Source organism: Sphaeramia orbicularis, chromosome 13, assembly GCF_902148855.1.
Source record: "Sphaeramia orbicularis chromosome 13, fSphaOr1.1, whole genome shotgun sequence".
Taxonomy (NCBI): domain Eukaryota; kingdom Metazoa; phylum Chordata; class Actinopteri; order Kurtiformes; family Apogonidae; genus Sphaeramia; species Sphaeramia orbicularis.
The window spans coordinates 3,875,585-4,128,062 of NC_043969.1; the positions used below are offsets into that span (position 1 = coordinate 3,875,585).

At 38.5% G+C, this 252,478-nt stretch overlaps 2 protein-coding genes across 3 annotated transcripts; both read right to left on the reverse strand.

Annotated features, from left to right (window-relative positions):
• Positions 1–37,759: 37,759 nt before the first annotated feature.
• Positions 37,760–208,759, reverse strand: sorl1 (sortilin-related receptor, L(DLR class) A repeats containing). Of its 2 annotated transcripts, none has more exons than XM_030151836.1 (48): positions 208,410–208,759; positions 172,663–172,779; positions 170,975–171,109; positions 155,738–155,899; positions 153,340–153,407; positions 134,272–134,452; positions 110,027–110,128; positions 104,289–104,458; positions 99,358–99,550; positions 95,793–95,910; positions 89,343–89,416; positions 87,706–87,794; positions 86,112–86,290; positions 82,176–82,362; positions 79,536–79,664; positions 78,940–79,025; positions 77,580–77,752; positions 77,225–77,356; positions 75,590–75,681; positions 73,990–74,236; positions 73,712–73,850; positions 70,898–71,071; positions 69,453–69,566; positions 69,237–69,359; positions 68,432–68,551; positions 68,135–68,260; positions 66,013–66,123; positions 65,787–65,918; positions 63,984–64,115; positions 63,216–63,350; positions 62,958–63,110; positions 61,156–61,326; positions 58,661–58,789; positions 58,410–58,536; positions 55,766–55,935; positions 53,998–54,110; positions 53,719–53,823; positions 53,562–53,628; positions 51,039–51,121; positions 50,860–50,950; positions 47,883–48,076; positions 46,854–46,973; positions 45,841–46,005; positions 44,913–45,087; positions 44,714–44,820; positions 43,309–43,501; positions 41,693–41,902; positions 37,760–38,344 (listed from the first exon to the last, which is right to left on the reverse strand). In XM_030151836.1, exons 1-48 carry the CDS (start codon positions 208,722–208,724, stop codon positions 38,277–38,279), a joined length of 6,696 nt encoding a protein of 2,231 aa, XP_030007696.1. In that variant the 5' UTR covers positions 208,725–208,759; the 3' UTR covers positions 37,760–38,276. The 2 variants fall into 2 exon arrangements, with proteins under 2 accessions (XP_030007696.1, XP_030007695.1); XM_030151835.1 differs by having other exon boundaries at positions 41,693–41,905.
• Positions 208,760–228,731: 19,972 nt separating this feature from the next.
• Positions 228,732–238,388, reverse strand: bco2b (beta-carotene oxygenase 2b). The gene is made up of 12 exons (XM_030151257.1): positions 238,318–238,388; positions 237,781–237,979; positions 236,968–237,179; positions 236,175–236,290; positions 235,825–235,927; positions 234,801–234,929; positions 233,753–233,913; positions 233,504–233,671; positions 233,279–233,416; positions 230,600–230,782; positions 230,404–230,514; positions 228,732–229,090 (listed from the first exon to the last, which is right to left on the reverse strand). The coding sequence occupies exons 1-12, from the start codon at positions 238,352–238,354 to the stop codon at positions 228,974–228,976; spliced, it is 1,674 nt and encodes a 557-aa protein (XP_030007117.1). The 5' UTR covers positions 238,355–238,388; the 3' UTR covers positions 228,732–228,973.
• Positions 238,389–252,478: the final 14,090 nt, after the last annotated feature.

The following is a 252,478-nucleotide window of genomic DNA, read 5'->3' on the forward strand; positions in this document are numbered from 1 at the left end:
ATGTTTTTCAATGCCTGTATTGTAACTCTCTTTTATATCTTTCTTTTGTTTGTTTTGCACTGTAGGCATTTGTTGCTGAACTAGCAGCAATTCCTGTAGGATATTCCAGCATCTGAAGGAATGTGCTGAGACATTTGCATTTGTAGAACAGTCAATAGGAACAACATTGGTCTGAAAAGATTTGTAACCAAACAAAGTCTCCCATCTGACCTAGATTTTCTAAGGGCTGACCGCCGTGTTTGGAGGAGGCACAGAAATCTAGTTTTCTCATGGAATAAAACAAAAAACAAAAAACTGCCTACCCCAGCTTTAACCAAATGAAAAATTTGACTGTTTTCTTCTCATCTTATGCTATTACATAAACTGCTCAACATGACACCATAGATGCATCTCGTTTGATTGGCGTCCACTATCTGGACTTTGTTTTTAAGTTATTTTAGTCCACAGATCTTACATTGTCTACACTAACTTTAATATTCATTGTTATCATCTATTTATCATCCAAAATAGGTGGAATGAGCTGTGCATGCATTTTACATATTTTCAATCTATGCCTTTTTTGATTATTTGATTTGACAATTTTAACAGTTATATATTTTATTATTATATTTTAGATATGTGTGAAATTAAAAAAAAAAAAAAAAAAAAAAAATTTAAAAAAAGGATGTACAGCAGTAAAAAGAAAAAAAGTGTAATTTTAGCTGGACTACTTCACTGTTATTATGAGCAGGCAGTGGCACACACAGCCTTTACACATTATGTTACACTTCACATTGAAGATGAAAGGAAGTATGCTTTTGAGAGAGCAAGAGAGAGATTCTGTGACATGAAGAAAATGAGATGTGAATTTTTTTTAATATACAAAAAAGCCATCATGATGATTGCACAGAGGAAAAAACACAGTTTGAAAATGTTTCTCTGATGATATATTTGACAAATAAAATCTCCTCATCGTGCTCTTGCTGCTGATGAGAGTAACATTACTACTGTCACAATGAGTCTAATGTCATAACACTGACAACAAAAAATAGCTCTTAAATGGTCTCTCCTCAGGGTGTCAGTTTGCTTGTGGCAATCCAGCCAGCCAGTGAATCCTGTTGCTAGGAGAGATGTAACCACAATCTTTTCTATTGGCCAGGATGTTCATCCAATAAAAGCTCCATAGTAGCAGGACAGTGATCTATCCACACATAATTACTATGGAGGGTTTGACTGCCACTGGAATGGACTGAAAACTATATGATGGAAAGGTCAGTGAATAAGATCCAGGAGCATTCTGGCATGAGCCTCCTTTAGGACAGCCCTGGTCTATGGGTAAAGAAAAGGGGGGGGGGGGGGAATTATCAGTTGTCTTTTGTGTCCATTTATCCACTCTTACTGTGGAGTTTATCTTACCACTTTATTAAATTGTGTAAACAGAGACAGTCAGAAATAGGTGCAGTCATCCACAGATCCACCTTTCACTAAGCCCTCCATAACCAGACCCCTTCCTACATCACTCACCTTCTCCACAACCACAACCCACTGTGTTGCCCAGTGGTGGGCCGTCAGGGCCTGCAAGGCCTTCTCTGCTGGCCTAAAAAAATATCTGAATCACAGACTGATGTTAATTATATTTTGTCCATAAATACTTAAATAATTCCAAAGGGTTTGTCCGCTTCCTTTCATAGCTTCTCCTTTGGTTGTGCTGCTTCCACACATGTATTTTCATATTAAAGCATTTAACCAATCACATTTCAGCCATCATTTGTTACCAGGCAGGGTTAAAGTCAAAGAAATCTGCCTGGGGGATTTCACAATCAGTTCTGCAGGCCCTCTAACAAAGCATAACTCTCAATGAAACTGTTGCTTCAACCAATCAGATTTTGAGTTGGCGACACCAAGGCCCTCTAGCAGGCGTTCGGTAACATCAGCGTATTCACACCCTTTGATTGGATAGTCAGAGAGTGTACTAGCCAAAGCTAGCAAACTGCACCTGTAACAAGCTGCATGAATAGAAATATAGTTGTGTTGGTTTAATAGCTGTTTAGTCAAAACACAACGGCTGAAGGAGGAGAAGACATGGATTTGGTTGCAGATTTATTGTCAAAGCCATTTTCAAGATGGACTTTTCAAGAAAAGCTGGACATCGTTAAGAAAGGTCAGACAATTCTGAAGCTAGCAAGCCGGTCACAACCAGGAAAAGGATTTGTCTGTCACTTTCACCCCACTAACTACGACCGGTACCACCAGTACCCACACAGATAATCTGTACAACAGAGGAGTTGAACTCCTTTTGAGGAAAGAGAGGAGGATGGATTTTGTGTTCAAAATAATCAGAATTTTTGGTGGGTAAAATGTTGCTATTTTCTTAAATAATATGCAAGTTTAGGAGGTTATTATTGATGCTTTTTTCTGTGTGTCGCAGCTGTAGCTGCAGTAGAAGTAGACTAGTGCACTCCGGGTTTGTTTATTCAGTAAAGGCATTTATTGTGGCTACACCAGTTATCTATCTGCGATGCAACAGGTTTTTATACTGCATTTCTGCATAATAAGATGGTTTTTATAATAAAATAGTTATTGAGAGGTGGATTGATTCAGACAGAGCACTACTGAAGGCCTAGGTGTGAAATGTACGGTCCGCCACTGGCGTTGCCTAATGCTGTGTTTCCACTACATGGTACGAGTTGAGTCAAGTTGAGCCGGTATCACGTAGTGGAAATGCGGCTTTAGTCAAACTTCCTTTATCCACCTGACAAGACCCGACTCTGAACCTGGGCTGACCGAGCCTCCGCCATTGCTGCTCCCTCTCTCTGGAACCAATTCCCTCAACACATCAGTGACTGCACATCATTGATAGATGTTATTCAGATCTCCACATAAAACTCACCTTTTTAGAATTGCATATAACTTGTCCTGATGATGTGTGTACTTCCTGTTGTATTGTACGATGAGATGATTTCATGATGCTGTTTTCTTAGTTTTCTTTTTTGTCTTCTTATCATTACATAATTATTTGAAATTAATAAATAGCATGCGTCATCATCAGTAGGTCTCCCTCTCAGCCATTTTTTCTACTGCTTTTATAAAAACCAAACCAGACAATGATAGTAAGTGTCATCAGCAAATCAGATTGTCAAAGTGTTCATTGTGCAATAAAATGGTCCTTGTCAGTGCTGTACTATTATCTCTGATGTTTTAAGATTAATTTTACCGCTGCATTAATGCTCACCTCATTTTATTGCTGTAGAAGGTTGAGCTAATCTGAAGTACTTTTTGCTATATGGAAATTTAATCCTCTGGACGGACCCAGCGGTGCCTAAGGTGGGGTACCTCCTGGATGTGAAACCAGTTCACCACAGGACTAACATATACAAACAACCAGTGGTGGCTGATGAAATTCTTTTTTGGTGGGGCGCAGTATGCAAGTCGGTTTTCGCATGCACAATAACCACATATCACCATTAGATAATGCCAAATCACCACTTTTTTGAAATATTAATTTAAATTAAAATAAAAATACACAGTTTGTGTTTTCAGTCATTTAATTTTATATGTAAATATCCCCCGTCTATCCTTCAAACATGCAAATTTTTCTATGACTCTATTGTTAAAGTCAAGCATGTCCCTAACAACTGTCTATTCCACTGATAGAATGGCCATTGTATTTAGACCAGTGGTGAAGGTACTGCAGGTAGATCACATGATATAAAAAAAAAATAGAAGATCAACGTAAGGGCTAAAACATATTATTGTTACCACTTTTAATGATCTCAGACCGACAGGTTTTCAGTTTTGCGAGGAGAGTTTTTAAAGAGTTTATTCGACTTGAGAAGCAGGAGAATTTTAGTCTCACTCCATAAAAGAAACACATTTTCACTGAAAGATTGTAATGTCAAACAAATGTAGTGGAGTAAAAAGTGCAATATTTGGCTCTGAGATGTCATGAAATCTAACGGCGGTCTCTACTTCAGAACTATCTGAGGATGATCACAGTCACATATAAATGTTTAATGGTTCCCATTGTGTTATTTCATGTCACCTGGTTCCTGTGGTGACCTGGAAATCATTTTGGCACACCACTGTCAAAGGTGTCCAGATTTCCTCATAGTGAGGAAGTTCCCTGGAGTGAGGATGCACAAGGCTATCCTTTACAGAAGTATAGATTCTCAGTCCTGTCATCATTATCTCATTGTCATCATTCTGCTGTTTGGTCAAAGCCCTTGGCGACCGTTTTCAACCCACTCTCTATTCCCTATAGTCCCAAAGTCATCGCAAGTCCTTAGGTGTTGGAAAACGTCAACATGAGCCACTTGACACCATTAAGTATCTCAAACCTTTGTAGGACGTGGGGTTGGTTATCATACACTTGTGGACAAGGGGTCACACTGTCACCTATTGAGGACCCAGCCAAACAACGCTGTCTGTCTAGAGCTAAAAGCATCATTAAGGACTCCTCTCACCCTTTCCACAGCCTGTTCTCCCTCTTGCCCTCTGGTAAAAGGTACCGCAGCCTGAGGTCCAGGACTGCGCAGTTCTGTCAGAGCTTCTTCCCAACTGCCATCAGACTGTTAAATGCATCTCTGTAATAAGGCAACACAGTTCCTCCTCTGGTGAGTAATCTTTTAGTACAATTATGGTTTTATGTGCAATTATTTTAACATTTCTCTATTTATTACTTGTTATATTTATATTGTGGTTTTAATCTATTGCCATTTTATGCTTTATTGTCTTATCTACTGTTTCTGTAAGCTGTTGCGACATGGTTTTTGGCTGCTAAGGTGTTTTTATATTTCTTATGTCTATGATAAAAGTCAATGGAACGTAATTTTGTTCTGCACTGTATCCGTGTTGGTATTGTGTTTGAATGACAATAAAATGAATCTTGAATCTTGAAGGGTTCGATTTCACGCTGTTTTAATTGTTGTGTGTTCTTTGTTTTTCTTGTTTTTATCTCTTTCTCCGACCCCCTTTTTTTAAAAACTCTATTGTAGTTTTGTTCATGCCAGACCAAACTGTGAGCATGTCATTGTGTAGATGTCTTTCAGGCTAACCCACGCTTTGAAAAATGCTGCTCTAGGGGTACCCTATTGAAATGTGGTGCTCTGGCCAGGCATCGGTATGTGTCACGATGGGTGTGAGAATGTGTAGGGGCAACACACCTCTTCATTGGAAATCTGACATTGTACTGAAATGAAAGACAAAGAACAAAGCTAAGTCAAGAATCCAAATTTTTATTGTGTACTTTCTAGAAAGCTTTAATTCTCTGTCATAGGTGAGGAAAAGACCTGTTATGTAGATTCAGTACCTAAAGCCTTTTTGTAGACGCCATATTTCATCACTATCTTGTGAATAAGACATTTTTACATTAATATCCATCCATTTCCTCTTTTTGTCTCCTTCAGTGTGTCCGATTCTTTTGGAAATTTTACAGAGACACTCAATACAACACAAGTTTTCATACCTCAGAGTGCTCTGTCAGAATCTAACTTTTTAGTATGCGTAAATAGGTTGTATAATGTCAAATCTGTGGTAATTATAAAAGAACCACTGTCTCTCCTCTCCAGCAGACAGCTCTTCCTGCAGGTTGTCTAACTCTTTCTGTTAGGTGTATCTTGTTGCTCTATTAAATTGATTCATCCACAGATATCCAATTTTCTTCTGAAATAAATGTTCAACATCAAGAATCGTATGAGTAGGAATGTATGTGGATAGATGTTTGTTTGGGTTCCACTTTTCCATATGTATGTACATGTACAAATACATACATACATGTATGTAAGAATCAAACTTAGGTCACTGCCAAAACACTGTAGGGTCTATCTATTATTGTAGTGGATGTTTTTCCTTGCGAGGGGAACTTCAACACTTAGATTTCAAACCATTTCTGCAGAACATTAAGACATTGTAATCTTAATAACTGAATAAAAAATGAATGTGACAGCAAAAGTACATTGTAGAAATCAAAATGGTTAGTGTGCATTTGTTAACTAAGCAGTGAAGCATATGTACACACTGTGATGTCAGAGATTTTATAACTGTTTTTCCTAATTAATTCATATGGGTATTTGCATTATTTGTCAACAAATAATTTGTCAGAAATAATGAAAGATGCACTGAAGCTAAATGTGCTTACATGTGCAAACCAAGTCCAAACCATTAAACATCTGTAGAACAGTTCAACTACTTTTGATTAAAAGACATCATAGTTCTCTAAAAGCATCTTACCTTCTCTCTCTTAACCTTACAACACCTTGCTGTACATAGACTGCATAAACCAAGGTGTGAGGTGAAGGTGTAAGTCTGGGAACCAAAATAACATTTAAGGCTAATGTGAAGCAGCTTCTTTCCTGAGAAAAATAAATGTACACTCTGAAAGTCTTTGAGTTCATTTGTTTTGTGTTTAATATATCTGGCAAATAGATGGATGCAGAATTAAGTCTGCCTTCGTCCAGTTGTCTTGGACACTTAAGTGCTGGTGCACTGGATATATGTTATCTGCAATATACAAGTGCATCTAAACAACTGCAATGATATGAAAAGGTAAAAATGTAGGTGGTTCAGTGTATTATACAATCCAAGTGATGCACAAATGCTTTACCTCACTCTGTAAACATATTCACTCATTTACATATTGTAAACAACATTAATCTGTGGGATTACAAATAATATGTGCAACATTTTCTTAAAATATTACAAGACAGGGCTTGTGTGGATAATTGCTTCTGGACCCAAGTAAATTTTGTTGCTCCAGTCATAGGTTGTAATTCTGATTGAATATTTGTCCAAAAGTAACACAGTAGCTCTCTGTGATTTTTCCTTCTGTTGTAGTGGGAAGATTGGTGTTATTATTTGTCAAAAAAGGCAAACAAAACACTGAATGTGAGTACACTATGGAAATTTCATTTTGGTAACTAAATGTAAATGATAGAAACATCCCTGATTTGGTGTCTCTGTAATCTGATTTGCTAATCTGATTTGAAAACTACAAGGTGAGGTGAGTGCAGCCACAGTAGGAAAATTTGGTGCTATTTCCAGAGTTATTCACCAGTTGCAAAAACAACTGTTTGATGTTTCAAAGTTTCCCTGAAAAACTGAAACCCCAATGGTGCTTTTCCTGTCGATTCATTATCTAAAACCCTCTTATAGATGATTTTTCATCACTATCTTTTGAACAAAATATTTATGCATCAATATTCATCCATGGCCACTTTATGTCTAATTCTTGAATTGAGAAATTTTGCATGAACACTAAATACAATACAAAAAAGTTTTCATACCCCAGAGCACTTCATCACAGTGTAACTTTTTTGGCATGCACAAAGTGGTTACATAATGTCTACACTGTAGCAGATATTGAAGAAGAAGAAGAAGAAGAAGAAGAAGAAGAAGTTATCTTTCGGATTTTATTTAGAGTTCAATTTGTGCAGTTGAAGAATATGACCAACATCTCAGTGATGCTTCAATGGAGATATTGTGATAAGATATCAATGTTGCTATGGCTGATAACAGACCGGTGTTGAGATGTGACCTGAATTTATAGAGAAGAGATGAAGATACATGAGCATTTTAAATAAAAGTAAAGAAATACAGTGAGGTCAAATAAAAACCTGACATCTAAAAATAACCTCAGTTTGCTTTGCTTTCTGTGTCTCTCTAGGAGTACATCTCTACTGCATCAAACTCCACAAACTTTTAAGCCTTCAAAATCTTTCTAAAGGGCAAAAAGGCAAACACACAGATCCCTGAGGGGCTCAAGGGAGGAAGAAATAATCATTTCTCTCACTTCCTCTTGCTTCTGTCTGTGTGTCTGACAAGGTCAGAGCAGTGATTCCTCAAGCAGACAACTCAGCCCAGAGCACCACAGCAGCTGTAATCCTGTCACAGACATATAATTCCAATATTAAACAGTACCAATACCCCCAATGGTACTGCTGCCAACATTATAGGGAATACAAAAATAAGAATAAACCACCAAAACATTCAACATGCTCTTTATTCCAAATTACTTAACAATTGTATTTCCTTCACATTTTTTGCCATGTGTCTCTTCAAAAGGAGAAGAAAGTGACTTAACACCTACACTAGCACCATATCTTTCATAAATGTCATTTTCTTGCAAACACATTTGACCACAGATCCATGATGAACACACCTGAAGAAAATTATGTTCAGTGAAACACAGCAAAGCAAGCTTAAAGATTATTCAACGTTGACATATACACCTTATGGCAGGGGTCACCAACCCTGGTCCTCGAAAGCTACTATCCTGCATGTTTTAGATGCTTCCCTCTTCCAGCACACCTGACGGGTTGTTATCAGGCTTCAGAAGAGTTTGATGAAAAGCTTATCATTTGAATCAGATGTGTTGGAAGAGGAATACATTTAAAACATGCAGGAGAGTAGCTCTTGAGGATGACCCCTGCTTTATGGCATCAATAGTTTTCAATTAAATAACACTCTATAGCTTCGTGTTGGATCATTTCTAATGGCAGCACAATACATTTAACATGTGAAGATGGCATTTTGAATATCAGTGTTACACAGTGTTGTGCAGTAGCGTCACTACTTGTAGCGAAGCTAGTAACTTACTACAATTTTCAGTAGCTTGGCAGTAACGTCACTATTTCCTGAATCAAGTAACGTTTCAGTAGCTTAACTCTTTTATTGATCAAATAGCGTGGTAACGACCACAGAAGCTATTTTATATACAGTGGAGAAGCAGTTTGTAGTCTAGAAAAATTCAATTATATCACGCACAACACAAGCATACAAGATTGTTCGGAACAGGGCCACACACTCTGTCTGCACGTGACTCACTATAAACCAGGCGTTTAACCCGGAGTGGGCGTGGTTTACTGGAACGTCGTCATGCACATTCTTGGAAGCGCCGTGCCTGCGCTTAAGGACCGCGGAGCAGAATCCGGGCAGTGGTGGAGCTTTCCTCCACTTCCATACTGATGTTCCCCTACCTTCCTCCGTTGTTGCTGTCAGTACCAGTGAGCGGACAGTGGATACAGGATGGAACGGACCAGGTGTGTCATGTGGGGCTGAGTTTCCATGGAGGAGTTGGAAATGAGACCTGCACCACACACCTGGTTTCACCTGGAGCACCTGTCAGATGACAGCATTCACTTCAGTGCAGAAGGAAACGGTGTTCTGCTGAACATCGGATGGCTGTTGGCTGAGGTGTGTGGACGGTGAACACCACAGGTTCTTTTCAGAGCCGCCAAACCCACAGTAAAGAGCACTACGGCCGGTTCCCCTCTGTTTCTGTGGTTAATGGCTGTGACATAAGCACCAAAGGAACCAGTTTGTCAGTGGTGTAGTGGTCCCTGGAGAAGGGGGTAGACTCTCAATTTTTGCATTTTGTTTAAGTAGTCCAGAAAAACACCCTGTTTTTGAAACAGTGACATGTAAGACTATTTAGTTTACCCAAAAATCTGTCAGTAGTATTTGGTCACTATTATAAAATTATCATGACTTGATTAGGAGCAGGTTGTAGGTAATAGGGGAGAGTGGGGTGATTTGTGCCAGGGTGGAAGTAGTGCCACCCCTTGTTTGTAGAAAACCATAAAAGAAATTGGTCATGTGACCAAGAACCATCCATTTTACTCATCCTTCAAAGAAGAGAGACACATGGGATGAGAGGTAAGCACATTTTAGCTCAAAAAACTGTTTTTTGCCTTTCAAAGTAAAATTTCTATGATCAAGGTTTTTTGATTCTTGTGTGTGAACAATTATAGACAAGTTTAAAAACATTTCACATTTGTTTTAATGCTTTAGTAGGCTGCACAATGAGTCTATGTGATACACGCGATGTTCGCTCTAAACTGCTGGATCATGCTAGTTTTTCAAAATGGTGGGGCTGGGGTGATTTGTGCCAAAGGGCCTGGGTTCAGTTGTGCCAGTGGCACAAGTTACCACTTATGATTATTTTCAACATATTATTTTATAGTAGTTGTATACTGAATGGTGAACGGTGGTGCAGTGGATAGCTCTTGTGTGTCACAGCAAGAAGGTCCTGGGTTCAATTCCAGCACCATTCGATGTGTGGAGTTTGCGTGTTCTCCCCGTGTCTGTGTGGGTTCTCTCCAGGTACTCCGCCTTCCTCCCACCATCCAAACACAAGGACTGAAAGGTTAATGGGTTAATCTAAACTGTCCATAGGTGTGAATGTGAGTGTGATTGGTTGTTTGTTGTTTGTCTCTATATGTCAGCCCTGCAATGATATGGTGACATGTCCAGGGTGTACCCCGCCTTCACCCATAGGTAGCTGGGATAGGCTCCAGTGACCCCTGTGACCCTAGTGAGGATGAAGCGGGTTCAGATAATGATTGAATGTATATTGTACGCTTACATTTTATCACTAAAACTATATGACATTCTTAATTTTAGACCAAAACCCATCATGCCATGCACTTATAAACAGAAGACATACAGGGCTGCAGCATCGACAAGTGGGATTTTAAGTAGTAGATCTAGACCGATCAGTTAGGGCCTTTATGTTCACAGGACATTATTATTGCCCTTTGTGAAAAAATGTGGACCCCCATAACGTATACAATTTGCTTGACATAGGCATTGAATTATGTGGTCACATAATGCTGGGGAGTGATTTTTTTAATCATGGCTCCAAAAGGTCATGAACATTCATGGCTTTCAGAAGTGTTAAAAGTAAATAAATTACTGTTTCACAGACGTTTGCTTAGAACAGGCTTTTACATCCTTTAAGATCATAGATCATTATTATCACTGCAGGTGATATCCATTCCAATGCCCAAATGTTTCACGCTGGCAAAATGATTGCGTTGATTTTCTTTAATGCACCAACATATGCTGAATGGAGTTCGGGGGCGATTCTAGGATCAGAGGTTTAGGGGTGCTGAGCACCCAGAGTGCTGGCTGGCCAGGCAAGAGAAATTTCACTGTTTAGTACATTTTAACGCAATTTCAGACCATTGTTCCCATATTTGTGAAAGGAAAGCGTAACATTTTTTGGGTATGAGAAACTCTGTGACTAAACCATCAAATCTGATAGAAGTCATTTAAATGCTGAGCCACAGTAAAAGAGGAATGGATTGGAATCATAAAAGAAATATACCCTAACCCTGATTTCTGGTGGAAGACAATCCCCCATTTTGATTCAGCAGCTCCTCTACATATACATATACATATACATATGCGCAAGAATGGGTTTAACTCCAGAGGAATATTAGTGTCAGATCTACTTCAAAACACTGTCTGCACATGACAATACTTTCACTTTACAGGTTCTATCAGTGGAACATTTTTAAATCTGTTGTATAAATGGACAGAAACCTACATATATGTGGCAGAACACACTATACTGTTAAAACATCAGCAAACCAGCACTTTTGTCATTTGTTTTCTGATTAATCTGATTAAAATACATAACATTTAGCACATTTAATCTCTGAGGCAGATAATTTCTAAAAAAAAAAAAAATTGTAAACCAGTGTATATGTTAAGTATCTCTCTGCTCTCCTCTCTCTCTTTGTGCTTTAACCAAAAGGCAAATGACCAAACAATGCGTTTTATATCTAATAAGAAATGTACACAGGTACATTTATTCAACTCATAACATCATTGTAATAGAATATTTGGTTGCTGTGGAAAATGAAGTTACATGAGTTGATCTTAAACTCTTACCTGAATCTGGCTCTTTTTATTTTTAGAAAAAAAACCCAACAAAAAACAATTGTATGTTCCTGTCTACACACACACACACACTAGGAGTTATTGGTCATCCAGTCAGTTATCCAGTCAGATAAAGTCAGCGTCACCTTGTCTTTAATCTGAACACATGCACAACAGCAGCTTCTGTCAGTCCAGTTCAGAGGACAGAGGTGGACTGAACCACATGGAACATTTCCTAGGCAGAAAAAACATCAGCTAACTCCCACCTAACAGCATAAACAGTGATCTACATTTCAATGCAGCTAAAATTGGGACTGGTGATGATAATAATGTGTTGGTATTAAGTGGTAGAAGTAAACAAATGTCCTGGTTTACACCAGGTACTTCCACCACTACTGTACCCAACTCCAGAAGGCAGCGCCTGCACACTGCTCTGTACAGGTAGAGCCCAGAGTCCAAGTCAGGGAAAGGGAGGAGGGACGGAGTGGATCAAACCATTCGAGACTAGATGGGTGAGGGGTGCTGTATTTTTGTTGTTAAAATATTGCGTTTCAGCCATGTACTGTATATGGTTTTGACATTTTTCTAGCATGTTAAGTATTGACATAAAGTAAAAAAGAAAAAAGAACAATTTCAGCAACCTTAAAATATTTTAGGGGTGCTGGGAATCAATTTAGGGGTGCTTCAGCACCCCCCAAAATGGACTAAAAACTCCCATGAGGGAGTTTAAAATACTATGTTGTGAAAGGCTAAGTACAAAGGCTGAACCCAAAAGCAAGACCACAAGTAAATAAGGTTTAGTGTTTTTATTAAACACTTTCACAGAGAACAAGGTACAACACAGAGATAATTTCTGTGGAGCCTCTGGTTCCGGGGATAAACGTCTGGGCTGCGGGTGGATACGGCAGACGACCAGCTTGGCCGAGCCGGGAAAACCCCAACGGAATCCCCACTAGGGACAGACAGAGGGTGGTCAAAAAACAAGCCAGGTCATACACGGAAAGACAGTTTAACAAGCAACGGTACATGGGGGACAGGCTGACTCACGGTAGTAATACAGGCGAGGGTCGAAGCACAGGTGATCGTTGGAGGCTGAGGTATTAAAGGGAGAAGGCAGATACAGAGTCGGGAAAACGAACCAGGTCGGGAACAGGCAGGCAGGATAGGAACAGGCTGAATCGGTGGTCGAGGGACGAAAACAGGTCAAACATGGCAGACAAACGAACAGGATCCAAGAAACGCTGGTTAGTGAACACAAACTGGCAAACAAACAGGGGAAGACTGAGGGTTTAAATACACAGGAGGGCGGGAAGACAATTGGACACAGGTGGAGATAATCAGGGAGGAGTCAGGTAATCAGGGAAAAGGTGAACACGATCAGGGAGAGGAAGTAAAGACAACAGACAAGACACATGAGGGAAACTTAACAAAATAAAACAGGAAATGACAAACAAAACAGACAAGACAAAGTCCAATAGCCGACATGACATATGTAGCCATTAGTACGCTTGATTATGCATTGAATTACATGATCGCACAGTCACATTATTCTGAAGGGGACCAAGTTTTATTCAGTTTTTAAGTGGCCTCTTATATGTTACATATGACAGACAGTGTTCTATGTATGTCAGCGGTCATCTATTGCCAAAGCCTTTTTGCCTGAAATGATTCACAAGTACCATATATTGTGTATTTAAGTTTTTTGTGTTTTCCCAAAAACTAGAAAATATGACTTATGTCAATAGTTTAATAGGGTGACGATATTTAAATAAACCTTAAATGAATAATTTTTGTATTGAATTTGTCTTGCTTTTATATAGCAATACAGTTTATGAGATTAAAATGTTCTGTTTTACTTCAATAATTACTGGCACAATTTACCCCAATGTATTCTCCCCAAAGGCACAACTTAAAGGAGCTTCACATGTAGTGAGCTACTTCTGTGGTGTTTGTGTAACTTAGCTTGCTACATTTGACTGGGTGGTAGCTTCTGTGTAGTGAAGCTTCTTTCATGGCAGAGGAACTGGTAGCTTAGCACACTACATTTTCCAAGTAGCTTGCCCAACACTGCTTAAATAGAATGTCTTAAAAAAGAATAGATTAATAAAAAAAAAAAAAAAAAAAAAAAAAAAATATATATATATATATATATATATATATATATATATATATATATAAAAAGATTCTCATTGTTTTTTGACTTTAAACCCAGTGCAACACTTTCCACATAGTTTTCACTGCATAGATACATAACACAGTACCTTCAAGCATTCACAAAGTCTACAGCAAATAACTGCAAAAATTGTTTACCAGTAAATAACAAAGGACAAATGAGCAGCAACAACACAACAAATAAAAATCCTTACAGCAACCTATACTGTAATAAAGGCTGGTAACTTAATACCTGCCAATGACATAATAATTTTAGTCATTTTAAATTAATAGAGCCAATAATGTAGTACAATCTTCGGGTCAATAACATAATAACATTTTGGGAGGAATGTTAAGATAAGTTATCTACATTTTCAAAGGATATTTTAATCAGTGGTGGCTTATCAATAGAGGGTGCTAGGGTGCCACCCCACCTGTCTGACATGAAGAAGAAGATGATAGGAATGATATAAAATAATTCTATAAAAACATGAATATTTAAATAAACTAGCTATACACGATACAGCCTGTGAGTACCATGTATAATCTGCATTCAAGTGGAGTTTTAAAATGTTTTCGGTTGTTTAGTGAGCAGTCAAGTGATGTGTTTAGGGTGCAAAAATCTGTACCCACAGCTCTCTGTTTACCATATAGATTCTTGTTATAAATGGCGAGTGTGCAGTAGACCCCCCCTCCAATACAACAGATAGGAGAGCCTTGGGGCACAAAAAATTTGTGTCCAAGCACCACCCACAGAAGTAAATGTTACATCCCAAAAAGAATCAAGACCTTCCTCAAAAATGCACTGTCACACAAGATCATCTAAACCGGGGGTGCCCACACTCTTTTGGCTTGTGAGCTACTTTTAATATGACCAAGACAAAATGATGTATGTCCACTAGGCTATATTTTAATATATATCAGCGGATAGCTTAGTAGAAAACATAGTCAGTACGGGAAACCGGGGTTTGAACCCTGGCAGGAGTGGTAACAACAACATCATTTAGTCCATAGGCTAACTTCCACCTTTTTAATCATCTATGATCTTTGATCTGTCCACACTACCTTCACCGCTGGTCTAAATAGACTGGCCGTACTATCAGTGGAACAGACACTTATCAGGGACATGCCTGACTTTATTTTACTAATAATTTACAATATGTAGTCTGTTTTTTGCTATTCACCCTGTGTCCTTTGGGAACTGAGGTGACTCATCTGTGCCCTGTCCTGACCTGTGACCCCAGACCTCCTCCTGTACCCTCACCTGTCCTACTGCATCCTTACAGACTGGAACTGCATCAGCAAATGGATGTCCATCAGTCCTGGACACATCTACTGCCTGTCCGTCCATGGGAGAGCATCTCTCCTTCACTGCGGTTCTCCCCGAGGTTTCTCTTTGTCCCCACTGGGTTTTTTTTGGAGTTTTTCCTTGCTGAGAAGGAGGGTCTAAGGACAGAGAATACCCAGAACATTAATCCATTTCCTTCATTGACAGTTTAACTAATTAATTCACTGTTTGCTTATTTTCATTGTGTATTTTTTTTTTTTTTTTTTTTTTAATCAATTCAACAAATTCTGTAAAGCCCTGTGAGGTGACCTTGTTGTGATATTGGGCTCTACAAATAAAACTGAATTGAATTGAATTGAACAGTAGAGTCATACAAAAATTTGCATGTTTGAAGGATAGACGGGTGAAATTTACATATAAAAAATAAATGATGGAAAACATACTGTGTATTTTTATTTTAATTTAAATTAATATTTTAAAATAGTAAAGCATATGCTTCGGCATATCCTAGTGGTGATGTGTGGTTATAATGCATCCGAAAACTGATTTGCATACTGCACCCCACCAAAAAATAATTTTACCAGCCGCCATTGATTTTAATGCTAGGCCAATAACATAATAAATTATTACATTATTGGCAAAATGTTATTTGTAATTGGCTTAAAAACATTGAGATTTCATTGTAGATTGAGATGTGTGTGAGACAAGGAAATTATGTGAATGAAAATGCAACAAACATAGGAGAACCTCTAAAACACTTAATGCTTAAAACAGACCATTATTTAAAAACTAAGAAAGACTAGGAATTAAACAAGCTAAAACCAACAAAAAATATAAAAGAAATAAAAATATAAATGAATGCTAAAGACAAAATGGCAAGAACAAAAAAGCACAGCTAAAAAGGAATGTTTTCAGTTTCATTTTCTGAGCTGGTAGCGTGGGAGCACTTTTAATCTGAATGCATATGACGTCCCAGTGGCCTGTTTAGGAGCCAAATATGAAGAATTCAACACTAAAATAAAATGACTCATCATTGTATTACACTGTTGCATGATGGAAAAAGAGGAAATCAACCACGTTTACCACTCCACATGGGTTCTATATCAGATGAGTGTAGAAAAAAACGAAACCCCGGCTGAGCTTTTGTCCAAACCTGGGTAATCCTCCTTTACTGTGATGTCAATTGTCCTTCAGTGGAGCATGATGGTCTCTGAGGACGGTCCGCCTTTGTCGGCCTGAGCACTCTCCACTTTGTTCAACTCTGCTATAACTCTGTCTGTTGTTCTTCTTTTTTTCTTCTTTTTTCTTACCAGGAACCATCACTTGCTCTTGACCTTGCACTGTCTGCCTGCAGTCTGTTGGCCTTTGAACCCGACCAATCAGAAACAGTCAGGAACCTCTTGACCACCTCTTGACCTGCAGAGATTGAGAGGAGTGGTTTGTTGTGTGTGTGTGTATATGCGTGTGTGTATGTGTGTGTGTGTGCGTGTGTGTGTGTGTGTGTGTGTGTTGGTGCTCCAGTCTGCCCTTTCCTGACCTCTGAGCGGTGGCTGCATTTAAACAGCAACAGCAGCTCCTGGGGCCGCGACAGGACCAGCCCGAGGTTACTGCCGGTGTCTCCTACTGTGTTTGCCGCATCATAAACAGGTTCTTTTACTGCAGGGACCACATTCTTACTGTTTGCCTTTGGTTGGACTTTTTAAGGATAAACAAAAAATCAGAAATGAGGCAGGACAAGAGAAAAAAACAAACGTTAAGTTTTTTCATTTATAGATGCAGTCTTGCTATAATATTTATTAACTATAATATCTACACTCAAATTAACTCACAAAGACCCAGGGTTAGTTTTGTGGTAGTTCCCAAATGAATTTTTCTCTCTATTTAAGTCATTCGTAAAACAAATATTATCCTTTGTATTTTGTGTTTTTTTCTGTGAAAATCAGGTATTTTCCTAAATTTAACTCACTGTTATGTAGATGTTGATGAAAGTTGAAGGTTATTATATTAGAATCAGAGAAAATTAAAGAAAAAGTTACTTTCTCAGCAAAGATATCAATAACTGAATGTAAAAACAAGTGCCTCTAACCACTCTCATAAATCAAACTACATAGGTATTAGGCAAGGCAAGGCAAATTTGTTTGTACAGCACCATTCAAACACAAGGCAATTCAAAGTGCTTTACGAAGGCATAGAAACACATAAAATTACATAGGACAATAGCAGAATAAAACATTAAACAAAAGGAAAGTGCAGAAAAGATGCTCCACTCTAGTGGAAACCATCGCCCCTTGGGTTACCTGCCTCATCATGAGTGCAATTCACTACTTCAGTGTTTTCCAACCTTGAGGTCAGGACCCCACGTGGGGTCGCCTGGAATTCAAATGGGGTCGCCTGGAATTTCTAGTAATTGATTAAAAAAAAAAAAAAAACAACTTGCTAATAAAAAAAAATATGTTGAGTTGACAGAGACAATCTCAATCCATAAAAGACATGACAAACTGTGAAGCTGAAACTGAAGCACTGTGGTTCTGTTCATCTGTGTGTGTGTGTGTATCTGTGTTCTGTTCATTGTGGTCAGTTTCAGATGCTGCAGCTCTTTCATAATTAATAGTTTCAGTTTTTGTTTGTTCAGTATTAATTGTCAGCCTTGTAAATCACAGCTGGACTGACTGTACATATCCTGACCAAGGAAAATAAAATTCTCACTTTGTGCAGTAATCTACACCTGGATTTACTGCCTCCGTCCACAGTAATATACATTATATAGACTAAATGTCGTCTAAAATTAACGTTGATTTGCAACTTAGTATAGCAAACTATTACATGATCAAAAACAAATTAATGTTAGCAAAAAAAAAAAGTCTGCTTTTTGAAGGTCTGGGGTCGCCAGAAATGTGTGATGTTAAAATGGGGTCACGAGCCGAAAAAGGTTGGAACCCACTGCACTACTTCCACCCCCAGGGACTCAAAGAATCCCAGAAGCTCAACTAGCTGTTAACAGCTTCTCTGTGAACAGCAGATTAACCCTGCTGTCTCGGGTCTGAAAAATCTTGAAGCTCACTGCTTAATCAATGTTATAGAAGTTGTAGATGACCATGAAAAGTTGACAAACTGCATTTTACCAGAATTATTTGCTTGGATTGATAGGATTCAACAGGTATTATCCATTTTAGATCAGTAGAGGCTTTTGATCGCCAGTGGCTGTTTGGGTCTTTGATAGTTAAGTAGAAGTCTTCATCATCTTCTTGGCACAAGTTTTTTTGCATGTAACAGTGTCTCAGAAGTGTCTGTTCAGATACAAGTCCGATCTCTTGCAAAGTGAGTCTGAATAGTCGAACAAGACTTCATGTTACTTTTATGTTATTACAGGTTCAAGCTGGAAAAAGTCTCTAAAATACAATAAAATGCTTCAAATTACTGCATCTATAAACATGTGAAGCAGTGAAATGAATCACAAACATACATAATTGTGGCACTGACAGGGACTTTAACTGCACATTGACAACTTGATATTACGTGCATGTTTTTTGTTAAACGTAAGGTCAGGTTTAGCTTTGTTTTTACAGGAGTATTTTCACTGTGTCTATTAGTACATTTACTGATGGAAACAGTCTTCTACCTTTTGTTCATGTGGTTCAGTCCAGGGTTATGATCAGTTTACACTGCCATCTGATGCTGGCCGGTATAAAATGAAAAGAAATTAAGCTATTAAGGCACAGCCTACTCCTTTCACATTAAAATACAACACAGCCCAAATGTAGCAGGAAACTTAAGTCCCTGATTCACAGAAGGGAGCATTCGATTATGCATATTCAGAGACTAAATATAAGAACAAACTGCAGGTGATGTGAAATAATAAATGTTGTTAAATTATGTTTGATGTTCATGACACAATTATATATACAGTGTGAACGTCTTTGACTTCAGAGTACCTGAAGGATGCTTTTAACACACTGCAGCTGTCATTAAAATTACAATTGGCTCTAAATTAAATAAGAAAAGAAAAGAAAAGAAAAGAAAAGAAAAGAAAAGAAAAGAAAAGAAAAGAAAAGAAAAGAAAAGAAAAAAAATTACATGAACTTTTCTCACTCCCTTTCTAAGGGGGTTGATTTGACTGTTTCAGGTTTGGATGCTACATGTATAGAAAGAGCCACATGGGCTTGAATATGCCCAATGACCAGCTGTTGTAAATGCTGAGGCCTTGTTTAAAAGACGTTTTCCAACTGACATGAGAAAGAGAATTGTTCAGTGTTTATTTGTCTCTGTGCTTGACCATGGTGATGTGATTTATGTGAATGTAGCTTCATCTTTACTTCACCCAAAAAGACCCAAACAGCCACCAGCAACCAAAAGCATACTGATCTAAAATAACTGTTGATCCACTTTTCCTATTAATACATGTAAATAATTGGAGTATAAAACATTTTTTGGCATCTTTTCATGGTCATCAGATATGACCCACTGGATGTTCAGAGTCTCCGTAGTGAACGTGGAAACACCATCATCTCCTACAACACTGATTCAGCAGTAAAACCCATGGAGTTGGATCAATGACAGTGGATGGAGACCCTTGTTTTGACATTCAGTTGTTGATATCTTTGTGGAAAAAGTGATTTTTTTCTTCAGTTTTCTCTATTTCTGATATAATAACCTTTGAATTTACTCTGAGTTTTCATGAACATCAGTATCAGTGAGAAGTAACTTCAATATAGTAAAGTACACGATTTACACTGGAAAATGCCAAATATAGAGGATAATATTACAATAAATGGTGATAAATCACTTAAAAAAAGGTTAAATATAGAGAAAGATTTGTCTGGAAACTGCCACAAAAGTAGCACTGGGTCTTTGTGGGTTAAGAAACTGGAAGCGGCTCCTCACTTAAGGTCACACATTCTCCACTGTATTTTATCTGGATCTGTAGGATAGTAGTCTGTAAATCAGAAGAGAAAAATACATGTGTCACTTTTTACTGCTAAGGCATTGTTAGGTATAAACTTCCTCCCTCTACCTCCAGCTTCTTCTCCTATCACAGTAATAACTACAACACAAGACTTACTCTTCAAATTCTTCTTAATGTTCTCAGGGCGAAGTCGGAGCTCAGTAAAACTACTATTTCTATTTATGCACCATGGGCATGGAATGAATGTGAAAACAGCACTCCACTTGAAGCACTGCCTTCCTTAAATACCTTTAGAGATTTTACAGACTGTTATGAAAGAAACACATCACATGCTTTATATAAACCTCTGTAGACACTCTAGTGAGTTACAGATGTCACTGGTATGGCCTATTTCTTTCCCTTTCTTTGATTCATCCTTTATATATTTTTTATGTTGCTTTTTTTTTTTATTTAGTGTGTATTAATTGTGAAACTGTTGCTCCATTTTGTTTTACAGTGGACCCTTGCTGGATAAAACAATAGTTGGAACTAATTAAATCTATTCCTCTAAACTCAGTGTGTAGGACTAAAACTAGTACACCTCAGACCAGAGCTACAAACGCTGCACTACATGTGCAAATACCTGTTCCTCAATCTGAAATAACTATGGTCCACACTCAGCAGAACTGCGTTCATTTCCAGTATCCTGCGTCAGTAAAGTAGCTACAAGTTTGTTATATACTTACATACATACATATAGATAGATAGATAGATAGATAGATAGATAGATAGATAGATAGATAGATAGATAGATAGATAGATACATACATACACACACACACACACACACACACATATATATATATATATATATATATATATATATATATATATATATATATATATATATATATATATATATATAATACAAATACTGGTGTTATGGTGCAACAGACTTCTGCAACACAATCAAGATGTTAAATGTTTTTAAATGTGTTAATTTTATATTTTTGTGACTTTACAAGCCCTTCAAAAAGCTATCAAATGTAAGGCGCATTAGTTTGATGAAGTAATTAATATGTTACATTACTTTTTGCATTTTAGTTTGATAAATAGTAATGTGTATTTTTCTCAAATTACCATTGCACACTGTCAAAAAGTGGCATGATGTGTTGTCGTAGCTCTCTCAAACATTCAGATCCCTGCTGTACTGATGCTATAACGGGGGGGAAAACATTTCTTTCAAAAAACTATTTTCACAGACATAAATTTATTCTGACAATGTCATGTAATACTGATACTAATTTAGACTTTGAAACACACAAATGGTTTCAAAACAGTAGATGTGTTGCTATCATATGACACTCTGTATTGCTTTCCATTCTGCTCCATAGATCATACATAAGATGACATAACAATACCTTTTGCAGGTCAATTAAGTCCAAATGCTTCATGTGTTTTCTCCTGCAGAGCTTCTGTTCATGTTTTATGATCAAGTGCCTGCTTAAACCACAGATGATAGACTATCTGAGACATTGTCTTACAAAAGCCTCTTAGTATAAATATTAGACAAATGACACTAGTAAAATGACGCAGCTCCAGAAGTCTGAATGAAATTCATGTTTAATGGAACCAGATATGACAGAGCTGCTGCAGACCATATCCTGCCCCCTGGTGGCAGTCTGCAACACCAACAGGATCATGTAGGTGCTGACGCTTTGCTTTGTCAGTTCTGTTGACCAAAGTGGATCCTTGTTCCTCGGCAACCTGAGGCCCATCTGAGGGGCCCGACGAGCCCAACACAGGCGGGTTTCAGCTTCGACAATGCCACGCAGTTATACACTGCTCACCCATGACTTCCCTCTCACTCGAGTAGAGTGTGTTTTTTTTTTTTTAGTTTAGCTAGTTTTATCAAATGCTGACTTCTGTGTGGATCCTCCTGTACAGAACAGCCAGAACAGACCAGGACAGAACTGTTTATCTACAACCCCTGACCTTCACCTCCAAACTCAGATTCAGTTTTCAACAAATACTCACTGACACACATTCCCCATTTCTGCTCATCAATAAGCAGCACTCTATCACAACGATAAGATGATGTCAAAAGGCACAAATATGGGTTTTATCTTTTTTCACATTGACAAACAATTATTGAAATCCATATAAACTCAACAAAATTCAGATCTTTTACTTCAGCAAAAGTACTAAAACCACACTGAAAATACTTCACTTATCTGATGCATTGAAGTCATTTTTCTGTAGTGTATGTGTGTTGTATTTCATTGCTGTATATGTTTAATGTTGAGTGCATTTGAGTTACTTCATACACAGTTAGTTTAATTTACAACAATGCAACATATTCAATAAGATCATTATATGTTTGCAGTGTCTCTGTCCATGCATCTCTAAAAATTTTAGCTTTGTAACAATGCCTTTTAAATAAAGGTTTATTTTGGATACGAAGGTGGAAAATGGTCTCAACCTATTAAAAAAAATAACCCTTCAGTCAATAGGTATTAAAAAACTGTCAACTGAAAAGGAACTAAACACTTCAGATTAATTTTGTGAAGTGAAAAGGGTAATATTTGCCTCTATTTGGAGTAAAAGCATAAAGTTCCTTAAAATGGGAATACTCAACTTAAGTACTTCCACTAATGTTACCAAGGAGATAAAATTTAGTGAACCTGACTTAGTTGTATAATAGGGAATGTCAACTTAGGATATTTAAGTCCTTATAGATTTGGGGCATTTTTAAAAACATTCTCTGGCAATTTTGTGGCATAAAATCTTTTTTTCTTCCAGTATAAGAGATGTCCTATCCTCTGATCTGGAGACTCACTCAGCTTAAGCATTATGTAGCATCTCTGCAGAGAAAATGCCCTCAATTACTACAGATATCCTCCTCCTCGATGCCTTAAACTAATACATTTTAAAACAGCCCATTAAGATAAAGACATCCTGGTGAACAGTGTGCTCACAGCCCCCTGACCTCTGTGCAGTGACTAAGACATTTGCCCATTCCATGTGATAGGCTTGTCAGATGTGAATGTCCCGGACAGTGATGTAGTCTTGTACGACTATTATCAAAGACAAGGAAAAACAGTCAGCTCTTTGTCCTAAAACACAGCATGGATTAGAAAGATAGTTTTGTGAGTCATAAACCATCCAAGCCATCACTGAGTCATTACCACTGTTCAATAACCCACTCAATAATCAATGGGTATCTTCAATCTGTGACCTAGAAAACACTCATGTCTAATGTGACTCATAGTAGAGCAGTAAAGAGCACTGTCCTCAAATATCATCATCAGACGTGTTTTGTGTTGTTTCCAGTCTCTTGTCCAATATCTGGTGAATGACAGAGACTCAAAAATGCACAAAAACCTTTATGTAAAAAAATGTGAAAGCTGTAAATCAATGTTTGTACCGATATACAGGTAAACATGTCAACACTAACATAACATGGTCGATAGTGACTTTATTTATAAGCACAATTCTGGAACTGAAAACAACAGGACAGATAACCCTACACTGAGGCATCTGATACAAATTTGGTGTGAGGTTCACAAAAGTCTTGGATTGAAGGTGGAACTGTCACCTAAAACACCTTTAAAACAAAATGAACTTATACCCATGACTCTTGATAATAAGATTCTGGACATGTGGCATCATAAAGGAATCCAACACTTGGAGGACTGCTTTGATAAAGGACTTTCCATGTATTTTGAGCACCTGAAAAGGAAATATAACTTGTTCAATCAAACCTTTTTCTGTTATGTCCAACTAAGATCCTTTCTTAGAGCTAATTTGGGTCCTGAAATGACTGCCGGTCATGAATGATGTTGAAAGATTTTTTTATGAAGGGAACACAAATACATTTATTTCTAAAATGTGTCTCTTGTTGTTGAATGAGGGCCCAAAGCCAGGTTTGCATAAGTCTAGAATGAAATGGGAGTCAGACCTTAATGTTACAATGGATGAACAGTTTTGAACAACTTTATGTCAAAACAGTTTGTCAACTATTATCAATGCCCGGGATAGATTGATCAACTATAATATTCTACATCAGTTACACCTTACCCCAGAAAAATTACCTTCATTCAAATCTAACCTGTCCCAAATGTGCTTCAGATGTGATACTGAAGTTGGTTCTTCTTTGCACTGTACTTGGCTGTGTACAAAAATTAAGCCTTTCTGGCATGATTTCTGCTCCACTTTAACCAGAATCACAGGGGTTAATGTTCCAGTGGGCCCTGAACTTTGTTTATTTGGGAACTTGACAAGTATTCACAGTTCTCTAAAGACAACGCACAACTCTAATTTATGGAAGTTGCTCTATGCGTGTGGCCAAGGGAGTAGGTTTGATTCTGACATTGGTGGGGACACAAAAGTGCTCCAAAGCAGCACTCCGGAAAGTTAATATTTTTTTGCATTTGCAATCATAATTTCACATCATGTCAAGCTGATCAAACAAGCAAACAATCATAGTCAGAAAAAAAATTCAGTACTGACATGTTTATAAAGTATATCTGAATATCTGAAGATAATACAAGAATTTAATGCATTCTGCAAAGTTATTCTCATGATTAACATATCCATTATTATTTAACCTCACCTGTGAATTTCCAGTCTCTCCTCTACCTTTCCCTGCCTCTCTACTGTCTGCTACCTGACAAAAATATGCTGATCCATGACATATGAACAGATTAGGGATACAGTGATCATAGAGTTTGATGGTACAGTTACTGCCTGAGCAGAAAAGGCTTTTAGTTTCCATTATTACATGTCATTTATTCCCCAAAAATATGGATAAAATCACATCTAGAATCACATTTAGAATCTGAGGTTTTATTGTATTTTCCCCACAAATTTCCTTTATGTGTGTTTTTTTAAACAGTTGCTCTTCCATAGAAATACATTAAAATAATAAGTAAAATAACTTTTAAAAAGTGTTTCTGTTTGGCATTAAATAGTCCCTTTTATTCAGTGTCTTTGTTGAGCCTCTACAGTTCTAGACCCTTGAACTAACTTACACTTTGACTCCTAAAGAAGAGTCATCTGTCCAGTTTTCTTTTCTCTGACATCCTTTACATCCTAATTACAGACCACACATGCATGCACGCAAACAAACACATGTACAAGTAAATGACACCACTGATATTCAAATCTGTCTAGCTGATGGGACCCAGGCAGAACAAATACAAACATATTGAAAACTTACGTCAGGGGTCCAACTAGCAGGTTCCTTTTACAAGTAGAAGGAGTGACAGCGGGGCCGGCCAATCACATGTATGGTAGAGAAACCAAAGAGCCAGTCGGAGAGCAACATTTACAATTGAGGCGGGACTTCTAGCAGAGACCAACTGTTAACCCTTTGTGTGCCATAATCACTGACTAAACACTATAGACAGTGGTTGTACTGACAGTGACTACACAGTAGTGGCTGGATATTGGTAGGGACGTGTCCCTCGTGTCCCTACGCAACTCTGCGCCCCTGTGTGTGGCCATTGTGGTGTCGTGGAAATCTCTTCTAATTGACAGGTGGTCTTTTGAGATGAATAGTTGCATCCCCCCGGGAAAGATGTCACATATGTTCTCAGAAAATTATATAACACCTTTTTGAAAATTTGGCAGCCATATTTAGACCATATCGGTACATCTGTTACACCAAGTACTTCATGTAGTTGTTCGTGTTGACCTTGCACACCGACTGACTCCTTTCTTGGGGGGTAAGAAGGTTATCCTTCTTGCCTTGTCTTTTGTTATGTCTCTATACTGCTGGTATGTTGATATGTTTGTATACATTTCATATGTAAAGCTGAAAATAAAATATCTAAAAAAAAATACAAAACAAAAAAAAACACAAATACAAAGTCATAAGGTGTTAACTTTAGACCACTCAACTTGTTTTGACCCCTTTTTTTATATGAATAATGCTTAGTTTTGAGAAAAAAAAGTTTACATTTTAGTAACTTCTTATCACTAATACAGAGATTGAATTTATGCATATGAAAGGATAGCTCTCAGTCTCACCTTTCAGTGGAGTCCAAGATAATGAATATATTTTGAAGTGTTCCAAAATAGCAGCTCTTTTTTCATGATAAGTGACCTTGGTTTCAAAGTCTGCCATTTGGCACATTTTGGCACCTTCGTGAAAACACCTAGTATTATCCCAAGATGAATGCATGTAAAACTTAGTAATACTTTTTTCTATATATTTTTTTACAAGTCCTTATCTACAACTTACAGTTCACAGCAGGTATTGAAAAAAAATCTAGAAAAAAAAAAAAAAAAAAGAAGAAGACGGTAAGAACAAAATTCTTCATTTTTAGTGTTGTTTAAGCGTCTATTACTCAGTACTCACAGCAGTTACAGTGATGCTGATTGCGGGTGACAATTCAAACTCTTATTTTTCAAAAGAGCCCTAGAGCATGTCAGTATTATAAATGGTTCAGAAAATCTCCGGATTTAATTTTATGTATTTTTTTCAGCCTTTTAGGCAAAAATGTCTGGAATTTTAAAAGGTTAATATGATAGTAGTGTTTTCAACTTGCAATGATGCCCCCAAGTGGTCACCCCTCAAAAAACAATAACAAAGATCATGAAAAGGTTGTAAGTGTTTGACCAATAATGTAAAATTTCAATTTTCTGCGTTGGTGCAACTTTTTATTGGATGATATTTTATTTTAATTGTTTGCCAACAAGAAATAACATAATTAATAGCTCATGAAAATAATTAGAGTTCTTTCATAGCACTATAGCAAAGGCAGATCTCCGGACACCATATGCAGTACATGTGGTTATAAAAAGGCTCTGTGTTGTTAATGAACTTCAGTATTTTCTTGTAAGCAAAAAGCAGCTACATTATAAGCAATGTGTAAAGTCAGCTGATGCACACATACAGGTGATGTCGGAGGTCTACACACACCTTTACTAAATAAAATCAAACTCAGTGTTTCACAATTACAAACATGTTCAATATACAGTATATTTTATCTGTTACACTGTGTTTACAACTTGTAATAATGGTACTACAAAAGTAAAAATAATTACAATGCAGCATTCATGTATCTGGACACTAACCGTACCTTTTTGGAATCATTTTTTTCTCTACTCAAATGACTGACTGAGATAAACACCATTCTTCTCATACACTACCCTGACCAAAACAAAACTTTTATTTTAAATAATTTGAGTGACCATCCTTGGTTTTGATAATAGGATACATCCACAGTGGCATTGTCTATGCAACACAATGTTTATGACATGTCACAATAAATGTCACATTTATTGTCATCTATTACCACATGAATTTTTGGCCAAGATCTGTATAAAGTCTTGTCCATCACATCCCAAACATTCTCAGTGATCAGACCACCTTTTTCCACTGAAAAACAGTATGATCTTTATGCTCTCTATTAAACTGGTGGTTGTTTAAGAAATGGGAGTTACCTGACTGCATCAGGTAAAGGGTTAAAGAACTGAAACATATTAATCACTGCAATAATTATCAAGTGGAAGGCTACTACCTGTTTACTTTGAGCTTTTTTTTTTTGGGGGGGGGGGGGGGGGGGGGGGGGGGGCTGGTCTATGTATTTCCTCATTTGTTTTTGTTTTGTTTTGTTTTGTTTTTTATGGAGATGGAGAGTGCTCTGTAACACATTAATCCAAAATCAACCCATAGATTTTCAGTCAAAATCTGGTGACTGTGATGGCAAATCCCATGGGTGTCTATCAAATCCCGATGGGAGTGATAGACATTGACCCTTCCATCTAAAGGGACAAGTAGACCCAAGCAGATCCCAAAGATATATATTTGCGATATAGTTGTACTGATGTTGATACTGATACATGGTATGATATATGATATGATATGATATGATATGATATGATATGATATATGATATGATATATGTAAGATTACTGTGATTACTATGCACTTCTGCTCTGATACAATATCAAACTGTCATTCTCATTCACCAGAGGAAGAGATGCTCACACTAATGCACAAAGCATCACTCATCAAATGCGTTCTGTCCTTTTCAATCACCAACCCTTTTTACCAATGTCTCTTGCATAGATCAATAAATGCAGATAACACTGTGGTCACCATTTCTACTAAAGCACTTGTGAGTTGTTTTTATGACAGAATCTCCTGCCCCAACAGTGAACCCTCATTTCTAGTCACATGAATCCAGTGGCGGCTGCTCGTCTTTCAGACAGGGGAAGCTCATTGTCGGCTTACATCAAAAAAATTGTCAAGTTATTACCTCTGCCAAGGAGGTTATGTTTTTGCCAGGGTTTGTTTGTCTGTCTGTCTGTCTGTCTGTCTGTCTGTTTGTTTGTCTGTCTGTCTGTCTGTCTGTTTGTTTGTCTGTCCGTTAGTGTGCAACATAACTCAAAAAGTTATGGACAGATTTTGATGAAATTTTCAGGGTTTGTTGGAAATGGGATAAGGAAGAAATGATTAAATTTTGGTGGTGATCGGGGGTGGGGGGGGGGCCATGGGGGGGGCCACTGATCAGCCTTGGCGGAGGTCTGCGCTCTCCGAGTGCTTCTAGTTTAAACATAAATTTGGCCCTCCGTTCCTTTTTAAGAAAATGCTCAGTGACCTTACTGTACCAAGTAGGCATCTTTTCCAGGGACTGGACCAGTGTCCTCTCAATGGCCAGCAGAGCTGGGCTGCTTAGACAGCCTTGGCCCATTGTGTTGTGAGTGTAGGACTTGAGCCTTTTTAAACAAGAAGAGCTCCTTTCGACACCTGCCCATGGAGCTCCAGTTGTTGCCACCAGTGACAACAGTTAACGATATTAAACTTGAACAAGAAATGATTAAATTATGTAACTGAAACAAGAAAATTTTGAAATTCTGTTAAATTGAAACGAGGAAGTGCAATGAATGTGTTTTATTTGCAGTGCAAGAAATGAACAAGTAATTTGGTAGTGGTTTCTCTCTCAATTTCACAGCAGAATGCGTGACAGTATTAAACTGACCTCTGTCAAATGAAGGAGTGGATCTCAAAATAGCTGTCAATCAAACGGGATTCAGCCTTTCGACTGATCCTCCAATCAGCATGTGGAGGCTCAGCGTCCAGCCCGGTCGAGGTCCGCCCACAGCTCCATTCACCCCCAGAGATGCTGAGCATCCAGGGACGGGACAACATCGTGGCATTTATCCAATTACCATCCAGTTTTGAGGCAATGAAAAAAACTGTTCCACTCAGTCCCATTGAAGTCCATGGACGCTGAGCATCTACGGGGAAATGCATTGACCATAGATCATATGAGAAAACAGTGCAACGGGAAGTGAACGACATCGAGTCCGTTGATTTGTGATAAAGCTGATTCTGAACGAACTCGTCTGTGAGATGAACGTGTTCTAACACATTTGTAGTCAATGAAATGTCAACACAACCATACATATTTGATCATTTAATTTTCGTAGTTTTAGGGGAAGCTGAGTTTCACTTGCAGTCTATGAGAAATCGCCACTGCATGAATCTTTTCCTGCTGCCATTGTGATCTAAAGTCTGAATCTCCTGGACCTGCTTTGCATCTTTATACAGTATATGCCACGGAACATGGCTGGATACTCAATTGTACCACACATGCATGTTTTATTCAGGTTTTTCCTTTAAATTGTCACATGTATGTGTGGGTTTTATTGGGTCTATTTTATATTTTAATGTTTCAGCACTAGGCTAAATAATTCGTATCTAATGAAAATAATTTGTCCTTGAACTGGCCTGTAGCAGATGTAGACCTCTATGTGTCATGCACATATGGACATAAACATGCTCTGTGGCGTCAGTGGCTTCTTGCAATCCCAAAATATTTTCAAGACGTACGCTACATGCTAAAATTCATGCACAAATAGAGAAGCAAACTGCCAAAGCATAACAGCTAGGCAATCAGAGCTCCATCTGCTGATCTAGGGGTCAGCACACTGCTTACATGTCTTTAAATCAGAGAGAGGCAGGTGGTTTTTAATTAAATCTAGCATAATATAGAAAATAAAGGTTGATGTGATATGTCAGTTAGACAGATGATTGAAAAAACAGGAACTTTAAGCCTGTCAGTTCATTTTAAAGGTGTCCTGCCACACAAATCGTTTTTACTTGTATTTTTTGAAATATGTTCGGTCCATAGGTGTTTGTGTTATGTAGTGAATGTGAAAATGAACTGCTTCCTCTGTCTGCTATTGCCACTGAAAAGAAATAAGCAGAGAAATCAGGCCAATTAGAAAAGCTGGTCAGTGTGATGTGTTTTTGCTTGAGCTCTTTAGTATTCATGAGCTTGCCCAGGTGAGACCACGCCCACAGAATTCATCTAGCTCAGTCACAGTTTTCGTATACAGCAAGGATGGCTGAACGTCAGCGTTCTTGCGCGCTATGCTCAAACAGAACTTTAACAATGCACATGTTGCCCAAGAACCCAGAGCTGAGGATCAAATGGCTTCAGTTTATTTTTGGAACAATACCACAACAATTCGAAATTAACTCTCCTCCTCACATTTTGAAGAGAGCAATTTAATCAGCTTTGGCGAGTTCAGCAGAGGCTTCGCAGTAAGGTTGTTCTTGAAGCCTGGATTAGCACCATCGCAGCAGTCTACTGAAAAGCCAGTCTCTCATTGGCCACCTGTTAACCAATCAGAGTCAAGTGGATTAGCATGTTGAATATTTATGAGGACTGGTGTAAATCGAGCTGAGTCTTCCAGCAGGCTTTCTATACCTTATTAGAATGGCTTGAAACTTGGTAACCAAGGCATTTTTTCCACAAAAAAATGTTACAGAGTCCATGGTAGAACTTCAGATATTACCACAAAAGTAATGAAATACATGTGGCAGGGCACCTTTAAGATAAATATTTAAAGGTGAACTGCTCATTTTTTCATTGAAAGGCAGAATAAGGAGCCATTAACTGGTGAATCTAATAATTTAAAGATTTAGTTGAAAATTCCCATCAAATGCCTCAATCCATTTTAATAAATGTTTAATTGGTCAATAACTCTGAGTAAAAGTCTCTGTTATAGATGTTATTACAGAGACTAATTTGAGATTCAGAATCAAAGCCCCCTCTTTCCTTCATGGGTCATTCTGAGGTCAAGTTCGTAAAGGCTCCTAAAGGTGGTGAATCTTTATTCACAGCTGGACATGTCATCTATCAACTGTCTTGATCTTTGCACCTACATGATGATAGACCTGAAATGATTAATCCAGTCGTGTAGTGGTCCCTGGAAAAGTGGGTTTCTCAATACTCAATACTCTCAATTTTTGCCCCAGTAGTCCAGAAAAATGCCATTTTAGAAACAGTGACAAGTCAGACTACTCTATTTAGTTTACCCAAAAATCCATCAGTAGTATTTGCTCACTATTATAGAATTGTTGGGTACGGTTATGTGACGTTTTTTAAATCCAATGTATTTTTCCAGAAGAAATTGATTCGGAACAAAAGTATTTTCTCTTCGGTTTACATGGAAATGTTAAACCCAAATAAAGGTTTACATGAGAAACGTTTATTTGGTTCTCGCAGCCCTTCTGTTTGCTAAGCTTAGCATAGTCACTGCATTCCCATGGTCATATGTGGCCAGTTTTTTAAAGGTGATTTGTCGTCTTTTGTAAATGATTTTGTGAAATCTGACTCTCCCTAAATATTTCTTTAGATCTGCAACTTACTGCACTCATACAATCTTGGGACTGTTGTGTTGACGGAAGTTGGAAAATCTTTTTGTTGGAAAGGATGCATGCACTAAATTAGCTTTGCTTTACCGTTTTAGCTTTGCATTAGGTTTTATTTCTCAAGATTTTATCACTGCAGTAAGTCACATGGCCATGATTTGAGCCTCAATTTGTGATCATATTGACCCCAGCGGACTAAAGCAATGATTAGGGAGAACTGAATTTCACAAAATCAGTCATAAAATACTACGGATCAACCATAAAAGTCTGGCTACGTCTGACCATAGGAATGAAGCGATTATGCTAAACTAGGCTAAGCTAAGCTAATGGGCTGCGAGAACAAGGCAATCGGTGCACTGCAGTGCAAACTGATTTGCCCACTTATCAAAGTCATTAGTGCATGACAAATGAATTAATAAAAAACAAGTGTTGAACTATTCCTTCAGGGTTTTAGAGGCTGGTAGAGCCCATCAGAATAGTCCACTGGAGTGGTTTGGTAAGACTAGACTGCAATGCACATTCTTTTGCCAGCGCAGAATATGTGCGTCATCGCCACAGGACAAGACAAAGAGCATGTGCAGAATGGAAGGAATAAAGTCCAAACGGAGTAAAGGGTTTACATGTCCGAGGAATAATTTAGTACGGAATTAAAAGGGGATTAAACCAGTGACTTTATTCAGATTTAAATTTATTCCGAACTATTCTTTTTCAACTGGAATAAGGTGTTTACATGGTCATCTTAAATAGGATCTAACGTTTATTCAGATTAAACCAGGAATAAAAGTTGTCATGTAAACGCAGATTGTGGCTTGATCAGGAGCAGTTTGTAGGTATTACTGGTCACACAAGCAGCTACATGAATGTCAAATGGATTCTACATGAGGCAAACATAGGATAACATTTGCCTACTCACATAGTTGAACTACTGACGACAAAATCTCTTCTCCTCTAAATGTGCAGTCACATGGCCAGTAGTATAAAACAGTGACTCATTCTGAAACCACCTTAAAACTTACCTCAGAATTATGTATTCCATGAAAGTAGGTTCCCTCGATATGTGTCACTCATTTGAAATATGTTTTTTCTGCCTTTCTTGATCTCATTTCCAATAACTGTGCATCTTTCAATGAAACGTGCATTGACCTGTCAATCAACTGGGGCGGCACTGGCACCTGAGGTGTCCAATCAGGTTCCAGAGCTGGCCAGCGCTAAGCAGAGCCCTGGCTCTGGCACTAAGTTAGCAATATTTTCCTCGGCATGACCCGCCCTACTCTGCCTCTGATTGGCTCATCAGTCCTCATGCCCAAAGTTAACCAATCTAATCAAAGTACCAAGTACTAGCCAGTTAGAGGCAGAGTAGGGTGGGTCATGGCTTCACCATCTTAGGGGAAAACATGGGCAATTTGGCTCAGATATGAATGAATAGTGCACATCAGGGGGATTTAGAAGTGGGTATACCCAATGCTAACTGAAAAATTAGTAGGTATACTCCATATACCCTGGACTAAACCACTGGATTAATCGATTAATCAACTAGTATAAATAAAAAATAAATAAATAAATAGATAATTTTCCTGAATTGAAGCCGTTTCCTTAATTCCGCTGCTGGTAAAAACTGGCTCTGCTCTTGTGTTTCATGTGATACACATAACATCAGGATCAACACAAAGTTGCATGTTAATCCCATCTGAACTTGTTAGTAAATTTGAATACAAGTGGCTTGTTTACATCTATATCCTTTTACTTTCATACTTTTTGTGGTTGTTGTTTCAGCTAGTTCTGGAATATAGGACAGGTTGTCATTTTCAGACGTCTTTTTCACATTTTTAATATATATTTTTTTGCCTATTCAATTAATAATTTAATCGTTCATCTTCTAAACCCGCTTTATCCTCACTAGGGTCGTGGGGGGTGCTGGAGCCTATCCCAGCTACCCATGGGCGAAGGCAGGGTACATCCTGGACAAGTCACCAGTTCATTGCAGGGCTGACATATATAAAGACTAACAACCAATCACTCACATTCACATCTGTGTGTAATTTAGATGAACCAATTAACCTATAAGTGTATGTCTTTGGATGGTGGGAGGGAGCTGGTGTACCTGGAGAGAACCCATGCAGACACAGGGAGAACCTACAAACCCCACACAGACAGGTCCCTGGTTGATCAATACATTAATCGATTACAAATAAGTGGTAGCTGCAGCTCTACATGATAATATACCAGCTCTTTAAACAGTGCATGGCACATGAAGCAGAAAAAGCATGACTCCATATGTCTTATACATGCGAAAGAAAAATCACACCAAGGTTTTGATTTTTCAGCAAGTTTATTTCAGTATAAGTGGTTTTTAAAACACCTCACACTGTACCTCCACACTCATTTTCTTGCAATCTCAGAGATAAGCAAGCAAGACATTAATATCTTCAGACACGGCCCGAGTCCAACACGATCAAACTCTGTGCCAAACAACATTTTGAAGCAAACCATTTGACAAGAGTTGACATTAAGACAAGTGGGGAGCAAAAGGTCACATAATAACCAATAATTATACTTTGTACATGTGTAAAACCTGACTAAAAAGAGACAAAGTGGCTGGCTCACACACCGGTACGTGGCTACAGCAGCCGACACAGAAAGGAGCAGTGATCTGACAAAAAGAACCAAATGCCCAAACAGTAGCTTCCTCCTCAGCTTCCATAGTCTTGAGTATGAGCGTGTCCGCGTACGACTGTGTATGCATGCGTGTGCACTTGTGTTTTATTATACAAACAGTAGATTACATAGAAACCCAATGTGTTCTAATAAGGCATTATGTGGCAAAATAAATTAAAAACAAACAGAAAACAGAGGCTGAAAATACTCCACATACTCCACAGAGTGAAAACAGCTTCAATGCCAGAAAATTCTGTTTTAAGGCCAAGAAAACAGAAGAAAAGAAGTACCTCGTGAATGGAGTGAGGAGCTGTGTTAAATCAAAAAGTTGTGAATGTCAGTATAGACACCATTTAACAACCGGGGGGAGGGGGGTAGATGATGAGACAACATATTTGGGCTCAAAATGACAAAGAAATGAATTAGTCTGCTGCACGGGGTTAGTAAATTGGGCTCTGAAGACTGTAACAGCTTTGATTCGTCTGCAGAAGCCAGTCTGACAGAGTGACAAAGAAAAGTGACTGTCTACAGTGGAACAGATGATTTACAAATCAACTGTAGTGAGGGCAAAGCCGAAGAGCATGCATTAACTTCACAGGCGATACCTTAAAAAGTACAGATATAAAATACATTCATGAAGACATTTTTACAAACAAAACATAAACACGGTCAATAGAAAGCAGAACACCATCAATTCAACTGGCTGAAACCCAGAGGCAAAACACTAATTTCTGTTCACAGACTAAAGTACAGAGTCAGGTGGAGGGGACAGGGGCAGAACAAAGACACGGATTCCCCAAGATATTTATCGTCTTCTGTTGACGCATTTATGGAGTGCAGTGGGGAGATATCGTGTATACTGGATAAGAAATAATCCTCACAGGCTGTAGATCTGCCCTGTCAGCTGGGGGAAACATTACATTACAAAAAAAAATGCCATGTCTAACTTATGTAGTGTTACGCAGCCATACAGATAGTTACATATGCTTTTTTTGACAAGGTCTGAAGATATGTCTTTTCTCTCCAGTCTAGTAAAATGGAAATAAGCCAGTAACAGACTGATGTCATGTTAAAAAATCAATTTATAAAGACCAACATTTCTCTGAAATAAAACATTGACCCAAATCCTAATTTCCAACTAAAATCAGTTCTCTTTAAATATAACAGCGCTGATAAGTAGATTTGTTGGTAAAAGGGAAATACACAGGTGCTAATTCTCCAATATGCTAAATATTCATTTGGTTTGTTTGGTTGATCAAATTAATAATTTCAGAGGAAATCCAGATCAATTGAGACTACTTTCATCTTTCTTTTTTGTTGTAGGTTAAGTATCTTTGTGTTCTGGACAATTGACTGCCCACTACATCTTTTTAGTACTATATAAGTAAAATTATCAAGACAAAAAAAAGAATATCTATGAAACAAATATATTATAGCATCTTTTTCAATTTTCACATTTATCTTACAGGCTAATTGCAAAGCATTTAGACAGCACTGACCCTTGAGAATTGTCATTAGGGCAAAAGAGTTTTTGGATTAAATTGTGCTGAAGACTGTACTGCATGGTTGCATGAGTTGAAATATATTTATAGTTATTTATTAATTCATTTAATTTATCTATTTTTTTCTTGTGTTTGTTCCTGTAGAAACCAATTTTGAGTAACCTGCATCATTTACATGTAGATGATATGTAACTACTGCTGAGTTTTTGTGTTCTTGAAGTGGTGAAGAATATTTCTGGTGTGTGCTTTACTGAAAAAATGTTTTTGTAACTACAGCCTCTTGAACCTCCTAAGACTCAGGGGATGTCAGTAAAGTACAAGCTTTTTTATTATTATTATTATTATTATTATTATCATTATTATTATTATTATTATCATTATTATTATTATTATTAAATAAGTGCCTATATTGGAAACGTCATGATGCAACAGTTTTTCCAGATACAATTTTTAAAATTTTTATGAAATGTCCTGTGTGGTGGACAGTTTTTTTTTTTGTGTGTGTGTTAAGTTGTGAAAGTCTTGCCCACAAATGTGGACATTGGGTCTTAGGAGGTTAATGTCGATTACTAGTTTCCTCCTAGCTTGTTGGCCAAGTCTGTTCAGTTTAGCCTAGGATCCAAACTAGCATGACAAGGTTACAGCATGTTCTTACAAAACAATGGAAATTGTTGTTTTAGTCTGACTCCTAAAAACCAAAGTAAAGTGTCAGAAAACTTAAGAGTATTAAAACCAAAGTATTTGCATTTCTACCTTATGACTAGTAATGGAGTGGATCATGTTGTACTGGGAGGCTAATGTGCTATTAACTAGTTTAGCGTACTGGTCAGATTAGTGTGTCATGTAGTCATGTAGTCAAGCACACAGTATCAATTAACTTACAAAAACATGAAGGTTTCTCCTCTACACTGAGTCATTATATGTTTTAGATGGCAAAAAAAAAAACGTTAATTATAAACATAACCTGTCAATACCTGTATGTCTAATGTGTATTCATAGTGATGTTTGTTGAATATCCCATGGAACAACGACATATTTCTGCAGAAAGCTGCTGTTTTTATCCCAAAGACCAATTTAAAAAAACACAATGATAAATTATCTGCATGGCTGGTTAGCACATAATAGAAAAAGGGGAAACATAAATAATTTTGTGTAATTTTGGTTGAAGTAACCCTTTAAATCTTCATTGTCTGATTGCCTAAAACTGACTTGTGAATCACATCTACTGACATTAAATGTTCATTCATTCCACCTATAGCTGATCTAGTACCTCCTCTTCCGTACTTCTTCGGTGGTGGATCGACAGTGCTGCCTAAGCCATGATGGTGATGGTGGTGCTGCGCTGGTGTCCGCTCCAACACAGTTCCCTGAGAACCCCAAACACACTTCCTCTACGACTACAGTTATGGCAAAATGCTGGGGGGCATTAATTTGTGGTCCTGAATGATTAAAAAAAATTACACATTATACAGAATGATATGGTGCAGCATTACAAGGAGAGGACACATTAAAAGCCAATATTTACAAATAGTTCAGACAATCTCGGCGATGCAGTGAGAGAATCTTTGTGTCCTCAAAGCCAGAATATTCTGATATCTTGATACATGTGTCACCTACATACAGACATACAACCATGTGCTGGTGGTAGAAAATAAAAGTGTGTCTATGAGGACACTACGCGACGCCACGGTGAATCCAACCACTGATCAGATCACTGTTTGGTTGCACTGAGACTTTTACTTTAAAATAACCAAGTTTTTAGACTGGTGATCAATCATTCAAAAAGACGCTGTGAATGATGAGACATGATCCACAGTTAACTCTTTCAGCTCGTCTCACAATGGGCACCAATATTACATACACTGCTATAGTACGCACTGTACTATTACCCAAATATGTAACTATTACTGCTCCAGTATTTTCTATTTGTACATCTTGTATACAGCATATGTCTAGTTTATTTCTCTGTGTTTATGTGTGTTTTTTTTTTTTTTTTTTTTTTTTTTTTGCATTCTATACTCCAGTCTGTGGATGCTTATTTTGGCTTTAAGCGATGTACCGCTCCTATGGATAGTGAGTTTGCATTACAAATAGGGTCTCTCTTTCCCTGGTGCGCTCAACAAACTCAAATCCTTCACAGTTTGCTTCAGTGTCCACCTCTTCCTTTCAGTCCTTTTTTTGACCCCATATATATATTTAATATTATAAAAAATAAGTTATTGCGCATCCAAAAAAGTGCATCATATATTTGAAAAATATCTCTTTCTCTCTTTACTCTTTTCCATTTTTCTTCAGGTTTCGCTGCTTATCAGGTGGTTTTCCATCTACAAATCTGGGATATCGACGGCAAAGTTTGCACCTGCATTCTCCTCAGTCTGTCCTTCTGCGCCATTGATGGGGAGTGACAGGGATAGAAGGTAAGTGGAAGAAGAAGAGGAGGGAAGGAGGGAAGAAAGAAACAGACGATGGAGGGATGTCTTGCTACGCGATGACCATAGGTACATCATCTGAGAAGCCACTGATCATAGGAGCATCTTCATCATCATCACCTTCAGAGAAAAGGAGAGGGAAGACAATGTTAGAGGTGCAGCTATCCATTGTTTTTGTAATTGATTATTTTCTTCCATTCAATTCAATTAAGCAATTATTTGAATAGGCGAAAATAACTAGTAAGGGACAAGCAACATTCCTTTTATTCCAGCTGAACCAACTACCACAAAAAGTATAGAAGTAAAAGGATATATAAAAACTATCTATACAGAAATAACAGCAATAACACCAGTATAGAAGTACATATAAAAATATGTATAAATATATAGAAATAACCATAATAACATAAAAGGAAATATAAAAATCTGTATATATTGGTATTGGAATTGTAGAGAATAAATAATTCTATTCAAATAATCTATTGATTATTTTTTTTGATTGGATTTGATTAAACGATTATTTGAGCAGGTGGAAAAAAACAGTAAAATTTGTGAAACAGACATGTCTGAAAATGACAAACAACTTGTCCCTTATTCCAAAACCAGCTGAAACAACAATCACAAGAAGTATAAAAGCAAAAAGTTTAATCAAAAATGTCTATATAGAAACAGCAACGACAATAAAACAGTATAAAATTAGTTGGACATACTGATGTCAGATTTGTGTCACAATAAACGTCCATGTGAAACACAACAGCAGAACTATTGTTTAGCGGCAGTGAAATTAAGGAAAAAAACCTTTGATTCAGGAAAATTGCAATCGAATAATTTTCGATTCAAATCCACTAGCTGATTAATCATTTCAGCTCTAGACAATATTAACAAAAAGCTGCATTAGTTAGTATTTATTATAGAAAAAAATAATTGTTTAGGATGTAAAATATGCCTGCATAAATAGATTACTGGGACTTTTTTAATAACATAACTTCTTGGCTTGGCATTTAATTCAGGTACCTTGATGTGCCATAGTTCCATGTTATTCATCAAATTGCAAACTTTCCTTATCTTTTGCATTTATTTATTTTATTTACTCCAGGGATGCAGCGATGTGAAATTCTCCTCTGCTACTGACACCAATATTATTGGCTGATTGTTTATTTTTATTTTATTATTTGCCTCCCCCTTTTGTGCCAAGGAGACAAAGAAATCTTCAGCTGTACAGTTAAAAATTTCTAGGCCCACATCAGATTATCACTGAATGAGAAAAAATTAAATCAGACAAGTGTATGGAACAAACTGATATGAAACAGATAAACATCCACCACAGTCCACAGTGAAATTTGGGGTGGGTGATATGGCAAAACTACCATATCGCAATTTTAAAAAAATAAAATCTCAATCTCGATTTTATCATGATTCTTTACACTGATATTTGAGACTAATTTGCAAGTTTCTGAACAGTACAACCAAACAATTCCCCTATGTAAAACACAGCCCTAAAAGAAAAATATTATTTAGCCCAAAGAACCTTCCAGAACCGTTTTTTATTTAGTTTGTGCAATTTTGCAAACATGTGCCAAGAACATAAACATACTAAAATGTAAACAACACTCTGATTAAGTCCACTCTTGAAGATAAAAACTAAACTGCACTTGGTTTTTGAGGTAGCTTTCAATAAACATGAAAAGTAAAAAAAAAAAAAAAAAAAAAAAAAATTAACAAAATATCAATGAAGAAATGCCTGTTTCTAATAATCCTCCAGGCTTACAGAACAGGTGGCAAGTAGCTCTGGTTTTTCAACTGGTAATCAGCATTTTGGCTGGTCTTGGATTGAGGAAGAAGTCCAAAATGAGAAGAAGAATAATCCAGGCACTTGAAAAAGGGATCAATGTGGACTGTACTTCCTCCTCTTCTCATAGAGTGCCTTTACTAAATGCTTGCATTACAGATGTTTGCTTTTGTTTAATTCAACTCGTGTCCTCTGCCTGTGGTGTGGCTGGTCTTCTAGTTCAGTTTGACTCATACCGTTTGAATGCTGTTTCATCAGCTGATTGAACAGGTTCGTAGTGTTGACATATGTTATACAAGTGTGTACTGTGTGTTATACTGTGTGCGTACTGTGAGCGGCACAGACTCCATGCGCACTGTCTGCGGACGTTTGAGGTTTCATAGTCGAGCGTACCAATTTCACATTCAAAAACAGGCTGATGTGCGTGGACAACAACGGAGTCAAGTACGCCCAACTCTGTGGGGCCAAGACTTACGTTACGATAGACTTGCCCTGCCATTTTAAGTTTCACTGCGTGTACTCATTGTGGGGTACGTGGGGCACAGAACGCACCCCTGTGTAACCTCCCCAGTTCCACGATCTCTCTGCTTTATCGGAGCGCTGATACGTTTTAATCCTTCACGATCTAATGTTGTCATATTGCACACCCCTAAGTGAAATGTTAGCAAAAACATTATTTGATGATCATCAAAGCCAATATTTATGCGTAATTTATGCATTAATGTATTGATGCATTAAATAGTTTAAATAGTGTTGTTTTGTTTTTTTGCTTGTTGTTTTTTAAGTCATGTGGAATTATGATTACTAGCAGCATTGTACCCGTGGTGCCATTGTATAATAGCATGATAAGTAGAACTTGTCTGCCACCACTATCCATTTGTAAACTACCATTTAATCATGTATTGTGCAGGTAATACTTTGAGCCAACATGCGAGGCATGAAGGAAAGAGCTTGCATTTGTTTGGCTTGTCAAGCATGATTAAATTCATACAGCGGTAGTGAACTGCAGCCTTCACATTGTAGCATCGTCTGCTAGCAGTAGAAATGTCATGAACGGCAGCATAACCACTTCCGAAAATGGAGTATGGCAGCAGGGATGAAGAATTCAAAGGAGAGAGAGGCTAAAATCGCCCAGCAGACCTCACAACATTTGAATACTGACATAAAATTGCTCCTAGTAGATAGTCAGGTAATGTTTCTATTCATTTGGCGGCGATCGGGCCTGTGAAGGCTGAGGAAAATCCGTACAAACGTCATCCTGTGCTGCAACATCGATGGGACACAGAATGTGTACTATAGTAGGATTATGATTGTTCCATCTCTATGAAATTCTTTGGGCTACATCTTTTATATGAAAAATGTTATAGTAATAAATGAATGTGTTCTCAAACCTAAAATAACAGAATGGAAACAGCTGACATTCTGAGACTGTTTGCTCTCAAACATGATGTTAAGAGTTGTTTTCCCATCTTCAATTGGTGCAACAAAAACTCTGGTACTGACAGATTTAAAAGGGTGAACACACCAATGGTTATTTTTTTATTCAACACAGCATCTTTTTATGTGTGATTTGAGCCCACTGTCTCTGTGTGGAAACTAATAGAATGAAATAACGCTGTAACAGAACCTGGATGGACCTACGGTGTCACACATTTAACACATATTTCCATCTGTCTCACCCAGTTCATCCCCAGAGGAGAAGATGGCCGAGCCCAGGCGGGAGTTGTAATGCGAGTTGGCGAAGGCGGTGAAGTTGTTCTGGAGGCGGCGGTGTCGGAGGTAGAGCACCATCAGGCCACCGCAGACTCCGAGCAGGAGCAGGAAGAGGACAGGGACGACCACGGCGGCCATGTCCCCTGAGTGGCCCTCGCCATGAGATGCATCACTGGCTGCTGGTAAACATCAAACATCAAAACTCTTTTCATGTTGTCTTTAGAGCTGCAGCACAGATTATTTTTGTAATCGATTAATCTATCAATTATTTTCTTTGATTCAATAGGTGAAAAAAATAGTATAAATGTGATGAAGAGAAACCACTTGTCCTTTATTCCAGAACCAGCTGAAATAACAACCACAAAAAGCATAAGTAAAAATATACATATATAAAAATACCTATATATAATAGAGCTGAAACAATTAATTGATTAATTGACTCAAAATATTTTTTTTAAAAGAAGTGATTGCAATTTCCAGAATCAAAGCTTTGTTTTCACAGCTTTTATTTATGAAGATATTTTTATATATACATTTATACTGTTGGTATTGTTGCTGTTATTTCTATATAGATATTTTTTATACACGACCAGTCAAAAGTTTGGACTCATCTTCTCATTTAAATGACATGAGATGGACCCCAGATGGCCAACAAGTGCTCAGCATCACTGGAAGGACTGTTGGAAAACATGTCAGGTGACTGCATCATGAAGCTCATCAAGAGAATGCCAAGAATGAGCAAAGCAGCAATCAAAGCAAAGGGTGGCTATTTTGAAGAATCTAAAATATAAAACATGTTTTGAGTTATGTCACACTTTTTTTAACTACATAATTCCATATGTGTTCATTCATAGTTTTGATGCCAGCGAGAATCTACAATGTAAATAGTCACGAAAATAAAGAAAAACCAGGTGTGTCCAAACTTTTGACTGGTAGTGTACATCCTTTTATATTTTTGTAGTTTTTGTTTCGCCTGGTTCTAGGATAAAGAACAAGTTGGGTATTTTTCAACATCGAACAAAAATAATCTATAGCTGCAAATCTAATATATATAAAAAAATAACCAACAAGCCCAATGACATCTATAAACAGTATGTCTTTTTCCCATTTGCATCCAACTTACTAACTTACTACAGTTTAGAAAAAATAAAGACAAATATGTTTAATATTTGCCTGAAAGCTTAAAAGTTTAAAGGAGTACGCGATGGTTCCAATGTAGAAAAGTGAGCATTTAGATTTTCGGCCTTTATGTCCTTGTCTCTACTGAGCTATGCTCCATGTTGCTTGTGTTGATCCTGGCGTCATGTGCATCACAATAAGCACACAACAGTGGAACCAATGTTTTGCTGCAGCAAAATTAAGAAAGCAAAGCTTTATTTCATGAAAATTGTAATTGAATATTTTTTTTAAATCAGTTTGAGTTGATTTAATCGATTAATCATTTTAGCTCTAGTTGTCTTTTTTGAGATGGACAAAAAAATACATGACTCTATAATGAAATAAAAATCCCCATTATTCCCTCCAGTATACACATATACATGGATGTTAAATCCACTTTTGAAGCTCCTCTGACGGGCTTTACCTTTTCCTAGCTGGTTATAGAGCAGCAGTGCAGGCTCTCCACACAGCTGACCGTTGAAAAGGCAGCGAGCCTGCACAGAGAACGTGTAGTTGTGTCCCATCAGTAGGCTGCTAATGCGGAAGTAGGTCTCCGTGGTGTTTCCCAGGTAGGACGTCTTGTTGGTAATGCTATCGTACACATGCACTTCATAACCCTGGAGAAGACAAACAGCAAGAGGGGCAAAATGTTGAAGTGGAATTACAAAAAGGGCTCTTTACTGGACTGTAGTCCCTGACTAGGTTTCAACTAGTGGTTGTTCTGTACAAATTAAAAGAAAAAAAAATTATCAGCTTTGTGCAAAACTAGACTGTGAAGGGGAAGAACTCAAATGGAGGCACCTTCTAGAGGTGACAAACTGAATGAGAATATGCCTTTTCTACCAGTGGGAATCTGGCTCAGAGTTACAACAGGTTACAGAGCTACCACGGAGTCCTGTCATTATGTTACTGTATATGGTTGTATATGTATTTTTTTTATTTCATCTACATTATTTATCCTAAACCTTCCGATGGTCATGCCCACAGCTCCTGATGTACACAGTTCTGGTTCTGGACCTTTGTGTCACTGGTGCAGCTTTATGGCCCATTTATGCTCAACATTGAATACACATACGTATACGGACGGAGTGTTCTGTCCATCACCTGTGTTCATTACGTCTGTACTTCTGTACATCCGCTTGTGCATATGTGCGCAAATGGAGGAAATGGAACAGTACCACTGGAAATCGAGGGAGCAGTGTTGAGATTTGAAGAGAATAATTTCCAGAAATGACAGAACTTTTCAAAAAGAGACTGTGTGAGATGGTGAAAAACTACCGACATAGTATTTATAACGACTAACATTCTCAATATCTACATTAGTGATACCTCCTCTGTCATCCCCATGTTTGTCGCTATTGACTTTCTTCTTCTTCTCTACTCTTCTTCTTGGTGTTTGACCAATATATTAATTCAAAGTGATGCCCTCTGGTGGACTGACTGTTAAATGCTCATTCCAACACAATGGATGTATTAAGGCAGTGACAATGCCTGAAACTGACGTATCTATTTACATACCGTCAGCCTTATAGCATAATTGTCATGCGGGTAACGGTATATGGTCATGTTTTTTTCAGGTCATAGCCAATGATGCAAATTGAAGCAGGAGTGTTAGGAGAGTAAAGTTACGCAGATATCACAATTTGGCCAAAAGTATGACCTAGGCAATTATGCTATGAGGTTAAAAATATGTAAAGTATGAATGGGCCTTCAAACTTGTTTTCCTGGCCAAGAGCCAGTTTGTCTAAATGTAAAGAACTGGTCTGAGCACAGTTCAGAACCAGCCTCAGTGGATGAGGGATAGATGATAAGTGTCAGTGGTGTCTCACCCTGCTCTCATTGAAGCCTTTCTCTCTGACAGCCAGACTCTTCCAGAAGAGGAAAACATGGTCTTTCTCTGTCAATATCTTCAGGGCTTCTGGAGCTGGAAGGGGAACTGCAGCAGAGGAGTAATTTACCTTTTAGCACCAATCACCACATGTTTTGTTGGGGAATTAAATCCTTCACAAAGTGCAGGGCTGCATGTACCTGTGCTCAGAGTGAAGCTGGCCTCCTTGCTCATGTTGCGGAGGCGGACGGAGATGCTGTAACGTCCTCCAGGCTCCAGACCTTTCAGCAGGTACTCTACTGTGTTGTTCTTGGTGATCACCTTGTAGTCCTTCTCCTCCTTTCGAATCACATCCCGCACATGGATCGCATATGTCTACAGAAGTATAGAAAAGAGGTTACACAACACAAAGAAACACATTTGTTATTTCTCTGGTCACATTACCACGGGTTTATTCCAAACCAACTCATGTCAAGGATTTTCCTAAAACAAAATGAACAACTTCTCTTCAGTTCAGGGGAGTTTGCAAAAGTTCTACTCCAAACAGTTTTTTAGTCTGGATCTTCTGAAGTTTTTCATCATTAGTGTGTGTATTCTGACTCTTGCCAGTCACTTGTTTTTCACTGTATTTGGTAGAAATCAGCACTGGCCATCCAAAAAAGTCTAGGGACAACTTGCAGCATGTATTCATGCAAAGAGTTGATGCTGAAAACATTAAAAAAAACCTAAATAATGAGCCATCAAAATGAAATTTAATTTCCAAAAATTAAAAAGAAATTTGTCACTTTCTTTCAACCGAATTTGGAGTCTGTGTAGTATTAATATGAATCTATCAAATGTACCTGTTATTAGTTATTCTGTCCTGCATATCAAATTACCCAGAGCCACAAAGCTGATAATTACAGCTTCAGAACTGAAAAAAAAGCCAGTATTTTCCCCAAGAAGACACATTATTTAAAGTTTCATGAAACTTTTTATGGGAAAGTATATATTACTATATATAGAAAACAGAGCTAAATTATTTGTTGTATTTTCCCCCCAATCCTACAGCCTTGATAGTGACACATTCTGCTGACGCTCATCACCACATATGTGTCATCATCACAGTAAACTGAGCCTGTGTCGCACCAGATCCGTGTTGGGGGAGTCGTACGGCGGCTGCCACTTCAGCGTGGCCTGCGTCTTGTCTACTCGTACGCGGTGGAGGTTTCTGGGTGGCAGCCTCTCATTGGGAATCATTTTCACCACGCTGTTTTCAGAGGGAGGACCGATGTAAGGAACAATGGCACGCACCTGAGGATGACGAACAATGATTAAAATCAGGATACATGTCAGAGTGTGGAAAATCCTGACTCCTGTCCCAAATGCATTGTCTGAATGAACATATTTACTTTGTCTAACGCTTTAGTGAATGTAATGCAAGTGTTCACCGTCATGGTATGTTGCAGTTTTGATCCTTTCACTAAAAATATAAAGTATAGGACATTTATAAATTAAGTTTTTTTTCTTCTGAATGTGAAAATGATTTCATTCATTAAATCAAAATAAAACTTATTATTTGAATCCATAATATTCAGTGCAATCAATGTTAACACATTGTACATAGCTGATAGATTGTTCAGAGAACTACAGTTTTCAATGCAACAATTACATTTAATCAGTCAGAATCTATTCAAACTAAACAAACTTTGTGATTAATTTTAACATTAAATGTGTTTTTGTCAAAAAAATCTATTTGCTTTAAATTCTTTCCCTGCCCCCAGTCCCCAACCCACCCCACTCACTGCTGATGGAGAAGCTGAGGAGCAGATCATGGCTCCCATTTGCACATGAATTTGTCAAACCTGACACTGAATAATTTCCAGTTTTTCTGAATTCAGTCTAGGAGTAGAGATTGGAAAAAATGTAGCCCATGTGATATCTTAAAGCACATTTTACACCTGGGATAAATTTGGATTTGTGCCACTGGCACTTTCAGTGTGAAACCTCTGCAGGGTTGACTGAAAAATGCAAACAGTTGCATTTGAGGCATGTGAGACTTCACACATCTGCCCAGATTTCTCTACTGACTTAACTTTAGGCTGGTTTGTGCTCTACTACACAAAATGAAAACCTAAGACAGTGTTTGGTATAACACTCACCAGGAACAGGTACTGCTCATCACTTTCTACTGTGACTATAATGTTGAGGGAGGTGGTGCGGACCATACGAGGATTGCGGTACAGATCCAGGAAGGAAGTGGCATAAAACACACCAAACACCTGCACACAAACACACAGTACAGGCAAACTAGGTGTTGACTCTTCTGTGTAGTGTTGTCTGACAAAAAACCACATCAGTCAAGATACTCTTTCGCTTCTTTATGTTAGGTAGGTTAGAACAGTTCTTTGATTCATCATGCTGCAGAAAAATGGAAATAACCACTTCAGTCTGTGTAGCATCTAATTACATATGATCCCTTTGGCAGCTAGACTCATGTTTGAGTTGAAAGTATTAAAATCAAATAAAATCTACATTTATATGTACTGTATACATTTGAGAAGTGTCCCTGTTTCACATTTTATCACCTTGCACAAGTGTATCTACAATGGAAATTAGCTGAAATCTGCCTGAAAAGTCACTGGATGTCACCAGATTACATCAAGAGCTAATTTGCATTAATTTGTTGATGGTGTAATTGTGAAACTTTTTACATATTTGAAACTTTGTATTTTGTGTAAAAGAGCCATTTTTATTTAGTAATATTTATTATGTAACTTAGACCAAAATTAGAGCAAAAATAAAATAAAACCAGATTAAAAGCCTGTATGTAAACTGGTCCAAGGAATCAGAGTTTATCAGAATTAAAATCTAAACTACAGAGTTCATTTTTTTAGTTAGCCGTTCTTTACCTGTGGGCTACAATCCAAATGATGACTGTTCCAAATTTTAGGGCCATAAAACAAAAAGCAGCATCACCAGTCTTTTTGTGGCACATTTTTAGAACATCTAAAACACTTTAAGACAGATAGTTACTTTTGACAAATATGTGGAGCCTTAAATATTTAAAACCACACAACAGTCAGAGTTTCTACCAACATAGCACAAATACATTTTTATTCTGCTCATAATGTGACCTTTGACATTTATCAAACGGCCTCATAGTTTCTTACACCTGGTGTGCTTCGTACCTGTGCAGGGTGGCGGCTGTTGATGGTCCAGCTGCAGTCCACAGCTGTCTGGTTGAGGGCCCGGGTTTTGATTAAGGGTCTGTCTGGCTGGCTGCCGGTGGTCTGATGATGGGACAGTGCAGTAGGACTGTCTCCTATACTGGTCTGAGCCCACACCGCCACCTCATACACTGTCCCTGCTGTCAAGTTGGTAGCTGGAAAGGACGACACACATCATATTTTATATTGCCCTTTAATGTTCACTGTTTATGTCTGGTCTGTAATACACTATTTATTTTTATTTAACTTTTATTTAACCAGGTTGGTCCCATTGAGATGGGGGATCTCTTTTTCAAGAGACCTGGCTAAGACAGCATCAATACAGTCACATCATTACAATAAAAGCATTTGCAATTACTCACACATTTAAAAAATCAATTTTTGACCAACAGCCTTGATTCCAAGAATTTCACTCAGTTTTTAAACTAGGGCTGTGAATCTTAGTTGTAAGGCTGATACAATACGCATCTCGATACATCATCTCCGATCTGATATGTTAAAGATACATGTGTGGCATCTCATGATGTGATACAATGCACACCCAAATCACGATACAGAGTGATTAAGCACATTCTGATTCAACACATTCATTCTGGTAAAAAAAACAGGCAGTGTGATTCAATGAACTCGATTATTTATTTATCAAATAAGACCACGACTTTTCACAAAGTTGCTTTGTGCAATTCAAGAACATGTGCCTCACATACAGTCACATGAAAAAGTTAGAAATCTTTGTTTCCAAAGTTGTTTCTCTGCATGTTTCTCATGTTCAACTTCTTGCTCCCCCACTGAATCATTTGAAATAGACCTTTTTCACAACTTCCATGTTTTTGATCGGAAATATGCAATTCTACTTCCTCACCTATCAGGGCAACTGTGGTGAAGAACAAGGTGTTTTTTTTTTAGTGTTCCAGGTTGCTCTTGTTACGCTCAAAAGCAGCTGTATCTGTCTTTTCATTATTTTCCTGTGGACAGTGAGGTTAAGCAGAAATGGATTCAGGTGATCTGATGCGATGAGGGACCAAAGTCTGTGATTAAAAAGGGTAGTACGCATAATTCCCTCCAACCACAGGCAGACATAAGTGGCTTTCTTGTAACGGGTTCATTCGAGGTTTGTCCTCCAAATCCACCATGAAAACTAAACAATATAAAGATTTGACAAAATAAGGTAAACCCACACAATAAGCAAACGTAAAATGATAACGTCACAATATATTAAAAATTTTAAATTCTCTGTACAAACATAAAACAGATATAAAACATAAATTAACCCATTGGCTGCATGCAACTTAAGAAGGAATTAAAAGTTTGTAACTCCCATCAGTGCCGAGTTACATGAGAGCAGCCCAAGGGAACTTAAAATTGCTTCAAATTAAAATATTTCAAAATACAACTTAAAACACTGTTTCTAAATCAGACATGGTTATGTCTGCAGCAGACATTACATGTCCAAAGATTATGTGCTGGGAATCACTGTTTGCCACCTGAAACTCAGGGCTTTTCTAATGCCTTTTCTCATGGAACACCTTCATTTCTGTTCAGAAACACAACACAACAACATAAACACAAATATTACCCAACAAAAACAAAAAGGTTAACTGAGGATGGCATTCGGCTAACATTACTGTTGCTACATAGAAGACGACCACTTGGACAACCCTAAACAGAACAAATTGACACCATAATGCTTCATTCAAAGCAGACTATGATGCTTTCGTAAGGTCGACTGCACATTAGACATGAATTATGTCTACGTAAACATGCTAATAACTTCTTGTCATTGTAGCCAGCAGTTCAGTAACAGCCTGATTGCTCTCTACTTACCATGATATTTTTGGACAAATTCCTTGTGGAAAAAACTGTACCCTTTATTGATTTTGTTCTTTTTGCTTAAGGAGTTTTCTTCAATGAACTTTGCAACATCGGCAAATGTAATATTTGGCAAATCGGTCAGGGAGGTTGTGTACACTCTCTTATCCATTTTGTCTCACTGTGTTGACGCTTGGCAGGAAGTCCTTTTCTGCAATGATTATGTATGACTGGTAAGTGTGAAAAAGGTCTATGTAATGTATTTGTAATGTAGGTAATACAGAAAAAGGTTCTATCACTTTAAGAGACACCTGCACAAGGTATTCTGGGATGCGCTGTTCGATATGTACATCACTGTTTAAGGAAGCAGCTCTGGCAGTATTAATTATTATTTATGGTATTATGGCAGTATTCAAAGCAGCTGATATAGTAAAAAGTACACGTTAAGAAACCACATGTCGTCCCCTCCCTTCTATGTCTTGTAAGAATAAGATACAGATATTACAGTATTCACCCCCGGCGCTCGCGCCACAGTGTACCCACAGAACTCATATTGTAGTGTGCATTGTACACATCCATGAATCCGTGGCGCACATTAACGTGCGTTTTCAGAAAAGAAAAACTTTACCCAAATAAAAAGTAACACCTTTAAATGCAAGTAAAAATATATTCTATTGAACAGATAGAATTTTATCTATACAAACATTCAATAACCGATGCATTGCAATATCATACCAAACTTTTCATTCACTTGCAGCTTCTCTACCGGCGCACTCGGATCATGCATGCACGTGTCAGTGTCTTGGTATGTATCGCATAATCTTCCCATCCCAACTTTAAACCCACTGAAAAGAATCAGTGTTTGTAGATGGAGCTCAGGCTGATGCTTGTTCCAGACATCAGGAGCTGAAAACCTAAAAGATTTCTTCCCTAATGCAGTCCTTATCTTTGTAACAAACAGTGTCAGAGTATCTATTGAGCAGAAATTGAAACATCCATGATTCCAGGTTAATAGTGAACATAAATAAAAGGAGGTCTCCCCAAAATTGCTATGTAAATCAAAACACACCAGTGAGTGAGGCAACAAGCAGATAATGATACTGAGTAGTATGTGACAGACTGACAGTACCTTTGAGAACCTTCTCCTTTACTGTGTAGTTCTTCCTCTCCTGCACATGTGTGTCAAACTGCCAGGACAGAACCACTGCGTACTGTTTCACCTACAAAAAACAAACACACAAGATGCATCAGAGAGGTTTATAGAGACACAGAAAGCTTTGTGGCTGTAACCAACTGAGAGCGTCTTACTTCATACTGGGAGTTAAAGCTGAATGAAAGGCTCATGGAGTCGTCACCAATGCTGTCGGCAATCACAGAAGGAGGAGGAAGAGCTGCGATAGAGAAGCAGGATTTGAGAGCAGGATCCCTAAATTCAACTTGTGAATTTATCCTACTTATATTATATTTAGCTTTATTTTAAATGGCTGGTAATGTAAACAGTTTCAGTGAAATATGCTTGTAGGTTTTACAGTCAAACTTCATGTTCTCTGAACATTTCAATATACCTTAAGCTGCCACTACGGGTCTCACACTGTTGCCCATAAAGCTGGGATAAAATACTTTTACCTCTTCTCATGAATTAATGTGATTTATTCTTGATAGATAAAGTTGTGTTAGTTTATGGGGCCTTAGTGTATAAATAATACAAGATGAAGTAAATGATAATAGGAAGTAATGCGGCATTATGGAGTTATTTTCACCACTAGATACATATATTAAGGGAAAATGTTTGTGTCTGATGTATTGACATATAATGTCAGATCACTGTAATATAACAAAAACAGGTTTTTATCACCTTAAGAACATAGCCAGAGTCCGCCCGTTTCTCTCTCAGGCCAGTACGGAGGTGCTAATGCATGCTTTTATTTCTTGTCGCTTAGATTACTGTAATGCCCTGCTCTCTGGTCTTCCCAAAAAGAGTACTTTAAATCTCCAATTATTACAAAACTCAGCCGCACGTGTGCTGACACGGACCAGAGGGCGGGAGCACATTACACCGGTTTTAGAGTCGCTGCATTGGCTCCCCGTACGCTTCAGGATCGATTTTAAGGTTCTCTTGCTGGTTTTTAAATGTCTTAACGGCCTTGCGCCCTCCTATTTATCTGATCTGCTTTTACCATATCAACCCTCGCGGACCCTGAGGTCCTCCGGCACTGGCCTTTTAACCATACCAAAACCCAGAACAAAAACCCACGGTGAGGCAGCATTTAGCCACTATGGCCCCCGACCTGTGGAACAGCCTGCCGGAGAGCCTCAGGACTGCAGAGACTGTTGTTATTTTTAAAAGAAGATTAAAGACACACCTTTTTAATCAGGCTTTTAATTAATTTTTTAAACTCTTCTTGTTCTTATTTTGTTTTATTTATCACTGATACTTTATCTATTCTATTTTATTTATAATCTTACGTATTTTACTCTTGGTACTGTATTTATTTTATTTTATTTATTCTCTTAGTCCTATGTTATGCTTTTAGTCTTTAGCTTTTAACACCAGTGTTTCCTCAGGGGGGTCCTCCACACTGGGAGCTGTGTCTGGTCTGCTAGTGGGGGTACTGTCCTTGGGTCCCTTTGGCCCGGCTGGCTGGGGGTCCTCCCTTCGATGTGGGGGTCCACCTGTCTGTCGGAGTCGGGGGGCCTGGGTGCTGGTCCCCCCGATGGCACGGCCTGCGGCTCCTCCCAGTGTGGACAGCCCCAGAGGTGGCGTTTCCTTGATCCTCAGTGCCATGCCATGTCTCCCTGTTGTGTGCGTGTGTGTGCGTGTGTAAGTGTGTTGGCGTGTGTGTGTGTGTGTGTGTGTGTGTGTGTGTGTGCGTGTCTAGTATGGAGGGTGGGAGGGAGGGGTTTTCTTTGTAAATGTTTTTCTGTTTTTATTGTGTAATTGTTTTTAATTCTGTAAAGCACTTTGTGTTGCATCTGTGCATGAAAAGCGCTTTATAAATAAAGGTTGATTGATTGATTGATTGATAATGAAACAGCCGCCTGCAGAATTAGCAAAGAGGATATGACACTACTGACAGGCAACCAAATGTAAGGGGTTGCCACAGTCAATAAAGAGGCAGATTTCTCTGAACTTGAACATTGGTGAAGCATTTGATATGAAGTTGTATACAGGTCAATAAAATATATAGTGTAGGCCTCGTTGATTTTAGATGTTTGAGTGTTGAAATGTTAGATATTAGTATTTTGGATTGTAACACAAGAAAAAAAAATCTGCATTTTGTGCAATTGTTTCACATTAAAAGCTTTTGTTTCTATAAAATATCTGGAGGAAACCTTGTGTTTTAGCCTCTTAGATTTGTGAAAATTCATCGATGTGAAAGCATGAAGTTAACCCTCTAAGACCTAAACTGAACTAGACCTGAACTTCTACATGGTGAGTAAATTAAATATATCTGAAAATATCTGCTTTGTAAGATAATTTTATGGTAAACAGTGAGAAATACTAAAATAAACACTAATTACTTAGGAAATCTTAGGTGTACAAAAAAAAATCTTTTTGAAGTTACCACAAAAACAGCTCTAGATTTGTAGGGGGTTAGAAGGCAGATTCTAAATGGTAATTTATTATGTCCATTTGTGTTTTGACATATTTAACATATCTGTTCTATAGTGGACTAGCTATTTGTGGTTTGTGTTTTCATCTGAACATTTATTATTATCATACCAAGCATAGTAGGTGTCCACATGTTGAATTTGCTAATACACACCAGCAGGTGGCAGTACAGGGCAGACAAACTGTCCTGAGTGAGACACTGGAGAAGAACAACCGACCTTTTTTGGGCGTGATGGATTTAATCTCGGTCCAGTTCCCCAGGCCTCGACTTGTGACGGCTGCCACCTGGAAAACATCACCATTGTAACATAAAACTCTGTCATAGCTGGAATAAACACCATATGACTGACATTTCCCACTGTGTGTGCACCTTACCCTGAAACTGTACATGGTGTCAGGCCGTAGCTCCTTCACCTCAGTGCTGGTTGTGATGCATCTTTGTGACATCCAGTCCAGACCGCCTTTCTCACTGTATTCAACCTGATATGGAATACACTTGTGAAGAATTGTATGTAAAATTATCAATGACCAGGTATATAACATGCAGGTCTATCCAACACTATGTCTAAGAGGATTCAGACGACTGAGATTAGACATTCAGTTCCCTCTTCGTCACAACAGATTCATTTATTTTTGCAGATTTAACAGACTTACAATGTACTCTCTGATGAGGCCGTGTCCTTTGTCAGGAGGACTCCAAGACACCTGCACTGTTCCTTCTTCTTCATTATCACAACATAGCTGCAGGTTCCTGGGGGGGTCAGGAACTGCAAAACATCCACAGACACCAAACAAACACTTTAATAAGACCTGAAACTTGTACCTAATTTTCCTTGTGCTTGGCCACCACAACCTGAAGAAGCCTTCTGAAAACCAATACAGTGAGATGAAACAGAGGAACGTTTCCATGGCAATGACTCCTGTCTTACTCCTCCCTTTTAAGGATTTTTTTGGTGGTAGGTAATCATTTCCAGTATCTCTAGTATATGTACACTTTTTGTGAGGTATTTAGTACAGTCGCATTTCTGGTATTGATACAATGGTGAAAACTATATCCTGAGATCCAGGAAAGTATAAGTTTGGACTTTTTTGCGTCAATTGTCTTGATTGCAAACAGCATAATGCACCAGTTTTTTAAGATATTTTTTTTATGGAATGTCCTTTCCAGTGGACAATGTGGTTTTTCCTTTTTTCCCCTTTTTCTTGTAAAGTAAAGCTGTGAAACTCTCAAGGACAAAAATGCATTGCTGGGTCTCAGAAGGTTAAAAAAGAGAGGATTGAGATTTTGGAAGCACACTCTCTCCTGTTGCTTCTTGGTTTGAGCTTTTTAGTTAAGAGGATGTTAACTCTGGTCCACATCAAGATACAGTGGGTGGTGGCACAACAATGCTGCAATGAAACAACAAAAAACAAGAAGCGTTCTCAGCTACTCTGTGGAAATGCAATGGACACCACCCTCTCCATTTGTAGATAAAAACAGATCATTCTAAAGTACAAAAACACAACATCTTCAATGTGATAATGTATACTATATGCACATTATGCATATTATATTCTGTTTTTATATGCTCTAAAATCCCCTTAAGGGAGACATATGTAGCATTTAGACTTTTTCATGTTAAAAAAAAAAATTGTAAATTAGTGTTTAGAATAAAGAGCAGTGCCAAACATGTCATTGTTTTGGATTGTAGAGGTATGAACTGAATCTATTCATTGTCATAGTCCGACAGATTTGCGTGACCACTAGAGGGAGAAATGAGTCACTCTGCGGTCTCCCATTGTGAGGAAAACGCTACTGGGCCTTTGACCAAAATGTCAAAAAGTGACTAGATGGCATAAGAACCACTAAGAAACAACTTTTAGAGTTAGAGCTAAAAATATTAGTGCAGTTATTGACAAACTGTACAGAAAACAAAGGCGTTTTGTGGTTTTACTGTAGCTGTTTTCTGTTTAGAAGCAGACCTATGTTAACAGAGCTATACCGTAAACTATCAGCTGACGTAACATGTGAATATCAGTTTGACCCAAGATAATCAGTTATGATACTATAATGCAGATGTGTGTAAACAATGAGCTTTCTATTTTATTCAGTGAGTGATACGGTCTGTGGACACATAGCATTAGTCGCTGGTGGTTTTGGTCCCGAGTGTGTTCTGGGGCACATGACTTCACCCTGCTGTTGAGCTTAGAATATCAGTACCACATAAACCCTTTAAATTACACACTGGACCTTTTCCCGTTTAAATTACATAGAAGTTAAATGTATATTGTAATTTAAATTCTACAGAACTGTATTAATCTAGCCATCAGGCACTACTGCAGCATGTCCCAGAGGATACTCTTATCAAATATGACATGACATTGAGTTAAATTACTGGAAAAGATAAACCCGCCTCCTGTAAACTCCTGGTATAATACTCACGTCCCTCTGGTGTCCTGACTGTGATCATCTCATTGGTCTTGTGCAGCTTACTGAGGCACTGAGTGAGCACCTTGACTTGGTAGGTGGTGTCTGGTTTCAGCACAGTCAGCTTGTAGCTGGTTTTGTTGCTGTGAGTGTCCATGACGGTCCACTGCTGGGCACCCACCAGCCTGAAGACAAAACACATGATGCTTTAGATTAGAGACATCAGGGCTGTCACGGTTCTGAGAGGCTGTGTGTGTTTTTCACCCATATTAGTTTAAGTGTACAAATGCTACATACTTCTTATTGATAGTAAAAATTTGGTAGCATTCTACCAATTAAAACAACTCTATAAAAATGATTAAAGCCTTATAATTCAGGTATTGATAGGGTTATTTTATTATCATGAATAAGGTTTAACAGTATGTTAGGAGAAAACAGAATAGAATAGAATAGAATAGAACTTTATTACAATGAAAATCAGTTTAGCAGCTCTGTATCTGTTTAGCAGCAGATTAAAGTGCAAAAACAAAGACTGTATATAAAACTATCACACAAGAATTATACTGGAAATATGTACTCAGTGACTACTTGCAAAATAGTGAGTCTACATTTATCTTTCCTTCTAAGCGTCAGATCTCACTGATTGCTTAACTTTTATCTTCTCCTAAAGGCAGCATGTAAACACATCAGCTTCATCTGATATTTATCACCGAGTTGCTAACATTTAACCATCATGAGCATAGATTAATACTCAAAGTTTCAACTGGCACATCAAATCAACAGAATCAATAAAGCTTCAGCTATATTGTGTTTGATGATACAATAAAGGTTCTTTTTGAGGGCTATGCACAGTAGTATTTCAGTACTACATGGTTTAACATGCTAACTAGTAAAATAAGCTAAGAAAGTAGCAGGATCTGACATTTAAAAGGATGATAATAGTGAAAGTTCAACAGGAACTTGATCCTAAATAGTGAGCCTGAAACAACGAATTGAAACATTACTATGACTTATTTACAACTGATTTTAATGACCTAAGTTTTTCCAACCAAATTAATACCTGCATTATAATAATAATTCAGTATTGCTATCTGATTTTTAATAAATGGCTTCTGTTGTGCCCATGTATTATTAAATATTAGGGATGTAAACAATTAATCGACTCACGATTAATTGTCGATAAGAATTTGCTCAATTACATTATTAATTGTCGGTTAATTGCCCTTTTCTGCCCATCCACACCTGTTCGAAGGCTGCCGGTTTGTCCGTGCTGCGACGCTGCAGGTGGGATAGCCGCTCATTGAACCGGATCATGGTGTTGATGAGTTAGAATGTCTTTATGGACATGGTGGAGCCAAACACAGACCGGCCCGTCTGTTTGTGGGAGCGGTGCACCCCCGAATAAATACACGCACAAACACGGGGTCGGTATCGGAGCGTTTTTCGGAGGTTGGTGTAGTTTACAGTCAGTGAAAAGTTTCACTTCACTTCTGCGGGGGCATGGACTGCACTGTACCCCATAGTATTAGAAGTAGGACAGAAAGTGACGCACACACATATGCGGTTACCAACCAACACGCACACATCCCCTGGGCATACTGCACCCCCCCATTACACACCGCCACATCAACAGATGAATTCCACAGGAAACACAGACTGTATCCAATGGTTCAATAAATCAATCATTAAGGAATATGACATGCTTTTTTCATGAAGTACATAAAGAATATTTAGTTTTTATTCTTATAGACCGTATTGAAAAAGAAATTCAGGTTCTCAGGAAAATCATCGCTTATCAATTAATCGTTAATCAATCGATAAGGGCAACCAACTAACAATTAATGAATTAATCGATAATTTGCATCCCTATTAAATATGAAGACAGACTAAGAGTCATCTAATTATCAACCTGGCCAAGTATCAGATCCAATATATGTGAAATCTGACTGATGAAATCAAAGATAACATGGTAGATGTTTGTGTAAATATCACAGCCCTCAAAAACAACACAGATTCTTTATCTCCCGTCGTCTGAGCGAGCATGTCTTCAGTGAAGAGGAACAATACAGAGCGCCTGCTTTCTACAACAGTCTGATGCTGTTATGTGGGACGACTGAGACTCATATTTCAGAACACATTTTATGGTTTACCAGTTTTAGTTATTTTAATTTAACTCTGTGATATCGATGAAGTAAATATTTTGCTTATTTACTTTATCTTTTAACCTCATGAGAACTGCTGCTGGGAGCTCCCTGGACTTTTTAAAGTGATGAGAAAAATTTTGCCTTTAATTAAACATGAGCTTGAATGAATTTTAACAGTGTTTTGTGCAGGAGTTAATTTTTTTTCATGGTCATGGAAAATCTACATCAGTTCATTCCATCCCTTCATTGTACTTCAGTCATTTTTTGTATTATATAATTTAATTATGCCTTATCTACCCTGTGCAGTTTAGTGTTTACTATGCAGAAAAGAACTGAATTTTGTATTCATTTATTCAAGTGTTTAATGCCAACAAGCAGCTTATCTTCTCCCTTAGATGTAGTATCTATGCATAAATTAATACAAATGATTAAATATAAATATAAATGTTCTTCATCAAAATGACAGTTCTACTAGAAACATATTCTGCAGATGCTGGTCATTCATGTCTGTCTACCTGTAGGAGATAAGGAAGTAACAGGAGTCCAGAGGAAGGTTCTTTGGGCGAGACCAAGTCAGGGTGATGGCACCGGAGAAGTCAGGAGTCCACTGGAGATTCTGGACTTTGTAGACCAGAGTGTCCGCTTGGAGAAAGAGTGAAATGAAGAGACACAAAGATTGGCAACTGATTCACTTTATATACGATATACAGCCAGCAGGTGGCAGCACTGCACTGTTTTTAAACAGGAACATAGTTGAGGGACTTACAGGTGCAGTTGTCTTCATCACTGTGGTCGGAGCAGTCCAGGAAGGTGTCGCACCTCTCACTGTCCAACACACAGGCCTCACCATCTGCACACCGAGTCCCATTTACACAGAACAGAGGCCCACGAGTAGCTGGAGATGACACAGTTTCATATTATAGGAGTTAACTTGGTTTTTTTTCCACTTCTAATGCTGAAATGTCACTTTTCTTGTCATTTGCATTGACAAAAGATTTCAGTGAACATTAAAATAACAAAAAAAAAAAAAGTTTAAAGGAAGCTGTAGGCTGCCATGATGGCTGAGGTGTTTTATAAATATGTAACTGGATCCTGGCAAAGTCCTGGCTTTGTGTCTTTTTTTGGACTTGGGATAAGTTCTGCTGGTGAAAAGACCATTTGTTTTTTTAGAAGAAAAAAGAAACCAGCATGATTAAGTTCAAACTTAGTTGCATCATTAGATGAAAAACTATCCAAATAAGTTATATCATAATCTTTTGCATCACACTCTATATGTGTTGAGTCAAAATTGTGCTGTTTTGTGCTGCATGAAAAAAAGAGGTAACTCACTGAATCATGTTTGTAGTACACACTACATGTATCTTTCCAACCTCAAATTACTGCCATTACATGAAGCTGTATTAGTAAATCCTTGGTAGAGATCGACCGATATGGGTTTTTCAGGGCCGATACCGATTATTAGTAGTTAGAGGAGGCCGATAACCGATATTTGGAGCCGATATTCATTTGCAGTAAAAGTGTAAAAATCGGCATGAAAAATTTTGAATAACGCAAACACTAAACTTTGTTTAAATGCCTAAAACATGTTTATTTAATCAAATAAATAGACAATAATAGCTCCAGAAGTGCATGGATTTCCTAGACTCAGAAGCATCTCTTATAAAGTTGAATAAAAGCTTAAATAAATAGCTCCCTTAAATTTTTCCACAGTAAATAAAGTAAAATTTAAATATAACTATAATGACTTATCTTTGTTTTAAGTTCAAACACAACAAAAATACAGGGAGACTCTTGTAAACTCTTGGGCCACATGCTGACATATGCTCAACTCATCATGCTTCATTTATTACAGCATTTGGGAAGCCTTAAGTTGATTTCATTATTAAATTTTATATTTTACCATGTGATAGCAGGGACCCTGTCATTCAAAACTATGTTGCTACATTATTAATAATTAATATGACAAAAGCTATATAAAAAGTATAATAGTTGCTATGAGTGCAGTTAAACTCCTGACAGAACACAAACAGCCTTTAGGGCTTTAATGAGCACACACTGGATTTAAAATGTTCCACCATGTTCAGATAAATCACTTCTGAATTTGACTCCCTCATCTTCACTTTAATTTTCAGATCATAGGACTAGAACACTCACAGCAACATTAGTCGTTGTGAGTTGTAGAGTTCTTCATGTGACTTTAACACAAACACACACTATTACATTACATACCAACACAGTCTCACCCCAAATAGTCAGAAATCGACGCATATGGTCAGAGCCCCAGAGCGGCACTATTTGACGCAGAGGGTACCCTTTCCGCGTCGGATTTCGACGCGGAAGGGTACACACCGCAGAGAGGCGAAGTCTTCTGGTGTGAGAAGCTCCGGAGAGAAAACACGTGTCAAAGGTAAAGGCAGAAAACTCTTCTGAAACTGTACTAAACATCCCTGTGCTCTACATCTCACAACTACTACTAATGTTTCAGAAGAACGTCAGAGCAGAGTAAACATTAGCGGCAGCTCTGCTAACACATATTACCTCCTGACATGTGTGTGAATTAGACTGCTGATAATACGGAGATGGAAACAGTCTGTGATAGAAAAGCATGTGTGTGGGATTAAGAGGGAGTGCCTAAAAAACTCAGTTCACTTGTTTTAGGGAAGCACGCTAAGGTGGAGTGTGATGAGCTTTTACCAGAACATTAGTTCATCAGTCTGGCTCTAAACGCTCTGCACACTATGTATTAGTAATGGAGAAAATGTATGTAGAACACAGTCTCATCCCAAGTCAGTCTCAGTCTGTGTGTGTGTGTGTGTGTGTGTGTGTGTGTGAGGACAGCTTCTGCGTCAACCAGTCAGAGAGAGAGAGAGAGAGAGAGAGAGAGAGGGGCAGCTGCATCTGAGCCGAAATAACCCAGTTTTAAATTGATTTCTTAATATCGGCCCGTCGGATTAAAAAAAGGCTGATACCAATATATGTCAAATTTCCAAATATCAGTGCCGATAATCGGTCGATCTCTAATCCTTGGGATTTACAATATTTGCACTAAATTTAGTATCTGGTGAAGATATTTCATTTCCAGGTATATGAATCAATGCGATGTCATTTGATTTTGTTTTGTTCTGTTTTGTTGAGACAATGAAAGAACAAACCAGAGCCCAGTGGAAACTGACTGGTTGTCCTAATGCAGGAGAACTTAGAATTTCTCATCACCCATGATTCGTTTTCACTGTCTGTTCTGTATGATGTGCAGAAACTCACGGCAGTGGGCTTCATCTGACCCATCCTGGCAGTTGACCTGGCCGTCACAGCGCTGCCAGTCTGGGATGCAGTGTGCAGGTCGACGACAAAGGAACTGGCCCCGAGTGCAACGGCCCGGAGATGGAGGAGGCAGTGGGGCGAGGGTGGGTGCTGGTGCCGCTGTTGTATTAACTGTTGGAGAATTACAGAATGTTAGTGTGAAGATGATCAATTGGATTTGCGCCTATATTTTTTCTGCTTTTGTTCTTTTTGCCGCCTACAAGTAATAGCGTTCATACTGAGTTGAGTCTTCATAATTTTTTCTTACCAGTATGGTCCTTCTCTAAATCTGTTATAAATGCAAATATAATATGAACTGTTACAAACCTGTGTCGTGTTATTATTATGAACCGCGATATGCTAAATAGCTGGATGACAATGATGAAATGACAAAACTTCCGCAAATGTAAAACCTCAACATTAGCCACTAAAAGGAAATTATCATAAAACATCAGTTAACAGTAAGATCTGTAGCCTGTATATAGAGCCTAGGCTTACATAGCATCAAACGTAGTCTTGTGGGCTACCAGGTTACATTTCATTTTCTGCTTTACTTCATTTTGGTACTATCAAGTACTACAGAAACCCACTGTCTATTTGCAGCTTGCAGTGTGCATTAGCTGCATCACTCCCTCTCCAAACAACTATCTTTATTCAGTTCTGCAAACAGAAGCCTTCTCTTGCTTAAAACTATACCACTTTACTCTTGCAAAACATAAATAGTGTAGCCCAGGTGAGGCTGACTACTTCAATTCCAACAGTAGGATTCATTCTTATGGGAATGTGATGGGAAAAGACTTTTTTAAATGCTGACTTGGAATTGAGACAGAACAGTGCTACTGCATTTTACTGTATACATCAATGAGAAGTTCAGTTGCTGCTTTAGTTACCACTTCATGGCTCAAGTGAGCAGGGAGTATTATTATGGCAGCTTTTCCAGTGATCTGTGTTTTATAAATTTTGTCAGAAAAAACAGGCACTACGGGTAAACAGAAACCTAGTGGAGAGGACTCCAACAGAGATTATGCCAGTGGTTTCCAAACTTTGTTGGCTCATGACCCCATTTTAACATCACAAATTTCTGGCGACCTCAGACATTCAAAACGGAGACTTGTTTTTGGCTAAAATTAATTTGTGTTTGATCATGTAATAGTTTGCTATACTATGTTACAAATAAACATTAATTTTAGTTGACATTTAGTCTATATAATGTATATTATTGTGGATGGAGGCAGAAAAGCCAGGTGTAGATTACTGCACAAAGTGAGAATTGGATTTTCCCTTGTCAGGATATGTACAGTCAGTCCAGCTTGGATTTACAAGGCTGACAATTAATACTGAACAAACAAGAACTCCAACTATGAATTATGAAAGAGCTGCAGCATCTGAAACTGACCACAATGAACATTTGACAGATAAACAGAACCACAGTGCTGCAGTTTCAGCTTCACAGTTTGTCATGTCTTTTATGGATTGGGATTGTCTCTCTCAACTCATCATATATTTTTTATTAGTAAGTTTTTATTTTATTTTTATCAATTAGCTACTAGAAATTTCAAGCGACCCCATTTGAATTCCTGGCAACCCCACGTGGGGTCCCAACCCCAAGGTTGAAAAACACTGGATTATGCTGTTCGAAGCTGGCCAATACCACTGTGAGGCAACATTATGAGTTTAATCTAATTGTCTCATCTTTCATTTAACTGCAGATTATATTACAGTAAAGGTTTCATCTGCAGTATAACCGAGAAAAAGGGCTGTACCTGTTGGACATCCAAGCTCATCGCTGCTATCAGGGCAGTCAGCGTAGCCGTCACACACCCAGGTGTTGATGATACAAGCTCCAGAGCCACAGTGAAAGCGGTTGGGGGCACACGTTGAGGGCCCAGGGGCCACAGTGTGAGGAGTGACCCCTCCTTTAAGTGAGATTATTCAAAAAATGTGGTTTTAGCAGATGAATCATGTCAATGGCAACGCCTGCTTAGGAGTCCTTTAGCTTTAAACAAGTGCAGTGTGTTTACCTGTGCACTGGGCCTCATCAGACCAGTCTCCACAGTCGTTCTCTCTGTCACATTTCCACCAAGTGGGAATACAGCGACCGTTCTTACACTCATACTGAAAATACCTGGAACAGCCTGGAACCTCAGTGGGAGCAGCTGTAACACACAGAGGATGAGGTGACATTAGATACAGCTCATATTTCACACCAAGCAGCAGAATCAATTAGCCTGTTTACATGCACGCTAATACTCCAATCATCCAATTTCTGGAGTTGTCAGATTATTAGTGATCATATAAACAGTATAATCTGATAAACTTTATCAGATAACAGCAGTAATCAGATTATGAGAAATCAGATTAATCCACCTGGATTTCTTCTCAATGTTCTGATGTCTTCATGCATGTATACAGGCTAATCAGATTTATTTTGTTCTTTTATATCTGTGCATGTGTAAAAACAATTAAAATAGTAGAAAATGGAAGTTACACGGCGAAAAGTGTGTGGAAGACAATAACAGGATGTGTGAATCTACCATCTGAAGCATCTAAATGGGGATTTTCGATTATCGCATTTCTGAAATGTAAGTAAACACATCAGATCTAATTATTACGATTATCTGATTACTCCCAGGTATCTGATTTTTATGGTCATGTAAATAGGCTCAATGGAACAGTGACTTTGTTTATTTAATACATGTGTATGTGAGTAACACTGTACATCAACACCATACATGGTTTCACTGTTAACACAGGTTTACTGTAAACACGCATTCATTCCTCTCCCTCACCGCAGTTGGCTTCATCAGAGTAATCCCCGCAGTCATCCATGCCATCACATTTCCATTCAAGGCTCACGCATACCCCGTTGGCACACTGGAAGGTGTAGGCATCACATACTTTGCTGAACTCAGATGGTGTGGCTGGGAAAACAACAGAGGGAAAAGGCTAGTGGGTCAAATTAAATCTTAATTGGGATTGGCAGACGAGCACTCAGAAAGAAAGAGGAACAGGACCAGACCCAGTGAATCACTTACTTCCCGATAAAAGAAAACTAATGACATACAATCAGCGCTGCAGTTACTGATTGTTGCTGGGGAAACAGTGTCAACACTGGCTGCTGATAGACAGGAATGCTTTACTGAGTCACCTTTAAAATGGGATTGTGCAAAAGCAGACCAATCAAATCATCCGCAGTATGTTTTGATGACTGAAATTAAGGAAATTCTGGTCTTCACTTGAAACAACATTTGCACTTTCAGGCTTTGAGGTTTGTACTATCAAACCTCTCTATGGATGGATGGGGTCCCACTCTTTTCTAGAGATTACTGTCAGTGATGATAAGCTGCTATAACACACAGGGACAGCACACACTAATATAAATCAATATGTTTCTCCACAGCTGTGGCTTGTCTTTACTTGGAATGACTAATGAGTGACTGAAATATTCTCTTCTATGTGGTTATAATGGTTTTGTTTTTATATTATTGTGTCACTGTATTTGATTTTGCTGCCTTTTTAAAAGACTTTATTGTAAGTGGCCTATTCTTGATAAGTGCTATGTAAATAAAACCATTAATACTATCACCAATTTTAACCTGGCCCCCTTTTGCTTATGAAAATTCTTAAATATGAGACATAAAGTTAGAGTTGACTTTGCTGGGATTATTAATTGTCAATGATGCTTATCAATTTATCACAACATACTTCAGCCTCTACCACAGTAGTCTAATATTTAGTGTAATCTCTACAATGAGGTTTTCATTTCTATGCAATTGAACCAACAAATAAACCCGTACAGATAAAACAGTCAGCAAAGACATCAACTATAAAAACTGGGACAAATATTTGACCATTTCAGCATTAGTCAACTATTTTCCAGAAGGTGTAGGAAGCCTGACAGAACTACCAAGTCCTGTTGCAATAGTGTCTAGATGTGCTTATAAAAATCCTTTTTATGTTTGAATGTTTGGTTTTCAAAGATTACAAGTGTTAGGAAAACGAGATGTACAAGCTGATGCACTCTGACACAAAGGTTCTAGCTGTGGTTGTCGTTTTTTATGATTTTGGGACCCACGTTCTCCAATGGTCATCAGGCAACAACCCATTATAGAATTCGAAGCAAGGAAACATTGCTTCCAAAATACGCTCACAAACATATGTTCAGTGTCATATGAGCTTATCTTAACAAATAAATGTACATATCAGCAGTCAGAGCACATATCTCTTAACAAGAAAGTAAAAATTGCAGCTGCACAACTGCGTTTGTATATAAAGTAAATACAGGTATAACTGGCTGTTTACACTCAATACACATTGTTATGTGAAAACACTGTTTCAGTTCTAAAGAGACTTCTGTCTTGATATTTTAGTTCTGACATCTCAACTTTGAGGTTTGACATAATCACGGCCATATTTGTACGGCATCTTGCCTGTAAGTGACAATAAAATCTAACATCTTTCAATCAAGCAAATAAGAAGCTTTCTTTTCTTTTTACTTAAGTTTAACCACAAACACTGTGACCCATTTGGAACAAGTCTGCCATTCATTTTTGGGTCACAACCCACCAGTTGAGAACATGAGTGCTTCTTACCACATCCTGCATACTCGGTGTCTTCATCGGATCCGTCTTCACAGTGTTTGACTCCATCACAAACCAGTGACTGAAACAGACACTGGGCTCTGTTCTTGCACACAAACTCCATGTAGCGGGTGCACAGGGGATCTATGGGTGACAAGAAGCACACTCACAATCTATTTACATACAAATGATTCACTACCAACCATATATTTAATACTCCTCAGCTGACATCACTCACCACAGTTGTGCTCATCAGCACCATCTGGACACTCTTGGATACCATTGCAGTGGGCTGTGATGGGCAGGCATGTATCATTGGAGCAGAGGAAGCCTTTACACCGAGTTCCCTCTGGAAACACACAGCACAGTATAAATACAAGTATTACTGCACATTTAACCAACATGAAACCAACATTTAACTAGAGAAGCAAGACAGAAGGAAATACATCTGAAACATGATGTGACAATATGACTTGTTAGCACAGACAAAGTCGTAATTCAAAAGTTAAAAGGACTTCAACTATCATGCATTTTTATCAATAGTCACACATGTGTTGGTCATACTGTGATATATTGGTCAAGTACAACCAGTTGAATAATGTTAATCAATGTTCTGGACGTACTTTAGTGTGTACTACCCTGGTACATCTGACCACTGACAAGTAAAGATGACAGTCAAGTTGATCATCGCTATGAAAGTCTACCTGTCAGTGGATGAAATGCATCAGGGTGCAAGTAAACATTTGGTCCTTGGCTGATGTGTTAGAAGAAGGCAAAAATAACACATGTAAAAATGTGACCAAACCCAATAGACTGGGTCAAGTATCTCCAAAACGACAGGTGTTTTTGGGTGTTCCTGGTCTGCAGTAGTTAGTACCCAGTGGACTAAAGAACGACAAACACACCCTGTCAAGTACCTGTGAGAACATAACATTACTATTCCCTGCCTAATATTCTGTAGGTCCCGCTTTTGCTGCCAAAACAGGTCTGACCTGGAATTACAGACTGGATTACCTGGATTTATTCTTTTAAACCAAAATAATGTTAAATGATATCTACAGTATGTTCCTATGTGGTGTCTACTACAATTCTACTTAGAGGTCCACATTCTTCTCCTAGTAGCACCGCAGTGCCTAAATCCATCTCACAGAGAGGTTTTCTTAGCATTAATAACGTTAATCTTTTTGGGAGTTCTGAAGGTATTTTATAATGCCAAATTATATCCTTTTTACAAACAGTTAAAACCAATATTTTAAATCATGTATTGGCTACCAAATACAACCTTACACAGAAAAAAAGAACATTAATAGCCAAAGGGTTGATCTGAACACATGCTTGCTTGATGTAGTTTGATCTATTTGTCATTTACCCATCATATTCCCCCAGTGAATCTTTGAGCACCTTGTAAACAGCATTCACACCACCATGCCCACATATGTAATACAAGACCAAATTATCTTTATACAGCTGCCCTCATATCTGATGAGAAGATAAATCTGCACCAGCACTGGCACTAACATCAACACATCATGGGCTTTATGTGCTGTGATGACTTTTTTGGTTGTTGTTATTTAACTAAAATCTGTGCATTTAAGCATCTATGGACCTAAGTTGTTGTAATTTTTAGGAAACAGGTCAAAAGAAACACTAGCTGAGTCTGCCCACTGATGGAGGCAACACACCATTTACAATTTTGCAATTAATAGACAACTTTTAAGCAGCTTATTTCTTGAGAAAAAAAAAGAAAAAAAAAACATGTCTCTGGGTTTTCTGTTATCTTCTCTCTACAGAATGGCAGAGAAATATTACCAGTTTTCCTATATCTTCAGCTTAGTTGCTGGGACTAAGTCAGAATAATAGGGGGAAAATGCTGCATTCAACAGGGGGTGTTGTGTAGTTATTGCTCCTAGCACCACAAACTCAAACAAGCGGTGCCAGGCACAACAAACCCCGCCCCTCGCACATATTGTTGCTTATTTTGGCATCAAACCAGCTGATGTCATCATGTCTATGAGTGTGCTGATGTCAGCATATCAACTGCCTCTATACATGTGCCAAGTTTGAAGCAAATTGAAACAAAAATGATGTTTTCATAGACGTGAAATTTCACCCATTGTAAGTGAATGGGGAAAAAAAGATTGGAAAATTCATAAAAAATATAAACTTGGACCTACTTTTCCCGAAATGTAAGGACATCTATTCTGGGTCACTGGCAATCTATAAACCCAATTTGGTATGAATTCAACCAACAGTTTTGCTGCTGAAATGTTAAAAACAAACAAAGAAACAAACAAACTGAACCAAAAACAATACCTTGCCTCCCCTTCGGGGGCCAGGGTAAAAATAAAGGATGTGCCTACCACAGTGCTGAGGGTCTTCATCTGAGCCATCCTGACAGTCGTCATCACCATCACACTTCCATCGCTGTGGGATGCAGTGACCAGTGTGACACTGGAAACTGCTGGCTTCACATGTATGATGGCCCACTGGAAATAAACAGAGACCATTTAAAAAGCTGAAGAGGCTGAATAGGGAGAGAAGTGGTGCAAAGGCGTCCAAGGGAAGTGTCAATCATTACCTATGTGACAGCAATTGGCATTTCAGTCGGTAAGTAAATATTTATGTTGGTATGGTGTAGTGATCAACACAGCTGGTACCTGTGCAGTTGGCCTCATCGGACCAGTCTCTGCAGTCATTGTCTCCATCACAGCGCCAGGCCTCACGGATACAAACACCTCTTGCACATGTGAACTCCCCTGGGCCACACTGGTGAGACTCTGCACAACAGAGTCAAAGAGTTTGTAAAAATGTTCTGGTTTTATGTCATTAATGACCTAAATAAGTGCTCTGTCCATGTTTCTAGTTTGATGCCAACAGGTGCTTAAAGCATCATTTCAAGTGTACAAACATGAGAGTCAGATGGATATTTACATATAACTCTCTGTATTATAATTTCAACTATATTGCAAAATATTCAACAATATCATTACAAAGAGATACAAAATAAAAAGAAAATCCCTATAGTTCTGGAAAACAAAATTAAAACACCACACAACATTTTAACACAAGGGGTAACCTAAAAATTAACAGGAATATGAATAGAATAAGAATCACCAAATATTGATTCTGAACTCAAGCTAAAGCATTGGTCTTTTGTTGTGAAAAAAAATAGTAACTTCATCCTCACATTATTCCTCCTCTGGAAAACACTGCATTATTTGTCATTTTCTCTACACAAATGCACAAGACAATTCTTTATTTTATTTATATCTGGAGCACAGTGGTATCTGACTCAAAGGGTCAGGTTCCTAAAGTTCAGCTGAAGGTCTGACTCCTGTACAATTGATTCCAATTCATTTATATCCTTTACTTTACAATGACCATTGTCTTCATTATTTTATCATACACAGAGACATAAATACATACATACAAAGACACACAACAACCAGAGGCCCATCTTACCACAGTGCTCTTCATCGCTGTTGTCCCCACAATCATCTTCATGGTCACATTTAAAGGCCAGTGGAATGCAGGAGCCTGAGGCCACACAGCGGAACTGGTTGGTCGGGTCACAGGTTGTAGTGGCTAGAAGTGGACAGGACACAGATATCACAGTGAACAAACATTTTTTTCTCTCAGTGAAAGCTGATTATTTATAAACAGAGACCAAGTACTTACGACACTCCTGTTCATCGCTCATGTCTCCACAGTCGTTGTCGCTGTCACACTTCCAGATACTACTGATGCACCGTCCGTTGGAACAGCGGTACTGGTTTGGCAAACAGCTGTGCTCTAATTGGTGGAAAAGAGAGACATGACACCACTAATTCATCAGATAGCATTCCAGAGATTAGAGTCCTGTGGTTTTGATGCAGGAGACCAATCTCCCCATAGAAGTGGGTGGTACTTTCACTGGAGGAGAATTCAACTAATTAAATAAAAGTCCATATATGACTTCCTATCAGTGCTCAATAGTAACTATATTGATATTTCTAATCATTTCCACGTAAAAAGTCATCAAAATATGGACCATAATAATAATAACAATACTAATAATAATAATATAAAAATTTAAAAATCTAAATATCTAAAAACTGTGAACAAACTTTGTAGACAAGGAAGCTACATATGAAATAAAATAATATGATGATATAATGTATATAATATGAAATTAATCCAACCAGTAGCTTCGTCAGAGAAGAAATTGCTAACGAAGATGATGACACCGGACACAGCGCATTCACAATAGCTCATGGCCTATCAGCTGGTGAGATAATGCATAATAGCATCAAATCACTTGGAATATGTTTCATATTTTAGTATCAGTAGGAATAATACTGTAGCAAATAAAATCAGTGTTGAAATAAAATCATGCACATGGTTGGGTTGATATAAGCAGAAATCCTGACAGTCATTGGCCGGGTATTCAGTAGTAAAACTGCTTGATTGGGCTCTTTAAAATCCAAACTGAGCCATTTTTCAATATGGGAACCGTGTACTTTGTAAATTTTGATTAATAATGTTTCATTTGCATCTCTTTCTAAGAGCTGCCTTTGTTTTGTCGTCTAATGCTGTAAGTTTTTTTGTTAAATTGAATGCGTTAATGAAACTATTTCACATCCTGACTTGCAGCATTATTATTCATAAATGTCATTATCTTCATTCAAACTTTTTCAGGTATTAGAAACTATTTTCATGGTTAAACTGACATCAAAAAGTAAAAAAAAAAAACAAAAAAACAAAAAAACAAAAAAAACAAAAAAACCAACAACTTTATTTTGACACAAGATTCAAGTTTTTCAAGAGATGCACTATTATGAAAACTTCTGCTTTTTTACCAAAGATGTACCAACTACAGATTTCCGAACTATAAACTAGATCCAACATCCAACATGCATGACAATAAAGTTTATTATAATCTATTCTAACATACAAGAAAGTCCACTTTTTGTGCTTGCAAACATACAGTATTTGTTAGCTTGTCTGAAAAATGGCAGATTTACCAAGCTTCCATTGGGAACCACTGTCCCAACTTCAATGTTTCTGTCACTATTTGTCAGATTTTTATTCAACCTACACAATGAAAAAATTCAAATTCCAAATGACAATGTGCTTTGTCTCACCAGTCTTGACACAAGTATTGTTTTGGAGCTGGTATCCCATGGGACACTGGCACTGCAGGTCTCCGTTGGGCATGGTTACAGTCGGGGCGCCATCTGGACAAACACATGTGTGCCGGTGTCCGGGCTGAGGCAGACAGAGCAGGCTACAGGGCTGGTCCACACAGGCGTTACGCCCTGAAAACATGAGTCCAACATCAACTGTCACAACTTCAGAAAGAGCTGCAGCAAAAAGTCTCAGCTGTAGGGACGGGAGATCATATTTTAATTAAAACTTTCTCATTTCTCATAATGGTGTCTAAAATTCAACCAAGATTAATACAATGTCTAAAAATCAGAAAAAATTTACTCACAATATGGCAATAGGGTGATCACATTTAACATGTAACTGACACCAAGGTATCTAGATATATGCCTGTAAAATATAGGCAATACAAACCAGAACTGAAACAATTAATCGCCTCGAATCGCTTAAAGGAATTACAATTTTCCTGAACTGAAGCTTTGGTTCCTTAAATTTGCTGCTGCTTAACATTGGTTCCACTGTTGTGTTTCACATGGACGCTTATTATGATGCACATGATGCCAGGATCAACACAAACAACATGAAGCGTAGCTCAGAAGAGAAAAGGACGAAAAGGCAGAAAATATCTATATGCTCACTTTTCTTCATTGGAACCATCACTTCTTTAAAGTTTTAAGCTTTCATGCAAACATTAAAAACATTTAGCTTGGTGTTGTATGTTAGTTCCATCTTAAGCTGTTGGTAAGTTAGTAAGTTGGACACGAATGTGTTGAAGAATGCAGTGCACATATCGTTTGTAGATGTCATTTGACTTGTCTGTTGTTGTTTATATGTATAGATATTTTTATAAATACTTTTATACTGCTGTTATTGTTGTTGGTATTTCCATATAGATCTTTTAAATTTTTCCTTTTACTTTTATACTTTTTGAGGTTCTTGTTTTAGCTGGTTCTGGAATAAAGGACAAGGTATTCGTCATTTATTGTTTTTTTCACATTTTTACTATTTTTTGCTTTTTCAAATAATCAGTTATTCAAATCACCGAAAATAATCGATCGATTGGTTAATCGATTACAAAATAATTGATAATCGATTATTTCCAACAGATGCAAAAGAAAATTGATCAGATTCAAAAGGCCAAACTGAGAGGAAACAGAGAGATTCTGTTGCGCATGTTTGGATGGGGAAAACTGAAACTAGTGCTTAATACAGACCTGATCAAAATCTTAAGACCAGTTGAAAAATAGCTAGAATTTACCTTTTGCACATTTGGATCTTAATGAGGTTTTAAGTAGAGCTACAATATACAAAAGCAAGAAGGGAGAGTGAGACAAAAAGCACTTTGAAAAAGTCATTTATTGAAAACAACAAGTAAACTGAAATAGGCTGTTTATCAGCTGATCAAAAGTTTAAGACCGCAGGCAATAAAAGCCAAAATCTGCTCAAAATTCTCATTTTCTGTCGGGCATTCACACGGTCATGCCCTCCTGATGGCTAAAGCTAAGAAGCTTTCTCTTCTTGAACGTGGTCGGATCGTCGAGCTGCATAAGCGAGGCCTCTCGCAGCATGCCATAGCTGCTGAGGTTGGACGCAGTAAGTTTTTGACAGATCCTGAGCATTATGGAACAAAAAAGTCAAGTGGTAGACCCAAAAAAATTACACCTGCGCTGAGCCGGAGGATCCGATTGACTGTCCGTCAAGACACAGGGCGGTCCTCGACCCAAATTAAGGCCCTTACTGGTGCCGACTGCAGAACAATAACCATCAGATGGCATCTGCGGGAAAAGGGTTTCAAAAACAAAAAAACAATTCAAAGACCTCGTCTCCTACAACGCCACAAAACTGCCCGTTTAGACTTTGCCAGGGAGCATCAAACATGGGACACTGAAAGGTGGAAAAAAGTTTATTCTCTGATGAGAAAAAATTTAACCTTGATGGTCCAGATGGCTTCCAACGTTACTGGCATGACAAGGAGGGGGCACAGTGGAGGGGGGTCCATCATGATCTGGGGTGCTTTTTCATTCAGTGGAACACTGGAGCTTCAGGTGGTGCAGGGTCGTCAAACGGCGGCTGGTTACGTGCAGATGTTGCAGCGGGCATCCCTCATGACTGAGGGCCCTCGTCTGTGTGGTAACAGCTGGGTTTAAAAACAGGACAACGCTGCAGTTCACAATGCTCGCTTGATGAAGGACTTCTTCAGGGAGAATAACATCACTCTTTTGGACCATCCTGCATGTTCCCCTGATTTAAATCCCATAGAGAACATTTGGGGATGGATGGCAAGGGAAGTTTATAAAAATGGCCATCAGTTCCACACAGTTGATGCCCTTCGTGAAGCCATCTTCACCACTTGGAGCAATGTTCCCACCAGCCTCCTGGAAACACTCGCATCAAGCATGCCCAAACGAATTTTTGAAGTGATTAACAAGAACGGTGGAGCTACTCGTTACTGAGTCCTACTGAGAAAATTTTTTGTTCTGGTTTGGAGAGTTTTTTGTAATTTTCTGAGCAATGGTCTTAAACTTTTGATCAGCTGATAAACAGCCTATTTCAGTTTACTTGTTGTTTTCAATAAATTACTTTTTCAAAGTGCTTTTTGTCTCACTCCCCCTTCTAGCTTTTGTATATTGTAGCTCTACTTAAAACCTCATTAAGATCCAAATGTGCAAACGGTAAATTCTAGCTATTTTTCAACTGGTCTTAAGATTTTGATCAGGTCTGTATTATGCACATAAGACATTTAGAAGGCAGTTGTGATTTCAGGTTCCTATGTCTTTAAATGTGTTCCTCACCTCTGTTCTTCCCTTTATAAAAGATCTTGAGATCCATGACTCCTGTCAGCCTGCCAACAATCAGCTCATTACTCTGGGAGCCAGCTTTTGGAGCTTTGAAGATGCCCATTCTAGACCAGTCGTCCCAGTACAAATCATTCTGGGAACAAAATATGAGTTAGCTGAGGGGGCTTCTCTTACTGAGGATTGCAGAGGTAAAAGGTTTTATACATTTATTTACCTTCCAGGTTATATATGAGATAAAAAAAACAATACATAGACACTACATTTGGACTCACTTTGAAGACGGCTATGGCGTATGGATGTGGCAGCCCTTCCATGAGAACACTACGCTGGCCTCCGGAGAAGTCAGCCCTCTCGATGCGGTCACTGTAGGCTTCAGTCCAGTAAAGCCAGTTGTCATCAGCTGTGATCCCGTTGGGCCAGCGGACGCCTTCTGACACAATGCAGGACACGTTGGTCCCATCCATGTAGCTGCGGTAAACGCCGGCTGCTCGGTCGCCCCAGTCGGTCCAAAACATCAGACTACAGGACGTTTGTAGAGGGGAAACAGGAGTTTATTTGTCATGTGCGTTCAGGGTACAAGTACCATGGCAATGAAACACAGTGTGCCCTGGCTCTCTCTCCGCCCAATATTGAAAAATAAATAACAAACAAATAACAATAACAATCACAGCAGCAATAAAAAATACTTAACAATAAATAGCTCTAGTCCTCCTATTGTAATATAGAAACACTAAATAAATAAATACAATTATAAAAACTGAAAGTTAGGCTGCAGGTTCCCAGCTACCTCCTTCTGGCTGAGATGCTGTTCAGCAGCTGTATAGTCTGAGTAAAAAAACTGTCTCTGAAGGATCAGTTCAACTCGAATTTAATTGTTGGTATAGGAAACAGTGAGACACGAGGGAGAGTCAAAAAGGTCTCAGACAAATGTAAAAGACAGCTCTAGCCATTCTACAAAGATGGAATCTACCAATGGAAACATATATTGCAAAAGTGTTCAGACTCCAATGGAGCTTATGTAGAAAAATTATTCTGTTATTTTGATAAATAAAGTTTTTTTCTACATTTGTCTGGTACTTTTTTTTTTTTTTTAAGATTGGATTAGATTATATGACACTTTTTTGATCCCACAATAGAGAATTTCACTGGCCACGGCAGCAACAGAATAAAGTGCAAGAAAAAAATGTGCAGCATAAAGAAGTGCAAAAGACAAACAATAATAATAATAATAATAATAATAATAATAACAATAATAACAGTAAGTAATAAAAACTCTATAAATATTTACATAAGAGTAGAATTGCAATACTTGTGTTGTACAGTCTGACAGTGGTGGAGATGACTAGAAACAATGCAGTTTTGACCAGAAAAACAGAAGAATAATTAGATATAATAACAAAAAAAAAAAAAAAAATCTTGAAAAAGAAACCGCCTGTTGTAAAAGTCCTGTTTGGCCTTTATAATAAGACACAGGAGAGAAAGAGCAAGCAAGTGCAGTGAAGCAAACAAAAATTCATTCTCTGACCCAAACAAAAAGGGAATAGCAGAAACACAGCGTCATCAAGGGAACAAATGAACATTGTAGCGTGGTAGGTTTGTTAATAGGATAAGCTTGTTTTGAATAAAAGGAGAAGAAGCTCTACAGAAGTGAAACCAACTATGTTTTACTGCACACAAGCATTGGGCATTAATATCAAATAGAGATCTGAAAAGAGAGAACAGATCTGTCTGGTCCTCACTTCCCCTTCTTGTCAGACAGCATTACTGTACGGTCACAGTCATTAAGCAAGTACATGTGAAGGTTAAAAATCTCAGTCCTTAATTTTCAATGTGGGTCTCTTTAGTGGAAAAAAAGAGGTTTATATGTATTACCTGTCCCCAGGGAGCAGAACCAGGGCTCTGGGATGTTCCAGGATGGAGGAGTTGAGCAGGGTGTGACGGAGGTCCCCGTCAGGATTAGAAACCTTTAGATGAAACAATGATTAGAGGCGTTCATAAGTCTGACTGGTTCATTAAGCAAAGCCAGACAATATTTACAGGAGTTATTTGATGAGAAAGACATTCAGCACTGTTAGAGTTCAATATAAAAGGCCTGAATAAAAATAAAACATAAAAAAGAGGTGGGTGACAAAAAACAAAAAAAAATAAAATCATTTTATTCAAACAGTATTAACGATTAGAGAGTGTAATACTTCTTCATGTCTAATAATGGCTGATATCAATAACAATGTTAGGTGATCTGTTAGACTAGTAGCAATGCAAAAGGAACCAAGATACATGCACGAGGAGGACAGAAATTTAAGGAAAATTAACTATTAGCACCATATTGTCACCTTCATCAAAAAAGTCAACTTTTCACTTATTATTAGGCATGACTTTTTAGCCTACATCATCAGATACTCAATTTCTAGTTAAGTTTTTGTGTTTCCTGAAAATTTTCAAAACAATGACTGATAATGCTGACAATGATATTTAATAGCATGAAATATAAATGAATGAAAAATAAGCACAGAATACATAAGAAACACACAGTCCCACTTTGCAACATTTTAATGACAGATAACGCCATTGTAATATGATAATGTAAACCTCAAAAAATCCCAATGTTCTCAGAGCGTCTGCTGTCTGCTTATACTGATCATTCTCTCTCTCTCTCTTTCTGTGCGTGTGTGTCTATCTATCTATCTATCTATCTATCTATCTATCTATATCTATGTATATATATATGTATATATATATATATATATATATATATATATATATATTTATATATATATAGGGTTACTGTGGATAAATTTTGATTAATTACAATTAAATAGACAACTTGAAACAAAACAACTGCAACCAACTGTTCCATCTTGTTTTTTTGTTGTCCTCATATTTCCATCCAGAGGGCCAACATACTGTTTAGAGTCTTCCATCTTTATGGGTTGGTTCTGCTGCCTGTCAATCCCGGATCAACTGCCCATTTGTTCATGCGTGATGGTAACTTTACTTGGACAAACTGACCCAAATGCATTGGCAGACATGTTCAGAGTCATTCTGTGCTGCAGATGGGTTAATTGCATTAAAATTCTTGATCAAATTAATCATGACAATGTATTAATCCATTTTAATATGTTAATTTTGCGTGTGTGTGTGTGCATATATATATATATATATATATGTGTGTGTGTGTGTGTGTGTGTGTGTGTGTGTGATATTTGTGCAAACTTTTCTTGAGGTTTGTCATTCCAGTGCATTTTCCATTATATTTTGTTCAAAATCTCTACAAGGATCATATCATTTACTATGATTAGCTTTTTTCCAGTCCTAGACTGGACTAATACCATAAGTGAATATGAGATTTGCATTCCCTTACCTCATCCTACACAGCTCCTTCCTTATTCTTTGATTTAGGAGTCTATGACTCCCCAGTGAGAAACACATCTGGATCTTGTAGTAGTAATAATGCCAAATACAAACAGGCATAAACATATACATGCAAATACAGAGCCATCTATATACCTCAATCTTCTGAGCTCCTGCATCAACCCAATACAGCAGTCGACTGATGGGGTCAAAGGTCAGGGCTTCCACATTCTGCAGGTCTTTCCTCACTACGATCTCTTGGCCCGTGCTGCCATTCAGACACAGACGCTGCAGGAAACAAGTAGGACGCAGAGATAGCACAGTGGATCAAATTCTTACAGTTTATCAAATTGGGTTAAACATTTGGCAGTTAACATGTGGACACCAGCCAGTTTATTCAACTAGATCCTGATGGCATATGAATGAGCTCTGACACTGTGACAAACTCTTACTCTGGTCAAAGAAAACTGAGTGCAGGAATAGCTGTGTGCCAGTCGAGTTACTCACTAACCTGTATGGTGTCCAGTGAGATGTCAGCCCAGTACAGGCAGTTCCTGTCATAATCGAAGTCCAGAGCCACCGCCTCCCTGAGGCCGGCCAGAGGCAATGCCTGGTCGTTGCCTGTGGCCAGGTCGTATCGGTGGATGGAGTTCCTCACCGCATACAGGATGAACTCATTACTCTCTGAAAGAGCACGGGAGGAATGACTGGTCTGATTACATGATAATGTTTGTGGGGAAAGTGCTGAAAATATTACTACAAATTTCAGGCCATTTTTTCCCAGATACATTTACAAACCTTTTGTTTGTCAGAAAGCACAGAATACAGTAGAGCATCTTTGTTTCAGATCTTAGTTTCAGACTTTCATCTCAACAACTATTAAATCTCTATGTTTAAAACCACACTGTTAGCAGACATCATCAGTAAAACCTTCACAGTGGTTCAAGGTAATTAAACAAAGTGACATGTATCATCAATGAGAGAGAATGGTAAGTCAAATTTATCAAGCGATAAATAGTAAAAGCATAAAACTGCTCTTAAGTGATCACAGGATTACAAAACATACGTGTTCAGAGATGAAACACCCAATTCTGAATTTCACAGCCTAATATGTTCATAATATATACATTTGGAACCAAAAAACCAAGAGCTACCTAACATAAAAAAGCACTTACGCAGAACACTGAGAGATGTCACATTGTAAAAGACCTTTTGGACATAAAATATCCCCACAACATCATTTTATATTATTATAGAATTGTGTTTCACATTTAGCAATTTGAACAATTTTGAGTCATGGACAAAAACGTATTTTCTTCAAACTGAGTCATAGCTCTTGAAGGCACAGAGGCATAAAACAGGAATTTCCAGGGGCAAGATGATTTGTGAAAACATACAACCATTTTCAGTTTGCTTCTATTCAGCAGTATCTCTGATACAAAGTATGCAATGGTTCATAAATGACTCATCATCATAAAAAAAGCTGAAACTGAAAGCTTAAGCTGAAACAGACTGCTTCAGCAGTTCATTGGATGTATTATTAACCCTGAGTAAGTCAAAACACAGCTTTGGGAACAACAAACTAGGATTTTCTATAAAAATTCAATAAGAGTCCTTAATAAAAATTTTGCAAAGTTTGTTTTTGGAATACTCCTTATTTCCAAACTGCAGATATTAAAAAAAAAAACTTGGATTTTTGCAGTTTATTAAACTTGGGTTTTTGTTGCAGTTTATTATCTCTTTACTACATTTGTAAATCAAGCTACTCATCTGGCTATCGCCATATTTTTGCCCATAATTATTTCAATGTTGGATATAAGCTGAGGCAGACTTAAAGACAAAGGGTCTAATTCTATACTTTTAATGCTAACCTCCAACAGGACAAGGCAGCATCTCTCCATCCAGTCGGGCCTCCACATCTCCTCCACTACAGCTGTCACCGGGCACCTTCCTGTATCTGCAGCATCATCAAAACAGGACAACGTTTCATGGCTTGGTCATTTGGTGGTGCTCTTACTAAACAAATCTATGTGCTAAAACATCAACTCTCTCTCCAGGACAATGAAGCTTGGCAAGTAGTAGGCTATATCAAAACAATTCAGGTTTTAGTGCAGCTCTAGTTAGTGCCACATTGTGAGTAGATAAACTGCCCCTTTTACTTTGATCTTGGGTTCATAATGTGCAGTTTTTACATCAACAGCACATGTTAAAAAACCCTGCCACATACATTCGTAAGGATATGACTTGAATGACTAGAAGTTAATGACATGCCAGTTAAAAGACTCATAACATGGAAATATTTGACAAACCTGACATCCATCTCTGTAAAACTAGCATAACTTGTCTCATGAAAATGTAAATTGGAGTCTGGCAGTGCTGCTGACGCTGACATTATGCAAATGAAGCACACAAAACAATCCCAGGCTGCACATTTCAGCCCTGTAACATCAGGTAATAGCGGTCTTACCCTTTGCTGCGGCGATAGGTGGTACCGACAGGACATGGAACTGGAGGAGCGTAGAGGTCGCCCGAAAACTCAGGGTCGGGCACACACACCTGAAGAGACAAGTCTTCACTCAGCTTGAAGCCATAGTCGCTGTGTCAAAACAGGCAAAGGAGAAGAGGAAGACAATACGGGAGAAAAAGAGAAGAAGAGGAAAAAAACAGCTAGTTAGCTTCTGTCCTCTGATTAATGGTAGCTCCTGATGTGCATTTTAAAATGGACTCATTATGACTTATGATGGGAGATCGAGGAGCAAAAAAAATATGCAGAGTGGGCTATGACTTAAGTATTTGTTTGCTTGAAGTGAAATTTAATTAAGGGTCAGATATCAGCCAGTGGTGGTGATTACATGGACAATTTTTTTCTCAGCATGATTGAAATCATTGTGATTAACAACTGAGCTGAAATCAGAGGGAAAATATGAAAAAATAGTCCTTCCTTCTACAGCTCTCTCCTCTCAGTCCACATCAAAAGACTAAATATTAACACCAATGAACCGATTCTGGAAAAGTAAAGCCAGTAGAGCAGCAGATTTACATCTGAGTAACAGTAATTGGTAATAACAGGGGTCAGTCATGTATTTAGCCCACTACTACTCCGAAAACACCTACTATAAGAAAAAGTCTGTGTCCTTGGGTAGATTTACTTATAATTCACATATCCTCTCAAACCACCTGAATTCTAACATACTGCTAGGTAACTGTGGCTTTTCCAACACTGCAGTTTTAACTGTTCACACTGACACTATATAAAGTCATACTCAATAATGTATATTAATGTGCATTGCAAGGCATTCAACCATTTCATGCATTAATTTCTACGGTGGTATTTTTGACATTAAACATATCCAATTGGATTTCTTGAATAACTTACTTCTTCATCGTATATATATATATATATATATATATATATATATATATATATATATATACACACACACACACACACACACACACACACACACACACACAGGGTGGGGAAGCAAAATTTACAATATTTTGAGGCAGGGATTGAAAGACAGTGTATGACCAATGAGTTTATTGAAAGTCATGAGAATTTATTTGTCACAAGAAAATTGACATAATAGAAAATGTTTTTATTCTATGTGTCCTCCTTCTTTCTCAATAACTGCCTTCACACGCTTCCTGAAACTTGCGCAAGTGTTCCTTAAATATTCAGGTGACAACTTCTCCCATTCTTCTTTAATAGTATCTTCAGGACTTTCTCGTAATAGTTTTGCTCATAGTCATTCTCTTCTTTCCATTATAAACAGTCTTTATGGACACTCCAACTATTTTTGAAATCTCCTTTGGTGTGACAAGTGCATTCAGCAAATCACACACTCTTTGATGTTTGGTTTCCTGATTACTCATATGGGCAAAAGTTTCTGAAAAGGTATGGATAATAGTGTTAGGTATGATTATGACATCAATATATGTTTGGTTTCAAAACAATTGACGTAGTGCCTGCTGAGAAAAAACAACGAAATGTTCATTGTAAATTTTGCTTCCCCACCCTGTATGTATGTGTGTGTATATATATATATATATATATATATATATATATATATATATATATATATATATATATATACACACACATATAATTTCTGTGTAAAATGTAACTGTCCACTGTAGTGAATGTCATGAATCAGTGATTATATTCTTGGAAACTTGGAAACAAAATGACAAAAACCGTAAGTTAGATTTAACTGTGAACAAACTATTACCTATACTGTAGCTTATTAGAGAATTTTTTGTAACCACGTGTTTTGGATTCATTAAACAATATATCAGGATAAGACTTGACTTATCACACAGTGGGAGTATTCAAGTGTCACAGCAGTATTTACAGAAAAGTGAGCAAAACAAATATTGTAAAATGCAACAACTAAAAGTTGGAGTCATTACTGCAAATAATGTAGCTTTAATTAAAAACTGAACAACTGTCCACTGCAGTAATGTCATATATGAAATGACATGCATCAACCAGTTCTACCTGCTAAAAAATCTCTAATCTGCAGAAAAATCACAAAAGAAGAAGAATAGTTCAGTAGATTCTAGCTTGTTCCTCTTCTCCAACTTTTGACCATCAAGCTTTTCAACAATCCGTAAATTGCTCTGATTCAGATTTGTTTTTCTACCGCCATATTTCAGTCCCTCAAGTGACCAGACAATAACCTCACAGGAGCACCATGCACCGAAAGAACACATTTAGTTCTTCTCAACATATTAAGTGTTTACATGGCTATTGGGTGCTTCTTTTTTTCTACTGGATTAATTATGTCATTATCCAAGTCTCGTGGTGGCTGAATGAGGCTTTTTTATTCTGACTAGGTGATTATTATTAGAATATTAAGGCGTAGGTCAAAGCAGCTCATGCTCATAACAGGCATCATCAACACATTAAACCACTGAAATCCATTTTCATTTCTAGCTGCATTCAGGTGAACATATTTTAGATCAAAGGTAATTTTATTGAAAAACAAACGCAATCATGTACTAGTCCCTGCTGAGTTTCTTGGCTCTCCAGGTTTCTATTTCATAACACTAACAACAGACACTGATGAAACACACAATACTGGACCTTGTGTGCAGTGTTTACCATTCATAGTCCTGTCGGGTGCAGGAGCAGTTGGAGATGGTGACGGGTCGGTCGAAGTCCTCTCCATTGAAACATGTAGCGTGTGGAGCCCTCCTCTTAAACGTTATCTCTCTTCCTAACAGACACTCGTTTCCATGTTCATCTGATGGAGACCAGCGCTTGTAGTCAGCCTCAGAACAGGGCACACCTGGAGGACAGAAACCGGAAAAATAAATAACGCATACTTACACTGATATGGGACTCAAAGCTACTTTTTTCTCAATTCATTAGTTTTCCATTCACCATTCACCTTTAGTATTGCAGTGAGCTTACAAATGATAAAACTTTTGCTCTCAGGTAAATTTTTTTTCTTGTTTAGTCTGGTGTGACTGTAACATATACATACACTTAACCTAAATCATACTGCTTGCTCAGGATCCTGACTGTGAAGCAACTAATGTAGCTGTGTTTGTATATTGCATTTATGTCCAACACCATATTTCAGAAATATGTTTTAACACATATTTTTCGGGGACATTCTTTCTATATTTTTTTATGATACTGTGACTCACTGATATACAGGGTGGGGAAGCAAAATTTACAATATTTTGAGGCAGGGATTGAAAGACAGTGTATGACCAATTAGTTTATTGAAAGTCATGAGAATTTATTTGCCACAAGAAAATTGACATAATAGAAAATGTTTTTATTCTATGTGTCCTCCTTCTTTCTCAATAACTGCCTTCACACGCTTCCTGAAACTTGCGCAAGTGTTCCTCAAATATTCGGGTGACAACTTCTCCCATTCTTCTTTAATAGTATCTTCCAGACTTTCTGGTAATAGTTTTGCTCATAGTCATTCTCTTCTTTCCATTATAAACAGTCTTTATGGACACTCCAACTAGTTTTGACATCTCCTTTGGTGTGACGAGTGCATTCAGCAAATCACACTCTTTGACGTTTGCTTTCCTGATTACTCATATGGGCAAAAGTTTCTGAAAAGGTATGGATAATAGTGTTAGGTATGATTATGACATCAATACATGTTTGGTTTCAAAACAATTGACGTAGTGCCTGCTGAGAAAAAACAACTAAATGTTCATTGTGAATTTTGCTTCCCCACCCTGTAGTTTCAACAAAGTAAAATTCAGCTAATTAAAAATGGTCAAATATAGATTTGAGCATTGTTAGCTCATGTTGCTAAATGGTAACCAGCCTGCAAAGTACAATGTTTAACTAGAAACCTTAGGACATTATACATCATAACAACTTGCATGTAATTTACTGCTCACTTACACATCCTTGCATAATTTAGTGAGTAGAATTATGGGTGTGAATCTTCAAATTGACTAAAAAGATTTACTGCACAAACAGGTCATACATTAATTATCAAAAAGGCTTGTTATTATGGAAGTACTAATTTGTAGTCATGTTATGAAATTTAATGAAATGTAATCCGGTAAATATGGTCAGAGAGGAACTTGCAAATTTATGGTACAAACACCCATTTCAGCGAGGAGCCCTTTTGTTTCTAAGTGGTATTTATCAGTGTTGCATCCTATTTTATAAGTAAATCCAACATAAAACTTTGAAACATTACTACAACTGAGAATGAAATAGGACTAGAGAACATAGATTATAAAACAGACACAACTGTAGGAATTCCAAACAACACAACAGTATAGGAATGCTAAAATAATAGCAAAAAAGATCAATAAAACAGATGATAAATATTTTTTTTTAGATGTTTTTGCATAAATGTTTGATTTGACCCCATAAAGAATCCAGTAAGAAGGAACATGACTGCTGTTTATTGTAGTCAGTCATTAACATTAAACTCAGCTCTGTTTCTCATTTGTGTTGCAGTAGCTAACAAAGAGAAATAAATGAATGCTCTTGCATTGATCCCTGTTAAGGCTTTTGATATTGTACATATAATCTATTTAAGTACATCACAGAAATTTACAAAAGGTAAATCATTCACTCCTTGCTGAAAGTGTACTAGTGAGTTCTGACTGGGTGAGATACTGGAGTTCATAAAACTGAGATTTCAAGTAAAACAAATATTAATAACTCATCTGTGAGGGGTTTATGTTTTGAACATATAACCAATTATTAGAGACAGCCAAAACTGGTTGATTAATATATGTATTGTAATTAGCAAATTAAGCTAACAGGCTCCAAACTACTATGAAATTGTTTCCATACAAATTTAACAAGCCAACACAAATTCACTACTACATAAGTGTTGTATTTAACAGCAGTAGAAGAAGGATTCTTCAATTAGCTGATTAGTAAAACTATTAATACTCTAAAAATTCCCAACTACATGTAAATGTTCTGTATCCATACCCAAGTCTGATTAAAAGTACGCATTATCAACTAATAGTTAACAGCAGTAAAAGTCTAAATAGTCATTGTTCAGTAACATGGTGCCTGTCAGTGTTTTATTGTTACATAAACTATAATGTGAAACATCACTAAAGCGGTCTGATAAATGCAGGCAACTAAATGTGTTAATATGTAATGTTAACCATCTACAGCATCGCAACTATTAGACAAGGAACATGAACATACAAATAACCTATTCATTTTCATGTAAAGGTAGCAGTAGGCCTGTAACGGTACACAAAATTTTTGGTTCGGTACGTTTTCGGTTTTCAAAGCCACGGTTTGTTTTCTTTTTCGGTTCAGAACGGGAAGAAAGAAAACCCCTCAAAATGTCTATTAATGCATTTATGAATTTTTTAACATTTTTCCCCCAATTTTTGGAGACAATAGAATATAGACAAACAGGAATAATACAATTCTGCTGCTACAAATCAAATAGAAAATAAAATTAATTATTAATATTACTAAATGTATTTTAAACATTAGTATTGCACTTTTCCCTGAAAGGTAGTTTCGAACAAACAAGAAAAATCTAATCACCGTTCTGTCAGTTCACATTCTGCAGAAAAATAACAAAAAAAATTCCACATGAAGTGCAACATTAACAAGAGGGTAAACTGGTATTCTGTTGAAACAAGCTGAAGAGCAACACTGACAACACAATGAACCAAATTATTTATTTTAGGACAGAGAACAAACTGTTTAGGCCACTGTGTGTATTTGTGTGTGCCTGTGTGCACGGGGTATTTTTTTTTTTTTTTTTTTTTGTCAGAGCCGGGGGGGTAGGGGGGGTGTGCAGTTATATACCTGGGGGTGTGGTCCATAACTAACGTAATGAACGCTGTCGTGAAATGAAAGTGAAACTTTACAAACTTTCAACGTTCTATTTATTCCTCTATTATACAGCGTGCGTGACTGACAGACAGACAGACAGAGACAGACAGAGACAGACAGACAGACAGACAGACAGACAGACAGACAGAGCTAGTGTCAGTGTTTTCGAACTACCGTAGTTCCTAGGGGCCAAACAACGTCCGTCTTATTAACGTCTCTTTCCTCATTGTCTTTCACCTGAACCTGAACTGATCCAAACTGGACTGTACTGATGGTGGAGGGTCTTCAGTCTCTTCCTTCCAGGTTCACATCATATTTGTTGTTTTTTTTTTAACTTATATCAACTGCTATTTCATATTTCGGGTCAATGTGTGCTCCTTTATTAAGTCTGTGTGAAACTTGCGCGGATTTAAAGTTCTGCATCAAACAACGTCTTTCTTTTTTTTTTTTTTCTCATCATACTGTGCTGTTTCGGTGCAGCTGTGTACTGAACCAAACAGGGGCGTACCGAAACGGTTCGGTTCGGTACGTGTACCGTTACAGGCCTAGGTAGCAGTGGTTCAAAATCAGAAACAGCACAGACAGCAAACGTTGTGTTGAAACCTACAGCTGAGCGATGAAATTATAAATAGCTGTGAGTAACTTGCAGTTGCTAGGAGCTGTGGATCTCTAAATATAAAATGCTCACCTTCTTCCCATTCCTCTATACCTCCTTCTTACATTACCACCTACCCAAAACGTCGGAGGTGTTGACCTGCAGAATGAGCCAGCTATGTCTCTGTTCGGCATAAGAGCCGAAGATGGTAAAGATGGTGCTCTTCTCTCCAGGTTCAGTCAGTAGCTGGTAGACGTACACCTCCCGGTCAGAGAACTGGAAGTCAGTCCATGTCTCTCCTTCGTTTGTGCTGAACCTGACAGGGAAAAAAACAGATGCTCAAATCACCTTTGGGAAATTGTGTCTTGGAAATTTTAAGAACTTTCCATATATAATTACTACTGATGCACTGACAGTGTGACCAAAAATCAGTGTCAACCAATATACAACAGGTGTTATTGTCATTCTCAACTCTGACTGGACAATGACATTATACCATTTCTAATTTCTGTGAAACAGACTGTTGTAATGAATCACATACTGCTGCAATGTCATACATCAAATCTGGGGTAGGACAATACAAGCTCAGCTTCTTCCTTCTCCATTTTAGACATAAAAAGAACCACAATAAAATATTTGTACACTTTGCGACATTTTTTTCTTTTTTGGTTAACTTATTGCCTTCAATATTCGAAAGTGTTCAGTTTAAATTAGTAATTTCTCTTTGCCTTTATCATCATCATCATCATAAAATGTTCGAACTACAGAATATAAGAAAAAATTTCCTTTAGCTGAAGAGACAAATTCACATTCAGATCCATCAAGTTATTTTTATAATTTTTTTTTCAGGTAAAATTCCTGCCTTCTTCAGTAAACAGCTTTGTCATAAGCAAAATAATGCACAAGCAGGTCATTAATGAATCACCGTACCTGGGTTTATGTTACACTAGTGAATGGCTTGCTATACAAAAGTAAAGTAAGATTCATTTGTTTCTCAGGCACCAAACAGAATAATAACACAAATGAAAATAAAAAGCCCAACACAAAACACACAATAAAAGAAACCCATCAGCACCTACAAATATTTATTTAAAATATCAGCATAAGTATCAGTAGAGACTCTTTTGTGAATCTGTTACCTGTTCCCTACCCACTCTTTTGTTAAATATAAAACAAGATAAAGCTCTTGTTCAATATTGGAGCACAATGTGGGAATTTAACCCCATTATAATGGCTGTATGCGTCACAGTAAAAGCAGGTTACTGAGTAACCAGGCTACAAGCTCAATCCTCTGTAAATGAGGTCGGCTGTTTTCACATTAACATACTGCACATGGACGCTGCTGCTGTTGGAAAAGAGGTGTTTTATTACAACTCCACTGTCATAAGTTGTAAGTTACAGCCCTTTTGGACCTTGGAGCCTTCTCTCTAGGGGCCTACCTCCCAATCTGGGGACCACTGAACAAATGGAAGGCTGATTTGCTTCTGTTCCCAGAAAGATGCATCACAATCACATAATCTAGTCCTGCTAAGCGTCCTAGCATCTGCTTTGAAAACTGTTGCAAAAGTATTATATTTGTTCAGGGATTTCAGATGGAAACGTGGCTGAGTCTCTCTGGGTTTGTGTTTGAAACTGAATATTCCTTTAAAATATGTTGCTTAGAAACTCTACAGTGCAAGTGTTTCACTTCTCAAAGAAATGCTCAAAAAGTCTCACAGTGTTTGGACTTACTTGAGATGTGTGGTGGCCCCTCCTTGTGCAATAGCCATGAGAATACCACCGTGGTCACCCCATGTATAGAAATGTGGACCTGCCAGCGCCTGGACAACAGGAAGCATCAAAGTTGAATCATGTGGGCATTCATATGGAAACATAAAAATATTTACCTGAGTCATTACAAGAATTTCATTTCGTTAGCCTCATAGCAAAATTACCCAAGTCATTTTTTTTCAGGTCATAGCCAATGATGAAAAATTAATCTGTCGTGTTAGGAAAGTAAAGTTATGCAGATATCACAATTAGGCCAAAACTATGACTCAAGCAATTATCCTATGAGGCCAAATATTTAGCATTGTGGTTAAAAAAACAGAGTTAGCTTTATTCATTTTTGTGCACTGCAGTATTCAACACATTTGTATCCAACTAACAAATTAAGATGGAACTAACATACAACTTCAAAAATGAAGCCAAATATTTCCAATGTTTGTGTGAAAGCTTAGAAGTTTAAAAGAGGAGTAAGTGATGATTCCAATGATGAAAGGTGAGCATATAGACATTTTCTGACTTTTTGTCCTCGTCTCTTCTAAGCTATGCTCCACATCGTTTGTGTTGATTCTGGTGTCATGTGAATCACAGTGAGCATCCGTGTGAAACACAATAGCAGAACAAATGTTTCACGGCAGGGAAATTAAGGAAATGGAGCTTCGATTCAGGAATACTGCAATCGATTAAGTTTTTAATTGATTCAAGGTGATTAACTGATTAATTGTTTCAGCTTTATATCAGATCATACAAGTGTTGAAGGAAGCTCTAAAAATTAAGCTTAATGTGTAGCAGCAATGTCTGGTAGATAAAGGACTGTAAACCAAACTAAAAGTGAACATTCTTGAAACTACAAGTAAAAGAATCAAAGTCCCATCTGATTTAACGAGAATGACTCGTTTATATATCCTCCAGGTTTGACACAGATGACTACATGTAGTGTGAAATTGTTGCTTGTAGCAGAAAATTACTGGGAAATTAACTCTCAGCTCTGCAGTTTTTCTCCACATCTTAGAGCATAGTGTTGCAATGGAATTGCTGAAAAATGCAAAATGCAGAGGAAAATAATTTGGAAGTATAGTGGCCGACACGGTGGTGCAGTGGTTAGTGCTGTCGCCTCACAGCAAGAAGGTCCTGGCTGGACTCCTGGGGGGGGAGTTTGCATGTCCCTGTGTCTGCATGGGTTCTCTCTGGGTACTCTGGGCATCCTCCCACAGTCAGACATGCACTAATATGTCAATGAACTGGTGACACGTCCAGGGTGTACCGCGCCTTCACCCATAGGTAGCTGGGATAGGCTCCAGTACCCCGCAACCCTCTTGAGGACAAAGTGGTTCAGAAAATGGATGGACAAAAATAGTTGTGGGTCTTTAAGGGTAATGTCCCCTGAAACAACTGCTAACATTGAGACTGAAGCTTCATATAATACAGCACTGCCTGTTTTGTGAACAATAATTAACAAAATTAATGAATCATCCATAATTTTTAAATAATTTCAGTCTGAATTATAAGGCATGTTTATGCTCTTAAAACTCCACAGTGCTGTAAATTAACTGTGACATTAAAACTCTCCCTGACAGAAGATCTGTGTCAGATTTTGTACGTACCTCTTTCCACCGAGCTCCTGCGCTGCTGGATACATAAACATTGGGCTTGTTGGCCAAGTTTTTCCCTACAGATCCTGCAAGGAAACACACAGAGGGATTTACACACACCCTGCAGGGGTTTCCCCCAAATGTTGCAGACTTAGAATGGCCACTGTTTTGACGCACACGTGGTAAAATGTACAGCCCATTCTGTATTGCATTCTGCATCTACTCATGTATGTGGCCTTTGTATGGACTTATATGGGCACACTTTTCCCTGACAGTTTCCTGAAGGCCAGTCACAGATAATCAGATGTTAATAAACACACAATGTTCATTTTAAAGTGAAAAAACAGGATAGAAAATGAAGACAAAAGTTGATCTTGCACAAATGTAAAAAAAAATTACCAAAGGTTGGTGTCACAGTAAAGATCTTAGGAAATAGGAAACTAAATTAACATTGTTCGACTGATCTTCTATCCTCAACTCGGCTTTTTCCTAATTGTACATTTATGCTTTAATGAGTAAACAATGAAGACTTAACAGCAAGTTATAATATATTTTTGTACACTTTGATCCCAGAGACATATTAGAGTTCCCTGTTCTTACTGAATCTGTCATATTTTTTACAAGACAAGCGTTAATCCCTTGACATCGACTGTCGAAAATTGGCATCAAACCGTTTCCATTATTCAGTCAGCTCAGATAGCGTATGTATTCCCCCAATGCTGGTTTGGGCATATTCGATATGTACCTCTGACAATTCACCATTATGCCTGTGGTCGCAAATTTGCATCACACCCAAATTATCTATATCATGTCCTATAGTCAAATTAACTATATCCACTTAATTTAGTATCTGTTTGAAAGCAAAAACACAAATAATTTTTTTTAATATACCTGTATATAAATTCAGCTGTTAAAGGCAAAAACTTTGAGTTGCTGGTGGAGCTACAGGAAAAGTCTGGACACAAACATCATTAGGACTCATTTTTTCAGCAGTATATTTACATCATGTTGAAGGACTGCAAGCACTAAAAATACCAGTTAACAGAAATGCAATGACTCTTCTGTTTTGTTTTACTCTTGAGCAAGTAAACACATCAGCCACCTGGGCCCCTCCTCCTCATACACACCACAGACCCACAGAGGCATCCCTCCACTCATCCATCAGAAATATGACAGTTATGGACTGGATGATCAATTCTAAATCTGTCTGTTTTCGACACTTGGAGGCCAACATCAACTGTATTTATCAAATCTCATTTCCGGGTGAACAGGCCTCGTGAAGTGCTGATTAAAATGAGGGGAGCATGGTTGATGTGTCTCTGCTGAGGACTGTAACAATGCCTCTGAAATGAATTACGCTCTGTCACTGTGTAAACCAGGCTAATGATTCTCATTAAACACCATCACACAAGGAGCCGCAGACTGGAAACACTAAACAAATGATCAAAAGACAATTTTACTCATTGTGCTGATTTGAAACTGGCAAGTAGGAACAGGCTGTAACCATGTGTACTACAGTTCTATCACTATCACTGTTTAAATATAGGCTGGTATATTTAGACCGCAAACACTATGTTCTGCCAAAACTCAGTATTTTTGAACTTGTGGAATCTCAGGCCAAAGTGTTAGTGCTTCTTCCAGGGTTTTATTCTTGGGAAGGCAGGTCTGTAATGGAATTAACCATTGTGCTCATAATGTATGACAAATATGACAAAGAAAAATCAAAAGACGACACACAATATTAAAATGTCTAAAAGAAGTCAATAGATATTTATATCAAAACATTCATATTTTCCGTAAAAAATCATTCTTCAAACAACTAGACTCTTTGATAATCCCCTTCCTTTGGGGACATAGAGCCAATAGAAGTGGGAAAAAAGCCCCTCTGTTGGTCAAAGACTGATGGAAGTTTGGCTCTCCCAAATTTTACACTTTAATACTAGGCCTCAGCAGTTAATACATTTATATTTTGGCCTGACTCTTCGACATCATTATCATATAACTGGCTAAAGATGGAGCGGGAAGACTGCTACCCATATTCCATAGGTGTAGTGCATCTCGCTCCAACCCAAAGTAATAGGATGATATATAACAACCAGATTATAGACACTATGATTTGCATCCTATTACAACTTTAAACTTCTATCCTTCTCACTACCCATCGCCACAAACCCTACCTTTGCTCCTTCAACTATGGATGGGGCCATTTCTAACTGGAGTGAGATAGGCATCCACTGTATTGGAGACTTGTATATAGAAGGTGTATTTGCTTCTTTTACACAGTTAAAGAGGAAATAAAAATTGGAAAAGAGCAACTTTTTCCATTACTTACAAATCAGAGACTACACGCGGAAATAGAGCTGCACGATATATCATCATTGCGACGTACGTGTGCACAATAGTCGCATCGCAGGTCCTGCAATGCTGGAGGTAAAAGAACTCAATGTGTTATCTAATTTCAAAGGTACCTGACACTCACTGCGTGTAGCAATCCACCAATCACATTCATTCTTAATTAGTTTGCTGGAAAACAGACCACACCTCTGCATATGGAGGGAGTCGCTGCTAACAACGCAGAGTTTCCGCTAGTAAGGTTTAGCCATGGCACAGCGTCATGTCCTGCCCCCTCAAATGAAAATTTGCAAAGCTTCAGGAGGTAGGGAAAAGATAAATGAGCGTTAACTTTCACTTTCACGGGCAGAAATCTCCCCCACCCCACGACTGAAACACGCTCGCATGTCTATACTGTGACTGTACTGAGTACCAGCTACAGATTGCATCGAGACACACTTCCCTCAAATTGTTACATATTTTAAAAAACAGTAATCTGAAAACTACATAGTTGCTTTAGTTTTAGCAGTGGCGGAAAAAATATTCAGAATTTAGAGCAATGGAATAAATGTCTGGAAAATGGAAGTAGCCACAGTGTAGTTTTATAGTTTCTATTATAAATGATGTTTTTGGATTCCAGTTTAAGCTATGCATCATACTCTGTAACATCAGAATCTATTTGTTGCTTGACTGCTGTGTGAGAACCACATATTTCTAATACGTCAACTTTTCATCTGTTTGGATAATGCACTTTCCATTTAATCAAAGGTTTTTAAGGACTCTGTTGCTTAACACTTTCAGTGCCATGGGCCGATTAAATCGGCTTTACGAAAACAACCTGTAAAGTGCCACGGGCCGATCAGATGGGCTTTGGAGAACACGCCACATTTGTGTACAAACAAACCATCCACCCCCATTTCTTTCTCACATTTCGATGACGTTCTTTCTGTGTCCCCCTTTTGAGACCAATCAGACTGGAATTTGAGGTCACGCGACCGAATAATATTTTTATATCTTTTTAATGTTTCTTATTCTCCAGTGTTTCATCAGAGGGAGCCCTCCATGCCGGGGGGCGGCTGTGGACTCCGGGGGCTGTGGCGCCTTCTCTCACTGGGGTCCGCTCCTTTCTGGTGGGTGGGGGTCCCAGTTGGCCCTCTCCCACTAGTTGGGATGCGGGGCTGTGTTGCTGGTGCCTGGTCGCCGGGGTCGGCGGCTGCATCCTGGTGCGGATGGCTCCCTGAGACAGCGCCTCCTAAATTGATGTTTTACTTTTACTTGTACATTTTTGTTCTGGTCTACCCGTGCTCAGTCAGTCTTCTTAAGTATGTGTGAGCTTGTGGGTTTGCATGTATATGTGTGTGTGTGTGTGTGTGTGTGCGGGTGAGTGGGTGGGTGTGGGTGGGGGGCGGTACTGATTTTTAAACTGATATGTAAAGCACTTTGTGCTACAGTTTTTAATGTATGAAAAGTACTATATAAATAAAGATGATGATGATTATTATTATTATTATTATTATTATAAATTATGCAAATTACGATCAATAATGAATCGGCTGCGTCCGGTGCGTTTTGGATCTAATCAGCAATCGGTCGGATGTTACCGAGCGGTTTCCTGCAGGATTCTTCAAATATTATAAAAACGACGCGAAATACTGAAAAACGGCCAAAATCTGTGGCACTTTTAAGGCTTATTAACCCCTTAACTGTCTGGCACTTAAAGAGTTAAGGATGAGCAAATCAATACAGCTTTTACTGGACAAGGAAGTGATGAAAAGCTTTAAACTTAATGTGTCAGACAAACGTGGAGTAAAAAGTGCATTTATCTCTGAGATGTAGTGGAGTAGTACGAATAAGGATTAGGTCCACACTGAAGTTGAAAAAATAAGGTATTTTAAGAATATTACAAGAATGAAGTCAGAATTCTACACATATTTTAACAAGAAACTTAAGACAACAGTCAAAAGTATCAGCTGAAAGTATCTTTCCAACTATAACTACATCTAACAGACTTTATTCGTGTTTGATTACATGTGAAACCTATACACAAACTTATGGAGGTGCCCAACATTCCTCATTTTAATAGAAGTTACAGACTGTTCTTCTGATTTCCTCTTTTCCATGAATTTATCCTGATAACATTCAACTTTTGCCATGACAAATTATGACATTATTCTGGTAACCTTATGATTGTAATATTAGGACTTTTTCAAAAGATTATGACTTTTTTTTTTTTTTATCCTCAGTGGGGCCTTAATCCTTTTTTGTAGAGTAGAACTTTAGAATGCAATATAAATACTCAAGTAAAGTACAGTTTAAGTACATTCCACTGCTGATTCCATCACAAAATTTTGTCACATATTTTTATATTTTGTTTGCTTTTTAATACATTTTTACTTGAAATATTAAGGACTGGGGTACGGAGATTAGATTAGATGAGATTAGATAGAACTTCATTGATCCTTTGGGTAGAGCCCTCAGGAAATTGAGGAAATACCAGCGTTTTGGGGTTTTCTAATCTTTGGGATATTTTTGAGCCTTTATTTGTCAGATTACGGAGAGGAAATGGGAAACAAAAGCAGAGAGAAAAATCACAGCATGCGCTTTAAATACAACTGTATGCATTTGGACCAATAAAGACATCCAAACAGAAATGAATGAGACACTGCATACAGTTGATGAGTATATTTTCATAACATCTTCACACTAATATCTACACTGATCCAAACACACAAAGCAGTGTATGAGCGGTTGAGTGTGGCTGCTGTAAAGTAAACATGTCTGTGCGGTTTGTGGACGTACGTGCCCGTCTGTGTTCATGAGCGTGTTCGACCCGTGGAGAGCCCGCTGGGCGCTGCAGCAGTAATTAGCCCATCTGTTTGGGAGCGATAACAAAAGGCATGACGCCCACGATTGCCAGACCCTCCTCCCCCCTCTCACTCGCTTTCTCTCTCTCTCTCTTTGTGCCCATTATCTAATAAGAATTTAATTAGAAGGACTGGCTGGGTGCAGGGAAAGCAGTCTCCTCGACACTGAAGAGCATCAGCAAATCAATGCTTTCTGCCAGCAGTGAAGAGCCAAACAGCATCAGACTGCAGACAGGAACTCGCAGCACACAAACTCACTTGCTTCATTTGATTACTTATGTTTCTCCAAGACATTGAAATGTTTATACCAGTATATCTTTGTTTTGAGGAAGCAAAAATACCTTTTAGAACAATAATGCACTAAACCAGAAGTTTCTAGCAGATTCTTTGCAGCATGAAACCACATTTCCTGTGCTTTAAGCAATACAGGATATGGCCATTTCCTTAACAACCTCACCAAAGAGAAAGACTTGCAGGTTTGTATTGCTACTTTCTTGTGTGATTAGAAGAAGATGACGTAAAAGAAAAATAATGTAACTGTTGTGTGTATTCATGGTGAGTACTTTACAGAACATATAAACGTTTTGTTGCACTCTACGGAAATATTTTTGCAATGACAATAAAGCTTATTTTTTGCTATTCTATTCTATTCTAGCTGCAATAGAGATCATGCTTTAAGACTTTTTTCATGCCCTAAGATTCAAAGATTAATTTTATTGTCAATTCAGGACACTGAACACACAGAGAATTGAGATACCATTCCTCTCTCACCTTGTAATTAAATGTCATGAAATTTAAAAAAAGAGGTAAAAATAGAATAGAATAAATAAGTGGTATAAAGAATAAACTATAATAGAATATAAAGTGTATATATCAATCTATTTACAATGGTGGCGGTAGTGCAATATATTAACGGTTATGAGGTGAGGAGATGAATAATACATCAAAGCTGCAGCAGATATGGCAATAATGCCATGTTTGTAATCAAGTAAGCAGCAATGTGAGAATCAGGTAGTGTTTTTAGGACTGATTTAAGACCAAACACATTCAAAGGTAAAAATGGACAAAATAAAACGAACAAAGTTTAAACAGAATTTTTACGGCTAAAACTAAAACTAAACTTTGGCCTCAGATGGAAAGTTTAGATGGGGTAAAAAAGCTGGTGCTTATGTGTAGCTGTTGACCTTGACTGCAGCACATCAACTTATCGATTTTGTTGAAACACTGCTCTGAGTTGTGTTGTTGTTTCCACTGTTGGTCATCTCACCTGTGGCCATGATGAGTCCTGGTGCAGAGTCCTTGGACAAAATGGGCATCCTCCTCAGCTGGATGTTAAATAGCTGACTCCAGCGTTGGGCCAAGTGGAGGGAGCAACCTTTACTGAGCTGAAGAGGAAAGGGAAAAACATAAACTCAACTTTTGGTCTGCCAATGAAAATATATTTTTATATAATGTCAGTGTTTCTTTTTCAATCTTTCAATGGAATTTGTAGCTGCAATATCACGCCAGAGGTACCATAAAAAATACAGACATGCTGAATATGTGCACAACGGGATAATAATTTCCCAGAGGCTTCTATCTTCATCTGATGCATTATAGGTAATGAAAACATGTACAAGTAAGCTTTCAAGAAACATATCATGTCTTAAGGCAGGTCAGGTCAAAAAGTGACTAAGCAACGCTCTAAGTTACAAATAATATACAGAAACACTGCGTGGAATTGTCTGTTACTAGTACGCTTTTTCTCAACACAGACACATCCAAGGGGGCAGGGCCTTTTATATTCTGACCATCAATAATAGGCATTAAAGAATTTATTTCTCAACTCCACAAGCAAACCCACTAAAATTGCTCAAATCAGCCCCTGATGTCAGCACTTGTCAAGAATATGGTGGCCTTCACTGCAAAATCTAAAGGTGTGGGTGAGTTTGTAGAGTTCTCTAGCCTGCACTCATTCTATATAATGTCTCACGAAGAGGTTGACAGATGAAGCACAAGAGCTAATTTTGTAAATATCAGTAGATGTTATGGGACAGTAGATGCAGACCAGTCATCCTTCACAGAAAAGACAATCTGCGACAGATTGAACTGGCATGAAATATATGTGAATATATTTTATAAATATAATATAATCTTCTATATCATAATACTGGAAGGGCTCAGAGCGTCTATGTGTGTGTGTGTGTGTGTGTGTGTGTGTGTGTGTGTGTGTGTGTGTGTGTGTGTGTGTACTAGCACGATTCTGACACATTCTGATGTTTTTACATGGCCAATTTGGTACCTACAGTTGAGGAATAGTTTCGTCTCCACATTCAATATCTCGGAAAGTTGAGAAGACCAGTATTTTGGGAGATATTAGTCATTTTGGAATACAATTGCCTTACAGTCAGTGCAACACTGCATGACATGAAATGAAGTTCAAAACAGGAACACCACATTTACTCCCGGCTTTGTCGTGTAGTGTACTTGGAGTTTCAGTGTTTAATGACCAGGCAGGTTTCTTCTCAAACTGTGCGTTTATTCTAAAACATGCTGCAGCTACAGAACACAAACAGGTAACTGGCACTCCACAACTACAAAGTGTAAAGTTTTTTTCTTGTCAACACAATCAAAAGCTATTTCCTGTTTCGACAGACTTCCAAATAAAAGCACTTCCTGAAATTACTTAAATTAAAGTATTATCCTGACATGAATTGCCTGGTTTTCTTTAAACTCAAATTAGTCACAACAGAGGAATTTCAGCTGAACCACACAGAGTCCGGCTGGGACCCAAGCCTAGCTGCAAACTGGGCCATTAGATAAGGCTACATTACCTTTGTCTGAAATAAATACTTTATTTAAAAAAGTTTTAGGTGGTGATAATGTTTTTTTTGGGGGGGCAGGGGGGCAGAAAGTCCTCTCCCACAGTTTCAAAAATTCCTGGAAGAAAACCTGAGAGACAGAGGTAAGGTACGTCCTGTTATTTACAGAGAACTCCCACCACCCCGGTCTTACAAACAACTCACCCCCCACCCCTGTCCGTGTGTTTCGTGTGTACCTCATACTGCAGGTGCGCCTGAGTATGAATAATTGCCGTTTAAAGAATGACTTGCCAGACAATTTTTATGTCACTACTTATATAGACTAACATCTTTTCCCAAACGTCAACTCTCCCCTGCATAACAACTACCACATCTAGAACCCATGGTTCCCCACGGATCACACACTAGTAATATTATATTCTTATATTATATATCATGCTGTCATGTTGCTTATTCGTGTGTTGTTACGGGTTGCTGATGCAGGACACATCTTAATTTAAGATAACCTGGATAATGACAAATGTCAGTTCAGCTGGTATGAATAAATCAAACCAGTTCACTCTCCCATTCCAAACTAGACCAGCAAAACCAGAAGTCAACCCAAAGTTTTTGGCCAAAAAAAGAGCAAAAAAACTGCAAGTTCAGTCAGATGCATTCACTGTCCTTGCATCACAATCTGTTCAGCAAGTTTTCTCATGTTTGTAAGGTCACAGCAACCTTGACCATTGACCACAATCTAATGAATTCATCTTTGAGCCTAAGTAAATGTTTTTGCCCAAACTTCTAACTTTCTCTCAGGCTGATCTCTTCTTGAGATAATGTGTTATAAAAGTAACAGATGTTGACCACCAAACCTTCGTACAGAGATGGGTGGATGCATCTAAAAAGACAAATTCTGTCTAAGACTCAAAAACTAAATGATATGAAACAGACAGATTCATTTTGTGTGTAAAGTTAGATGTTTGCTGGTTGGGTTTATGAGATTAGTTAATTATATTTTTACAGGTCTTGGCTAAAATAACAAGTCGGTTAGGTGTAGAGATGAAGTCCTGATCTATGCATGCAATAGCAGGATTAACTAACTAACTAACTAACTAACTAACTAACTAACTAGCTGGCGGTCACAGAAGGGTCCAGATCTCAGCTGGTCCTGTATTACTGGATTATTACACAGGATCTGCTCGCTTATACAAGACTGTCGCTGCACTTTCTGGATATTACCACCACAAATGAATACATCTTACACTGTGAGATCAGCTGTGCCAATCAGATGCAGCCCTCTGCGTGCCCCTCAGTGTTGTTGTGAACTGTTTTAGAAAGTGGCATAAGTGATCTGTGTGGCATTTTATGACACCTGATTGCTTGCATAGTTATAATAGTTGTACATAGTTTTCTGAGTTGTAAAAATGGTTCATTGAACATGTTTGTCCATCATATTGTGACATCAGATTGTTTTAGAAATAGTTGTATATGGTTTTCTATTTACGTTCAAATAGTCATATGTAACTTGTTTGCTACATTTGTAATTACTGTTTTGAAGTTTTCTATTTATATGTTCACTCTAACTTATGAAAATGGTTCCTTCAACATGCTTTTGGTGAAAAACAGTAAAAAACTAAATTTTTTCCTACTTGGATTTCATGTTTTTTGTGTAATTAAAGGTTCAGAGTGTTAATGCAGCATGTCAAATGAAAAAAATAAGTGTACAGTCACACAGGTGGGGTTGTGCTGAAAAAAATGAAACTAAAAAAGGCAGGGTAAACTGTTTTTTGATGAGATATGAGGGCAAAATCAAAAGTATTTAAAAATGGCCAAAATACATTTAGACTCCAGAGGGTTAAATGTGATGTTTAACCAGGAGCGTGCATCATGCGTGCACCAGACCTCCCAAGTTGATCAGATAACAAACTCTTCACACATTTGCCATAAACCACAGTACAAAAAGAAGGAGGTGGCAGCATTTGTCTTTCTTACATTTAATTTTAGCTATGAAGGCCTAGCCAAACCAAAATGTTCCATGTGTTTTTGTACCTGGCAGTCCAGGGTTCCTCCCAGGCTGTCGGCAGCAGGCGGCTGAAGCAGCTCCCATGTCCCTCCCTTGTCAAAAGTAATGACGGACCGCATGTTGTCCTCGCTGACTGAGCCGTTGATGAGTGTGGCGATAAAGACGCCCCGCAGCCCCTCCACTCGGTGCAGGTCTGCAAAAGGCTCATTGGCAAAGTACCTAAAAAAGAGCCAAGATATTAGAGAGCCAAGAGGACACTTACAGCTTAAAACATTTTTTGAAGAGAGCACTAATGTTTGGGAATTCAAGCCCCACTGCAGCTGTCATTCCTTGCATAGATTACTTTATGCCTATGTGTGCTGTTTTGATGGTTATAGAATGCAGGACAAACACAGCTAAATTAAATGCATCAGCCTCTTTAAAATTTATAGATGCAATAGGCAACTTCACTCACTGCAGAGAGGTGAAAACAAACAGGAAACTTACACGTAACCACCACCCATAAATGATGCATGTACTGCACATTTACTTAAACTGCATAAGGAACAGAAAGGGCACAGTTTCTAGGATTTTATAAGGAGAAAGCAACATCACATTCATCAGTAGTAGCCAAGCACCTGAGCCTACACTATGAATGATTCTGCAAACACAGGATGTTTCTAATGTGATTATACAGAAGACTGAGCAGATAAACAATGAATACAGACCTCAAGGGCACACAACACAGCGGCGTCAGATCAATAAATATACTTTAATTAGATAACGAACTATTAGGCCTCAATGTCTGCAAGGAGTTTGTATTTTTTTGTCTTTTTGTTACCTCTAAAACTGCAGGTTGAACTTAATTTGTAGTGTAGATGCACACAGGGTCACAGGGGTGATTCATTACTATACGTGAAGAACAAATTTGCTTAATTTCAAAATATAAATAAAAGCAGAAATAATTTAACCATATATTGTACAATTTAGCTAAGCAGTAAAGTTGCAATGAGTTAAGCTGAATAAAGATACAATAGGCAAAAGTGTAATGACTTGGCACACAGGTTATTGCCTCCTGAAGCTTGAATGGCTATTTACAGATGTCCATAATACACAAATTAGCCTTAAAGTGCTAAAAAAAAAAAAAAACATTATATGCAACAACGGATGCTACTGCTACATAAAATAAAATAAAATAAAATAAAATAAAATAAAATAAGATGAGGAAACCAGTGAATGTTGAGTCTAGTTAGCGACAACAACAGTAACTTCACTCATCAAATGATCAAATGTGACAAATGTAACAAGTGTCACAGATCTCCTTCACTCTGTTGGAAGTACAGAGAAAACATTTTTCAGCTTCCAAATAGGCTGCAAAGGTACTGTTTTGATCTATATTTGAGTCAGGTCAAGTAGTGATACGGTTACATGTTTTGTGTTCAATGGGCTCGAACTTCGTACATATATAACCTATGTGTCACTCAATGTGTGTTACATATTTCAATAGGTATGTGTAAGTACTTAAACATAGTAAGGATGATAATTGCATAAAATAACATTTTTGACCAAAAACATTTTAAAAAGTGCTTAGTAACACAATTTCATCAAAATGTCTCTGACTTTGACAAGGTTTATGCTGAAGTGCTTAACATGCAATTCCAACAGGAAAGTCACTTCAATCTGCCTGTGATGTGTTAAATAACATATTAACTACACTGAAAATTTAGGAAAATATATTGGAAACTTTTAGACTTATTGACACAGATTTAAAATAATGCGGTCAAACGGGCATAGTGACACGGTTTCAGTCCTTGATGCTATTATGATGTAAGGACCAATGTGTCTAGAAAACAAGTCAAATATTTTAATACAAGCATTTATTATACATTACAGTAATAAGCTAACAAGTGAGTGCATACAGAATAGGGTAAGAGAAACTTTGATCTTTCTCATAGATAGTTCCCTTGACCTGACCAATTTGTACTTCAAATCAACAACATTTCCAAGTAGCTGTTTTCAATAGCCACTTTTACACAGAGATCCCGGAAAAAAGGCAAGATGGTGATCCCCCCTTTTTACCACCACTAACTGATTTCCACAGCCAAGTCAAAGGTGTAACAGAGGTGAGACAACTGGACTTTTACACAGCGGAGCCTGCATTCCAGAATCAAAGGGGTGGTGACACAGCGCTCATTTTTAAATCCCCTGACTCCAGAGACAGCGGGCGCCTTAAGGAGGCACTGGCATGGATTCTGCGGCCCACCATTGCCAGCTTTGTGCCAGCCCCAATTTGCGCCCACCGCAGCCAGCTTCGTGCCCCAAGTGAAAATGGCACGTAGCCACAAAATCATGCCACTACCTCCATATGCACCTGATGTCTCTCCTGCGCTGGGGGTTGCAGTCATCAAAACGTTACACCTTGGTTGAGAAGTGTTCCTTTTATCATGATCCCACCTTTATCACAGCTCTGTTACTACCTCCAGAGGTGTTACAAAGACGCAATAAAGGTGGGACCAAATGATCCCAACATTTTGTTTACACAGATGCCATTCCAGAATAAAGGTGAAATATTTCTATGACAGAAGTGTTGTGTAAAAGAGGCTAGTGAAAAAGATCCGGTAGTCTCACAGTCCAGTACATTCTCATCACCAAACGTAGAGTATCCATCCATCCATTATCTTCCGCTTATCCGGGGCCGGGTCGCGGGGGTAACAGTCTAAGCAGGGATGCCCAGACTTCCCTCTCCCCAGACACCTCCTCCAGCTCTTCCGGGGGGACCCCGAGGCGTTCCCAGGCCAGCCAAGAGACGTAGTCTCTCCAACGTATCCTGGGTCTTCCCCGAGGTCTCCTCCCGGCAGGACATGCCCGGAACACCTCCCCAGGGAGGCGTCCAGGAGGCATCCGAAACAGATACCCGAGCCACCTCAGCTGGCCCCTCTCAACGCGGAGGAGCAGCGGCTCTACTCCGAGCTCCTCCCTGGTGACTGAGCTCCTCACCCTGTCCCTAAGGGTGCGCCCAGCCACCCGACGGAGGAAACTCATTTCGACCGCTTGTATCTGGGATCTTGTCCTTTCGGTCATGACCCAAAGCTCATGACCATAGGTGAGGGTGGGAACGTAGATTGACCGGTTAATCGAGAGCTTTGCCTCTCGGCTCAGCTCCTTCTTCACCACAACCGACCGGTACAGCGACCACATCACTGCAGACACTGCACTGATCCGTCTGTCAATCTCACGCTCCATCTTTCCCTCACTTGTGAACAAGACCCTGAGATATTTAAACTCCTCCACTTGGGGCAAAGACTCCCCACCGACCCGGAGAGGGCAAACCACCTTTTTCCGGTCGAGAACCATGGCCTCGGATTTGGAGGTGCTGATCCTCATCTCGCTTGCTTCACACTCGGCTGCAAACCGCCCCAGGGCACGCTGAAGGTCCAGGTTCGATGAGGCCAACAGGACAACGTCATCTGCAAAAAGCAGAGACGAAATCCTGTGGTCCCCAAACCGGACCCCCTCTGGCCCCTGGCTGCGCCTAGAAATTCTGTCCATAAAAATTATGAACAGAACCGGTGACAAAGGGCAGCCCTGCCAGAGTCCAACATGCACCTGGAACAGGTCTGACTTACTGCCGGCAATGCGAACCAGGCTCCTGCTTCGGTTATACAAGGACCGGACTGCCCTTAGCAAAGGGCCCCGGACCCCATACTCCCGAAGCACCCCCCACAGGATATCACGAGGGACATGGTCAAATGCCTTCTCCAGATCCACAAAACACATGTGGACTGGTTGGGCAAACTCCCATGAACCCTTGAGCACCCGATGGAGAGTATAGAGCTGGTCCAGCGTTCCGCGACCGGGACAAAAACCGCATTGTTCCTCCTGGATCCGAGGTTCGACTATCGGTCGGATCCTCCTCTCCAGTACCCTGGAATAGACTTTCCCCGGGAGGCTGATGAGTGTGATCCCCCTATAGTTGGAGCACATCCTCCGGTCCCCCTTCTTAAAAAGGGGGACCACCACCCCGGTCTGCCAATCCAGAGGTACTGTCCCCGACTGCCACGCGATGTTACAGAGACGTGTCAACCAAGACAGTCCCTGCACATCCAGAGACTTAAGATACTCAGGGCGAATCTCATCCACCCCCGGTGCCCTGCCACCGAGGAGCTTGCCAACCACCTCAGTGACTTCAGCTTGGGTGATGGACGAGTCCACCTCTGAGACCTCAGTCTCTGCTTCCTCCATGGAAGACGTGACAGTGGGATTGAGTAGATCCTCGAAGTACTCCTTCCACCGTCCGACAACATCCCCAGTCGAGGTCAGCAGCTCCCCACTTCCACTGTAAACAGTGTTGGTGGCGCACTGCTTTCCCCTCCTGAGGCGCCGGATGGTTTGCCAGAATTTCCTCGAGGCCGACCGATAGTCCTCCTCCATGGCCTCCCCAAACTCCACCCAGACCCGAGTTTTTGCCTCCACAACCACTCGGGCTGCGGTGCACTTGTCCTTCCGGTACCCATCAGCTGCCTGGGGAGTCCCACAGGCCAACAAGGCCCGATAAGACTCCTTCTTCAGCTTGACGGCATCCCTTACTTCCGGGGTCCAAACGTAGAGTATCGACAGTTAATGTTTCTATAGTTCACACAGTGGAGGTTTAAGCCACTGAAACCATTCACTAAGAAGCTGGTGGAAACTAAAACAGAGCTAAAAGGAGAGTGAATATTGGACTTACAAACTACAAGTGACTTCTGTGCTGATAGTCAAGTTATTTGTCCAAAGCATAACACCAATAAGCATGTCAATGAGGATAACTTAGTCAACTCTTGTTCGTTATGGAAATCTTTGTGCTGTATGTACGTTCTTATTCAAATTGTTGTTTCAGGAAACTGCCTCTGACATAAGATCATTTTAAAATAAACTTTAGTGCCTAACCAGCCCAACAGGTTTTGATAAAAACAAGATAACATGTGTGAGCTTGCAGTACCTGATGAGTGTATTGCTGCCAGAGCCCTCAGGACTGTAATACAGAACATTTTCCAGAGACAGCGAGAAGGACAGGCCCTGTGTATCTGAGATGTACAAGTGAGTGACGTTGTTCAGGTGGTTCACGCAGACAAACACCTGATCCTCAGATGCATCCGCAATGTAGTACTCCTGTTAGGAGGAAAGACAGACAGGAAGATGTATAACACCTAGAACATGATGAAGGAGAATGGGGTTTAACCCCTTAACGTCAAATGTCTCAAATTTGCATCAAACTATTTCAATTGTGGAATCAGCCGATACAGTGTACATATGTTACCCCAATGGTGGTTCACGCAGATTCAACATGCACCTAGGAGCCTTTGGCAAGCACCTGTTCAGCATAATGCCTATTGCTGCAAATTCCTATCTATTTTATGTACTTAAACTCCACTTAATTTAGCATCTGCCTGAAAGCAGAAGCACAAATAAATGTTTTGTTTATACACACACACACACACACACAGACACACACACACACTACCAGTAAAATGTCTGGACACACCTTCTCATTTAAATGACATGAGATGGACCACAGATGGCCAACAAGTGCTCAGCATCACTGGAAACCCCTTCAAGACTGTTTCAGGTAATTTCAGGGGACTACATGAAGCTCACTGAGAGAATGCCAAGAATGTGCAAAACAGTAATCAAAGCAAAAGGTGGCCATTTTGAAGAATCTAAATTATAAAACATGTTTTGAGATGTCACACTTAAAATAAAGAAAAACCAAGTGTGTCCGAACTTCTGATGGGTAGTGTGTGTGTGTGTGTGTGTGTGTGTGTATGTGTGTGTGTGTGTGTATAGATAGATAAATAGACAGACACCCCGACAGACTTTATTGATCTAAACTGGGAAATTGTAGTGCAGCAGCATACAGACAGACAGCAAAAAATATCAGATAAACAAAGAATACAAGAGCCAACACACTATTCATAATAAATTTGAAGTATAAGAAACAAAAATGGTAGAAAACTGTACTGTAGTACAAAGTAAAATGGTTGTACATATATATATATATATATATATATATATATATATATATATATATATATATATATATATATATATATATACAGGGTGGGGAAGCAAAATTTACAATGAACATTTAGTTGTTTTTTCTCAGCGGGCACTACGTCAATTGTTTTGAAACCAAACATATATTGATGTCATAATCATACCTAACACTATTATCCGTACCTTTTCACAAACTTTTGCCCATATGAGTAATCAGGAAAGCAAACGTCAAAGAGTGTGTGATTTGCTGAATGCACTCGTCACACCAAAGGAGATTTCAAAAATAGTTGGAGTGTCCATAAAGACTGTTTATAATGGAAAGAAGAGAATGACTATGAGCAAAACTATTACTAGAAAGTCTGGAAGATACTATTAAAGAAGAATGGAAGAACTTGTCACCCTAATATTTGAGGAACACTTGCGCAAGTTTCAGGAAGCGTGTGAAGGCAGTTATTGAGAAAGAAGGACGACACATAGAAAAAAACATTTTCTATTATGCAAATTTTCTTGTGGCAAATAAATTCTCATGACTTTCAATAAACTAATTGGTCATACACTGTCTTTCCTCCCCACTGTCCCTGCCTCAAAATATTGTAAATTTTGCTTCCCCACCCTGTACACATATATATATATATATATATATATATATATATATATATATATATATATATATATATATATATATATACACACACACACATATATATGTGTGTGTAATTTCTCTTCTGCCTGCCTGCATTGTTTCAAAGCTCTGCTTCATGTTATCATTGTATTGAGGTCTGTCAATATTGTCATTTTGCTCCATCAAGTTATCGATCATGAGGTTATTTTTTACCCAATGCGAAAATGGACATTTGGTGTAAGAGCTGGTACAGAGAATCTGAGCATCATCAAAGTACAAACAGACCAGTTTCTGTCAGAGTAATAAATGCAGACTCACATAGAGCACCATGGATTCATAACTCATTTGCTGATTACCTGATGTTAGATTTGTCTGTGAAAATAACGTTTACATTTTACAAAAGACGAATGTTATTAATGCTGCTGGGTTTGTTTGCTGGTTGTTGAGGAAATACTCAGGACATTAAAAAAATATAACTATAAAATGTATGATACTGAAAAACAGTAATTTGTTGACAAATAAACAACAAATAACAGTCATGCTGCCCTTAACATTTATACTCAGGTTATGTCACTGAGTTATGACAGCTGCTGGTTCAGGGTCTGGTTCAGTGTGATTTGCATCCAGGCATGCACATACACATGCATATATTCTAAAATGTCGTATGTGGTGTCAGTTTCACTTTTATCACGGTGCAGTGCAATTTTTCCCAGAATTCTCCAAGTTCAACCCAAAATTAATTTACATCTTTAGCAACATGGTAAAGTTGGAGTGACCAGATATCCTCTTTTGGGAGTTTAAAAATTTGAGAAAATGTCCAATTTCCATTGTTTTTCACAGAACCATTACTTAAATTACTTACCATTACTTAAATCTAAGGCATCTTTGAGTAAACTTCGAATATATTTCAAGTATGTTAAGGCAGAGCTGAGTGTCCTCTTTTTTTTGGAACTCAAAATATGGTCACCCTAGGTAAAGTAAGTCTCTGCTTACTGTAATATTCATTCATGATCTAAACCTGCTGTATCCTCACTAGGATCGCTGGAGCCTGTCCCAGGCACTTAAGGGCAAAGGCGGGGTTCACCCTGGACATGTCACCAGTTCATCGCAGGGCTGACATATAGAGACAAACAAGCAATCACTCTCACATTGACGCCTATGGACGATTTAGATTAACCAATTAACCTATCAGTGCATGTGTTTGGATGGTGGGAGGAAGCTGGAGTACCTGGAGAGAACCCACGCAGACACTGAGAAAACATGCAAACTCCACACAGAAAGGTCCCACCCTGAACAATTGGTACTGATATCGCACCCAGGACCTTCTTTCTGTGAGGCACAAGTGCTATCCACTGCACCACTGTGTCGCCCTTACTACAATATTTTCAGTTTATTACCCCACCCCCCGAAGGGGAAGCAAGGGATATTGTTTTTGGTTTGGTTTGGTTTGTTTGTTTGTTAACACTTTAGCAGCAAATCAATCGGTTGAATTCATACCAAATTGAGTTTATACATTGCCAGTGACCCAGAATAAATGTGGTTACATTTTGGGAAAAGTAGGTCAAACTTCAACTTTTTTATGAATTTTTTAAAATCTTTTTTCTTCTCCCATTTACTTATAGTGGGCGAAATTTAAAATGTCTATAAAAACATTCATTTTGTTATCTCCGCCAAGGAGGTTATGTTTTTACCAGCATTGGTTTGTCTGTCTTTGTGCAAGATAACTCAAAAAGTTCTGGATGGATTTGGATGAAAATTTCAGGAAATGTTGATACTGGCACAAGGAACAAATGATTATATTTTGGTGGTGATCGGGGGGGGACTGATCTGCCTTGGTGGAGGTCTGCGCCCTCCGAGTGCTTTTCTAGTTTTTATATTATTGATTTTACACACACGGGCGACACGGTGGTGCAGTGGATTGCACTCGTGCCTCACAGCAAGAAGGTCCTGGGTTCGATTCCAACACCAGTCGACGGGGGGTGGGACCTTTCTGTGTGGAGTTTGCATGTTCTCCCCGTGTCTGCGTGGGTTCTCTCCGGGTACTCCGGCTTCCTCCCACAATCCAAAGACATGCACTAATAGGTTAATTGGTTAATCTAAATTGCCCATAGGTGTGAATGTAAGAGTGATTGTTTGTCTCTATATGTTCAGCCCTGCGATGAACTGGCGACTTGTCCAGGGTGTACCCCGCCTTCGCCCCTATGTAGCTGGGATAGGCTCCAAGCGACCCCCGTGACCCTAGTGAGGATAAAGCGGGTTCAGAAAATGAATGAATGAATGATTTTACACAGATATAATGTTCTTTATGTGTTCATACAGGACGTTGGTTTACCAAGCAGAAGAGTCTTTGCTGTGACTCTTCCTCAAAGAGCAGAGGGTTTTCTGCTGAATATACTGTAATGTTCTGCTCATTTAACACAGATGCTACTTTATGGTCATTTGACCTTTCTCTGTTCTTTTAAGACTCCTCTGTAGTAACTTTCCTGCATTCCCACATTTCTTAAAAGTATCATAATAAGCTGCGTTTCCACATAATTGGCAAGTGAATATGAAACAAAAAGGACAAAGATCAACTACTTTGACACAGATAAACTGTGGTATAGGCTGCATTACATATGACTGCAATAAACTCAGTAGAAAAAATATGAACAGGATGCAAACCAGAACCACGTTTCCTTCATGGATGAGACTGAGGAATAATTTTGTCTCATCACATACCTGTTGCTATACTAACTACAATTCTGCCTAGGGAGGTGCAGTAAACAGCTTCATCTTCTCCTCCCTCTCCTTCTTTTTCTTCTTGTTTCCTCCGCCAAGGAATGGCAGAGGTTATGTTTTCATTGGGGTTTGTCTGTCTGTTTGTTTGTTTGTCTGTCTGTTAGCAAGAAAACTCAAAAAGTTCTGGACAGATTTGAATGCAATTTTCAGGAAATGTTGATACTGGCACAAGGAACAAATGATAAAATTTTGGTGGTGATTGGGGGGAGGGGGACTGATCTGCCTTGGCGGAGGTCTGCGCTCTCTGAGTGCTTTTCTAGTTTCAATTTACTTCAATCTTCGTACATATATAGAGGCAACTGATATCCTGACATCACCACACTCATAGACATGATGGTATCAGCTGGATCCCCCCCAGGGATCACCACCAAAATGTAATCATTCGTTCCTTGTATCAACATTTCCTGAAAATTTCATCCAATTCCGTCCATAAGTTTTTGAGTCATCTTGCTAACAGACAGGCAAACAAAAAGACAAACCCAGATGAAAACTTAACCTCTGCTGTTCCTTGGTGGAGGTAATAAGCTACAATACCTGCGAGGGGTGGGGTTTGCTGTGCCTGGCACCACTTGTTTTAAGATTATGGTGGAACAAAACAGACTACGGCAGTGACCCATAGAAAATTATTATAATTTAGAAACAGTATAGAATAAGAGAAAACTATTGTAACTGTTTTCTGTTACAATGAGATAAAATAACCTGTTCAGTTGAAAGGAAAACAAGCTTTGAGAAAAAAAAAATTAATCCACAATTTTGAGGTAAAAGTATTAAAAACTATTTGTAAGGATGGCCATTCCTAGGCTTTATGACGATTAAATTCTGGTCTACATAAGTCGTTAAACAAACAGAAAAAAAAAGTTGCTACACACAGGAAAAAAAATCAACTACCTTCCCAGTCTATAACTTAATCCAGACTTGTTTTAAATGCTTGTCAGATCTTGCTGAACTGCTCCCCAGAGTCAGTTCTATTACAGCAAATTAGATCCAGGTGCAGTAAGGAAGTAATTCAGTCCAGTGATTGTGTGAAGGCAGCTGGAGAATTCAGATGTCCAACTCCTGAAGTCTTATGCCACTTAGAATTCCAAACACAACCACTTTTTTCATTTAAAAAAGGTACAGTAATAAACTACTTCCTGAGCAGGAAAAGGACCAGTCACATCAACTTTGATCAAAAACATGCCCTGTATTTATTAAAACAAGAGAGAGTGGGCCTTTGTTTGTTTGGTAATTAGCTTTCCATAAACACTCTAATTCATTACTCGGTGCATGTTAAAGAGACTCACTGTGATTGGATGCCGGGTCATAAACTGGGCCGCTTTCATGGGTTGGCGGTTGTAGGACACCCAGAGCTGAACAGACGAAGGTTCGTGGCTGCCATACAGTTTCTGGAGAGGCAGGGGACAGATGAAACAGAGATGTCATTTATATCAAGTCACAGAGCACGCGGAAGACAATGAGTCCAGTGACGCCCTGTGAACTTTTGCCTTCATATTTTTGGAACATGGCAAGACATTGATGAATCAGAGAGAGGGGGGTAGGGGTCATGTGACGCTCTGCTGTCGCATGAGAGCTTGGCGGTAGGAAAACAGATGTGAGTTTAGTTATCTGGACTGTCCCGTCTCGATGATGTTTTTCTGTCTTATAATATTCCTGTGGTACAGAGCTGACAGCTGAGTCAGAAAACAGCCACACTATAAAAGACTCTCAGTGGGCTTCAGAAATATGTGTGTTGCATAGACAGTACTCCAAGGGCACATCCCATTGTCATTACAAATACATTAAGGAGCTTTCGGCTAGAGCTCTGATCTTTTATGAATTACAAGTGTGCAGACCAGTGGAGGACTTCTGCATGTGTGTGTGACTGTATGAGGCTGAGAGAGAACAAAAGCAAGAGGGAGAGACATAGAAACAGTTCTGACTGTGAAGTAATAACCACCCAATGAAGAGATACTGGTGATGCATACTGTACACAGTTATACACACATGACATTTGAGGTTGAGTACTAATTTATTCTCATAACCAGCCTTCAACAGGACCAGGCAATGTAACTAAAAAATGTGAGTGTATCTAATTAATCAAAATTATTTGAAAAGTGACCCAATTTTTTTAATTAAGAGCAAAAGAAAAAAGGTTGAATATAAAAAATATATTGTGAATTAGACCAGTTCATCAAGGCAAACAGATATACGATGCACAACATATTGGATATATGTATTAGAGACAGAGAAATTAAATAGGCATGGAATTGTTAGTATCAGCAGAAAATTGCATTGATAGTGGCTGATGACAAATATTAGGCTTCTAAACTGTAGTTACAGTATTGTTTTAAAGTCTTAACCAGTCTTTAGCTTTGCTATTTTTGCAGCTTTGTAATGGACACATGTATTTATTTCGAAATAGGTATGTGAACAGTATTGAAACACACACACACACACACACAAACAAACAAACAAACAAACAAACAAACAAAATAAATAAAAAATACTAAATCAGAACTAAACAGCTTCTGCAGGTAAAGTCAGGATTTGGTGTGACGTCCATTTGGATTCAGTAAATCTTCAGCTCTCTTAGGTCAACTGTCTGGATGTTTTCTTATACAATCTACTGCTATATTACACACCTTCAGAATGTCCCAGACACTTCATAGTCTTTTATCCTTTCCTCTGTCCAGATGATCCTATACAGCTTCTACAATATTCAGATTTTATTCTGAAAAGCATTTTAATACCATTAACATAACGTGCGCGCACTTGAAAACCCTCAGCCTGACTAATCAGACGCACTACTGCCCCCAGTGGCCTGACTTATCAGTACATGCCAAAGTTTTTGGACAGACAGACGACCAACTGATGACAATACCCTGCGGCCACTGTGGCCAAGGGTAATAAAATGCCGGGTGTTGATGGGAGCCTTTCTGTGTTTACATGTCCTCTCTGTGGTTGTGTGGGTGCTGCAGCTTTCCCCCACCGTCTAAACTACAAATGGACATCCATCAGTCCTGGTGTATCAACAGCCTGTCCATCCACGAGAGTGGATCTCTCCTTCGCTGTGGTTCCCCCCGAGGTTTCTCTTTTCCCACTGGGTTTTTGGTGTGCTGTCTTGCCAAGAAGGAGGGTCTAAGGATGGGGGATGCCTGGCACATTAATCCACTTTCTTCATCCACTATTTATTCGAGTGTTGTTTGTTTTCATATCCAACTAATTCTGTAAAGCCCTGTGAGGCAACCTTGTTGTGATATAGGGCTCTACAAATAAACTTGAGTTGAACTGAATTAAATACATGCACCCAAACAGATTATTGGGTCACCCTAAAATTGTCTGTAGGTGTGAATGTGAGAGTGATTGATTGATGTATTGACTACTATATCAGTCAACCTCCAGAACATAAAGCAAAAGAACAATCACGCCACTAGGGCTGTGCAATTAATCGAAATTCAATTACGATTTCGATTATTACACGCAACGATTACAAAAATTATGTAATCGAGAAAAAAACGATTATTCATTTTGAGTTGTTTAATTCACGCGCACGCAAACTACCATGAGCTGCTCTGCCCCGCCCCCCTCTAAGCTACAGCTGCCTGCTAGCCGGCAGGTCCACCCCAAGAGGAAAGTTGTACCTAGCGGTCTGGAAAAATAGCAGGAGAATCGCAGCAGAAGTGCTTGGTAAACAAAAAAGGCAAGTCAAATTCAATTGTATGGAATCACTTTGGGTTTGATGAATAGCAAAAACCCATTACGTGCAAAAAGTGTTTCGTAGTTGCGTCCGCACCGACCGGTAACACAGCAAACCTTTTTAACCATCTAAAGTTTAACCACCGCGACCTTTATCATAATCTTATGAAAAACTAAAACACATAAAAAAAAACTCCGTCTACAACTTCGTCCACAATGCAATCTTCAGTCTCCAAATCTCTTTACGCTGCAACTCCCGTATTAACCTAACTGAAACCTCACGGCACACCACTGAATTTACTATGTTTCATACTACATTGAACATACTTGAATTTATAATTTGCACTTTACGTGAGTTTTTTTTTCATTGCTCCAGTTCTATGGCAAGTCTAGAGCAGTTTAATTCCAGTGCACTATTTGTTTACTAAAGGAAACATACTTGAATTCACAGTACACTTATTTGCATCCAAAGATTTTTTTGTTTCGTACAAAAGTGAACATACTTTGTTTTAATGGTTAAAAGCTTTATTTATATTTAAAGAGTATATCTTACATTGTTTTGCAAGAAAAAAATAAACAACTTTAAGGTTAACAAATAATCGTTTTTAATAATCGTAATTTCAATTATTGCTAAAATAATCGTGATTTTTTTTTTTATAATCGAGGAGCCCTACACGCCACATTTATATAATTTGACAAATATCCCATCTTCACACTGAGAATACAGCACAGTGTATTCAGGAATGGAATGTTCTCTTTTTTTGTGGGTGGTCTTACAGTCAGCTTTGAGTATAAATACTTACTGTCACATAGTCTCATACAGCTGATAGGATTAGCTATAATATATAAGTGCTGTTGGAATATTCTGCAGATTACATTTACTCCAGCTGTGTGTGTGACTTGTAACTGACTGGTCACTCATTTTTCAGCAGCAGATATTATGTAGCAGTGACACTGTGACTGTTCAACTAAACAACCTTGTTTAATGACTATTTGCACAGCACTGGGAACACATCATTGTCAAACAATAGATTTCAGAGAGGGAGCATCCTGGGGAATGAAACACTGCATATTTTTTTTGTAACATGCTTTCATGTTCTTTCAAACAATTTTAGCAAGCCTATGTCCAAAAGGTCACACCATAAACTTTTTTTCCACCTTGATGAAAGTGAAATGCATCTGTTTTACACCTGCATGTTAAGGTCAAAGTAATGATAATATGTTTAAGTTTCATTCCTTTTTTATTTATTTGTACAGTTGATGCACATGACGACTAAAAACTCATAGATGTCAAAGCGTTAAAAGAATGAAACTGAATAAAACTGAAAAGCAGGGTTTTTTTTGGAAGTTGGATCACTTCTGGTAAAATAAAGCTGTAGACAGACAAGAGGTGCCTTCTTTCACTCAATATTAAGTAAATAAGGAGAAGTAGTTTGGGGAAAAAAATTGTGTTCATCATCAAAATGTCCAGATGTCGGTTTCCTCATTAGCTGTTCTGTCTCTTATCGACAACATTTGGAGTGTCAAAGCAGCACTAAATAACACACAATAAGTGGCTCTAACTGATGTTTAGAAACTGTTTCTTAAAAATGCACAACTGTTTCATAGCATAATAAAGTACTTCCTCCAGACTTGTACTTTTTGATGACTAATGACAGCTAAACATGCTCTAAAAGTCACTGTCCATCTAATGTCTATGTTAACCTACAACCCAGGCTTTTTTGGCTGAGATAATGAAGGACTGTCTGCCTGTATTTACTCAAATCTAGATCTGTAAAATGAGGTGCTGTTTATACTGCCCCTGTATTTTCCTTCTCATCTGCATTCACAGCGGAGAACAAAGGCATTTCCTTTCCTCCTGTTGAATAAAGCAGCCCTCTGTGCTTATTAAGGCTCTACTCTGTATCCCTAATTGCATTGTCTTCACAGTTTACATACTCTCTTATAGCCTTCCCATTTCTGTTTCATCCCAGCTGCTCTCCCAGCTGTAAATTTACTTTGCAAGAGCTGAGTAGCTTCATTATTTTACTTTGGATTAGGTTGGACCACCCTGTGTAGGGCTTTAACAGCCTCTAGAGTGACAATTAAGAAATAGTGAGAAAAATAAGAAGGAGAGAGAGCAAGGCACACAAACAATGAAAACAACAGAAAAATCAGGCAAGAGGAGCTCACAGGAGGCCCAGTGTAGAAAGCCATAAACTGAAGTGGAACACAGAAGTAAGCACATCCACTTTTCATTCTGCCTGGAATGTAATTAATATATTGGTTGAATGAATATAAAGGGCCAGTATTAGACATGTATTTATAATCACACATTAACCGTTCAGTATCATCTGCCTGTGATGTTTTTTTTTCTAATCACATAAGACTAATTTCATTAATTTGATATAATGACAGTGTATAATAACATAATAAAATGTGCCAACTTTCCTTTAAAAGCCCAGCATTAATGTTAAATGATGTTTTGACCTGTCATTAGGCCCTGCAGAGCGGAAAGGGATGTGCTGTCATTTTACTGAGACATCTGACAGACAACACTGCTCATAGTCATATCTTCTTATCTTATCTTATGATCCACTTTAGATCCTATTGGTCTGTATGTTGAAACTAAACTGAGATGGGTTTGACACCTTTGACTGTTAGTACTCATTCATTCATTCATTTTCTGAACCCACTTCAGCCTGTTAAAATCTTCACTGTAATTTTTGCATTTCACAAATTCATCCCACAAGCTGAAAACCTCACAAACAGAATGTCAAACCCACATTATTTTACTAAAACATCACACAGATCCACTTACATTTCATTTCAATTATTTACAGTTTTTATATACAGGAGGAGAAAAAAATCTACATCAACACTATTCTTTCTGCTTCATTTTCTATCAGGCCTAATAACCAGTTCCATCAGTTTATCAACATGTTCATTCAGTGGTTTCCTGAAGGAAATGTAATCTGTGTGCTTGCCTCTTGACGGATTTGTGGACGTGTCTAGGTGTGGTGGAAAAGCAAGGAATAGTACCAAAAAAGGACTGGTTATAAGTAAAGTACTCATATATTTGGATGAAAATTATGTTGTTCTACATTGTGTTTGTATGTACAAGTTATTTATTAAAAAAATGTTACTATAACAATGCAGCAGCACAACAGGAAAGAGAAAAGATAAGGATTAGCTGAATTATTGACAAGGTTTTTCAAAACCTAAATTTACAAATCACATAAGGTTAACAGCAGAATCTGTAAGTTGCATGAACAATTTGGAAAAGGTTAATGTAATGTTACATTTCTCACAAACGCACACACAAAAAAACACAACTAATGGACAGAGGTGGCAAATTGGGAAAGCAACAAAACAAACTGCACAAAACCATGAAAAGGGGTCAAACCAATAAAGGACCCTTTTAGGGGTTCTTAAAAGACACTGAAAATACAATTTACAATCACCCACCAAGGCTATCAAATAGATAAAAAAAGATGGGCCTTAAACAGTATTTAAAATCGGAGTCAGCGGTCAGGATGGAGGGTGGGGCAAACTGAGGTGGGAGGGACAATCTCCTTTTAAAGACTTCAACTGACCAATTACATCCAGGTGAGGAGAAACATGGTAGGTGCACCTGATAACCACTAACAACCTGTGGACAAGATCCAGCCAAGAAAGAAAACAACTGAGGTATCTGTGTCTGAAACAAATGACACTGAAAAGATGGCAATTCACTAAATCCATATGTATCGATAATAATAGTTAACAGTAAGCCTATCTCTTATCCACCCCTCTATCATGTGTCGTTGTGGAATTTTCTGGAAAAGATAAAACACACAGTCAATGAAAACCTGTTTATAAACATTCCTCCTTATGGAGGAGACATGGGTGTCCATGTTAAATTCACGAAGAAACCACCTCTAAAACAAACTGATGTCAATCCATAACCCTATGTCCTATCTCAAAAATTCTTGCAGGTGAGGCTTGTGGTGAGTCTTGTGAACATATTAATGTATAATATGAGAGAAAAAAAGTCAGAACTGAATAAGCAGTGATCTCTGTGGGCTTAGAGGCCTGTAGATCAAAAATGAAATGTTTTAAGATTAAAATGTGAAAAACATTTGAAAGGAAAGAGTTTTTTCCAACAACTTGATATATAATTTGTTGCTTAAACCCAAAAATGTGAGCTACAAATATTCATTTGAAGACTTTCTAACATGGCTCTTTATGGAGGAAGCATAGGTGTCTGTGTTAAATTCACTGAGAAACCACTTGTCAAACAAACTGCTGTCAATCCACAACCATACATCCTATCTCAAAAATTCTTGAAGGTTGAAGGTGAATAGTTATTAATAATAATAATGCAATTTTCCCACAGACGCTTAACAACTTGGACTACTTTTGCTAGGTACTAACCATTGCAGACCCTGAATACCAAACAAGACCTGCAGTTTTCGAGATTCTCGGACCAAGTCATGTGAACATCACAATTTGGCCCTTGTTAAAGTGACTTCCCTAACAACGTATCAACTTCAAGAATTGTTCACTTGCTGTCTAATACATCCCACCTGCTCAAAGATGACGTAAACAGATAATCTACAATCATTTTACGGTAGTCTGTCTCATCTGATTGAGTCAGTCTGACTTAAATGGTCTTGGATACACAGAGGTAATTGAGTTTCAAAGTGATTCCAATTATTTACAAAATTGCCTAAATCTGTCATGTGGTGAAAATTCCAGTGGTTTTTTTTCATATCACAGAAAGAAAATGAGATCACAATGTCAGGTTTTTCAATATCATGTGGTCCTAATATGTTCCAGTCCACGTACAAATACCAAGCAGTATGAGCATATGTAAAATAATTTAATGAATGCACTCCACAAAACCTGAATAAATATTCATATTTGTACAGATTTTTAACTTCAGCTTAACACAACATGTCATTTTCTTTTTCAAAACAGTTTCTGTGTGAAAAAAAAAATAAAGAGAAAAAAGTTTGTGACTGGCATTCATTTACAGACGGTTAAATCTGGCTGCATGGATCAGGTTACATATACGTATGAAATTTTGAGGGCCTTTTCAGGGTCTGAGCCTCACTGAAATCCACAATTGCATTCTGCATTTAGGTGCTGGTGGAAAACTGGGACATCAAGCTGTTTGGTGGATTCATGTATAATTTCAAAGTGGGAAAGATGTTTTCCTCAATACACAGTAATGTAACCACAAACAGTGTTTCTCCGGTGATCAGTGCACACACACATACATTAAAAAAATCTGCAAATAAGAGAACAAATATTTCTGATATCTATAATCACAGGGAGCTTTTTTACACACAAATCAGATCATGCATTTGTAAGCCTTTTTCAGTGGTAGTTCATGTGTTTCACATTTGAGACTTGTGACCATGTTCTCTCCAGACACAGGAGGCTCAAAATGTGTTATGGAACTTGGGTGCAAACTCAAACCAGCCCTCCAGAGCAGGATAAAGTAGACTGGTTTCTGACTACTTTCTCTTGCAAAATGCCTCCCCTTGGCTGTTGTCAAAGGGTTGTTGCCATGAAGGATAGGGTATGGAGCCCACGCCACCCACCATCCAGTGGCAACACTTTACACAACCACGAGCATGTAAATGGCACTGCTTTGGCACAGCCACAAATCGGGCAGCCAAAGCTAACCGGGCCTCTAAGCCTGCTATCAGGTTTCCAAACCGAAGAACATTCCCTCATTTGAATTTCAAGGTGTTTCCATATGCAGAGTGTCACAAAAATGGCTTTTTATCATGGCTTTTTATCATTTTAAGAACATCTCCCAAGTGAGGTTGTTTCTCTCCTCTCCCACAGCATCACAAAGATGTTGCTACAACCTCAGGCAACAATTGAAATGCTCTCCTTTCCGGTCTACTAAAAAATAGAATAAATCAGCTACAATCCATGCAAAATTCTTCAGCACAGGCTCTGAGAAAGATGAGAAATACAACACATATTTCAGTTGTTTGACAGCCTTCACACTGGTTTGGGGATATTTGCAAATAGCCAATGGTAATACCAATGACAGTTCATGTTTCTATATTTTGTTTTGTGTTATTTATCCCTGCCTAAATAAAGACTTTTCATTCAAAATATAAATATAGCGACTATATTTCAATCTTTCAGTACTTTATCACTTCATCATTGACTGATCAAAGATTCAAACAAATAAATGCATGAAAAAAAAAACAACTTTAATATAACACAACTGATAAATAGCTGCCACTGCATTTGGTGAAAAGAACATCTTATGTGCCAGTCAATATTTCAGTGTATGTCTCTGCACTGGTAGTTTTCAAATTGCCACACTTGTGTGGCATCATTTAGTGCTGTTGGAACAAACTTCCAAAGAATGTGAAAGGAAATGAAAATGTGAATTTTTTTCCTTTGACATTCATTTGATGTGTTATAGTTTGCACTTACCTACGTTCATCCTTTCTTTCATCCTATTTTGTTTTCAACATTTTACTGTTTATGGTTACAAACTAATGCTAATTGCTAATGCTGGTGGTAAGTGCTGTGTGAGTATTAGGATGGGTAAAATGCAGAGACTGAACTGACCCCAAGTGAGTTAACCTTTAACCTTTATCATTGTTTAATATATTTTGTATTCTAAAAAAAAAATAGTCATTTAATTCTATATAATGTCTTCATTGTTGCTTGTATCAACCTTTATTCATATGCTGTTAGTCACTTCTAACACACTTTGATTTGCATTGATTTGTTTGAAAGTTGTTACATAAATTAAGTTTGAGTCATTCATTCATTGATCAATTCAACTGATAGCTACATCACCATAGCAAACAAAAAGAATACACTTTTGTCCATAGTATAGCCACAGTGTATCATGCACAGCTGTCAGATACATTTCTAATATAAGCTACATAAAGTAACCACAATTCACCCCATTGGCTCACTGCAAACCTAACTTTAACATATTTGTGTGGGTTTTCATAAGACTTATGTTCTTGAGAATGTGTGTCCATTCCTGAGAGCCCGAACATCCTGAGTCTCCAGCAGAGCATTTTGGCCTTTTCTTTTCAGTCTATTTGATTTATCTACCTTAGTGGTTACATTAGCAGTGTGGTGTGAGGTGAAAGCAAAGCAGAAACAGCATCGAGACAAATGAATGGAACAGAGACGGAGAGAGGAAGATGGGAGGTTGAAAATGGAAAAAGACAACAAGATCCGTAGGGTAGCCAGTCTGATAAAAGGCCACACAGCCAAACTACAGTCATTAAAGCAGAATACCCTTCTGCTTCAACTCCTATCAACATTTAAGTTTTGTAAGTGCACCAATGGTTTTCTTTCAATCTTTTACCTTAAATTCTTCAATTAAAGCTTTCGTGTCAGTTTACTTTGTGAGTCAAAAAGGAAACTTGGAGCATGTCTACTACATATTTTCACATATAAGCAGCATGGTGATGATATATTTTTCCACTGACGCCTCAGATTGCACTGCAGTGGCAACTGTAAGTGAGCCACACATTCCACACTGTGCTCATGTTCTCTCTGAGTGATCTTCTCTACACTCTGATTCAAGATGCAGATCAGCTCAGTCTGGGTGGCAGACACATGCAATTGTACAATTCATTCTCAACACAATATCACACAATCCACAGTGATTAGCATTTCAGACACTCCGACAAAGCCTCTTAAAGGTTTCTAATGTCTCAAAAAGAAGATAAAACTCACTCATTCATTTCAACAAAGGACACTGCTCTGTCACTGCAGTGTCAAATGTAGGCTTCACCATATGCAACCTGTGTTTGCTTCATATGGCATCTACCTGATCTTTTCTGTATATTACACTCAGCTACAAGGACATATCGGTTTCTTTTACGCTCCGTAGAAACAGCACAATATCTGTTTGTTGCACAGTTTGATACGTTTAAAGATGAAAACTTCTGTGCTAGAAATTTAAAGGTTAAAAATGTTAAAGGTGAGCTCACTTTATTAGCCCTGTAGGGAAAGTCATCCTCTGTATTTTACCTATCCTAATACATACAGCCCCTAGCATTAGCATTAGCATTAGCACATAGTAGAGCTGCACAACATATCGTTTGAGCATCGTCATCATGATGTATGTGTGTGCAATAGTCACATCGCGCGTCCTGCGATGTTGGAGGCAAATGAACTTAACGTGTTCTCATCTAATTTCAAGGGTACCTGACCCACTGCGCGCAGCAATCCACCAATCACATTCATTCTTATTCAGTTTGCTGAAGCAGACCACGCCCCCTGTACGGTTCCCACCGCCCCGTACCCCCATAATATTATTCTCTTATCAAATCACAAAAAGACCTTCCCCTCTAATTATTCCCCGTTCACATAAATACCACTACAGGAAGATCAATAGCTTAGGTTTACTGTATACATCCATTAGACAATGTGCACTGGTGCTGTTTGATTCTTGTATCCTTCCATGTGTCATAGCCTGAGATTCAGTTGATTTTATCATCAGTTATCAGACCGAGTAAGACTCTGCTTTCCACTACATTCTTGGTTTGTTGCAAAACTATGGCGAGACAAAATAGACTATGGCAGCTACCACACTTTATACAATTAATGGAAAACACTGGTGTATGTATACCTGCATACTGTATCAACTAAACCACTGTAATAGATCTCTTACATTCAGGTCGGTGCGTGTTCTCTGAAATTCTAAATAAAATGAACTGTCAATATAATTTATGTCCATTAAATATATTCTGCAAAGATTCACTCAGAAAGCTTTGGCAGGACACCAGCTGTCCATGGTCCAAGAGGTGAGACCACATTTATCAGCACTGGAATAGAGGGTCAGACTGCACTCAAAGGTAATCAACAATACTTAACAGAAGTAGATATGCAAACCTATAAATTGGAATCTTCTCTACCATTATACCCATAGCTCCTATGCTAATGAGACACACCCTTTGTTGTGACATTGGACACTCAGGTGGGCACATCCATCACTGCTGATGTGAATCAGTAGTCAAGGAACCATCTAAATTTTGTGCACAACACATTACGTGCACAGAAAATGCTACCCTGGACTGAAACAGATTCCAAAAGAGGAGTCTTCCTCAATGAAGTATCTGTTCCAGAGGCTCTATAGCTGTAAATAATATCTCTAGTACTTTGAGCAGGTTTCATTTTTTTTCTGTTCGCCCAGCTCTTCATTATCTGCATTCTTGTTGATATTTCCTTGTAATGCTGCAGTTTATTGGCGTAGAGCTCCACTCCCAAACCATCAATAGCTGCAAGGTGACATTTGTTAATGAAGGCCTAGAGCAAGAGCATATGTTCAGTGTCTGCTTCTTCTTTTTTAAAGCTGACAGCTCGTTGTAAGCAGAGCTACCTGTACTGACACAAAAGCAAGCTGAGAAATGTCACAAGTCAAAGTCTCTTCTGCTTGTTCCACCCAGACGGCTGTATGGTTGAATCCGATCAGACCTTTACGTGCTTTACACCTCTGCCAATAAGGCTCTCTCTCTCTGTGTTCTATCCAAGTGCATGTTCCAGGGATCTGTTACATATTCATGACCCACTGGTCCAATGCACCTCAGGCAATGCTTGTAACAAAGCAAAAAGGCAACACGTCTTTTCTTTTATATCTGCAATCCCTGTGTTCACATAGATCTTAGGTGCCTATGTAGACTATTTTGTGCTGAGCGTTTCTGTTCTTTATTATGCTAACTCTACGTGCAACACGACATGACTGAAAAACAGTTTCCTGTGTTTTCAGTCTATCAAGGCATCAGACCAGCCTGTTTTCATTGAGAGTAGTTAGAATGTTCTTGGACCTCTTGAAGACTGTTGAATGGTTGTAAATTCAGAGAGAATGGTTGAAAGGTAATGTTTTTTTCTATCCATACCCACACTCAAACTCACTCCTGTTTTCACAGATGCGAAACTCCAGAGACAAAGATGGCTGCCAATGACTGCTGGCAGATGCTTAAAAAAATATGTCTTATCTTAATTCAAGACCCAGACATATCTCCTCAGTATTGTATTTTTGTTTAAAACAGATAATTTAATTTTTTTTTACCTTCATTTAACCAGGAAAAAAGCTCATTGAGATTAAAAATCTCTTTTTCAAGAGTGTCCTGGCCAAGACAGCAACAGCAGAAGTTACACAAAATGGAAATCACAGCCATACAGCCACATTAAAAATATACAAAAAACATAATAAAAGTCACTTCTAAAACAGTACATAAAACACTTAACTGAGAACATACATATAAAACATCATCAACAATTTAAAAAGGTACTAAAAGTATACTACAATGGTCCTTCAAAGCAACTCAAAGCAGAACCTGATTAATCAATTAGGAAAAACATCTACATCCAGAGTTATCCTTTTCCTATTGCTTTAGAATGACTGAATGTATTTAAGTAGATCAGTTCCTCCAGTTTAATCTCCTTCTGTAAATTGTTCCAGGCAGTGAGAGCAGAAAGTTTGAAAGACTTCTTTCCCAGTTCTGTTCTGACTTTTGGAACTCATAGATATAGCAGATCCTGGGACCACAGACTGTAGTTATTTAAGTCATTCCAACAGATGTAGACCCACAAATATGATGGAAGCAGACCTAAAATACATTTATAGATAAAAGAATACCAGTGTTTTAATCTGCGTGTATAAAGATCTGCCCATCCAACTTGAGTGTATAAAAGACAATGATGAGTCCGAGCTCTGAGGTCAGTTATAAAATTCAGAGCATTGTGATGAACAGTATGAAGGGCATGTAAACACTGAAATGATGCATTCATATAAATAATATCCCCATAATCCACCACAGACATAAAAGTGGCAGCAACAAGTCTCTTCTTAGCCTCAAAAGAAAGGCAAGATTTTATCCTGAAAAAAAAATAAAATCAAATACAATTAAAAAAAAAAAAAAAATTTTAGTTTTAGTCTCATTACACGTTGCTGTATGCGAGGGGTGAAAAACAGTGAGTCATCAACTAAAATACCTAGTTATCTGTACTCGGATACACACTCAATTTGATGGCCATGAGAAGTGGTGATTAAAGGAAGGTCCTGTGGCTTTGACTTGGCTTTTAAAAACTAACATAAGCTTTGTTTCTGATTAATTTAAAATCAGTTTTAAATCATAAAATGTGTTTGAACAACATTGAACAATGATATGATGAATTTGTTTTAGTCTCATAAACTCACAACTATACTATCTGATGCTTCATAATATGGACATGTGAATGTGATGGTCAGGTCACTTAAATAAGTCCAGAATTCATTCATTTATAGACATCTATATGGACTTAATAACTATAAATAAAACTTATTTACTTACTTACTTTTTGATGATGTCAAGGACACAATCTCCAGTCAGATATTGAAGGGATCAGGTCAGTGTGTGTGTGTGTGTGTGTGTGTGTTATCTCAGAGTGTCAGGTACTTGTATATAAAAACAGGTATTTCTTCATTAACACTTCACCTTAATATCTCACAACGCCGGGGTGTAACAGCTGCAGAACACACAACATAAATGACCATCATATCCTCGCTGATCTCCTTTTAATGCTGTTGCAGGTGCCTGAAAGCACAGCCTTTTTTGGAGCTCAGTGATACTATGGCACACACACAGCTGTGACACCAAACAACATCAATACTAATGTTTCTACAAAATCCCAGCTATGTTCAGCAACATAATTGTTTGTTATGATTAGGACATCAGAGACATGTTTCAGACCTTGAAACAGAGTAGATTATGGGTGGGGAAGCTTTGCAATCCCCTGCGTAACTAGCAGTCATAATCCATTCTTTGTGGCTTCGGCCCATTGTTTTTCCAAACTGTCAATAAAACCCCAAATGAATTGCCTGGAACAGAACTGACATAGAGTGGACTGGATTGAAATGCAAATAATTTGCTGGGATTTAGAAACCCTATGTTATTTTTGTATTTCTTTCACTAATAGACACGTAAAACCTAATGTTCAGAATCTCACGTAGACATAATTAACATGAACAGAGGTTTTTAAAGTTTTTAAGTTACATGATTAGAATTTAAGGCAACAGACATGAGAAAACATCTGTTTTTTATTCAATGAGACAGTACTATATCTACAGTATATAACAACTCAAATACATGTCGAAACATCAGTGAATGATTAAGGAAACTTTGAAGAAACAAAGAGGTTGTGAGAGCACTAAAAATTATGCTGACTTTAATGAGAAGAGGAATTCTTGCCCTTGCAGTCTCCACTTCCTGTTTTCCTCCCTCACTCTACCCCAGAATTCCCTAGACAATCTACTATCCAAACGAGAAGCAATACAGCTAACAGATAACTGGGGATAGATGGGATGGGCCTTATCGACATCCCCATTACATTTGCTAAGCCAGTTATCTTCCCTGGGTCTCCTCAATGAGACCACAGGCTAGCATCTTTAAGGTCTTATTAGCACTCTATTTCTCAGGATCCCTATTGTTAGATAAAACTCTCCATTTCTGGGTCTTTAATTAGCTTAAGCAGCTTGGCACTGCCAAAAGCACTTGTGATATTCCATTATTCTAATCCTATTAGTGCAACCCAAAGACAGAAGAGGAGAGAAAGTAACAAAGACTGGAATAGAAGATTTATTCTTTTAATAACCAATGACCTGGAAGCTGTCATAGATAACTTGGTGAGGAGCAATAGGTCAGTTTTAAGGCATACCATAGTTTCTTTGCACATTAGTTACGGTGAACCGACTGTGTTTCTTGTTGCATTTCATTGCCATGCAGATAAGACCCAGGCACCATATTTGCCCAAACAGTGACTGGGGCTTTTAATTACCTGAAAGGCAAACAGATTTTATTTTTACAGACACAGGTTTATCTTATGAGGTGAACTTTTACATCTGATGTCTTCTGTGTGAGCAGTATAACTTCATATTTAAGTTGTGTAGTCTTGTGTTAATCTGAACCTGTTTTTCTGGTTGACATTACATTAAACTGCTTATGCAATGTCAACACTTTCCATTTTCGTTTAAAGCTAAAGCACTTACATTTCAGTGGACAGTTACATTTCTTAACAATGCTTTTAGTCTGAAATATCTGTGTATGTCGTACTACAAAATATAGCTTCGCTAAAACATTAACTCATATACACCTGCAGTAACTGAAGTCAGAAAAGTAAGTAAGAACAATAATGTGACGAAACTAACATACTTGGAAATGTACATTATCTATAAGTGGTCATTTATATGACAGGTATCAGGACTTTATAAGTCCCTGATGTTTTTTATTCTTTGCCGCTAAACAGGCCACAGTATGGCATATCTTCCTGTCAAGCCAAACCCTGACTATATGACCATACAAAGTGAAACTTAAGACACTTTACTAATTCCATTATGTCTCCCACTGTTGTGCACCTCATTTTCTTTTCCCCTACCTTCGGAAGCTTTTATTTGAGAGGGCAGGACATTTGTTGCTCCCCTTTAGAACCGGGCCCGGATGAGACACTGGTGTTCACTCTGCCACTAAACTCACATGCGTCACTAAGTAGGGTATCAAATACGTGACATTCCTGCAAATGAACTGCATGCTGTGTGAACAAAAGTTTGAGCATATTGGAGGTATTTCACCCCTTTGAAGAAATGGAAGCTTTGCAAGCATTTCAAGTGGACCTGGTGTCATCTTTTTGCGTGAAATATACCCATACTTTGGAGCGTTTCTGCCTGGACGCCATGCTGGCTACGTTCTAAACCAAAACAATGCAGGGCACTTGTGATGTCATCATGCATGTGCAATGAAGGTGGAATTGATAAGCAGAATCGTTAAACAGGCAGGCAAACGATTCCAAGGAATTGAGCTAGTGGGAACTGGTTCTCAAAAAGAACTGATTCACAATTCCTATTCCTAGTCTGAGCTCCAACAGGCAGTGAGGTCCCAGACGGGTCAACTACGAGCCAAGTCTGGCTCCTCAGACTGAGGCGCTGCCTGCTGTGTGTGATTCACCAACATCCGACTGGAAATGCTTCACCAAAATGTTTAGAACAGGGTACAGCGTGTTCTTCTGTTACTCCTAATCTACACCTTTTTAGAAAATCTCTACAACAATCTCTAAAACTTAGGAATGGAATACATTTGCAGGGCCTGACCTCATACATGCAAAGACTGTCTGCATGAGTCTTGAGGAAACATTAACATAAAGCCCATTCAATGGACAGATGACTGCTAACCTGCTAATTCCTGCATTGTTGGTGTTGACCTCTGGCTTTAGCAAATACAGCAAAAGAACTGTGGTAAAGCAAAGAGGAAATTCACTTCACTTTCAGTCCAATCAGTCTATACAATTAGCTTTTTTCTTGTATAGGTCCTATTTGTGTTTTAATGCAAACTATTGTTCAAAGTTACATTAATTTGTTTTCTGCAAGGTAAGCTTTTTGCTTATTTAGGGTAATACAGAGAAATTACATACAATAAGGATACACCTGCAAAATCATAAATACAATTTTCCACAAATACCAAATGACAAAGAAGTCATGACTCCCTCTCGTGGTTTCTATGTTGATGAGATTGAACAGAAGTACCATTTCAAACATCAGTTATGGTCATCAATAACCATTTCTCATATTTCTATCTCTGAACTTGAAACTCAACATATAAACAATCCCCAGGCTTATCTATAAATCAGTACTCTGTAGTGTTTCCCCTCTGGCTTCCTTCATTACACTCAGCACTGATGAATTGCCGTAGAAATTACAGTCCCGGGGGAAGACTGCAGGAAGATAACCCAAACAAACAGGCCAAATGATGCTAATAGTGTTTCACCCTCAAAGCCTTCCTGTCTTTTTCGTGTCAGGGCATCCCAGATGGAATCAGTATTAGGTCGCAAACTAATTTGAGAATGATTTCTTTTTCAATCTTGAGCATTTGTTATAAGTTAGCATAGTGGTTGTGTGCAGGGAGAAACTGATATGGATTTATCATTTTACCTCAAATAGCAAATAGTGTGAAACTCTGAGACAACACCTATATACTGACCTAATCCCTCCAATATCTGACTAACACCTGCACTGTGTCAAACAGATCTGATCCTCCTCCTCACACAGGGTCCTTCTCATCATTTGAAACTACAATAACTGACTGTGGTTACATCATTTATGGGGAGCTGAAGCTGTTCTTGAGAAAATCCTTGACAGTTGTGATGCCTATTTGCTGTAACTTCCTGCTTCTGAGAGCCAGTGATAATGCACTTGATTTATCACATCCTTTTTTCTCTGCTGTATATAGTGTTTCTGCACTAACTACATCTGATGCGAACCTGCCTTTATCTTGTTGCATATGCTTTTTCCATCACATTTACAGCACTACACAAAACCACAACAGAGCTGTTAGCCTCACAACATTGTAGAGAATTACACAGTGAATCTGAGCTGGGCCACACTGGTGATTGGGAATGAGCTTTACTCCTCATTCTTGACCACATAAACCACTGGGAATGATTAAGACTGCTCTGTTATTTTGACTTCATTAAGCACATGTTAAACACCCGCTGTTTGCTGTGTACACAATGAAGTGCACCATATGCATCATGCAGCTGCATGACAGCACAGCTAAAGAGGATGATACAGCGATAATTACAACCAAATGTATGTGAATATTAAAACAGACATAGATAATGTTACTATCACATTATTAATGGATTTGGATTCTGTTGGGTGTCTCTCAATTGGCTTATTAAGATTCTGGCTTAGACCAGCTCTAAAGGTTATGAAAGTGTCATGAGATTACTTTTGTTATGATGTGGCACTATATAAATAAATAATAATATTTGACTGACTGACTGACTGACTGATTGATTGATTGTTATTCCATTCATTCATTCATTCATTCATTATCCACCGCTTTATCCAGGGCCGGGTCGCGGGGGTAACAGTCTAATCAGGGATGCCCAGACTTCCCTCTCCCCAGACACCTCCTCCAGCTCTTCTGGGGGGACCCCGAGGCGTTCCCAGGCCAGCCGAGAGACATAGTCTCTCCAGTGTGTCCTGGGTCTTCCCCGAGGTCTCCTCCCGGCGGGACATGCCCGGAACACCTCCCCAGGGAGGCATCCAGGAGGCATCCGAAACAGATGCCCGAGCCACCTCAGCTGGCCCCTCTCGACGCGGAGGAGCAGCGGCTCTACTCCAAGCTCCTCCCTGGTGACTGAGCTCCTCACCCTGTCCCTAAGGGTGCGCCCAGCCACCCTGCGGAGGAAACTCATTTCGACTGCTTGTATCCGGGATCTTGTCCTTTCGGTCATGACCCAAAGCTCATGACCATAGATGAGGGTCGGAAGGTAGATTAACCGGTAAATCAAGAGCTTAGCCTCTCGGCTCAGCTCCTTCTTCACCACGACAGACCGGTACAGCGACTGCATCACTGCAGACGCTGCACTGATCCGTCTGTCAATCTCACACTCCATTCTTCCCTCACTCGTGAACAAGACCCCAAGATACTTGAACTCCTCCACTTGGGGCAAAGACTCCCCACCGACCCGGAGAGGGCAAACCACCTTTTTCCGGTCGAGAACCATGGCCTCGGATTTGGAGGTGCTGATCCTCATCCCGCTTGCTTCACACTCGGCTGCAAACTGCCCCAGGGCACGCTGAAGGTCCAGGTTCGATGAGGCCAACAGGACAACGTCATCTGCAAAAAGCAGAGACGAAATCCTGTGGTCCCCAAACCGGACCCCCTCCGGCCCCTGGCTGCGCCTAGAAATTCTATCCATAAAAATTATGAACAGAACCGGTAACAAAGGGCAGCCCTGCCGGAGTCCAACATGCACCTGGAACAGGTCTGACTTACTGCCGGCAATGCGAACCAGGCTCCTGCTTCGGTCATACAAGGACCGGACTGCCCTTAACAGAGGGCCCTGGACCCCATACTCCCGAAACACCCCCCACAGGATATCACAAGGGACACGGTCGAACGCCTTCTCCAAATCCACAAAACACACGTGGACTGGTTGGGCGAACTCCCATGAACCCTTGAGCACCCGATGGAGAGTATAGAGCTGGTCCAGCATTCCGCGACCAGGATGAAAACCGCATTGTCATTCCAATCCCTGCATATTTTATATGACATTATGGTGAGAATTCTTACAAGGTAGATAAATATCAGAAAATTATTTTATTCATAAATGCCAACGGACTCGAGAAATAACAGAAGCCAGTTCTCTTAATTTGGCTGAGGACACAGTGACGATCAATTATATTTCATTACATATAGGTTGTTGTGCTAATATTATTTGTTGTTTTTGTTGCATTTAAAAGGAGAGTTTTATAGTGAGCTGAGGATATCACCCTTAAATTTGTTAAGGTTAAAATGTGTAATTAAAATTTTGGGTGGGTAATATGTGCAATCATTTATTTTATTTGTTTATTCAATGGGAACAGGTAATTCACTATTTAGGGTCTATGTTATCACTGAACACAGACTGACCAAACACCATTACAAGTAACAACTTTAGCACTGTTCCAATAAGGCTATGCACTGTCACAACATTTATTCCCTGAATAAATCCCAGATCATAACACGGCCCCCACAGGCTGGTACTGTAGGCACTAGGCACGATGGGTAATCACTTCATCCACCTCTCTTCTAACCCTGATGCACCCATCACTCTAGAATAGGGTCAATCTGGACTCATCAGATCACATGACCTTTATCCATTGAAAAGCAGTCCAATCCTTATGTTCTCTATCAAACTGTTTAAGAAACCATTTAAGAAATGAGAAACTACTGCATCACTTAAGAGTTAAAATTGCTGCAGCTAAAACACATCAACCTATTTGCTAAGTTAAATACAGGACTTTTTTTTGCCCAGGTTGTGTATACGCCCCTTGTAGTTAAAGGTGTGGGAGACTTTTGTGACCAATTTTTCATCAACTCTGTAAAACCCCAGTCATAGCCGAAGTATCGCAAATCTGTCAGTCTTTCTGTGATTACTCACCTGAATCTCTTCCCTAACGGTGAACAATTTTAAAGTGTACTCCACCAAAAATCAACCATTTGTTTACAAACAGAGCCGGTATTTCATTCGGGCAACTTCAGAATTTTGTCGCGACGTGCATTGTGAGAAGCGGAAGTTTCGTGCTGCCACCTGGCAGCGGCACTGAAACCATATGATATCATATTGCTACAACAAACACAACGTGGAAACAGCTGAAACGTGGAAACAGCTGGAGGGATATGCATAGAGGGAAGCGGAGCTCCTGCCATTTCCGCGTCATGTTTGTTGCTGCTGCCACTGCCAGGCGGCTGCGCGAACCTCCGCTTCCCACAATGCACGTCGCGACAAAATTCCGAAGATACCCGAGTTACTTACCGGCTCTGTTTGTAAACAAATGGTTTGTTTATGGTGGAGTACACTTCGAAGTTGTTCACCATGATGCAAGAGATTCAGGTGAGTAATCACAGAAAGACTTGTGGATTCATGATACTTAAGCTATGACTGGGGTTTCACAGATTTGATGAAAAATTGGTCACGAAAGTCTCCCGCAGCTTTAATATCCACACACCAATACCGATTTATTTTCCTTAAGTTACATCATCATAAGATTGTACAATGCTATTGCACATTACAGATTGTCCCCATCTCGTACAGTATCAATGTCAACTAAAAAAAATATTTGAATGAGGTGGAAAATATCTAAAATGAGAAGCTGGTGAGTTAATAATGGCAGGGACAGCTTCCCTGCTGATTTGAAGCATTAACTTAGATGAACCATCTGATATCAATTATCAGATCAGACAAATCCCTCACAGCAGACGTCTCATTACAATCAACTGTTTCTACAACACCACAGCTCCAGGCAGGCATCGGCTCACGCCAAAGCCAACGTGTGACACCAAGGAGAGCAAATCTGTCCTGCGAAAAAAAGGGAGGAGATGAGATCCAAATCATGTTCCCCATCTGTTCCGCTGTCTGTCTGCTGACTAACTGCGGTTTCCACTACACCCAACACTGGAGACTAACAATGACAAACATACAGCTTTGTTACGAGCCAAATATTGATCTAACGTCTGTTACACTCAGCACATTATGCTGAGGTGAAAGCCGGTTTCTCTGCACCCTGCTTAATGATGTGTTACAGTACGGGCTTACAAATAGGTTTTAAAAATGTGAGCCTGTACATGGTCGGATCAGCAGGAAATACTACACTTCTGTGGAAAGGTTGCAGTTTCCAAAAAGACTTAAATAAGCAATAAGAAGTAAGATGTAACTTCAGGGATGTTATGTACGGCACAATCATGACTGAAAAAACTATTCAGATATACTGTACATAATAAAACATTTGATCTTAAAAGAAATATATTCAGTAAGCTTTAAAATATGTTATGTGTTAACACTAGAGGTTGACTGATTATCAGCCGGGCCGATTATCGGCGCCGATATTTGGGAATTTGACGTATACCGGTATCGGCCTTTTTTTCATCCGATGGGCCGATATTGAGAAATCAATTTAAAACTGGGTTATTTCGGCTCAGATGCAGCCGCGCCTCTCTCTCTCTCTCTCTCTCTCTCTCTCCTGCACTATCCACTCTGCGCCCTCTGATTGGTTGACGTGGAAGCTGTCCTCACACACACAGACTGGGACTGATTTGGGATGAGACTGCGTCCTATACATTTTCTCCATTACTAATACATAGAGCGTTTAGAGCCAGACTGATGAACTAATGTTCTGGTAAAAGCTCATCAGACTTCACCTCAGTGTGCTTCCCTAAAACAAGTGAACTGAGTTTTTTAGGCGCTCTCTCTTAATCCCAAACACATGCTTTTCTATCATAGACTGTTTCCATCTCCATATTATCAGCAGTCTAATTCTCAGACATGTCAGGAGGTAATCTGAGTTAGCAGAGCTGCCGCTAATGTTTACTCTGCTCTGACGTTCTTCTGAAACACTAGTAGTAGTTGTGAGATGTAGAGCACAGGGATGTTTAGTACAGTTTCACAAGAGTTTTCTGCGTTTACCTTTGACACATGTTTTATCTCCGGAGCTTCTCACACCAGAAAACTTCGCCTCTCTGCGATGTGTACTCCTTCCGCGTCGGATTTCGACGTGGAAGGAGTACCCCCCGCGTCAAATAGTGCCGCTCTGGGGCTCTGACCGCATGCGTCAATTTCTGACTATTTGGGATGAGACTGTGTTGGTATGTAATGTAATAGTGTGTGTTTGCGTTAAAGTCACATGAAGAACTCTACAACTCACAACTACTAATGTTGCTGTGAGTGTTCTAGTCCTATGATCTGAAAATTAAAGTGAAGATGAGGGAGTCAAATTCAGAAGTGATTTATCTGAACATGGTGGAACATTTTAAATCCTGTGTGTGCTCATTAAAGCCCTAAAGGCTGTTTGTGTTCTGTCAGGAGTTTAATGGCACTCATAGCAACTATTATACTTTTTTATGTAGCTTTTGTCATATTAATCATTAATAATGTAGCAACATAGTTTGGAATGACAGGGTCCCTGCTATCGCATGGTAAAATATAAAATTTAATCATGAAATCAACTTAAGGCTTCCCAAATGCTGTAATAAATGAAGCATGATGAGTTGAGCAGATGTCAGCATGTGGCCCAAGAGTTTACAAGAGTCTCCCTGTATTTTTGTTGTGTTTGAACTTAATACAAAGATAAGTCATTACAGTTATATTTAAATTTTACTTTATTTACTGTGGAAAAATTTAAGGGAGCTATTTATTTAAGCTTTTATTCAACTTTATAAGAGATGCTTCTGAGTCTAGGAAATCCATGCACTTCTGGAGCTATTATTTTCTATTTGTTTGATTAAATAAACATGCTTTAGGCATTTAAACGAAGTTCAGTGTTTGCATTATTCAAAATTTTTCATGCCAATTTTTACACTTTTACTGCAAATGAATATCGGCTCCAAATATCGGTTATCGGCCTCCTCTAACTACTAATAATCGGTATCAGCCCTGAAAAACCCATATCGGTCGATCTCTAGTCAACACAATAATCAGAGACTACAGACTCTCGCCCACTTCCATCACACTGAATAACTACACTATGTTGCAAATACACTCAAGCTATTCACTGACCTTTAAAACACATTCCGGGATGTGGATTCATGCTTCAGTCCTCAATTATTTTGAAGTTGTTTGTGATGGAGTGGATGTGATGTCAGTGTCTGTACAGATAGATCTACTTTCAGAACAGTATTAACAGGTCTGATTTGAAAAAGGAATGAACAATGAGAGCAAAAATCAAATCTGAAATTACTAGGTTCACAACTGAGGTGAGCGACACCTATCAAAATGGTGGGTAATAGAAATTGATTAGAAATTAAATGAAAGCAGTGACAGTTTTCACCTCTGAGAAAATCACATCCATGTCCAAATATGCCCGTTCTCCCAATGATGAAGAATGCTTTAAATAATCTGAGAGTCTGGATCTGGACCATATGCTATAGGAGGGCTGAAACAGGGGACACACAAAACTTACATAAACATTTCAAGTCAAAAGGTGCTTTTGTTTTTTGAGTTACGGGTGTAGACAGATGGACAGACAGACAGCCCTGCCATTGAAGGCCCTTTTTGTCCCAGAAGGCCGTATGTGGCAGCTCACTGCTCTTAATATGTGCTATGTGCTAATGCTAGATGGTAATGCTAATGTTAATGCAAAGAGTGAAGTTTCCTGCCGGGATGTGAGTAAACCTTTAACCTTTTGATAAAGAAAAGCTTCAATCTGTTTTGGGACACAGTTTGCTAAATACTAGGCAAGAATTGAACTAGGAAGAAACACCTGCATGAGAACGACATGACAACACCTAAATGGGATAAAAATAAAGCGATAATTGATTTTATTATTTGAACCCCACATGAATTTTTAGTAAAGTTCATCATCACTCACCCTTGTGGTGGTGGCGAACATGTATTTATCTCTGAGCTGGAAGCTATCCACTTGTTCCTGGATCAGTTTGAGGTTCTGTTCACTCTGGAAGAAGTCTGTGCTGCTGAGGATGGTGGATACATCGTGAGGCTCGTGTCTCTGGACCAATACTGTGGTAGGGGGGTCATAGGGCTCCACACCCCTGGGGAGAGGATGGAAGCAAAGGGAAACATAAGATAAGACGAACAGAGAAGGAATAGGTAGGTGACAAGGGTGAAGGATGAAAATCAGTGAGCATGATTTCATTGTTACCCAAATACAAATCATCCTACAGTAAAACAGACATTTACAATAGTAAACATTCATACTGACAACCTGTCCTGGAATGCATTATACCAGTACTGAGTAAAAATGGTAACTATGCTTCACCTATTGCTTCCACTGATAGTTATTTCACAGTTCCCCGTTTTTAAACAAAGAAACATAACAAAATACATAAAAAAGAAGTATCAAGATGCTTTTTTGTCAGGGTTTTATAGGCCTACATAATGATGAGTTGCATTATGTCTGTGTTGTTAAAATTGTGTTTTGTTTTGTTTTTAATTTTTAAAAAAATACTGCTGTCAGTTTTCAACTACTGTTTCGTAAATGGAATTTGAAGTTATTCATTTGAGTAGTAATTGAATTTGATGCATTGAATTTTTAACCCATCAAAATGAGCAGTGAGAATACTAAAACACTAAGAACAAGAATATGTACAACTAAAATAAACAACATATTGTGATTCTTATTGTGTTCAATATTAAACTTGAAAGTTGCCATTTGATGCATTGTAGCATCACAGTTAACCCATGGGTCATTCTCATCTACATCCCCCTTTTTCTACTAAAACCTTTGCACACTGTTACAAAAATACTATTTATACCTGAACAACAAATTGCTAACCACTGCATGACCGTGCTGCCCCAGGTTCTACAAATTAAAAACAAAAATATTTGAAGGGCAAGGAAAACAAGCATAACTCAGCTCACATCAAACTGGTTAGTTAAAATTGATATGGAAAGTTACCCAAACTGATGATACCACCTTGTTCTTATTGTATCACCTTTTAGTACAATTAGTTAGAAATACAGCAGTATTTCCTGACAACTTCGAGACTACAAAGATGGATGGAGAAGGGGAAAAGGCTGAATCACGGTGCAATTGGCTCTAATACTTTGACTGTAGACTGTTGTGTTTGTAGTGAATCACATTTTTCAGTTGAGGAAGCATTGAGTAATGGTGCAGACCATTTTCAGGGCTTAGATATCTTTGGCTATTTGCCCTGTGTTGGTGTTAATTAAATCCACTCTCCTGTTTTTTTCATTTGGACATTTCATTTGAGAGACTGTTTAAGCCTGGAGGACTTCACTCAACATCCCCTAGAAGTGTCAGTCTGAAAAATATGTACTGAAACCTGCCTTTGGAGGCTGTTCCTCCACTGAAAATAACTTTTTCTGCCTTTCACTCTGACAAAATCACTTGACATTTTTCTCCCCCAAAACTGGCAAAGTTTAAAGATAATAAATGTCAGTGCATAACTGTGTCTGTGTGTCAACCTTGAAAAACATGGCAGGTCAGACTATTTGTGGCCATGGCAGGAGAGTCAGCTGGAATGAATAAATGACGTTCACTGCGTCTTATCGTCAGGCTTCCAAATCAGAGCGCCTTTCCTCCAGAGTCTCAAGAGCCGAACAGAGGGAGCAGTGTTTGGGCTCTGCTTGGCCTCTGTGGCTTCCTATCAAAAGGTCCCTGTTTAACTGATGGACACAGTCTGGATGCAGAGTGCATGTATGGCTATTCGCTGTCTCTCTCTGTCTCTTCTTCCAAATTAATCCTGACCCATTCCAAAGTCTCCCTTAAATACCCTTCCCCCTGTGTTTTGGGCTGTTTAGAATTTTCTGCCAGTCCTGTTTGTCATTCAGTTAGGGTTTCAAAGAAATGGTTTTGAAGGACAATAACCACACTGCTGACAGACAAAACACATTCTGCACAAGCATTTACTGTTCTCTTATTTAATTATTTATTCAACCTTTATTTAACCAGATGAAGTCCCATTGAGATCGAGATCTCTTTTACAAAGATGACCTGTCCAAGAGGTCAGCAGCAGACGCCATGATAAATGCAAGTTCAATAGATTAAGGTATACAGTAGTTTTTAATTCTATTCTACTCTATTTTGGTCTTATTTATTTTATTTATTATTTTAATCCTATATATGCTGCATACACCTGTACTGTATAACTTTTTATTTTCTTAATAACTCTATTGCTTTTCTTAAACTGTATTTATTTTCTTAATTGCGTTTTCGAGAGTCAACACAATGAAATTTCGTTCTAGTGCACTGTCTTTTACATGTGTCCTGAATGGCAATAAAGTTATCTATCTACACTGAGACCTGGGGGACTGTGTTTTGTTTTTATCATGTCACATTGTTTGAATGACAATAAGACTGAGTCTGATTATAGTTGGTTATAGCGTTAACTTAAAAGAGACGATTTAAGAAATACAAACAATTTGACAAATTATTAAAGTGTAAGATCAGAAGGTATTCCAGGCAGAGAGGGCAGCAAAACTGAAGGCTCGCTTCACCACTTCAGTCCAAACTCTGGGAATATTCAAATGATCATTCATTCATTCATTTATCTGAACCCGCTGTATCCTCACTAGGGTTGTGGGGGTCGCTGGAGCCTATCCCAGCTACTTGTAGGTGGGGGCAGGGTACACCCTGGACATGTTGCCAGTTTATCGCAGGGCTGACATATAGAGACGAACAATCAATCAGTCTTACATTCACACCTATGGACAATTTTAGATTAACCGATTAACCTATCAGTGCAAGTCTTTGGATGGTGGTAGGAAGCCGGAGTACCCGAAGAGAACCCACGCAGACATGGAGAGAACATGCAAACTCCACACAGAAAAGTCCCACCCCTATTGACTGGTGTTTGAATCGAACCCAGGACCTTCTTGCTGTAGAGGCACGAGTGCTTTCCACTGTACCACCGTGTCACTAATTGAGATAAGTAATAATTAAAAACACAGGTGCTGTCCAAAGGATTTTCACTGTCTAGTTAATAAGATGGAAAGAAAAGCTTGACGTGAAATGAGTTCTGATATTTTCAGACCAGAAAGTATTCCGAGCAGCAAAACTGAAGGCTCACTTCACCATTTCAGTCCAAACTCTGGGAACATTCAAATGATGTCACAAGTCCGTAAGGCATACTGTCTATTGGTTCTTTGTAAGTAAGATGGAATCAAACCTAGAAGAGGCTTATAGGTCAAAGTCAACCAATGGGAAAACTTTCGAGAACTCAAACACCACTCCACTTTTGCATACAATTCACAATGGTGAGGGAGGCAACTCTAACCAGTAATGAATCTTAAGGCACAATGACAAACAGTATCCAGAGATTGAAGATATTTTGTTGAGAACATCACCATACTCAATGGTTCTCTTGCAGTGACATTCAGTCCTACCTACCTCAAGCTACGGATGCACCGATCCACATTTTTTCACTTCTGATCCGATCCCAATACCTGAATTTGGATATCTGCCGATAAAATTACTATTCCAATACCAGAGCTCTATTTGGTTTAATATTATTATTATCACTGTTGTTGATTTCATATGAGGCAAGTATGATATGTTCAAAGCAAGCATGTGTGTCCCAAAAGAAAACTTGAGGTAAGTATAAGGTCAGAAACATAACATCCTCGCACTTGAAAACCCTCGGCCTGACTTATGAAAATCTTCTAAATATTGACTGTCACTGATATGTTGATTTGCAATATGTAAAATATTTGAGACTGTGAATTAATACTGGAACTGGTTTGTGCAATAGATGTTTCCAGGAATCCAAGATTTATCTAAAACAGTACATACAGTGATAAAGAATTAATGTAAATGAACCATAAGTATTAGAGAAATAAGTCTAAGAGAAATAAATACACAATGAGAAATGATTTAAATTGTTAAGATACTTAGCATGTTTAAAGGATCATGTGAGTTGGTGTCATGCCTTTTAATGATGAATAAGAAATAAATGTAAACGACAGAATCCACAATGTGGGATACGTGGAATAAAGATTTGTCATATTGAGGCTTGATTCTGATTTATTTAAGAGAAAACATGTCAAGGAAGTGTAAAGGGTGCGTTTCAAGTTTATTATACAGATATTTTTATTTATCTATTCATGATGACAATACCCTGCGGCAAGCGTGACCGAGGTAAAAAACAGGAAATCCTGTTAATAGGAAAAATCCCATCCTAAAAACAAATATGCAACTGTAAGGGTTTCAAATTGACTGCCAATATTTATTAAACCCAAGACAGGTACACATAAAGGGTAAACTTGTCTAACACAACCCCTCTCCAAATGAAATACAAAGGGCTGCTTCATCTGATCAGCAGCACGGTGCACTCATTTGTAACGAACTGTTTTGGTTCGGGGCCTTTGATACAATATGGAGGAGTACTGAACGAATACATGTAGCCTATGTGAAGAACGCAAACACTCAGGAAGCAGGGTGGCCGTAAGCAGAACTTATGTGCAGGGTTTCCATATATTCTGCAGCGGCGCTGGGGGTGGGGTGGGGGGGACATGACAACAGAGAGTATAACAGAGGCACAGAAACCGGGTCAGATGTTCGAAGTGTGTTAAGTTTCACTTTTGGTTTTCAGTAGTTATGGAAATTTCCAATCCATGAATTACACTGGTATCAGAACCCAATACCGATACTGGATCAGATGGGCCTCATCCCTACCTCAAGCATGTTCTTTAATTATCCGCTCAACTTTTTGTTCTCCAGGTTTTTGTTGATTAATGCAAAAAAAAATCTTCTCTGTCTGACCGATTAGAATCATTGTCTGTAATCTAATATGAAAAAAGAGACTGTACACTTCTCATTGTATACCCACAGAGGATTTCGCCTCTCAGTCTGTCTCCTAGTGGATAGATCACAAAGGATTAGGACTTGGGTGGCAGACCGACTTATCAGATCAAGCTGGTTTTAAACTCATCCAGCACCAGCCTACAGAATCAGCCTCCCTGGCTTTTGATGCCTTAAGACTGATCTGCAGCACAACAGTAGTGCCCTTTGCTGAAGCCAGAACAAACAGGATTAGGCCCAAATTGGATGGAGCCACAGGAGGGACGACTTTGGTATCAATCCTTATTTGTGCTGCCTTTGTCCACAGATAATTTGCAGTTTCTCTTGGCTGCTTTACCACTTCTGGAGAGTAGTTTTAACAGGTTTTATCACATATACCTGGCTAAATGCTACACACTGTTAAAGGAGCTATATGTAAGAAGCTATATATAAAAATGGCCTACAAGTTTATTTTAGACTTAGACTTCTGACATGTCCAATATGCTTGTGTTTTTTTATTGCAGAGATATAAACATTTATTCACAGCCATGGTCGATGTGTGAGTGTGAATGTATTGCTGCGTTTCTGCTACATGGTATCTGCTCGACTCGACTCGACCTTTTTGCATTTCCACTACGAAAAAGGACCTGGAATCTGGTACCTGGTACTAGTTTTTTGGTATCACCTCCGCCGAGGTTCCAAGACTGGAGACCAGATACTAAAACGGGACGTGTCAGCACCGCAAACCACTGATTGGTCAGACAGTTGTCTCTGTGACGTGCCATTTTACAAAAAACAGATGCGGAAGTTTACAGTAAATATAGCGGGAGGTTAATCCACATGATGACATCCCGCAAAACTACACCATGGTTTGTCGAGGAGGTTCAGACGGAAAAATTCTGCACGAGCTTGACGAGACAACATGCAACGAGTGAGTTTATCAGCAACTCTCTGAGCTAGGGATGGGAATCATTAAGAATTGAGCGATTCCGATTCCATTATTGGTATTGCTTATTGATCCGATTCCTTATCGATTCTCTTATCGATTCTAACTGGGTGAGAGAATAAGAGTACAAATGGGTGTGTTTGCATTAACTGTCTTTTATATTTCCATCTCTGCACAGAAAATATACCATATACAGTATGTACAAATAATAAGAACAGATGATGTCAGGCCCGGTTTGGGGGGGGAGGGGGAGGGAGTACAGTGAAAGTGAAACTAAAGACACTTTACTAATTCCTCTATTGCCGCATTTCTACTATGTGGAACCGGTTCACCTCGTCTCTTGTTGTTGTGCACCTCATTTCCTTTCCCTTCTTACCTTCGGAAACTTGTATTTGAGGGGTAACGACGTTTGTTGCCCACACCGGAACCGGCCCGGCGTTCACTCTGCCGCTACATTCAAAAACGTTGCTAAGTAGTGAATCAAATTCATGACATTCCTGTAAATGATTCACATGATGTGGACAAATGTTTGAGGATATTGGAGGGATTCCACTCTTTTGAAGACAAGGAAGCTTTGCAAGTGTTCCAAGTAAGTGGACCTGGTGTCGTCTTGTTAGACAGTTTCTGCCTCAACGCCATGGTAGCTACGTTCTGACCAAAACAATGCAGCGTACGTGTGACGTCATCACGCATGCACAACGAAGGCGGAATCGATAAGCAGAATCGTTGAGCAGGCAGGCAAATGATTCCAAGGAATCGAGCTACTGAGAACCGGTTCTCAAAAAGAACTGGTTCTCAATTCCCATCCTTACTCTGAGCAGACCACATGGAAGTAATGCGCCGCATCACTATGACATCCAGGTACTGTAAAGTCGGTAGTATCTTGTAATGGAAATGGTCTCCAGGAATAGGACCTAGTGCCCGAGTCGAGTCAAGCTGAGCCGAGCTGAGCCAGTTCCATGTAGTGGAAACGTGGCATAGGTGTCCATTAGCAATGTATGTGTCCATTAGAGGGGGTAGTGAGTCATGCCAGACGAAAACCTGAAAGAAAGGACTTTCCAGAGTAGGGTACCAGAATACAGATGTGTGTGTGAACAATGTGTAAACAATGAAAATACACACTATATCCAAATGTAGTCTGTAAGCAGCTGCAAATTGACTGGTAGTGGAGATTTCATATTTTATAATACATACTGGGAGCATCCTGATCCCTCTCTGTGTGTCAAACTCAGACATGGATGGCAGAAAGGAACTGAAATGTTTTTTATCGGTAATTTAAACCAAGAAACACTTTGGACTTTAGTCCAAATATGTATCTGCGAGTGAGGCAAAGTGTGTGACACTTTGCAAGTGTTGCATTTATAGTGTGATACACTGTTAAACCAGTTTATAGCAACTGAAAATGTCCAAAGTTCATTATCAGCGTTAACTTTAACTTTAGTTGATTGATGCCTGGGAAGAATAATCAAAGACAACTACAAAAGCTCCTGTCAGCTGTCAAATTTGCCCACATGACAAGAGGAAAAACAAGATGAAGCCACTAAATTACGTGTTACACATAAAGTAACAGTAGCAGAAGGAAAGAATTAAGAGTAAAAAAATTACTGACATCTTGCTTCCAGTAGTCAAATCCAGGACTGTATCAGAGTGTGTATTTCACTGCTCAACTGGTCAATATCCTATTACTTTTTCTTTCAAGGTTTCAAGCTTCCATTACCTTGCTTCAAATAAGCAATAACTGAGGTCTGTGGTGGGTCAAAGGCATCCATTCACATTATGTTGTTGCTGTGCTGATAAAAATTTTCTTTTCTCCATGTTATGAATAACTGAGGTGACAATGTGCACTGGGGACACACCCAGTTGTTTTAGGGTCACAGCCAGTCTCAAACACAAAACAAAACTCAACCCCTTTCAATTTTCAGTAGCAAGTGATTTATAATGTAAATAGTTTTAATCACACACTATCAAATTTCAGTGCAACTCAAACTTCCATTCTTTCAGTTGCTATTGCTCAGTTCTCAACTGGTAGTGCTGCTTTAACTGCTGACAGTTTACCTACTTTCATCTATCATTATAGACACTTAATATCACGATTTAAACTCCTCAACTTCAGCGTCACTTGAATGGCTTTAATGGTCTAAATAACTGACACCTCCCAAACAACGTAGACCCTTTTCAGACCTGGAGTCACATGTGGTTAGCTACAATACAAGACGTGAATGCACTCCGGATACCACAAGGACACAGTGTTGTCCCATCACTCACAGGTACAGCGGGTTGATTTCTCCAAAATAGCATATGATGAAGTTGTGAAGTACAATCCCTTCCTCTTACCTCTTTTAAACTGTGGGTTACAACTGAACTATAACAAGTTTTCTTGGGGTTTCTGAAGATTTAAACTATATTTGTTGCCGTTATCTCAAAAGAAACTGCAGTTTCGCATCATTTTGGAACATATTGCTGCAATACTATTGCAACACTAGTCCACATGTTCCTTATTCTACATAGGCTACATCTGTGATACAACAGTGTTCCCATTAATTACTTAGACTGTGGCCCAATTTATTTGGCTAGAAATTTATAATGACCCAAAAATGTATTTGCACATTAACGTAACACTAAAGCACCTGTATAAATTACACTGAATATCAGAGTCCAGAAGCCAGATCTGCAGCTCACAGATCTACAGTAATTCATCACAGCATGAAATTGTAATTTTGTTCAGAACCAGTAAAACAGTACATTACACAACCTCTGCAAGTTAACATGGGATAAAACCAATGGAAAATGACCTGGGCCAGTGGGTTCTAAAAAGCTCCTATAAACTTGCATAAACTTCTCTCTAAATTCACTGAGTCAATATTATTGTCTCATCCTTTTATTTGGACCCTCTAATCTGGTGGATCTGGTGGTCTATCCATAAGTTTTTCCTCCATTAATTAGATCTCCAGGAAAACAGAAGGCTTTGATATCTGCTTTATACAAGCTTTATATGACATCTCTGTTGCCTGCCAAATTAGATTTTCAGAAATTTGGTTAATTTAATAAAACACATTTTTTCCTGACAGATAGCTCAACTGTTGTGGTTGTCACCTCTGACCCTTCAGGCTCCTATAGTTTCGCCCACTGCGTCTAAATATGGCCAATTCTGGGTCCAAAAATCACAGTGTCAGCCAAATGTCAGAAACCAATGGGTAACATCCCAGTTCCTCTGTCCAGTAATTACAAACAGAACTAAAGATTAACTTTAATGCATAAAGTGACTAAAGAATCTCCATTTCAGAACTTAACTTAGATGTTAGCCTTGCAGTGCCTCTGCACCATAAGCCACTGGCCTTGGTAGCTTTGTGACACTCTGTAAAATACAATAATTACAGGGTGAGTATTTAAATAAACAGCAACTGAGTAGGAAAGGTCAGACAGCACAGTTATTTAATGACACAATCTGTACAACCCCTATGAAAAGGAAATTATTTGCCAGATTAAGACAGATCATGATATAAAACCATAAGATCATCCAGCCCTACTCCCACTGCATTCAGAGGGAACTGGCAACATTCTTTTAGCACCTTCTTTAGAACATAAATGTATCATGGTACCCATTGTTTATATGTTTTAATGTCTGAAAAAATTGCACCAACAAATTCAGTATGAGTGTTTCATAGGTCTACTACTGCTTGAGTGCACTTATGCCATGTTTTTTCCTCCTGTGAGTCAATATAATATCCATATTTCACAAAATCCAGTTGGAATTCATAAATTACTTTTAATAAATGCTTGAAAAATAAATCATCATGTAAATGTATATCATGAAGAGAAACAATAAACTAAAAGGAATGTTCAGAGTTGTTATACTGACATCTAAGATGCGTTGATCGTTTCACATCACTTCATGCAGTGAGGCATGAAACATTCTACCCTTGAAGCTGTCGGTGTCCTTGAAATGTCCCTACTCCTTTGAGGTTAACTAGTGGAGAAACGGCAGCAAAACAGTCTTTTACTCATTCATTATACTGACAGATGGTTTATTTGTGATGTGCAGACGAAGAAGCTTTAGTTCAGGGGTCTCAAACATGCAGCCTGGAGGCTAAATGCGACCCCCCCAGATGTTCCCATCCAGCCCATGGGATGAATTTGCAAAGTGCAAAAATTCCACAGTCAAGACTGTCGAATTCATTTTAGTTCAGGTTCCACACACAGACCAATATGATCTACAGTCAAATAATAGTATCATAACCTACAAAAAATGACTCCATATTTTCTCCTCTGCTAAAATATTATTACACTATGCCTATAAATAATGACAGCTTCAAATTTTTGTCTTTGTTTTAGAGCAAAAAATAACATTAAAATATGAAAATAGTTACATTTACAAAATATCCTGTAACAATAAAATTTGAAAAACCTGAACAAATATGAACCTGAAATGTCTAAAGAAAATTAAGCACAATTTTAACAATTTTCTGCCTGTTACTAAGTGTTTGGTGTCTTTGTAGATTCAATCCATAATGCAGATGTATAAATGATAAGTTGAGGCACAATATTGTTAAAATTGCACTTATTTTTCATAAGAAATTTCTGTTTTTTTCAGGTTATTCACATCTTTTTTGTTTGGATAGTTTACAAAAGTAAGTATTTTCATAATTTAATGGGGTTTGTTTGCACTAAAACAAAGACAAAAATTTGAAGTTGTCATTATTTATGGGCATAGTATAATATAATTTGTTTCACATCAAACCGAGAAGAAAATATGCAGTTGTCATTATTTATAGGTTGAGATCAAATCAGGCTGAATGTGGCCCCTGAAAGAATATGAGTTTGAGACCCCTGCTTTAGACCATCCTGTTAAACTTGCTGTTGTTTAAGAAATTGTGAGCTTGTTCATTTGCACATAGAGTAGGGGATGTGAAGGGGTCACAAAGGATCACTCATGATGCACCCACTGTCAGCATACAGCAAATGTTTACTGACTGCATCATGAAAAACACATGTAGCCCAGTACTCAGCCACGCCCGTCACGTGCAATCAGTGAAGGTTTTAACTTTTTCATGTGTGAATTATGAGCGCCTTAATTAAGATTTTTTTCCCCCCAAGTGTTTTATTCCTCTTTAGGCATGAAAAAAAACAATGTGATTGAATTATTTATTTATTTATTTATTTATTTATTTATTTATTTATTTATTTATTTATAATTATTATTATTATTGTTATTTTATTTTTCTTATTTCTTTTCCTTATTCTTAATTTTATTGTTTATATTTCATTTTTCAATGACTTGCAAAAATGTGCACTCGGCTGGACACCATGCGTTTCATTTTTGAAGCAAAGAAACATGCATTTACTGATATACTGTGTGGAAATCTATGAAAGAAAATCACTTTTAATGCTGCTCATCTGATGTTATCTCACATTTTCACAGACACTAATACGAGTCATTACTCACTTCATGGAGATATGTTAAAAAAAAAAAAAAAAAAAAAAACTGTTATAATTACAGTCTAATAACAATAACAAGGTCAAGGTTTATTTATATAGTACACTTAAAAACAGACACTCCTGTCCCAAAGTGCTGTACATAATGAAACAGGAAAGGAGTAAAAGACAGTCAATAGAATAAAACAATACTGGCACATAGTCCATGCACTAAAAACAAGCAATTGATTTACACTCAAACATGTTAGTGCAGATCAGGTTTATCAAAAACAGCAAAGTTACAGTAATTACATGAATTACAGTGTATGGGATGGTGCATAAGTGTCCACTGTGTCAGCTGATATGGAACTAAAACAACAAAACCTATGAATATACAAGAGAACAGCTGTAGAGTAACTGTCCACTGTAGTGACCACTATGCGTGAAAGGGTTAATCAAAATTTCATGCCAACTACAAATTACATAACTGTCTGACACTGCCAGATAAACATGCTTTTCTCTGCTTTGTTTGGTAAGTATGAGAAAGAGCTGGTTATCAGATAGCAGCTGCTTAGTTTCTTTTGTGTCACTTTCAGATCAGGTTCTTCTTAATCAAATAAGTACATGAAGAGGACCCACGTGAGGTGTGTATCGGGGTGTGTGCAGGTAAACAACACACAGATGACCTGCCTGACTTCCATCTTGAAGTCATTTAAGGAGACACAGAGAAAGGCTGTGGGGATATTTAGTCATTTGAGTTGGTCATTTATCAACAAGTTAACATCTAGAACAGTGGTTCTTAACCTGGGTTCGATCGAACCCTAGGGGTTCGGTGAGTCAGTCTCAGGGGTTCGGCGGAGGTCAAGACACACACTCGACTCATTAGTCGGGTGTGTGTGTCGGGCTAGGTCTGTGTATGTAAACAAACGGCTTCGGAGACTCTTTCTCTGATTGACATCCAATATACGCGGTGTATTGTTGTTGCTTATAGCACTACAACACATCCGGAAGTGTTTATAATCTCTTCCACTCGTCTGACGATGAATTATTTGAGTATTTTCCACATCGATGTTATGACTTTTGCTACTTCCTGTTAACCACGGAGGCAGCCATGTGTAGCGTTTGTTTACATTTGTCGGTCACCGCACTGGTCAGTTACAATCACGTGACGACCGACGCACTGCCACGGATGGAGAAATCGTATTACGCTAAAGCTGTCAGTCACACCGATTTGCAGTAAATATTCATTATTATTGTAGCCTGATGGAAATTAGGTGATGGCTGTGTGTTAAAATGTTAAAAATGATAAATAGCATAAATACAATAAGTTCATTATTGGAATACATAAGGTTAAAAATTAAAACCATTTCAGTTTGATAGTATTAAAAAAGGTCATGTCTTTGTGAAAAGGTATGTAATTTGTTGTGGGTTCATGCACTGTATTGGTTTGTTCTTTGAACACAGTGATGTTAATGCACGGTTCATTTTGTGCACCAGTAAAACATATACCTGTGTCTTGAATTTGAAAAAAATCATATTTTATTTTTTAATAAAGAAGGGTTCGGTGAATGTGCATATGAAACTGGTGGGGTTCAGTACCTCCAACAAGGTTAAGAACCACTGATCTAGAGGATGGTCTGATGTTGTTCTTTAGTGCTGCCTTTACTTACCCTGTCAGTCCTAAACATATTCTAGCACCCTGACTTGTTTCATTTCAATTTAAAGAATTGGGATGAGAATGCTGAATGGTCTGGCACAGAGAAGAGAGATGCCATCATCAATTTGACTGTCTGGGATACAGCAACAGTGCAGCTCAGAGGGCTTTAAAGAAAAGGCTACTTTTACACTACAGCTTTCAATGAGCTTTGTCAAAGTGGGTTAAAGCGGCAGACTATACATCAAGTATTTTAACTCAGAGCAAGAGCAATGTTTTCCCTTGTTCGAAGGGAATGCTACTTGTAATACAAATGGAGTCTGCAGCGAGCTAGGTGACCAAGTTCCCCAGCAGTGACTGACGCTCTGCAGTGGAAAATCTAAATAATGCAAAGACAATTTGTCAGTTCCCTAAATCACAACACTTAATCAGCTTCATGAGGGCAAAGCACAAGCTGAAAGCAAAGTTTACATATTAACACTTTTATTTATGAACAAATTATCCAGTAATTACAAGGTGACTCGAATTGCAGGTTGTCATTTTCACTTTCAACTTGTGCTTTTAGGCACAAATGTATTCTGCACGAACTCCAGGGGGAAATTAAAAAAAAGGAAATTACAGAGTTCAAACACAAGATTTCAGCCTGTCAATGACTTTTCAAGGACTGCGAATATAATTTTGCTGACCATTCACAACCTTTAAATCCATGAACACAAGTGTATTTTAGTTAATTACTATATGAAATTAAAGAGCAGCCTTTTTCATTATCTAACTCATGACTGTCTTTACATGCACTTCATTTACTACTGAGATATTAAAGCTAATTTTCCAAGCGCTGCAATAGTATAGATTCAAAAGTAGACAAAAATACATTATATTAAGTCAAATAATGGCAACAAAAAGCCATGGCAGGTGAAAAACCCATGATTATTAAAAATCTTTCTACTTCTTTAGCGACCTTGTCTATTTTGGTCTCTTGAGAATTTTTATACTGTATTAAAATGTGAATTTCAATCAAACTAGAGAAACACTTAAATCCATCTTGTGAACACTGTGGACAAACCAGCTTCATTAGTTTACATTTTCTGGAACTGCCATAATATTTCAATACTACTGGTCCAAAAATAGTTTAAACCATGTCTGAGGTTTAAGATTAGAGATCGACCGATATGGGTTTTTCAGGGCCGATACCTATATTTGGAGCCGATATTCATTTGCAGTAAAAGTGTAAAAATCGGCGTGAAAAATTTTGAATAACGCAAACACTGAACTTCGTTTAAATGCCTAAAACATGTTTATTTAATCAAACAAATAGAAAATAATAGCTCCAGAAGTGCATGGATTTCCTAGACTCAGAAGCATCTCTTATAAAGTTGAATAAAAGCTTAAATAAATAGCTCCCTTAAATTTTTCCACAGTAAATAAAGTAAAATTTAAATATAACTATAATGACTTATCTTTGTTTTAAGTTCAAACACAACAAAAATACAGGGAGACTCTTGTAAACTCTTGGGCCACATGCTGACATCTGCTCAACTCATCATGCTTCATTTATTACAGCATTTGGGAAGCCTTAAGTTGATTTCATTATTAACTTTTATATTTTACCATGCGATAGCAGGGACCCAGTCATTCAAAACTATGTTGCTACAATATTAATTATTAATATGACAAAAGCTACATAAAAAGTATAATAGTTGCTATGAGTGCCATTAAACTCCTGACAGAACACAAACAGCCTTTAGGGCTTTAATGAGCACACACTGGATTTAAAATGTTCCACCATGTTCAGATAAATCACTTCTGAATTTGACTCCCTCATCTTCACTTTAATTTTCAGATCATAGGACTAGAAAGCTCACAGCAACATTAGTAGTTGTGAGTTGTAGAGTTCTTCATGTGACTAACGCAAACACACACTATTACATTACATACCAACACAGTCTCATCCCAAATAGTCAGAAATCGACACATGCAGTCAGAGCCCCAGAGCGGCACTATTTGACGCAGGGGGTACCCTTCCGCGTCAGATTTCGATGCGGAAGGAGTACACACCGCAGAGAAGCAACGTTTTTTGTGCAAGAAGCTCCAGAGAGAGAACACGTGTCAAAGGTAAACGCAGAAAACTCTTCTGAAACTGTACTAAACATCCCTGTGCTCTACATCTCACAACTACTACTAATGTTTCAGAAGAACGTCAGAGCAGAGTAAACATTAGCGGCAGCTCTGCTAACTCAGATTACCTCCTGACATGTCTGAGAATTAGACTGCTGATAATATGGAGATGGAAACAGTCTGTGATAGAAAAGCATGTGTGTGGGATTAAGAGAGAGCGCCTAAAAAACTCAGTTCACTTGTTTTAGGGAAGCACGCTGAGGTGGAGTCTGATGAGCTTTTACCAGAACATTAGTTCATCAGTCTGGCTCTAAACGCTCTATGTATTAGTAATGGAGAAAATGTATAGGACGCAGTCTCATCCCAAGTCAGTCCCAGTCTGTGTGTGTGAGGACAGCTTCCACGTCAACCAATCAGAGGGCGCAGAGTGGACAGTGCAGGAGAGAGAGAGAGAGAGAGAGAGAGAGAGAGAGAGAGCGAGAGAGAGAGGGAGGCGCGGCTGCATCTGAGCCGAAATAACCCAGTTTTAAATTGATTTCTCAATATCGGCCCATCGGATTAAAAAAAGGCCGATACCGATATATGTCAAATTTCCAAATATCGGCGCCGATAATCGGCCCGGCCGATAATCGGTCCACCTCTATTTAAGATAACAACTTAACCCCAATCCAGTTCTCACTTCACTTAGTACAAAAATGACTGAACCCAATTAAACTAACAGTGCACTTTGACATGTTTGTGACCCTGTTTACACAAAGGTGTGATGACACATTTCCAAAAAGGACAGATTAACTTCTCACTGAAAAAAATGTGGGCATGTTCTACATCAGGGGTCATCAACCCTGGTCCGTAAGATCTACTATCCTGCATGTTTTAGATGTATCTCTCTTCCAACACACCTGATTAAAATGATAAGCCTATCATCAAGCTCTGCAGAAGCCTGATAACGACCGTCAGGTGTGCTGGAAGAGGGAAACATCTAAAACATGCAGGATAGTAGATCTTGAGGACCAGGGTTGGTCACCCCTGTTCTGCATGATATGGCAACCATTCATTGATTTTGTGCCAAGTCAGACACTGCACTATGTGGTTGTGAAAGTTTTTGTATATTTAGGTACCAAAATCTCCAATAAAAAGATTTCTATTAAAAAAACTTAACTTACAAAAAAAAAAAAAAATTGTACTCCAAATGAAATCCACCTTTCTGAACTTCACAAACTTTTATTTAAGACACTCTGATATCCAAACTGTGGAGTTTATGTGTTCAGTTTTTAAATAGTATAATTTTTCCGTGATCACATGAACCATGTCACAAGGAAAAACTCTTCGCTTTTAACAACCTTAGCAGTAACGAGTATATGTTTTCCCAGAGGCACCTGAAGGCACCATGCAGTTACTGCTCTTGTTTCAGTGGATCTAAATTGCAGACAGCATGATAGACAGAATCGGTGCATCTGCAAATGAATCTCATTGTAGTTTTTCCACAATGAGTACTTTCTTTTTTTACATTTACCTGTCCATGTAGTCAAACAGCTGTCAGAGATTTACTCACCAAACACAAAATGGACCAACATGTGGCAATTTGCCAGTCCTTCATTTATTGCCACTGTGTGATAAGCTGCTAAACCTATCCATACTGAGTGAAAATGTTCAAATCATCAACATAAATCCCATCTTGAAATCTTTTTTTTCTCCATCCAGCTCACACTTCACCTGCAAAGCAAACTGTGAGATAGAGCAATGAAATGTTTTGAGTCTGGGGCCAGTGGTCATGAAAGATCCACAAAAAATTATTCATCTATTTATCAATCCCACATCTAACAACCAGGTGAAGAGTAGCAAATATGTAATAAACCCTTTAAAAGCCCTGACATGCTGAACTGACGTCAAAACCCTATTGCAGCAGTGCATTACCAACAGGTTGAGAACGAGGGTCTTCTCAGTCCACCCCCACAAACACACTCATACAGGAAAAGACTGACACAGTGAAAGTAAACACAAACCATTTCACCCCTGGGGACTGATCTGGTTCTGTTACAGCCACTGATTCACCCCTCCCTAAAGACAAACACAGTCTGTCCCAATGTAAACAAGACCGAGCCATTGCTCCCTTCACACTGGGCGAATAATCACGTGAGGAACTGCAGAAAAAACGAAACAAAATGAACTGGTTTATTTACTTTAACTGGTCTGAGAGAATAAATGAGCCATGCCAGAGCTCCGTGGATGTTGGTTCTTCATATAAACAAGGCATAGATAACAAATAATTACAGTCTGATACACTTATGAGGTTACATCACTAATAATATTTACAGGTTGTTTCCATACTAACTTAGCCAGACACACGTTTTAGCATTTCTTTTTATATTAATAAATGAAGACTTCTATTAAGATTATGCTTCCTTGCTCTACTCCAACAACTTTATTCACTTCTGACTTCCGCGCTCTGACGCCCACATTTTGATGGTATATTTTCCCAGGAATTATTTCAATTCCTTTTCACTCCTTTAATGGAAAAGTGTTCCTAGTCATTGCAGATGTATTGTAGAAGAAATTGTATTAGTCTGTTAGTTTCTAAAAAGACCATAAATTCTTGGGAATTATTATACACAATAAAGTCAGCTGGAAACCACATGTAGATAATATGAAAACAAAAGTCTCAAAAACCATTGCAATACTACATAAAATTAAGTATACATTGAACAAAAACTCACTGTACATAATGTGCAGTAAGTGCTCACTGTATACACTAATGCTCCCTCATACTTCCATACTTAACATATTGTGTAGAAGTATGGGGAAACACATACAAAACAATCATCAAACCAATATTCACCCTGCAAAAGAAAGCCATTACATCAGAAGGATTACTTTGCACCAATCCATTTTTCATCAGTACACATATTCTGAAATTAGAAGATCTGGTTAACCTCCACACTGCTGTATTCATCTATAAGGCACACAACAACCTACTTCCACCCTGTATACAGGAGCTGTTCTTAGTCAGAGAGTCCCAGTACAACCTTAAGGGGACCTGTATGTTCAAGAAATCAAAGACAAGGACCAACACAAAAGGCAAATGTATATCTGTAACTGGAGTAAAATTATAGCATAACCTTGATAAAGAATTAAAAACATGCACATCAGTCACTACATTTAAAAGGATGTTTAAAACTAAGGTATTCAATGAACACAAAATATTAGGATAAACTAAGCCAATTATCAGTATAAGTCTAAGATTTTGCTCAGATTGTATTATTTATTTATTTATATTATTGTTCAAAACTGCAACATCTTTTTATCTTGTTTTGTTTCTGCAACTTTCCTTTTTGTAAATAGGATAGGCATAAATAAGCTGTTGCTTCAGCCTACTCCTTGTCGCCCATGTTTAATATAGAAATCCAAACATTATGTATGTATACAGTATATCATGTTCTGTTAAATAAAATAAATTACTAGTACTACTACCATACACAGATGTGTGCTTTTAAATAACCTACACACAAAAGCAGACTCTTAAGAATCCAAACATTATTTCTTTCAAGTTCAAGAATTTTTTTCATGAACCTGGGGCATTGCGGTTCATATTCTGCAGAGGAATCAAGAGTAAATTGATTTTTATCTCTTCTATACTGTGTGTCCATGTGCTTAGGATCCCCAGTGAATTTTTGTTGCTCTTTAGACCATTCATGTGTGCTTTCTGAAGCGCTCTCTGCAGGTCAAGTTTTTACTAAGTGCAAAGAAATTAATAGAGTCACTACTACGTGCCATGTGAAGACAGCATGCTGAGTAAATACAAGTCAAAGCCCTTATTCTTTAAATATGCAGCTGCTACTTCACTACCGTTATTGATCCTAATATGGTCTCCCCACAGCTATAATTATATTACTAAAATGCTGATGTGAAATGTTTTTTCTGGTCGTGCCTACTTCTTTAAATTTTCTAAAAGCCTGCAGCACACAGTTTGGGACATTTGTGACTTGCAGTATATATACACTTCAAGTGCTTGCTGTGCTTATCGTAAGCCGTCGTGGGACAGTGGTCGTCTTACCAAAAGTAGGTCTTCACGTGCTCTTGGATCAACACCCACGTCTCCCCAAAGTCGTCTGATTTCCACAGCTACAGAGGCAGAACAGAGAAGAGAAAGAGAGTGTAAGGAGAGATCAGGAGGGGGAGAGGAAGAAGAAAGAGAAGGAACGATGAAGAAGAAGAGGGGGATGGTGCTCTGTAAAAATGTAGGTCATGCTCCTTCTTTCGTTTTGGCTCTTACACATGTGACAAAGAGAACACTGGAGAGCTGTTTGCTGCTATTGTGCTTGAAATCAAGATGAAGAAACCAAAACGCTTTGTACAAAAAAATCCTAAAAAGCTTGGCTGCAGCTTTTGTTGATCTCGTGAAATTCGGTATCAGCGCACAGCAGAGTAAGAGGTGCAAATGTATTGTGTACTGTATTTATTGTGTATTTGTCGCATTTTTTGCAGGATGGTTATCACAAGATATCCTTATGATACAGTATATTAAGATAATATAAAGATATGTTCACACAATAACAACATACAAATCAAAGTATGTTACACCATGACATAATTTTTGTGAAGTTATGACATTACATGATGTTTTACATTATACAAGATAAATAGTTTAGTGCAGGAGTGTGAAGCTTGCATGTTATTATAACATCAAAAAAACTGCTTGGGCAAAAAAGTAACCTTTCTTTTGGACAACAAGTTGTTTAATCTCTCCTGATGCATTGAGGAGCTTCTCATTTATTTAAAAACCATCAGTTTGATAGAGAGCATAAAGACTGGACTGTGTTTCAATGGAAAAGGTCATGTGATCTGATAAGTCCAGACTTTCCCTCGGGATAAAAAAAAGTATCTATCTATTTAGACTGATGAAAAAATGTACTGTGTGTGTGTGTGTGTATGTATGTATGTATGTATGTATGTATATATATATACATACATACATACATATATATATATATATATATATATATATATATATATACACACACATACATACATACATATATATATATATATATATATATATATATATATATATATATATATATATATATATATATATATATATATATATATATATAAGTGAAACTGTTGTCTGTTACAGTAAGTAGAATAAAAAAAATTTGCAAGAAAGAAGTGATCAATACTACATCTATATAGTATTTATATATATATATATATTGATATCGTATTGATCATCTAAAACTATGCCACAGTGATTGTGTGCCATAATCAACACCAATGTTGTCCCACAAAATATTGTTTGTTCTTATCCCAGCCCCTGAAGGGGGGGGGATTAGTTTCTTTCTTTCTTTCTTTCTTTCTTTCTTTTCTTTCTTTCTTTCTTTCTTTCTTCTTTCTTTCTTTCTTCTTTCTTTCTTCCTTCCTTCCTTCCTTCCTTTCTTTCTTTCTTTCTTTCTTTCTTTCTTTCTCTAGCTGCAAAACTATTGGTTGAATTCATACCAAATTGGGTCTATAGATGGCCAGTGACCCAGAATAGATCTCATTACATTTTGGGAAAAGTTAGAGTTCAAACTTTTTAAGAATTTTTAAAATCTTTATTTTTCCCCATTGACATATAATGGGCAAAATTTCAAATGTCTATAAAAGCTGAACTACTGTGTGAATTTATACCAAATTGAGTTTATAGATTGCCTGTGACCCAGAATTGATGTCCTTACATTTTGGGAAAAGTAGGTCAAAGTTCAAAAGTTTTTTTGAATATTCAAAATCTTTTTTTTTTCTCCCACTTACTTATAATGGGCAAAATTTCAAAGGTCTATAAAAACATAAATTTTGTTTCAACTTACTTCAAACTGGGCACATATATAGAGGCAACTGATATGTTGACATCAGCACATGCATAGACATAGCATAGGACATCAGCTGGATCGATGCCAAAATAAGATACAATATGTGCGAGGGGCGGGGTTTGTTGTGCTTGGTACCATTTGTTTTCTTGTATCTTGTCACAACATGAGAATTATCAGAACAATCAAAATCATGTTTCAGTGGGAAAACCATCTTGTTTTAACATGAAAACATCTTTATACAACCTTACATTCATGTATCCGTAACATCATACAAAGATCTGATACAGCTGTTCCAACATGAAACACTTATAACAAAGTTATTTTGTGTGGTACAATGTAATTTCATAACACAAAAAGTTTATATGTCATTGTAACAAGAAGAGACTGCTTTATTACAGCAGTTTCACAATACATTGTATTCTTTCTCTGGTTTGGTAGCTGTAGGCTTACGCACACTTTAAAATTAGAATATATGATTAATGGAAAAAGTGTAAATAACAATTACATTTTTCCATCTTTATATTAGAAATTAGTTGAAATATCGCTGTTTCAGCCCAAAAATAAAGGCCCTGAAGTGAACATGAGGTGCAGTTTTGTCGGGTTTACCTGTTTGTTGGGGTGGGAACTGTCGTAGCCAAGCACCAGGTTGGACCGCCGGCTGTGCAGCAGCAGGTCGGTGGGTTTGAAGGGCAGCGAGAAGCCCTGGACACTCTTACAGAAGTCAAAGGTGTTCCACAGGTAGTTGTTGGTGGAGTCGACGAACAGATACTGAGGAAGAAAAGAAACATTTCAGCATTTGCAGCAGAAATACAAGCCATTTTGGTAAAAAATTATGCCAAAGAAAATAAGGATAGAGCATAGACAGAGCCATCAGCACACGTATTCCCTAGCCCAGGTATAAACTCCATTATGTAATCAGACTGAGCTAATCCCACTTTTCACGGTTCACTTTGATGTGCTCTGTCGGTGTATTCCCAGTAACCCAGCAGTTCTCTGGAAGCCGGATACAGAGTTTAAAGGTGATACAATGGATCTGCACAGACAGAAGGCACAGTCACATGTCTCATTTAGGTCCACGTCAAGCAAGAATACATGTGGGAGTCAGACCACACAAAAATGTGTTATTAACCACCAAAAAAAAAAAAAAAAACCTCACTTACATAATAACGTCATGATTCAAAATGAAAATAAGCACAATTTTCTGCACTGAAACTACACTCCAAAATTAATATTTTGGTTCACCTGCAAGTATCGGGTAAACCAAATACATGTTTTACGTGATACTAGTTTGTTGTGCAACACATATAATAAAAAAAATTCCCTCTTTTTTTTTTGTTTTATGGGTTTATTTTGTTCGTATTTTCACTTACCAAATCTCTTACTCAATTTTTATACTGAAAATGGATGTTTATATTACAATTACCCTGAAAGTCTTACAACTACATTTCTGAAATGTTTGTCATAATGTGAAAATGAATAAAAACACAAACCCATTTCATTTCATTTCTGTCTTGCTGTGACTTTGTTGCGTCTTTTGTGTCATTGTTCGTCATTCTCCACCATTTTTATGGTGTCTTTTGTCCTGTTTGCATTTAGCTCAATTTTTTCCCGTTTTTTTTTTCCTGTCTTTGGACTAATTTTTTTCTTACTACATCGTTTTCATTGTGGTGTACCTTATTTGTTGTTAACTCTTGTCATGTCCTGAAAGTTGTTTTCATCTTGTTGCATCTTTTATGTCATTACTGTCTTGTCACTTGAGCCACAGTAGACCTAAATGTGTAAGTATACAGCAGTGAACAAACAGGTAATCCAGTAGAAGGCTACATGAGACATAGTTCCTCTTACTGGTGTTTAAGCTGAACAAGACGTAGCGACATCCTGTTGCACACGCATAAACCACCTACGAGAAGACAGGATGTTCTATTCATTCCAGCAGCTCCTTTCACCCCTGGTGTCATGTCTTCGCCATTCATCGTGGGTCAGTAGCATAATGATAATAATAATGATAAACTTTATTTTGAACATAAGTAGGAATAGCATATAAAAGTGAACAAAAGGCAGAGTGAAATTACAAATTTAAAAGGAACACTCCGGAATATTGAAGGTAAGAAGTTAACCAAAAAAAGGGAAAAAATGTCACACAATGTACAACTATTTCACTGTGGCTCTTTAACAACACTTTATTTCCGAAATGGAGTAGGAAGTAGCCGAACTTACAGGTACATCTCAAAAAATTAGAATATCATGAAAAAGTTCAATATTTTTTGTCACTCATTTTAGAAAGTGAAGCCCATATGTTATATTGACTCATTAGACATAGAGTGAAATACTTCAAGCTTTATTTCTTGAAATTTTGATGAATATGGCTTCCAGATAATGAAAACCCAAAATTCAGTGCCTCAGAAAATTTGAATATTGCATAAAATCAATTAAAAAAGGACATTTTAAACAGAAATATCAGGCTTCCAAAAGGTATATTCATTTCTATGTACTCTTGTAATACTTGGTTGGGCTTCCTTTTACATGAATTACTGCATCAATGTGGCGTGGCATGGAGGTGATCAGCCTGTGGACCTGCTCAGGTGGAACGGAAGCCCGGGTTGCTTTGATTGCAGCCTTCAGGTCATCTGCATTGTTGGATCTGGTGTCTGTCATCTTCCTCTTGACAATACCCCATAGATACTCTATGGACAGGCGAGTTCGCTGGTCAACCAAGCACAGTAACACCATGGTCACTGAACCAGCTTTTGGTACCCTAGACAGTGTGGGCAGGTGCCAAGTCCTGCTGGAAAATGAAATCAACATCTCCATAAAGGAAGAAGGAAGCATGAACTGTTCTAAAATGTCCTGGTAGATGGGTGTGTTGACTGTGGACTTCAGAAAACACAGTGGACCAACACCAGCAGATGCCATGGCAGACCAAATCATCACTGACTGTGGAAAGTCCAAAGTCCTCTTTTCAAATGAAAGTAAATTTTGCATGTCATTTGGAAATCAAGGTCCCAGAGTCTGGAGGAAGAGTGGAGAGGCAAAGAATCCATGTTGCTTGAAGTCCAGTGTGAAGTTTCCACAGTCAGTGATGATTTGAGGCCTCACTTATGCAGCTCAACAATCCGACCACATTCAAAGAGAGAAAGCTTTTTTGCCTTTGCCATCAGGAGGTCATGACAGCATGAATACCTGACAGACAATGACATTGAATCCACATTTTTGCATAGATTCTGGCTTTTAAAAGCTGGGGTCTTAAACTTCTGATCAGCTGATGAACAGACTAATTAGGGGGCCAAGCCCGCGGGGACTGGGGGACGCGTATGCCAGCATACGCGTTCCACAGTTCCAGCGGTGCTGTGGAACCCTATTGTTTTTGTACGGATTTTTATTCTTCAATATTATTATTATTCTTTTTATTCTTCCGTTGATAAAACTGTTACTGCAGCCTAAACCGTACATGGTACGGTGGTGCAATTTGGAGGGTTGGTCCAGACCCCTGCCGGGACCTCAGACGCAAAAATGCACATATATTCACCAGTAGGGGGCGCTATAATCAAAGATAACGCGCTTTGGTCTATAACTCCCACACCGTATGTCGCACATTCAAAAACCTTATATCCTCGGATTCCCTGAATAGTACTAAATCACGTGAGCTAGGCCACGCCCATTTCCGCCATGACTTTTTTCCCCGTAAAATCGCGAAAACTGGAAAACCTACTTTTTCGAACTCCGACTTGGGACTTTGTCCGATCTGCGTGAATTTTGGCACATACACTCCTCTCATGGACCTGATTCAAAGTTATTACAATAATTTTGTTTGGTTGAAAAATACGTAAATAATTAACGAACAAATTTCTGTAGCTAGCTAAAAAAATGCTAACTCTTACATATCTCGGTCCAAGTAAAAGCTATCAACACCAGATCTTAGATCCTCTGTTCTCATGTGAGTCTGAGGGTATAAGCTGAATTTGGCGAATGTTGGACACTAGGGGGCGCTGCAAATATAAAAAATTTATATCTCCTAAACGGCTTGACCGATTTCTACAAAATTTGGTGGGTATGATGGAGGGCCCGTCCTGAGGCCATATCTTGAAGGTGGGTGTGGCTGAACAATGTGGGCGTGGCTTATTTCAACTTAAACAACAAACATTTCCTACAGGTGAACTGTTCTGCTGAGGGCTGTGAAATTTCTATGGACCCTATAGAATAGGACACAGATCTACCAGAGCAAAAACTGTGGATGTACTCCACTAGGTGGCGCTATAACGGACAAATACGCGTTTTTTCCTATAACTTCCAAATTTTGAATGACACATTCATAAACTTTACATCTTTGTATTCCTTGGATAGAGATGAGTCTTTTGACATAGGCCACGCCCACTTCCACTGCATATTTTTCTTTCTAAGTCGCTATATATTGAAAACATACTTTTTCGAACTCCTACTAGGGTTTAAGCCCCATTGGCTTCAAACTTTGCACAGACAATCTTCAGAGGCTTCTGATCTAAAGTTATCACAATCAGCTTGCTGCTGTAAAAAATGTGCTAGTTATAAACGAACAAATTTTTTTGCTAGCTAAAAAACACATATTGTTGCATATCTTTCTCAAAAAAAATGCTATCATCATCAAACTTAAGTTACTTCTTTTAGAGATCATCCAGAGGCTCTGTGCCAAATTTGGTACAAATCGGAAAATAGGGGGCGCTATAAACAGAGAAATATCAAGTCACAAAAAAGTTGGTCCGATTCACACAAAATTTGGTGAGTATGATGTGGGGTCACTCCTGAGACCAGCTGTAAAGTTTGGTAATGATTGGTCAACGTGGGTGTAATTTGTTACAACAAATCCCAGTCCCACACATTCCTCCTTTTGCATTCCTAATGCATTGGTCCCATTCCAGTGAATGCAGGGAATCCGGCTCCAACTGTTCCTGCAGCCTAAAGCGTACATGGTAGAGCGCTGACATTTGGAGGGTTGGTCCAGACCCCTGCACGGAACTGAGACGCAAACAATTATATATGTCCACCAACAGGGGGCGATAGAACCAAAGACAATGTATTTTGGTCTATAACTCCCACACTGTATGTCACATATGAAAAAACCTCATATCCTCAGATTTCCTGAATAGGGTTGAATCATGTAGGCGTGGTCAGGCAGATTTGTGGGATGACTTTTTTTCCGGCAAAACTGCGAAAACTGGAAAACCTATTTTTGAAACTCCTACTTGAGATTTTATCTGATCTGTGTGAATCTTGGCATGTACACTCTTCTCATAGACATGATACTAAGTTATCAAAAGGAATTTTTTCGGTCGAAACATGCGACAATTATAATGAATACATTTCTTTAGCTAGCTAAAAAAATGTTAACTATTACATATCTCTTTGAGGGTATGAGCAGAATTTTGTGAATGTTGGTCTCTAGTGAGTGCTGCAAACATGAGAAATTTATATTTCTTAAACGGCTAAACCGGTTTTCTAATGAATTATGTAAGTATGATGTGGGGTGACTCCTGAGACCAGTAGGTACTTGGTTGATATGTCACTGTGAGGGTATGAGCTGAATTTGATGAATGTTAGCCTCTAATGGGCGCTGTAAATATGTGATTTTTTTTTTCTCTTAAACTCCTTTAAAGATTTCTATGTAATTTGGTGAGTATGATGTAGGGTCACTCCTGAGACCAGCTGTAAAGTTCAGTAATGATTGGTCAACGTGAGTGTAATCTATTCCAACTAATCCCAGTCCCACACATTCCTCCTTACACTCTACTGGTGCATTTGTCCCATTCCAGTGAATACAGCGGCTCAGACGGTGGAATACTAACTCCAACTGTAAACCCTTATGAACGGGGCCCAGCCTCCACCAGCTCGGCCCCAGACCCACGTCCTTCGGGGACGACTTCCGTGGGCTCTGTGGGGCCTGGGGTCCGAGTGGGCGGGGAGGCTTGGCCCCCGTTCATAACTGCTCGCAGTTCTAGTTATTATTATTATTCTTTTTATTCTTCCGTTGATAAAACTGTTACTGCAGCCTAAACCGTACATGGTACGAGGTGCAATTTGGAGGGTTGGTCCAGACCCCTGCAGGGACCTCAGACGCAAAAATGCGCATATATTCACCAGTAGGGGGCGCTATAATCAAGGATAACGCGTTTTGGTCTATAACTCTCACACCGTATGTCGCACATTCAAAAACCTTACATCCTCAGATTCCCTGAATAGGACTGAATCACGTGAGCTTAGCCACGCCCATTTCCGCCATGACTTTTTTCCCCGTAAAATCGCGAAAACTGGAAAACCTTCTTTTTCGAACTCCGACTTGGGAGTTTGTCCGATCTGCGTGAATTTTGGCACATACACTCGTCTCATGCGCCTGATCTAAAGTTATTACAAGAATTTTCTTTGGTCGAAGAATGCGCATTTAATTAAATAACAAATTTCTGTAGCTAGCTAAAAAAATGCTTACTCTTACATATCTCGGTCAAAATAAATGCTATCAAATCCAGATCTTAGATCCTTGGTTCTCATGTGACTCTGAGGGTATGAGCCGAATTTGGTGGATTTTGGCCACTAGGGGGCGCTGCAAATATGGAAAATTTATATCTCTGAAACGGCTGCACCGATTTCTACAAAATTTGGTGGGTATGATGGAGGGCCTATCCTGAGGCCAGATCTTGAAGGTGGGTGTGGCTGAACAATGTGGGCGTGGCCTATTACAACTTAAACAACAAACATTTCCTACAGCTGAACTGTTCTGCTGAGGGCTGTGAAATTTCTATGGACCCTATAGAATAGGACACAGATCTACCAGAGCAAAAACTGTGGATGTACGCCACTAGGTGGCGCTATAACAGACAAATATGCGTTTTTGCCTCTAACTTCCACATTTTGAATGACACATTCATAAACTTTACATCTTTGTATTCCTTGGATAGAGATGAGTCTTTTGACATAGGCCACGCCCACTTCCACTGCACATTTTTCTTTCTAAGTTGCTAGATATTGAAAACATACTTTTTCGAACTCCTACTAGGGTTTAAGCCCCATTGTCTTCAAACTTTGCACAGACAATCTTCAGAGGCTTCTGATCTAAAGTTATCACAATCAGCTTGCTGCTGTAAAAAATGTGCTAGTTATAAACGAACAAATTTTTTTGCTAGCTAAAAAACACATTGTTGCATATCTTTCTCAAAAAAATGCTATCCACATCAAACTTTAGTTACTTGTTTTAAAGATCAACCAGAGGCTCTGTGCCAAATTTGGTACAAATCGGAAAATAGGGGGCGCTATAAACAGAGAAATATCAAGTCACAAAAAAGTTGGTCCTGATTCATACAAAATTTGGTGAGTATGATGTGGGGTCACTCCTGAGACCAGCTGTAAAGTTTGGTAATGATTGGTCAACGTGGGTGTAATTTATTACAACAAATCCCAGTCCCACACATTCCTCCTTTTGCATTCCTCATGCATTGGTCCCATTCCAGTGAATGCAAGGAATCCGGCTCCAACTGTTCCTGCAGCCTAAAGCGTACATGGTAGAGCGCTGACATTTGGAGGGTTGGTCCAGACCCCTGCACGGAACTGAGACGCAAACAATTATATATGTCCACCAACAGGGGGCGATAGAACCAAAGACAATGCATTTTGGTCTATAACTCCCACACTGTATGTCACATATTAAAAAACCTCATATCCTCAGATTTCCTGAATAGGGTTGAATCATGTAGGCATGGTCAGGCAGATTTGTGGGATGACTTTTTTTCCGGCAAAACTGCGAAAACTGGAAAACCTATTTTTGAAACTCCTACTTGGGATTTTATCTGATCTGTGTGAATCTTGGCATTTACGCTCTTGTCATAGACATGTTACGAAGTTATCAAAAGAATTTCGTTCAGTCGAAACATGCCACAATTATAAATGAATACATTTCTTTAGCTAGCTAAAAAAATGTTAACTATTACATATCTCGGTCAAAATAAATGCTATCAACACCAGATCTTAGATCTTTGGTTCTCATCTGTCTTTGAGGGTATGAGCAGAATTTTGTGAATGTTGGCCTGTAGTGAGTGCTGCAAACATGAGAAATTTATATTTCTTAAACGGCTAAACCGGTTTTCTAATGAATTATGTAAGTATGATGTGGGGTGACTCCTGAGACCAGTAGATACTTGGTTGACATGTCACTGTGAGGGTATGAGCTGAATTTGATGAATGTTAGCCTCTAATGGGCGCTGTAAATATGTGATTTTTTTTTCTCTGAAACTCCTTTACAGATTTCTATGATATTTGGTGAGTATGATGTGAGGTCACTCCTTAGACCAGCTGTAAAGTTTAGTAATGATTGGTCAACGTGAGTGTAATCTATTCCAACTAATCCCAGTCCCACACATTCCTCCTTCCACTCTACTGGTGCATTTGTCCCATTCCAGTGAATACAGCGGCTCAGACGGTGGAATACTAACTCCAACTGTAAACCCTTATGAACGGGGCCCAGCCTCCACCAGCTCGGCCCCAGACCCACGTCCTTCGGGGACGACTTCCGTGGGCTCTGTGGGGCCTGGGGTCTGAGTGGGCGGGGAGGCTTGGCCCCCGTTCATAACTGCTCGCAGTTCTAGTTCAGTTTTATTGTTGTTTTCAATAAATTGCTTACTCGTTTTTTTTTTTGTCTCACTCTCATTTCTTCTTTTTGCATTTTGAAACTCTACTTAGAACCTTCTTGAGATCCAAAAGTACAAAACTGTAAATTAATGCAGTTTTTCAACTGGTCCTAAAATGCTGATCAGGTGTGTACTTGTGCTGTTTTTAATTCCACCAGATCCCTTAATTTGAATTTATGTGAAAGTAAGACTAGTTTATTGGTATGTTCCAGATTTTCTCTCTCTCTCTTCCTTTACCCTCTCTCTTTAACCCCACCTAGTCAAGGCAGACGACCATCCTCCAGAGTCGAGCTCTGCTTGAGGTTTCTGCCTGTCAAAAGGAAGTTTTTCCTGACCACTGTCACCAAGTGTTTGCTCCTGGAGGATTCTGCTGGGTTTCTGAAAAATTGGCTTGAGAGTCTGGTTTCCACCAGCTCTATATGTAAAGTATCATGAGATAACTTTGGTGTTGTGTTGATTTAGCGCTATATAAATAAAATTTGATTTGACTGATTGATTGATTGATTGATTATCATCATTGCTATTACTGTGGCTAAGCTAGCAGATCTTTTTAAGTCTGTTTACAGTGATTCTTAAGAGTCTTTTAGGACTAAAATCAACAGAATGGGCAGAGTGCTGTTGTAAAGTCATGTCTGACTTAAAATACTGGGTGTCCCAAAACAATTGACATCGGAGTGACTACACGGTCAAGAGAAATTATGTCAAATTTTTTGGGACACCCTGTACATTCACATTATTTTCAGTTCCACGCAAACCACAAGTGACTCTGCAGTACGTACGGTTGGGCTTGTTGGACATGTCCCAGTACATGTTCCAACTATTTATGGACACTAGTGACACATACACTCATTTTGCCACGTTTTATCATCTTAACTGTTCACTTCCTCATGTTGTGTTTTGTTTAACCACAACTGTTTATTGCATTATTTGGTCATTCTGTATCTAATGTGTTGTTTTTGTCCTGCTGCACCCTTTATGACTTCTGTTCCTTTTTGTATTTTATGAATAACTTAAAACCACAAATAACTGTCTGATGTCTTCAACTTCCACTCACTATAAAAACAAGCCTATAAACTTAAGAAAAAAAACGCTTTAACATTTATTTTGATAATTATTAATATCTATATGACATTTTTGGTCACATCATCCACCCATGCCCCTTAATTCATCATAAAGCAGCCAGCATCACCTTGTAACCACCCCATTCCTGCTGAAACAGCCAGTGTGTAATGTAAACCTAAGACTTGTATAAACATTAGATAATAAACATGTCTAGCTGAGGCATTCTGGATAACATCACCTTATCATCGCAGAACCATCACAGCAGTAACCCCAGTGAGTACACTAACCTTGTGTTAAATTAGTGGAGTGGTTCTTTAAATCTTGTGCTCTGTAGACCTAAAACACTGTAAACTTTAAACCTTGTTGCAGTGCATTTAAGTTCCACTTCGATCTATCAAGGACAGAAAAAGGTAGTGTTTTTTGGAAAGCTAAGGTGGAGCTCTACTCATTCAGTCCCACTGAGGGCAGCCTCCCACCCAGTGCTAGTTTATTGAGAGGCCAATGAATGCAGGAGCAGCTGGAGTAGGTTCAATTTCCTCATCTGAAAAGATCTGTTTATACATCAGCACTTTGTTACAGTCAGCGTGTACCTGTGAGAGTGGAAAAGGGCTGGTCTGGGATGGTTTCGGATCAACTTTTTGGAAGATTTAGAAGTTATGGTCACTGTTTCCAAACCGTCGGTAAGGAAAGTAGCTCTTGTCTGTCTTAAAAGTCACTAGAATGACATTACCTAATTTGCATAATTGTAAATGTGCATGTAACTGGAATGAACTAAATATGTTTTGAACTACAAATTAACTATACTCTTTCCTTGGGGACCAGCTACAGTGATCTGAAAAAGACACTGTGGAAGAGTTAATTTGGTTAGTTATTTATTACCCCAGCACCCCCCCGCCCCCCAAGAAAAAAAAAGGGGAGGTTTGGTTTCTTTGTTTCTTTGTTAACACTCTAGCAGCAAAACATTGGTTGAATTCATACCAAAGTGGGTTTGTAGATTGCCAGTGACCCAGAATAGATGTCCTTACATTTTGGGAAAAGTAGGTCAAAGGTCAAAATTTTTTATGATTTTTTTTTTTTTTTCTTTTCCTCCCATTTACTTATAATGGGCAAAATTTCAAATGTCTAAAAAAAAAAAAATTTTGTTTCAGTTTACTTCAAACTTGGCCCATATATGGAGGCAATTGACATGCTGACATCACCAGCTAGTCAGTTGTTGATAAAAAAAAAAAAAAAAAAAAAGAGTCTCTACAGGGGTCTGAACAAACATATACCAACAAAGTGGCTAAATTGGCAACACTGACTTTTACAACTAGACAGACAGACCGTGTGTTTTTCTGACTGACAGAAAATCATTTTCTGTCATTTAGAGGAAAAATGTGTGTTTCATCATTTCAGGCACTTTTGAGAAGTTGCTAAAAGTTTCCAAATACATTTTAAAAGTAGATAAATTTGTTGCTTGGTGCTTTTTGGAAAAAAAAGTTGTTACAGTAGTCTGAAAAGTTGCCAAATCGAGCAACAAAAATGCAAACTTGGCATCAATGCTTAAAGTCATCTTAGCAACCATTTACCACTAAGTATTAATCCGTCCTCAAACCAACCATGTTTGGCACACAAAATTTAACAGCAAGTACATCGAGGCTCTTAAATCCCAAAATGAAGCACATCCATCCTTAGCTCTTCATAAAACCTCATTCAGAAGAACACAACAGCACTTATGGAAAAGTGTAACTGGATGCGTTTCAGATATCAGATCTCTTGACATTGTGTCACTGCACACTGACAAAGAACTTCAACACAAGCTCAAGTAGATTATCTGTGTAGATCTACTTCCAAAGGTTGGGAAAACATTAAGTTGAAAAGCAATTACATTTTAGCTAACAGTTCAAACACCAAATATAGGTGAATAAATCACCATTTATTAACTTTACCTTCACTTGTCTACAACATGGTTAAAGCCATTATTTTGCTCCACTCTCTGTAAGGGTTACTTCAGGTGTGTTTCCATCCTCATGTACCAACTGTAACCACATTTTCAAAAATAGCAAAAATAATAGCAAATGAAATGCAGATGTACTATTTCCATCCACTACTGATATGCAAACACTAAGAGTTGATTATTCATCATAATTAACTTTACCAGTTAGATGTAATGTTTCATAAAATAACATACTACATGAACTGTTAATTGAGGAGCTGATATTAAGGAGGTATGCTGTCATGAAGCTGACACTGCTTTATATTTAGCCTGAATCAAACTGCTGATCTGGATTATATAGCGTTGGTTCTAACTTTTGGTTTTGATATATCTTTCAACAGCTTTTCATACATGGTGGCATTATTTTACTGTTTCCCATCTAATACACAGTCTAATGCAGCTGCTATGTTTGAGTCTTGTAATAATTCACTGAATGATGCAGTGATGCAGATGATTAATCCACACATGCAGATAAAAAGGAAACTGTCTTGACTTCAGTACACTGCACTTAATCATGAAAACTTCTAGTAATATTGCAAGGTTTTGTTTTGTTTTTTTTTTTATTACATTGCCACATCTACATGTTGAAAATGGGAATAAAAAAGCAGGACTCAAATACCCTCTTTCTTTGCCAACAAGGGCTTATGTTAAGACTAGAAACACTAAGACTAAGAACACTATCATTTCAGTGTAAAATGTAACTGTCCACTGTGGTGAATGCCATGAATCAGTAATTATATTCTGGGAAACTTCAGTCACTGAAACAAAATGACAAAAACCGTAAGGATTCAACTGTGAACCAACTATTACCTGAACTGCAGCTTATTAGAGAATTTCTTTGTAACCACGTGTTTTGGATTCATTAAACAATATATCAGGATAAGATAAAATAAAACATTATTTATCCACAGTGAGGATATTCAAGTGTCACAGCAGCATTTACAGTAAAATGAGCAGAACAATTATTAGAAAATGCAATGGGATGACAAAAGTTGGAGTCATACTGCAAATAATGTACTTTTAATTAAAGACTGAATAACTGTCCACTGCAATAATGTCATGCATGAAAGGGTTAAACATGAACAATCACACAAAACTAATAACCTGGCTCATCTAACTGATGCTGATTTTTATGCCCTACATCCATAATTTTAACCTAATAATAAGCTCTGACATTGAGCTTGTTACAATTTTTAATGCTTTGGTAGCTTCTGAAACACATTACAGATCCTACTCTCTGTTGTCTTTGTCTAACCTATATTTATCCAGTATCTTTGCTTCATCTCTGTCTATTTCTCCTTCTCCACCTGCCCACCTACTAACTTCTCCTAAATCCACCTGAGTCAGATAAATGACCCTCCGCTGTGTGAAGTAAAGTACTTCGCTGCTGTGTTACATCCTGGTTGGCACTATCAATGCACTGTAGGCAAACTGATCCCTGGATATAACATTACAGCACAATAATAAAACTGAACATTGGTATTAATGCCTTGGTTGTACCTGAGATGGAACAGTGCCAGTTTTCAGCTCAAAAACAGCTTCCGGCAAAAATAAGATAAGAAGCTTCCTGAACCATGAGCAGAAGGACAGAGGGGAACTAAATCTAATAACTGAATAATAAAGATTTTATATCAAATGGTTCCCAACAAACAACAATCAACAATTATAGAAGAATCTGTGAAACATTGGAGTTCATTCCAAGGATGTCATTTACACAGATTCAGAGACAGAGCTGAGGTCAGAAAGTAGAAATTTTTGCTAGAATGACAAAGCGTAACAACAGCGTAACCTACATGTATGCACTTGTTAAACCCTGACAGGTCCACTTCTGTTTATTTCTCTGCATTCAATATGCTGTAATGCTGTGTCTCTGAATCAAGAAAAAACACCCAGTAGTCATTCTACCACCGGATGTATGATGACAAACAACAGAGGAAGTGGATGAAGGTGGTAAGTGAGATATAATTCTTACACAAAGGAGAACTAGCTAATGTTATCTTGTTAACTAACTAATGTTAGTTCCTAGTACATCTGTCAAAGTGGATCTTTCTAAATGTTCCTTCTCCAGAATAGGGCTATTAGGAGATGACTCATTTGACAGCTCCTTATCTATAATCTCCAGCAAAGGGGAAGTTAAATAAAGTGACAACGTATGTCAACACATAGCTGAACATGAAGTGAAGCAATGTTTTGTTCTGTAACGATGTTGCTGTATCCGTCTCCTAAATATGTGTTTGTGGGCCAAAATAAACGACCACGGCAAGTCGACACTGAGGAACAGTGGTGTGTTGATATCAAATTACCAACATGCTCACAACGACAATGCTAACATACGAATGTTTAACAAGTAAACCATTTCAATTTTCACCTTCTTATTTTAGCAGGGTAGCATGTCAACATTTGGAAATCAGCAGTAACTGCAGAGTGTTGACTCAGGTTTATTGTCTGTAGTGCCAGTAACGGGCTTTATGTCACATAACGATCCCATCAAACATCTTCTACATGACAAAGCGTACGCCTCATCAGGAAAATGAAACTGTCCAATACCTGCCTCCAAAGTGAGCATAGTCACAAGGGTTGTGAATGTTCATGGATAAAAACAAGATTAATAAGGTTTAAACAGGTGAGAAAGGAAGTGGAGCTTACTAATAACCCCCCACCCCGACTTTGCCCTTCCTACTCACTGATAGCCTGCCTAGTCAGAGATTCATTTAGAATTTTAAATTAAAGACAATTGTAAATTAGATTAAACTAAATTACTGTCCTTTTTGCGTAGTTAAGTCAAACCAAGAAAAACATTATTCTGCCAAAGTATTACCTTTCAATCTGATTACACATTGTCTGCTGAATTGGGTGAATAGTGTTGGAAAAATCGGTGAGACAAAGTTCAAATTTTCAAAAATTCAGATTTTTTTTTTTTTTTTTTTAACTGAAATTCAACCATTAAACTGTGCACTGCAGCTTTCCTAGTGGTAAAGAAAACATCCCTCAAATTTGAAAAGAATCAAGTGAATAGTCTTCAAGAAATCAGTTGAACAAAAATCTCAGACAGAAGGATCCTGTTATTACAATATACTCCCACTGGGGGGGTATAATACAATAAAAATACATCAATGTTATATTTTTCCTGGGAACATAGTTCTATCAAAATTATCCTTCTTCCATCATTTTTTATTTCCTTTGGACAAAATTTGTGTTTGTAGATGTTTCTTCTCTAGTTCAGAAAAGTAAGACAGGCATCCCTAAAGTCAATGATTTCCTGACGTGTGCCTGGCAAATGTCAGTTTAATGTCAGAATGTTCTGAAGATTGTTGCTGAAGGAGAATTGGTCCAATTCATACTTCAGTGCTTTTGGGATGAAAAGTTAATTTAAAATATGTAAATTACGTTGACTTCCTCCTTTTGAATAAATGGTACAGACTCAGATTGCTAAAGAGGTGGGATAAACCCACCATGAACCTGGATATTGCTTTCAAATGAACCGCCCTGTGCTTAATCATTTTTGGTTTTATGTTCCCGGTTCTCCCAAAGTTCCAACATCATGGCCCTGGGAGCATAGTCCCCTAATAGCTTGGATACACTTCCCCAATGTGTCTACCATTACTAAAGACTATAGCCACAAAGGCATACAAGAAAGTCTTCATTCATTAGCTCTTTATAACACTAAATTGAAAAGTCTTATCTAAAAAATGGATCAAAGTTTTGTCTCTAGCATAAGTACAGAATGAAGTGTTATGATAGTGTTTGTGTCTACTTTTCAGTTTATGTCCTTGAATGTCTTTGGACCTTCCCTGGACTTTCCTCTGTTCTGACTTTAATGTCAGAACAAAAAAACAGAACTCCAGACTTCTGACTCTGGTGAACATCCAAGACTTGGGTTTAGGAAAAGATCAAAGACAAGTTACAAGAAAAGAAAAACATTTTAAGCTCAGTGCTTTCATCGACTGGAATGGAACAATGGCAGACTCCGCAGCCAATAAGTCATTCTTACAGTCGCACACAGACACGATTCCTCTCCCCCCAACCAAACCTCCTAAAATGACATGATTACAGAGACTCCTGTTCAGTATATTTTATACCACCTTCACCTTTTACTGAAGAGCATTTTCTTTTATAAGCACCATATTCTGGAAGTCAATCCAGACACTGACTGTGACTCACCCTCCTGTTGTCTGCAGGGCTGTGGTAAAACTGTGAGATGACCTGTTTGCTGTCGTCTTTGACCTTGGACCCCATCAGCTGGAACCTGTCTGAGACCAGTGTGAAGGTGGTCCCATAGTCATACGAGACATAAACCTGAAGACAAAGAGGGGGAGGAGGGAGTGGTCTATGACGACTGTACATAAACATCACCTCTGAATTATACATTCATTAGTCTGTAATTAACAAAATCATGTTTAATCTAACCTTGGTCTCATCCTCAGGAGGGAACTTTATATAAATATAGCTGCTCTTTTGCAAACGTTTGCTTGTGGGTGTATGCATATGATAAGTTATGGTTGTAAAAGTGAGTAGTTTGCACATGGAATTGTCTGCCAACATGAATCACAGACTGTGAAACATGTTGTAGTTTTACCATTCATTTATGGAGAGTACTCTATACAGGGTACCCATTCATTTTTACTAATAATATAATAATATAAATTATATGAGTGTTTACACCTTTAACTACATGAACAGAGCTTCACTTTACTATTTCTCTCTAGAAATATTTCTGAGCTGCTCTTACTAAGAAACTGTGAATCTCCCAATGTGCTTGTGCACATGTGAAACTGAAATAAAATCATAATGTAAGTCATATGTAATCAAACGTGACATATGGGAAACGTGTCAGCATGTATTGTAATATTGTTTCACATGTATGGCATTGCCTTTCACCCACAACATTTGCTCCGAAAGAATGTTTCACATGTGCATCAAATTTAGTGACATATTTTGTGCCAAACTGATGTTGTTCTTCCTTGACAGTAATAAAGATTACAATAATTAGATCCAAAACTAAACCAGAATGTGACCACAAATTCAACCCTTCACATAAATCCTCTAAAAATGAAGGTAAAACCCTAAGGTCAAACCATTTTCAAACCTAATTTTTCAGTTTCTTAAATCTGACAGATTTTCTCAACTTTTATTTTGTGAATTTTGATGCAGACACAATTTCAGGCAAACTCATCAGAGGTATAAACAATGATAAAGCTTTTACGGGTTTGGAGAAAGTATCATTTCAATTAGTCTTTTTTAAATAACAGCTTTAAAATGCAGATTTACAACCAGTTTTGGCATGACTATGGAAAAACCTCATACACACTGATCTCAAAATGTCAAATTTTATCAACTGAGGAGCTGAGGAGTTTGCATTTCTTAGAACCTAAATTCCGTTAATTAGAAGAAAGCAAGAAATGCTTATTGAGTTTGATTTCATGATTTTCTGTCACAAAGTACAAAAAATGTTAAATATTTGAAATAAATAAATAAAAGATCACAATTAACACAAAGTAAGAGTAAAAAAGAGATCTTTAATGTTTGTCTATAACTTCAACCTGAATGCAGATGAAGTGCACAACAGCCATCAAAAAAAGACACTACACATTGAATGGCTGTGTTTGATGCTGTCACTTCTTTCTGAGTGTGTGGGTGTTTGTGTAGAGGACAGAATGATTCATATGTGACTCCATCACAAATGCAATAAACAAGTACGAACACCTTCTGCTGCAGTGCGGCTTTCATTTTGACAAATATTAATTGGCAAGGCTGATGTCAGACCGATACAAGGTTTAAACTTTACCGTTAACATGCTACTTTTAGCCTTCCTGTATCTTTTATTCATGGGTGTGTTACTCTGTACTCACAGAGCTAGTTTTGGGCCCCGTTGCTCCAGCGCTGTCCCGGGCCAAGGCTACAATGACATTGCTCTTCTCCCCGGCCCAGTGGACGACCATCTGGTTGTGAGAGTCGTTCAGGTTGGCCTGCAGGACAGAAAACAGGCTGAAGTCACCATGCGTGACATACAAGAGACGAGCAAACAAAAGAAACACTGGACAGATACAGTCTTTACTCTTTTTTTCAGACTTAACTTTCACAATGATTAAAGAGATACAGGATCTAAAAAATAAACAAAAGCGTAAAACAAAAATGCAATGAATGCAGGTAATATGAAATGAAATATGAACTGCTATAAATTAGGGCTACATGATATTAGGAAAACATGTGATATGCAATAACATTATTGAAAATTGTGATAACGATATGACTTGTGATATTTAATGTTTTTTTTCACTCTACTTGCTGCCAAGATAGACTGATGCAGACAATTCAAAAAAGAAATGCATTGTTTCCATTCCAACATTATTCTTATTGGGAAAAATGCAGCTACATAAATCACCTTGCCCCCTTAAAATGTTTTCTGCTACTGTCAACAAATTAAATTGAAATAAAAAAAAACTGAAAACAACTTAATACATTCCAAATTTATAATAAATGTCAACATAATCATTTTAACTCCAACTGCAATGTCTCAGGTTAAACTGGTAACCTTTTTTCTAACCACAAATTTGTTGAGCCAAGGTGTTACAGAATGGGGTCTTGTTTGCCTGGCTTGACTCACTACCTTCAGCCATCACGACAACTCTCCACACCTAAAACACCATGCACTTCATGGGGATAGTAAGGGATGACATAACCGTCATGTCTTTTCTTGGTTCCAGGTCCAAAGAAATCCAAGATGTGCAATCTACAACGCAAATGGCTGAGCCACTAATTAGCTAAGATGCTAACATTTGCTAGCACCAAACTTCCTTATTTTCTTATTTGTTTAATACTTGTAGCTTAACTTGTCAGCTCCATCCTCTTCCTCAACACTGCATCATCAGATGTGAAGTGGTAGAATGACAACTGGATGTGTTTTATGGACTTAGGAACATCTGACAAAACATGGAAATTTAGTGCCAGTGAACGTTAGCATCTTAGCTAATTAGTGCCCACTGCACCTGCTTAGCAGGATCTTTATGCATCCACATGATATACAATAAGGCTTGTATGAGGTGTCTCCACATCTTCATACTTCATTTTTTGTTTATAAGTCCTTTATGTGATCTGACCAGTTCAGTGGAAGGTAAATGAAGTAATAATTTACATCCGTGCAAGTCACCCGCTCAGCCAATTGCATTGTAGGTTGCACATCTTGGATTTATTTGGACCTGGAACCAGGAAAGCAAGTGACGGTTGCGTCATCACCTACCATCCCCACTGGGTAGGGGCAGGCTCCTCGGGTTGCAAGACAGCATCTGATTGGCCAAATATGTTGACATTCAGACTGTGAATATACAGCACATTAAATGTAGGCAATATTTATTGAAATTTAAGTAATATTTGCAGTATGTCTATCGCAACTGTTGATATCGCGATAACGCAAAATTTTCAATATATCGTGCAGCCCTTCTATAAATACACCTGAAAGAAATGGTACAGTAGGAAGACAAGAAATTTTGAAAATAACCTAAACTTTGGACGGTTTTTAATCTGTACATACTAATAGTTACTGTCATAATAGGGTATTTCAATGATTTTCAATAGAGTTGGATTACACTTGAGCTCTTCAAAGGAGAATTAAAAGTTCAATATTGTCATAATCCGGCTCTAGGACATGACAAAAAGATGGGAGGAATACACAGTGCTAAATTAATGCAAAATATTTATTAACGTATGAAGCAAAATAACCAAAATATACAAATAAATATGAGGTGTGTAAGTCAGTAATATCAGTAGTGTGCATGTGGATGTGTGGATTGTATAAGTGTAAGGTTGTGTGGCTGAAAGAAACAAAAGGTAAAGCAAACAAAAGGTGCTGTTAGAGGGGAGGGAGAAAAGAGGAGAGCACGTGCCACGCCAGATCTGGTAAAAGTCATGCATGCTCATGTATTTATGTGAAGTTCATGTTGGACTCTGGGTCAGACTGGAGAGTCATTAAAGTCATTAAACCAACATAAAGCCCAGGGAGATATTCTTGCCTGAAGGACAGAGGTATTTACAAGAGTTGCATCAGTATTGTAACTGCACATCGGTTTCTGGTGATAAAATGGCACCAATGGCAGTGGCAGATATTTATTTCTCAAGACTTTTGCATGTTTGAATGTGTTATTTGAAAGATAATGTGATGAAGAGCTGAAAAACTTTTTTTAAAATTCCAATTTTTGAATTTATATAATGAGTGTTTCTTTTTGGGGGGATCGATAACAACACCAAAAACAATGTAATGAAACAGAAAGTAACATCAAAATTGGCATCTATCTGTGAAGTGCAATTTTAAGTATCGGTATCGGTCAAGAATTTCACAACCAGTGCATCCCTATGTTGAACATTTCCAACTGGGAGACAAATCAGTTCATATAGAATATTTTTTCTGTTTATTTAGTGGGAGGAATCATTTTTTGCCAAAGGGTAAGAGGACACTTTAAACATTTCTGAACACTCAGAACAGCTTTGTATGACAAAGACTCACAACATCCCAGATTCACATCCAGCTGAGAGTCTTTCTGACATGTCACAGTGTTTCCCATTAATGATATAGATTATGGCACTCTACCATAGTGCATTTTGCTCTGTCAAAGCTTGATCATGAACTGAAAATTTTGATGAGTAGTCTCACTTTACTATGTTGCTAATGATGCAAATTCATTTTGGAAGGAATGTGAAGCACACCGTTCAGGTTACAATGCTTAGTGATCCCATCCAACACACCAGAGATTAAGTAGGACTCTATGGGAAACACTGCATCACTATCCACTATTCACTATGAATAAAGGCAAAAAAATGGCAATACTTCCCAAATGTCTGCAGTCAGTAATGTATTTGAGGTAACCATGTACCAAGGAGGCCTGCAGGTCATTGTGATGATGCTGTAAAGTCAGAATTTTCTGAGATTATTTAAATGAAAAGCCCATCAAAAGCAGTGTCACAGTAATTATATAATATAAAAATACAACATGTCACCCCAGTTCAGACAACTAAATGTAGGAGGACTTCATAACCTTCAGTTATATTAGCAACAATGAGCTAATGAGGCTAATGAAGCGTTTAAGAGAAAATGTAGTGTTCAGTCTGGGACAGCTCCACCACATCGGTGTTACATTTGGGGTATGACAGTAAAAGTGACAAAGTGTAGAGCTCATTCCAAAAGTGTTTTACACAAAAACGTTTTGTTAAAGCCTTGTAATTCTATATGTGGGGAAACTCTTGCAGACACAGTGGTGCAATGTTTAGAGTGAGAAAGCGATGAGATAATATCCATCACCAACGTATCAAAAGCTGACATTGTGCAGAAGAAAGCTCTACGATAACAGGAAAATGAGATGAAATAATCCATTAAGAGCCTTACTTAGGTTGACCAATCGGCCTGATTTGCCAACAGTCACCAAGCTAAATGTCAGCATCCCATCAGCTCAACATATGGCTTAAATATGAGGAGTCAGCAGACAGTAGCAACTAGTTTTTTCAAAGTAAATGTAATGTATGTTCCAAAATTTGCAGTGATTCAGATGGGGCACAGTCAAGTTTGTTTGTCCATTCTTTCTTTCGTTCGTTCTTTCTTTCTTTCATTCTTCTGTCTGTCTAATCCACTCAAATACTTCTGAGAATATCTTTTGTAACACTCTACCAGTCAAACTGAAACCATCTTCAGAGATACAAATCAAATGGTGCAGCATACAAAGCGTCATGGGGCGGCAACCTGAGTAGGTATGCAAACACACAAGACTGTGTCCTCAGATCAACTTGTCATTCCTGCAGAACTCACATGTGGGAGTAGACTTACATTAAATCCGAGACAAATTACAGCTAACCGAGTATGACTCCGAGTATGACACCTGAATGAGCCAAAGGTTAAACGTGAGCATGAAGGGAAATTTGGATAAGGCCGTACTCACTGTTGAAGAAGTATTTAACTACAGTGAGGTACAATATATTGGGTATGAAGGTGGGACAGGCCATAATGTTAAAGTTGAAATGATTTTCAGTAGAAAGTAGGACTGTGTTGATAAGAGTAAGAGTTTTCTCACCATTTTAAAGTATAACACATTTAAGTGCTCTGACTCAGTTCTATTAGTGTAGCACAGGTTAAGGCCTGAATATATTTACAACAGCAGCAAAGAGGTGCACACAGCACCTCTTGTGCTGTGAAGGCATCTTTATTTTCAGCAAACCCACAGACTGATGAAATCTGTCAGCTACAGATATGCAGAAAGTTCAATAGAATACCTGGAACACAACTTAAGGTATCCAACCTCCATCTGAATATAAGCTTGACAGCATTAGACTTACTTGTGCATTTAAAAATGGATGGGAATCAAGAACCTAACATCAGAATAACTTAGATAGATTCTAAAAAGTGCATCTGTTAAGAAAACATTTTCAGCTGTAGATTACTAAATATTTTCAATTAGAAAAATGACAGGCCTGTTTTAATCTGTTAACGCTTTTGGGCGGCAGTGGATTCAGATGGTACTCAGTAAATCAGGGGTTTTCTTAGGCTTTGACAGACCTGAGGTCCTGTCTGGGTTAAAAGATTTCCCCTGGGTTTATGGAAGAGTTTGGCAACTGGATGGAGAGTTTATGGGTCCTCCTGGAACAAATATTAAGAAACAAAATAATATTTTGAAATAATAATTTCACATTGGTTTGGATCATGATTGTCACCTATATTTGGAAAAGTTAGAGCAGATAAATTATGTCCACAAAGTCTGATAACAAAATTCAACATGGATTAATTAATTTGATTTAGGTGGCATCCAAAATAGTTTGGGTGGTGCAACTAAGCCTTATTACAGAATGGAAAAACCCTGAATAAAAGTCAACAAAAATAGCTTGGTACAATGTGACATTGTTTTTCACATAAAAAGGCCAAACATAGGGCCCCATCAGCTAATGAAATTCATTTACTTTGTTGATTTGTTGGTTGCTCACCACAGAAATATACCACTGTGTAGAAACTACTGAACAATTAAACCGTTGGGGAAAAAAGCAGAGGACTCACAAACAATTAGGAAAAAAAGGTATGTAAGAAGAAATAATAAAACTAGGGATGCACAATAACTATCTGCAGCGATAATTAATGGTCTGATATTGAAAAAAATTACATCAATCAGATAATTCCGATAATTAAAGTTTTCACCGACAAATAGAGCCCATAATAATAAATCTAAATTGCTTAGATTTTGTGGTGTGTTTGTGTGAGAGAGAGAGAGAGTACAAACCTGCAATAATTTCAGGTTGGTCATTGGAGGGCTGATAAGTTCAGCCTTTCTCCTCCTCTCTGTCTCACTACAACGAGACGGTCACTGTATTACTGCATTGCTGAGCATGCACAGTGCTCACTGATGGACATTTATAAACGTGCCAGTGTTAGCCAAGCCGGCTAACTTACAACTGCAGTCAACTGGCATGGTGTTGTCAATGCCAGGATAATGAAGTGTGTGAAATTAGAAGCTGTAGAGGAATGGAGTGAGAAAATGGTTGGGAAATGTTTAACAACTGTCGTGATCCCAGGATATTTTACTTTACTTTTTCCATTTTGAGAGATCCCAAGCATAAGAAAATGACATTGTTAGATGAAGTGTGTCTGAAGCTCTCATTGATAGTGTCTTGTAAGAGGAGGAGAGGAGCATGATGTTTTTTAACTTTAGACATAATGCAAGGGCATCTAAGGCCTACATGGTCTTCATGGTGTACCTTGATCAAAGACTAATAAACTCTCCTATTGCAACTGTACTTTTTTTTTTTAGGTATAATAAGTCAGTAGCCTAACAGTAATTAGCAGCTGAGTAGCCTAATTTTGAATGACAGGGCCCCTGCTATCACATGCAGTTAAAATACAATATTTAACAGAATCCAACTACAGCAGGGGTCTCAAACTCGGATCCTCGAGGGCCGGTATCCTGCATGTTTTAGTTGTTTCCCTCTTCCAGCACACCTGACGGTCGTTATCAGGCTTCTGCAGAGCTTGATGGTAGGCTTATCATTTGAATCAGGTGCGTTGGAAGAGGGATACATCTAAAACATGCAGGATAGTGGCCCTCGAGGACCGGAGTTTGAGACCCCTGAACTACAGGCTTTCCAAATGCTGTAATAAATGAAGCATAGAGTGTAATGCATATATCAGCATGTGACCCACTTTCAACTTCCTCTCTCTTTTTCAAACCTTTATTGCAGATGGATGGACCTCGGTGTATGAGTGCCTGGGAAGTCCCTCCTTTTTTTGTTATTTCACTTAAATTTAACCTGTTTTTTTATCTAATAATTTAATCATGCTTTTAGATGTAAAGCACTTTGGGCTTCATTATGTTGTTGTAAAGTGCTATAGAAATAAACTTTGATTGATTGATTGACTGATTGATTGATTGACTGACTGATTGACTGAGAATATTTCAGTTAGCCTATACTGAACTGCGTAATGACTTTATTTACTGATAAAAAGTATAGAGAGTTACTTATTTATTTTCAGTTGAATTTATGATATGCTGCTGAGCCTGGGAGTTCCCAGATTTAGTTTTGTTAAATTAAAAATAAACATGCAGAACAGCATTTAAACAAAGTTCAGTCTTAGTATTTGTATGATTAAAATTTTTGACACCAAGTTTTTCATTTTTACAGCAAAAAAATATCGGCTCCAAATATTGGTCATCGGCATTTATGACCAATCATGCATCATGCATGCTAATCATGCATAACATTTTTTTAAATATAAAAGATACATAAAAACAACCCATTCACCATGCCAATTGCTTTCTTTTGTCATGGTAAATGATGCCAAAATTGGATACATTTTCAAAACGCTTTCGGACACCAGTGTGTATGTGTGTGTGTGTGTGTGTGTGTGTGTGGGGGGGGGGGGGGGGGGGGCGCATTCCGTAACGACCGAAAACCAAAAGTGAATCCTAACATGCTTCGAACATCAAATCTGGCTCCTGTACCTCTGTTATACTCTCTGTTGTCATGCTTACCCCCCCTTATCGGTGTCCCAGTCTCAGAACAAAGTGGGGAGGGGGGGTTTGCAGTGACGCTGAGAAGTCATGCCACTGCTGAATGTATAAAGGGGTAACCCTGCACATGAGTTCTGCTTACAGCTACCGTGCTACTGTGTGCGTTCCACTTCAACGCTCATGTGGAAACTTAAGGCAAGTATTTGCGTTCTTCACATAGGCTACATGTATTTGTTCGGTACAAACGAATGCACCATTACACCCATAATTTGTATATATATATATATATATATATATATATATATAATGTAGTATATATTTTCAATACATGGAAAATATGTCAGGTTTTCACCTACTGAAAAGCACCTTATTTTTATAACAGAATGAACAAAATGAACAAATACCCCCTCCTCCCCAGACCACACCACACCATAACCAAGCAAATCCCTCCCAGACACCAACCCTAGTGTGGACATCTCTAGTCATGCCCACTTTCACCTCAACAAAAATAACAACAACCACCCCAATTTTATGGATGTTGTCCAACTTAAGCACAGGCGAACATTACAGCGAAAAGCTTAATGTAGCTTAATGTCTGAAAATAGCGGTCAATCATCACCAAATTATGTATATGTACATAAATAGTAAGAAACTGAACACCCTTGGTTTATTGTCCATTTCAAGCTGCCATAGGCTTTTGGTTCTGTAGAAGCCTTTATTTTACTGTTAACTGACTTGAAATAATAATTTAAAAAATTGAAGAATGGGAACTCTTGCTGTTTGTTACTGGTATAGGTTACAAGAAGCAGGAAGTTATCGGTATTTGTTGTAAAAAAAAAAAAAAAAAAAAAACATTATCATGCACCCCTAAATAAAATATCTTGCTAGTACTTGCTGGTCAGGTTGGTTCATGGTTAGCCTCTCATTAGGTTTCAACCACACATGATTTGCTGATAAATCACATTCATGACCATGTATGTACAGGGTGAGACATATAGAACAGGATATGCATACTAATTCCCCTTCAGTGCATCTCCCATCAGGCCCATAGATCAATGAAAAGAAATAGGCTATTTCATCTTTTCCATTGTCGGTCCATCTCTTCACCTTGCTGCCTTCCTTCTCCTATCTTTTATTGATGAATCTGCAAGAGGGCTCTGCTTTTTTTTCACTTTCCCAGCATCTCGCACTAAGGAGTAAACAACAAATATCTTGCTATCCCTTGTCAGCTGTGATCAGACACGAGTTTTGACCCAGTTCTGCTTTTACTATCACAACAATGATGTGGATGACAGTGCCAAAAACACTGGTGTTGTGAAAGCATGAGTGAATAAAAAAAATACCCCATTAAAACATTCACACTGGAGAAATGTAGCAGTGAAGAACATTCAGCTCTGGGCTTGTTGTGCCGCCACTGTCAGTGTCTGGATTCAGCACTGTGCACCAACATGTCAGTGATAGATATCCTACAAGGAAAAGAGCATCGAAGAAAAGGCCCAGATACTAATATCTCCACCCACAGAGGGCTGAAAAATCTATAGAGCAATTCAGCAACAGCAGTCATAGTCATTTTGGCTGAGGAGATGGATTATTCTGTGGAATGTAGATTGCTACAGAGAAAACTACAACACTTGATCACAAAGAAAGCATCTGAAGATAATAGATTAATGTTACAGAAGGGCTGGAAGACTGAAGGGCAAGAAGACCAAAGTGCAGTTTTCCTTCAGCGTCACGTTTAAGTTGTCGCCAGAAAACATCAGTACAAACATCCTGCAGAACTAGACTGTATGTCGCCAGTAAGACACAAATTTAACTTTTTCCTCATGTAACTTCCAACAAAGGAACAACTATGAGCTGCTGTCACGACGCCAGCCTCACTGATACACAACATGCATTTACATCCTCCTCCTTAGTCACCAGCCTTCTGCTCCTCCTCCACATCTTCCTCTTCTCTTCTCCATCTTCCTCAGCCTGCCTCCCTCTGGGCCGCCTCAGCTGAAGCCGTGGCTGTCCTCTCAAGCCGAGGTGTTACAGCAGTAAATCTCTGCATTTTAGGCCTCATTGGCCACAGCAAGTGCGGGCTGAGAGGGTGCCAGCAGCTCTGCGGACTGACACAGCTGAATCTAGAAAAAAACCATGGTGAAGATATGAACTATTTGCCAGGTTGCAGCAAATTGTAGTACGCGAGTTCCTGAGGCTAATACATTTCCTTCTATGGCAGAGGCAGTGGATTAAACTGAAGCAGCATCAGTGAATGTGAGACGACTACACCTAAGGAGGGGCACGTGTCATGTAAAAGCTACTTTTTACAATTGTCAACAAAGCATCTTTGTTACAGGCTCCATAAACTGTTACTCTGCAGGCCTGCAGAGAACACTTTGTGGTTGGCTCACTGCTTTAGCCTCACTGCTGTGACCTTTTCGTGACCTCTCCTAAAACACTAGTTTAATACACTGTAAGCAAGACCGCAGTTTTACAAGCATTCCCATCAGGACTGCACACTATTCCTTTCCAGCATCACAGAATGATGTGCGCATGTGTAATATTCACATCACGCAGGGCGTGTGATGTCAAGTAAGGCAAATTTAGTCAAACATGTCATCTACATTTTATTTGGTGCTCAGAACCAAGGGGCAACTCTCAGGCTTCTCATTATCCATCATTAATCTACAAGAGTGTGTTTACTCCGATTTGTGGCTCTGGTTCTGTCTTTGCTTGCTAGTGAATAACAGAGTAACACAGAAACATGATAGAAATCAGCTCCAGTAGCAGCCCATTTCTTTCACTGCAGTGCAAGTCACCCTCAGTACATGTGTGTTAGTGAATTAACTCAGCACACTTTATACATGCAGACAAAATTACTGACAGCTCCCACATGCACAACACACTTTTTCAAACCATTTCACAATATGTCTGTGGTCAACAAGCTCCAAACAGCAAACACATGGCACTTTGCAGTAGGGGTGTAATGGTACAGAAAATTTCGGTTCAGTACATTCTCGGTACAGTGGTCTTCAGTTCAATACACTTTCAATACGGAGACCAGTGTGTGTGTGTGTGTGTGTGTGTGTGTGTGTGTGTGTGTGTGTGTGTGTGTGTGTTTGGGTGGGGGGTTAAAGTTAAGGCTCCCACAGAGTCGGGTGCACTGTTCACGTACTGTGAGCAGTGTGCACTGTAGGCGGATGTTTGAGGTTTCATAGTCGAGCGTATCAATTTCCTACATTTCTCGTGACAACTTCCTACATTTACATCATCCTACATCGTGTGACACCGAGTACACGTACGAGGAGTCCGCATGGTTGTAAAAATCGAGCTTTGCGTGGACATGTCCGGTGGACGTCCTTTAAGTCCGCCTTGTGTACACATGGACGTATGCAGAGTCAAGCACGCCCGACTCTGTGGGGGCCTTTAACACGCTTCGAACTTCCGACCCAGCTTCTGTGCCTCTGTTATACTCTCTGTTGTCTTGTTGTCCCCCTCCCCCCCAAATCAGCGCCCCAGTCTCAGAATAAAGTGTTTGTGTTTTTTTGCAGCGGCACTGAGAATACAACAGCAGCGCAAGGTTCATGTGGAAAGTTAAGGTGAGTGTTTGTGTTCTTCACATAGGCTACATGGATTTGTTTAGTACACCTCTGTATAGTGCTGGGTGATATGGAAAAAAACCATAGCACGATAATTTTTTTCATATCAGATGATATCTCTATGTATTAGGCCTGTAACAGTACACGTACCGAACCGAACCGTTTTGGTACACACCAGTTCGGTTCGGTACACAGCTGTACCGAAACAGCACAGTATGATGAGAAAAAGAAGAAGGAATGAAAGGCGTCGTTCGATGCGAAACTTTAAATCTGCGCAAGTTCCACAAGAACATATGGAACTAGCGCACAATGACTTGAAATATGAATAGCTGCTCCATAAGGTTAAAAAAAAACAACAAATATGATGTCAACCTGAAGGGAAGAGACTGAAGACCCTCCACCATCATTACAGTCCAGTTTGGGATCAGTACGGGTTCAGGTGAGAGACATGACGAGGAAAGAGACGCTGATGAAGACGGACGTTTGTTTGGCCCCTATGAACTACGGTAGTTCTAAAACACTGACACTAGCTCTCTCTCTCTCTCACACACACACACACACACACGCTGTATAATAGAGGAATAGAACCCGGGAGTCGGAAGTTGTAAAGGAGTTGAAATGATGCAAAGTTTCACTTTCGTTTCACACCAGCGTTAGTTATTACGTTAGTTATGGACCAAACCCCCACGTATAACACGCCCCCCCCCCCCCCCCCCCCCCCCGTGTTATGACAAATCGCACCCTGTACACGCACACACACAAGTACACAAAGTGGCCTCAACAGTTTCTCTGTCCCAAAATAAATAATTAAGTTAATTTATTTGTTAAAGTTGTTCTTCAGTTTGTTTAAACAAAATACCAGTTTGTTCTCTTGTCAATGTTGCACTTCATGTGGAATTTTTTCTTTTTTTTTGTTATTTTAAAACAGAATGTGAACTGACAAAAATGTGATTACATTTTTGTTGTTTGTTCAAAACTCCCTTTCAGGGAAAAGTGCAATACTAATGTTTAAAATACATTTAGTAATATTTTATTTTCTATTTGATTTATAGCAGCAGAATTATATTATTCCTGCTTTTCTATATTCTACTGTCTCCAAAAATTGGGGGAAGAATGTTCAAAAATTCATAAATGCATTAAAGACATTTTGAGGGGTTTTCTTTCTTCCCGTACCAAACCGAAAAAAACCAAACCGTGGTTTTCAAAACTGAAAATGTACCAAATCGAAAATTTTGTGTACCATTACAGGCCTACTATGTATCACAATATAAATCAAATCACTATTTTTGTCAAGCTTAAATTTTCTGTTACTGTCATAAGTTAGCTGTGAAGACATCAGAAGGTGCATCACATCACAATGCAGTATGATCATTACAAAGTTGGTAAAGTTTGTTTATTTGTGACATTGTCCACAGTATTGCAGAGCAACAAATGCAGGGTTTTTTGCAAGTCTTAGGTGCTGCACTCAAGCAACTGTAACAGGACCTACGCCAAAGTCACTGTTGAACCAGAGTGGACTTGAGAATACTGGAGAATATGGATACACATATGGCACGAATAACAATGGTCCAAAATGGGGTGATGGTGGTGTAGAGGTTAACACTTCCACCTCACAGCCAGAGGGTTCTGTGTTTCATTCCCAGTTAAGTTTGCCCATTCTCTCCAAATTTCCTCTATATCCTCTGCTTTCCACTGCCACCAAAAACAAGTATATGTAGGTAAATGTTCCCATCAGTGCCCTTGACTGAGGTACTGATGAAGATCTGGATATGGTCCCTGAGCACCTTCAATGGCAGCTCACCACTTCTTATGTGCTAAAATGCAGACTGCATTTCCCTACAGGGATAATAGTGTGTTAACCTTTAAATGATGTTTTTTTTTTTTTTGTTTTTTGTTTTTTTTTTTATTAGAACCAGACATTTTCTTGCCCCACCCATGCAAGAGGCCTGAGACCCACACAGCACCTAAGCCCCCCGAAATGTTACAAGATACTGAAAAAGTCATGCTGTTTTTGTTTTTATGTACTCCTTATTTTCCCTTCACAGCCTGCACCACAACATAGCAGGTAGTCCAGAGGTGCCTCTATAAGTGGCAGATAGGTGTTCGTTATCTGCTCCCGTCCATCAATCTCAGTGACAGCTTTGTGGTCACTTAGGAGTAGAGGGTTGGGGGGAAGGGGGAGGCAGAGCTGAGTGCGTCGCAGACAGCCAACAGGACTATTGTACTGCCTCGATTTTTATCTGTCTCTCTTGCGTACACATGTATAATGCATTCCGTCACACCAAACTCTATGTGCAAACCCCTCATACCTGCCAGAGCAGACAGGATTCAGAAAAGCAAACGAAATATGTCAGATGGGGGAAGGCTTTTTCCTCTCTTCATGAATGGTCCCTCCTCAGTTAGACCTTGAAGGCAGACAGACTGGAACAGTGAGTTTATCGCCATCTTAATAGTTCTCTGCTCCTTCTGTCGTACCAGAGGAATGATTTATATCTGCACTGCTGCTTCGACTCAAATACTGAATGTAACACAAGCAACTGCTTGTACACAACACATGGAAATAAGACACAAATCATAATACACTGCAGTTATTACTTTGGTGTGTTAAAACATTCTACAGCACTACAATGGTTTCAGTTTGAATACAACACAAAACTATTAATTCCACGTAAGAAAAAAATGCCTGAAAGTGCAATGTTTTAAGGTTGAATAAACAGGAAACAGCCACCACAATCTGAACTAGAGCCCTACTGATGATTTCAACCCACTTTCCACCTTACAGATACAATATGTGACATATGTGAAGAAACATATATTTATTAATCACTTCATTTCTTCCAATGTGTGAACATGAAAAAATTAGTACCTTTACACCAACTGTCTACAATTACAGTCTGTGCACCAGTGTCTATGCAGGAGACTCAGGTCAGATTTTCCATGAAAACTGTCAACAAAAGTTATATATGTCACATATTTAACTTTTAAAAACTTGACAAAATTCAAACAAGTTTTAAATGACAAGTAGCAGGAATAAAATACCACCAGAGCACCATCCTGCAATGGTGACATCAGCCTGTGCAATATATGCAAAGTCTGTTTTAAACCCACATTTTCTGCCACTAGGTCAATCAAAACAATAGCAGGCAATGTCAGTTACTGCACATTGTAGACCCATCATGTCCATTAGTGCCTTTTACAGTACAAGATCTAAACACATACTGTGTGACTGAACTTCCACTCAGTAAGATAGATTACTCCACATTTAGTGACCTACACAGCCAAGCCAAAAAAGGTTTACACCTTGATTCAACTAAGTAAATAGCTCTTTCGATTGGATAATTACAGCAGTGATTAATATATTTCAGCTGCAACAAGTTCTTTAATCCTAAATGATGCAGTGAGTAGCTTCTCATTTCTGAAACAAATACATAGACTGGACGATGCCAGGATTCATCAGGCTCAGAGTGTTAGAGTGGTTCAGGGAGTATGAGGCATCAATTTCACACATGGACTAGCCACCACAGAGTCCACACCTGAACCCCATGAGAATCTTGGGGACGTGATAGAGACTTTCAACTGTTTTCTGGCTCACCCATCATCAATACAAGATCTTGGCCAAAAACACTCTGGATAGAAATAAATGCGTCATTTATTATGAGGACATCCAGCAACGTACTACGTGTGGGACTGTTTTTAGGCAACATAGTGCATATTCACAATATGTTGTATCATTCCAGTGAAACATCCACAAGTACTTATTTGACAATGAAGATATGGATGCCAGTGGCACATGGTACAAAGGTTAGCACCGTCAGCTCACAGCAAGAAGGACCTGGGTTCTAACCCATCGCCAATGGCATCTTTCTGTGTGGAGTAGGGGTGTAATGGTACAGAAAATTTTCGGTTCGGTATGTTTTTGGTAGAGGGGTCTTCGGTTCGATACATTTTTGAAACATTTTCAGTACACTGAAGGAGACCAGTGAAGGGGGAAGGGGGCTCCATAACTATCTGTGGGACACAGAACATTTCTACAAAATATTGTTCAGTCATTTGTGCATTAACAGGAAACTCACATTATGTATTTTTGTATTTTTGAATGTTCAATGTTTGTTTATGGGAAAAACTGTCATTTACTGAGTGTTTCTGAATGCCTCACAGTATTCCCTGAGGTGCTGTGAGCGTGACCTCACACAGTAACGCTGCAGCAGAGGCACGGTGAGGGAAAAGAGGAGCAGGTTCACTTGATTTTGCCAACTTGACTTAAAAAATAACAGCCTTTTTTCTATAAAGGAACCCATGGACTCTTGACAAACAAGTGCACAGTTACACCCCTAGTGTGGAGTGTGCATGATCTCCGAGTCTGGGTAAGTGGGTTCTCTCTGGGTACTCCAGCTTCCTCCCAACATCCAAACACATGAACCTTAATGGGTTAATTGGTAACTCTAAACTGCCAGTAGGTGTCATATATATATATATATATATATATATATATATATATATATATATATATATGAAACACTGGTGACTGACAGCTGTAATGACTGTCCCAAACTGTCAGCAGTGACATGACTGCATCTGTACAGCACAAACTCTAGCTATAAAGTGTGTCACAGAGGCAACATGGCAGCTCCTATGACCACTGGATTTTAGTTTCATTTTCACACAGTGTGAGGTAACAGGGCCACATCGTTCCTCTTTATATAAAGTCTAGGATGTAGGCCAATTGGAAATAGATGCCAAGGAGACACTGAACTATTGTCAAAAAGAGAAATGCAACCTTATTTAGAAGTTGATATTTTAAGCCACTTTCACCCAAAGATCCCGGAAAAAAGGCGAGACAGTAATCCCACCTTTTTTCCACCACTGACCAATTTACATAGCCAAGCCAGGGGAGTAAGAGGTGAGACAGGCTGGACTTGTACACAGTGGACCTGCTTTCCAGAATCAAAGGGGCGGTGACGCAGCACAACATTTAGTGTGATGTATAACTTGCGCCTTAGAGATACCCAGTGCATAGCAGTGCTGATAACCTCTCCAGAGTCTGTTCCACAAATGTTAGCATGAGGCCCTGCAGGAACTTTTGCAGGAACTTTGAGGATTACCCTGAACTTTGAAAAACCCTGGTGCGTTTCCATCTAAATTACCCATATAAAAATCTTTCCCTTGCCCCCAAACTCTCCCCCAAAGAAGTTCATGGTAGGGAGGTAGTACTTTTCAGATTACCCAGAATTCTTGAGGGGCCGGGCCATATGTTGGAGAACACTGATTGGTGGACTACACTCGTAGTGTTCTGCATTCCATTCACCCGCCACTAAGCCACAGCAAACTTTTTGTTTTGTTTACTTCATTTCCACAAGCTTCGTGTTTTGATAATTCGGAAGATGGACCAAAAGAGAAGCTATGATAAGTGGACAGACAACGAGGTCCAGGCTCTTTTGAGCGTATTTGTGGAGGAGGAAATTCAGAGGGACTTTGACTCTCCAACACGAAACGATTGAGTTTCGAGTAAAATTAGCCAGCAAGCTGCCCGAGCTAAATGTAAAACACACACCTAAAGAAATATGAGAAAAGCTGAAGAAACCTATGCAGGATTATAAGAAACTAAAGTACCACAGTATTACCAGTACTACCAGTATTGTTTATGTATTGTGATTTCCAGCTGAAACGGACCGGACGGATTCTGTCTTTTTCCAAACCTGCCCTTGTCCATCATCTACTGCTGTTTACAACCGCCCAGGTAAGACATTTCACATGTCACATCATACTGGTAGGAATCTTCTATCATGTGTTTTCTTATTCATTTTTGCATTTTTATTACATTTCATGTAGGAAAGCGAAAAGGGGAGCAGGACCATGAAGTTCCAGACTGGCTGTCCTGGACCAGCTGGTCCAGACCCTGGTCCAGAAGCCCGAACCTTTCACACATGTTTATTTCACTTTTAATCTCAAGGTACCTTGCTTTTTTAACACTTTTTGTTTTGTTTCAATTTTTAATTAAAAAATTTGTAACCTAATATTGTCTGTTCATTTACAAAGCATCGAAATATAAGTAGAGTATAAGTACTTTTTTAACTAATATGCAGTCAATTTAAATACAGGCATTTGAGTAAATTTGTATGACCCTAGGGTTTAACCTGGACTATATCTGTAAAACAATAGAAAAGAAAAAGAATCATCCATCACACTTTAAGTTAGGCCTGATTTAGTTTAATGACTGAGAAGTTGAAAATAAATGTTCTACCATTTTTCAATATATAAAAATTAAGGATATGTAATGATGGTTAACTTCATTTAAAATGTATTCCAGATGGATTAAATGATTCAACAACCAGCAAAATGTTAAACCCAAACTGTCCACTTTAGAGCCCAACCGATTAATCGGGCCAATAATAGTGTATCACAGATTAATCAACATCGGCCAATATGTAGCCGATGTATTAACTTTTTTGCTGGACGGAGATTCTGTCGGTCGCTGCTCCTGTGTGTGTGTGCTGCCCGGAGAGTTAGAGGAACAGTAAAGGGAGTTAGTTTCTCTTTCACTCCTGCACGGACAATGACGCTATCACCCCTACACACACAATCATGGAGCTGCATACTTTTCACAGTATAAAAGAAGACCCAAAATTTTCTATTCTAATCATGGTGACACTTAAGTATGACACTGACTCCAATAGATGTGGTTTCACCTGCACTGAGGACAAAAACCTCAGTGTTTAGTCCTTGAATAAGTGACTGAATGCACTTTTAGTTTTTAACTGGGTGCATTTTTTAGTTGTGGATAAAATGTACTGTGTAATCACTTGCTGGTCATTATGGTTTATCATTAAACTTGTCTCCTGTGTTGGCATACTGTGATATTCTGTATTCTCTGTGGTTCAAAACACACCATCTTTTCTTTTAAAAAATTTGAGAAAGTTAACTTTTATCAATTTCGGTCACGGCTTGTCATTGAGGGGCGATACTGGGTCAGAAAGCCAGACCAGTTGAGAACCACTGCTGTAGAGCTCTGCACCATTTGCCAAATATGATTAAAAAGACATCGAGCACAGATCCACTGTTTGACTGGTTTCCACTTTAAACATCGCAAAGGAACACTAGCTTTTAACAAAACGGCTCAAAAATCTGATAATGGCTGTCAAATTTTTCCCTCTCTGGAGGTGGTAAAGCAGGCAGCAGTAACCTAGGCAAAAATTGTGAATTTAGTGATTTCATTTTTATGACTAATTAAAAATTGTTCCCACTAAAGTCAATTTCCATAACCTGGCCTGAAAGTTAAGAAAAGTCCCACCACCCCCACAGGTGACTAATGCCATGTTTCCACTACGTGGAACCAGCTCGATTTGACTTGGGTACCAGATACTATTGTTGGAGACCGTTTCCATTACAGGATACTACCAACTTTAGAGTACCTGGACGTCATAGCGATGCGACAAGTAACTTTAGTGGCGTCTGCTCATAGAGTTCCTGATAAACTTGCTCATTGCGTATTGCCCCGTCAGGCTAATGCTGAATTTTTTTGTCAGCCACCAAGGACAGAAATGTCTGAACCTCCTCGACTGACCACAGAGTAGTTTTGCGGGCTATCACCATGTGGATTAACCTACCTGTATATTTACTGTAAACTTCCAATTTTGTTTGTTTTTCAAATGGCAGGTCGCATATTGATACAGCTTGAGACAGCTCTCTGACCAACCAGTGGTCTGCAGTGTTTACATGTAATGTTTTAGCATCTCTTCCCCCGTTTTGGAACCTTGGCGGAGCAGATACCAAAAAACTAGTATCGGGTACCAGATTCCAGGTTCATTTACATAATGGAAACGCAAAAAGGCAGAGTCACATCGAGTCCACATAGTGGAAACGCAGCATAACCCTAACCCTGCAAGAGACCAAAGTAACTATTTCATACAATCTTTTAAGAAAAGTCTGATGTGTATCTTTTCTCTGTGCTTTGAAATCCTTTCCCTAAAGCTTCCTTCAACCAGAGAAAGGACAGAAATCACTTCACAACACGTGTCGTGACTTTAAATGTATATTTATGTTGCCTACTGAACAGCCATATTTCTTTAATAACCAAGCACTTCACACATGTGAGGAAATGGACATATCCTTTACTTATGATTGGTTCCAAAGAGCCTCTTGTGTTGCCTCCCTGCCTGGATTTTGACTAGCAACAGTTTAATGCATCTTTACTGGTCAACCTCATTCAAGACAGATTAATCTGGAAAGGACCGATACCATTTAAAATGTGTCTTTGTCCTGAAACTCTTCCTTTTCCCCACACAGCATACAGCAATAATTGCTGTGGGAAAGAGTAATAAAAAGCATGGCCGCAGCCTCGTTGTATTACAGCAGAGCAGTTTCTTGCAGCATTAGTCATCTCAACCAGACAAGTGCAGGCCAGACGTACTGTAAGTCTGCAGAGAATTTAGCAGTCTAAGTAAAACCTGAACAAACAATTCTGTTTACCCTTCCTCGAACAATAATCCTGCAGCGACTCTCACAAGTAAAAAAATTCCTTCTCTTGGTTAGAGTGGGCCTGTGCAAAGTCATTTCTCATCATCTCAGTAGAGGAACAGTTCAGGTTGGTGAAAGACTGCATTCAGCTCATTTCAAGTCATTCACCTCCCGCTCTCATTCAACTTTAAAGTGCATTTATTCCAACTGAGGAAAAAATATCCACCAGAAGATCATTCAGCCAGTTCTCAGAGCAGCTTCTGTTGTTTTAGATTCTGTAAGGAACAGAAGTTCTTAAATTAGACAGAACTCCAAGAGCACACTGTGTGACTTTCTTTTTTCTTCTTTTTTTTGGATAAATTCTGGAGTGTTCTGTTTAAATTTGTCATTTCTCTTTACCTTTTGTTCACTTTTATATTTTATTCCTACTTATGTTCAAAATAAAGTTCATCATCATCATTATTATTGTCACACAGAAAGCACTTTTGAAGTATCTTTGTGTTTAAACAAACAACAATGAACTGAAAAGTAAAAATAAATGACACAATGATCGACAATGAAAATAAACATCTCACCGTTTGGTCAATCTGATGAAGTAAATATTGGATGTTTTCTTTTGAAGTAGACTGGTCGGTAGGGGTTGATGATATGGGCAAAAAAAATCTCCATTATTTATTTAAATTTCCCGATAATTATAATCTGACAATATCCTTTAATTTGTGATTTCTTTTGTTTTTTGTTTTGTTTTGTTTACAAAAAATGCTGTAAAACTTGCTTACTAGGACATCTATGGGTAGACACAGCATTTCAGAACAACAGCTCTTGTTTGTTTTTAAAGTGCTTCATACATCATCTGCAAAACATGTTTGTGTGTCTGGGGGGGGGGGGGGGGGGTAGGAGCAGTAGTTATATACATGGGTGTGTGGTACATAACTAATGCGTAACTTGTGAAACAAAAGTGAAACCTAACATGCTTTCAATGTCCAACTCCCGGCTTCTATGCCTTTATTATAGTATTATTCAGCAGATCTTATACGAAATTTTCACAACTTCTAATCTGTATCCGCTGGAATGGCATGAATTTATCACGTTTACCCCCCTTTACAGCGCCCCAGCTTGCATATAATGTTATTTTGACCAACACCAGTCTTGTCAAAACCGAACCATTTCCAGGCTAGTGATGTGGACCCACGTCTCGCTATGAAATCATCCACTGAGACGGAGACTCCTGCATATTTCCTCCATGTGAGAAAATGTTGTGTTTTGGGTGCCGCAAGTCGCCACGAGACTGAATCCTGTCAGCTGATTGGCTTCTGAGGCACCCATTCAGCCAATGAGGACTTTCATGCGCCTCTCCTTTACCGTCTGTGCACTGTCCGTTTGTTGTTGTTTTTTTGTTTTGTTTTTTGAGTCAGTATGAATATTCGATAATGTAAAATTGCACATCATCAAAGCAACATTCACGATATTATTGTAGGCGATATATATCGCCCACCTCTATTGGTCGGTCAAATCCACTTGACAGATTTGTACTCACCTCTGTACAAGTACTTTTAGTTTTTGTGGTTACCAAACAACAATGAATCTTAAGTTAGCTGCCAGGTTTAGTTAGCGTTGTCACCGGCCCTTTTTAATTGCTGTGTAACTGAGTTTTTGGTGACTCTCGTTAAACCACTCCAGCAACATGTCGTACCTTAAAAACAACGCAATTTTAGCTGCCCTCTGCTCCAGTTTCACCCACATCCTTTAATGCCACACAACTTAACTACTGTTTTCCAGAATTGGAATGCTATTCAGTTCAGTTATATTTGTACTTCAAAAAATATCTATTTTCTGAAAAGAAATGTATTTGTCTTGAGGGAAAACAAACATCAGAAACTTTAGCAGCATGAGTTATCTTGTGAGAACCCAATTGGTACTGTTTATGTAAAACAAGGGCTGGATGATGTGGCCCAAAAATAAGAGTCTTTTTAGTTAAAGTCATAATTCACAACCTGAATCATAATTTTTGCAACTTTTACAAAGTTTTTTCCTCTAGTCTATCTCTGCTTTATGTTTGATGGCTTTTGTTATTATCAAACTTGAAAGTCATGATTTTGAACCAACATTACAATGAATGACATTTACATCGAAGGAAACACTAATGCACATTTTTACGTACATACAGCTACAGTGTTTGCACTAATGACCTAGACTGTGATGGCCTTCTGTAAAATACCATAATTACACTAACATATAAGCTATTTAAAATGAATCTCACATGACTGGGAAAGTTTTGATAATGCTGTTATTTATTTTTAATGGTATGCTTTGTACAATCTGTCTCAACAGTAGATTATGTGAGAAATTATGTGTGATCATGGTCTAAGACTGTGAAATCTCCCAGCCCTATGTGCAATTCTTAACAGAAATGAGAAGGAAGAGATCAAGCAAACTCCTAAGCAATCCCTGTCATCAGCACCAGACCAAATATTTTATTTTTTATTTAACCAGGAAAATCCCACTGAGATTAAAAACCTCTTTTACAAAGGAGTCCTGGCAAAGATAGGCAGCAGCAAATACAACACACAGTTACAAAACTGCACAGTTAAAACACATATAACAGAAACATTATCAAGGATATATTCTTTTTAAACATCATGATCAGGCAAATGAGTCTATATTTACTAGAGCAACGTTGCACTTTACTTGCCTGATCAATAAAGCAATTCTTATTGTTGCACCCTGCCACCTTGATTAATTGGTGCCATATTGGCTGCAAATACCAGGCTAGTTTGTTGATTTAATGCAGGTCATATTGTCATTGCACTGAACAATATAATTGCACACTGCAGGTTTTCCTCATATCGTACAGGTCTAATTCTGCCAGCAAATCATTCAACCAGTTCTCAGCACTGTTTGTTTAGGTTGTCTGAATCTGTACTGAAAGACATCTTAAATTAAGACAAAACTGGGTGGCTGTTGGACTGGTAGATCCTTCCCTCCCCTCTGCCACTTTGATAAGCTTTAGGAATTGAAGAGGAGTTGAGCTCTGTGTCTGGTACCACCACAAGCCTACAGTCCCTCCCCTCTTCTCTACTCTGTGTTCTCCATTATTCAACAATGATGGGGGGGGGGCATCACAGCCAGGAAAGCATCGCCGGCACAGCCAGTCTCAAACAATGACATCATCTCTGGTCTGCAAGACTGGCAGCCAATGAAGACTCCTTCCCAGTTTGGATGTTAGCCTATGCTTTAAAACACTAGTGTATTCTAAACCAGTACTGTCCTTATATGTGGGCTCATTTTCAAGATTTGACTGTCAGGGGGCAATTTGTTGAAGAACATGCACCAAATGGAGAGACATTAAGATATGAAAACATTTTGGGTTGTGCATAAACAAGTATAAGTGAATGTGAATGTTTACAACTCTCAAATGCTTCCAAAGCCTTGATAATGTGAGGAATGGAAGCACTCAACACAAACTATTAATATTACATTTGCTTCAGTCTTAAATGAAAAGTGGGCTTAAGTTGTTTCCACTCTGATAAAAACATCTTGACAGCAGCTGCACAAACTTAGCCCAAGCAAAATTAACAAACATGTTTTAACACTTTAACCTCCAATGAGTGCTATGTTACCACACACGACAAGTCTAGGACTATACCTCAACCCCAAGCGCTGACACCAAAAACTGAATGTCCACCATGAATTTCAAGGAGGGCACAGAGAATCAGCATCTGCACATGTTACAGATGAAGATGCTTGGTGTGCCTGATGAGGGGGTGTGTGTGGTGGTTTGTGCAGGGGTGTATGTGCTCCTGTAAACACTGATCAGGCTCCAGGTGATTTAGTGCCATTCAGCCAGACTTTAGATTGGTTTAAGTGTATTCACTTGTCGCTGTAATTGCGACAGAATGGCTCTCTGTGGAAAGCTGGGCTGTGATTTTGTACTGGTGGTGATATTGCTTCAAACAGGCTGGTTGTTGTTGAAATTTCCACAGATCACTACTGTGTGTTGTAGAATAATTTCTAACAGAAGTACGCTAGTAGTTTTCCATTTTTAAACCAAATAACTATGATCTGGGCACGGTGGTAAAGTGGTTTGTATGGTCTTGGGTTTGATTCCAGTGCCATGTTGTGTGCATGTTTTCTCCATGTCTGTGTGGGTTCTCTCCTGGTATTCCATCATCCTCCAACCATTCAAAGACATGCACCATAATAGGTGAACTGGTTGATCTAAATAGCTGTAGGTGTGAATGTAAGCATGAATGGTTGTTTGTCTGTATATGTCAGCCCTGTGATGAACTGGCGACACGTCCAGTGTGTACGCTACCTTTGCCCATTGGTCGCTGGGATAGGCATCACCACCCCTGTGACAGTCTCAAGGACTAACCAGTTCAGAAAATGGATGAATGGAGAGTACATCAACCTCCAAATGTGTCTACAGTGCATCTCAATATGAAGGTACACATGTCCGTACATCAATTTAAAGGACGAATGGATTAGATTCTACTCGCGCTCCATAACTACCAAAACCTGAAAGTGAAACTTAGCACATTTCAAATGTCCAACCTGCCTTCTGTGCCTCTGTTGTACTCTCTGTTGTCATGTTTACTAGGGGTGCAACAGTACAGGTTCGATCTGTACCTCGGTTTTTGGGCCACTGTTTTGGTTCCGTTTCAATTCGGTGTTTTGCACATAAAGAGAACAGGTTTTTTTCTCCCAAAATTACAATTTTTTTGCTTGTTGGCAAAAACTGAATTTTACAGTCAGAACAAATTATATCACTGTACTAAATAAAATAACACATTCTGTACTGAACAATACAACCCTTTCTTAGTCCTTGACTACTTGTATACAGTTAGTTTTAATTCAATTGAAAAAAAATGTCTGAGTAAAAACTAATTCAGTTTTGCCTCGGAGATACAGTAGGAAAACACTGCTTTTAATAAATGTGAAGTAAAGGTGTGACCTCTCACACCTGGCAATGACTTACAACTGGACACAGAGCATACTGAGATATATATTGTGTTATCACCATTCAACCTAAAAAAGCTTTCTGTAATAATAAGCACCATTCTCTGAACATATTAGATTCATTGTTTCACATGAAAAATACAGCTTGTTTAAGTTACACATTTATCCACCACGCTCCACCCTCACACTTCATGTTTTTCCTCCGTACATTACCAGCAGACTCCTTCCTATATTGGCCCCAGGCCTGGTGTATCAATTAGTGTGTTAATAATTTTCTTGATGATATACGAGAAAAACTGTGAAAAATGCTCTGAAGTCAAAGCAGCACGCAGTACAGTAAAGTACCAATCGGTGCATACTCACTGCACGACTCCTTATGTTTATTTACACTCCACATCAGTGCAAGCACATGATGACTAACAAGGGTAACAGTAACATAGAAGCACCAGGAATAGCAGTGACGTGATCTCAGAACAAAAGGCGAGGGAATGGTAAATGTGACCGTAGAGTGACCTGGCCTGACTTGTCAAATGACGCTCCTCTGCAAACAGCTGACCACACTACTACACAGAGGCAATAATAATAATAATAATGGATTAGATTTATATAGTGCTTTTCTATGAACGCATACTCAAAGCACGTACAGTGGATCCATTATTCATTCGCTCTTACATTCTCCCTCTGGTGGTGGTAAACTACATCTGTAGTCACAGCTGCCCTGGGGCAGACTGACAGAAGTGTGGCTGCCAATCTGCGCCTACGGCCCCTCCGACCACCACCAACCATTCACACGCATTCAGGCTCCAGTGTGAGTAGCAGCACTGGAGGCAAGGGGGGGTGAAGTGTCTTGCCTAAGGACACAACAGCACATGGACAGAGCGGGATTCGAACCGCTAACCCTTCGGTTATTGGACAACCTGCTCTACCATGCATCACCCATGGCGGCAAATAAACAAGCTAACTGGCTAAAAGCTTTTTGTTCAACACCACTAATGTCCCGCTATTTTACATTTTACAATAATTTTTTTTGTACAGAACATCAGTTGTGATCCCAAAGCCTCGCAAAGTAACACTTATTACTTCAGAGATGAATTGATCCATTTTTAACTGTGGTGGACAACTACTTAAACCTTAATTAGCAAGAATTTCATACTTGACACAAATACAATGATTTCCTTTATGTACGTAACATTGTGTTAAAAAAAAAAAAAACAACTATCATTTCTGAGCCTGTATCAGTGTGTGGGGGTATGTACCTGTAGAGACCCTGCCCTCTGCCTGTGTTTTCATCTTGTTTTGTTGTGTTTTCGGAGGTTTCTGGGTGTCGACCTTTGGGCAGTGAGTTTGTACCTCCAACCAATCAATAAAAATAATAAACAACAGCAGCACTGCATAGCATGTGTAAGCAGAACAATATAAAAAAGAAGCAACTCCAGCTTAACTCACCTTGACCTGGCAAGGCTTGGTTTTGGCACTAATCTATTGCATTTCAGCTGCAGGTATTCCACTCCCAGTGCATGGCTGGTTTTGATTTTGCAATGATTTTTTCAGTGCAACTGCATCAGTGAGTGACATAAAAACAGACAAGGCTGAAAACATAAAACTGTACATTCTAATTTCCAAAATAAAATGTTATATTAAGATTTTTTTCAGGAGGGAATATAGTTGTTTAGAGTCAAATATGCAGTTGTTTTATCAAGAGAGAGCCATTTGAAATAAATTTGCACTGACAATTTAGGTTCTCACTCAGTGGAAATGCCAAAAAAAAGCTGTGCCAAGCTGAGGCAAGTTAAGCGAAAAAGAACCATTATTCTCTTTTCTCTTACTGTACAACCCTAGTGCAGTTCTGACAGTACAAGACAGTGGGAAAAGCTCACACATGACCGTTCAGCCTATGTCTTAACACATGGAAGAGACACACAAGAGAAGGTGTCTTCTTTACAATTGCCTCTAGAACTTTACTGTAGAGTTGCGTGAACGTGTGGGTGTGTTTACGCACAGTGGAAAGAAAAAAAAAAAAGAAAATAATTTTATTTCTCTATTTCACTACTTTCTACTCACTATGGGTTCTTTTTCTTTCCATTTGATCCAGTCTGAACACAGAGGAGAGGCCAAGTTGGTTCATAAACATAAAACTTACTACAAGTAAATGAAATACCAAATGCAGATCCAGGCTTCACAAAGCTCAACTTCTCTCCTCTTCATATGGCAGCAAAATGAATATCCTTCAATTTGGAATTGCTGCTTTTTTTAGCACTGTAATCATTTATTTATGAGTTGTTTGGTCTATAAAATGGATCCCAAACATCAATCAGTAATTCCTAAAGCCCAAGACTGTCCTCAAATGTCAGTTTGCTATCATAAAAAAATATTCACATTTAAGGAGCTGGATGGAGTGAATTTGAAAACACACAAATTCTTCCTGCTGCGCTCCTCTCCGTTCAAGTCAAAAGACCAAATATCCAAATAAAAAAATGGAAAAGGGAAATCAAAATACTGCAGCTGTGCAAACTGTCATGTTGCTCATCCAGCCTGTCTGAAAACAACCAATAACTTGCATCAGTGTCTAGATTTTCTACAGCCAGGAATCAGGGCCAAGAGGAGGTGCAGGAGTCTGGTTACCTGTCAGACCACATAAATTACAACATCCTGAAGTGGAATTATAAAGTTTTTGCTGAGTGACTTCAAAAACCTGAAAATTAAATAGTTGCAGATGAATCCCCTGTCCACACTAGCATGGATATTTCTCTGACCCAATATTTTCTTCCACTGCTTTTTGAAAATAATTTTGTCCATGCGACAATGCAAAAATGACTACAAACCAGTACGAATGCTGAGATAAACCAGTGCTTGTGTTGGGCTGTAAACTGTGGATAATACTGGACAGAACAGACAGAGGTTTAAATCTATTATGAAGGTGATCAGCAATAACAAGTTCATCGCAAGTTAAACGCATGTTAAAGTAAGTGCTGGTTGAGGTCGTCAAAGCTTATTCTTCACGTTATGTGGGTCTTTGTTGAAACACTGATCTAATCCGTCTCCTCAAGGTACCCATTTATTTATTTAACCTTCATTTAACCTTTATTTAAGCTGTGTCATCGACATAAAAATGATACATTGCATTTGACAACTCATCACACAGGTTGTTAATGTAAATACAAAATAAATTGTGTCTGAGGACTGAACCCTGTGGCACTCCTTTAGAGACCTCAGGGAAGGAGGAAGTGGAACCAGCCATTCGGACACACTGTGTCCAATCCATCAGGTAGTCAACAAACCAAATAGTTGCTTGATTTAATTGGACAAATCAGTAAATAGGCCAACGCAATATTTCTTTTTACAATCTAGTGCCTGGATAAACTTGTTTAAAATCTTTAACATAGCAATAACAGTGCTGCGCTGCTTTCTAAAACCAGACTGAAAATGGGTTAAAATGCAGTTGAAACCTAAGAACACCTTTAATCTGTCACTGAATAATTTTTCTAAAATGTTTGTCAGGACAGTTTAGAGATTGGCCTCTAATGTGTACTTCCAAAGGTTTGCCTCCTTTTGGCAAAGGAAGTACAATGGCCGACTTCCATACTTAACTCTTTCGGTGCCAGACAGTTAAGGAGCTAATAAGCCTTAAAAGTGCCACAGAATTTGGCTGTTTTTCAGTATTCCGCGTCGCTTTTATAATATTTGAAGAATCCTGCAGGAAACCGCTCGGTAACATCCGACCGATTGCTGATTAGATTCAAAACGCACCAGACACAGCCGATTCATTATTGATCGTAATTTGCATAATTTATAATAATAATAATAATCTTTATTTATATAGCACTTTTCATACATTAAAAACTGTAGCACAAAGTGCTTTACATATCAGTTTAAAAATCAGTACCGCCCCCCACCAACACCCACCCACTCACCCGCACGCACACACACACACACACACACACACATACATGCAAATCCACAAGCTCACACATACTTAAGAAGACTGACTGAGCACGGGTAGACCAGAACAAAAATGTACAAATAAAAGTAAAACATCAATTTAGGAGGCGCTGTCTCAGGGAGCCATCCGCACCAGGATGCAGCTGCCGACCCCGGCGACCAGGCACCAGCAACACAGCCTCGCATCCCAACTAGTGGGAGAGGGCCAACTGGGACCCCCACCCACCAGAAAGGAGCGGACCCCAGTGAGAGAGGGCGCCACAGCCGCCCCCCGGCATGGAGGGCTCCCTCTGATGAAACACCGGAGAATAAGAAACATTAAAAAGATATAAAAATATTATTCGGTCACGTGACCTCAAATTCCCGTCTGATTGGTCTCAAAAGGGGGACACAGAAAGAACGTCATCGAAATGTGAGAAAGAAATGGGGGTGGATGGTTTGTTTGCACACAAATATGGCGTGTTCTCCAAAGCCGATCTGATCGGCCCGTGGCACTTTAAAGGTTGTGTTCGTAAAGCCGATTTAATCGGCCCATGGCACTGAAAGAGTTAATGAATTTGTTACAGTGTAGGGTTAAGTTAAAAAATGGAAGACAGTGTCTCAGCTATAAACCCCACAGCCAACTTCAAAAAGAAGGGGTCCAGTTTACCTGGACCACAGCTGTCCTCCTTGTATGTAATTTTTCAACACTTTGTGAACCTGATCGATAGAGACAGGAGGGAAGTTAAAGGGGCAGGTAATAGAGCGTCTGTCTGATACGGACAAATCTGAATTTGAAACAGACCCAGACAAATCAGGGTTTAAGTCAAATTCTGATCTCAACCTACTGCAGGTCATACATTGATTTATACACCTACATTTAATGTTTCAGGTGCAGGTAGGTTCATTACAAAGAGCTGTAACAAAAATGATCCAAATGCACATAAAACAGACTTTTTTAAGATCTACACTTTGGAAAGTATTATTCATAAATGTCTGTTTGTGTGACAAGAGGCAAAATGTAAAGAAAAATATTGTCCATCCATCCATCCATTATCCACCGCTTATCCGGGCCGGGTCGCGGGGGTAACAGTCTAAGCAGGGATGCTCCGACTTCCCTCTCCTCCTCCAGCTCCAGCTGGATTGGGTGGCAGTCGATGGCAGGGGGCTCAACAACCCGATCCCCAGACACAGAAAAATATTGTGTTTTGCCAAATGTCTGCATTAGTGTGGACAGGGCATAAATTAGTAGTTCACTGATTAGTCTAATCAATAACTAGCATAGCTATAGTTTAAATAATCCGATTAGTCAAAAACTGTGTCCTTGTTATTTATTTTACTCACTCCCTCCTCTTTTTTTAACCACCTAATTTTATGCAGTATTACTTAGTTTTTTGTGTCTTTACTTCCTGTTAGACTGGCTTGAAAATTGCACGTGTTTCTGAATTGGAATTGATCTCCATTCTATATTAGTTCACTTTCAGTACATTTCAGTTATTGTGTAAATTTTTACGGTGCTGAGTCCAAGTTTAGTATATTTATTAGAGGTCGACCGATTATCGGCGCCGATATTTGGAAATTTGACGTATATCAGTATCGGCCGTTTTTTTAATCCGACGGGCCGATATTAAGAAATCAATTTAAAACTGGGTTATTTCGGCTCAGATGCAGCCACCCCTCTCTCTCTCTCTCTCTCTCTCTCTGACTGGTTGACGCAGAAGCTGTCCTCACACACACACACACACACACACACAGACTGAGACTGACTTGGGCTGAGACTGTGTTCTACATACATTTTCTCCATTACTAATACATAGTGTGCAGAGCGTTTAGAGCCAGACTGATGAACTAATGTTCTGGTAAAAGCTCATCAGACTCCACCTCAGCGTGCTTCCCTAAAACAAGTGAACTGAGTTTTTTAGGCGCTCTCTCTTAATCCCACACACATGCTTTTCTATCACAGACTGTTTCCATCTCCATCTTATCAGCAGTCTAATTCACACACGTCAGGAGGTAATATGTGTTAGCAGAGCTGCCGCTAATGTTTACTCTGCTCTGATGTTCTTCTGAAACATTAGTAGTAGTTGTGAGATGTAGAGCACAGGGATGTTTAGTACAGTTTCAGAAGAGTTTTCTGCGTTTACCTTTGACACATGTGTTTTCTCTCTGGAGCTTCTCACACGAGAAAACTTCGCCTCTCCGTGGTGCGTACTCCTTCCACGTCAAAATCCGACGCGGAGGAGTGCCCCCCGCGTCAAATAGTGCCGCTCTGGGGCTCTGACCGCATGCGTCGATTTCTGACTATTTGGGATGAGACTGTGTTGGTATGTAATGTAATAGTGTGTGTTTGCACTAAAGTCACATGAAGAACTCTACAACTCACAACTACTAATGTTGCTGTGAGCTTTCTAGTCCTATGATCTGAAAATTAAAGTGAAGATGACAGAGAGTCAAATTCAGAAGTGATTTATCTGAACATGGTGGAACATTTTAAATCCTGTGTGAGCTCATTAAAGCCCTAAAGGCTGTTTGTGTTCTGTCAGGAGTTTAATGGCACTCATAGCAACTATTATACTTTTTACGTAGCTTTTGTCAGATTAATCATTAATAATCTAGCCACATAGTTTTGAATGACTGGGTCCCTGCTATCGCATGGTAAAATATAAAATTTAATAAGCAGTCCATCCTTGTCAGAGCATGCGGGGGGGGGGGGGGGGATGAAAGTGAAACTAACTCGCTTTAAAGTTCCTCTTATTCTCCAGGCAGCACACACACACACACACACACACACACGAGCAGCGCATGACAGAATCTCCGCGCAGCAAAAAAAAGTTAATATATCGGCTACATCTTGGCCGATGTTGATTAATTGGTGATACGCTATAATCGGTCGGGCTCTACCCTGCACATGGGTTCTGCTTCCTGAGTGTTTACATTCTTCTCATAGGCTACATGTAGTCGTTTGGTACACCTCCGAATTGTATCAAAGGCCCCAAAACGAAACGGTTCAGTACGAGTGCACCGTTACACCCCTAATCACAACTGATCAAGATTTGATTTGATCCGATCTCAATTTAATTCAGTATTAATTGATTGATTCATTAAGTGATACCAAAGTACAATTTTGAGCTGTAACTTGATTATTTGACTACTGCAGCCATGCAACACATCAATACTGGTATCAATATTGACATTGGGGTGGGGGGTGGGGGCGTAGTGGTCTGTGAATGTCGAAGCAGTCCAAAGTGAAAGTGAAACTGAAGATTAGGGATTATTCCTCTAACTCTCCAGGCCCACTCCACTGCTGTATGGGCACCCCAGGAATGCTGGGCTCCATGAATTTATCATGTTTACCCCCCTTAACGGCCCCCCAGCTATCACCTATGGCTGAGTGTGGGTCCAAGGTAACATTCCTAGAATGACCGGATTTCACGACCTGCCTCAGAGAGCCTCCACCGACCAGACGGTCCTGGCGGCCAGTTCCTCCACACTGCAGGTTCGAGTTTGACGACAGGAGGACTTTCCGTGGAGGTGTTTTCCCCACCCTTCCTCCGCGTCCCTCCCGCACCAGAACCATCGCAACCAAGACCATCTCCCCTAGGGGCCCACGAGACGGAGTAGTATCACTGTGAGTTTTTCAAAGTCCAGTAATTAAACACAGTTTTAATGATAATTAGAACTTGAAACGGTAATACTAACCTTCTGGAATTTTACCGTAGTTCATCATTATACCGGTAATCGTTACATCCCTAAGTAGAGATAGAGAGGGTATGAGAGAAAAAAATCTGAAGAGATGTGGTTTTCACTGACGGATACTTAGAAACTGAAACAAGAGCAGGACAAGTAAGGCATTGGAGTGTCATCAGTGATGGCTGCTCCAGCGTCCATTGAGTAGACTGCTAGTTTATCTATAGCCCACTTTACTATGGAGTGACACGTGACAGTGGGAGCACAGGTAGCAATGTCTCAGACACTAACCTTCATCCACACAGGAGACAGTCAGCAGTGAAATCACCTGGGATGGATTATATATGTGGCCTTAAAAACTGCATATTCAGTGACCATGATAACACACGGCTGCACACAGTGACACTTTTAGACCAGACACAAGATGACTTCAACCATGTCAACAAATGCGCTAATGTTTTAGGTCTGTTTATGTCCGTCAGACTGCAAGCTTTACAACAGCCACTATCCAGCCTCACGACAGGTCAGTTACCCACAGATTAGCGCAATGGATGCCTGATTAAATATGCAAACTGCACTCCTCTCAGACACAGCCATTATCTATAATTACAGTGCCTGCTGGAGCTTCTTAACAAGTCCAGTCATACCACTACAACCCACCAGGGACAGCCAACACAGGAACAAACACTTGACAAGTTAAGCATTTAATAACAACATCCGGGACTGACGAAACCTGATCCTGATCAGATTCATTTGTTCCATTTACACAACGGAGCCATCCTGGTGACAAAAACCTGGTGATGTTAAGAAAGATGATGAAGAGAGGCCCTTTCCTCTGTGTACTTTTCCTCTCCCATAAGACTGATGAGTTTGTCATTTACAGGAAAAAGATTGTGCAAGTACACAAACATGCCACCCATGACCGTTTCTCCTTTTGAACTTCAGGTGTAACCAACTAGCAAGTTTCAGTTTCATGTTGACACTGGCCTGACATGCATTTTCTTTCTCCACTTCATTTTTTTTCTCAGACGCTATGAAAAAAAATCCAGTTTTCACCAGATCATCTAAATAGCTCTATTTGGACAGAACGAGCCATTCTAGAATGATCGGGGTGACACTGTGCATGGTGTGAATCTGAATACAAAATAAACAGAATAGCTGAAAGAACAACTTTCTAAAGTGTATCTTTTGTTAGTGCAACCAATTTTTTCATGATCATTAATCCACTACAATACAGTTTGTTTTACTTTACCAAACACAAAAGCGTGTGAGCACTGTGACCACTCATCTGAGGTGATAATAGAGGGACATGGCTGTTTAACGGCAAGTTAAACCAAAACCAAAGCACAGTTTTTAGTCAACATTATCTTTCTAAAGCCACATTAAATCCAATTACTTTTTTCTCACAAACAAAATGCTCCCTTTATTGGTGTCAGAGTATGCATCCAAGAACCCTTGAATCTGAGTAAATTATGTTGTAACTTTTAAATTAGTCACAAAAACTACTCCAATTTGAAAAAAACTTTAAGCATGAGATGTCTAGGTATATTACCCTTACATATGTGACTACTGTGCATGCATATGATTTTTCAGCCTTTCTTCACACATCCTCCATTAGGGTGTTGTCTGGCTTCAGCTCCTTTATAAAGCCAGGAGAGCGCAGCAGCACTGTGTAAAATGTCAGCTTGCTGGATGAAATGTTTCTGTAATGAATGACAGTACAATTTCAGAGCTAACGACTGCACCGCTGTCAATAATCACACACCTGTACCATCAACCCACGCTGCATTCTAAATGTTTCTCAGCAGAGACGACTGCATTGCACTGAACAAAGAAGAACACAAAGAAGCAATGTTCCTCTCTAAATACCATATAACACAGGGGCATTACAACTGTGGAAGCCAGCATGACTTTCTCAGAAACGAAACAATGACACTCCAACAAGTTTGTAGCTTTATAAGAGTGAATATGGTTAAATCAGTCGGATAGGGATGGGAATGACAGTAACTCTGAGTACAATACTATCACAATGCATCACCCACAATAACAACAGAATTACAATGTAATGATTTCTGTGACACTCCTTACATTGATGACTTGATTTTTCAGTTCCTTGGCACTATTCACTTAAAGCACTATCATAACAGAAAAAAATAAAGTGAAACTTATATCATCTGTTTCAACATGTTTCACTCAATTTAGTTTTACACAATGCAAAATAAACCTGTTCTACCAGAAGCTGAAACTGTCTCTGACATCTCTTCACTAAGCACCACCTGTGTAATAATCTCAGCTGCATAATCCTAATGAAATTTACTGCATCAATACTAGAAATTGGAACCAAATGACAAGGAATCTTCTCGTGCTCTGAAGCAATTGGTGCCATCAAAGTACCAATACCCAGCCCTGAAGACGATCGTTCACAACACATCACCATGTCTGAGCAAGGGAAGACAAGAAACTGTGCATTTATTCACTGCACTGTGGTGTCAGTTTCACAGAATTTGAAAGGGATGACACAATGTGCAAAAAAGTGCAGGGTCTTGACTCTTTTAACACACACACACTGCCTGCAATTTGTGTCCACATATTGATTGATATTTTCTCTATCTTTTTTTTGCTGATTTGGACCATTGAACTAGCTTAGCAGCTGTTACAGTTCTGTAGTCTATGTCCTAAATTATGAGTGGGACAAAACATTGATGAGAGGACATACATTATTGGACAAAAGTGTTACACAGCCTTTAGCTTTGTTGTTTTTGCATGGTTGTAATGGATGTGTGTCTTTATTTCTAACAAAAAATATGCAAGAAAAAAATTCAGCTTTTGATAAGTAAAGGTAAGGTGATAGGTAAAGTCAGTAAATAGTGTGACGTCCATTTGGATTCAGTAAATCTTCAGCCCACTTGGGTCAACTCTGAATGTTTTCCTAAGTAATCTTGTGTTGTATTACACACCTTCAGAATGTCCCAGAGGCTTCATGGTCTTTTTTTTCCTGGTCTCTGTCCAGATGGTCCCACATTAATTCTACAATATTCTTTTATTTTTTTTAAATGAAGTCTAATTGGTACTACTATTTAGATATTTGCTGTATATTTCAACTGTACATATATAAATGTATATATATAACTTCAAAAACAAGAGAAACCTTTATGTGGTCACTGTCTCACTCAAACAACAAACCTTTAGGTTAAGCCTAACACTTTTGAACACTATGGTAAATCTCCATACTATCAACGAACTGGTGCCAAATAGTGATGTTTTTATTAAAAACCAATGACATATGTGCATGTAGGAGTTGCTGCAAGTGTTCATGTGTACTGAAGATGCACAATTTTGGAGCTCACTTGTTAAATTCTGTCTGAATCTGACACTGTTTTCGTCCTAAACTATAAATGATATGAACCTGGCACCAATCATAAGACTGTGTTCTCCTGTGTGAATCCACCTCCACAACAAACCCCACTGAAGACCCTGCCCTTTTGCTCAGACCAAGACCCAGTTCTGCCCTTGCCTTCCCAGGTCCATCAGACCCAGTGTGTCTGACTCCTTAAAGCAGCACTAACTAAACTTTTGTGTTCTGACTTAACATTCAGCTCCTCGTCCACTGGAGCCAGCAGGGCAAAGAAAACAACAGATCCATTTGTTTGTCACCTGGCTGCCACTATGGTGTCCTCTGGTCTGCACAAAACAACTATTCCCACATCCTCCCTTGTTTCTCGGCTTGGTAAACGCCAAAATCTGGAAGGATCTCAAGGTTTTGTGTCACTTTCTGTCCTGATCAGTGAGGTGTTGAGGTGTATGTAGGTTAAAAGGGCTGTTTGATGGCGTTATTCCCCCCACCCCCCCATGCATGCACATCCCAGCGGTGAACACAACCAGACCGACTTGAGCATAAGGTGCAAGAAATGATGCGACTTGAAAACAACAGTGTGGCTTGCGTAATTTCTTCGCGGCATCCTCTCCAGCTAAAGGGCAGGCGGAGGTGATGCACAAAGGGCAGAGGAGGGACAGAGGTTCGGTTACCTGGCCGTACACCTTCGGCATGGTCGAGTCTCCGCTGCTCCGGCGGCTTCGATGCAGCGGAAGGGCGCCGGAGTCCTGCCCGCCCTCGGTGCGCCGACGGGCGGCCAGTCGCAGCGATGGAGCCGCGGCGCCTCCTCCATCCCCGTCCGCTAAATCCTCACGCGCGTTTATCGTGAAAAATCCTCTGTTTTGCGGCAGCATGTACCGCTGGTCCGAGTGGAGGCGAAGGGTGGACGAATGAACCGCACAAACCGACAGGACTAATAAACACAACCGAAGAGAGGAGTGCATCCTGGCTGCTCCTGATATCGCCATGTTTGTGTATGTTTGGCTTTCAGATTAGGTAAGAACATCCAGAGCGACGAGGAGACTGACGAGCTCCTACTACCGGCAGGCAGCCTGGGCCCAGTGCTGCATTCACATACACCACCAGAATGTCGGAAAACAGCCGGCCTGCTCAAGTCCAGACTGACCCTCCGCACGACCCCTTTTATTCACAGACGGCAGAGGACGATATATATATATATATATATATATATATATATATATATATAACCTGAAACCCTCATCTGCAGAACTGAACCCCCACTGAAACCCCCTGCGATGTGATCAGAAAACAAAGCTGACATACTACATTTATGACATCAGGAATGACGTGAAGATAGATAGATAGATAGATAGATAGATAGATAGATAGATAGATAGATAGATAGATAGATAGATAGATAGATAGATAGATAGATAGATAGATAGATAGATAGATAGATAGATAGATAGATAGATAGATAGATAGATAGATAGATAGATAGATAGATAGTCACAGAAAAAATATTAGACCACCCTTGTTTTCTTCAATTTGTTCATTTTAATGCCTGGTACTTCTAAAGGTACATTTGTTTGGACAAATATAATGATAACAACAAAAACAGCACATAGTAGTTTAATTTAAGAGCTAATATCTAGCTATTTTCCGTGGTTTTGTTGATAAAAGCCAAAATAGCTTCAGTTCTTACATCAATAGCTATAGCATTGTACTGCCAAAAACAGTGCTTTAAGGCATTAAATGTTTTCTTTTGTCTGTTTTAGTCAGATAGATAGATAGATAGATAGATAGATAGATAGATAGATAGATAGATAGATAGATAGATAGATAGATAGATAGATAGATAGATAGATAGATAGATAGATAGATAGATAGATAGATAGATACGATGGGGCATGTTTTGTTAGGATGATGTTCATTTCTCCAGTACAGTTTACAGACTGACTCTTCAAATCATATCATGCTTCAATGCATACATTCTGCACTGGTTTGTAGGTTAAAATAAACTCTCAAAGTTTAGAATAATTAAACCTCTTGCATAAAACCTGTTAAAACAATATAAAGAATGTTGTGTTTGCATACATGTTTGCTTTGCTGTAACATTTTCACTCATACGTGTCATTCCTTCATTTTCTCTGTTACATATAAACTAGGAAGTTGGTATCTATTTTCTGACTGCTGACTTTGTTTTGTATTTCCTGGTGCATTTAATTTCCACTGCGACACAGTGACACGGAAGAAGCTGATTCATTTTTAACTATGTGCACAGTTAATCTCCCTCTGTAGCTCAGTGACAACACCACTAACACACATTTGTCTGCATTGTCTCTACTCGCAGATACTTTATTGTTATTGATTGTTTTCTTCAAGCGTTGCAGACAAATCCTCAAAGACATTCATTCTTTCTCTACAGAGAAATTGAATTAATTGGCTATCAAGCCTCTGCTTCTATAGCATGGAGGTATCCATTGTGGTTTTAAAGATAACCTTATTAATAGCTGTTTAATGTATATATACATTCTATTCTATAAAGTTTAAAGGTAAAAGTAGCCCACTAACATTTCTATTGGCTGTTTTTATGCAAAGATAATTGAACCTCACTTCATATGTGAAGAGTATGAAATCATTCAAACTTCAATTAAAATATACATACTGAAAATAAGAAACACTACAAATGATATTTAACATTTCGTCAGTGCAAATAAGCTTGTCAGCATTGATCAGTTTTGTTTTGTTGGGGTTTTTTAAAGACAATTTTCATTTTGTCATATTTGTTATGTGTGATATGCACTGATGGATACACAAAAGGGTCTTCTTTTCTTTGTGTTAATGTCCCATTCTTTTAGACTAAAAGGGGTCTTAGATGCAAAATAAAAATTATCCACAATTCACCTCAAATGTAGTGAACAGGCCAAGCCAAGTAAATATAACTGTGTTAAAATCAGTAAAAGGGAAAAAATGCCAAAAAAAAAAAAAAAAACTAAAAAAACTGAACCTCAATAATAGCACCTCTTGTATAGAGCGGAGTAACAGTACCATATACATATTTACCAGGGGCGGACCGTACATTTCACACCTAGTCCTTCAGTAGTGCTCCGTCTGAATCAATCCACCTCTCAATAACTATTTTATTATAAAAACCATCTTATTATGCAGAAATGCAGTATAAAAACCTGTTGCATCGCAGATAGATAACTGGTGTAGCCACAATAAATGCCTTTACTGAATAAACAAACCCGGAGTGCACTAGTCTACTTCTACTGCAGCTACAGCTGCGACACACAGAAAAAAGCATCAATAATAACCTCCTAAACTTGCAATATTATTTAGGAAAATAGCAACATTTTACCCACCAAAAATTCTGATTATTTTGAACACAAAATCCATCCTCCTTTCTTTCCTCAAAAGGAGTTCAACTCCTCTGTTGTACAGATTATCTGTGTGGGTACTGGTGGTACCGGTCGTAGTTAGTGGGGTGAAAGTGACAGACAAATCCTTTTCCTGGTTGTGACCGGCTTGCTAGCTTAGGAATTGTCTGACCTTTCTTAACGATGTCCAGCTTTTCTTGAAAAGTCCATCTTGAAAATGGCTTTGACAATAAATCTGCAACCAAATCCATGTCTTCTCCTCCTTCAGCCGTTGTGTTTTGACTAAACAGCTATTAAACCAACACAACTATATTTCTGTTCATGCAGCTTGTTACAGGTGCAGTTTGCTAGCTTTGGCTAGTACACTCTCTGACTATCCAATCAAAGGGTGTGAATACGCTGATGTTACCGAACGCCTGCTAGAGGGCCTTGGTGTCGCCAACTCAAAATCTGATTGGTTGAAGCAACAGTTTCATTGAGAGTTATGCTTTGTTAGAGGGCCTGCAGAACTGATTGTGAAGGCCTCCAGGCAGACTTCTTTGACTTTAACCCTGCCTGGCAACAAATGATGGCTGAAATGTGATTGGTTAAATGCTTTAATATGAAAATACATGTGTGGAAGCAGCACAACCAAAGGAGAAGCTATGAAAGGAAGCGGACAGACCATTTGGAATTACTTAAGTATTCAGGGACAAAATATAATTAACATCAGTCTGTGATTCAGATATTTTTTTAGGCCAGCAGAGAAGGCCTCGCAGGCCCTGACGGCCCACCACTGATATTTACCCATATTCCACTGTAGGCATGGTCTCTGCCTAAATTTTAGCAGCTTGTCTCAATATAAATGTTTCTACATAAAAACAATCAAACGTGGGAACAACTAGGACAATGCAACACAAAGTGAAGAGCTTCACACCTGCTAATGAGAGCAGTTGCTCAGCTTTTGAAATGGTTCCCACTGACCTATATGGTATGCAACAGCTGGGATCACAGTGCACATACCATCTGCTCACGCTCTCTCTGGGCTGCAAGTTGTACTGTAATCCTGGGGTAAAAACAACAGCTGCACTCTGTTGCAAGTTTAGAAAGAAGTGAAGTTGCTGGTCTTATTCTCACCTTTTCACTATCGGTTTTATTGGTCAAGTATGTTGCACCAAAAAGAATCTGAAAATTTTTCTTTAAACTATATATAAAGTTTTTCATACTAATCACAGTTCTGGTGTGAATGAACTGTATATTTGGTACATTTGGACAAACAGGATCTCACTTAAATTTAGCAAAATTGTAGCGATGTACGCTGAAGTTCTACAATTTTTGGGTATATTTTTAGACACATCCACATGTCTGTATGAGGGTCTGTTCCTCTGTTTGTCAGTTAGCTGCTGCAAATATGTCTGTTCGGTCTTTTGAAAGCAAAAGCTGAGGGATGCCTTGAAAGACTACTACTAAAACTACTACTACTAAAACTGAACTGGACATTATTGTGCCTTAAGATTCATTACTAGTTGTAGTCACCTCACTCACCATTGTGATATGCAAAAGCTGAGTGGTCTTCTTTGAGTTCTCACAGGTTTACCCCTTGGTTGACTTTGAGCTATAAGGCTCTTCTAAGTTTGGTTCCATCTTGCTTATGCTGTCTTCTACAAAGAACCAATTGACATTATACCTTACGGACTTGTGACATTGATCATTTGAATGTTCCCAGAGTTCAGACTGAAATGGGGACACGAGCCTTCAGTTTTGCCGCCCCCTCTGCCTGGAATACCTTCTGATTTGAAAACATCAGAACTCATTTCCCATCAAGCTTTTCATTCCATCTTATTAACTAGACAGTTAAAATCCTTTGGACAGCGCCTGTGTTTTTAATTGTGGTTGACCTCAATTATTGCACTTTAATATTTTGTCAAACTGTAATTTCCTAAGGCAGTACAGTGGTGCAGTGGATAGCATTGTTGCCTTGTGGCAAGAAGGTCCTGGGTTCAATTCCAACATCAGGGACCTTTCTGTGTGGAGTTTGCATGTTCTCCCTATGTTTACATGGGTTCTTTTCGGGTACTCTGGCTTTCTCCCACCACTAATTGATTAATCTAAAATTTCCCGTAGGTGTGAATGTGATTGGTTGTTCGTCTCTATATGTCAGCCCTGCGATGACACATCCAAAGTGTTATCGACTTTAACCCATAGGTAGCTGGGATAGGCTCCAACACCCCTGTGACCCTCTCGAGGATAAAGCATTCAGAAGACGACTGAGTGTATTTCCCAAATTATTGTCTGTTTATAATTTATTGTTATAACCCATCTACTGAACTTGTATTTATTATGGTGTGTACTGCTGACCTCTTGGCCAGGTCACCTTTGTCAAAGAGATCTCAATCTCAGCAGGAATTCATATGGTTAAATAAAGGTTAAATAAATGGAAAAAAATAAAATAAAATAAAATAAAATAAAATAAAATAAAATAAAATAAAATAAAAACATCTACTGCAACTCTGGGCTGCTCCCTTTGGGGGTCGCCACAGCAAAACGTCTGCTTCTATCTGACCCGGTCTCCTGTATGTTCTTCGTTCACCAACCCTCACTGCATCCATTACTCTCCTTTTTGGTCTTCCTCTTTGGCTCCTGCCTGGTAGCTCCATCTTCATCATCCTTCTATCAATATATTCAACAAAAATGTGAATAAAAATACAATTGTGGTTATTTAGGTCCCCATTGCCATTGGTTGCTGTATCTTGCCTCATACATCTTACCAGTGACAGATCATCTAAACACTTGAACTCGACATAATGTTTCATTTTGCTACAACTATGAAAACTATACTTTACTCTCAATATTGCTTCATACTACATACATCATTAATTACTTTATTTTAAAGCATAGATCAATTGAACCTTTTTGAGGATTAAAAATCTTAAAACCGTTTTAATTTAGAGCATTTATTTATAGACAAAAACATGTGGTTAAAGTAACAGAAAATGCATTTTGTTCAAACGTATATGTAAAATGTAATATAATACATAAAAAAACATGTTTAATTCATTTTTGAAAGGACTCTATACTAACTTTAACTTAGAGATGTTCAGAAATCCACATTTGGTGAATAGAATAGAATAGAATAGAATAGAATAGAATAGAATAGAATAGAATAGAATAGAATAGAATATTTTTTATTATTATTGTAACAACAGTGAAATTAAAAGTGCCATCCAATCTGTGCATCATATAAAACCTACTATAAAAAAAAAAATAGGTAAAAACAATCAAGCACCCATCACTCACACTAAGCATACATCCTGTTATTGCACTGATCCCTTTAAAACATTTTGCACATCAAATGTGTTTTTCCGTATTGTGTGGTGACTGCTGCTGGGTAAAAACTGTTCTTAAATCTGTTTGTCCTTGTCCAATAGTTCTATACTGCCTGCCTGATGTCAACAGATCAGAGTGTGTCCAAGGTGTGAATTGTCCTTTATAATGTTCTGATTTGACCTTGACTTTCAATCCCAGCATTCACATGTCTTGTCATCGGTCTTCTACATTGCTGTTGGTGCTTTATATCATTCCTGGCACCAAAATGCAGCAGCTCAGCTTTGTTTGACAGCTTCTGATCAGCTGTCATCCTCTTGATCACATTCCAGTGCTTTTCAAAAGGATTTTGGGGTTGTTTCCAGAATGGCAGAGGATATAAAAAACACACACAAAAGATATATCAGCCCATTTGAATTCAGTGTTTTAATCATTCTACACAACACTTTAGGTAAATTGGAATCAGTGAATATGACGATGTCTGCGTCCTGTGTTTCATACTAATAATTAATGTACTGTCAAGAATATAAGTTATACACAGTTAATACACAATTAATCTATATTTCATTGCACTTCTGAAATCTAATTCTCAATTCTCCTCCTTCAGGTTTTCACCTGTGTAGGAAGAACTTTATGTTATTTATATGTATAAACAATCTTTTTCTCGCCCTCCTGGGTAGTGTCTCCTTCAGACTTGGGTCCTCTACCGGAGGCCTGGGAGCCTGAGGGTTCTGTTCAGGACCTTAGCTGTTTCTAGGACTGCACTCTTTTGGACTCAGATCTCTGATGTTGTCCCTGGTATCTGCTGGTTCCATCCTCTCAGCTTGGGGGTCACCGCCCCTCGTGCCCTGATTGCTACTGGTACCACTGTTGCCTTTCCCTATCTCCTCTTTCATATATATATATATATATATATATATATATATATATATTAGGGCTGTCAAAATTAATGCATTAATGCAGATTAATCCATCATCATGATTAATCTGATCAAAAATTTTAAAATTAACCCATCTGCAGTGCAGAATGACTCTGAACATCTCTGGCAACACATTTCTAGCCAGTTTGTCCAAGTAGAGTTACCATCATGCATCCACAAATGGGCAGTTGATCTGGTAGTGACAGGCAGCAGAACCAACTGATAAAGATACTAGACGCTAAACAGCATGATGGCCCTCTCAATGGGAAATTTGAGTACAAAAAAACCCCAAGACACAAAAGTTGTTTCAAGTTGTTTTGTTTCAAGTTGTTTTGTTGAAACTGTTGAAGGTGTTTAATACACATGTTAAGTACATATACATTCCCTTCTTTCTTCAGCCTGTTTGCTCATGCAAAATGAAACGCCATTAATATAGATTAAAAAAAAAAAAATTAATTGTGATTAATTGAAATTAATCTACAGCAACCCTGTGATTAATCTGATTAAAAATTTCAATCGTTTGACAGCACTAAAACTAAAATCATTTTTACAATGATAATAGCCCATTTTTTATGGCATAGCAATGCTCCTTAGGATGTAGATGTGTATGTTTTATTGTCAGTAATACAGAGAAGACTTCAGAAACTTCAGGGATTTAAAGCCTCAACAAAAGGCAGTAGTTCACAAAAACATCTAAAAAATATCACATGAACCACTGGAACTGATTGACCTCTATTAAAATGATGGGAAAAGAGGAGAGAGAAATGAAGTGATCATGACCCAAAGTGCACCTCATCTGTCAAACCTGCTGGTGGATCTGTTTATGGCTCAGCCGTTGCTGCTGCTGACAGGACTGGCATTCTGGCTTCACTGCTGATGGAAGCAACAGTGTGAATGTAGAGAGATACAGAAACACTGTGTGTACTCAGACTCAGCTAAAAGCATCAGCGGATGACACCATCACTGAGTAGGACTACCATCCTAAACACACAGCAACCAAAGAGCTTCTATCAAAAGGGAATATCCTCAACTGACCGAGGCTTTCAGCTGAATCCAGGTGAGCTGCAATCTGCTTGCTGAAGACCAGGCTGTACAGGTCAACCAGATTCTTACAACAACAGCTTAGAGAAGTGACTCCTGCATCTTGGACCTTCAAGAAAAGAAAATTCAACAGTTTCAGAAATTAATCATCTGGGTCACAAAACATTAAACTCATAATTAATTCATGAACTGGAGGGAGGCATCAAACTAACCTCGAAAAGTCTGGGTGTTTTTTTTTTTTTTTTTTTCAGCTATTATTGTGCCTCAAAATCTGTAATTTCAATTGTTTTATTGTTGTTGTTTTATTGGAATTTCGGAAAACCCCAGTGTTAATTACTCAGACAAAGTGATTAAAATGGTCTTTTTCTAAAAGAGATTCCCTATCATGCATGAACTGCAGGTGGCTGCAAGACCCAAACCCCAATTTTTAATGCGTTGTCCAGTGAAGGACATAGCACTAAAATCTGTTACTTAAGAAAATGCAGCAAGATCACAGTATAAAAAATGTTTAAGAAGTTGCATTAAGAGGACAGTTTAAGTAAAATACAGAATTACTGGCATCAAAATATGCTTAGAATAGCAAAAGTAAAAGTGCAGAGTGAGCCATTACTGGGTTATAATAATTGATTCATTTATTTCAGTTAGTGCTGGGAAAAATACATCATATTTTCTTCCATGATTTTATCTAATTTTATTTTAATAACATAAATCTGCAAAGTAACGAATTAAGCTGTCAAATAAATGTAGGGGAGTAGGAAGTACAATATTTGCCTTTTGTGGCAGAGAAGTACAAAACACCACAAACTGAAAATATTTAGTTACAGAATAAGCACCTAGTACTGTTAAAACTAAAAACACAACAGTATCTGCATGAAAATACTAAAACTCAGACCATATATCCCATTTTAAAAATATTTATACATTACTGGATGACAATTATAATGGCATTATTTTTAATCCTGAATGCTAAAGTTAGTGATGGTTGGGCTCAGTTTAAGAAGGTACAGCTAAAATTTGCTTAGAGGTCATCTTTATGTCTTTGTGCATAAGAAATCAATCTAAGTGAATCCCCAAAGGAACTTTGTGTTGGCAAAGGCAAGATATGCAAATTTACAGGATTTCAGTTCTGTTGCAACATGTTGATGGTCATATGAGCTATGTTTTCAGGTCAAAAATGTCCAATTTCATCACAATTAATGCTATATTTTCATGTCGCAAATGGCCAAATTATATTTTAACTGAATTTACCTGAAAAACAAGTGTTCTATTCTTTTAGATTCCCCAATTTTTCTTACAAGATTATATACTACATATCAGATGTTTCATTTTTACAGGTTCAATATGGAGTATGGTGCTGATCCATCCTGCTTATGTTACGCCAATACATACATTAAGAATGTCACACGTCACTTTTTAAATCAACAGATTTCTAATAATAAGCATTTTTATAAAGAAATAACAATTCTATATTGTTATTTCCTCTTTAGTATGAGGATAAACTATACAATAAATAATTCTGATCCTAGTTTTTGCACAGGCATCATTTCTGGAAACGGTGACATGGCTGCAGAGCATCAGTATGATGGGATCCACAACAACCACGTCACATCCGTCCACTGACACATTTTGTGTTTTTGTGTCAGCTGGGATTGTTTTAGATCCACAATACTAACATTTATGAAGAAGAGGAGAATTAGCAATAGTAAGTCTATAAGTTTATTCCTAATAAAGTACTGGTACTGACCAGATCATCATGGGTAATGTCACATCCGTCCACTGTCACGTCCGTCCACCAGCAAAAGTTTTCACATACACGTGCTATTCCAAATCCAATATTTATGAAAACAGAGCTTCCACTGTCAAATAATATCAGTAGTCTGTGCACAAATGTATCAGCATTATTTCAACACAGTTCTATGCATTTCTTACAACTCCATTTTTTTTTTGACAAAAATGGCCACTCATTTGACCCCCTCAGGAAATTTTAGCCGATAATAAATTGATTGCATTTTTTAATTTTACATTAAGAAACTCTAAAAGCATTTGCCTCAGATGTAGTGGAGTACAAAACTGATAAAGCAGGAGGTGTAGTCAAGAGCCAGAAGCCTGGAATGTAGGTGAATAAAAGTCGAATGTGTCTTTTCCAAATCATTAAATAATCTTCATTTCGATATCATGACCTTGATCAGCTGTAAATGATCTCCAGTGCTGCTTTATCCTAGACTGAAACAATCAACTTCGCTGCCACAGGGTTGCAGCATTGATTCTGGACTCGCTATCGACTCTGTTGTTTCTTTATAGTGTTTATCTCACAGTAGAAGAACTAAGCAGCAGTGCATCTGTCAAACCTATGAATGGACTGAGCTCATTTCTACTGTCAGCCGATGTGTGTGTTCAGGAATCCAGTCCCAGTGGCTGCAGATGTAGGAAATATATGAAAAAGTGAAAATATTCCAACAAAACTTAAAAAAAACTAAACAAACACCAAAGTAAAATTAAGTAGCCTGTTATTAGTAAAGTTATACAGCACAGTAAAGACAATGTTTAACGCAAAGAATTAAAACAGTATTTTGACCCAAGATAGAATTCTTTTGCCCTCAAGTTGACGGTTCTTCAATTTACAAGCACCCCTGAATGCAACCATTTAAAAGTAGCGCTAATTTGACCTAACGTTTTGCTAGCTAAACTTAAAAGTAGCCGAACTTAACGTTATATATTCCATGTATAGAATAAAAACTCCTTTTCATGTTCTTATCTGCCATATGAATCTTTTAATCTTCGCAAAGCTTTAGTTGTCTTGTAAGTAGAGTTTTCTTAACATGAAGTATTTTGTAAATGATTATTCTACTGGGTCAGCGGCTAGCTTACCTGCTAACCAGCTAGTGTTAGTCATTTGGTTTGGTTTCATGCTAATTTCAGCTCACTCTTTGACTAGCATTTAGTTTATACATAGGTTATATTTATCTTGAATTTCCACAGAGTTGGTTTTGATAATGTTTGTAACGTTATCTTGTGCACTTTTTTCGTTATTACTTACTGTAATTCAGTGCCATTAAAATACCAAAGAGATACTTATTAGTTATAATATGGTCCCTGTTAAATGTACTAATAACATTGTGATAAACACATGGGATTGTTTAATTTACAGCTGTAACACAACAGTGAAAGAAACACCTTCCACAGCAGGGAAAGTGGTGGCAACAGAACAAACAAGAAGGGCTCCAAACAGAAAACATCCCTAGAGGTCAGAGAGTTGCTGTATAACTTCTCTGACATGAAATAAATCACTACATTTAAAAGACGATATTCATGGAATGCTTTGCTGATTTAAAATGCATATACTTGGACAACCTGTGACTCCAACATTAACCATAGTTAAGGAGATTGTGATCCAAGTTGTTTTTCCCCCCTTATTTCAATAGATGGAACCTCCAAATCCAGAAAGATCTCCACCTAAAAAGAAGAAATCTACCCTCCTACCATCTGTTTTGGAGTCAGGACATTCATTTGAGGCTGCATTATTAAGTATGTAGGATGACACATGACCCTTAACACGTAGTTCACATCAGAATTAAAACAATTCTGGTTAAGTTGTCGAGACACATATTTGACCATACTGCTATTCTACTTAAACTGTTTATGCATGGTTTTGCTATTAAGTGACATAATGTTTCCCTGTAAACATCCATGTCTCTGTAATGTATTGGGTATATGTAGAGATGGCCAATGCTGAAAATTAATAGCATCAGTCTATCAGGGTGTAGTGGTGGATCCAGAAAAAATGGAAGGGGTGGGGGGGGCCTGCAGTGACCCTGGCCTGACCAAATGCCTTCAGAGGAAATTGGCAAAGAATTGTGCTTTTGTCAAAATGTGCCATTTTCAGAGTGCAGTTGCAGTTCAGTGTTTGTTCTTTCATGGAGTGAGGGGGTGTTTGACACTGATAAAACACAGAATGTCACAGGAGGGTGAATGACAGACCACAGTGCGACAGAAGTATTCACCTTTATTCAGAGTACCTTCACCAAACCATACTACCCCACAGCCAGTGACAATGTCACCCAGTGCATGTTGGCAAAAAAAAAAAAAAAAAAAAAAAACCTTCAACAAGAAGCGTATCTTAAATCTTTATATTGTTGTGATAATTGTGCTATAACACTGATCCAAGATTCACTTAAAATCTAGGCCAAGAATCTTCACTTATGCACATATTTGCTCTTTCTGTGATTTATAGATCAGACCTATTGTGAATTTGGTCGCAATGGTTTGTCATTTATAAGAAGCGGGTTTCCAGAGAATATGTTTGGGAAATACCAATTTAGAGAGCAAGGTGGCTGATGGTCGATGAATAATGCCAATATCATGTGGTTTATTCTCTATTACATATACATTAATAAATTTGTCATAGAATTGCAGAAGTTAATCAAACATCCTAGCATTTGGTGGGAAAGGGCCTATTTATTTGACACTATTAACCCTCAAAAACCCAAAAGTATCTACTGATCCGAAATGTTAAATAACTTTTTAACCACTAATCCTGTCAACACAGTGAAATAATTCTGGTAAAATGTAATTTGTCATCTTTTCAGCAGCATCAGATGTTTTTTTCAGATGCATCCATTGTCTCTGTAGTGAACCATGGAAACACTGTTATCTTCTTCAACATTGACTCACCAGTAAACCGCATGTAGTTCTGACAAATGACAGTGGATGGAGACACTTGCTTTGATATAAAATTAATAATAGGATATATTTTGCTGAAAAAGTAAGGCATCTTTCAATTTACTCTGCTTTAATATAATAATATTTGCTTTTACTCTGAACCTTTATTAACAACTACATGGTCAGTAAATTAAATATAGAACAATACATGGTTTTCACCAGAAAAAATGCAAAGGATAATATTATAATAAATGGAGATAAATCACTTGGTAATGGTTAAATGTGGAGAAAATCCAATTTGAAGTCACCACAAAAAAAAGAGTCCTGGGTTTTTATTTTTTAAATATATTGTCCTTTCAGGGTGCTTGCAGAGGTCTTGAAAGTCTTTAAAAGTAGGGAATTTTGAAAAGCTGTTTTCCAGACCTTGAAAAGTCTGGAATTTTGTGTAAAAGCCTCAATAAAGTATCCTCAAAGGTAGATAATCTTGTAAGATAAAAAATACATGAGGAAAGCATATCAAAAATTTGATATGATTTTGCCAACTGGTCGGTACTGGAATGATTCTAGTGAAACTTGTTTGTGTGATATCCATGTACTTCTGTTATTTTCACGTTTTGAAAAGGTTTCTGTCAGTAAAACAATTTACTGCAAATTATTCATTCATTCATTCATTCATTCATTCATACATTTATTAACCCTTTCATGCATAAGTCACTACAGTGGATAGTTATTCTACAGCTGTTCTCTTGTATATTAATGGATTTTGTTGTTTTAGTTTCATATCAGCCAACACAGTGGACACTTTTGCACCATCTCATACACTGACATTCATACCATTACTGTAACTTTGCTGTTCTTGATAAACCTGATCTGCAGTGACATGTTTTATTGTAAATCAATTGTTATTTGTTAGACAAAAAGGTTTCTTTTTTTGCATATTATCTCCATGAAGTGAGTAATTACTAGCATTAGAATATGTTAAAATGTGAGAAGACATCAGATTAGCAGCATTAAAAATGTTTTTATTTCATTGTTTTCATATCAGTTTCTGATATTGGGTTTTAAACACGTTTCTTTACTTCAAAAATTAAATGCATGGATATTTTTGTGATTCTATAGAAAAAAGAAAACTTGATCACATTGTTTTTTTTATGCCTTAGGAGGAACAAAAATACTCAAGAAAAAAATCTTGACTAAGGTTCTCATAATTCATGCATGAAAGGGTTAAAATAAACTTTTCTACTACATACAGTACAGTCTCAAGCAAAACAGTAGACACACAAGTACAAAAGTACAGGAAGTCTGGGTTTTGGGGAAAAAATAGCAGTTTTGAAAAAGTCTGGAATTTTGATTTGGATAAAGAGCAAGCACCCTGCCTTGTTTGTCATTCAAGTTTTGCCTGTAAATTGGAAAAACTGACACCAGGAGGAGTGCTAACACAGCCACAATGATGAGGCTGTCTACAACTGACACTGTGGATATGTCTTATGACCTCATGAGTCCTCATGAAGTGATCACAGGCTGATATAAGAATGACATAAGGTATAAGAATGATTCACATGAGCACATAAGGATACTGAGTGAATCCAAAAGTGAACAAAGCTCATATTGACAGGTTATTACTATATATCCAATTTGAGACTGGATGTTTTGATGAAAATGAAACTAAAATTCGAGTCTGGTGTTAATGTTGACAGAGTATGATTTGCTTCTTCCCCTGTTGATGTTTCTTTTTACAGGTGCAAACAGAGAGCTCAGCATGCTACTTTCTAAATTTGCTGAGGTGTTAAGGTCGGCCATATTTCAACAGCTGCCTCTTTTCCCCACACAAAAATCTGATCTTCTCACTGTATTTTTTTCAACAGTTCTAGTATTCTAAAGTCATCGTGCATTTTGTTCCAGTGAGAGAGCTTCAGCCGATACGGTGGAGATGAAGCAGCTGGAGGGCATTTTGACAGAGGCTCAAAACCTGGAGTCTTTCCTTAAAGGGAAGAAAAGTCACCTGAGGCAGACACTGGCACTGATTTCAGATAAACTGAAGGGTTAATCCTTCAGGGACTATTACCAGTATGAGGAGGAAGATCAAAATTTATCTGAATGGGTTCCCCTCCTCATTTCACCGCCAGTGTGTTTGCCTTATATTAAATAGGAAGGAGGTATTTTTATGTGTTCTTTCATTAGTTAGTTATTAACTAATACTGTAACATATTTAAGACTTTGTTGAATGTGGAATATTTCTTTAAAGCTCTACTGTTCTACTCCATGTATCAACACAGAAAGTTGGAAAAGTGGCTGCACTTTCCCATAACAGCATTAAAGCAGTGTCAGCATATTATATAGAGGTGTAGAGGGACGAGTGTTTCTTTAAATTCTGGTGTTTTTTTCCCCATGGTTTTAGCTCCTGCAACTTAAATTCCAAAATGATTCAGTTTTTATCTGCTACTTTGTTTTTTTTATTCTGTAATCAGTAGAAATTTGGACTGTTTTAAAAATTGATCGTTAAAATGTCATTGCTTTTCTATCAACATGTTTAAAAAAACATAAAAAGGTAATGAATATTTCTTACAAATGCATGTAAAACAAAGTTAGAATATGTATGTTTATAGAGTATGTGTTCTTTTTATTTGAACATAAGAGTAAGAATTTAGGGCAAGTTTAAGCATTGTGAGGGAGTAGATCTCAGCGAATGAATAAATAAATAAACATTGTGTATTGCATCTAATTCCTCACAGTTTGAGGACCAAGCTGTGAATCACACTTTATTGTATAACACCTTTCATGCAGGCTGGTTTAGTTCAAAGTGCCTCACAGGAAATTATAAGCCATAGACAGAATAAATAATAAACTATAATACAGTGAGAGCAAATACATTGTGAGATGAAATTATGAAAATACATAGAAATAAGATAAAGTGTAAACAAAACAATAAAAAATTATCAATGAGGAACAATAAAAAAAAAACTAGATCAAAACTTTCCAATCAATAAATTACAAAATAAATGCAATACAATAAATGAATGAAATGCCTCCAGTGGCCCAGAGAACAGAGATACCAAAGTGGTGGGCATGGTAGAGAGAACGCTTCTTTTTGAACAAGGATAATGTCCATACTGAAGGTGTTCTGTATTTCAGTGAATAGACACCAACATTCTGACCGCTGTCGGGTGAGATAGGGGTAATGTAGAAATAAACAGATTTCAAGAGAAAATGAAAACTTGTAACAACATATAATGACTGTATTTGCATATTTGAAAAAAAATGGGAGGAAGTGTAAATCAACAGTCAACCCGATCCTTTCACTGGGTTGGATACAGTGGGCAGCAAATAAACATGAAGTCCATGAAGCTGATGTGTTGGAGGCAGCAAAATGACCAACATAAGAAATTGAGAGACTTTGACCAGGGCCATATTGTAATGGTGATGACTGGGTCAGACCACCTCGACCATCTAGAAATCCTCCTCATTGGCTCAAAATCCACTCTTTCCAAAACCAACAACTTCTCCCTCACCATCGACAGCTCCTCAGTCTCCCCTCCCCTCAGGGTAAGAGTCTGGGTGTCATCCTCAATGACCTACTATCTTTCAAATCCCACGTCACCCGGCCTGCATATTTTCACCTGCACAACATCAACTGCCACCACCCCTCCCTCACCCCCCATACCACCTCTATTCTTGTACACAGTCTCATAACCTCCCGCCTCGACTACTGTAACTCCCTCCTATTCGGTCTCCCCCAAAAGTCCCTCCATAAACTGCAACTGGTCCATAACTGTCGCCCGCATCATCACCAAAACCTGATTGGGTGAGATAATTAACAGCCTTGGTGAAAGCACTTTTAATCAAGGTTCTTTCCTTCTTCAGTTGGCTCACTGTCTTCCCAAAAGCTTCCTCTGCCATTTGTGAAGATTCTGAGCATATAATGGAGTCCAGTTACTTTCCCTTCTGCGTTGGCAGCCTCTTGACGTTACTCAGGCCTTCAATCCTTTGTCTTCTGCCATACAATGGTTTTCAACTGTCAAGTTATGCAGTTTTTATAGTGTTCAGCTACTGCCCAAACTTGAAAATGGCCGGGCAAACCATGAAAGATGAAACGGCTCAACTCCTCTTCTTTTTAGTTTTTTATTAAGCAGAATAATAGGTTGAAAACCTTTAAACAAAACAGAAATATACAAACATCACAAATCATCAAATCATTTTTACACAAAACAATGTCACATGCTTTTAAATTGTTTTTAGACATTTCAAAGTCCTTCATTAAACAAATATTTTAACTTAACTTTTTTGAAGTAACATATTCACATGGTCTCATTTTAACTTAACATTTCAAGTACCTTTTATTCAAACATTTTAACAAAGTTTTTTAAAGTACTCTTATTCAAAGTATGTTAACATTAATTTAACTTTTTAAGGTGCAAAGCTGTCAAACACACATTCTTCATTAACATGATTTAAACAAAATACTGCAGTCCACTCTTACTAGTAGCCTTTCATGGTTTGTCCAAGCTGAACAGTCAGTTGTTTCTCCTTCAGTGTCTGCAGTGTCCTCTCCCTCACACTCTGCAGCAGGTGTCTACAATCCAGCTCATCAGCTGGAGTCAGACTAGAGATGAAGCTCACTGCTTCTCTCCTCCTCTAGGTGGCAGGTTTGGACTGATGCTGAATAACTGACAGATTTTGACTCAACCCCTCCTACCACTACATCATCCCCATCCTCCAGGAACTACACTGGCTCCCAGTCAAACAGAATTGAATTCAAACTCCTCCTGTACACATTTAAATCCATCCACAATCTTGCTCCTCAGTACCTGTCCGACCTCCTTCATGTCACCACTCCAGCCCATTCCCTCAGGTCCTCCTCCTCTCACTGTGCCCCCTGTCCGCCTCAGCACCATGGGAGGCTGAGCCTTTAGCCGCTCTGCCCCTCAGCTCTGGAACTCCCTCCCACCATCCATCTGTAACAGTTATTCTCTCCCTACATTCAAATCCAGACTCAAAACTCACCTTTTCAGAATAGCCTACCCACCATAAGTTCTACTCTCCATTTTACATCTTCAATTCTATATATAGTAATTATTCTTTTCTCTGTTTATTTCTTTGTATTTTATGGATTGTCTGTTTTATCTTGTTGTACAGTGTCCTTTGGTGTCTTGAAAGGCCCTTATAAATAAAATGTATTATTATTATTATTATTATTATTATTATTATTATTATTATTATTATTATTATTATTATTAACAGCTGGTCTTGTTGGATGTTCCTGGTTTGCAGTGGTTAGTAAAAAAACAATGGACCAAGGAATGACATCCCTATCTCAGGACAAATGAGCATGTGTAGGAGGTGATGGACAAACCAATCCGATCCATGAAGTTGAAATCCAGTTGTTGGTCTTTTGATATTTCTGGTAGGTACAAACAACTTTACACTGGGAGTGAAATATAAGATCTGGAGATGCTCTGACCCAGTGATTTGACCATCACAAGTTGTCCAAGTTGGTCAGGTCCCTAATCTTGCCCATTTTGCTGTTTCTAATACATCAACTGAAGACTATTGCAATGTACCCACCCACTGACAGGTCTCACTGGAATGAGATTATCAAAATTAACCCCACTTTGCCTGTCAGTGGTCGTAATGTTGTGGCTGGTTGTTGTATAGCAGGGGTGTCCAATCCTGGTCCTCGAGATCTACTATCCTGCATGTTTTAGATGTTTCCCTCTTCCAGCACACCTGACGGTCATTATCAGGCTTCTGCAGAGCTTGATGATAGGCTTATCATTTGAATCAGGTGTGTTGGAAGAGGGATACATCTAAAACATGCAGGATAGTAATTCTTGAGGACAAGGATTGGACACCCCTGTTGAATAGTGTTTAACCCTCAAAAACCCATACAGCCACTAGCAAACTGAACCATCTACTGATGTATAATCCACTTATCCTATCAATATATGTAAATAATTGGTGTAAAATGCCCTTTGTCATCTGTTCAGAGTCATTAGATATGACTCATTTGGATGTTCAGAGGCTTCATGGTGAACGTGGAAACACTGCCTTCTACAACACTGATTTTCCAGTAAAACCCATGGAGTTTGACCAGTGACAGTGGATGGAGACACTTGTTTTATGTTCAGTTAATGATATCTTTGCTGGGTCACTTTTTCTTCAGCTTTCTCGGTTTTGTTATAATAACTTTAATGAACATCTACGTGATCAGTAAATTAAATATAGGTAAATACACGATTAATGCTGAAAAATGGAAACTACAGATGATAATCCTACTATATAATACACATTCTGTGTCCCATTGATGTTGCAGCACAGGAGGGCGTTTGTACGGATTTTCCTCAGCCTTCACAGGCCCAATCACTGCCAAACTCGCCGAATGAATAGAAACATTACCTGACTATCTACTAGGCATAATTTTATGTCCGTATTCAAATGTTGTGAGGTATGCTGGGTGATTTTAGCCTCTCTCTCCTTTGAATTCTTCATCCCTGCCGCCATACTCCAGTTTCAGAGGTGGTTATGCTGCTGTTCATGACATTTCTACTGCTAGCAGACAATGCTACAATGTGAAGGCTGCAGTTCACTACCGCTGTATGAATTTAATCATGTCTGACAGGCCAAACAAATACATTCTCTTCCCTTCATGCCTCACATGTTGGCTCAAAGTATTACCTGCACAATGCATGATTAAATGGTAGTTTATAAATGGACAGTGGTGGCAGACAAGTTCTACTTATCATGCTATTGTACAATGGCACCACAGTTAATAAATGATGATAAATCCCTTAAACATTTAAATAGAGACAAAAAATTCATTTGGGACTTGACACAAAAGCAGCACTGGGTCTTTATGGGATAAGAGAAATTGTGACAGTACAGAAAATCTGTAGAGTAACTCACTGAGTGAGAGTGAATGTATGAGGAATATATACCTGAACGCACCTTGGAAGTCATTTATGCATCAATACACACATCATACTCAAGTTGTTTCTTCTGGATTAAAAAAAAATCTCATTAAGTGGTGGGATATGTGACACAAATAGTAGCCTATTAGACATGTCAAAGGTAAATGAAGCTCTAGTAAAGTTAAAGTTGAGAAAGTCATCAGTGAATAAACCGACTGACCTTGAGGGTGTTTTACACACCTGTTCACTCCAGTATTTCCATGTTAATGCTTTACCTACTATGACTACACATAGAGAAATACCGTGTATTCTATATACCTCCATATTGTTTTGACAAAAGCACTTCCTTTTTCTGCTGCACATTGATCTATGTATGTACTGTATATTTTTTACAATACATTACAGTACAATTAGTATTCCAATCTTTAGTGAAATAAGAAATGATCTCTACTGTATTAAGTTCTCATCAAATATAAAATAACAGCACCGAGAAGTTGTTAAATTTCAGGTTTTATTTAGAGAATACCAACTGTTAAATATGTTTACATGCACACACGTATACTTTTATCAAGACATATTTACAGTATTTATTGCAATAACCCTTTCCAGTACATGACACTTGTGTCAAAGTGTGTCTTATCACTCCAGTGTTATAGGATATCATAAAAGGGCTGAACTTCAGCTGAACCTGAATGTTTCCTCTTATGTCAAAGAGTTCATCAGTCACACTGAAGCGTATAGAACAGATAAGAAGGAAAACATTTGTGTATTCTCCCCCTGGTTTAGTCACCCCCCCATCCCACCTTTACCTAAATGTAAAAAAACATACTATTCATTAGTTCACATCAAGACATCTGACAGTTTTGTTTTGTTTTTTTTTCAGTTTTGTAAAGTCAAAGTAAACTATACATGCACGGTCTTGTTAAATGTGTGGTGAACTCACATTGTCCCATAAAAATAAAAAATCACATACCATATTTACAAAGGGACTAACTTCAACCCCAACAGCTTCTGTGGCTAATATAGGATATGTAATGGTTAAAGAGCTATGGTGTGGGGTTGAATGCTCCGTGGAAGCCATAAGGGATGTTGACAGGCACCTCAGCCCGTCCCAGCTCCTCAAAAGTCTTAGCATTTAAGACCAGAAGGAACGTGCTCTTGTCCTGGAGAAAAAAATAAATAACAAATCAGAAACACAATTTAAAGTCCAGCCGGCAAAATATTAAAGTCCTTGGAAAACTTGGAGAGACGCTTGGGAATCTGTCTGTCTGTCTGTCTGTCTATCTATTTTGTATCAAATTCATATGCAACTTACAAACAACATAAGATGAAACTAAAACACAACTTTGTGGCGTTTCTGGTGTCATGTGTGTCACAATAAGTGTTAGGGGTGTAACGGTACAGGTAGCCCATGGTGTGGCCTGTACCTTGGTTTTTGGGCCAAGGTTTTGGTTCAGTTTCGGTATGTGTTTTGTGTATAAAGAGAACTTATTTTTCTTCCAAAATTATAGTTTTATTTTGCTGGTCAGCAAAAACTGAATTTCACAGTAGGAACAAATTATATCATTGTACTGAATAAAATAACACATTCTGTACTGAACAGTATAACACTTTGTTATTCCTTGACTACTAGTTTACGGTAATATAAAACAGGCATGAGCACACATAGAGCCCCAAAGGGGGCTTGAGCCCTGGCCCTTTCTGCCTTGTTGAAAAAAGTGCCCTTTTTATTATTTTTTAAATAAATAAATTCTTGTTCTGCGTAGAGATGTAAAAGAAAACGGCAGTATAAAAACGACACAGTTACCTACTGTACACATTTTCTTGTAATAGCATGTCATGGTATTGTATGTGTGTTGAGTCTAAAGCTACTCCTCTGTCAGCAAAATCAATTGCATAATGAAAAACAGTGGTCCATAAGGGAGGATTGTCCTGTGCAGGGTGGACCAAACGGCCTGGTATTTTCCCGAGTACCGTTGCATCCCTAATAAGCGTCCCTGTGAAACACAACAGCAGAACAAAAGCCCTCCCCCACAGTTTCAAAAAATTCTGGTGGAAACCCTGAGAGAGATAGGTAAGGTATGTCCTGTTGCTTACAGAGACCTCCCGCCGCCCGGTCTTACAAACTATTCACCCCCCACCTCCGTAGCCCCTGGGTATTAATATTTTATATTATTTGCCATTTACATTTTAAAGAATGACTCACAAAACAATTTTTAAGTCATTACTTATAAAATATAGACTAACATCTTTTTCCAAAAGTCAACTCTCCCCAGAATGAAAATTACCACATCTACAACCCCTGGTTCCCCACAGGTCACATACTAGTGTTTACATAATTATATAAGATCATGATTAACATTTTTACTATTTTTGATTTAAAATTATTATATAATGTATCCTTAAATTGTGTAATTCTAACAATGTAAAGAGAGATTATCTGTCTAATTTTTTGTCCCTATCAAACTTCACCTACCTTATTTGGAGTGATGACAACGGACATGACGACTCCATCATCCTCCTCTGTGGCGTTGGGGGCGGGTACGAAGACCGGTTCAGAGGGATAAAGACCTGGCTGCTCCCACACCTTCAACAAAACAAAACTGTTACCACTTAGCGCAGTTCAGAGTTGACTTTTGTTTGAGTCATTTTCAGACCAGAAGTGGACTAACCTTCATTTGTTTCCCGTGGATATCCATCTTGATGAGTGTGTCACCGACAAGGTGTCTGAAGCCACAGCCGTAAAAGTAGCGGTATGGCTTGGTGTTGTAGACACCATAGTTAATCTGAGGGAACTCCAGACCTCCGTATTCATGGAGCTCCTCCCCGTGCAAGTCCTCATGAGTACAGAACACCTGCATTCATGAGATTTATGATCATTATTTTCAGAATTGGTCACAGCATTGGATAAAACAGGAGTATGTATTAACATTTCTGAATCAATCCATTAATTCATAAAACTGCTTGGAAGATGAAGTAATCCCTGTATAAGTGTTACATTTTACCAAGGTCTTTCCTCGATGTTAACCCATAAAGACTCAGTGCTACTTTTGTGATAGTTCCCAAATGAATTTTTCTCTCTAACCTTTCTTAAGTGATATAGCACCATTTATTATACACTGTATTGCCAAAAGTATTTGCTCACCTGCCTTGACTCACATATGAATTTCAGTGACATCCCATTCCTAGTCTATGGGGTTCAATCTGACGTGGGTCCACCCTTTGCAGCTATAACAGCTTCAACTCTTCTGGGAAGGCTGTCCACAAGGTTTAGGCGTGTGTTCATGGGAATTTTGGACCATTCTTCCAGAAGTGCATTTGTGAGGTCACACACTGATGTTGGACAGAAGGCCTGGCTCTCAGTCTCCGCTCTAATTCATCCCAGAGGTGTTCTATGGGGTTGAGGTCAGGACTCTGTGCAGGCCAGTCCAGTTCATCCACACCAGACTCTGTCATCCAGGTCTTTATGGACCTTGCTTTGTGCACTGGTGCACAGTCATGTTGGAAGAGGAAGGGGCCGGCTCCAAACTGTTCCCACAAAGTTGGGAGCATGGAATTGTCCCAAATGTCTTGGTCTGCTGAAGCATTCCCAGTTCCTTTCACTGGAACTAAGGGGCCAAGCCCAGCTCCTGAAAAACAACCCCACACCATAATCCCCCCTCCACCAAACTTTACACTTGGCACAGTGCGGTCCCACAAGTATTGTTCTCCTGGCAACCGCCAAACCCAGACCCGTCCATCAGATTGCCAGATGGAGAAGCGCGATTGGTCACTCCAGAGAAGGCGCCTCCACTGTTCTAGAGTCCAGTGGCGGCGTGCTTTACACCACTGCATTTGGCACTTTGCATTGCACTTGGTGATGTATGGCTTGGATGCAGCTGCTCGGCCATGGAAACCCATTCCATGAAGCTCTCTGTGCACTGTTCTAGAGCTAATCTGAAGGCCACATGAAGTTTGGAGGTCTGTAGTGATTGACTCTGCAGAAAGTTGGCGACCTCTTCGCACTATGCGCCTCAGCATCCGCTGACCCCGCTCTGTCAGTTTACGTGGCCTACCACTTCGTGGCTGAGTTGCTGTCGTTCCCAAACACTTCCACTTTCTTATAATACAGCTGACAGTTGACTGTGGAATATTTAGGAGTGAGGAAATTTCATGACTGGATTTGTTGCACAGGTGGCATCCTATCACAGTTCCACGCTGGAATTCACTGAGCTCCTGAGAGCGACCCATTCTGTCTCAAATGTTTATAAAAGCAGTCTGCATGCCTAGGTGCTTGATTTTATACACCTGTGGCCATGGAAGTGATTGGAACACCTGATTCTGATTATTTGGATGGGTGAGCCAATACTTTTGGCAATATAGTGTATTATCCTCTGTATTTTGCATTTTTCAGTGAAAATCAGGTATTTTCCCGTATTTATTTTAGTGTTCATGTAGATGTTCATTAAAGTTCAGAGTAAATTCAAAGGTTATTATATCAGAAAAGAGAAAACTGAAGAAACAGTGACTTTTTTCAACATAAATATCAGCAACTGACCAAAAAACAAGGGTTTCCGTCTAGTGTCATTTGTCAAACTCCATGGGTTTTACTAGTGAATCAATTTTGCAGAAGATGATGGTGTTTCCACATTCACTACGGACCCTCTGAACATACAAATGAGTCATATCTGATGACCATGACAAGATGATGAACTACATTTTACCTCAATTACTTAAATGCATTGATAGGATTCATAGATCAACAGTTATTAAACATTTTAGATCAGTAGATGCTTTTGGTTGCCAGTGACCATTTGGGTCTTTGAAGGTTAATATTTACTCATGTTCTTTTGTCAATAAGCAGCACACCACACTGTGAAAATACACAACTACAAGTAAAGGGTCTGCATTCAAAACATTACTTTAGTAAAAGTATTTTAAGTCAAGTGTTTTACTCTTTACTGTATCTATGATGTTTTTGATTCATTTTACTGCTGCATTTGTACATTAGTACATAAGTACACACTACAGCAGTGCATCATTATCTATAAGATCTTCATATTTTTTGTAGTGTTGCTGTCCTTTGAAATATCCATTTTATGGCTTTTTGACAATCTAATGGGATTTTAAGGAGATATTGAGCTTAAGAATAAACAAGGAGAATCTGGAACTCAACTCATAGTGAGTGAGTGAAATGGACAATATTTACTTCCAAAGTATAAAGCTGCAGAAAATGAAGATTCCCATGTAAAGTGCAACTACCTCAAATCTGTACTCAAATTTTTGAGTCAAATTCCTAGATTGACTTCTCTGTCATATTTACTAAACATGTCAAATACAGACTTGTAATGTGTTGGTACATGATTATGTACCTGGTTCTTGGAAATCTTGACGGCGGTTGCAGTGCTGCCGGAGTGTTGGTTCAGATTCTGATCAAATGGTGTCTCATGGTTCACATTCAGTGGCAGAACAAATCGTCTTGGGAAGACTCTACACAGGGTGTTGTACACCTGGTGACAAAAACTGATTTTATTACTGAGGCTCTACTTAAATGTAAATTTACTTTGTCAGGAACAACCCTAACAGCAGCCACTTACCTCATCCAGAGCCTCTCCAGACTTGCGGAGGTTCTGGATGTTGTAGTTAGTGATGGCCTGGCCATCATCTGAAGCGCACATGTCCATGATCAGGAAGCCGCCCTCCTCATAGGCGTTGATCTGGTGGAACGTGGACAGTGGCTTAGCGAGGTACTTGACTGAACTCACCTGAACAGAAAAGGACAAACGACATGAATATGAAAACATACTTGAGCCACTGGCCAAACTCAGTCTGGGCTTCAACCTCACCATCCCCGTCTGCTTGTTGATCAGGTGGAAGACGGTGTTGAGTTTGGGGTCCCAGTAAAAGCTGTCGCTGATGCTCTTCCCTGTCAGTTTTCCTGTCACGACCTTCAATATGTCCATCTTAATGGGCTGCTCAATGAACACCACGTAGTTCTCAGACATCGCTACAGTAGAGTGAGAAGATGGACTTTGATGAAGAATGTTGGATGAATTATCCAGTTAATGGTCAAAGCAAACATTTAACTTGGGAAGGGAAGGTTAGTTTCTAGATCTGCAACAACTGATTAGTTAACAATTATTTTGACAATCAATACTTGGTTTGTGCCATTTTTTTGTGATAAATTTCTCTCGTGGCTTCTTAAATGTGGATATGTTCTGGCATCTTTCCTCCATTATGACAAGATGACTGAATATCTTTGAAGTTTTTGTTCCAAACAAGGCAATTTAGGGTGAAACCACAGACTTAGGGCCACACTATTTGTCATTTGTCACCATCTTATGACATTTTATGGACAAAAAAAAAAAAAAAATCAACAAACTTACTTTATCTGTTTATAAAGTTATGTTTTCCACTTAATCAATCAAGTTTTATTTGTAAAGCCCCTTTTTGACAGATTAGTGCAGACGAAAGTGTGTCAAAAGTGACTGATAAAAAGATGAAAAATATGTAAAGGATCAATTCATAACTGAACAAAGCAAAAAATGTAATAAATAATGTAACTTATGAGGTAAGTTTTTCTATGTTTTAAAGTCCTTAAAATATAATTAATCTATCATTGTACACTGATGCTAGGGCCCTTTTCTGAGTGCAGAGGGCAAATATTGCTGAATTTCTTGCAATGAAATTTACGTGTTTTGTCAACAATATTAGATAGCTAGCTGTAAAACTCTACATACAGCCTTTCACTGGAAAATAATCTATTCAGATGCAACCTTTTGTTCCCAATATTTTGATTAGTAACTGTATTTCTTATTTTTCTCGGTGAATGGATGAAGTGATCGGTATCGACATGAGCTGCAGTAAGGCTGGAGTGGAAGAGGCTGGGCTCACCAAAGCTGTGGTAGTATGAGGGCTTGGTTTTGTCCTTGGAGGGGATTGAGCAGAGCACTCGGGCTCCCTCCAGGGTTTCATCTGCCACTTTCTTGGTTGGAGGCACACAGATGATGTTGTAGTGTGCACCTGTGGAAGTAAACATGACATGATTCATCGGTAGTTGAAGACGTATTCAATCAATACAATACAGTATTATGAAAGTCATGAAGGAAAAATCCTGTAAAATGTCATCAGAAGTTGAAGTGTTGAAGTATAAATATTGGTTGACAGATATATAACTATATTTAACATAACTGATTAGTGAAACATCAGTGTTTTAGCAGCAGGTGGGGACTGCTGGTAACTACTACAGTTACAGGTTTTACTCTGGGACGCCAGATAAATCTGAGGACTCTTCACATGAGTAATGAGAGAAGTGAAAGAAGAGAAAACAAAGGTCTGATTCACAAATCTGTTTTCAGTTTTTGGATTTTCCCACTTATCTTTGATTTTTGGTGAAATAGTGAATCATTTGAACATTCATTGAAATGTAATTAGTTTTTTGGTAACATGAGTCTGACTACACACTGCAGTAAGATCAGTTACCTAAAACACTCATATACTGTAAATGTAAAAGTAAAGAGTATTTGCCTCTAAGGCACTCCTTTCATACTACTTTCACTGTGTTGTACTGTTATTGTTCTAATTCTGTGTATTAACTGTGATGTTTTCTGTTACCTGCCTAGGGGCTATGAAGGCAAATTAGCATTTTAGCTATAATCCTGCACATGTAATGGTATTCAATAGAGATGTTAAATATGTGCATTGTCCCTACCAAGTAAACTAATAGATTAAAAGATTAAGTGCACTGGAAGTATCAAGCAATACAAAACAGAAATACTCAAATTTGCTCTCAAAGACTCTACTCAAGTAAATGTACTTAGTTACTCCTCCAGTCATGAGTAAAGCAGGGCTGGACACTTTGTCTCGCCAAACAAAAGATTGTTGTGAATGTCTGAGAACAAATTTGTTCGACTAATACCTTTAGCGGAGTAAGAATTCCCCATGTTGTACGCTGTTCCATCGGGCTCAGTGTGGGGGTGTGCAGTGGCTCCATTGACAGCAATGAATTTGCTCCAATCCACCTACAGTCACAGAATAAAAACACACATATAAAGACTTTATTCATAAGCAGAAGGTAATGACACACAGAAAAAAAAAATGACAGTAGCATGTACTCCTGTTTGAAATGTTTTACTTGTTTATGACTTAAATGAGTCATCATAATAAAAACACTAGGTCAACAAAACACAAGTGCTCTACAGAGTAAGTCTCTGCAGAGTTACCAGCTGTGGTGTAACTGATATACTATGAAATTCAATGGCCTGTTACCCTTTGGGTTGTCTCCAGGGTCTCAGGGTCCACTTTGTGCATGAGGTTGGTTTCTGTGCTCACGTAATAATCACCCTTGTAGGTCACAAAGCTTACGTTGGCATTATCAGTGGGCTCTGTGGAAAAAGAAGACCATGGTATAAAGTCAGCTTAAGTACCATACCACACATAAAAATACTATATACTATAAATGTTCTGCATTCAAAAGTATGTAAGTACTATTTATATTATTAAATCTTAAGTTTTGGATTCATTTTACTTTCACATTCACATATGTTGCATTTCAATGCAGGACATGTTTAAGGTTGAACTCATCTGAACCACTTTATATATTGTTGGTATTTTCATCATATTCTATAAGATCATCATATGTTTGTAGCATCACTGATCATACACATCAATTAAAAGTTATCTATTCATGAGCTCAGAAACACAGGCCTGTTTTTTGTTTTGTGTGTCTTGCTTTTCCAGCAAATCCAAGACGGTTCGTTTAGTTTAAGAAACTTCTTGACAGTTTTCTTCTCAAGAATTTTCTTAACCCATAAAGTCATCAGCAGTACATTTGGAGATATATGGTGACTGGAAGGGGATGACAAATTCTAATGTGACAAGTAATAATATTTCTGACGTTTCTGAGCTGTAGTGGAGTATAAATATAAGGCTGCATGAAACAGAAATACTCAAGTAAAGTCCCAGTCTCTCCACCACTAACCACAACATAGTTTTCATCTAAATGAGACTCTTTGGATTAAAGTGCCTGGTTTGTGTCCATTTGCTTTCATTAATTACTCACTTGGTAGCTCAAACCTGGACAGGAAGCGCTGGAAGAAGTTTTTACAGGGGTCTGGCATGGTGAGTGTCCCAAACTCTGACACTGTTATGCGGCTGTGCTCCTTGTTACCCTGGTAACTGTCACTGGACAGGAAGCGGCTTTTGTAAGTCACATGACCGTTGTGAATTTTGAACTGGTGCAGAAGAGCCATGCCATCGAACCAGTGGTTGAACCTGATGAGGACAGAGGTGGAAATGGACAAAGATCCATCAGAAATAACAGATACACGCTTAAAAGTCTCATTACACTTTCAAACACTTAACTTGTGTTGTTTATATTTATGAGTTATCAGTACTATAGTACAATCTGTTTCTTAACCCTTAGGTCCTCCTTGGGCATTTTTGTACATTTCTCTCTCTTTTTTTTTTTTTTTAATTTGTTGATCATTTTGGCTGTGGTACATCTTTTGGCATGAAACTTGGCAGAAATGTTACTTATTGAGTCATATTTTTTGAAATCTAGTGTCTTTTACTCTTAGATGTGTTTTATTTTCTCATGATGCATTTTGCCCCTTCTACTCACCCTGTGGACAAAAATGTACACGCACAAAAAAACTGCTATAAAATCATCATAGATTAATATTTTTCTTTACTTTTTCTTTGCTTTTTGGTGACCACAGTTTTTTTTGTTTTTTTTTTAAAGAGAGCGTAAGGGTTAACTGGGAACAAAATTACATGGAAAATAACATAAAATAATAAATTCTTAGTATTTCAAACACAAAAATACAAGCTCTTAAAGTATTTCATTGCCAACTTCCTATCATATATTACTTACTTTTGGTTTCCAATCTCAAACTTTCCGGGCCCATTTCGTAAGAAGTTCCCATTGATCCACTCTGGGATGGTGCCAGTGATTTTGGTGGTGATGGGCTCGGGGGTCTCCTCCACTGATCTCACAATGCTCTCGATGCATGGCAGACCATGCACATCTGTGAAGTGGTTGATTTTCTTCATAGACTTGGACTTTTTAAGGTCTAGGACAAAAAGGTTTAGTGTAGTTATACTGCAAGTAGTATAGTTTAGTTAGAGTTAATTGCATACCAACGATTAATAGTAATAATAATAATAATAATAATAATAATAATAATAATAATAATAATAATTTATTTGTAAAGTGCTTTCAATCAAAGTGCTGTACAGATATAAAATCAATCCCAATAAAACAATAAAACATAAAAGCTAAAAACATTAACAATAAAAGCACATCATGACTTATAACACAAAGTGAACAAGTGGGTCTTGATTGAGTGAAACATTTATATAAATGCACATGGTGAGTGAAGACCACACTGCCACACAGCTGGTCGCTTACCTGTGGTATTATCCTGTTGATGCCTCATTGTATCCATGATTGTAGTGATGCTTTCTGTTGAGGATGTAGTGTTGTCAAAGTGCACACTGTTCTTCAAAGTTTCACATCCAGTTTTATACTTTTCCATGGCTGTGACGCCCCCAGAAGCAGATAAGCAGACATGCCTACTGTGATTTCACCCTTGTGTAACTCTGCAAAATAGAAGTACTTTGTCTGCACAAGATAATACAAGTGGTAACTTATTCACAGAGATAATTACTTGATTGTTCACAGTCAAGCGCAGCATCACAAATGGCAGCATTAATGATTATCTTTGAATAGTTTAGATTGGGCTATATTTGCATGAACTTATGTATAGCAATTTTGTAAATGCATGGCTGGGGGGGTTGTTTACAAATGCACTGGACAGTCAGGTCTGTTATGAAACAAGTGGCTGATTTCATTTCATTTATTTATTAAAGACAACAGATATAATGCCATAACTTACAGATAGCTCCATAACCTGTTAAAAGTGTGGCAAGAAATGTAACTGTAGAGCACACCATTATGTGTGGTTACTTTTTGATGTTTTTTCTTAAAAATATTACAAACAGAAAATGAAGAAAAAAACTAAAGCCCAAAAGTCACACAACCCTGCACAGAAATTTTAGGACCTTTTTTGGCAAAACTTCTAGATCTAGAACCGAAATCCAGAAATTTTTAAGGATTGTTCATCATAGGACACTTTTCTGAAATTGCTGTGATTTTCTCAGAAATTAGGCAGCTACTGCTGTGAAAAACAACAGATGCAAGATGCATGGCAATATCAGTGTCAGTGTGATCAATTTCTTGCTGATCCAGAGGTGATCGTTTGCTAAGAGCATATTCCACAAGTGATGTCTCAGTTTTTATTCACTGTACACTGTCTATTCACTCCTTTTGCAAATCTGTTCACATTCAGGATGACAATAGAACTGACCACTGAGTCTGGAATCACATCCACTCAACTACAATGAACAACAGAATTAAAAAAAAAAAAGATAAATGAATCTTTTGACAAAATTAGTGTAATTATTCAGCATGGCGGACCGTATCTAATGGGATGAGAGTCTTTTATCTAGTTTAACGATTTAACACCCTTGTTACTGAGTACTGTAACAACAGCACTGTTCACCTAAATATCTTCAGCTCTGGTTGCTTAGAGTTGGCCCTTAATCTGTTACACACTGCTGACACATTGAATGGAACATACAAACTGCACACATGGCACATAACCATCAACAACACAGATGTACATTTTATGGCCTCTGTGAGTGAAGTGAGCGGTGGATTACTTAACTAACAGCATGAGCGTGGCAGGGTCGTCTTCTGTTCGTCACTTTTGATCACGTAACTTGTAGAGACATAGACCGGGCGGACTACAGACTCTGAATGCACAGGATGCATATTTAGACTGACAGTTTTGCATTTCTGCAACATTTACTGAATGAAAAATGCTCAAGGTACACCACATGGACAAAAGTATTGGGACGTATTGAATTCAGGTGTTTCATTGTGAACGATGGGCATAAATGATTATGATACAATACATGTTTTAATTTAATCTTTAATTTTGTTTACATTGCCATATATGCTTACAAAGAACTTCACAGTTTGTTTTTGTTGAGTGTTATTCATATTAATTAGTCATTGAAATGTTATTGTATCATTACAGTTGTATTAAAAGTTCTATTTCTAGATGTCTGAATTATTCGTCACATTCTGAAGCTAAATAATCCTTTTAAACTACAAGACAATCTGATTTAAACTTAAAATAAATGATGATTTGACATTTATTTTAACAACTGACATGAACATTTTTCTCATGATAAAATACTGTCACCTATAAAGTTGTAATAATTTTGTTTTCAGATAAATTCCTCCTTTTATTCCTATTTATACACATCAGTAATCACCTGCCCGTATGTTTTATGGTGTAGATGAATCACTGATATTATTTGTGATTTATGTAATTGCATTTTATCCTATTTCTATATTCTATTCATTGTATTTGAAGTGAAGTCCACAGCATACTGTCTTCATTTGCTTATCTAAGATGCGGAAAAAAACTGCAATCACATAGAGAGTCTCACCTGTACCTGCATGTGTTTCTCTCTCATTTTTGTTATTCAACAGGAGCAGAGATTACTTTTTAGATCTGTCTTAAGATCTAGCCCCACCAGAGACAATACAACCTTGGATCTGTATGCTAATGCCAGTGATGCACATGCAGCCACAGCCCTTCCCCCCTTGGCAGATCAGACCACAACCTGGTCCTGTTAACCCCTAAGTATAGCCATGTTTCCACCATGTGGACCTGGCTGGACTTGACTCAGGTACCAGGTACTATTCTTGGAGACCATTTCCATTACAGGATACTACCGACTTTAGAGTACCTGGACATCATAGCAATGCTGCGCGTAACTTCCATGACATCTACTCTGAGAATTGCTGATAAACTCGCTTGTTGCATGTTACCCTGTTAAGCTCATGCTGAATCTTTTCATTGGCCACCAAGGACAGAAATGTCTGAACCTCCTTGACCAGCCACGGTGTTGTTTTGTGGGCTGCCATTATAGATTAGCCTACCGGTATATTTACTTTAAACTTACAAACCTGTGTTTTTTTTCAGTGGTCTGCAATGGTAACATGTGACATTTTAATATCTCCTCACCCATTTTGGAAGCTCAGCTGAGCAAGTACTAGGAAAGTAGTACCGGGTACCAGATTCCAGGTTCTCTTACATAATGGAAATGCAAAACGGTGGAGTCGAATTGAGCCAGTACCACGTAGTAGAAAGACAGCCTATGCCCCCCTTGTTAGAAGGCAACCTGTTCACACCAGGACGGTGAGGAGATGGACAGAGGAGGATGCTGACGCACTTCAGAACTACTTCGAAAAAAAAAAAATTAGCTGACTCTGAATCCTATGCTGAGTCTCACAGCAGTGATGTCACCAGTGTGCCCTGGTTGTGCTTAGACATCACTGTATAATGAAAAGATCAAAATTGTTCACCACAAAGAAGAAAAAAAGAAATTGTTCACCACATTTAATGTGGGTCAAAGATAGTTAGATCTTGCAGAGCTAATTTGTAAAATTAATACTTCATCTATTATTAAAATATCTTCAGAAAACTGTGATATTGATCCGAAAATGGACGCAATCTTGAAAATTACTGGCCACATTGATATTTCATTTGGACAATTGTATTTGTCAGGTCTGAATACATTAATGTGGATGCCTAAATTATGAGAACATGCCAATCAGACAAGTTGTACATAGAAAACACATGTTTTTAAGGTTGCTGAAGTGGCCATCTTGAAAAAAAAAAATGGCTGCCATATTGGATTTTCAGGTAGCTAACATGTTTTTGTGAAATAGTAGGTCCTGGGCATTATTCATACCACTTTTGGTGCTTGTATTGCAAAGTGAACAATTCTCCTAATATATAGTCTTAACCTGCTGCACTAAGTCTCATGTGTGACCATGATTTTCATGAAACTTGATGGAAGGAGAGGGCACAGGCCAGGGATAGATAGAGGTCCATAAATTGGGTAGACATGGAATGTTTTTCAGTTTCTTTAACATTATGGTTCACTTCCACTGAGACCATTGTTGCTAACCCATACTAGCCCGAGGCAGCAACTTAACCTCCTCAGACCCAGCTATGGGTTTTCTGTCCACATTTGTGGACAAGAGTTTCACAACTTTATGCAAAAAAAAGAAAAGAAAACTGTCCACCACAACGGACATTCCATACAAATTTAAAAAACTGCATTTGAAAAACTGTTACATCACAATGTTTCCAATATAGGCACTTATTTAATGAAAAACAAAAAAAGCTTGTACTTTGCTGACATTTCCTGGGTCTTAGGAAGTTAAAACACAGGTGTCATAGTGTGTGCTTTGTTTGTTGGTTGATACTATCATGCAGTGAGCAGTAGGGCAGCCTATTGGCCTTGGCAGAGGTCTACCATCTCCAAGTGTACATTGAGTTCTTTCTTAATGGGTCAGAACGCTGTAGGAACATACCTTCTTTTTATTGTACAGATGATCTTTATGTTCACAGAGAGTGTAATCATGTAATCAGCATCTATGTCCTGTTATCTGGTGCCAATTATTCATTTATCTGTCAAACAAAGGGCACTGAATCATACAGTTCACATTTACTACTGCCTACAGTGGAGCATATCTTTTCAAAAGTATGGCTTTACTCTATCTGGTTATTGTAAAGTCAGTGCATCTTACTAGACTGACATAGGAAAGCCTCCACATTACTGGTGATATTGACAAGCCAAGTCAGTAAACTGTATCTCTGAGTCACAGATATGTTTCATTTCATTGTAGATCTAAAATGCATCCCATGTTTTGAGACAATTGGATAAAGTTTCCTACTGGTGATGTCCTTCAGAAAATACCTTCAGATCTAACAATTACTAACCCCCAACACTTGGTTAGGGAAAGATGTTGGTGTATGGTTAAATATAGAAAAAAGTCCACAAAGACATGATACAGAATGTCTCAAAGCACCTTTATAACATGTGCTTTAATCCAAACCACAATCTTTTCCAGCTTCCAACTTCACCATGAAAACAGTATTAAGTTCATTAAATTAAGGGGGTTAAGTAAATAATGAATTAAAGAAAAACTGACATAGCAGATGTGGTTACATATGGACAGTCCTTAGATTCAGGTGGCTGGGGACAGATTGTTTCAGAAAACACGGGAGACCAGAGTTTGTGTACAGATGAATGTTCTGTGTTTTAAACAGTTCTGATGAAACTTCATTTAACCCTTTCCCTGACCCCTTTTCTGAACCCTAACCAGGTTGTTTTAACCATGACAGTGTCAGAACTTCAGTACAATATCTGTTCCATATCCTTTTGCAGACACGCACAATTTAAATTACACAGTTAACTGATCCAGTGTAAAGACAATAACAAGTATATGAGCCACCATATGCAGTAAACTTTGATCTTCAACCTAGTTTAAGGTTCTGTTACTATGCCAGGAAATTCCCACAAAAACAACTGGCACCATCCAGCCACCACATCCGTGACTATAAAGCAGAGCTAAAGAGGCGTAACAAAATCCTTTTGGGATTTTCCAAAGAAACAGCTCCTTGTTGTCTATACTGAGACCTCATCACCAACAACAGCATTGCTAATCTGTGTCAGTTTTTATTTATTTATTTATTTATTTATTTTATTTCATTTTGTTTGTGCCACAGGAAAATGAGTAGATTTGAAATAGCTGATTCAGTTCCTCTGCTTTGATTAAAGATAAATGTACTTTATTACAGAGACACATTTTCTCATTAACATTACATTATTTGTTTTGTCTTGACTTTCCTATGATGCTATTTCTGACTGTGCATAATTCAAGGAAAGAATGAATCTTTTGTGTTTTTAGGAAAAAAAAAAAAAACACGTCACAGCACTGTGCAAGCATTATTTACAAACTAGACTATTTTGCTCTCTTCTGTTTTACATTTGGGACAACATGACCTCAAATTTCCCACTTTGACAAGGTGGACACAAGGAGTGCTTTGTCTGTGTTCATATCCAGTGATAAATATCTCAAACAGTAGCTCTCAGATGTCACTAATAGTCAAGTAACTGTTAATTATTAAAGCCTTGGATCCACATAGAACACTCATAATTCACTCCAGTGGAAGTACAGATACTTGTTTAAAAATAATAAAAGTAGAAGTATTTAATCAGCTTCTTTACTCAAGTAAAAATGTAAGAGTACAGGAATCTGAAATGTACCTGAAGAATTAAAGTAAAACGTTTTTCCACAGTTCAAGTGGTTCTGGTTTTTTCATCCTAAGTTATTTAACCTCACAGTCCTCCCCGTCAGCATCAGTTCTCTTACTCTCATATCTCACTAAAAAGGACAATGGGCCTCATTCACTAAAATCTGCGTGGAAATGTTCTTACTTTGTGCACAAAATAAGTGCGTACGCAAAATCACCGTGGGATTCATGACACCTGCACACCAGCCAATTTTGCTCTCACCACCTTGCCTATGTGTGTGAATCAGAATCATTCTACATTGACAGGCAAGTGCTCACAATTTGTGATTAGCATACTACCACGCCCCCATTTCTCCATATAAGGAAGCCACTTGCCTAGAGTTGATTTATGAATGAAGGAAGCAGTTATGCGAGAAGTAGTAAATTTCAATTTGTTAGAAGTGATGGCACCAAAAGGCGAAAAACAAAAGAACTTTACAACCACAGAAATCAAAACAATTGTGTCCAACACTCTAAGAAATGAGTCATGAGGTTAGTAAATTAAGCTTAAAATCAAGAGCTTTTTCTGCTTAAAAAATTCAGTTTGTTACATGTATGCATTATAACAACAATACACGGAATTCTGTGAGATCAGGTAAGTAAGTAAGTAAGTAAATTTTATTTATAGAGCACTTTTCACAGACAGAGTCACAAAGTGCTTTACCAATTCAAATCAGAATCAAATGAAGTTTACAGAGACCCAACAGAATCCTTCAGGAACAAACACTTGTGATTGGTGACAGTGGCGAGGAAAAACTTCCCTTTAACAGCAGAAACCTGGAGCAGACCCAGACTCCTGAAGGATGGACGTCTGCCTGGACCAGTTGGGGTGAAAGAGAGAGAGTAAAGGAGGAGAAAAGAGAGAGCGATAGAGATATAGAGAGACTGGGGGGGGGGGGGGGGGGGGGGGGGGGGGGGACACATGGAGTACTTCATGATTAATAAATAGAGTGTAATCAGTTTGTGGTGACCCTGGGTCAGGTGGGAGACTAAAAAGCCTTTTTGAACAGGAGGGTTTTGAGGTGTTTCTTAAAGCTCTCTACAGAGTCCATGGACCGTAGGTGTAGAGGCAGGTCATTCCATAGACGTGGTGCCACAGCTTTAAAAGACCTGTCACCGTGTGTGCTAAAACAGGTGCGCGGAACCATCAGCAGGTGCTGTCCTGAAGACCTCAGGCTACGAGTCGAGCTGTAGGGCTGGATCAGGGAAGCAATGTATGCAGGGGCCTGGCCATGTAGAGCCCGGAAAGTTAGCACCAGAATTTTGAAATGAAGACGATATAGAACAGGGAGCCAGTGGAGGGATTTAAGGATGGGAGTGATGTGGGTTCTCCTGTTAGTGCGGGTCAGGAGCCTGGCAGCAGAGTTCTGGACAAACTGTAGACGGGCCAGCTCCTTCTTGTTTAAGCATGTGAACAGGCTGTTGCAGTAGTCTGAGCGAGAAGATACGAAAGTGTGAACGATCATCTCGAGCTCATTGATGGACACCATAGATCTGAGTTTGGAGATGTTGCGTAGTTGGAAGAAACAGTTTTTAACTAGGTGTTTGGAGTAGAATTCTACAGACATGTCCTGGTCAAAGATGACGCCCAGATTCCTCAGTTTGGTCTTTACCGAGGAACTCAGGTCTCCAAGGTGATGTTTGATCCCTGGGATTGCACTGTCCGGGGCAGTAATGAGGATCTCTGTTTTGCTGGAGTTCAGCTGGAGGCTGTTATCATTTAGCCACTGCTTCAGCTCTGACAAGCAGTTTTCATTATTATCACTTGATAAGTTATTTTATTATGTTGGTCTAAATGAAAAATAAGGAAAACAGTCTTAACTTAGTAATATATCGATTTTGAACAGACATTTCTACCTTAACTTAACCTAGAAGTATTTTAAGTTAGTACAGCTTAAAAATGTTGTGAGCTTCCTCTAAAAGCTGAGTACAAAGCTGACATGCCTGGACATGTTTTGCTGACAGACCACGTCTGCCACAAGAAACAGAGGGAAGCATAGAAAGAAAAGGGAGAAACACGATTTTGCACAGAACTTTACTAAACTTTAAGGCTTGATAAGTGTAATTTTGCTTTGTTTTATTCACAACAGCTAATAACTATCAATACACACAACGAGAAATTGTTTTTACACCACACTTAAGTCTTTTCCTCAGCTAGAGGTGGTAACGTTTAGGCTAATAATGTAAGACTTTTAGCTAAGTGATGTAGCAATTTGACCATAACATTAGTCTTGTTAGATTTTGTTTTACGGACACTGAATAGTGTTATGGTTATTAATTGGCAATGAATTTCTGCAGCAGGAGTTTTAATTATGCAAAGACTGGATAATACATGTTTTGCTCCTTTCTAATTTAAAATTGTAGTTTATATATATATCTTTTATTTTATGGAGGCTACAGTTCTGTGTGCTATTGAAATGTCAATAGGCAGTCAGTTCTAACAATTGGGATGCATGGTGTTATCATAAGCAGTTTGATCATACAACTGAAATTTCAATGTATAATTTGTTCTGACAGACAGAAATAAGTTAGGCCTACTCAGAAAAATAGGGTAACAATTTGCATGGACATTTTTGAGCAGAATAAAAGTAAAACAATAAGTTAGCATAACTAAATGGAGTAGTTTTTACATAATTAAAATTAAATTAGTTAGACTTAATTAAGCTTGTAGAGTACAAAGCAAATCATGTTGTTTGTACTACAGTAATAAAGTTTGCCTAACTAGAGAAGTCTTGTGGCATTTATGCAACTATGGCCAAGTTGAAATAACTTAAAAAGATGCATGCAAATTGTTACATCAATTTTTTGCGTTGAGCCAGCATAACATTTCTTAGAGTGAAGGTGGAAGCCAGTAGAGGAATACTTTTCAAGAGTGTCTCCTCTGGGGTGATGATAGTTAAAAAAAAAAAAGAAAGAAAAAAAAAAAAAAGAAAGATGCTTGGACCTTAATAACCGAGGCTGTCAACATAGTATCCCGGAGAAGCACACTGTGGCCCAGGCACAAGATACTGTTGGGAGTGGGTGATCATTACAGACCAAAACAATTAAATGAAAGCCAACACTGTTAGGCCTACATTTTGAAATGTACTTTCTCATATATTCCTTTGTAAACTAGGACTGTTATCATTTAATATTGTAATTGTTACAATGATGAGGGTGAAAGTGTGTAAATTTCATGGTTTTTTAATACATCTGGCCAATATATTAGTAAATTAATTTTTTTCAAAAATGTTAATTAAATCTCTTTTTAATGAATGTGGTTTTATGTGCTCTGTATGTACTTAGAAGGTATGTGTTTGCATTTTCTAAGTCAGTTTGGCCTTCCTCATTTGTGCGTACACATGGTCTGAGGCAGTTTTGAATTTGTTCACTGAGTAAGAACAAATTCGGGTAAGAAAATATGGATGAATCCTGGATTTGTGCATCAAATGATGGTATGCAGAGTTAACCCTTTCATGCACAGTGGTCACTACAGTGGACAGTTCTTCTCCAGCTCTTCTTTTGTATATTCATGGGTTTTGTTGTTTTAGTTCCATATCAGCCAACACAGTGGACACTTATGCACCATCCCATACACTGACATTCATATCATTCCTGTAACTTTGTTGTTCTGGATAAACCTGATCTGCAGTAATATGTTTTAGTGTAAATATTTGCTAATTGTTATTAGACTGTGATTGACAGTTTTCTTAATCAAAAAGGTTTTTTGTGCATATTATCTTCATGAAGTGAGTAATAAGTAGTATTAGAGTATGTTAAAATGTGAGAAAACATCAGCTGCATTAAAATGTTTGTATTTCATAGTTTTTGCACTGTATATCACTTTCTGATGATGGTTTCTTACCTTCAAAAATTAAAGGCATGGCGTCCAGCTGAGTGGACATTTTTGTTGATTGAAAAAATTTCAATCGCATTGTTTTTTTCATGCCTAAAGAGGAATAAAAACACTCAGGAAAAAAATCTGGACTAAGGTTCTTATAATTCATGCATGAAAGGGTTAAAGCATAAATTTGTGCATACGCACTGTTTGTGAATGAGGCCTTTTCTCCACAGTAAAACCTGTTTGTTTTGTCTTTTACATCACTACGTTGCACTTTGTACTCTGCGTAGGTTGAAACTGGTCTTAATGTTGCAAAGGCACATAATGATACAAAAAAAAAAAAAAAATAGATTATCTCTCTTGAATGCATTAAAGGCAATAGAACATGTCTGTTTTGACACTGAGTCAAAACTAGTGATATTTTGTAAAATGCAGAGTGTAAAAAGATAAAGCAATCAAAAAAACAAATACTCAAGTGGAATACTGATACCTGAAAACTCTACTTGAGTACAAAATTGAACTTGTACTACAGCCACAGACTATTATCTAGTTTACACATTGTCATGTTGTTCACCTGTTGCACCAATGGAGCTCAACAAAACTATAATAATAATAATAATAATGATAATAATAATAATAATAATAATAATAATAATAATAATAATAATAATAATAATAATAATAATAATAATGTTTTTTGTTTGGGGGATGGGAGAAGCTATAATGATCTTAACTTAACCTAAAGGCCAGAAACAGTGGGTAACAGCTGACTTCATCACCTGTTTTACCTCAGTTCATGAAAACCACGATCAGTGTTCTGCTTTTCTTGAGCAGTCCTTTTATTTCTTTATGCAATGTGTTTTGCTGTTTGTTACAGATAAATGAAGCAGAACATATGAAAAATGTTCAGTCACTCTTGCCCTCTAATGACAAATGCCCAAAATACAGTCTGTGCATCTGGGAGTCCTTCAGGCTGTGTTCTTCACACAGATCTATTCACAAAGACATCATTTGGCAGTGGAGCTCACTTGGCCACAGCCTTGGAACAGATTCTAGTATCCAAAACTAGGATCACAGTTAATACTGATAGAGTCATCTTTATTACAACTGTAATCCATTAGCCTGACCTCAATATAACTTTTCCTGTTTACTCTTAATTAGCATTATATGGGGCCTGTCAGGGTCTGTGATGAGTCAAGTGTGGGCATATGTTCCAGATTACATTATCTTTCCATTATCTTTGGGTTAATGCACACAGACCTCATTCTGTCACTGCAGACCTATAATAAAATGCTTCTTTCAGCAGGTCTTTATGTGTCTTTATGTGTCAGGTCAGACACTCTATGTCACTGTTAAAGCAAGGCAGAGAGGTCAAGACAAGACAGTGGGTAATCTGGAGGTTATCCATGGTTTTTCCCTCAACAGTTGGATCTGGTTTTTATGTTGACGACACTAATTGTCAGAAAGGTCAGACAAACTAAAACATGTCAGGGTTACAAGAACTAAAACCAATGGAGAAATCATCATTCTACATAAAAATAAAAAAACTTACAGTGACACTGATGATGGTTATATATAAAATACAAAATTACGCAAAATTAGTCAGCTCCTCAAAATGAAAATAAAATCAATTTTCTTGGGTGAAAATTCAACTAGAAAAGCACTCAGGGAGCGCAGACCTCTGCCAAGGCAGATCAGTGCCCCCCCCCCCCCCGATCACCACCAAAATGTAATCTTTTGTTCCTTGTGCCAGTATCAACATTTCCTGAAATTTTCATCCAAATCCGACCACAACTTTTTGAGTTATTTTGCACATGGTCAGACAGACAGACAGACAGACAGACAGACAGACAGACAGACAAACCAAAAACATAACCTCCTTGGTGGAGGTAATAAAAGTAATGCAAATGTCACAATTGAATATACCTTGAATTTAATTAGCCTATTTTAGTTTTAAATTTTGTGTTTTCGTTATTATTTGGATAAAATTTATTATAGAGAGAAGAGCTTCACACTTTTTCCAGCATGTAGAAAAATGAGAAATTCCATTAGACTTATTAGCATTTAGAGTATGGGCTGTCATTACTATCCTCAAAGAACTGGAACAGCCTGATATTATGGAAAAGGACCAATGTTATTCAAAAAGCCAAAAACCCTGTGAGCTGCAATATACACTGTGAACAGTGGAGAGAGAAATGCATTTAGCCATTTGGTAGGTGAAGGTACTGTGCTAATGACAGTGCTCATATACGGTCGTCTTCCATTTGAGTGCACGGCATGTCCTCCAGGCTGCCCTGTTCACAACCCTGTGACTTTTCTTTGACTGCCTTTATGGCACCTTGTATCTCCTGGGACGAGAGTCAGACAGAGTTCAACCACTGTTTGACAACGCTTCAGAGATCATAACATTAGATGATAAGGGATCCATACTGTGAACTCAGCATAAAGGCATATGTCATACAGGTGCACGGTCATCAGTTTTTCATGTTAAAAACATTTAGTTACTTTGTTCTTCAAGATTCTTACACAGGATTCACAACTCCTTGAGCCAAATGAACACCATATGCTGTACTTGAATGTACTTATTCCACTAAAATACTTTAACAGCACTTTTACTCAAATGATGTCCTTGGGGAACTTTATCAACTGCAAGTTATGCAACATCAATGGCAGATTTAACTACAGGCATTGTCTGTGCCGTGCCCCCCCGTTTGAAAATCTAAAATTTTGAGAATAATGCTATCACCACTCTTGGAATCCCCGTCTCCTACATAGTAGGCTGAAGTGTTACTCACTGAGCTATCCGTCCACGTGTAAATGTATTGTAAATTTTTGCACCCCAAGGCTCTCCTATCACTTGAATGGGTGGGGGTGGGGGGTTCCACTGTGCACGCATTATTATAATAAGAAGAGTGTACATAGTAAAGAGAGTCTAAATCTAAACTAGACTAAAGTTTAATGATGAAGAGAGAAGTGTCTATTCAAGCAGCATTTGGGTCTGCATGCCAGAAAACAAACGAGCAGCCACAGAAGGTATGTGGTGTATTATTAAATAGTCGGAACTATAATACTGCATGGGCTGAATATGAAATATCTTTGAGTTACTGTGGAACACAGCCAGTGATTGAGTGGATCACACAACTTTGTCAAACATTGACCAATATCTAACTTGTGTGTGTGTGTGTGTGTGTGTGTGTGTGTGTGTGTGTGTATGCGTGTGTGTGTGTGTGTGTGTGTGTACATAAATTTGACTGCACTTATTGGCTGTTGGACATGTGTCAGCATCTTGTGAATCATTACAATATGTTGCTTGACAGATCGTCAAGTAGGCTACACGCAGACACATATTTTCCTGTATATAACTTTTGAACCACTAATACTATCAATGGAATAATTCAGGTAAAATGCTATCAGTCAGTATAAACACATTTACATGTGCTGAAAGCTCGGTCTCAAGCCTCCTCTGTGTTTCCAGCTACTATAGGTCAATGTGACAGTGATCTTACATAATATGATGCATTGCTGTAGATTAAGCAACCAACAGTTTATGAAACATGTTAAATATGTACAGCAATAAAATGAATCCTGCAACATCCAACAGAATATAGACCAGGACTTTTATCGTTTGAAGTACATTTTACAGAAAATACTTTTACTCTAGTAAGATTTAAATACAGAAGTTGTGGTGTACAGGATATGGCGTTTCTCTCACCCAGAGGATGTTGTGGCTTGTGGGGCGGGTTTTAGCACCCACGAGGAGTGTTGAGGTTTCCATGATTGTTTCTGGTGGCTGGAGAGCAATAAAAGTTGGCTCGCTAGCAACTGGCTGGTTTCTCCTTTTTCCTCGCCACATTGGTGACCCCGATTCGAACATGTCTGATCCAGCTGAAGAGAGTGTTTCCTCTTCAACTTCGGCCGCGGACTCGGCCTCCTCTCCTCTCCAGCTCCCACAGCCGGCTTCTTTCTCCGCCGCCCCGACCGCCATCAAGCTTCCAGAATTCTGGCACAGCGACCCGGCGTCATGGTTCCAACACGTCGAAGCCCTTTTCCATCTACGGGGTGTAGACGCGGATGTTTCCCGGTACTATTTGGTGGTCGCGGCCCTGGACCAGCAGTCCACCCGCAGGGTTATGCCGCTGCTGCGTAACCCCCCTCAGAGCGGGATGTACGCCGCTCTGAAGCAGCTTCTGCTGCGGAGGTTCAGCCTGTCCTCCGCCGAAAGAGCGGATAAAATCCTCAGCCTGCCTGGTTTGGGGGACGGTACGGCCGTGGACCTTATGGACGATATGCTATCCCTCCTTGGTTCAGATGACGGCGGTTTTCTTTTCCCGCACATTTTCCTGCGTCAGCTCCCGCCGCAAGTTCGAGCGGCTTTGGCTAACTCTCCTCGTCTGATCGCTGGCGATTACCGTGGTTTGGCGGAAGAAGCTGACCGGATCCTGCTGGCTACCAGACGCTTCATGGTGCAGAGTACTGCGGCGGAGCCCCAGCAGAGGACGGCGGAGGACCCGGCGGTGGTGTCTGCA

Coding starts and splice junctions, on each gene's coding strand:
- sorl1 (XM_030151835.1), bottom strand. CDS start 208,724: ATGGCGATATCAGGAGCAGCCAGGATGCACTCCTCTCTTCGGTTGTGT. Junction 89,417..95,792: donor AGGACTCATCATGGCCACAG/GTGAGATGACCA, acceptor GTTTCCTTGCAG/GATCTGTAGGGAAAAACTTG. Junction 54,111..55,765: donor AGTCAGGACACCAGAGGGAC/GTGAGTATTATA, acceptor GATGTTTTGCAG/TTCCTGACCCCCCCAGGAAC.
- bco2b (XM_030151257.1), bottom strand. CDS start 238,354: ATGGATACAATGAGGCATCAACAGGATAATACCACAG. Junction 235,928..236,174: donor CCCTGGAGACAACCCAAAGG/GTAACAGGCCAT, acceptor CTGTGACTGTAG/GTGGATTGGAGCAAATTCAT. Junction 230,515..230,599: donor TCCACGGGAAACAAATGAAG/GTTAGTCCACTT, acceptor GTTTTGTTGAAG/GTGTGGGAGCAGCCAGGTCT.